The sequence below is a fragment of the Pholis gunnellus genome (genome assembly GCF_910591455.1).
Source record: "Pholis gunnellus genome assembly, chromosome: 12".
In the NCBI taxonomy this organism is placed as follows: Eukaryota; Metazoa; Chordata; class Actinopteri; order Perciformes; family Pholidae; genus Pholis; species Pholis gunnellus.
The window spans coordinates 6,001,547-6,248,466 of record NC_136539.1 but is presented as its reverse complement, the minus strand read 5'-3'; the positions used below and the strand labels follow the sequence as shown (position 1 = coordinate 6,248,466).

General features: G+C 41.5%; 14 protein-coding genes and 1 pseudogene across 17 annotated transcripts; 4 read left to right on the top strand and 11 right to left on the bottom strand.

Annotated features, from left to right (window-relative positions):
* Positions 1–6,118: 6,118 nt before the first annotated feature.
* Positions 6,119–7,048, bottom strand: LOC306704017 (olfactory receptor 11H6-like; the record flags this gene model as incomplete). The annotated part of the gene is made up of 1 exon (XM_079170227.1): positions 6,119–7,048. One exon carries the CDS (start codon positions 7,046–7,048, stop codon positions 6,119–6,121), a length of 930 nt encoding a protein of 309 aa, XP_079026353.1.
* A 16,316-nt stretch (positions 7,049–23,364) lies between these two features.
* LOC306704016 (olfactory receptor 4B13-like) lies at positions 23,365–24,309 on the bottom strand (annotated as a pseudogene). The gene has a single exon. The product of its transcript is annotated as an olfactory receptor 4B13-like (transcript).
* Positions 24,310–30,784: 6,475 nt separating this feature from the next.
* Positions 30,785–34,688, bottom strand: LOC306704015 (olfactory receptor 4E1-like; the record flags this gene model as incomplete). Its single annotated transcript, XM_079170226.1, has 4 exons — positions 30,785–30,888; positions 33,619–33,656; positions 33,947–34,307; positions 34,685–34,688. The coding sequence occupies 4 exons, from the start codon at positions 34,686–34,688 to the stop codon at positions 30,785–30,787; spliced, it is 507 nt and encodes a 168-aa protein (XP_079026352.1).
* A 7,212-nt stretch (positions 34,689–41,900) lies between these two features.
* Positions 41,901–42,842, bottom strand: LOC306704014 (olfactory receptor 4B13-like; the record flags this gene model as incomplete). Its single annotated transcript, XM_079170225.1, has 1 exon — positions 41,901–42,842. One exon carries the CDS (start codon positions 42,840–42,842, stop codon positions 41,901–41,903), a length of 942 nt encoding a protein of 313 aa, XP_079026351.1.
* Positions 42,843–47,879: 5,037 nt separating this feature from the next.
* On the bottom strand, positions 47,880–48,821 carry LOC306704013 (olfactory receptor 6F1-like; the record flags this gene model as incomplete). Its single annotated transcript, XM_079170224.1, has 1 exon — positions 47,880–48,821. The coding sequence occupies one exon, from the start codon at positions 48,819–48,821 to the stop codon at positions 47,880–47,882; it is 942 nt and encodes a 313-aa protein (XP_079026350.1).
* Positions 48,822–53,101: 4,280 nt separating this feature from the next.
* On the bottom strand, positions 53,102–54,052 carry LOC306704012 (olfactory receptor 6N2-like; the record flags this gene model as incomplete). The annotated part of the gene is made up of 1 exon (XM_079170223.1): positions 53,102–54,052. One exon carries the CDS (start codon positions 54,050–54,052, stop codon positions 53,102–53,104), a length of 951 nt encoding a protein of 316 aa, XP_079026349.1.
* Positions 54,053–65,743: 11,691 nt separating this feature from the next.
* LOC306704011 (olfactory receptor 4B13-like) lies at positions 65,744–66,673 on the bottom strand (the record flags this gene model as incomplete). The annotated part of the gene is made up of 1 exon (XM_079170222.1): positions 65,744–66,673. The coding sequence occupies one exon, from the start codon at positions 66,671–66,673 to the stop codon at positions 65,744–65,746; it is 930 nt and encodes a 309-aa protein (XP_079026348.1).
* A 5,142-nt stretch (positions 66,674–71,815) lies between these two features.
* Positions 71,816–72,745, bottom strand: LOC306704009 (olfactory receptor 4B13-like; the record flags this gene model as incomplete). Its single annotated transcript, XM_079170220.1, has 1 exon — positions 71,816–72,745. One exon carries the CDS (start codon positions 72,743–72,745, stop codon positions 71,816–71,818), a length of 930 nt encoding a protein of 309 aa, XP_079026346.1.
* Positions 72,746–81,063: 8,318 nt separating this feature from the next.
* LOC306703589 (putative methyltransferase) lies at positions 81,064–83,379 on the top strand. Its single transcript, XM_079169594.1, has 6 exons — positions 81,064–81,342; positions 81,488–81,648; positions 81,771–81,987; positions 82,507–82,607; positions 82,824–82,961; positions 83,143–83,379. The coding sequence occupies exons 1-6, from the start codon at positions 81,232–81,234 to the stop codon at positions 83,231–83,233; spliced, it is 819 nt and encodes a 272-aa protein (XP_079025720.1). The 5' UTR covers positions 81,064–81,231; the 3' UTR covers positions 83,234–83,379.
* A 2,350-nt stretch (positions 83,380–85,729) lies between these two features.
* Positions 85,730–90,083, top strand: LOC306704467 (putative methyltransferase; the record flags this gene model as incomplete). Its single annotated transcript, XM_079170833.1, has 6 exons — positions 85,730–85,840; positions 85,974–86,134; positions 87,859–88,075; positions 89,354–89,457; positions 89,594–89,731; positions 89,987–90,083. 6 exons carry the CDS (start codon positions 85,730–85,732, stop codon positions 90,081–90,083), a joined length of 828 nt encoding a protein of 275 aa, XP_079026959.1.
* A 9,410-nt stretch (positions 90,084–99,493) lies between these two features.
* ube2f (ubiquitin-conjugating enzyme E2F (putative)) lies at positions 99,494–135,953 on the top strand. Its single transcript, XM_079170336.1, has 10 exons — positions 99,494–99,687; positions 102,068–102,226; positions 103,620–103,649; positions 105,897–105,962; positions 112,858–112,925; positions 115,147–115,217; positions 115,478–115,535; positions 120,463–120,495; positions 121,379–121,441; positions 132,973–135,953. Exons 2-10 carry the CDS (start codon positions 102,112–102,114, stop codon positions 133,021–133,023), a joined length of 555 nt encoding a protein of 184 aa, XP_079026462.1. The 5' UTR covers positions 99,494–99,687; positions 102,068–102,111; the 3' UTR covers positions 133,024–135,953.
* Positions 135,954–151,380: 15,427 nt separating this feature from the next.
* On the bottom strand, positions 151,381–206,310 carry ramp1 (receptor activity modifying protein 1). The gene is made up of 3 exons (XM_079169649.1): positions 206,242–206,310; positions 171,287–171,422; positions 151,381–152,338 (listed from the first exon to the last, which is right to left on the bottom strand). Exons 1-3 carry the CDS (start codon positions 206,297–206,299, stop codon positions 152,083–152,085), a joined length of 450 nt encoding a protein of 149 aa, XP_079025775.1. The 5' UTR covers positions 206,300–206,310; the 3' UTR covers positions 151,381–152,082.
* Positions 206,311–218,895: 12,585 nt separating this feature from the next.
* Positions 218,896–225,462, top strand: map3k19 (mitogen-activated protein kinase kinase kinase 19; the record flags this gene model as incomplete). The annotated part of the gene is made up of 10 exons (XM_079170219.1): positions 218,896–218,900; positions 219,086–219,240; positions 220,274–220,308; positions 220,441–221,071; positions 221,321–222,600; positions 223,230–223,334; positions 223,443–223,681; positions 223,783–224,035; positions 224,817–225,025; positions 225,242–225,462. The coding sequence occupies 10 exons, from the start codon at positions 218,896–218,898 to the stop codon at positions 225,357–225,359; spliced, it is 3,030 nt and encodes a 1,009-aa protein (XP_079026345.1). The 3' UTR covers positions 225,360–225,462.
* Positions 225,463–225,494: 32 nt separating this feature from the next.
* Positions 225,495–234,810, bottom strand: ccnt2a (cyclin T2a). 3 transcript variants are annotated; one of them, XM_079170383.1, is made up of 10 exons: positions 234,648–234,810; positions 233,878–233,959; positions 233,637–233,765; positions 233,233–233,293; positions 232,606–232,668; positions 232,035–232,080; positions 229,722–229,885; positions 229,446–229,516; positions 227,934–229,158; positions 225,495–227,779 (listed from the first exon to the last, which is right to left on the bottom strand). In XM_079170383.1, the coding sequence occupies exons 1-10, from the start codon at positions 234,803–234,805 to the stop codon at positions 227,706–227,708; spliced, it is 2,073 nt and encodes a 690-aa protein (XP_079026509.1). In that variant the 5' UTR covers positions 234,806–234,810; the 3' UTR covers positions 225,495–227,705. The 3 variants fall into 3 exon arrangements, 2 of the variants coding, with proteins under 2 accessions (XP_079026509.1, XP_079026508.1); XM_079170382.1 differs by lacking the exon at positions 225,495–227,779 and having other exon boundaries at positions 227,790–229,158; XR_013767301.1 differs by lacking the exons at positions 225,495–227,779; positions 227,934–229,158; positions 229,446–229,516 and having other exon boundaries at positions 229,755–229,885; positions 231,639–232,080.
* Positions 234,811–239,424: 4,614 nt separating this feature from the next.
* Positions 239,425–245,084, bottom strand: acmsd (aminocarboxymuconate semialdehyde decarboxylase). Its single transcript, XM_079169740.1, has 10 exons — positions 244,935–245,084; positions 243,704–243,748; positions 242,861–242,957; positions 242,729–242,778; positions 241,747–241,983; positions 241,492–241,585; positions 240,494–240,589; positions 240,208–240,380; positions 239,829–239,927; positions 239,425–239,574 (listed from the first exon to the last, which is right to left on the bottom strand). Exons 1-10 carry the CDS (start codon positions 244,989–244,991, stop codon positions 239,512–239,514), a joined length of 1,011 nt encoding a protein of 336 aa, XP_079025866.1. The 5' UTR covers positions 244,992–245,084; the 3' UTR covers positions 239,425–239,511.
* Positions 245,085–246,920: the final 1,836 nt, after the last annotated feature.

Here is a 246,920-nt window from a genome sequence, read left to right as displayed (position 1 = left end):
CCTCCACTACCACCCCGGTTCAATGATGGATGTCCTGCCTACATGGTTGCTGCCTGCTACGTTCCTGCCGCCGTAAAGAGGTCTGCAATATTTAGTTGACTGCGAAGGGTACGGTCCAGAAGAGAGGTCCTGGGTTTCGGCTAGACACATCCTGGACTCATCAGGGAGTTCCACTGCCGCCAATCTGACCAGCCATCCAAGACCTCCACATCCAATGGGGCGCCATCTTGGAAACTCTTTCCCCTGTTTCCTCCATGGCTTCGGACGACGAAGACAGCGAGAAAGGTAAGGATAACACCCCATGATGCTGAGGAGGAGGCTAAGATGGACAACTCTGACGAGTATGCTCTTCTGAGTTTGGCATTAATCATTACCTACTCTTCCCGTTCTCCTGTGTGCTGCAAGTACCACTAACGGTTCCATACAGATTATATATTTAGCTTATATATTTTGTATCTATAATTTGACAAAGAAAAAAATGCAGATGGAGGCAAGTGAAGATGAGAAACAAAAACGTATTTACACACTATTTTTCGCATCATTGTGTCATAAATTCTTCGCATATATGGCAGACTACAGTGTGGACCTCAACCAATCCAAGCTTTCTGTCTAAAAAACTTGCACAGGTGATTGAAAAGAAAGTGCCAGAGACAGACTTCTCCTTTCCACCTGACAGCACAGCAACAATATTTGCACCAGTTAAATCTCGGAGGGTGGGCTCTCGGGTGAGGAGAGTTAAGGCCAAACAGATTGATCTCCTGTACAAGGATCATAAAATATGCACACATTTAATTAAAATATATACATATAACCATTTGCTAAAAGCAGATATTGTACTGTGCATGTTATCATGCAGCCCAAGTAAGGTACAGGTTACTCCTCTGCCTTTGCCCTTTGTGTCATATACATTTTTTTTTTGTTTCAGATAGCAAGTTCACCTGTGTCATGTTTGAAAGCCTGAAAATGATGATCTATTTTTTACATCCTTCCTACTTTGGCATATCTGTCTTCTGACCTTTGTGCATCTACTGTCTCTAAAGCAAAGCCACTGACAAGTGTGCTAAAAATATAATGACAAGTTTCAGGTTTTATATTTCATTCATATAACTTCTAACTGCAATGAGGCAGACAAGCAAGTAAACATCCGAAAAGCTTTCAATGCAAAACAAAAGATATTTAAGGCAAACTATTTCATTTACAAGGATCATCTGGGATGTGCACACAAATAATCAAATCTGTAAATTTACCTAGACCATTAGCGAAAGGCAGATCATGGAAATATGAAAATAAATTAATGTCACATACAAAGTTCATATTTTATAGTTCAAGAATTCATATACAAAAAACATATGCGTGCATTATGACATGCCTTTGAGTTTCCTTATCACAGAAGACAAATGCATTCAATTTTACAAGTAATACCACCCAGAATTCTCTTCCTAATTTTGGTCAATTTAAAAACATAAACGAGAGGATTCATGATGGGAGGTATGATGAGAAGTTCCAATGCAAAACAAATTTGAATGTTTGGATGAAGATTTGAACCAAATCCTATATTACAGACATCCAAAAGTATACTCACAAGGAAATGAGCAAGAAAGGTAAATGTGGCAAAATTGAGACAACAAATGTACATTGTATACCTTATTTTATGATGCAGCCCAAAAAATGTTACTGTTAGTAAGTTCAGCTGTATCGTGTTTGAAAGGATGAATATTATAATCTATTTTATCATTCTTTCTACTTTGCCCTATCCGTCTTTTGCCCTTTGTGCATGTACAGTCTTGAAAGCAAAGCCACTGTCAAGTGTGCAAAAAATGTAATGACAAGTTTCAGGTTTCATATTTCATATTTATTCATAACTGCAATGAGGCAGAATAACAAACACTAAAATGCATTTGAATCAAAGTGGAGGGATATTTAGTGCAAACATTTACATTTACAAAGAGCATATGAGATGAACACACAAATAATATAAAACCCTTCATTTACCTAGATTCTAGAACCATTAGCGAAAAACACATAATGTAAAGATGCCAAAAAATGCCATATGCAAAGTGTATATTTTAGAATAATATGATGGCATTTTGAGTCGCCTTGTTGTGTCAGACAGAAGTCATTTAATTTTAAATTCACACAAAAGAGTCTGGAAAAATATGTTTTGCAGAGCTTTAATGCAATTTAATGGTTTTTGCCTATAATGCAAAAAGGCGTTAACAAGGAGAAACATACTATCACTAAGAGTCTTGGCATTGACATGATAGAGTTGTACACCAGGGGTCAACATATAGCCACATATCTGTCATAAGCCATGACTGCAAGAATAGACACATCACTGCAGACAAATGAGTATATCACTAAAAAAGAGGGTTTATTTCTGTTATGGGTCTGTTATGTGACAAACACTAAAGCACATTCACATACATTCAGTTTTTTGTTGATCTTTAAAGGCTTACATTTATGATTGTAATCAGAGCTCCACTCAAAACATTCAAGGCTTAAGATGGTCATGGATGCAGTGTCTGATGGTCACACAAATGCATGGCCGCGTCAACCAGAGTCCAGCCAGTACCCTCAACGTGTGTGAAGGTGCGAGGGCCTGATCAATGCTGCTTAAAGCTTTAATTTGTATCTATTTGACAAAGACCAAATGCACATGGCAACAAGTGAAGATGATAAACAAAAACGTATTTCAAAAAGGTAAGACATATTTTGCCTATAAGCCTATAAATCAGGGGTATTCAATTAAAATTCCGAAAGGTCCAGATTGAGAAAATCTCCTCGTGCAAAGGTCCGGAACATTACAATATCTAACTTGCGCTATTTAGTGCAATATATATATTCAAGAAGCCTAGTAGTAGTAACAAAGTCTCTGTGTAGTCAACAACTGTCAAATCAAATAAGGAAAGTACACATCAATTATATTTTAAAATATAATATATAATTACGTTTTAAAATTTAACTGGATGCATTATAAATAATACATAGAAATACAAAAACAAATGTTGTTCTCTCATTTCAAGTAAAATAAGGGCTCCATCTAAAATTAAATACACAAATGAATTTTTGAAAAACTTGCATCTTAAAAGAAATTGCTTGATTTTTTTTAAATTAATGAAAAGGAAAAAAGGAAAGTGTGGCTGGAGTGAACTCTTTTCTTCTCTTTTGTTAAATCCATTTCACATCATAACTGTCTCAGTCAACTTTATAATAAACAATCTCTACACATCTCAACATCTTGCCCTCAGTTCAGACTGGAGTGTTTGGTCTAAAGATGTGTGTTTGGTCTCGTAGTGGCGTTTCACATCCGCGCATTTAATAACGGCCACGGTATCTGAACACATGAGTCGTTTAGTAGCGCCAACAGGAAGAATGAACAAATAAGAGTTCGTCCATTCTTTATTAAAAGCTCTGTTTTCGTGGTCCACTTCTCTTTTTAGAGCACGCCATGTGAAATTCTCTGACTTAACTTCTCCCACTGCTCTCTCCCCGTCTCTCCTGTCTGTGTGCAAAGCTCACGATGCGTTTGAGAATACAGACATTTGATTGGCTGAGTAGCGTCACGTGAGATGATTTACAACGTATGTGATTGGTCGGTGTATTTCCTGTACTGCTGAACGAGTGCCGTAAAGGCTGGAAAAGCTGTGCAGGTTAAAATAGAAGTGCTCTGCCAAAATGTATAATTCTCAATTATCCATCAGTTACACATCCGGGTCCAGATAGGACAGCGTCTGGGTCCGGATCCGGACCGCGGTCCGCCTATTGGCGACCCCTGCTATAAATGAATGCCTCCTAGGCCATCGCCTAAGCCTAATTTTGGCAAACATTTGGTTACTGTGAGACTACTGTCAGACTACTGTTCACAATATTTTTTGCATCATTGTGTCATAAATTCTTCGCACATATGGCAGACTACAGTGTGGCCCTCAACCAATCCAAGCTTTCCATCTTAAAAACTTGCACATGTGATTGAAAAGGAAGTGCTAGAGACAGACTTCTCCCTTCCACCTGACAGCTCCGCAGCAACAGTTGCACCAGTTAAAGAACTGGGCTGAATTTCACCACTGAGGGGGATGAAGACATTATATCAGATGATTCAGAGAGTGTTAGATATCATTTGTTGTAACTGCTGATATTGTGCAACTTTAAACATTGTGACATTCTTGATTATATCAATTGTCGTAGAATATTTCTATGTTAATCGGGAGAAGAGAGTGTTATTCGCAAATCAAAATAATACAAGTCTTCAAATCAGTCAAAGTTGTCCTGTTCCATTTATTCTCTTGCAAGAGGGAAAATACTCAACACAGCCCTTCACACAGTGTGTTGGAAGCATTCTTCAACATCAGTTCAAATCTTCACAAACTATATACTGAAGCAGAAACAGTCTCCTCCTTGAGATAAGTCAAGGATGTCTTACGCTGGCTTATCAGTCTTACATTATCCCATGATCTCATTGCCAGATACATTTACGTGAACCTAAACATCCCCAGAATAGGAAGAACCCCCAGTGTGAACCCTTGCTCACCTTCATGTGTCTGTCTTTATGGCCCTCTAAAGTAAACAGTAACACTCAGTACCTGGCCTGTTTCTAAACCATGTTTACACAAAACTATCTGTTTCTAAATTATGTTTGGACAGAGCTAAATGTCTCTAACTCTGTTCTTCTAAGCCGTAAAATGCTTCTAAACATCTCATACTAATATATATTTTTGCCATTACACCTTGTCCACCAACATTGCCGGCACTTAATACGAGGAAGAGGGTTCGTTCCCCTCCAAATCACAATTTACTTTTCTTCAACTCTGCTGTAAATAAGAGTCCAAACTAGAAATACTGAAATGGGGAACTACTTAAGGTTGGGTGGTTTGCAAAAGAAGGTTGTATTAAGTTTTTGACAAAAATATTTCTGTTATTGCATTTTTATGTGAAAGAAATAGAGAGAAAGGTGTCAACATCAATGTTGTGACAACATTATCGAGTTGTACATGTGCAACAATTATGTCACCCAAACCTTCTGAGATTACTGAAAGTTGAATTAACAAGATCTGACTAACACAAGTAAGGCGTGTAACAGAGCCGTTTTTGAAAATGTAAAATGTACGTTAAAAGATTTTTAAAGCATGGGAGTTATGGCAAATAATCTAGATACAAGATATGATATAATTATATGCTTATATATGTTTTGTAAAGTAGAAAATAAAATGTGTTGCTCCTTTTAATTGTGCTGAAATTTAGTAATGCAAATTTAAAATATGAATATCAATTTCAACATTGAAAAATTACCGCCTTATGTGAGTCAACAAAGTTTAACATTTCACAAAGAAAAGGCAGCTTAGATTTGCTCTTTCCTCTGTTCCTCTATTTTCCTGCTCATTAGAACATGAGTTTCACTGATGAAATGATACACTGAAGAACTTTCAAACAGGGAAGTAAACATCCAAAATGCATTTAATGAAAAGTGCAAAGATATTAAGGTCAAACAGATTAATCTCCTGTACAAGGATCATAAGATATGCACGCAAATAATATACAAATATACATTTAACCATTAGCTATAAGCAGATAATGTACTGTGCGTGTTATCATGCAGCCCAAGTAAGGTACAGGTTACTCCTCTGCCTATGGCCTTCATGTCATATACATCTTTTTTTTGTTTCAGATAGCAAGTTCACCTGTGAAATGTTTAAAAGGCTGAATATTATGATCTAATTTCACATTCTTTCTACTTTGGTGTATCTGTCTTTTGACCTTTGTGCATGAACTGTCTCTAAAGCAAAGCCACTGACAAGTATGCTAAAAGTATAATGACAAGTTTCAGGTTTTATATTTATATTCATTTAACTTCTAACAGCAAAGAGGCAGACAAGCAAGCGAACATCCGAAAAGCTTTCAATGCAAAACAAAAGATATTTAAGGCAAACAACTTCATTTACAAGGATCATCTGGGATGTGCACACAAATAATCAAATCTGTAAATTTGCCTAAAATATTAGTGAAAGGCAGATCATGTAAATATGCAAAAAGAAGTATGCCATATGCATAGTTCATATTTCAAGGTACAATAATTCATATACAAAAATAATATGAGTGCATTATTACATGTATTTGAGTTTCCTTATCTTTTAATTATACGAGTAACACCACCTAGAATTCTGTTCCGAATTATGGTCAGTTTGAAACCATAAACGAGAGGATTCATCATGGGAGGTATGATGATAAGTTCTATTGCAATAACATTTTGAATGGTTGGAGGGAGATTTGAACCAAATCGCAGATTAAAGACATCAAACAGTATAGTCACAAGAAAAATGAGCAAGGAGGTTAAATATGGCACACATGTCTGCATGAACTTGGCTCTGTTTTCTAAGGAATTCACACAAGTTTTGATGACATACACGTAGGACCAAACTATGAACACACCATGAAATACAAAAATGATCATTGTAATGTACGCAACTATTATGACAACAATAGTGTCAGCTGGGAAACAGGCAAGTTTAACAATAATCCAATTAATACAATAAAGCCTGTCAATATATGGGCTGCATAGCTTTAATCTAGATGTAAGGATAATATGCATTGCAGAAATGCAAAAAGGTGTTAACCAGGAGAAACATACTAACAATAACACTCTTTGCTTTGACATGATAGAGTGGTACACCAGGGGTCGACATATAGCCACATATCTGTCATATGCCATGACTGCAAGAATAGACAGATCACTGCAGACAAATGCGGACATCACTAAAGCCTGAACAAGGCATCCAGAATAAGAGATCACATGAACGGGAGAAAACAGATCCCACAGAATCTTGGGGTAGAAACCTGTTGTTCCATAAAGTCCATTCATGCAGAATATGCACAATAGAATATACATTGGTTCATGCATGTTCTTATCCAAGATGATGGTCACAATAAGAGCAACATTTACCAGCACAACAAAACAGTAAGATATTAAAGTGAGAGAGAAGAGAGCAACTCTGTAGTTCATTGCTACATTTAAACCTGAAAGAACAAATGATGTTACTTGAGAGACATTATCCATCGTGGTTAGAAAACGTCCTCAACACTGTGCCTGTTTCCTCATCTCACTGTTGTTAATATCCTCTGACCATAGCAACGCATGAGCTGGGAATTCAAACCAACCAATCAACTTTTAGAAAGAGCAAACTCGTTTTTAGCGTGCTGCAATCCACTGTATGAGGTGAACAATGCAGGAAATATATGAAAACTAAAACAATATTTTTGTTAATTGGAAGTTGAGGTGGCGGACATAAGTTCCTAACGCTTAAATTATTTGTTAAATTAGAAACTGAATCTGAATCAGAAACAGTTTATTGCCAAGTATGTTACACATACAAGGAATTTGGCTGAGTGATTGTTGCGTGACAATAAACATAGTGCAATAGTAAAAGACCTAATTTGAAAAAAGAAAATGTACAATAAATTATGATTAACAAACAAACAAATAAAGAGTGTTAAAACAAGTATGTTATTAAAATGTCAAGTGTATATTTAAAGAGTAGAGTTGTGCAAAGATGTGTAACTGTAAGTAAAAGATGTAAGAGTCCGAGTCAGTGGGGGTCCCGGGCTTTGTTGATGAGCCCAACTGCAGAAGGGAAGAAACAGTTTTTGTGGCGTGAGGTCTTGGTCCTGATGGACCACAGCATCTTACCAGAGGGAAGGGACTCAAAGAGTTTGTGTGCAGGGTGAGAGGGGTCGGCCACAATCTTTGTTGCCCGCCTCATGGTCCTGGAGGCAAACAAATCGTGGAGGGACAGCAGATTGCAGCCAATGACATTCTCATCAGAGCGAATGATATGCTGCACTCTGCCCAGTGTCTTGACAGTGGCTGCAGTGTTCCAGATGTTGATGGCGGAGGTAAGCATGGTTTCAATGATGGCAGTGTAGAAGTGCACCATCATTGTTGTAGGAGCCAGGTATGGCCTGTGCCATTTTGTACACCCTTTTCTGTCACTTCTGGTAATTGAGTCACGTGGTGTTGGTGATAGCAATGGGGACACATGCTGTTCTATAGTTTAGTTGGATGAATGGAAGGAGACTAATGTGAGACGCGGAGCGATTTAGTACAGATAATGCTGAGGGTTTATCTTAAGACAAGTCATTTTACTGTGTAGACGGTAATGACAGCATAAGAGTGAATGAGTGAAGGAGAGAGTGGATTGACCTGAGGATCGACTTCGATGTGATTCATTGAATGTAATGCCCTGGTCATAAAATTAGGTGGTAGATGCACCATATGAAAACAATTAACAAAAAGACCAAAAACAAAGTAACTATACTGAAAGGATAGGGTTCTCTGTGGCTCTTAGAAGGCCAAGGATTAGTCTTGAAGTGCAGATCAATAGACACACAGACCAGGAGAGGTCGCTGCACTGAAACATGTCAGGGAGTGCAGACTGCAGGTGTGGATCGGGAGACGGAGTGAGAAGAAGGGCCGTCTAGCTGGCGCCAGCAGAGTGGTTGTCTGATATACGACGTCATGACAGGTTTGCTGCTTGGCACCTGCGTTGGACCACAGGGCCTCCGTAGGACACTTACACATGTGCGTCTCCATACTGACACACACACACACACACAAGCCTACATAAGACATACTCAAACTTGTTAAACACCTTTAACACATTTATGTTAATTTACTATAATCATTATTGCTTAGGAATGTGACGCTACCTCGAAAGACTGTAGAGCCAACAAACCTCACTAAAGGAGTGCATATATTTCAAAGTTACTCTGATATTTACTCTATGCTTAGCAAGATTGTAGTAATACAATAATCTATATTCCTGACCATATATCTATGAGTTGTTATAATATTATTTCTCACGGTTTGATGTTTTGTATCATGGTATGATGTTCTGTATATCATTTACTCATGTAACCTGATGAAAACCTACAATGATGCATTGAACAAAATGATGTATATTGTTGTGACCAGTGAGAAGTTGTTTCTTAGAGTTTGGAGTTCCACAAAGGTCAGTGGGTGAAAGTGCAGAAGGAGAGGGGCCATAAAAGGTTTAGGAGAAGGGGGGCTCAGTGCAGGTGGCGATGAGATCATTTAAGAAGAGGGGTCGCTGTGGGTATGGCATCGAAAAGTCTGGGACTGTGTAAGACACGTGAGGTTTCACCCTTTTTGACCCCCCTTGTAGTGCAGCATGCTATAAAAGACCATGGTTTTAAGCAGAAAACTAGTAGCAGTGGGAATCACAGCAGCAAGGACAGAAGTAGCAGCATCAGTCGAGGAGGACTTTGTGGATTTATTCTTCTCTGGACTTTTTGGGACAACTTCTACATTGGATGAAGAGTTTTTCTTTTCCTTCGTTTTTCCAAATTTTGTGGATTACTTTTTCTTTTCATTGGATTACCACTTTTTCATTGGATTTAAGGGTTTTTCTTTTGATTTTGTTTTCCGAACGTTTTGTGGATTACTTTTCTTTTGTGGAATATACCAAAATACTCTGATTGGGATTCAATAAATCAGAGAGCATACTGTACAATTTTCTTTTTCTTCATTTTCTCCCTGTGGACGGAACAACCAAAGGAGGAGGGAGACGTCGTCAGGTAAGTGAGGGTAAGCCCCTGAGGTATGCTAAAGGGAATTCCACACTACGGCAAACATGACTGACATAAATCACGCACACACATACAGATGGTAAGGGAGACCTGGGAAAAAACTCCCGCTTCAAGCCGGCCATAAACGACCGTGGAGCTTGAATGAGATTTATAGCAGTTAGATCTCTGAGTAGGGAAAATAAATTATAAAGTAAAAAGCTTTTAGACGACTGCTATCCGAGCACTATATCAACACCGATATAGGGAGTTAAGGAATTAACAATCAAGGTCAATGTTTGCAAGTTAAAAGAATTAAAGTGAACCAAAACGTACTCATGTGTTTAGGGCTCTTCCTTTATTCTTATTTTGGATAAAATTAACAACCCGAAAAGGTTTCCCTTAGCGGAGCTTTAAGAGGCGAAGGTTGGGTGAGCTGTCCGTGTGAGAGGCGTCTCTCAGTGCGGAGCCAAGAGGTGTGCACGAGACGCTTCCCCACACGGGGCTCACTGTCAGGCCAGTTGGATAAATCATATAGATACGGGCCAGGCCTCCGGTTCTCTCCCCCTTCTCACAGACTTTCCTTGAATCATTTAAACTCACGTAACTCCTTAAGTCACAGACGAGGAAACGAGGGACAGGGATTACGACTGTGTCGGGGTTTCTACAGGGGGCGACTGGGCATAGGGACCAGATATCTGAGCCGTCATTTCTCTGAAGGCTACGGGCCTGCTGATTGTGTCCCTTTGACCCTGATCACCCTGGCCGCAGGCCACGGGGATTGGCTCTGCTCGTCGCCGACGAGGCCCCTCAGTTTGCGCACACTTCTGGGGGTTCTCGTGGTGTTCTTCTGTTTATAGATACAGAGCCTCGAAATTTTAGACGGTGTGGTTTTGTACGCACGTAACACTAATTTTAAGTTGCCGATAGTCACCTACACTTGTCAACAAAAAACTAAAGTACAACGGAGCCAACAGAGCCATGCCATTTTTGGTGTTGACAAGCCGGACAGGATTGTGATCACTGTGTTGAGCCTTCATGTTGGTCACAACAGTGGCCGGTTGACCGAAAGTATCGCGAACAAACGGCGGTATGTAACCTGTGTTTTCTACTGTGTGTGGCTTGTTTGGAACGCAGTTTGAATTGGTTACTGCCGCTTGTCAAAGTGGTGTGTTGTCCTTTCACCGTGGTTTTGCCGTATGTTGCGTTTGGAGCCTTGAAGCAGACTGTTGTGTGGTGTGGACTCGTGTTGGATGTTATTATGCCGCCTTCATTCCAGTGTTATGGCTGCTGAGCTTGCTGACTTAAATGTAATTTCTACTGTGACGGTCATTTCCTTGTTTGTTTGAAATGAGTGTCATCAAGGACTGGTTCGATAGTTGGCACATCTGAAATGGAGAAAAGATTTCAAACTGAAAAGGCTCTGGCAAGCAGAATTGAGACAATACAGAGGAAATGAAAACATTTTGCTCTGCCAGGGAAAGAAAATGGGGCTCACAAGGAGTCTCTATCTCAGGGGTGTCAAACTCAATCACAGAGAGGGCCAAAATAAAATATTGGGACTAAGTTGAGGGCCAAACAGGGTCAACATTTAATAAACAGCATAGAAGGGATATTGGACAAAGTGCAAAAAGAATACACCTTTATTGGCTACGTTCTTCTCCATATGTTTCTTGGTCGGCCTCTTTTTCTTTTCCCTTCTGGTATCCAATGTGATAATGTTCTTGTAATATCAGCAGGGTCTTTTCTCAACACATGTCCTATCCATCTCCATCTTCTTCTCATTAGGATGGTCTCATGCATTCTTGTTGGCATTTGTCATACAGTTCTTCATTTGAAATGTGTTTGGCCAGAAAATGTGAAGTATTTGCCTGAAACTCTTGGTGTGGAAGGTGTAAAGCAATACAATAGAGACTTCTTAGTTTGCTCAGCTGGCTTTTAATGGATCACCGTGTGTCTCACTCTACATGCCGTTATGAACTCCCCGTATAAACCCCAGTATATGCGCAAGCGCATTAGACTACCGTATATGACATCTCCCCCTCTTTTGAGTGTTATGTCAACAACATCAAGGAACACTTTAACTGAAGATGGCTATTCAGCCAGCACATAGCGTAAACCAAGATTAACTCAAATCAACTCATTTCAACATAACCAACGAATAAACATTATCAACATCAATGTCAGTACAACTTTTCTTTCCTCTTCCCCCCCCCCCCCCTCCAAAGGCCATATGATCTGCACTTATCTACAGATCAAGCCTGTCGACTTGCTTGCACACCCGTCCAGATCTGGTCACAGTCTGACCGGGTAGAGGGGTTGTGGGTGTAGCCACACTCTGACTGACAGGAACAGTCTCTAACATGGTGGCTCCGTCAGAGTATGTGTCTGTCCCTGAGATCTCCCCGTGCGCTGCTGGGATGGGCTGGGGAACCGGCACTGGTTGGAGGTGACGGCGGTTCCGCCGCAGCTCTGCTCCATGCTGCGTCCTGATGACGAAGGATCTCGGGGTGGTGCTCTCGCTTGAGATCACCGCTGGCAAAGACCATGACTTTTCATGGTCCAACTTGGAGAATACAACATCTCCTGGTCGCAGGGCAGGTAAGGGCCTGGCTCCATGACGGCGGTTGAAGTAGTGAGCCTGTTTAGCCTTTTCCCTCCCGTCCCTCTCTTTCACAGCTGTCCTGCTGGGCCATTTGGGTAGGAGATTTTTCTCCAGAGTGGGGAGTGTGGTTCTGATTTTCCTCCCCATCAACAGCTCGGCTGGACTGAAGCCTGTGGTGGAGCAGGGAGTGGACCTGTAGCTCATCAGAGCCATCACAGGATCTTCTAGCTTCAGAATTTTCTTTGCCGTCTGTACGGCTCTCTCTGCGTGCCCATTGCCCTGTGGGTGGTGAGGGCTGGATGTGCAGTGCTTGAAGTCGAGCTGCCTCGCACACTCCTTGAACTCCGCACTTGAAAATTGGGGTCCATTGTCGCTCACCACCTCATCTGGAATGCCAAACCTGGCGAAGACTGTTTTCAGTCTTTGGATAACTTGTGCACTCGTTGTCGAGGGCAGCTCCAGTATCTCTAGAAACCTGGAGTAATAATCTGAGATTACCAGGTAGTTGTGGTGGTTGTGCTCACAAAGGTCCAATGCAATTCTCTTCCAGGGTCGCTCCGGAAGCGGTGTGGGGATGAGAGGTTCCTTTTGTTGTGTTCTTTTCAGTTCACAGCACACCTGACATGACGTAACAAGCTTGTTTATCTCCGTAGAGAGTCCGGGCCACCACACAGATGAGCACGCTCTCTCCCTACATTTGACTAGGCCCTGGTGCCCTTCGTGAATTTTCTGGAGGATCTCACCTCTCATTGGCCTTGGCACAACAATCCTGCATCCTCTGAGGACAAGGCCATTGTGTTCTGATAGCTCTGATTTCACTTGGACGTACTCTCTCGCATCCATGGGCACATTGCTTAAGTGTTCAGGCCATCCTTTCTTTATGAGCTTCACAACTGACAGCAGTTCGGCGTCGGCTGTTGTCGCCATTCTGATTTCATCCATCTTGCTTGTAGACGCAGGGATCCCCTCTACTACACTAGCCACGTAGCATGCCACCTCACTGTGTGTGTCTGTCTCTGTGCACGTGCTGGCCAGTGGGCTGCGTGACAGGGTGTCCGCGACGATCAGAGTTTTCCCTGGAGCATACTCTGCCACTGGATTGAATCTCATGAGCCTCATGAGGAGACGCTGACATCGTACAGGTACATTGTCCAGGCTGCGGCTGTTAATGAGAGGCACTAGCGGCTTGTGGTCAGTGATTAGCTTAAACTGCTCCAGTCCATTGAGGTATCTGTCAAACTTCTCGCATGCCCACACACCAGCCAGACCTTCCTTTTCTATTTGGGCGTAGCGTGTTTCTGCTTCAGTGAGGCGTCTGGAGCAATATGCCACAGGCTTCCACTGCTCCCCGTGGAGCTGAAGGAGTACACCCCCCAATCCATAACTACTTGCGTCCGCTGACACAGCCGTGGGCTTGCTCAAGTCATAGAAAGCGAGTACTGGTGCAGTTGTCAACAGCTCCTTGATGTGTTCAAAAGCTGTTTGTTGTGCGTGGCTCCATGTCCATATATTCTTGTCCTTCAGGAGCTCGTACAGCGGCTGTCCTACCGTTGAGAGTTCGGGGATGTATTTTCCGAGATAATTCACCATTCCCAGTATTCTTCTCAACTCTTGCACGTCTGCTGGTGGTGACAGCTGCCGAATAGCTTCCACTTTGTCTGGGTCAGGCCGGATCCCGGACCGGTCAATGAGATGCCCGAGGAACCGCAGCTGACTCTGCCTGATGGAGCACTTCTCACGATTTAGCTTCAGACCAGCTGTCTCTATGCGCTGCATTACCTTCTCCAGGCGACCGTCATGCTCCTCCTCTGTGGCCCCATAGACCAGAATGTCGTCCATGAAGACCTCAACACCCTCCAGCCCCTGCAGGGTCTCCATCATCTTCCTCTGGAAGATTTCCGGAGCGCTCGTTATTCCGAACGGTAGCCGCTTGAAGTTGAATCTGCCAAATGGCGTAATGAAGGTAGTGAGCTTACAGCTGTCTGGGTGCAACGGTATCTGGAAGAACCCACTGGCGGCATCGAGCGAAGAGAAGACAGTGGCCCCACTCAGCTTTGCTGTAATGTCATCAGTAGTAGGCAGGATATACTGTTCTCTTTTCACAGCCTCGTTCAGCCTCTTCAGATCAACACAGATGCGGGCTTTACCTGTGCTCTTCTTCAAGACTGGCACCATGGGTGCACACCAGTCCGTGGGCTGTGTCACCCTCTCGATGATGCCATTTCCCTCCATCCTCTGGAGCTCCTCCTTTACCTTTTGCAGCATAGGGAGAGGTACGCGTCGTGCTGTGTATATAGCATATGGCTGAGCGTTGTCTTTCAGCAGTATTCTCACCGGTTCAGTCTTTAATGTCCCATGCTCACCATATGCCTGTGGATGTCGTCTGTCGCACACCGTTTCTTCCACTCTCCTCACCAGATTCAGTTCCACGGACAACGGCCTGCTGAGTAGGTTGTTTACAGTACGTCCGCGGATGACATATGCTGTGAGTGGGTGAGTCTTCCCTTTGTAGGTCACAGTGCTCTGGATCTGTCCTATGCACTGCAGCTCTCCGCCTGGGCTGTCGAGTGGTATATCTGCAGGCTCCAGTGGTCTTTTGGGGATGAGTGAGTGGTAGGTCTCCTCGCGGATGATGTTTACATCAGCCCCTGTGTCGATTTTGAAGTCAACTGGTGTAGAGCCCACCAGCAACTCGACGGCCCATTGCTCTGGTGACCCGCCTGCTTTACTCACAGCCCCAAGAAAGTAGGACTGCTGTTGCTCAGTTTGCTCTGTAACCTCACTCACTGCCTTCCTGCTCCTACACACTCTACTCCAATGTCCAACTTTGTTGCATGTATTGCATGTGGAGTTTCTGGCTGGACAATTTTCATCTTTACTGTGCCACGCTTTCCCACACTGTCCACATTGTCCTTTATTTCCCCCTTTTGGCTTACCGTAGTGGTTGGAGTATTTGCTGCGCTCGTGAGTGACTTCTTGTATCACCCCCGTTGTCTCTCCTTGCATGCTGACTTGCGAAGCAACCTCTTCCGACTGCCTGACTGTCTCTATGGTCAGCGCTAGCGTCAGGTCCTTTGTCAGCTGCAACTTCCGTGAGACGTCTTTGTCAAGTATTCCAACGACGATTCGGTCGCGGATATTCTCATCTCTGCTCGCGCCGAATTCGCAATGCTCTGCCAGTTCGTACAAAGCCCTGATAAAAGTCTCAGCTTTCTCTCCCGGTCTTTGCACGCGCAGATGGAAACAAGCACGTTCGTGTATTACATTCCTTCTCGGCACAAAGTACTCATCGAACTTTCCAAGCACCCTAACAAAATCATCTATATGTCCATCTTCGGTAAATGCAAACGAACGGAAGATGTTCTCCGACTCGCTTCCCATAGCGTATATCAGGCTGCTAACCTGCACGGCGCCATCTTCTTTGTCCAGGTTGGTGGCGGTTCTGAATCTCACAAAACGCTGCTTCCACTCCGGCCATTCTCCTGGCTTATCGAAGGAAAAGTTAGTCGGGGGGTTGAACTTTGCCATGACTCCGTTTTCACTTCTGACACCATGTAAAGCAATACAATAGAGACTTCTTAGTTTGCTCAGCTGGCTTTTAATGGATCACCGTGTGTCTCACTCTACATGCCGTTATGAACTTCCCGTATAAACCCCAGTATATGCGCAAGCGCATTAGACTACCGTATATGACAGAAGGTTGATAGTCTGTTGAGATCTTCTTGTGTCATTCTCCAGCATTCAGAACCATACAATAGGGTGGATAAAACACAGCTCTGAAACAATTTAAGTTTGGTCTTGATGGTGTACTGCTGTGACCTCCATATGTTATTTAGTACTTTGAAAGCGTTCCTTCCCTTATTAAGACAATTCTTTATGTCTGAGCTGCAAAGTCGGCAAATCGCTGAGTGAACTCTGCCAAGTGCACCCAGTGTATCAGCAAAATCTCGGGAACACAGCGGTGGAGCGAGGGTTTGTCAGTGTTTGGCAACACGGAAAGTGACCTAAGTTTCCTTGCTGCATCTGAGTCTCCCAAAAAGCTGCAGCTTGGCTTGGAAAGCTCTTACTGCATCATACATGTCCGTGATCAAACGTCCCTGAAGCTGGAGGTTTAGCGCAGCTCATGCAACTCAAAGAATCTATTCAGCACTTTCCCTCGACTTAGCCATCGCACCTCTGTGTGATAGAGCACATCGCCATGCTCCTCAAGAAAAGAGCAAAATTGGCAGTGATTTAGGCCTTTAGCTCTGATAAAGATAACCGGCTGGGTTACGGTGCTCATTACATGCTCCATTTTGAGAGCTTTACCACACAGCGTTTACTAGTGCATGATGCAGTGATACGCTGTCAGTCCCGTCAGTTTGTCCCAGGGCAGTTTCATTTCATTCACACATTTAGATACTTCCTCAAATATGTCTTTTCCGGTGGTTGTGTCATGCATTGATTTAATTCCCAAAGGTTCCTCAACAAAACTAGGTTTCTGCTGTCTGTCCACGTGTTTATACTTCTCCTGGTGTTTTGTCTCATAGTGCCGTCTTATGTTATATTCTTTAACTCCACAAACCAGGCAAACTGGTTTACTGCTAATGCTAGTAAATAGATACTCTGCCTCCCACTTGTCTTGAAAGCCCCTTTTTTCAGAGTCCACTTTTCGTTTGGCCATTTTTTTTTTTAGGCTTATTTTGTAGACTTAATTAAAAGTGACGAGCGTAGATGACCTCTGATGAGTGTGCGCAGGTCTTGGCATGCTTGTTGTTGCAGTGCCTTCTGGGACTTTTAGTATCAGTGGTGTGCATCCTATATAGCGGCGGGCAAGTTATGATAGACATATGATATTTTCTATTTTCTCTATTTGAGTTTGACATGTCTGCTTTATGACATCGATCGCACCCGGGGTCTCTCTCCAAACTTAAGACCACTTCTGCAGCAGAGGCCTGACCACCTCAGGTTGGGCTTTCAAAAGTGGAATTATTGGCTGTTTGACATCAGAGTCTTTCAATACCACCATGTAACTACACTGTAGTGCATCATGAGTCTTTGAAACAAACTTTTCCACCTGGCATGACATATCGTCTCAGGTGTGGCTTTAAGACAATTTGGCTTGCACAGATGAAATCCAGGCTGAGAAGTAAAGGCATGCATAGCTTGTCGTCCCCGAGCACATGTATGCCGATGGTTATGGGGGGCCCCGTGGAGGATAAGGAGCAAGGTTGTTTTACCTATTGCCCTGCTCTCTTGCCCATTTGCCATGATACACTTCAGAATCTCACTTGAACTCATTGTTTCCCCAGCCTTCTTTATGCTACTCCAAACCGTTCCACTCATCAAAGTGTATGTGCAACCCGAATCGAGGACTGCGTCACCTTGTAAGCCTCGGACTCTTATTGGCACCACCAGGAGAGTTGGAACTCCCAGCACAGAGGTCACATCTGCGCCATGACCATGGTCCTGTCCCTGTTCAGGCCTCTTGCCGGATTTTTTGGCGGAGCGATCTAAAGAGGCGGTCTGTTGTGTTCGATTCCAATAATCTTTGGAGTTGCTCCAGTCTTTTCTATCAGGGAGCCCACCTTGACCACCTGGTCCGCAGTGCCACTTGCCAACCTCCGATTACATGCCCTGAGGATGTGCCACACCATCTCTTCCTCCGACATATCAGGTCTCCATTTCAGGCAGAGTGCATGGTGGTCATATGTAAAGTCCCTCACGCACTGGGTGGGTGATTGCACACTTGTGCGCAGTTGCTCCTCAATCTCAGACTGATAGTCCGTGGGCAAGAAAGCTTCAAGGACAGCACTTTTGAACTTTACCCAAGCTAACCACCAGCTCCGTGCTGGTGTCTTTAGAACAGCATTGCGTGTGCCCACGAGCTCAAGCTCACTCAAGGGTCTGAGGGTGAGAAAGCATTATTTTTGATGGCCTTTTTTAGCTCTTGTCCCCACCGTATATCCCTTCGCTCCAAACAAGCCACTATGGCCTGATCGAGGCCCTGCAGCCTGGTGTCGCTATACCCTTTAGCCTCCTCAGCCATTGCCTCAACTGCAGCTCTGAGTCCCTCTCCACAGTTGAGTGTGCTATCAACTGCTTCTGTGAGCCGACTTTCTAAGGTGTCACCCCTAGCTGGAGGTCCTGAAGCTGTTCTCTGCATGCAACGGCTTTACCATTCTCATAATCATCAGAATGTTAATGTTCCTCCTCAGATGGCTCAAGATACATGGATTCCAACCATCTGGTTAACTCTGAGAACCACTTGTCTCCATAGAGGCTGCCGAAGCCTATGGAGGGTGCTGCGTCTGTGTAAAGCCGGATGTCTTCCGGCTTGGTGATGTGTTCGTCGTAGAAGAAGGAGACGCCGTTCCAAGAGGAGAGGAACTGGTGCCATAGCTTTAGCTCTGTCTTGAATGCTTTGTTGTGTATGACGTGGTCGTGGAGTTTGTGACGGAGGAGGCGACTGAAAGGAGGTGTGACAAGAAGGATCAGCCTTGGGGGATGATGCGGATGGCGTAGTTGAGGTGGCCTAAAGCGAAAGGAGTGGGTGTTTGGTGCATTTGGGGCCCAGGAGGAAATTAGAGATGAGTAATGAAATCCGCTTAATTTTTTTGGTAGGTAGGGATGCTTGGATTGAGACGGAGTCAAGGGTGATGCCGAGGAACTCCAGGGATGTACTGGAACCTGCAGTTTTCTCTGCAGAGAGGAAAACATAGAGTTCCTGGAACGTGGTGTTAGAGTGTGGAGGCCGAGTGCTGGGGGAGAGCAAAGTGGCGTGACGATGAGGAAGTCGTCTAGGAGGTGGATGACGTACGGGAGTTTATGAACTCAGGATCCAGAAGAGTGCTTCGGATAGGTATTCGAACATTTTTGGGCTGCTCTTGCACCCGAAGGTCAGGCACACCGAGAAGTAATAAGCACCCTTCCAGAGGACACCGAAAAGGGGCCAGTAGTCGGGGTGGATGGGAAGTACTTTAAAGGCACTGGTGATGTTTGCCTTAGACTACAAGGCTCCTGGACCTGCAAGGCGGATGAGGGATGCGGTGTGGTCAATTGTGGTGTACTGCATGGAGTAGTCCGGGATGGGGATTAGGCTATTGATGCTTGGAACGGTGGAGCCGTGGGGGGAAGAGAGGTCTATAATGAGTCTCTTTTTTCCTGAATATTTCCTAGTAGCGATGCCGATTGGACTGATTCTGAATACAGGGAAAGGTGGGCTAATGAGTGGGTCTATCATGTATAAGTCTTTGACTTCCTGAGCGAGGAGCTAGTCGACTGTCCTGGTGGAGGATTGGTCTACCTCTTTTGTCCATACCTCTGGGGGGATGGCCGGAGGGGATGTCCCTCGGACAACGGAGTCGGGATCTCCCCTTGGGGCTGTTGGAAGGCGAAGGACCGACGGCTTCAGAATTGTCTGAGTCTGAGGATGGATGTCGGAAGCCGCGAGGGTTGTGGATGGTTCATCTCAGCCGAGTTTGCTGGCGGCGAGAGATAATGGGAGAAGGTGCCATTTCCGGGACTTCTGGAGTATCTTCTTCAAACAGGTCGTTGTCGGAAGGAGTGAGGGTGATTCCTGGGTACATGTTGTGAAGTATGTGGTTGAGGGCTCGGGAATCGCACGTCATGTGGAAACTGAGTTGAAAGAGGAAGTGCTTAAATACTTGTGCAGAGGAAATGAGCTGTGTCCGGGGCGTGGTCCCCGTTCCTGAACTAAGTTTAAAAAACTCAATATGTCCCATTATCCACGGCTGCCCTCTGCTGGTTTATGGTGGACATTTTGGTGTGCAGGTATAGTTATGCAATCTGGGAATATGTATGCAATGTAGGGTTGAGGGTGTATGTTGTGTATTGGCTGTGAAAACTGTACCACCTAGCTACCATTACCTACACAATAAACACCAAACTACATTCATCCAAAAAAAACCTTGTTGTAAACAATTCAAATTTGCTAGAGTGTACCTCTCACTAAGGTCGAATCTTTATTATTCGTAAGGCCACAACACAACTAACTATAACTGGGATAAGTTTCCAACTCAAATATTGCCTGGGCTGTTTCGGTGTGAAACAAAAAACTCAAAAGAAATCTTGCCCTCCAGGTTAAACAGCAAACACTTACCACCGATATCAAAATTATTATTTAATCCTTCACGTCCCCATACTGGCCACCACTCTGTAACAATTCACCTCATTATATAAACCTAAAAAGGGAAAAGTACACAAGCTAAGATTTAAGGGCACGGTCAGATCTGAATTGGTGGTCTACAGACACTTCAATCTGACTGCATAATATGGTTGAAAACACAAAACATGCTGAAAGGCTCTCTTTAATACTCATTCAAATGACAGACCAAATCAGACCCAAATGAAACCACACTGCCAGTTAAATATAACACCATCTATTAATATGAATCAAATTCATTCGGAATACGGGTTGCATCAAGCAAACAATAACCGCGAGGCTCCCGCTGTACGCACAATAAACTAAACATTTACAAATGATTGCTTAAACCCCGTGTCCCAACAGTTCCTAAATGTAACACAAAACAGTCCGATGACATATAAATCCCCAAAATAAAGTCAACAACAGGTGGAAGCGTGGCGAGACGCTTATAAAAAGTTTGAAAAGTTTGCTTCAGATCCTTTTGCTGAGCAGTCTCGCGTCACTTCCCCCTGTCCCAATTTATACAAGGCAGTAAAAATTAAATTATAACAATAACAATAACAGACCCCTATTTATATACTTATAACTGATGACATTCATAAGTACAGCACTTTAAATATGTGAAGGAAAATAATAACCAATAGGTTCCCCATTCACAATAGCCGTACACAAAGCCAGATTTCGGCGATCATTACAACGGGACATAGAAACTGTTGGTGTAAGCCACCATGGTGTGGTCCTCACCAACATATACCTTCACTGTATCAGGGGCCAAAAGTGTTGGAGGACCAAGAACACTGCCTGTTGGGGGCCACACATCACCTACAACTCTACCAAGAAGGACCCCCACCCCGTCAGTGAGGGGCAAATGGTAACCAAGCCTCACTTGTACTACCTAACATCCACCTTTGCAGCTACCACGAACTCCAGCTTCTGCATGGCGGTCAACGCCATCATAGTTTCACCCCTGCAGGAGTGCCGTCTGTCTGTGGTCTGACAGAATGACGTCCACATTTTCATCGGCTGAACTCATGCTCCTGATTGGAGTGGAGGATAACCATAGATTCCAGTAGAGGGCGGAGCCTCTGTGAGTTTGAATATTCTGGTCATGGCAGTGATTAAATATTTTGTAGCATTCGTCACAGTTAGTATTGGAATGTCTGAGCCCTTAAGTTTACTAATATTATTGTTAAAATCAAATTATTAAAATGTTAATAATTTATTTAAAAAAAAAATATATGTTTAATTAAATAAGGAGAGCAATGAAATTCATTCATACGTCAGTCTCAACACATCTGAAAATGCATTCTAAGTTTTATCCACTGCTATTTTTATGTTTATACAACTTTCTTGTTATTTGGAAAAGTATACCTCAGATGAAATGATGCCCTTGCTGATAGTGAAACTGACCATATCAGTCGTCATATTTAGAAAGTCATTGCAGATAGTGTTTGTTTTGTTTGACATGTGGGCGACTGTGACTTCGTGAGAGAGCAGGGTCGTCCTTCCAAAATTGCTCCCTACGGTGTGCGTGTGTGAATGTTAGTTAGTGGTGGGCATGGGAGCCACTGCCATCAGTGTATGAATGGGTGTAAATGGGTGAATGATGACAAGTAGTGTGAAAGCGCTTTGAGTGGTCGGAGAGACTAGAAAAAGTGATATACAAGTACAGTCCATTTACCGTTTATTGGATAGTATAAACCTGACACAATACATACATACACATTACATAATATGGAATTGTGACAGTAAGCTCATGCACGTTACAGTAAAGTTTGCAATCTTTTTCAGTAAGTGACAATTTATAATAATTTGACAGCTACATTTTTTTTTCTTCTGAACATCAGATCTGTTGGATTTCTTGAAAAAAGGGGATACATGCACAATCCCGCCAGACGCATTATTATTCACATCATGGTCATTATTTGCTCTGTTAGTTCAACAGATAATTAGACTGCTCAAGACTGATATAGTTACCTGTTATTTACAACAACAAAAAAGTTCATTCATTAATATTCCCTGTTAATCTGGGTCTTAGTTAGACCGGTCAGTGGTCAGTTGTTGTTTAAAAGTTCTGACAAACTATTTGAAATATTTGCCTAATTTTGTCTTTTATTTCTTTGTGTTTCAGTTGCGAATGTTAAATCATAAGCAGGTCAATGACATTTATGTAAGAAATCATATATATTTCAGATTCTATTCTATTTATTTTATTCTTAAATACAAATAAGACAAACAGTAGAGTCGCCACTGGATCTTGTGAAGTCATAGATTAAAGCATTTTCTTTATCTGTTCACACACATGTTCAACAATATGAAACACTGAACAATTGACTAGACTCAGCTGAATAAGATTAATGTAGATAAACAAAAGAAAATACATATAGAAAGTACATATTTTACTGTATCATCATGTCATCCTCATCATTTTAAAATTATTACCCGATAAAAAGAGGTATAAGATTCAGGACCCTAAATCATGAGAAATGAAAACATTCTATACAAGTAAATGCAATCCAAAGTAATAAAAGGCACGTTTTCATTGGAAAGGACATCTTTCAAGAAATACTGAGCTAATATTTGCTAACTGTGCAAAACCTGCAGCCTGATAATATTACATTTAACTCCAGCAAAACATGCAGGCAACAGCCTGTTAAGCAGTGCATGTTTAATTCATGTTTAATTTAGATAAATCCTAGTATTGTTTTTCAAAAGTAAAAACAGAGATTTCTGTTTCACATTTCGGCATATTAAAACCACACATGAGAGGATTCGTACAAGGAGGAATGACAAGAAGTTCTATTGCAACAATATTTTGAAAGGTTTGAGGAAAATATTTTGAGCCAAAAAGAACATATGAATGACATCAAAACTATTGTGACAACAAAAGTAAGTAAGGAGGTTAAATGTGGCACAAGTCATGACAAATAATTTAAAAAAAATGTACATTAGCCTAGAGCATGAGATAAAAGCAGATCATTTGAAAAAGTACAATTTATATATAAATAATGCATTATTGTAGGCCTTATCAGTTTCCTTATCATCTAAGTACTTTCATTTTAAAAGTAATGCCACACAAAATTCTGTTCCGAATTTTAGTCAATTTAAAACCATAAATGAGAGGATTCATAATTGGAGGTATGACAAGATATTCTATTGCAATAAAGTTGTCAAGTGCTTGAGGTAAGTCTGTTGACCCGAATCTTATATGCATGATATCAAACAGTATAGTCACGAGAAAAATGAGCAAGGAAGTTAAATGTGGCACACGTCTGCATGAACTTGGCTCTGTTTTCTAAAGAATTCACACAAGTTTTGATGACATATACGTAGGACCAAATTATGAAAAAACCATGAAATACGTAAATGATTATTGTAATGTACGCAACTATGTTGTTAACAATAGTGTCAGCTGGGAAACAAGCAAGTTTCACAACAACCCAATTGACACAGAAAAGTCTGGCAATATGAGGGCTGCATAGCTTTAATCTAGATGTGAGGATAATATTTGTGCCTACAATGCAAAAAGGTGTCAACAAGGAGAAACACACTAACAGTGAGAGTCTTGACTTTGACATGATAGAGTGGTACTGCAGGGGTCGACATATAGCCACATATCTGTCATATGCCATGACTGCAAGAATAGACATATCACTGCAGGCAAATAAGTACATTACTAAAGCCTGAACAAGGCATCCAGAATAAGAGATCACATGAACGGGAGACAACAGATCCCACAGAATCTTGGGGTAGAAACCTGTTGTCCCATAAAGTCCATTCATGCAGAAAGTGGCCAATAGAATATACATTGGTTCATGCATGTTCTTATCCAAGATGATGGTCACAACAAGAGCAACATTTACCAGCACAATGAAACAGTAACACAGTAAAGTGAGAGAGAAGAGAGCAACTCTGTAGTTCACTGTTACATTTAAACCTGAAAGAACAAATGATGTTACTCGAGAGACATTATCCATCGTGGTTAGAAAACGTCCTCAACACTGTGCCTGTTTCCTCATCTCACTGTTGTTAATATCCTCTGACCATAGCAACGCATGAGCTGGGAATTCAAACCAACCAATCAACTTTTAGAAAGAGCAAACTCGTTTTTAGTGCGCTGCAATCTACTGTATGAGGTGAACAATGTAGGAAATACATGAACACTAAAAATATATTTTTCTTCAAATGTACAAAATTCTTTATGTTAAATAGAAAGTTGAGGTGGCGGACGTAAGTTCCTAACGTTTTTATTATTCACTATGAAAACATCCTATTTTTAGTTGTCGTCAAAATAAACTTACATTTAATGAAGGGAATGATGAACAGCAGAAACTATATTAGGCTTCAGCCAACATCTAACAAAGTGAGGATTTAAGAAGTGTAGAAAAGCTTGCCTATAATTTTGCTGATTATAAATGATTTGTTAAATAAGAAACTGAATCTGAATCAGAAACGGTTCATTACCATTACACATACAAGGAATTTGTCTAAGTGATTGGTGCGTGATAATAAACATGCAATAGTAAAAGTAACTCATTTGAAAATAGAAAATATACAATAAAATATGATTAACATATGATTAACAAACAAACAAATTAAGAGTATGTTAAAACAAGTATGTTATTAAAGTATCAAGTGTTAATTTAAAGAGTAGAGTTGTGCAAGGATGTGTAACTGTAAGTAATTGTCCTGGGGATGTAAGAGTCCGAGTCAGTGGGGGTCCCGGGCTTTGTTGATGAGCCCAACTGCAGAAGGGAAGAAACTGTTTTTGTGGCGTGAGGTCTTGGTCCTGATGGCCCACAGCATCTTACCAGAGGGAAGGGACTCAAAGAGTTTTTGTGCAGGGTGAGAGGGGTCGGCCACAATCTTTGTTGCCCGCCTCATGGTCCTGGAGGCAAACAAGTCGTGGAGGGACAGCAGATTGCAGCCAATTACATTCTCAGCAGAGCAAATTATACGCTGCACTCTACCCTTGTACTTGACAGTGGCTGCAGTGTACCAGATGTTGATGGCGGAGGTGAGCATGGTTTCAATGATGGCAGTGTAGAAGTGCACCATCGTTGTAGGAGCCAGGTATGGCCTACACCAGGGGTGTCCAAACTTTTTTCAAAGAGGGCCAGATTTGATAATGTGAAGATGCCCAAGGGCCAACAGTTCCTACTGACATTATTTTAAACAATACAAGTTGCCTATACATACACTATTATTTAATAATTATATTTTCAATGACACAGCAGGGATACTTTTATTTTAAATATGATCTTTAAAATGTAGCATTCTGGTGTACTCTGAGAAGAAAATTAAGGGATAAGACATTTACTTCAAGCAAAAAACTAATTTATTATTCAGTTATTAATCAGTATTTCAGCTCTGGTTGAACAGCTGGATAGTTTTTTTCAATCAATATTATTATTAACCTTTTATGTAGACAAAATCCATTGAGAACGAGGTCTCATTTTCAAAAGTTTGTCATTTAAAAACAAAGATAGCAAGAGTAGCGAGAACCATCGCCTGTACAAATAAAGTGATTAGTTTTCATTGAACCCCGTTACTGTATTAACTTCCACTGTTACTGTAAAGCTGTTAGAATTGTGGCCTATCTTCTATTTGCAATTAATATGCATTCAATCCAGTTCAATTATTTAAATTAGAATGAAGAGTAAAGTAATAGCTGTGATCTATACACACCTCTGCATTAGCAACTCGCTGAAATGAAGATACAGGCACCTTAACCCTCTCTATCAATACTTCAGGGCCCTGTTGGGACCGGAAGTACCCTGGCTGTGGTCATCACAGTGAACAGTGTCTGGGAGTGTGATGAGAGGGCACGTGAGCCCTTGTTACTGTAGTTCATCTCCTTGGAGCAGAGGCAGCATTTAGCATACCCTGCCTTATCAGTATTTCTAAAACACTGCGACAGCAGGAAGCTGTACTCACGTCTGTTTAGAGTAGACCTCCACCTTTATCCAGCCCCAGCTCCTTCACATCTCAGCCCTGCATCAAGGTGTGCTACTCCCTGAAGCTCTTTGACCTCATCATCTCATCAGTATCTGGGCCTCATCATCGTGGTCTTAAAAGTTATTGTCACCACAAAATCATCCTCATTCTACTTTGAGTTAAAAAAAACAACCTGCCAGCAGATCCGCCGGTGTTCCGGTTTAACGTTAACGAGTGACCGCGTGAACTGAACCGGGCATGTTTCATCGCGTTACGTTTTTTTTCCTCCTAAATCGCGATAATGACGAATGTTAACAAACAAAGCTCCGCATGCAGTGGACGTTATCCTTAACCGAGCAAGTCTGAACTGTAACGGAGGGAAAGACGGTGTAGACATCTTAACGCTGATTGGCCAAGACTCGACACATCAAAGATGTTTTATTGCGAAGATAACATCATCACCTTTTTTCCTCGTCTCAATCCAATCTTAGAAACGCTGGCTGGCCAGATGACCCCCCCCCCCCTAAAGAGAAAACATCTACGGATCACGTGGATGATATATTTTAAAACGGCTAATTTCGCTGAACAGCAACAAGTTTGCAGGTATGCATTTGACTCGTGGGCCCGCGAAAAAGACCGCTGCTGTGTGCCCAAGTTATCTTGGATTTGCTTCGCTTTTCTAGCACAGTCGCTCTCTGATAGCTTGTTGAAGTATTAGCATGTTTTTTCCCGTAGTGTCTCTTTACATTATATCACTTAAACAAAGCAACAGTCTCATGACAAACTAGGCAGACACAGTTGTTTCGGTTTTCGGTGAAAAAATATGAAAGCGGCGGCCCTCGGTCTCGACTTTCCTTATTTTACTTGCCGTAGCCATGACAGTTGAAGGGTCAGAGACAATTAAAAAAAGCCAGACAGTTACAGAGTGGTGCTGCCACCATGAGGTGAAAAGAGGAATTGCATGTTGAATTTGTATGATTTATTCATTCCGTTTTGACTGTGCTGGCGGGCCATAAATAATGCATTTTAAGACAGAAGGCGCGGGCCGTATAAAATCTGACCTCTGGCCGTGATTGGCCCGCGGGCCGGACTTTGGACATGCCTGGCCTACACTCTATTTTGTCACTTCCGGTAATTGAGTCACGTGGTGTTGGGGATAGCAATGGGGATACATGCTGTTCCATAGTTTAGTTGGATGAATGGAAGGAGAGGGGGTGAGAGAGGGAGTCTTATTTTTTGCTGACCTTTATTTACGCTATTTACACTACTATTATCACTATTATCATTGTTTGATGCTGTTGATCGAAGGAGAAAGTCTTTTGAACGTTTATGAATGTGTGTTATCCAGCACAAAAGTTTGTTTGTTGTCTACAAATAAAACCACAAAATTTAACCACCGAATCCGTGAATCACTAACTGCCAGCGCGTCCGCAGGTTAGTTTCCCCTACTCAGCCTCTCGGTGACTAATTTTAAGTTGACGATAGTCACCTACAATTGTCTTTGGCAGGTTGAACTTCTTCAGCTGTAAAGACCTTTGAGATGAAATCTTATCAACGGTCTGTTGTTTCGTGGAACAGTGTTGCCGTGGCGACGCTTTCTTCGCCATGAAAAACAAAGGTGTTTTTGTGGGGCAAAAAATCCTAAAAAAAGAAAACACGCATTTAAAGTCCTACATTTTGTCGGCTCGATAGTGCCCCCTACCAATTTCGTCGATGCCGCCCTTGCAGTATGTTTCACCTGGTCATACCAAATTTGGTAAGTACATGTATCACATGTAGACTTAAAAGAAAGTCACATGGGTCCATGCTCCAAGACCAACCTGAAGTCGGCCATTTTGAATTTTGTGTGAATTTCTCATGTTTCTTTTGCCATTTCCAGGCGCTGTACTTTAACAAACTCCTCCTAGGGAATTGATCAGATCAACTTTAAATTTGGCCAGTACAATCCAAAGACCTTGGTGATTATAAATTATCAAAAGCTTGAGGTTTCATGGAATGACGTTTTATATTTCACATGGTTCCTCATCAAGCTGTTGTAACTTGACTGTACTTTGTCAAAACTGTCCCAAACTCGACATGCTTGATAAAAGTCATGCTTTGAGGGCTTCTGCTGTCAATATTAACTTATAGTCATAGCACCACCTACTGGCAACCATGGCCGTAAGCAGGATTCTATGAATACAGCGGTCCAAACACTTAACTTAATAAAGGGGTTCGTGGGCATGCCAGAACAAAAAGACTTATCTGATCTAAATATGTGCAAAATCAGATGTTTGGAGAGCAAAAACTGAATAACAATATTTTTCAAATCGCGATTGTACGTGGAGTTTTCATTAATAGTACAGTAAATTGCTTTTTTTCATTTTGGAGCCAGGCCGTAATGTAAAGTAATTCAATGCAACATAAAGTTTGTGAAATAAAATCAGTGTGCACTCAATCATATTCTAGATTACACTACATGGGCTCACGTTTTGGCTTAAATGTATTCCTCTACAAAGAGAATGGAACATGGAACTATACATTCTGCCATTTCTCCTCGACTCTTCCCACTTTGAGTCACTCGGGAGTGATTGTCAGAGCTACCTGCACAAACAAACAGTCGGTTTTGAGACCTGTATTTACATGACAGCCTATTATGTGACAAACACTAAAGCACAATCACATACATTCTGTTTTTTGTTGATCTTTAAAGGCTTACATGTATGATTGTATTCAGAGCTCCACTCAAAACATTCAAGGCTTAAGACCTGGCAAAATGACCTGGCTACACCGCTGGTCCACGCAGGAAATAACGTCTAACTCTTGGATGCAGTGTTTGATGGTCACACAAATTCATGGCCGCGTCAAACAGAGTCCAGCCAGTACCCTCAACGTGTGTGAAGGTGCAAGGGCCCGATCAATGCTGCTTAAAGCTTTAATTTGTATTTTTTTGACAAAGACAAAATGCACATGGCAACAAGCGAAAATGACAAACAAAAACGTATTTCAAACAGGTAAGACATATTTTGCATATAAGCCTATTGATGCCTCCTAGGCCATCGCAGTAAGCCTAATTTTGGCAAACATTTGCTTGCTGTCATATTTTTTGCTTTTTGAGGTGATCACTTTGATGATCATAGTCTCATAGACTTTTGGCCTAAAGACATGGCAGACTACACAGTGGACCTCAACTATTCCAAGTTTTACTTCTTAAAAACTTTCATGGTGATATAGGTGATTGAAAAGGAAGTGCTAGAACAGACTACAAACTTCCACCTGACAGCTCAGCAACAATAGTTGCACCAGTTAAAAACTGGGCTGATTTTCACCACTGAGGGGATGAAGACACCGTATCAGCTGATCGAGCTGATTCTTCAATTCTGCTGCAAATAAGAGACCAAACTAGAAATACTGAACTGGAAAACTACTTAAGTTGGGTGGTTAGCAGAAGAACGATGTATACATTTTTCAACCAAAACAATTTATATTATTGCATTTTTATGTGAAGGAAATGAAGAGAAAGGTGTCACTGTTGTGACATCTGTATCAAGTTGTACACATGGCACAATTAAGTCACACAAACCTTCTGCGATTACTGAAAGTTGAATTTAACAAGGTCTCGCAAACGCAAGCAACCAGAACCGTTTTTGAAAATGTCAAATGTACATGAAAAGATTTATAAAGCATGGGAGTTATGGTAAATAATCTACATCAAATATATAATGTAATTATATGCTTGTATATATATTTTGTAAAGTAGACAATAAAATTAGTTTCTCATTTTAATTTGCTGAAAATAAGTAATGCAAATATATAATTTCAACATGGAAAAATTACCAACTTAAGTGAGTCAACAAAGCTTAAAAAGCTAATTAGGACATGAGTTTCACTGATGAAATTATACACGAAAGAACTTTCAAACAGGGAAGTAAACATCCAAAATGCATTCAATGAAAAGTGCAAAGGTATTAAGGGCAAACAGATTGATCTCCTGTACAAGGATCATAATATATGCACACAAATAATATTAAAAATATACATTTAACCATTAGCTAAAGGCAGATAATGTACTTTGCATGTTATCATGCAGCCCAAGTAAGGTACAGGTTACTCCTCTGCCTTTGGCCTTCGTGTCATATACATTTTTCTTTGTTCCAGATAGCGAGTTCACCTGTGAAATGTTTAAAAGGCTGAATATTATGATCTAATTTCACATTCTTTGACCTTTGTGCATGAACAGTCTCTAAAGCAAAGCCACTGACAACTATGCTGAAAATATAATCACAAGTTTCAGGTTTTATATTTACATTCATTTAACTTCTAACTGCAAAGAGGCAGACAAGCAAGTGAACATCCGAAAAGCTTTCAATGCAAAACAAAAGATATTTAAGGAAAACAATTTCATTTACAAGGATGATCTGGGATGTGCACACAAATAATCAAATCTGTAAACTAACCTAAAACATTAGTGAAAGGCAGATCATGTAAATATGCAAAGTTTCATATACAAAAATAATAGTATTATTACATGCCTTTGAGTTTCCTTATCTTTGAATTTTACAAGTAATACCTAGAATTCTGTTCCTAATTTTGGTCAATTTAAAACCATAAATAAAAGGATTCATAATGGGAGGTATGATAAAAAGTTCTATTGCAATAACATTTTGAATGGTTGGAGGAAGATTTGGATGAAATCGCATATTAAGGACATCAAACAGTACAGTCACAAGAAAAATTAACGCTGCGAGCAGCGATGAACGGGCCCTCGCCTCCCCGGCGCGTCGGGGCCGGCGGCGGACTCCGGCCTGCGCGTTGGAGAACGTCCGCGACCGCGGGACGGCGCGTCCGCGAGCGAGACGTCGTCGATCCCGCGTGGACTGGCTGATGCTGGAAATGATGCTTTGCAAATAGTACTATGCTAAGGAAAAATGACACCAAAATCAAAATGGCCGACTTTGGTAGGTTTTAGAGCATGGTGCCAAGAGACTTATTTTTAAGTCTCCACAGGATACGTGCGCCTACCGAGTTACGTACGTGTAGCTCAAACGTAGCGCCGGGGCTGCTCTTTTGAAATATTGTAGGGGGCGCTACAGAGGCAATTTAAAACGGACAAGGCTAAAAATCATGCCACATATTTCTTCCGATGCCTATGACACATGTGCAAAGTGCCATGAATTTTTGAGCATCCTAACCTACTATGCTATGGAAAAATGACACCAAAATCAAAATGGCCGACTTCCGGTACAGTTAAGAGCATGGTCCCAAGAGCCTTATTTTTAAGTCTCTATGTGATACATGTTCTGACCAAGTTTCATACATGTACGTCAAGCGTAGCCCCGGGGCTGCTCTTTTGAACTGGCTCGGAGGAGTAAATAAAAGTATAAAATATGACATTTGCTTTTGCCAGTAGGTGGCGCTATGAGTTATTTAATTTCTTTCAATTGATCTGCGTTCAGGCTTGAAGTGGCATCATGCACAAGAAGTTTTATGAGGATTGAATAATGTACCTTGGAGTTATAACAACTTGATTTTTTATAAAAATGATGCAAAATGGCCGCCACGCCACGTCAAGGTTCTTCGACGAAAACTCTAGCTTTTAATAATTTTTAATCACAAAGGTCTTAAGAGCATCCTGAACAAATTTGAAGGCGATCGCATAAATTCTCTAGGAGGAGGTCGTTGAAGTACGGAGGCTGAAAAATGGAAAATGTGCCAAAAAACACAACTTTGCGGGTTTACTGTAGCGCCCCCTATTGGTTGAATGCAACAAAAATCTCAGGGTATGTTACGGGATGCGATGTGCACATATGCTGAGAGTTTCGTGAATTTTCGACAAATGGTTGAGAAGTTATGTGTATTGATATTAAGCCATGCGCCTAGGAAGTTCATTGGTCCATATCTTTTCAACAAAAAGAGCCATCAAAAAGCTTTTGATAAATCTGAGTTATCTACATCCAATAATGATCCACAGCAAATTTGGTAGCAATCAGAGCCAGCGTGTAGGAGGAGTTCGCAAAGATGTGTTTTTCACTAAATTCAAAATGGCGGAAGATTTTTCCAGGGGCCATTTTTGGGCCTGAGAGGCTTTTTGTTAGAGCTCGAAGATATGGACATGTGTGTTGAATTTCAAGTCAATCGGACAAACTGGCCGAGGGGCGTCGCCGGTCCGCCTTGTAGGGGGCGCTAGGGAGCCAATTTTTTACACACAAATATGCAACCTTTCGCAGCAGAGTTTCTCCACCAGACCTGAGAGGTGTGCAAATTTGGTGAGTTTTCATGTATGGCAAGTGCCCCAAAAAGCTCCTCCCCCACAAAAATAGGAATCAGAAATATTTCCTTCAGCCAGTAGGTGGCGCTATGAGTTTTTTTAATGTTTTCAATTCATGTATGTTCAGGCTTGAAGTGGCATCATGCACAATAAGTTTTGTGCGGATTGGATAATGTACCTTGGAGTTATAACATCTTCCTTTTTCATGGCCAACGATGCGTCGCCACGGCAACAGCGTTCAACGAAAACTCACAATATTTATGGCGATTCCTCATCAATGTCCTAAGACTATCCTTACCGATTTTGAGACTACTCGGGTCACCTGGCTAGGAGGAATAAATGAAAGTATAAAATATGACATTTCCTTCAGCCAGTAGGCGGCGCTATGAGTTATTGAATTGTTTTCAATTTAAGTATGTTCGGGCTTGAAGTGGCATCATACACAAGAAGTTTTGTGCGGATAGGTTAATGTACCTTGGAGTTATAACAACTTGTTTTTTCATTAAAATGATGCAAAATGGCCGCCAGGCCACGTCAAGGTTCTTCGACGAAAACTCTAGCTTTTAATAATTTTTAATCACAAAGGTCTTAAGAGCACCCTGAACAAATATGAAGTCGATCGCATGAATGCTAGGAGGAGTTCGTTAAAATACGAAGGCTGCAAAATGCGAAAAGTGCCAAAAAACACAAATTTGCGGGTTTACTGTAGCTCCCCCTATTGGCTGAATGCAAAAAAAATCTCAGGGTATGTTACAGGATGCGATGTGCACATATGCTGAAAGGTTCGTGAATTTTCGATAAATGGTTGAGAAGTTATGTGTATTGATATTAAGCCACGCCCTTAAGAAGTTCATTGGTCCATATCTTATCAACGCAAAGAGCTATCAAAAAGCTTTTGATAAATCTGAGTGATATACATCCAATAATGATCTACAGCAAATTTGGTAGTAATCGGAGCCAGCGTGTAGGAGGAGTTCGCAAAGATGTGTTTTTCACTAAATTCAAGATGGCGGAAAATCTAAGTAGGCGGAGCTTAGGGGTCTGATTGGCTTTTTTGTAGATCTAGCATGATTGGACATGTGTGTTGAATTTCAAGTAAATCGGACATACTGGCCGAGAGGCGCCGCAAATCCGCCTTGTAGGGGGCGCTAGAGAGCCATTTTTTTACACACAAATATGCAACCTTGCGCAGCAGAGTTTCTACACCAGATGTGAGAGGTGTGCAAATTTGGTGAGTTTTCATGCATGGCAAGTGCCCCAAAAAGTCCTTTCCTGACGCGGACGCCTACAATAACAATAGGGCCTTCGCTGGCCCGACGTTGTCGGTGGCTCGGGCCCTAAAAATCACAAGAAAAATACCCCTTAGAAACTCAATAGGGCCTTCGCTGGCCCGACGTTGTCGGTGGCTCGGGCCCTAATTAAGAGTCTTGGCGTTGACATGATAGAGTGGTACTCCAGGGGTCGACATATAGCCACATATCTGTCATATGCCATGACTGCAAGAATAGACATATCACTGCAGGCATATGATAATATCACTAGAGTCTGAACAAGGCATCCAGAATAAGAGATCACATGAACGGGAGACAACAGATCCCACAGAATCTTGGGGTAGAAACCTGTTGTCCCATAAAGTCCATTCATGCAGAAAGTGGCCAATAGAATATACATTGGTTCATGCATGTTCTTATCCAAGATGATGGTCACAATAAGAGCAACATTTACCAGCACAATGAAACAGTAACACAATAAAGTGAGAGAGAAGATAGCAACTCTGTAGTTCATTGTTTCACTTAAACCTGAAAGAAAAAACAACTTTACATGAGAAAAATTTTGCATCATAGTTAGAAAATAGCTTTTTACCCTGTGTTATGTACGACCATCCTTAACAGAGTGTTTGCTCTCTCATCTTACTGTTAGTAATATCTCGTCTCACTGCAGTCACACATGAGCTGGGAATTCAAACCAGCCAATCAACGTTTAGAAAAAGGTTACCTCCTTGTTTCAGCGTGCTGCAACCTGCTGTATGAGCAATGCATAAAACCTAAAAATTCATTTTTGGCATCAAAATATTCAGAATTAATAAAGTTCATATGAAGTTTGGATGGCGGGTTCCGAAGATTGTAACATTCATATGAAAACAGCTTTTTCGAACGGAAGTCGAGAGAGAACATACGCATATTCGCAATAGCTTCGACCATGTATGCATATGTATCTCGTAATCTATTGCGCGAGCGAGGCACTTGGACAGATAAAGTGTCCACCTTTTTGTGTAGCTTGCTGTTGTATCCAAACTAGGGTCCTGCACAGGCCAAAAAACGAGACAAGAATTTGAACTGTAGCCGCAACTTTCAGACCCGAACCGCCTGATACTACAGAATTTGAGAGCTGAACCCTGAAGGTGTGCTCACACCAAACGCGATGAACGCGGCGCGAATCGCGTTCACCGCGTCATTTGCGCCGCCGGCATCGCCGGGGACTATTTGTGTTCATTCACGTGCATCGCGCTGGACGCGCCGGAGAGGGGGCGCGGCTTATCGGCCTGAAAGCCGTTCAACTGTCCGCCATCAACCGTAGAAAAATAACCTCTATTTCTGCTCAGTACGTGTTGTGGAAGTCCCAGATATCACGGGGAACTAAACGCCGTCATGTCTGGTTCATAACATAGTCCGGAGGAACTCCATGGATTTCATCGAGCTCACTGTGTCTAGCGAGCCACACGTCGGCTGTTTACTACAGCTTTATGAACACAAAATGAACTGATTTGGCTGTGATTTAACGACAATAAACCGACAAAAAGGGACTCCGAAATAACTACGTAATGATGCCGACTTGTACTTGTTTTCTCAATGGAGCTCGGATCGATCGGTGCTAGGCTATGCTAACATTATAGCAGCTCCATCAACACTCACAATAACGTCATATAGACGTAAATACGGCAGCGTCTATTTCATTGTTTGTATGGTTTACACACACACATGTATACACATAGTTTGGTCCGGTCTCTACTGATATGAGGGATCGTAGAGCTCTGGGTGAACATGGCAGTTACAACATTTATTTCCTGATTCAACAACAGCAGGACTTCACTGATTACATGGGGAGCAACTCAACGCTGATAGGCTATCGTGCTGGAGCGTCACGCGATTTTTTCGTCATCGCGTTCATCGCGTCTGTACATAGACTTTGTATGTAATCTCGCCGCGTTCATCGCGTTTGGTGTGAACACACCTTTAGTCCGTAGCTATATTTTTTTTCCGTTTCACTCGATACAACAAATCAGTCTCTCCTCCTCAATTCATTTGCACCTCACTCTGAAACTTGACTACAGCAGAACCCTGCTAGCGATTTAGGCTAACTACCCACAGTCCCTGCCATTGAGTTTAGCTAGTGGATATTTGTTTAGCATTGTTGTCAGATGTGCTATTCCCTCACTTGAGCATTGGCCTCGCTAATGACTTGCTTGTTTAGCACGCTAACTTGCGAAGTGAAATGGTCCCAGAGAAGAAAAAAAGTGATCCTAGTGGATCCCTTAGTGCTTGTCTTGGCATGCTGCATGCGAAAGCTGCACTTGCTAGACCGTATGGCCTGTGTGCACTGTTGCAGACTCCAATAGACAACCCTGGAGTGATGTTTGGCGTTCCTGTCTGTGGCGAGAGGGAGATGAGGATATAATTTAAAGTTTACTTGATATTAACCAATCGTCAGAGCACAACAACGCCACCTTTGGAATTTCACCTAAGGATTAAGTTTTGCCCACAGTATCAAGGACTCAGACACTCAGGTTCATTATACAGATTTAGCATGAGACGTGGTTCCGATACAAAACAATCTTTATTTATTATACAAACAATGGTTCACAGATAATTTAAAACAAACTACTAATAAAAGAGCCGTTATTTATTTCTAAAAAGGGGTGTAGGGCTGCGGCTTACCAGTGGCGAGGTGGACCAGTACAGGTGAGGATCCCAAAAGGAGGAGGCACCCCGATCACACGTGTACACACACAACCACACGTGAGGGTTCCCAACCAGGGGCACACCAAAACACACTACACACGAAGGGAGACACCAACACCTGGAGGCACCAACCCCACCACCTTGGCTTGGCAGCTCCTACAGGGACAAGGAACACAATTACAAAAGGCTCTGGTTCTCAGAAAGGCAAATCAAATCCAACAAAATAAGAAAAGACCAAACAACCAAAATAACTCCGGTTAACGGATCAGCCAAGGGGGATGATCATTACCCAATTTATATAAACTAAAAGCCAGAGTGGGCCTTAACCTCCCTTGTCAGAATACACCTAAAATAGCTCAAGCTAAAAAGAGGTTGTTCTCATTAAAACACGAGTGATGCTGACGGCAAACAGCACAGTACCGGGGCGCAGTGCTAATAATAGCAGCGTCAGACCCTGTAGGCGACGCAGCGCAGCGGGGTGGCGAAACCCAGTGGGCCACAGCCCCTAGCCCATCACGGCCGTAGGCAACACGCCGGTAGGCAAAACAGCAGCGTTCCTCCAATATGAGCAGGTTAGCTGTAGCCACTTTGTGGCAACGTTCCGCTCAAACCCCTGTGATATCCCCTGTAATAGAGGATAAAATCAAATTAATAAAATAATAATTAACCCTAAAGTATATAAACTAGCGAAATGAAAACACCTACCAATCAGGCAATATTGGTCTGCTCCAGAAGGGGGAAGGAGGGTATGTAGCGCTGCTACCAGCGGCTATAGGAGTAAGACGCGGTTACTAACATGACGCCATAATATAATGTAGCGACCCTTGGTCAAGAAAGCTACGAGACGTGCTCTTATTTGTGGTGTTTTATTATCGGACAGTACACAGGCTACTGTGGGCCGTAGCCTACGCCAAAACAACAGTCCGTCCGTTAAACGTTCTCACAACTTAACCATCTGCTTTCGGTTCTCTCCCCAGGCTCACAGCACCAACACAACAACATCCTCATGAGGCCTTCACTGACTTCTGTAAATGCAATCACCAACTTATTGATAACACAATAACACTTCTAACATAACTCAGTCCATTACAATAATAAAATCAGGACCTAATCGAAACTCACTGACACAGATCCGCAGGTGATTTTCCTGTGCAGGAGGAGAGGAGCCCAAGAGATCGTCTACAAAATGACAGAAAGCCAATATAACGCCAGAACAGCACGACTAGTGTTGTTACGAGATGTGCCGACGCTTCGAAGCGTGTGTCGAGTAATGGAGGGGGCGTTTCCTCGAAGCGCGTATCGAGGCTTGCTTCATGTAGGGGAGGAGCCAAAAATGATGACGTCCGAAGCCTCGCTACCCGGCTGTACCACGTGACTGCTTCGGCAAGCGGTTCAGATTTCAATATAAATCCCTCAGGCTCCATTCAAAATGTGTGTTGTTGGTTGAGAGTTTGGAGAGAGAGATAGTTCGGAGAGTTAGGAGAGTGAGGTGAGAAGGATAGGTGATAAGATGGAGCCAGCTAGGAAGAGGAGGATTTCCCCTGTGTGGGAACACTTTGATTTGATAACTCCTAACACTTATAAGCCCTGCCTCGAACAGAACCCATCCCAACCCGGACCTCAATGTGTCTTCTTTTGTAACACACAGGATACATTCAAAACATATTTTATTATGCACATATGTGATCATTTATTTACAGAAATTATTTGGGCATACATTTTTGTAATTCAGTCATTCCCAACAGCCATAACAGACACAACAATTCAATGCATCACATTGTGACATTGTGGTTCAGATACAGCTGCCTGTGATTATACTTTTGGCCACTAGGTGGTGTCGTGTGCACATGAAGCTTCGAGTAATGAACCCTTTCTCGAACCAATTGGCTGAAGTGGTTCGATGCCTCATGAGGCTTCATCTCGCCATCACTAAGCACGACTGACAGAAACAATGCGGCAGCCTCTTGCATACCTGCAACAGTGGCAGAAGTCGGGCAGACCGGAAGCGGACACGCGTTTGACGTCAGGGGGGAGGTAAGGGAATCCCCGTCACATTTATATGATGGCCATGCACCGTGATTGGCTAGGGATGGCCTTGCAATTAAAGGGATGACAGCAAGGCCCAGTGAGTGACAAAAGCTCCCTTCTGCTACATGACGAAAGATGTGTTCCCTGAAGCTGTCAAGTCTTCCTCAGAGTTGGTACCCGAAAGTGAGGACTAAGGTGGGAAGCTCAAGCAATAGTTAACTTTACGTGTCCACGTGCGTCCGTAAGGGAACAAGTAACGTATATTTCGTTATGAGTAGGTGTATTTATAGCCAAGTACTGGTCTTGTCTGGAGTTGTCTGTGCGGTCACTATGCTATAAGTGGTAGCATAACAATCTACTGTGCATGTGTTTAACGCGTCTTCCAAACGGACAGTATTAGCAGAACTACTATGCGTCCGTGGTGTCCGCAGCTGTCCTAGTGCACATTGTTTTGGGAGTACAACAGTGACGTAAACCCAGTTACTCTACTGAATCTTAGCTGGTTAAACCTCCATTCTGTCACAATTTTATGTTGCCTGCAGAACACTGAAGAGATGAATCTTTAAAATCAGTAGTAACATTGGGTTATAATGGTTTGCCTCTAATAGAACAGCAGGTGGAGCCCGGTGGATTCACTCCTGGCCACGACACATCGACCAAACCAAACTGATCCAGACCCAATAAAAGTTAGTTTGCCACAGCCCACCCACTTTGTTATAATCTACGATCTCTCTCTCTCTCTCTCTCTCTCTCTCTCTCTCTCTCTCTCTAACACTTGTGTGTCGCAGTACAATGTTTTACCTTATGCGAATGTGGTGATAAGATTTTAATTAGAACATTTATTTTTTTTAAATATTTTTTTTTTATTAATTATGGAGAGCAATGTAATTCATTTCCACGTCAGTCTCAACACATCTGAGAGTGCATTTGAAGTTTCATCTAATGCTACTTTAATGTTTATATAGTTTTTTTTGTTATTTGGAAAAGTATACCTCACATGAAATGATGCTCTTGCTGACAGTGAAACTGAACATATCAGTCGTAATATTTAGAAAGTAATTGCAGATAGTGTTTGTTTTGTTTGACATGGTTTATTGGATAATATGTAATTGGTACAGTATAAAACGTATGCAGGTTACAGTAAAGTTTGCAATATCTTTACAATCGTTACAATTTATGATAATTTGACAGCTACATTTTTTTCTGAACATCAGATCTGTTGGGATTCTTGAAAGAAAAGGGGATACATGCCCCATCATGTGACAAGTGAACACAGAATAAGACAACATGTGTAGTGAACAAACAATTTGCCAGTTCAAGTATTGGATGGCATGTTATGTTGAAAACACAGGCCTCATCAGATGCACTGAACAGCTGTTTGTGTGCTTCGGGGATGGTGTGGCTGGTAAAGCCCCATCCATGAAATGCATGGTGGGATGTTTTTGTGAGTACTTCTCCCAAACTAATAGGTAGACTGGAAGAGAACCTTCCACTGTGAACCTCTCACACTACACGCAGCGTGGCATTGTCAAGGACATATGTAAGGCAGCGTTGTGGTTCACACCTCGTCCGTTCATATGATCCTGTCTCTTGGACAAGTTGAACAAAAACAATCACCGTACAGAGCATCAGCTGAATGCAGACAATGTCAACATGCATATGAGGTGACACATGAGGTGTAGAAGAGTCACCCTTTAACAACTTCCTTAGTGGACAAGAAGAGATAACCAACAAGTTAGAGCCACAATCATGGCAGGCATCATGAAAGTCCGGACTTTCTCCCAAGAGAGTGAGTCCCCTCCGGCTCGAGGTCCGTCAACAAAATAAGGCTGAATAGCTGGTTCAAGTTAAAATCAAAAGATAGTTATTCTCTAACAAAAGCAAGTGCAGTTACAAATTGAATCACACTATGAAATACAAAAATATATTCCATGGAATAGAGGTGTAATGCGTTCGACCCGACAGACTGGCGTATTCCTATTAGCCGCCCGACAGTCCGCAAAAGATCTCTCGATTTCCGGAAAGTCCCGGTCCTTGTATTTTCAGAAAAGTCCACCTATTTTCCAAACATCACCACAACGCTCAGCCCAGGGTTTGGTTGAGACCACGATCAGCACTCCCTGCTCTCTTGGTCTGTTGGAATTTGGTCAGTCACTTCTTTCAGAAACTACCCCCTTTCCTCGAGGTCTGTGTTAACTACAATCATTAAACTGCTCCTTTGTCCTTTAGTTCCTGTTATCAACAACCATTAACTTATTTGGTGGTGGCGTAATACATTCAGTAATTTTCCAAGTTTAACAAGTGAACATATTGTAACACATAATAGCCATCGCTAGGAGCACTTTTAAACATTTTCTCACAGCAGAAGCAGAATTATTCACATCTTGGTCATGTTAGTTCTCAAAACTGATATACTTACCTGTAATTAAAAAATATAAAGTTAATTCATGAACATTCCCTGTTAATCTGGGTTTTAGTTAGACCGCTCATTTGTTGTTTAAAAGTTCTGACAAACTTTTTGAAATATTTGCTCATTTTGTCTTTTATTTCTTTGTGTTTCAGTTGTGAACGTTAAATCACAAGCAGGTCAATGACATTTATGTAAAAAAAATCAATTATATTTCAGATTTTATTTTATTCCTAAATACAAAAAAGACAAACAGTATAGTGGCCACTGGATCTTGTGAATTAATATAGTAAAGCATTTTCTTTATCTGTGCACACATGTTTAACAATATGAAGCACTGAACAATTGACTAAACTCTGCTAAATGAGATCAATGTTGCTAAACAAAAGATAATACATATAGAAAGTACATATATGACTGTATTATGTTATCATCATCATTTTAAAATGACTACCCGATAAAAAGAGGCATAAGATTCAGCACCCTAAATCATGAGAAATAAGAACATTCTATCCAAGTAAATGCAATCCAAGGTAATAAAATGAACATTTTCATTTGAAAGGACATCTTTCAAGAAATACTGAGCTAATATTTGCTAACTTTGTAAAACCTGCAGTCTAATAATATAACATTTAACTCCAACAAAACATGCAGGCAACAGTCAGTTAAGCAGTGCATGTTTAATATATATTTAGTTGAGATAAATCCTAATATTATTTTTTTAAGTAAAAACAGAGAATTCTGTTTCACATTTTTGTGAAAACATGTATGAGAGGATTCGTAAGAGGAGGAATGACAAGAAGTTAAGAAAAATAGGTAAGCAGGTTGAATTTGGCAGACACATTCGAATGAACATTTTTGAATTTTCTATAGAATTCACACAATTTATGACAAATAATTTGAAAAAACTGTACATTAACCTAGCCCACTAGCTAAATGCAGATAATGTGAAAAAGTACAATCATTTATAAATTAAAATGCATTTTTGTTATTCCTTATCATCTAAGTAGTTTAATTTTAAAAGTAATACACCCCAGAATTCTGTTCCGAATTTTTGTCAATTTAAAACCATAAATGAGAGGATTGATAATTGGAGGTATGACAAGAAATTCTATTGCAATAAAGTTATCAAGTGTTTGAGGTAAGTCTGTTGACCCGAATCTTATATGCATAATATCTAACACTACGGTCATGAGAAAAATGAGCAAGGAAGTTAAATGTGGCACACATGTCTGCATGAACTTGGCTCTGTTTTCTAAAGAATGCACACAAGTTTTGATGACATACACGTAGGAACAAAATATGCAAAACCCATGACATACGTAGATGATCATTGTAATGTATGCAACTATGTTGTTAACAATAGTGTCAGCTGGGAAACAAGCAAGTTTCACAATAGCCCAATTCACACAAATAAGTCTGTCAATATAAGGGCTGCATAGCTTTAATCTAGATGCAAGAATAATATTCATCGCAGAAATGCAAAAAGGTGTTAACCAGGAGAAACACACTAACATTAAGAGTCTTGGCGTTGACATGATAGAGTGATACACCAGGGGTCGACATATAGACACATATCTGTCATAAGCCATAACTGCAAGAATAGACATATCACTGCAGACAAACGAGTGTATCACTAAAGCCTGAACAAGGCATCCAGAGTAAGAGATCACATGAACGGGAGACAACAGATCCCACAGAATCTTGGGGTAGAAACCAGTTGGCCCATAAAGTCCATTCATGCAGAAAGTGGCCAATAGAATATACATTGGTTCATGCATGTTCTTATCCAAGATGATGGTCACAATAAGAGCAACATTTACCAGCACAATACAACAGTAACACAGTAAAGTGAGAGAGAAGATAACAACTCTGTAGTTCATCGTTTCACTTAAACCTGAAAGAAAAAACAAACTTACATGAGAAACATTATGCATCATGGTTAGAAAATTGCTTTTTGCCCTGTGTTATGTATGTCCATCCTTAAGAGTGTTTGCTCTCTCATCTTACTGTTAGTAATGTCTCGTCTTACTGCAGTCACACATGAGCTGGGAATTCAAACCAGCCAATCTATGTTTAGAAAAAGGTTTCCTCCTTGTTTCAGTGTGCTGCAATCTACTGTATGAGCAATGCATACATTAAATAAAACCTAAAGGAACATTGGAAATGGAATTAATTTTTGGTGTTAAAATATTCATAATTAATTAAGTTCATATGAAGTTCGGATGGGGGGTTCCGAAGGTTTTAACATTCATATGAAAACAGCTATTTCCATTGGAACATGCGCATTTTTGCAATAGCTTCGACCATGTATGCATATAGATAGATAGATAGATAGATAGATAGATAGATAGATTGTTCTGACTCGTTGTTTTTAGATTCTAATGAGAGGACATGCTGCACATGCTGCTCTAACGTTTCACTTTCTGTTTGGTAGCCTTGAGAGACCTTAGTCTGTAAGTATTTCTTTATGAAGCATGAAAAGACGTACGAAGATATATTCTATTCTATTTGCTCTTTTAGTATAACATTTGTGTTGTATTAAATGCTAACCGTGGTTAGCATTTCTCCATTGGCGGCAGTGTTAAGATTAGCTTAGAAGCTAGCTAGTCAGACATGTTACATGATGACTATATGCTGGATTGTTGTTTTGTATTCATGTATGTGTATGTGGACAGTTTGTAAGCCATATTTCATATTGTGTTTCCACAGTTTTACAAATAAGAAAGAGTCACACTAAAGTCCTGAAACTCTTCTACGGATTCCTGAGTCTTTATTTCAAGGATCTACTGTTAGCTATCTGCTAAGCTTTCCTGCACAAAGCAAGAGCAGAATATAGATACTTTATTCATTCAGCAAGGGGAAATTAGTTCGCAACAGCAGCAAAAATATATTTAAGCAATCAAAGTAACAGAGTAAAAAATGTGAATATAAAAAATGCACAGTATCTACAATGAAATAGAATAATATTCATTTACTGACCAATCAGTAGTGCAAAGATTAACCAAACAACAGACAAACAACAGTGTAGTGGTGTTATAGTCTTGTGAATGATTTGTCTTATTGCAGTGGGCAGGAATGTGCTCCTATATCTGTCCTTGTGACAGCGGAGCTGGATCAGTCTGTTTGAGAAAGTGCTCCGCTGTCTCTGCAGTAGGTGGTGGAGAGGGTGGTCCGGGTTATCCAATATGGATAATGATTTCTTCAGTGTCCTCCTCTCCACCACCTTTTCCAGACTGTCCAGTTTGCAGCCAATGATGGAGCCGGCCTTCTTAACCAGTTTGTTAAGTCTGTTGGTGTCTCCGGCTCCAATGCTGCTCCCCAGCAGACTACGGCGAGGTAGAGTGCACTGGCCCCAACAGATTGGTAGATCATCTCCAACATCTTGCTGCACATATTGAAGGATTAATGTTTCCTCAAGAAAAAGAGTTGACTCATCTTCTTCTTATACACAGCCATGATGTTGGTCTTCCAGTTCAGTCTGTTGTCGATGGAGACACTCAGGAACTTGTACTCCTCCACCATGTCCACATCCTCTCCCAGAACTCTCAGCGGTTGTGGAGCCATCATTTTCCTCCTGAAGTCGACCACCATCTCTCTGGTCTTGGCCATGTTCAGAAGCAGGTCATTTCTAACGGCCCACTCCACAAAGTCATCCACTACTGCCCTGTACTCCTCCCGTCCGTCCCTTATACACCCAACCACTGCAGAGTCATCAGAGAACGTCTGCAGATGGCATGACCCTGAGTTGTACTGGAAGTAAGTGAACAGGAAGGGAAACATAACAGTTCCCTGTGGAGCTCCAGACAGACCACATCAAATAGCACACTGCCCAGTCGGACAAACTGTGGTCTGCCTGTGAGGTAGTCAGTGATCCAGGAGACGGTGGACGTGTTTACCCCCACCACCCGCAGCTTCTCACTCAGCAGCAGTGGTTGGATGGTGTTGAATGCACCCGAGAAATCAAAGAAAGAGCCACCGGTTCCGTTCAGGTGCGACTGAGCTTGTTGCAGCAGGTAGATATGCATCTCGTATGCAATCTATTCCAAGATCGAAGCACTTGGACAGCTGAAGTGTCCACCTTTTTGTGTAGCTTGCTGTTGCTGTATCCAAACTAGGGTCCCGCACAGGGATAAAAACGAGACAAGAATTTGGACCATAGCCACAACTTTCAGACCCGACCTGACTGATTCCGCCTGATACTGCAGAATTTGAGACCTGAACCCTGAGTCTGGGCCTGTATTTTTGTCCCCTTTCACTCAATACACTCGATACAACAAATCAGTCTCTCTTGCTTGGTTAATGGATATTAGTTTAGCTTTGTTGTCAGATGTGCTACTCCCTCACACGAGCATTGGCCTTGCTAATGATTTGCTTGTTTAGCACGTTAACTTGCGAACTTAAATGGTCCCAGAGAAGAAAAAAGGCTCTCCTAGTGGATCCCCTAGTTACCGTTTGACCAAAATGGTTTATAAAGAGTAAACATTGTGGGACTCGGAGCAATTTGTTTGGAAACAATCACAGAATACTTTTCATGCTCTGCTCCACTCTGACCGAGATGTCCTCACTCTAGCGCTGAACATTCCGCGCAATACACACCCATTATAAAATTTCGAACGGACCCAAAATTTTCGTGAAACTCAATCAGTGGCTTCATGAAAACTGTACTAGCTATTTAAATGCCCATTGGCTCACAAAAAGTCCAGCGTTTTGTCTACATTTTAAACTTCAAATAATGTTTCTACATTAATGTATGGCTAGTCAATTTGGGCCCAAGGTCAAGTATTTTTTTAGCTGTCTTTACGCTGAAACCCCATTCAAGTGAATGGAGAAATTTTGCTCAGTTTTTCGAGATTATCAGGAAAATGGCTGGGCGAATCTCTCTCGAAAATACATAGCACACCATTCCCGATCAGGCCGCACATTTTGATGTAATTTTAGCACAGGTGTTGGCAACGCTGTGTGAGGAGAAGGAGAAGCGCGCCAAACTTTTGTACGGAAGGAGAATAAGAAAAAGATTAAGCCCGATGGATTATAGTCAGTGTGCTTTTGCACAGGCAGTTTTACTGCCTTTGTGCCATGAAGCCACACTGAACGACTACACGTCTGAGGTGTCCACAGCAGTCCTAGTACACATTTGTTTGGGAGTACAACAGAGACTTATGCCCAGTTACTCTACTGAATTTTAGCTGGATGAACGTCCATTCTGTCACAACTGCATGGTGCCTGCAGAACACTGAAGAGATGATCTTTAAAATCTCATTCCACTTATCTTTTCCTGATAGTTCAGTAGTAACATTGGGTGTTACTGTGCTAACAACATTTTTACTTGGATTAAAGTAAGGGGTATATTCTATATTTAAAAATGTGACAAAGTTGAATCTTATCCATTAAAAATCAGTTCGCCACAGCCCACCTACTTTGTTATGATCTACGATGCCACAGCAGAGAAGTAGGGGGGCCCAGCCAATCCAGGTTGTGTTCAACAGAACTGGGGAGAGCCAATGCTTATCCACACAGCACACTCTCTCTCTCTCTCTCTAACACTTTTGTGTCGCAGTACAATGTTTTACCCTATGAAAATGTGGTGGTAAGTTTTTATTTGAGAATTTATTTTAAAAAAATGTTTTATTAATTATGGAGAGCAATGAAATTAATTCACACGTCAGTCTCAACACATCTTAGAGTGCATTTTAAGTTTCATCTACTGCTATTTTTTTGTTTCTATAGCTTTTTTGTTATTTGGAAAAGTATACCTCACATGAAATGATGCTCTTGCTGACAGTGAAACTGAACGTATCAGTCGTAATATTTAGAAAGTAATTGCAGATAGTGTTTGTTTTGTTTGACATGGTTTATTGGATAATATGTAATTGTTACAGTAGAAAGATCATGCACGTTACAGTAAAGTTTGCAATATCTTTCAGTAAGTTACAATTTATGATAATTTGACAGCTACATTTTTTTCTGAACATCAGATCTGTTGGGATTCTTGAAAAAAAGGGGATACATGCCCCATCATGTGACAAGTGAACACAGAAAAAGAGAACATGTGTAATGAACAAACAATTTGCCAGTTCAAGTATTGGATGGCATGTTATGTTGAAAACACAGGCCTCATCATATGCACTGAACAGCTGTTTGCGTGCTTCAGGATGGTGTGGCTGGTAAAGCCCCATTCATGAAATGCATGGTGGGATGTTTTTGTGAGTACTTCTCCCAAACTAATAGACAGACTGGAAGTTAACCTTCCACTGTGAACCTCTCTCACTACACGCAGCGTGGCATTGTCAAGGACATATGTAAGGCAGCGTTGTGGTTCACACCTCGTCCGTTCATATGATTCTGTCTCTTGGACAAGTTGAACAAAAACAATCACCGTACAGAGCATCAGCTGAATGCAGACAATGTCAATATGCATATGAGGTGACACATGAGGTGTAGAAGATATGTATATATTTTATATATATATTTCAGATATTATTCTATTTCTTTTATTCCTAAATACAAAAAAGAAAAACAGTGTAGTGGCCACTGGATCTTGTGAATTAATATAGTAAAGCAACTTCTTTATCTGTGCACACATGTTCAACAATATGAAGCACTGAACAATTGACTAAACTCTGCTAAATGAGATCAATGTTGCTAAACAAAAGATAATACATTTAGAAAGTACATATATTACTATATTATCATATTATCATCATCATTTTAAGATTACTACCCCATTAAAAGAATCATAAGATTCAGGACCCTAAATCATGAGAAATAAGAACATTCTATACAAGTAAATGCAATCCAAGGTATTAAAATACACATTTTCATTAAAAAGGAAGTCTTTCAAGAAATACTGAGCTAATATTTGCCAACTGTGCAAAACCTGCAGTCTAATAATATTACATTGAACTCCAAAAAAACATGCAGGCAATCATTTATACATAAAGAATGCATTATTGTAGGTCTTATCAGTTTCTTTATCATCGAAGTACTTTAAATTTAAAAGTAATACACCCCAGAATTCTTTTCCGAATTTTAGTCAATTTAAAACCATAAATGAGAGGATTCATAATTGGAGGTATGACAAGATATTGTATTGCAATAAAGTTATCAAGTGCTTGAGGTAAGTCTGTTGACCCGTATCTTATTTGCATGATATCAAACAGTACAGACACGAGAAAAATGAGCAAGGAGGTTAAATGTGGCACACATGTCTGCATGAACTTGGCTCTGTTTTCTAAAGAATTCACACAAGTTTTGATGACATACACGTAGGAACAAAATATGAAAAAAACATGAAATACGTAAATGATTATTGTAATGTATGCAACTATGTTGTTAATAATAGTGTCAGCTGGGAAACAAGCAAGTTTCACAATAGCCCAATTCACACAAAAAAGTCTGTTAATATGAGGGCTGCATAGCTTTAATCTAGATGTGAGGATAATATTTGTGCCTATAATGCAAAAAGGTGTTAACCAGGAGAAACACACTAACATTAAGAGTCTTAGCGTTGACATGATAGAGTGATACACCAGGGGTCGACATATAGCCACATATCGGTCATAAGCCATAACTGCAAGAATAGACATATCACTGCAGACAAACGAGTATATCACTAGAGTCTGAACAAGGCATCCAGAATAAGAGATCACATGAACGGGAGACAACAGATCCCACAGAATCTTGGGGTAGAAACCTGTTGTCCCATAAAGTCCATTCATGCAGAAAGCACACAATAGAATATACATTGGTTCATGCATGTTCTTATCCAAGATGATGGTCACAATAAGAGCAACATTTACCAGCACAATGAAACAGTAACACAGTAAAGTGAGAGAGAAGATAGCAACTCTGTAGTTCATCGTTTCACTTAAACCTGAAAGAAAAAACAACCTTACATGAGATAAATTATGCTTCATGGTTAGAAAATTGCTTTTTACCCTGTGTTATGTACGACCAGCCTTAACAGAGTGTTTGCTCTCTCATCTTACTGTTAGTAATATCTCGTCTCACTGCAGTCACACATGAGCTGGGAATTCAAACCAGCCAATCAACGTTTAGAAATAGGTTACCTCCTTGTTTCAGTGTGCTGCAATCTACTGTATGAGCAATGCATAAAACACATAAAACCTAAAGGAACATTGGAAATGGAATGCATTTTTGTCGTCAAAATATTCTTAATTAATAAAGTTCATATGGAGTTCAGATGGCGGGTTCCCAAGGTTTTAACATTAATATGAAAACAGCTATTTCGATTGGAAGTCAAAAGATAGAACATGCGCATATTCGCAATAGCCTCGACCATGTATGCATATGTATCTCATATGCAATCTATTGCAAGAGCGAGGCACTTGGACAGATAAAGTGTCCACCTTATTTTGCAGCTTGCTGTTGCTGTTTCCAAACTAGGGTCCTGCACAGGCCCAAAACAAGACCAGAATTTGGATCATACCCGCAACTTTCATACCCGATCTGACTAAATCTGCCTAATACTACAGAATTTTTGTTCGCTTTAACTTCAAACATTCTGTACAACAAATCAGTCTCTCCTCTGTTTATTTGCACCTCACTCCGGAACTTGACTACAGCAGAACCCTTGCTAGCAAATTAGGCTAACTACCCACAGTCCTTGCCATTTAGCTTAGCTAATGGATATTTGTTTAGCTTTGTTGTCAGATGTGCTATTCCCTCACATGAGCATTGGCCTCGCTAATGACTTGCTTGTTTAGCACGCTAACTTGCGAAGTGAAATGGTCCCAGAGAAGAACAAAGGTTCTCCTAGTGGATCTCCTAGTGCTTGTCTTGACATGCTGCATGCTAAAGCTGCACTTGCTAGACCGTAGGCCTGTGTGCACTGTTGCAGACTCCAAAAGAGTCTTCAGAGTTTGAAACCGAAAGATGGATGATGTCCTCCCAGCGGCTGAGTACGTGGTCACATGGAGGAAGACCCAGCTGACTTCATTGTCTGTAAGAACAATGTATTTCATGGTATGCTGTCTGTTGCATGAGGAGGTTTGTCGGAGGAGGACGCCAAAGATGAAGGATTGGAGGATGGAAGGAGCCTAACCAGGTGCTCACACTAACTTCTTGTCAAAGTCGTCACATTAACCTGAAAAGGTCAAGGCCCTGCAAAATATTTCTGCAAGATATAGTGTCACTGAATGTTAGAAATTCTGTGTCAGGTGGATACATCTGAAAACACAGTTTACAAGGGAAAACAAATTGTGTCGATTTCTTAGTAAATTTGTCATTATTTTGAGGATATCTTAAAAAGTTCTCCATCCATGGTTAAAATTAAAAACAATTATAGTAAAATGGTTACATCACATATTTTTCCTTCTTACTCCTTTTTTAGTTAAAAAAAACCTCTGCATTACAGTCATTTTCTAGTAAGGTGGGAAGATGAAGCAGAAGATAACTTTACATGTCCACATAACGTAGATTTCGTCATGAGTAGGTGTATTCATAGCCACGTAATGTACTTGTCTGGATTTGTCTGGACTTGTCTGTGCGGTCACTATGCTACAAGTGGTAGCATAGCAATCTACTGCACATGTGTTTAAAACGCGTCCTCCAAACGGACAGTATTAGCAGAACTACTTTGCATCCGTAGTGTCCGCAGCTGTCCTAGTGCACCTCGATTAGGGAGTAAACAGAGACTTAAGCCCAGTTAATCTACTGACTCTTAGCTGATTAAACCTCCATTCTGTCACAACTGTATGTTGCCTGCAGAACACTGAAGAGATGAATCTTTAAAATCTCATTCCACTTATCTTTTCCTGATAGTTCAGTAGTAACATTGAGTTATTGTTACTGTGCTAACAACATTTTTACTTGGATTAAAGTAAGGGGTATATTCTATATTAAAAAATGTGACGAGGTCTATTCTTATACATTATATGAAACAAAGCCTTTCTGGGTTTGTCTGAATCTTATTTTGTCAGTGATTTGTCCAAACACAATCAAGATGGTTAAGTGGACAGACAGGTCTTCAATTTACTTAGTTTCCAATTACCTCACAACTACCTCACAATAATATATCTGTTGTAGCTTCCTAAATGGTTTGCCTCTAATAGAACAGCAGGTGGAGCCCGGTGGATTCACTCCGGGCCACGACACATCGACCCAACCAAACTGATCCAGACCCAATAAAAGTTAGTTTGCAACAGCCCACCTACTTTGTTATAATCTACGATGCCACAGCAGAGAAGTAGGGGGGACCAGCCAATCCAGGTTGTGTGCAACTGAACTGGGTAGAGCCAATGCTTATCCACACAGCACACTCTCTCTCTCTCTCTCTCTCTCTCTCTCTCTCTAACCCTTGTGTGTCGCAGTACAATGTGTTACCTTATGTGAATGTGATGGTAACATTTTTTTAAGAATTTATTTCCAAAAAAATGTTTTTTAATTAATTATGGAGAGCAATGAAATTCATTTACACGTCAGTCTCAACACATCTGAGAGTGCATTTTAAGTTTTATCTGATGCTATTTTTATGTTTATACAGTTTTTTTCGTTATTTGGAAAAGTATACTTCAGATGAAATGACGCTCTTGCTGACAGTGAAACTGAACGTATCAGTCGTAATATTTAGAAAGTAATTGCAGATAGTGTTTGTTTTGTTTGACATGGTTTATTGGATAATATGTAATTGTTACAGTAGAAAGATCATGCACGTTACAGTAAAGTTTGCAATATCTTTCAGTAAGTTACAATTTATGATAATTTGACAGCTACATTTTTTTCTGAACATCAGATCTGTTGGGATTCTTGAAAGAAAGGAGATACATGCCCCATCATGTGACAAGTGAACACAGAATAAGACAACATGTGTAATGAACAAACAATTTGCCAGTTCAAGTATTGGATGGCATGTTATGTTGAAAACACAGGCCTCATCAGATGCACTGAACAGCTGTTTACGTGCTTCGGGGATGGTGTGGCTGGTAAAGCCCCATCCATGAAATGCCTGGTGGGATGTTTTTGTGAGTACTTCTCCCAAACTAATAGGTAGACTGGAAGTTAACCTTGCACTGTGAACCTCTCACACTACACGCAGCGTGGCATTGTCAAGGACATATGTAAGGCAGCGTTGTGGTTCACACCTCGTCCGTTCATATAATTCTGTCTCTTGGACAAGTTGAACAAAAACAATCACCGTACAGAGCATCAGCTGAATGCAGACAATGTCAATATGCATAAAAGGTGACACATGAGGTGTAGAAGAGTCACCCTTTAACAACTTCCTTAGTGGACAAAAAGAGATAACCAACAAGTTAGAGCCACAATCATGAGAGGTAGAAGCACAAATATTCACATCTTAGTCATGATTTGCTCTAGCAGTTCAACAGATAATTAGGCTCCTCAAGACTGATATAGTAACCTGTTATATAATAAAAAAGGTTAATTCAATAACATTCCCTGTTAATCTGGGTCTTAGTTAGACCGGTTCAGTGCTCATTTGTTGTTTAAAAGTTCTGACAAACTTGTTTGTAACAGCTATTTCGATTGCTAGTCAAGAGATAGAACACATAACAGATAATTAGGCTCCTCAAGATAGAACACAGTTGTTTACACGTTCTTTTGTTCCCCTATCCCTATAAAGTATGCATGCAAAGTGGCACAGTCTACTCACGCAAAACTTATGGGAGAAAATATATCGAGACCCAAAGTGTTTAATATTTAAAACATTTTTAAAATATCTTCTGAAATAAATTATAATTACATAAAAGAAATGCACTATGACCATTAACTTACCATTAACTAACTCTTAAACAACTTTAAAACTCTCAATGCTCTTTGATTTTTACTGTTATTTTATCCTGTATCTATTCATAATAAGTGGCTTTATTACCGGTCACCTTTTATGTAATGTAGATCTCTTTTTTTTTTTTTTTTTAAATGTCCATTTTCCAAAGTTCACAATGTCATTTTTCCCGGTGACACTATCATGTCATACAATAAGACCACTTTTCATCACAAACTCTTTTTCTGTCAATCAAGAGTACCTGAAAAATATTTATATTTGTTTGAATTACAACACTGAATACAATATAATATTAAACATTATAAACAGATCTCTACACATTGATTTAAAACAAAGTAATTTACTATGAAACGCATCATTGTTGCAGCAGGTTTGAAATTGATGATGAAAGACCATCAGACCACTTACTTATCGCAACGGCACACGCTACTCTTATTTTTTGTGGTTTGTTCTCTCAGGTTCTGAGCATGACAACATATTTAACAAACATTTTCTAATTTCTGGTAGCTTCAGGCCATACACAATAGGATTCACAATGGGAGGAATCACAACAAACTCGAGTGATAACATTATTGCTAGAAATGGATTCAGCGCTTCAAGATCCATTCTGCTGAGAGCAACATCACAAAACACAGTAACGGAGTAATTGACGAATGTAACAATGTGCGGCAAACAGTTTTGTATGACTTTGCTCTTGAACTCTGAAGAGCGTTTCCTACAAATGAGAATTATTCGTATATATGTATACATGACAAAAGCCAGGGGCAGAAAGACAGTGCTTGTGGACACAAGCATGCCGACAAGGTTATTAATCACAGTACTGGCGCATGACAATTTTACTACAGGCCAGTTGGCACAGAAAACCTTCGGGATCTTATTGCCACACAATGGAAGTCTGGAGGCCAAATAAACACAGGCTGCTACAGAAAAGCCTGGATAAATCCATGCAAAGGCAATCAACTTGGAGACCATCTTGGATGTTATTTTGTTGTGGTAATTTAAAGGTTGACATATCGCAACGTAACGATCATAGGCCATAATGCCCAACAGCGTGAGCTCGTAAGATGCATAGGTGTAAATGACGTAGATCTGAGCGAAACAAGCTGTGCGTGGGATCAAATGAGTATCAGACAGAAGGTCTCTCAGAAATCTGAAGAAGAAGCCAGCAGAGCCGTACAGAGAGTTAATGGAAAGACACATGATAAAAATATACATGGGCTCATGTAAAGTTTTCTCTCGTGATATCAACACTATTATGACAAGATTAGCTAAGATAATAAAAGCGTACAACAGGAGACACAGCACAAATGCCAGGTAGCGGTAGTTGCCTAGGTTCACAAACATGGTGAGATTAAAATACGGGGGAAAAGTACCGTTTTCCATTTAGCCCATAGACAGTAGCAGAGATCGTGTGATGAATAAAGAAGTCTACAGCTGGATCCTGTCGACAATGCAGCTGAAACTCCTTGTCACCTGTTTAGTTAAGGGTTGGTTTTGACATTAACTGAGGCAGTGACACCTATTTGGAAAGCACTGAATCAAATCAGATAACAGAGTTAATATTAACACGAAACATGTAGTCACAATCAACAACAAGCAAAAAAGGAAGTACGTTAAATCAGAATGGCTAGAGTCACAGTTATATTTACTGTATAAATCCAACTCTGAAGCAAATCACCAACTCCAAAACGTGTTCATGCTGACTGTGTGTCCTCTGTGTGGCACGGCAGGTATACACTGCAGTCATCACTCAATGGGGAATCTATGTTGATGTGTATGCAAAACACATCAACCAATTATTGATACTCACTTCGTAATCGCATGGGGATTCAATGGTGAAGATCCAAAAACGTTTGCTGATCCTGATAAAGATTGCTTAGTAGATGAATAACTCTTAGCGTACATATATTTTCAAAAACAAATGATTAATGCCAATATCTGGCCAATGTTGCTATTGTTGAGGCTGAAACTGGTGGAGGAAGCGCAAGGCCGCTGCTGTGTTTACTTCTTTCTGCGCAGGCGCATCATAAAGTAACTCGATCCGGTCCAAATTCAAAACAGTATTTAATTAAACAATGACGACTGTAAACTGATGATGACAATTATAATCTATAATACACTATCGATAGTATGCATCTCGAGAGCAGAGACCACGTGCAACTCCCCTCACAGGCCCGACCAAGTCGGATCCTGCAAAGCGAACTACCATGGCCCGGCGCACGTCCTCGCAAACAGTCCTTTTATGTCCTTTGATGGTCGGAAAGTGTCCCACGCTGTCGCAAAACACAAAGGCCGTCTTCTGGGGTCAGTGATTGGCTTCCAATCGCTCTGACGCCTCCTTCATCGATCCACTGCTCATCTCAATGGCTAGCCCCCTTGTGACATCACCTCTGACATCACCTCTGACCTGGGACCGCATGGTCTTACCCAGGAGTGCTCTCTGTTTTATGACCGTCTGCTTCCCTCCGTCGTCTCCGGTTCTCCTCCTCCTTCCTTGGCCATTTGTCCAGCACCTCTGTGTCCCCTTTGATGTCTCTGCCTCATGGCTCAGAACCCCCATAACGATGTGACTGTACTTTGGTTCAACACTTCCAATGATTATGTTAAAAGACTCCTACAAGTAAACTTATTGCAAACATATAATATCTTCTATAAGTAAACATCCTGTAAACCTATATTACATTCCATAAGTAAATATATTGTGACTCTTAACTTAATTTACATTCTCATCATTGTGACAATTTCATTCACCACTAGGGGTGCTATAAATTCTACTAAATAATGCTTTTAATTCTTAAATTCTCCACAAATCCCCCCTAATTCGCTGTTCACAGCGAATTAATCAATTCCCTGGAATAACACAATCCCTCACAATTGAACATTAAACAGTTGTATCCATCAATGCATCATCTACTCATAACTGGTTGTTGCCCTGTATATCTGTTTCAATAATTGTCAATCAATCTCTGCAGGAATCCACTTGAACATCTGCATTAACAATTCTTGAGGCTAATACATTCAAAAGCATTTCTAACAGTTCTCGTGTAGCATTTCTAAAATAAGTACAAGCTGTGTAGGGAAAAGGATCATTCTTTACACAGGTGTCATGATGTGTAAGCAGAATAGGTGTTACAATTTACATGCTGAAAAACAGTAGACAACACATTGTGCCTCTAAGGCCACTTAGTTCCAGGTGTTTCATCGTCGTCCAACGTGGTGAATTTGCTTTTCACTCGTGTCAATTTAGTGATACATCAAAATTATAACCTGCACTGTACAGTTACCAAAATAAAAGTATAAGATTCAATCTCCTTCCATGTCCTATCTTCTATATTCCTAAAGTCCTATCACTGAGTTAAAAGACTTGGATTTTAGCTCTAATTTAATTCAAAGGTTGCGATTTTTCATGACGTTACCAAATACAAAATGTGGATCTATCTTTACAACAAAATCAAAAAATGACATTACATTATCCCCCCTTTGCCACGCTATCTCTGCTGTAAACTAATTTAGCGTAACAATGGAAGCGATCATGTGGCAATTGTCTAGGCTTATTCATTCACAATTTTATAATAATTGAATATCACACGTAAGGAATATTTTTGCAGGCACACTTAAGGCACAATTCTACAGGCATCAGCTGCAGAAATTCCTGTTCAAGAGAAACAAATCTGTTATGCATCTCCATCTTTATTACTGTTGTTTATCAAGATCCTTTGTGCTTTTGAAGTCAGTGTATTGAGTCTGACTTGCTGCCAGTCAGACATCACAGCATTCCTCGGCCTCGTAACAGAACACTTGTTGAATCTCCCCCTCTTACAACTCAGATTGTGTGGGAGACAGAGAAACAGAGACACAGCAGTACTTTTTGTCCAATACACTAATTTTAACCATTATAACATAACCTTTCCACTTCTCTAAGTCATACTTCCTCTAGTTCACGTAACATATGTGCTGTGCAGTGAAGTGAATCAGCCTGCATGTGACATTCCTAACATCTATACCTTAATAGTTAACGTGACTTGTCTTAACTTTCCAAATCCTTCAATTTCATTCGAATACATGCGCTATGTGGATATGAGTGTTGTTTGTCTAGTTTCTAATGTGTGTATTAAATGTACGAGTTTGTTATCTAAGAATCTAAAGTTAACTCACCCCGTGTTGTATTTCGTGCATCACCATCACTAGGGGTCCACTTCGCTTGCCTGCTGCACCCCCCCAGTCTGATTGCTGATTGTCGATCCTTCCCTCACTCCTTGTTCATGGAGGATGAGCAGCCTCTTCTTTGATGTTCAAGCTGCCACTTTTATGGCACCCAAAGGCTTCAGTTGGTGTGTGTCAAAGTCTCAAAGTCTCTGCCCCCCCTTTCAGCTTCCTCTCATGGCCTGATACCTTATCAGCTGAGCATCCTTGCATCTGTGCTGATGAAACTTCTCTGTCCATGTCACACAATTCTCTTATGTGATGTTTTCCAGGCTCATGGATGGCGGAAAGTCGTCGGTCAGGGCTGACACTGTAGATCTTGAATGAGTCTCGTTCATCTTCTTCATCCTCGGCATGTTGAGTGGTGTCGTCCATGTTGTTTGTGGGTGGGGAGCGTACGGCAGCGAAGTGGAATCCCAGATCAGGATTCACTCGACCATGTACCTCGACTAAAAAAACAAACAAAACAAAAACTACCCAAAGTTCAGCAGTAAAAGTTAGAATACATCACTAATCTGTAGTTGGCTACAATGTTGGGATCAAATTTAAAAATGACAATCCAATTCTTAGATTATCTGTGTGTGTGTGTGTGTGTGTGTGTGTGTGTGTGTGTGTGTGTGTGTGTGTGTGTGTGTGTGTGTGTGTGTGTGTGTGTGTGTGTGTGTGTGTGTGTGTGTGTGTCTCACCACTGCATTCGTCTCTCTCCACCTATGCTTTCCAGTTTACATTTCTTTCTTTCCCTCTTGGACATCAATATATTTGTATTTGCTTCACCTTTTTCTCTGCTCCAAGCACACTCAAAGTTGATCACAATTTTCCTTAGGCAAAAACTGCCTTTTCAAGGAACCCCAATTTGCTTCCCTCCCAATTATTTGATTATCGAAACATTATTATGAATATTACCAAAAATATTCTATGTCCCAATTCTGTGCACTTTTAAATCCCAATTTGACTCAAAAAACAAACAAACAAAATAAAACAAAACCCAAAACAAAACAAAACCCCAAAATGAACAAAACCCAAAATAAACAAACCAATTTTTTATCAGAGTCAATTTTCCAAATTTCAGTATCTCAAAGAAATCTGATTTCTGGCTTTAAATTAATTAAGCACCCCCCTTGGTACTCCTAAGTCATCTTGGCAAACTTGGCTATAAAATGAGCCTCTCGCCGAAGTTGATGTAAACATTATGCAGGCTAGGAGCGTTCAATAAACTCTCTACTCCGTCTACCCTCGAATCTCTATTCTGACTGTAGCCCTGACTGAGTGAAAAATTAAGTATTTTTCTATTTTTCATTACAATTAAAAATTGTAAAATTAAAAATTATGAAAATTAAAATTATGAATTAAAATAAAAAATTACAACTGCTGGAATCAAAGTCTAAATCAACTATGCAAGTTGAAATATGAATCAAAGTTAACAATTGTAGAATAAAATTGAATTAAAACTGAAAGTCAAAATATTGGATTAAAGCTAAACGTACCATCTGAAGTTAAATTATTGAATTGAAACTAATTTCCAATCGAACAAGTACATGTAAAATCATCTACGGTAGTCTAAAATGCTATATTGATACTAAGCAACAATTGAAGTCACTATGCAAGTTAAAAGATTATAGAGTCAAAAACAATGAATGCTACAAGTTTGTCATCAAAAACTTACTTTTGTAATCGATCTACCAATCTACTGGGTGGCGTATTGTAGTTAACTATTTTGCAGTTCTAAACAGATTTCATCTCTAGGTTTTCTGGGTAATGGAGTTTTCTGTAATCATCATGCAATTACTCATCCAAACCGCTAGTTGTGCAGAGTTCTCTTCTTCTTCTATGGTTTTTCAACCGGATGTGACCGGAAACAGCTTGTAGCTAATGCTAGCAGCTACCTCGCTTCGTCTTCTAACGAAACAAGCTAAGCTAACTGGCGAAAACGTTACACAAAGCACCATAGTTTGAACTCAATAACATGCCGAATTCACACACTATATTTCTGCTAGACCGTGCTTTGACTTCTCCACATGCACCGGTTATTTTATAATCTCCTCGTTTATCTAAATATCTATAGTAAGCACCGGAGCAGGCCTTTAGCTCCCGGCTTCAAACAATTCATTCACACCGTACGTTACCCTTTCTTACAACACAACTTTCAACAACACTACAACATTTATCACAAAATACAGCTGTTACAAAACAAAATGCACAATTCGCCCCATTCATTACCTATTACCAACCCCCAAATTAGATTCCCCTGAACTCAGTCATTATAGCGCTTTTAAGCGATTGAGCCTCAGTCCAAAGTGCAAAATCCTTTAGCGAACTGGTCCCTAGAACTCAGTTATTATTGCGCTTTCGAGCGGCTAGCCTCCGTCCAGATAGCTAGCCCTCTGGCGAACTGTTCGTCTTAATCCCCTAGAACTCAGTTATTATAGCGCTTTTTAAGCGATTAAGCCTCAATCCAAAGTGCAAAATCCTTTAGCGAACTGGTCGTTTTAATTCCCTAGAACGCGTTATTATAGCGCTTTCGAGCGGCTAGCCTCCATCCAGATAGCTAGCCCTCTGGCGAACCGTTCGTTTCGGCTTCTTAAGCTCGTATACAATTTGTACCCTTCCCGTTAGAGTCGTCGTTTCATCAATCACACGACACACTCATGAGACAATGAAACAGCCGTCGCTAATTTCACGTAATCACTCGCAATACGTGCTCAAACTCAATTCACTCGACACTCAGAGCCGCTTATGCCACTCGTATTAGCCCGTAGCTATCTTAGCTTCTTCAAAGCTTGCGTTCTCTTGACGCTCCGTTCTCTTGACGGACCGTACTCTTGACGGACCTCACCGGTAGGATTTCGCAACAATATTTAGAGCCCGAAGCTCATAGCGTTAACAACACTAGTTAAATAAGTATTTCAGATTGCAAATGCACCTCATACAGTATTACAGTCACTCTAAATTTCTACTTTACCGGCTTGCGTTCCTCCTCGTGTCCAGCATTCAGGAGACATCAATCGCGGGACACTTTCGCCTAAGTTTCCTAGTCTACCTATGCAGATTTTTATTAAAACGGCTCTGCGTACCTTTAGTTCGTGCGCACTTCGAAAGTGTCCACCGATCCACGTCTCCTCAGCCTTCTCAGAATCCTCTTTGCCCCACGTTGGGCGCCAAATTGTTGAGGCTGAAACTGGTGGAGGAAGCGCAAGGCCGCTGCTGTGTTTACTTCTTTCTGCGCAGGCGCATCATAAAGTAACTCGATCCGGTCCAAATTCAAAACAGTATTTAATTAAACAATGACGACTGTAAACTGATGATGACAATTATAATCTATAATACACTATCGATAGTATGCATCTCGAGAGCAGAGACCACGTGCAACTCCCCTCACAGGCCCGACCAAGTCGGATCCTGCAAAGCGAACTACCATGGCCCGGCGCACGTCCTCGCAAACAGTCCTTTTATGTCCTTTGATGGTCGGAAAGTGTCCCACGCTGTCGCAAAACACAAAGGCCGTCTTCTGGGGTCAGTGATTGGCTTCCAATCGCTCTGACGCCTCCTTCATCGATCCACTGCTCATCTCAATGGCTAGCCCCCTTGTGACATCACCTCTGACATCACCTCTGACCTGGGACCGCATGGTCTTACCCAGGAGTGCTCTCTGTTTTATGACCGTCTGCTTCCCTCCGTCGTCTCCGGTTCTCCTCCTCCTTCCTTGGCCATTTGTCCAGCACCTCTGTGTCCCCTTTGATGTCTCTGCCTCATGGCTCAGAACCCCCATAACGATGTGACTGTACTTTGGTTCAACACTTCCAATGATTATGTTAAAAGACTCCTACAAGTAAACTTATTGCAAACATATAATATCTTCTATAAGTAAACATCCTGTAAACCTATATTACATTCCATAAGTAAATATATTGTGACTCTTAACTTAATTTACATTCTCATCATTGTGACAATTTCATTCACCACTAGGGGTGCTATAAATTCTACTAAATAATGCTTTTAATTCTTAAATTCTCCACACTATACATACTCACTGACTCCCACTGAGTTCTGCAGGTTAAGATTTAACAGAAGAATGATCAATTGCATCAGCTACACATTTTATTTTTATGAAAAACACATTGACAGAACAAGCCACTTCAACGGACCAAATTCTGGATTAATACTATAAATTCCAAGTGTGGTGTTATTTTGTGTTATTTTGTGATCATACAGCTGTAGTAAACAGCCGACGTGTGGCTCGCTAGACACAGTGAGCTCGATGAAATCCACGGAGCTCCTCCGGACTATGTTATGAACCAGACATGACGGCGTTTAGTTCCCCGTGATATCTGGGACTTCCACAACACGTACTGAGCAGAAATAGAGGTTATTTTTCTACGGTTGATGGCGGACAGTTGAAAAGCTTTCAGGCCGATAAGCCACGCCCCCTCTCCGGCGCGTCCAGCGCGATGCACGCGAATGAACACAAATAGTCCCCGGCGATACCGGCGGCGCGAATGACGCGATGAACGCAATTCGCGCGCGTTCATCGCGTTTGGTGTGAACACACCTTTAGCTTTAATCTGTGCTGATAACATGATGAACATGATCAACCTTATACCTGCTTAACGTCAGCATGTTAGCATTGTCATTGTGAGCATATAAGCACGGGCGATGTTAGCATTTAGCTCAAACCATCGCTTTGCCCATTAAGTGCAGCCTCACAAAGCTGCTAGCATGGCTGTAGTAGAGGCTGTAGTTCATTTGTATTCTTTCGTTTCACTCACTTTTCATGACTACATGCACTTCATTGAAGATTCGAGGCCATAAAGTTATATCCTGATTCACATATTCACAAAGGGAGTTTGGTTTGCTGTCTACCTGATGCTAACACAGTCTCACTCCCAACTCGACAAATACCAACGCTTGGTCAGTGGCCCTGAGCTCCAGACTGGGACACTTTAGGTTACCCTTTAGCGTCAGTTTTGGACGTGGCAATGATGGTGTGTCAGTTTTCACTGGTTACATGCAAAGTGTCAAAATAATAGTTTTGGACAACAGTATTAGACCTTAATAACACAGACAACAGGCTACTTGCTATCAGGATCGATTCACTCGTTTTAATGGGAGTTGTTGACAGTAAGAACAACATCACACCCATTTTTTCTTTTGAAGGATTTTTCTTTAGTAAAGCAAATAAGTGAGGAAACAAATGCACAAGTCCAGTAGGTTGTGCATTCATCTCTGATAGTTAGAGGCTTTAAACACAGATAAATAAATTAACTAAACTAGTTCTGAGGTTTCAACATAGTACTTCGAACTTTATGACCATGTGTTTTTGTGTATGTACCTATAGTAGTGTGCAAAGATTGTATTTAGAAAGATTCATCTCTAGAAATGATTATTAAATAATAGCTTAGACCTGTCAACAAACAAGTATCCAACAATAACTTCTGTATACCCATGTGTACCATTCTGAGTTACTAAGGATCAGAAGAAAACTAATTATTATGGAACACGTGATGTAATCTGTTGATTATGTTTTGTTTAATACAGTACAACAATTGGTCACAGACATTCACACACACATAGGTCATGAGGGATGAAAGGTTTGTACTTTATTGGTCCCTCAGGCCTCCTTAATTCCCACCACTGCCCTGACATTCCTAGTGTATCTTCACCAGGTGTGGAAACAGTGCTTGAGGGATAGTTACGCTGTTTACTGGCTTCAGTGACAGAAAATCTGAAAGGACGTTAGATATGATGAATAATGGGTTTCCCTCAACAACTCTGATGTAATGTTTGATGATATCAACACTAATGAGAACCCATGGGATGGTACACAGTATGCTTTATTTTTCAAAGGTTATTAATGTAGAGTAACTAAGTTGGAAATGGTCAACAGGGCATTATCTCCATTATACCTGGAGAGCAGTTAAACATGCCTGGCTACCCTGGAGTGCCACCCTGGGTAACCAAACCAAAACAAATGTTTTGGTTTTGGAAAAACAGAAATGAACTGACCTTGTGACATCGCACATGTTTGACTGTGATAACCAGCCTGATCACACAAGAACGTGAAATGACCATAATCTTCTAACAGTGCGTTACGTGGTGGTGGCAAACGATTAAAGCAATGAAAGTCAATTAGGATTCTTTTTTCGTGGTGGACACACAAATCAAAACCCATCCATGTGAATGTACAAGACTCAGAGCTAGTGACTTGGTATGAACAGTGAGAGAGACTACGTCAGGTGGGAGAGGAAGCACAGGACATTCAACCAAGAGGCCGGTGTCCGAGACCAGTGTTGTCAAAGTGTTGTTGAGTTATTGTGAAGTGACGTTCACGATGTGTTAACAACTTTGTTTACGTAGCTATTTCAAGCTCATATCCCTGACGTTTTCTCTACACCTAACTATGTGGTTATGTAACGGTAAATTAGTTCTGTGGTGATGCGCTGTTGGGAGGTTGTGGTAATTTCCCGCATTCATGTTAGATCATGTGGGTTATGACAGTAGAAGTCACACTTTTTATGGTACTTTTATTCAAAGTACTTTGTACTAAAAGTAACATCTGATCCAAGAGGTCATCAACCCAGCAGCAGTGAGGCTCAAGCTTCCCTGGTCCATGTGGCTCAACTCGATATTCCATGTCTACAAGTTCAAGCCGGTTTAAGAAAGCCCACAGGTTCCTTCTACTGTAACTCCACTACCACCCGGTTCAATGATGGACGCCCTGCCTACATGGTTTGCTGCCTGCTACGTTCCCGCCGCCGTAGAAGAGGTCTGCAATACTTAGTTGACTGCGAAGGGTACGGTCCAGAAGAGAGGTCCTGGGTTTCGGCTAGACACATCCTGGACTCATCAGGGAGTTCCACTGCCGCCATTCTGACCAGCCATCCAAGACCTCCACATCCAGTGGGGCTCATCTTGGAAACTCTTTCCCCTCTTTCCTTTGCGGCTTCGGACGACGAAGACAGCGAGGAAGGCAAGGATGACACCCCATGATGCTGAGGAGGATGCTAAGATGGACAACTCCGACGAGTATGCTCTACTGAGTTTGGCATTAAAAATCATTACCTACTCTTCCCGGTCTCATGTGTGCTGCAATTGGGTCGTACCACTAACAGCTCCATATAGATGATATATTTAGCTTATATATTTTGTATCTATAATTTGACAGAGAAAAAAATGCAGATGGAGGCAAGTGAAGATGACAAACAAAAACGTATTTCAAACAGGAAATACATATTTTGCCTATAAGCCTATAAATTAATGCCTCCTAGCCTAATTTTGGCAAACATTTGGTTACTGTGAGACTCCTATCAGACTACTGTACATAATATTTTTTGCATCATTGTGTCATAAATTCTTCTGATAAATGGCGGACTACACCCAACCAATCCACGCTTTCCGTCTTAAAAACTTGAAAAGGAAGTGCAAGGGACAAACTTCTCACTTCCACCTGACAGCTCAGCAACAACAGTTGCACCAGTTAAAAAATTGGGCTGAATTTCACCACTGAGGGGGGTGAAGACACCGTATCAGTGGATTCATAGTGTTAGATATCATGTGTTGTAACTGCTGATATTGTGCAATATTAAACCTCCTTGTCCACCAACATTGCCGGCCATTACCACGAGGAAGAGGGGACGTTCCCCTCCAAATTACAATTTAGTTTTCTTCAACTCTGCTGCACATAAGAGACCAAACTAGAAATACTGAACTGGGAAACTACTTAAGGTTGGGTGGTTAGCAAAAGAAGGATGAATACATTTTTTGACAAAAATATTTCTATTATTGCATTGTTATATGAAAGAAATAAAGAGAAAGGTGTCACTGTCAATGTTGTGACAACATTATCGAGTTGTACATGTGCAACAATTATGTCACACAAACCTTCTGAATTCACTGAAAGTTGAATTAAACAAGGTCTCACTAACACAAGCAAGGCGTGTAACAGAACCGTTTTTTAAAATGTAAAATATACGTAAAAGATTTTAAAGCATGGGAGTTATGGTAAATAATCTAGATAAAATATACAATATAATTATATGCTTATGTGTTTTATGTGTTTTTAATAGTGTTTTGTAAAGTAGACAATACAATGTGTTGCTTCTTTTAATTGTGCTGAAAATAAGTAATGCAAATTTCAAATATCAACATCAATTTCAATATTGAAAGATTACCGCCTGAAGTGAGACAAAGGCAGCTTAGATTTGAAAGGTAGATTTAATGAAAAGTGCAAAGATATTAAGAGCAAACAGATTGATCTCCTGTAAAAGGATCATAAGATATGGACACAATAAATACAAAAACATACATTTAACCATTAGCTATAAGCAGATAATGTACTGTGCGTGTTATCATGCAGCCCAAGTAAGGTACAGGTTACTCCTCTGCCTTTGGCCTTCATGTCATATAAATGTTTTTTTTGTTGCAGATAGCAAGTTCAGCTGTGTCATGTTTAAAAGGCTGAATATTATGATCTAATTTCACATCCTTTCTACTTTGGCATATCTGTCTTCTGACCTTTGTGCATCTACTGTCTCTAAAGCAAAGCCACTGACAAGTGTGCTAAAAATATAATGACAAGATTCAGGTTTTATATTTACATTCATTTATCTTCTAACTGCAATGAGGCAGACAAGCAAGTGAACATCCGAAAAGCTTTCAATGCAAAACAAAAGATATTTCAAACAATTTCATTTACAAGGATCATCTGGGATGTGCACACAAATAATCAAATCTGTAAACCTACCTAAAACATTAGTGAAAGGCAGATCATGTAAATATGCAAAAAGAAGTATGCCATATGCAAAGTTCATGTTTCAAAGTATAATAATTCATAGACAAAAATATTATGAGTGCATTAATACATGTATTTGAATTTTCTTATCTCTTAATTGTACAAGTAACACCAACTAGAATTCTGTTCCGAATTTTGGTCAATTTAAAACCATAAACGAGAGGATTCATCATGGGAGGTATGATGAGAAGTTCTATTGCAATAACATTTTGAATGGTTGGAGGGAGATTTGAACCAAATCGCACATTAAAGACATCAAACAGTATAGTCACAAGAAAAATGATTAAGGAGGTTAAATGTGGCACACATGTCTGCATGAACTTGGCTCTGTTTTCTAAGGAATTCACACAAGTTTTGATAACATACACGTAGGACCAAACTATGAAAAAACCATGAAGCATGTAAATGATTATTGTAATATAAGCAACTATGTTGTTAACAATAGTGTCAGCAGTAAAACAAGCAAGTTTAACAATAATCCAATTAATACAATAAAGTCTGGCAATATAAGGGCTGCATAGCTTTAATCTAGATATAAGAATAATATTTATTGCAGAAATGCAAAAAGATGTTAACAAGGAGAAACATACTAACAGTAACACTCTTTGCTTCGACATGATAGAGTGGTACACCAGGGGTCGACATATAGCCACATATCTGTCATATGCCATGACTGCAAGAATAGACAGATCGCTGTAGACATATGAGGACATCACTAAAGCCTGAACAAGGCATCCAGAATAAGAGATCACATGAACGGAAGACAACAGATCACACAGAATCTTGGGGTAGAAACCTGTTGTTCCATAAAGTCCATTCATGCAGAATGTGCACAATAGAATATACATTGGTTCATGCATGGTCTTATCCAAAATGATGGTGACAATAAGAACAACATTTACGAGCACAACGAAACAGTAACACAGTAAAGTGAGAGAGAAGAGAGCAACTCTGTAGTTCACTGTTACATTTAAACCTGAAAGAACAAATGATGTTACTCGAGAGACATTATCCATCGTGGTTAGAAAACGTCCTCAACACTGTGCCTGTTTCCTCATCTCACTGTTGTTAATATCCTCTGACCATAGCAACGCATGAGCTGGGAATTCAAACCAACCAATCAACAATTAGAAAGAGCAAACTCGTTTTTAGCGTGCTGCAATCTACTGTATGAGGTGAACAATGCAGGAAATACATGAAAACTAAAATAATATTTTTGTTAATAGGAAGTTGAGGTGGCGGACATAAGTTCCTAAAGCTTTCATTATTCACTACGAAAACATCATATTTCTAGTTGTAGTCAAAATAAACTCACATATAATGAAGGGAATGATTAACAACTCAAAGTATATTGTGTTTCAGCCAACATCTAACAAAGTGAGGATTTAAGAAGTGTAGAAAGGCTTGCCTATAATTTAGCTGATTATAAATTATTTATTAAAATCGAAACTGAATCTGAATCAGAAACAGTTTATTGCCAAGTATCTTACACATACAAGGAATTTGGCTGAGTGATTGTTGCGTGACCATAAACATAGTGCAATAGTAAAAGACCTTATTTGAAAAAAGAAAATATGAAAATGTACAATAAAATATGATTAACAAACAAACAAATTAATAGTATGTTAAAACAAGTATGTTACTAAAGTGTCAAGTGTATATTTAAAGAGTAGAGTTATGCAAGGATGTGTAACTGTAAGTAATTGTCCTGGGGATGTAAGAGTCTGAGTCAGTGGGGGTCCCGGGCTTTGTTGATGAGCCCAACTGCAGAAGGGAAGAAACTGTTTTTGTGGCGTGAGGTCTTGGTCCTGATGGCCCACAGCATCTTACCAGAGGGAAGGGACTCAAAGAGTTTGTGTGCAGGGTGAGAGGGGTCGGCCACAATCTTTGTTGCCCGCCTCCTGGTCCTGGAGGCAAACAAGTCGTGGAGGGACAGCAGATTGCAGCCAATGACATTCTCATCAGAGCGAATGATATGCTGCACTCTACCCTTGTCCTTGACAGTGGCTGCAGCGTACCAGATGTTGATGGCGGAGGTGAGCATGGTTTCAATGATGGCAGTGTAGAAATGAACCATCTTTGTAGGAGCCAGGTATGGCCTGTGCCATTTTGTACACCCTTTTCTGTCACTTCTGGTAATTGAGTCACGTGGTGTTGGGGATAGCAATGGGGACATATGCTGTTCTATAGTTTAGTTGGATGAATGGAAGGAGACTCATTTTAAGTTGCCGATAGTCACCTACACTTGTCAACCAAAAACTAAAGTACAACGGAGCCATGCCATTTGTGGTGTTGACAAGCCGGACAGTATTGCGATCGCCGTGCTGAGCCTTCATGTTGGTCACAACAGTGGCCGGTTGCCCGACAGTATCGCGAACAAACGGCGGTATGTAACCTGTGTTTTCTACTGTGTGTGGCTTGTTTGGAACGCAGTTTGAATTGGTTACTGCCGTGCGTCGAAGTGGTGTGTTGTTGTCCTTTCGCCGTGCTTTTGCCATATGTTGAATTTGGAGCCTTGAAGCAGACTGTTGTGTGCTGTGTAATAGTGTTGGATGTTAATATGCCGCCTTCATTCCAGTGTTATGGCTGCTGAGCTTGCTGACTTTAAATGTAATTTCTACTGCGACAGTCATTTCCTTGTTTGTTTGAAATGAGTGCCATCAAGGACTGGTTTGATGGTTAGCACATCTGAAATGGAGAAAATGACAAGATTTCTAACTGAAAAGGCTCTGGCAAGCAGAATTGAGACAATACAGAAGAAACTAAAAAATTAAGCTCTGCCAGGGAAAGAAAATGGGGCTCACAAAGAGTCTCTATCTCAGGGTTGTCAAACTCAATCACAGAGAGGGCCAAAATAAAATATTGGGACTAAGTTGAGGGCCAAACAGGGTCAACATTTAATAAACAGGATAGAAGGGATATTCGACAAAGTGCAAAAAGAATACACCTTTATTGGCTACATTCTTTTATGCAGATAAAGACATCAAGAATTGTCTTAATAAGGCAAGGAACGCTTTCAAAGTACTAAATAACATATGGAGGTCACAGCAGTACACCATCAAGACCAAACGTAAATTGTATCAGAGCTGTGTTTTATCCACCCTATTGTATGGTTCTGAATGCTGGAGAATGACACAAGAAGATCTCAACAGACTATCAACCTTCCACACCAAGAGTTTTACGCGAATACTTCACATTTTCTGACCAAACACCATTTCAAATGAAGAACTGTATGACAAATGCCAACAAGAATGCGTGAGACCATCCTAATGAGAAGAAGATGGAGATGGATAGGACATGTGTTGAGAAAAGGCCCTGCTGATATTACAAGAACTCAATTACAAGTGCTCAATTACAAGAATTACTGCACTCTAGAGGCTGGGGACCAGACGGGGAACAGGGCTCTAGAAGCTGGAAATCAGACGGGGAACAGGGCTCTAGAGGCGGGATCTCGGGTGGACGGCCGAACTGCCGCACTTGCTTTGGACACGGGTGCTCCAGCAGACGACCGGACTGCAGGACTTGCTTCGGACACGGGTGCTCCGGTGGACGGCCAGACTGCAGGACTTGCTTCGGACACGGGTGCTCCGGCAGACGGCTGGACTACAGGACTTGCTTCCGTCACGGGTGCTCCGGCGGACTGCCGGACTTGCTTCCGACACGGGTGCTCCGGCGGACGGCTGGACTGCCAGACTCCGGACTTGCTTCTGACACAGGTGCTCCGACTGGAGCTCAGGGGAGCCGGACTGGGATCGCTGGCGTTCGGCAGCGGGCTCCGGAACTGGTGATCGCTACGACTCGATGGCGATGGCGGCTGGATCTGGGGCCCGCTGCTGCTCGGAGACGGCGGACGGCCGGATTGCAGGACTTGCTTCGGACACGGGTGCTCCGACTGGAGCTCAGGGGAGCCAAACTGGGAAGACTGGGGCTCCGACTGGAGCTCAGGGGAGCCAGACTGGGATCGCTGGCATTCAGCAGCGTGCTCCGGAACTGGCTGGATCTGGGGGCCGTTGCTGCTCGGAGACGGTGGCGGCTGGAACTGGAGGTTGCTGCTCCTCGGAGGCGGCCGGAACAGGAGGTCGCTGCTGCTCGGAGACTGCGGTGGCCGGGGATAACCCATCCAAATTACAATTTACTTTTCTTCAACTCTGTTGCAAATAAGAGACCAAACTACAAATACTGAAATTGAAAACTACTTAAGGTTTGGTGGTTAGCAAAAGAAGGATATATTAACTGTTTAACAAAAATATTTCTATTATTGCATTTTTATGTAAAAGAAATAAAGAGAAAGGTGTCACTGACAATGTTGTGACTTTATCGAGTTGTGCATGTGCAACATTTATGTCACATACCTTGAATAGTTGAATTTAACAAGGTCTCACTAACACAAGCAAGGCGTGTAACAGAACCGTTTTTGAAAATATAAAATATATGTAAAAGGATTTTAAAGCATGGGAGTTATGGTAAATAATCTAGATAAAATATACAATATAATTATATGCTTATGTGTTTTATGTGTTTTTAATAGTGTTTTGTAAAGTAGACAATACAATGTGTTGCTTGTTTTAATTGTGCTGAAAATAAGTAATGCAAATTTCAAATATCAACATCATTTTCAATTTTGAAAGATTACCGCCTTAAGTGAGACAAAGTTTGTACAAAGAAAAGGCAGCTTAGATTTGAAAGGTAGATTTAATGAAAAGTGCAAAGATATTAAGAGCAAACAGATTGATCTCCTGTAAAAGGATCATAAGATATTGACACAATAAATACAAAAATATACATTTAACCATTGGCTATAAGCAGATAATGTACTGTGCGTGTTATCATGCAGCCCAAGTAAGGTACAGGTTACTCCTCTGCCTTTGGCCTTCATGTCATATAAATGTTTTTTTTGTTGCAGATAGCAAGTTCAGCTGTGTCATGTTTAAAAGGCTGAATATTATGATCTAATTTCACATCCTTTCTACTTTGGCATATCTGTCTTCTGACCTTTGTGCATCTACTGTCTCTAAAGCAAAGCCACTGACAAGTGTGCTAAAAACATAATGACAAGATTCAGGTTTTATATTTACATTCATTTAACTTCTAACTGCAATGAGGCAGACAAGCAAGTAAACATCAGAAAAGCTTTCAATGCAAAACAAAAGATATTTAAGGCAAACAATTTCATTTGCAAGGATGATCTGAGATGTGCACACAAATAATCAAATCTGTAAATTTACCTAGACCATAAGTGAAAGGCAGATCATGTAAATATGGAGAAAAAAAATATGTCACATACAAAGTTAATATTTTAAAGTAAAAAACATATGCGTGCATTATGACATGCCTTTGAGTTTCCTTATCACAGAAGACAAATGCATTAAATTTTACAAGTAATACCACCCAGAATTCTCTTCCTAATTTTGGTCAATTTAAAAACATAAACGAGAGGATTCATGATGGGAGGTATGATGAGAAGTTCTATTGCAAAAACTTTTGGAATGGTTGGAGGGAGATTTGAACCAAATCTGATATTACAGACAAAAGTATATTTAGAAGGAAATGAGCAAGGAGGTTAAATGTGGCACACATGTTTACATTACTTTGCCCTGTTTTCTAAAGTCTCAAGGCCTTTCTTCTTCTCAGCTGAAACATGGAGTTAACTTTCAAAATTGAGACAACAAATGTAGATCGTACACCTCATTTTATCATGCAGTCAAACAAATGTTACTCCTCTGCCTATGGCCTTGTTGACATAATATTTTTTTCTTTTAAAGCAAGTTCAGCTGTATCGTGTTTAAAAGGCTGAATATTATAATCTATTAACATGTACAGTATCAAAAGCAAAGCCACTGACAAGTGTGCTAAACATGTAAGAACAAGTTTCAGGTTTCATATTTCATAATATATCCGAACTGCAAAAATAAAATACATTGAAATGAATGTGCAGGGATATTTAGTGCAAACAATTACAATTACAAAGAGCATTTGAGATGAATACACAAATAATAACTTACTTAATAGTAACTTACTTAACTTACTTAGAACAATTTGCGAAAAGCATATCATGTAAATATGCCAAAAAATGCCATATACAAAGTGCATATTTTAGAATAATATGATGGCATTATTATAGACCTTTGAGTTTTCTTGTTGAGTAAGACAAAAGTTATTTAGTTTTTAAAAGTAATTCCACCCAGAATTCTGTTCCGAATTTTGGTCAATTTAAAACCATAAATGAGAGGATTCACAATGGGAGGTATGATGAGAAATTCTATTGCCACAAAATGTTGAAGTGTTTGAGGCAAATTGTTTGAACCAAATCTCATATTCATTACATCAAACAGTATAGTCACAAGAAAAATGAGCAAGGAGGTTAAATGTGGCACACATGTCTGCATGAACTTGGCTCTGTTTTCTAAAGAATTCACACAAGTTTTGATGACATACACGTAGGACCAAAATATGAAGAAACCATGAAATACGTAAATGATTATTGTAATGTATGCAACTATGCTGTTAACAATAGTGTCAGCTGGGAAACAAGCAAGTTTCACAATAACCCAATTCACACAAAAAAGTCTGTCAATATAAGGGCTGCATAGCTTTAATCTAGATGTGAGGATAATATTTGTGCCTATAATGCAAAAAGGTGTTAACCAGGAGAAACACACTAACAGTGAGAGTCTTTGCTTTGACATGATAGAGTGGTACTCCAGGGGTCGACATATAGCCACATATCTGTCATATGCCATGACTGCAAGAATATACAGATCACTGCAGGCATATGAGTACATCACTAAAGCCTGAACAAGGCATCCAGAGTAAGAGATCACATGAACGGGAGACAGCAGATCCCACAGAATCTTGGGGTAGAAACCTGTTGTCCCATAAAGTCCATTCATGCAGAATGTGCATAATAGAATATACATTGGTTCATGCATGGTCTTATCCAAGATGATGGTGACAATAAGAGCAACATTTACCAGCACAATGAAACAGTAACACAGTAAAGTGAGAGAGAAGAGAACAACTCTGTAGTTCATTGTTTCACTTAAACCTGAAAGAAAAAACAACTTTACATGAGAAACATTATGCATCATGGTTAGAAAAGTGCCTTTTGACCTGTGTTATGTATGTCATTCCTTAACAGAGTGTTTGCTCTCTCATCTTACTGTTAGTAATATCTCGTCTCACTGCAGTCACACATGAGCTGGGAATTCAAACCAGCCAATCAACGTTTAGAAATAGGTTTCCTCCTTGCTTCAGCGTGTTGCAATCTACTGTATGAGCAATGCATAAATTAAATAAAACCTAAAGGAACATTGCAAATGGAATTCATTTTTTTCGTGAACATATTTATAATCAATAAAGTTCATATGGAGTTCAGATGGCAGATTCCTAAGGTTGCAACATTCATATGAAAATAGCTATTGCAATTGGAAGTCAAGAAATAGAACACCCGCATATTCGCAATAGCTTCGACCATGTATGCATATGCAACTTGTTAAGAGATTGTAGAAAAATATGAAAGCATAAAAGTATAACCATTACCACCTATAGCTTGTTTGCTTTTTATAACCATTACTACACACACACATACATATATATATATATATAACTTTTTATAACTTTTTATAACTTTGTATGTAAAAAAGTCACTCAAGCCTTATATAATTCATCCTGTTCAAACAAAACAGGATGTTTAACAACGTGTTAAACATCCTGTGCAAAGACCTCAGAACTGGAGTGATGTGATCCACTTTCTTGGTCTTAGTGAGGACTCGAGCTGCAGCTTTCTGATTGAATTTTTACAGAGACCTGTAAACACACCATTACAGTAGTCGAGTCTACTGAAGATAAATGCATGGGCAAGTTTTTCCAAATCCTGTTGAGAGATAAGTCCTCTAATCCTTGATATATTCTTCAGGTGATAGTTGGTTGATTTTGTAATTGTCTTGATATGGCTGTTCAGGTTGAGGTCTGAATCCATAACTACACCTAGATTTCTGGCTTGGTTTGTGGTTTTTAACATCAGTGATTGAAGCTGAGCGCTGACTTTCAATCGTTCATCCTTGGTACCAAAAACAATTACTTATATTTTATCTTTGTTTAATTGAAGAAAATTCTGGCACATCCAGTTGTTGATTTGTTCAATACATTTACCCAACCCTTGTATGGGATTATAGTCCCCTGGTGTTATAGTTATGTAGATTTGTGTGTCGTCTGCATAATTATGATAACACACTTTGTTCTCCATAATCTGAGCTAGTGGAAGCATGTAGATGTTGACAGAAGAGGCCCCAGTATTGAACCTTGGGGAACACCACATGTCATTTTAGTCAGCTCTGATGTGTAATTAGCTACAGACACAAAGTATTCTCTGTCCTTCAAGTAGGATTCAAACCGGTTGAGTGCTGTGCCAGAGAGTCCCACCCAGATTTAAGCAAAAAAGCAGCTGCAAAACTGAGAGAACGGGCTTCACCCTTAGGGGTGACTGGAAGACCCTTCTGCTATCAGAGAGAGAGAGCTTTTTTCCAGTTTAGAGTCTAGATTGCCCTTCTTTTATAGAAGACCTTGTGATACGTTTCTGCTATCAGAAGACAGCTTAAAGTCACTGATATATTTTGCACCACATAGACTTTCCTTGAGTTGAAATTGTTTTATGTAACTGTTTTGAGAAAACTTTAATAAAAACACAGCCTTACCATTTGTAAGTGACTGGGACTCAAACGGAAGACTCTGGTTTTTAGATTAAGTTACCCCTCTTCTCCTGTCCTGGAAACGTGCAATACATATGTGACCAGAGGAGCTTACGGTAAGTTCCCTGGGTGAAGACTTGGCAGTGTTAGTCAAAAATGGTGAGAAAACTAAAATAGGCAGTAGTAAGGTACAGGCGCTCTACGTAACTACTCATACGGGGTGTTAGGGTTACATCCTACATCCTACATCCTAGGGCGTAGCTGTACAAGACTCTCAGAAAGACAATAATTCCGAGATCCTAACGATTCAGCTACGGGGTGAGATAAAAGAGTTATGGTACACTTCCGACTCATACAGAGGGACACTAATCCCCTGAGGTTGGACTACTGACGGAGTTACCACCGTGTTAGGTGCGATCATGTCCTTCTTTCCGTTGGGCAGGACCCGCACACGGTACAATCTCGTATGCAATCTATTGCAGGAGCGAGGCACTTGGACAGCCAAAGTGTCTACCTTATTTTGTAGCTTGCTGTTGCATCCAAACAAGGGTCCTGCACAGGCCCAAAAACAAGACCAGAATTTGGATCGTACCCGCAACTTTCAAACCCGACCTGACTGTATTTGCCTGACACTGCATCATTTGAGATCTGAACCCTGAGACTATATTTTTGTTCCTTTTCACTTAATAAACTCGATACAACAAATCATACTCTCCTACTCAATTTATTTGCACCTCACTCCGAACCCTGACTATAGCAGAACCCTTGCTAGCGATTTAGGCTAACTACCCACAGTCCCTGCCATTGAGCTTAGCTAATGGATTTGTTTAGCTTTGTTATCAGATGTGCTATTCCCTCACATGAGCATTGGCCTTGTTAATGACTTGCTTGTTTAGCACGCTAACTTGCGAAGTGAAATGGTCCCAGAGAAGAAAAAAGGCTCTCCTAGTGGATCCCCTAGTTCTTGTCTTGGCATGCTGCATGTAAAAGCTGCACTTGCGAGACCGTAGGCCTACGTGCACTGTTGCAAACTCCAAAAGACAACCCTGGAGTGATGATTAGCATTCCTGTCGAAAGATCTGTTTCTGTTCTCTAAAGCTGTGAAATCCTCCTCAGAGTTTGAACCCAAAAGTGAGGACTATGAGAGCAAAGCAGGGCAGACAGATGGATGATAATTTTTTTTAAATGTTATTTATTTTATCTTGTATCTATTCATAATAACTGGCTTTATTTCCGGTCACCTTTTATGTAATGTAGATCACGGTGAGGATAAAATACGGGGGAAAAGTACTGTTCTATTTAGCCTATAGACAGTAGCAGAGATCGATTTGATGAATAAAGATAATTCTACAGCTGGATCCTTTCGACGGTTACAATGCGGCTGAAACTCTTTGTTACCTGTTTAGTTAAGGGTTGGTTTTGACATTACTGAGGCAGTACCTACTCTATTTGGAAAGCACTGAATCAAACCAGCTCCTAAATGTTGTTCATGCTGACTGTGTCCTCTGTGTGGCACGGCAGGTAAACGCTGTGGCTTCACAGGAGCAGCTGAGAGCCTGTATATCTTGTCACACATGAATATGTCACTGCAGTCATCACTCAATGGGGAATCTATGTTGATGTGTATGCAAAACACATCAACCAATTATTGATACTCACTTCGTAATCGCATGGGGATTAGATGGTGAAGATAGAAAAATGTTTGCTGATCCTGATAAAGATTGCTTAGTAGATGAATAACTCTTAGCGTACATATATTTTCAAAAACAAATGATTAATGCCAATATCTGGCCAATGTTGCTATACATACTCACTGACTCCCACTGAGTTCTGCAGGTTAAGATTTAACAGAAGAATGATCAATTGCATCAGCTACACATTTTATTTTTATGAAAAACACATTGACAGAACAAGCCACTTCAAAGGCCAAATTCTGGATTAAAACTATAAATTCCAGTTGCAAAACCAGTGGCATAAGGTATATAACTGCACACTATCATGCTTAGTGAACGCTTGTAACCAGTTATGAAACACACAAACACACACATAAACACACCATCTGTAATTGTTGCCGTTATATAATTTCTTTCTACATCATTTTTATAACTCATTCACTTTGTCCAAGAGCAATAGCATAGTTGAGAATGAATTTAAGTTGAACTTGTTATTTACACATTATTTAATTTAGTACAAAATGAATAGTGCTATTATTTTGTCTTTTATTTATTTTCTCTTATGCCTCGTTTGGTTGCTCTCGTTTGATTGACACTCACAACACCGACAAGGAAGCAACAAGAACGGACAATTTAATGCTCCAGGGAAAGATTTATGCTACCTCTTGGACCCGAGGCCGCCCAAAAGGTCTCCGTTCGGTTCCGAAGCTCGGTTCCGATTGTCGTAGAATGGACTTTTCATAAATAAATAAATAAAAGAAATAATATTTTTTTTTTCGAAAAAAGTCTCCTTAAAATGATGCCAAAATGATGCCAAACAGCTCTGTTATGAAAGATTGTACAATAGATTGTACATATGAGTGATAAACAAAGTGAAATATAGTGAAATATATAGTTATATAGTATATAAAAGTACAATGGAACAGCTGCAAATCCTGGTTCGAAAATGAGAATTTGGCATTTGTTTTTTACATAAACACCTATAACTGGGGTTTACTTCACTTTATTTACACCAATTCTTTTTGTGAGGCACCTGCACCATTTTTGCTATGAATTGGGAATGTTTTTAGGCTAGCCAGGGCCTCATTTAATAAATTACAGTGCTTTTTCTTCAGGCGAACCTTCCCTTTTCCCTGTTTGCTGTGTTCTGTCTTCAGCTACTATTAACCAGTAATATATACACAATATTTACTCATCTCATCAAATTTCACAATTCCTAGTGTTATTGAACCATCAACATTTTTATAATAGACCTTGTAGTTATAGAATTGTAGTCTCTTTAGTATGGGTTACAATTTTTGAGAAGAGGCCTAAAAAAAGGCTCAGGGTTCAATAGGTTTTTAAGCTGGTTCTGAAAAGTGAAGCATATGCGGAAGTACCTTCAACTTGCATTCTCTCTACTGGCCATCAGAGGGCGACTCCTCTGGTTGCAAAAAGAAGTGTGATTGTATAGAAGTCTATAAAAAATACTTTTAAATTGATTTATAAACTCAGTAAATATTGTAAACATAAGTTTATGGTCTCAATCACTAGTTATTCTTCAATACTGCATGATGTTCATTTAATAAATTATGGTCCCATTGAGATGCTTTGTATGCTTTAGGGCGGGGTTATCTTGGTTTTAACAGGTTGCTACTAGAGCTGTATACGGCATCTCTACCACGGCATCCTCCGCAGTCCAAATATGGTCACTTCAGTTCACTGGTTGCAAAAAGCCAAGATGGCGATGGCCAAAATCCAAGATGGTTATAGCCAAAATAACAAACTGGAGTCTTCAAAACCGCAGTCCACAACCCAATAGGGGATGGCCTATTGAAGTCTCTCAATAGGTGATGTCACAACGACTATGTCCACTTCTTCCATGCAGTCTATGTTCATAACGGAATTTCAATGTTATAAAGACACTAGAATACTTCCCATGTCGTAATAACATTCCCACCAGCCTGAGATTTAATTTGTGCTAACATGATGAACATACTAACCTTATACCTGCTTAACATCAGCATGTTAGCATTGTCATTGTGAGCATATTAGCATGGTGATGTTAGCATTTATGAAGTACAGCCTCACAAAGCTGCTAGCATGGCTGTAGTAGAGGCTGTAGTTTATTTTTATTCTTTTGTTTCACTCACTTTTCATGACTACATGCACTTCATTGAAGATTCAAGGCCATGAAATTATATCCTGACTCACATATTCATGAAGGGAGTTTGGTTTGCTGTCTACCTGATGCTACAACCAACACAGTCTCACTCCCAATTCATCAAATACCTACGCTCGGTCAGTGGCCCTGAGCTCCAGACTGTGACACTTTAGCTTACCCTCTAGCGTCAGATTTGGACATGGCAGGGACGGTGTGTGAGTTTTCACTGGTTACATGCAAAGTGTCAAAATACACCTCCGTCTTCACAGGAAGTTAGGTTTAGGCAACAAAACCACATATTTAGGTTCAGGAAAAGCGTGGTTGACATTAACTTGATTGACTCACAACTCATGTGTTTACCGGATGACAAACGAGTCACAAACTAGCTACTCACTTGAGTCACTTATAGCGACATTAACGACTCACAAGACAAATGACAAGAAGCAGTGACAAAATGTTGAAGTTTACATTTAGTTTCACATGGGACAAGAACACAGGTCTCCCGGATGAATGTGCTGTGTTTGTTTGACCCATACACCTCCCTTTCCACTCTCCCTGTGGGCACTATCTCGTTCATTATACTAGGTCAGGTGCTCTGACCGTCCAACAATGATGCAGGTGGGTTTACTGTATCAGAAATCAAGGGGCACTGACCAACCGCTGGTATTTGACGAGTTGAGATGAGGTTTTTACAACACCTCACAGAACTTCGTAAAAGAACTACGCTGAAATGCTGAAAAACTAATGCTGTCGTTTTTCTTGGGAGGATGGACTCCACATGTGGGTAGGAAGGCCAGGTGAAAAGTCTGCAGCCTGTCAATCACTGTGAAAAGTGTGTACAAATATTCACGTACACAGCCACACGTTATTTTGCTGTCAAAAAGGGGGTTTCCGAGGCTGTGATATGATATGATAATCGCTTAATTTAAAGCTAACTGAGGCATATTCGGTATGCTCGGGAGTATTTACGGCAGCAGGCTTGAGTATGTCTCACTGGACCAAAATAAGCTCATGTTCATTGTGTTGAAGGAACATGTCCCCCAGTCTGACAATGTTGGTCATTGATGTGTTAAGTAATAGTTTTGGACAACAGTATATGAGATTACTAACACAGACAACAGGCCACTTGCTATGTTGTTGACTGTAAGAACAATATCACATCTTTTTTTTTATGGATTTTAGTTTCTTAAAGCAAATAAATGAGGAAACAAATCCAGTAGGTTATGCATTAACCTCTGATACTTAAATGCTTTAAATACAGATAAACAAATACTGATAAAAATGTTTAATTGAGCCAAACTAGCTCTGAATTTTCAGTATAATACTTTTGAACATTATGATTTATAGTAGTGTGCAAGGATTGTATTTAGAAAGATTCATCTCTAGAAATGATTATCAAATAATAGCTTAGACCTGTAAACAAACAAGTATCCAACAATAACTTCTGTACACACATGTGTACCAATCTGAGTTACTAAGGATCAGAAGAAAACTAATTATTATGTAACACGTGTGATGTAATCTGTTGATTATGTTTTGTATAATACAGTACAACAAGACACGATATGATGAATAATGGGTTTCCCTCAACGCCTCTGATGCAATGTTTGATGATGTCAACACTAATGAGAGCCCATGGGATGGTACACAGTATGCTTTATTTTCAAAGGTTATTAATGTAGAGTAACTAAGTTGGAAATGGTCAACAGGCCATTATCTCCATTATCCCTGGAGAGCAATTAAAACATGCCTGGCTACCCTGGAGTGCCACCCTGGGTAACCAAACCAAAACAAATGTGTTTTTCAGTTTGGCAAATGGTCAAGAGGATGAACAAGCAACCACACAAGTGTAACCTTGGTTTTGGAAAAACAGAAATGAACGGACCTTGTGACCTCGCACATGTTTGACTGTGATGACCAGCCTGACCACACAGAAGTACGTGAAATGACCACAATGTTCTAACAGCACGTTACTCGGTGGTGGGAAACGATGAAAGCAATGAAAGTCAATTAGGATTCTTTTTTCGTGGACATACGAATAAAAACGCATCCACGTGAATGTACAAGACTCAGAGCTAGTGACTTAGTACGAACAGTGAGAAAGACTACGTGGGAGAGGAGGCACAGGACATTCAACCGGTTATTTTATGTGCGACCATGCGGGTTATGACAGTAGAAGTCACACTTTTTATGGTACTTTCATTCAATGTACTTTGTACTAAAAGTGACATGATTTCTAGAGACACTGCCGGCACCATGCCCCAATTGTGATGAATGAAATGGCAGATTAAAAACCTAGTCAAACACTGCAACATATATGGGCAGGTCGTGCAAGATTAATTCAACAATATTCTCCTTCATTACCTCTCTTTAAGCGCATTTTCAAGTGTCCTTGAGGGAGACACTGATTCCCAAGTAGCTCCCTTGGCACCTCACAGCAGACCATTACTCTTAAAAGTTAGGATGGGTTAAATGCAGGGGCAACATTTTATGTACGTAACTCTAAATGATAAAAAATTAAGTTAAAGTTTAAATACTTAGATAAGGATGTATCTTGAGGAGCGCACGTGTGAGATTTTGTTTGTGAATGCAACTTCCACACCGGTCTGTTGCCTAAAATGCATGCACTTAGATAAGAAACCAAGCAGTGTCATAAAAGTGTGTATCGAAGCAAAAGACAGAGACTGAGTTTTCACTTGCAAAAAGCACATGTGAGCACATGCAGATACATTGGTGCACTTGCAGAAGTGTGGCAACTAAGATCCGATGTGTTTTCCACTCATTGTATCAATATGCAGCTGTCAATATACAATCTCGAGAAATTCTCTGTCCATTAAAGGGTTAAGACAAAGGCGTTACCTCTGTTAGGCATTTTTTTCTAATCCGCAGCTTCAGTGGGTGAAAGTGCAGACAGAGAACAGCAGCAGGAAAAGAGGGAGCAAGAAAAGAGGGACACGACAGGTTAAAGAGGCTGAAAGACGGGAAGAACGAACAAAGGAGACTGTTTCGGAGCAGAGGTCAGAAAGGGCAAAATTGGCAACAGCACAGAAAGAGAAGAGTAAAAAAACACAATGACACACCGGCTGTTTGAGGGGAAGGATCATGCCTCCGCCTACCAAAAGTATCGCTTTACACCTCCAGAGGAGCTCAACAACATCATTCTTCAATATCTCTCTAAAAAGGTATGCCATGGCCAAATAAACGGTGATAATAAGATCCGTTCGGGTATCATAGTGCATTTATTCTGCCCATTTGATGCACAAAACAAGAGTCATTTTTCTATTTTGCAATATTCAACAAATTCTGCACATCTGTTAACATCCACAGACGGGACAGCCACATATGCTGGCAGTGGATCTGGGATGTGGGACGGGTCAGAACTCGCGTCTACTGGCGCCGCACTTCCAGGAAGTGGTGGGTATCGACATCAGTGAGTGTCAACTGGAGGAGGCCAGGGCCGTGCCAGGGTACCCTAACATCACCTACAGGTAGGAGTGTGTGAGTCGCTCTCTACGTGTGGACGTAGTTAATCTTTGGCAATAAAGAATGACGTTGAAATGCTAATGTTTCAGAAGTATTACTTAGTGTGACCTGTCTCCTGCACTTGCAGGAGGGGGACAGCAGAGGATCTTCCTTTTCCTGACTGCTCTGTAGACTTGCTGACGGCAGCGTCGGCGGCCCACTGGTTCGATCAGACGAGGTTCCTGGCCGAGGCAAGTCGGGTTTTGAAACCCCGGGGTTGCGTTGCTCTGCTGGGCTTCAGCGACCTTACAACCAGACTTCACTACCAGGACTGTGGAGAAAGACTCAATCACATGTATGAAGAGGTGGGTGAAGACTCCATCATGGGAGTCGTGTTAAACCGTGCATATGTTTTTGACTGGCGGTATCGTTAATGTGTAAACATTTCTGAGGGAAATGATGCCACTAATAGTGTCAGTTCTAATACTAGCACACTTTCAATACTCTTTCAAAAGTACATTCTGGTCTTTTTTGATAAATAAATGAATGAAACAGTAGCACAACAACTGCAAAGATTACAATTGCAATTACTGTAACCTTCTACCACCTGTTTGACTTCTATTCGCCATCTACAACAATGAAAGAAGCGAATGAAAAGACAACTCCGTTAGCTTGTCCTGATTGCAGTCCAACCCAGTGGTCGGAGTCTGTTTATTTCTATTCGACAGTCCACTAGTCAGATCACAAACTCATTTTCCATCATATTATTAAATGTATTATTATTTTGTTTATTGGTTATTCGTACAGGCAGACAGACAGTATTCATGCAACACAAATTCAATACAAAATGGGATGTTTAAACATTCATATGCATCCACTTCCAGGTGAGGCAAGTGCTGTTGCCATACACTAGCAATCGAGTAACTGTAAGTGAGGGTAAGCTGGAAGAGCTCTACTCTGCCATCCCTTTTCCTGACAAAGAGAGGTAAACGCCACACAAACCTAAACACACCTCTGCGATAGCTAAATACAATACCATTTTCTGCAGACAGATTTAAGTTTTCTGCACAGAAATGCAGTTATTATTGTTGCCTGGAATTAATGCTAAATGTACAGTTAAATGAAAAATAAGTGTTTTTATGTACCCGTATTGTTTAATTGTCTTTATATGTAATAATACATCAATATAATGATACAACAGGATTGAGAGTGTTCAGGTGAAGTCGTCAATCTCGGTGAGGAACCTGGTGGGTTTCATTGAGACCTGGTCCATGTTCCAAATTTACAAGAAAAAAGATCCAAAGGCTGCTGACGAACTGCTGCTTAAGACTCAAAAGAGGTCATCTATCCACACACACACACACACACACACACACACACACACACACACACACACACATGAATTGTACATGTCTGCTATTATAATGATTCTTTTTTGTAAACTTCAACTGTCTGAATGTTTTTCTGTGGTGCTCCACTGAGTACTGAGCTGAATAATCAATCACTGCACTGCTTCACAGGTTTCTGGAGGAGATGGGAGTCATGTCTCCTGACACTGAAATAGAGCGGGAAATGGAATATTTCTGCGTCCTGGCATCAAAACCAGGATAATCAACAGCATGGCATTGCGTGTGTTTCGAGAGCGAGTTTGTGGGTCTTAGTCGTCGCAATATGCAATTTATTAACTTGAAAACTGTCCAATTATTGACTGCATTTGTTGAACGTGGACATTTCTAAATAAACCCTTTTTTTTCTGAGTAGAACTCTTGTTTTCCCAGTGATTGTTTGTGTCACGCAAGTGAAAAAAATCAGCTGACGAATACCTTTGACCAGATTTATGCTATATAATCCTTCACACACTGCTTATTGTCTTAGGGAAGTATGTTTAGACCAGTTTACATATGACAAACTGTATTTTGCTTCTCTTAAAGTTTCATTTTGCACCTCTCAAATAGTTTCCCAAAGGGAACAGCTGATCCCTTGAAGCAAAGTGAGAGGTTACACAACTGGAGATTATTTAGAAGCATAACATACCACTGTTGTTTCACAGACGGGGTGCTTCGTCAAGTTCTTTTTTTGCAAAGCTCTTGACAACATGGCATGGTTGGTGGTCCATTTATTTGTTGTTACTGCTTCGGTGCTCTTTCTTTATTCTCTGTTCTTTCACAGAGGGGTAGAAGGCAGCTTGGAGAGGTTGTACCTGCTTTGTGCGCTGCAAATGAAGCTTAAGTAACGTGGGTTCATGCTACAGCTTTTCACAAAGAAACAGAATGCAAACAAATCTGTCCTATAAAAATGTACAGTAATTATCTTTTTAATAACATTAATGAGAGATAGAACGTGCACATGAATGGATATACGCAAACAGCAATAGTTGTTCTTGGGAAACTAATGGCTTTCACTAAATCCAAGTTGTGGTGTTAAAAAACAGCAAGATTATCGGCATCATTGGATAGTACGGGTGTATTATCGAGTGTATAAATTAGCATAAAATGTGCAATCGTAAAAAAAAGCTTTGGCCAGCTCTGACCAGGGTCCGACATCTATCGGGCTTGGCTGGTTGTGTGTATTTGGAGCTAGTCAGGGTAAAACGTTATGTAACAGGGATACTGGTTACCTGGAGAGGTTGGAAAAAGATATGTTTCCAATACATTACCTTTCTATGAAAAAATCTGTGGAGCTAACATTAGCAGAGTGCTTTAGCACATCTTTAACTAGCGCTAGTACGTCTATTCTAAGCTAACTGGACATGTTGTTATTGTAATGCACATGCTGCTTTTGTTTTTTAATGGTTGAAACACTAAATAAAGACCTACCTGGCTTTTACACTGTGATCTGTAGGCTTTAGCTTCTATCTTTATCTTTTTAACATGTTTTCACGGCTGACTCAGTTTGACATCCTGGATACATCCTTCAAACTCATATTGTAGAACCTTCTGTCTGCTTCTCTCTGAAATTGCTTTTTTGTTTTTACATAAAGTAGATATTTAAAATATTTCTTCAGGGAGTGCAGTTTGCTCCATGGTAGGTCTGACAGATTGACAGAGTCGGAGCGGGGGATGGGGCTTAGAAAAAGGTCAATTGCATGGAGACTTTTTCTCATACGGTTGAACAATAAAACCATTGTCGGAATGTCTTTGAGTTTACTGCTTTTTACACCTAAGAAACAGACTGACTTGAATTCTGCTGAGAACTACATCAGGGTGTCACATTTCTACAACACTGACAATGAATAACGAAGAGCCCTTGTTAAATAGCAACTTGACATTATGAAATACAAGAATACAGTCCGCATTGAGCAAGCCGCTCGGACTCTTACACCCCCTGGACAATCATTTACACATCCTTGCACAACTATACATGTTTAAAACAGACACTTTAATAAGAGACATATTTTTATGTATATTTTTTTATGAGAAATTTGCATATTTGTATTTTTAATGATGTCTTTACTCTGTCTATTGTAATGCGTAATCACCGAGTGGAAGTTCCTTTTTTCAAGTAAACAAACTTGGTAATCGTTTCTGAATCTGAGAGATTCAGACAGAGGAGAGTTGCACACAGGATGTTATTGTAACACTCTTCCACATACCATTCGTACATCATCTCCAAGTGGTTTTGATTGCTTCTGACAGAAATGAATACGATCACACGAGCTGATCTATACTCACACAGACCTTTGTGCTTGACTTTGATTTCAGTTCAACATAATTATCATGGATTACATTCAAAACATATCATTGTATGCACACGAAAAAAAAGTAAAACACCGATGCCACATCATGACAATAAAGTCTTGGAACTCTCCCTTTAATGGAGTTCATTGTCAAACATGCCACATACCAGTGCAAGTAAGGGGACCTCCCTTTCCCATGCACCCCTGGTGCCCCCTTTTGTGTGTGTGTGTGTGAGTGTGTATGTGAGTGTGTGTGTGTGTGTGTGTGAGTGTGTGAGAGTGTGACTGCCGGCAGAAGGGACTAAACAGTATTTTCAACGTGGAAGTTAGTTCCTCTTATCCGATAACAAAACACAAGATAAAATACATAGCTGTATTCTCTTTTTTGAACGTATGCTGGATTAGCTGTTGAGAGAGGGGATCACCTAGCTATGGCTTACCGTCTGTATGAAGGAAAGGAGCATGCTTCATCCTACTGGAAGTACAGGATCTCTCCATCAGATCATCTGATACAGAAAGTGCTTAACTTCCTGGAAAAACAGGTAGTGCAACACGGAAAAATCATTGTATTTGTTTGTGTAATTTATTTAAAAAAGGATCTATTACCATTGTCATTGGATAATAGCAAAACTAACATGAAAGGAATTTCATATAACGTGCAAAGTATTTCATCAGATGGGTCATCCCTTTGAGCTGGCAGTGGATGTCGGTTGCGGCTCAGGTCAGGGCACACTGCTGCTGGCCAAACACTTTGCCTCCGTGGTGGGGACAGATGTTAGTCCTGCCCAGCTGGAAATGGCTTTGCAGCATGCCAAAGAGCCAAACATCACTTATAGGTATGGACCAAATCATCTTTTCTTATAACTCAAAATACATCAATGCACTCTGAATGCAACTTGTGTCTCCTATTAGATCATTTATCTTTGCCATAATTGTTTCCCTGGCTAAAGAGTGTGAGATCAAGCAAGCCTAATAATGTAAATAATGTTAATTTAAAATCAACAACTATACCATTAACATCACATCATTAGTTGCAGCTCTGAAAATCTTGTAAGCTACTTCATTGAATCTGGCTAAAGCAAGAACAATGTGACCCTTGTCTGGTGAAAGTCGGTCATGCAGTAAGGCCCACACAATAGAAGAAGTGTGAAGTCAGCACAGGACAGTGAAATCCTCTCAAGATATGTGGCTTGTCACACAAGGTTGGTGGGTACAGTATATGGAGAAAGAAATCTTCCAAAACCTTTTAATTGATTTTAGAAGTAATGGATTCCATATAACTGTTTTGCACATTGTTTTTGTTTTTTTTAAACTAAATGAAAGACCAACTTCCTAATGCAATTTACGTTATTTACCATTGTAATAGTAATGCTTTACATTTTGTGGCTGAAAATTGTATTGCTGCCACACATAAATTGGAATCTTTGTACAGATTATAATGTGAAGGCAGCAAGTGACACACAAAGTCTTAATAAGTAAACTGGGACCTGTGAAATGTGAAGGTATGCAAATAAATCAAAGTCCAGTTAATGATCAAACCAAACCAATGAAAATGAATTGGACCCTGCCTTATAAACAGACAGTGTGTAGGATTTGGCATTATCTGGCGGTGTGGTTGCTGATTGCAACCAACTAATTATCCCTCCACACACTTCTCCCTTTCCAAGAATGCAGTAATGCGAGTGCAAGTTGTCATGAAACATACCGTTCATGACAACTGTACGGGCGTTAATTTGCATAATGCATAATAAAGGGTGTAGCCGCTTTGAGAGACGGGTGGGTGCCATCTAATTTTTTTTTACAGAAACCAAAGTATAATTCATTCAGTACTACCAGCATCATAAGAAAGATGAAGATATGTGGTGAATCCCTACCTTTGAAGCGATCATAGAGTCTTTGATTATTCAATTCCTTTCATCCGTAGGGTCCACTGATAAAAAATAAATAAATAAAAACCCAATTTATTCAAAAATGTATCCGCGTTTTGGATATTGTCATGTGAAGTCCATTGCTCACTCTTACTTTGTTCATCAAACAATAACCACACTTCAACTGAAGAAGAATATTTTGTCTTCTTCCTGCACCATGTTGTTGGGCATGCTTATTTCCGTTGCCTTGCTGGCTACTAAATAAAAGTGTCTGCACCTTTCTCTATTTAGTCTTCACTCCTGTTCCTTTTCAGGACCTCAAAATGATTGAAATTTCAATACATTTCCGGTAGCAATACACCAAACTTTCCAGTTTATTTCTTATCTATATTCCCCCCAAAAATTGTCCTAATGAAAGTAATCAACACGTTTGATGGTGATATCTAATAATGTTGTTCACCCTATGCTTCTGAGGTGTCTTTCGTTAATACAAAATGAACAACAGCATCATCTTGTGGATGTTTTTAGTCAATGAAGCTTTGAATAGGAATAGGAATTGGATTCAAAATAATTTAAAAAGTGGGTTGACAATTGACAGTTGACAGCTGGTACCTGCAAACCTTCTCCCTTTCATCCTACTGTCGGCCGTGGTCAGAAGTTTGATTCGGCTGTTGCTCCTGTTCTGTCTTTAGACAGTGCGTGGCCGAGGATCTGCCGTTGGCTGACAGCTCAGTGGACTTGATGACGGCCATGTCTGCCTTCCACTGGTTCGACCGACCTCGCTTTCTCCAGGAGGCCCACAGAGTCCTGAAGCCCCGTGGCTGCTTGGCTGTGCTCAACTACACCATTGACATGCAGCTCAGCTACAATGACTGCTGCTCACATACACTCAACCAAGTCTGCAAAGAGGTGCTCACAAGAACATTCACCTGAGAGAAGTTATTGTAAATGTGCATGTAAGGCTGTTTGTAAATAAAGCACAGGTGTCGCTAATAATATTAGCGATGGCTCTGCCCTGGTCCCAAGTGTCCCAGTAATCCATGAAAGTGTGAAAGTTCCAGCGTGAGCAATCCCAGGACCCTGAAACTGCCGTCATTCATTATTATTTACACCTGTGTTTTTTTCTACTGTGGAAAAGGCTTGCAATTGAGATGTATTATTATAGAAAATACGAAAAAAACGGGTATTATATTTTTATATATTTCAAAGAAATATAGCAGTACACTTTTTATGGTAGTGGAAAACACAGAGACAAAGGCATATTTATACCGTTATTGTTTCTCCCCTTTGCCTTAGCTGGGGTTTTGTACCAGAATCACCACCTGGCTCATCTGCCTGACTCATGAACTCAAAAGGAGAATCCTATTTTTTGCAGTTCTGCTGGTGTAGGAGACATACTCTCAGTCATCTTTATGAGACGTGTCTTTCCAGAACAATGAATGGCCTTCAAGGGGAAGGCAAAAACCAGGCAGGACACATATTGGTCAATTTTGAGATTTTGGGCTGTGTTCTTTCAGACTAGTGGGAAGAAAACATCCAAAACACACATTTAGGTGGTTATTTAAATGCTTTGTCTATTTGCGTCTTTAGATTTCTCTTATATTCACCAAAAGTTAGTATTAGATAATGCATCATTAGCATATCGAATTTGAGAAAACTTGTAATACTTGATTTAAGTAATTAGCTAGTTTTTTTAACCCTAGTCATCTGTAGTGTCTTCAAATAGTGATCTTAAAATACATATCTTCAGAGGATATTTCCTCAAAATTATTACAATTTTAATACATTTCCAGAAAACTTGTGATCCCCCCAAAACAAGTGTCCTAATGTAAATAAGTTTAATGGTGATATCTAAAAAAAAGGTTGAACAGCATCATCTTGTGGATGTTTTTAGTCAATGAATGTTGAATGTCTTAATAGCAGTCAATTGCAATGTGGAATACAAATTGGTGTCAGACACCATTAAAACATGAATAATAACATAAACTAGCAAAAATATACACTATCTATCAAACATATATAGCTATGTACTAAAGTTATTGTTAAATAGCTTAAAACACATCAGAGAGGAAAACATATCTGGTTCATGGTATACTGTAATAACGGCATATATATATATATATATATATGCTGTTATTATTACAGTGGTGAACAACCTCATGACTCCCTGTCTCTTGGTTTCGCCAGTTTTATGCAGCCTTGCAGCCTTACCGCAGTGCCCACCTCGGTCCCAGCTCCATTGAGATTTACCGGGAGGCCTATGAATCCATCCCTTACCCTGACAAAGAGTGGTGAGAGCATGTTTTTCGTTTGGTCAATTTCTCCAAATCCCATGGTTGGTTTCAAAAAAAAAAAAAAGAAGTCAATGAGTGATATGTATGTGAGTGTGCAGTACACACATTGACTGTGTTGTTTTATGTGTTACAGGCAGGAGTGCGTGTGGGTGGAAAGGCCCATGCCTCTGTCTAGTTACATGGGGTTGGTGGAGTCTTTCTCCAGCTATCAGGCGCTGCTGAGAGACGACCCGCAGAAAGCCACCGCACTCTCTCAAGACATCCGTCAAAGGTAAAATGTATACACATATACACAAGTATACACATGCGTGCATATCACACACATTTGACAATGCTCTATAAAAATGATAACCATTGCTGATCTATGAATTCATTTTTTTTACATTTATCTACATTCTGGAGCAAAACATCCTTTCAACAGATGACATTATTACACGGATATTTAATGGATCCGTCAAAACTGGCATATTGGAGAGGTAAGTGAAACTACACCCTCTGACTGAATGATGACACCCTGTCTCCCCAGGTTGATGTCCATAATGAGGGTGACCTCTGTGGAGACGGAGGTGGTGGTGGCTGTGAAGTATTTTTACCTCCTGGCCTGCAAACCGCAGGAAGCCTGACTCCTGCCAGCGCTCGCAGTTTCAACGAAGTCATGAAGAACCTTGCGCCACCCCCGAGTCTTTTCTCAACTTTGCTGAGCGAAAGTTTTCTCCTAGACATCTATATACAGGACAAGTTCATTTGTTACATGTTTGCTACATACTGCATGTAAAAGCTCTGTTTTTGCCCACAAATGCCACTTGTTTTAAAGGAATTGCTTGACATTTTTGGTAATACTACTATTCACTTTCATGAGAGTGGAATACATTTTGTCATCTAACTCTCAGCTTTCTGAAACTATTGCTTTTGAATTACACGTTGTACAGATGATCAGCTGTTTCTTAAAAAAATAACAACATAGACACACATTTGATTTGAACATTCAGTGATTTGCGAAAGTACACAGATGATCTTTGTGTGAAGCCTTCTTATGCATTAGCAACACTTGAATATTGTAAATGATCTACTCAGTGCTTTCAACGGCTCACCCCCTGTGAACGGAGTATAGAAGAGAAGTATTTGAGAGGTTGTACCATGTACCACTAGAGGGAGACATGTGATCAAAAGTGATGATTGGCACTGTCTTCATGTGAGACACCATAATATATATATATATATATGTATATATATATATATATATATATATATATATATATAGTTAATAAATATATAGTGTCAGAGCTGAAACAAGTCTGCTCCTTTCTGCACCAGTGAAAAGTCAGACAGAGAATGACTTGTCATCATTCTGAGACATCTTCAGACTCTCTTGTCAGGCTTGAAGGTCTCCTTGAACCTGAGCTGCTTTATAGTCAGCCTTGAGTTTATATTTTTTAAGGCTGATTCCTAAGAGTCTTGCCACCTTGAAACACCTGACTGAGGCTACCTTTGCACCAGCAGTCTAAATGTTTGCCAATCAATCTATGTTAAGCTGCTCTCGAAAGGGAACCGTATTTATTATTATTTTATGTGCATAAGCATTATACACAAGGCTAACCGGAGCACAGAGAAGCCACCATCACCAAATGACACACATGCTAATAGACTGGAGGGTCAGCTCCCTCGTTGCATCTTTCCGAACAAAAAAGCTTGCGGGTACAATGTGAATCGTGACTATGTGCCGATTATTTTACTTTTTGTAGTTTTCGCTTATGCACAACCTCCTACCTGATACCCGTACATTTTGAACTGATATGACAACGAATTTGCTGGCACCGCGTCATTTTGGACTACTTGGCTGTGATTTTGAGGGGGCACTTACCCGATGGCAATAGTTTTTCTTTATACATACAAACTGGATATAACACCTCTTTCAGTAAATAATATATATAGAAAGTATGACAAACTTGTAAAAACCTAGGATGCCTAGATGCCCCCGGGATAAACCTGTGGATAAACCGGCCTTGCTATGATCTAGCAGGGGACCGCTACCACTAACCCCCTTCTTTGCTGGAAGACACCAGAGAGTGGGAAACATCCAAGAACATGTTCACTGACCTTCAGTATCTCTGTATTTAAAAAAAAAATCCCACTGGCTGACTCATGCTTCCTTACAAGTCTCACAAACTTTGTCATTTGTCGTGTTTGTGATGCTTGTCACGGTTCTCACATCTCTGTGGAAAACGCTCTCAGCAACCTTTTTCCACCACTGGCAGATCTGCTCTGACCGAATCCTGCACTTGTTTTTTTTCTTTACTCACATTCCTACAAACACCAAACATCCCAGATGCCCTAACTTGTGAGGGCTGGCCTTATTTAGGTGTTTGAATCTCAGTCTGTGCTGGAGACATTTGTTACGGACAGAAAGTGTAGCGCAGTGCAGAAGTGTTCAGCCTTCAGTTGTGCTATGCTGGTAGCCGCCGGTGTGACTTGAGGCCGTGGGCCGACTGACTGATGCAGGTTTTGTGAGCGGACACATTTCAATGGTCTACACCTGGTACCACAGTGACGGCAAGTTGTACGTTTTTATATTCTAGCCTTGAGCTATTTCAGCATCCGACTTTGGCCTCCCTCTGCCGTAAAGCCTTTGTAGTCATACCACACAGTCCTACTGTAAGCATGTGTATGTGGGAGCTTATTTCTTTGTGAAATAGAAAGTATCATTGATCAAAAGAAGGTGAATCACAATGTTAGTCACTGTGTGTTTGATTCTTGAGTCGTCACAAAGGGAAAGTGAGTACATAGAGTGCTGCAGGGATGATGTATTTTTGGAAGTCACACTGGTTCCAGTGGTTCAACAAAAAACGATGACTAAATTATTGCAGAAAATAAGCTCTGTGGCAAACTCAAGTATTTGCCTTCGGCAGATGTGAAAAGCTAACGTCAGGCACCGCAGCATCACTCTATATGCAACAGGCCCAAAAAAAAAACATGGCACCATCCGGTGAATCTGAGACTTCTTCTCTATCTGTTGTTGCAGCTGTACGAGCACAAAGTTCCTCTCAGATCTCTTACGAACATGGTGCTATTATTGATGGAAAACCTCTCCATCCTGTGAAATACGATCTCTTCTCCCCACACGCTCAGCTGTGAAATGTTTTTATTGATCTGCTTTTGAAATGTGTCTTTTCATCATATCATCCTCCCTTCTATAATACAGGGCATCAGTGTCTGCCACAGACTTCACTTTTATACACACAACACACACAAACACACACACACACACCTTTGGCCATCATCCTTTTTACGTTTAAATAGAGTATTAATCTACATGCAATGTTATGAAAGGGATACTTCAGGAGTCACTCACAACCTAAAGTACACCCAAAGGACTATCAAACAAAACTACTTTTCAATCCTCATGTTTGAATATACAAATATGAGTTACAACTCATTTGCATACTCATTTGTATTAGTCACGAGAAAGACCTTTCCTCATCCTCCCATATTCAAATCAAGGTGTCCTAGTGTGTGTGTGTGTGTGTGTGTGTGTGTGTCTAAAAGAGACAGAGAAAGAGAGAGAGAGAGAGAGAGAAATCATTTCCATATTTTTTTCTGTGACAGGAGACTCACAAGGCAGCCATTAGCTTCTGTATGACACGCACCAGGCTTTCAAGAAACTACAACATAAAATCATTTGCGTCATCATTAGACGTTGCAGAGTAAAAGCTTCAGGATTGTTATGACGTATGAAGTTTAAAGTCCAGACAAGGACACAGGACATTTTAACCAGGAGACCGGTGTGCGTGTTTCAGTGTTTGTGATGCATTTTCTATGCTTATGTTACATTGTTTCCGCTTTACTTGGTTTACTATGATGTTTCTCCTATAAGTGGTTTTGCCGCCTAAACATCAGCGAGTGTTTTTGATTGACTTCACGACGTTAACCATGTGTTTACTGCGACCGTGCTCGTGGCTACCCAGTGCGTTAGAAAGTGACGCCAAGTTGTCGAGTGGGAACGAGAACGTATTGCAAACACGTGCAGCGTGAGTCAGACCGACTTCAGAGCTGTTCTGTCAAACGGTGAGCACGTCTGGCGTGTCTGCTGCGCAGATGCTCCCATCCCTCTGGATCAGGGGAAAGACGTGTTATTTAAACCATTTGTCTAACCAACTGAATTGGTAGAAGGATGTTGTACTCACACAATTTGTGCATTAACAATATTCACTTTCAATAAAAATGTTTCCACTTTTTGGAGTGTACTGTGTTCCATAACAAGAGGTATCAAGAGGTACAAAGGGGGGGGGGGGGGGGGGAATTCCTCCCATGATTCAATACATGACTCATGTGGTAATATAAGCTTTTTTTGAGCCTATGGCTCTTTGTACTTGCACACAACACACATTACATCAGATGTCCACATGCCGGAGGACAGTACCACAATGTATTACCACCAACTCTTTGTCTGCGTCAGTGCCCTTTTTCTATCAAGTTACACACTCTATTTCTGAGTCTCTAATGGTAAATTTACATCTAATGGAACCCCGAGGGAAAAACGGCTGTTACTGTAGGAACGGCTGTCCTGCAATGTGTTCGTAGTGGCTGTAAATGTCTTTTTTCTGACACGACAAATTGGCTCTTGGTAGATGTTAACCTGAAACAGAGAATCAGACTGAATTAGAAACTCACCCTTCTCAGACTGCTGCAGTAACTGCTGCAGTACATTTAACTCAAATTAATTTAAATCCTTAATAAAAAGTTAGATACATAACTTAACGTAAAAAAGATCGTTTTAGATCTTGCGCTATTGCACATAAGTAATTTGCTTTCTCTGATTCATTTCAAATGGAGTATCCTGATTTTCTTAACAGCTGATAGCAAAAGCGCAGCAGAAGTAAAGCAAACACGCAGCATAAAATAAGATTTGTATTATTATGACATGTGCATTAGTCATGTTGTTGCAGAGTTTTGTTTTCCCCTTAAACTGAGTAGACACTACACTCACATCTGGGTCATGTGGTCCAGCAGGGAGAGCAAAGCCCCCGGTGTAACACTTTGTTTTTACATGATTAAGATCAGAGCCACTGGGGCTACTGCCACTGCAGTCACAGTCAGATTTAAATGACGGGCAGATCTCACTTTAATGTACAAGCAGAGAAACTGGTAGAAGGCTATAACACTGATTATTTAAGAAAATAGGAGCGTTGTAAGTGAAAGATGTGACAGCTCAATTCTTTGTGGAAGAAAAATTCTCAGTTGAGCTAGGTCCCAGACTCCTTTGGTCCAGACTCAAATATCTCAACAACGATTGGATGGATTGTCTTGAAAGTTTGTACAAAGATTCATGGTGCCCTGAGGATGAAGCCTGCTGATGTTGGTGTTCCCCTGAGCTTTAAAGCTACTACAAGAAACTTTAATTTTGTGTTGAATCTGGCAGTCCCTGACGATGAAAGTTGTAGTGTTTCCGAGCACCAGATTCCCTTTAGAACACCTTTAATTTTACTTCAGCATGGTCTGAGAGTCTGCCCCACGCATTGCTGGTTATGGTTCTCCCATTCCTCCCTTCCTTCCAGCAGGCCCAGCAATACGGCCTTGTTTTCTGGCGAGGCGAGAAGACACTGCTGCCGGGCGCTGAGCTCTCCACCTCTCGCTGGGACTCCAGCTTCAGGTCGAAGGCGGCAGCGAAGCCGGATCCGGGTCTGTCTGTGACGGGCTGGTCGCTGGCTGAGGCCGCGCTGGAGTCTGAGCTGAAGGAGTTTTTGATGAACCTGCATGATTTCATCTGACTTTGGGCGGAATCCAACCCGGTGGCACCGATGACAAGCATTAAGAGGAACTATATTTAAATAGCCAGACCTCTTGCTGATGGTCTTATGATACTTATGTAGGTCATGTAGAGGCATCACTTTAAAATGTAGACTATTTCATAATCAGTTAAGTTCCTCACAGTAACTTTAATCCAGGGCCATCTTTAGGTTGAAATTTGAATTTGTCCAGTACTTTGGTTTGACCAAATACCTGCAAACTTGACGACATTCCCATCAACCCCAGATTGTTTTTGTGTTGTACAATAAATATTGCACGACCTGTTCAGTGCATAATTAACTGAAAAATCACTGAAATAAACTAATCTCAGTCATGGGCGTGAGGAGAGACCAGTTTATTGCCCTCGAGAAGACCCAAACCCTGGATTGTTCGCAACAGAGCAGCAGGAGACGCATACTAATATTTTTTATCCGGCATGCAAACAACAGATGTCTTTTTTGAGTTGAGCGGAACATTTTCCAAGTCACTGTTGTTCTGCAGACATCAAAGTTAAAAGCTAAATTAGCGGTAGGACCTGAAGGGATGGGTTGGATTTGTGTGGGCTATGAAGGGAGGGAGAGATGGGCTGATTTGGCAGTTAGGAGATTACATTCCTGTACGTTGTTGCAATATTCCACCTGAGGGCTGTTGTGTTATGAAACCAATAAAGATAATGTTGAAAAAAATAAAGTCTGAAGCTCATTTCACATTTCAGTTTTCAAAAACTGTCGTAAAAGATCAACAGAAGTCTGGAATTCCTCAGGGGGCATCCGCATCACTTAATTACGCCCTTCGGTTAGAGAAGCACAACAAACTTTTCTTACCCCCGTCTTTACGTCGTTGTTGAGCTCGAAGACTTAGAAGTGACAGAAATATTTTACTTCAAAGTGAATGCCTTCATCTTCAGTACTGAATCGTCTCTTCAATGGGTCGTCTGAGGAGAGGGTGGAGAGTTTCATTTGTTGGAATCTTCAGTGAGTTCAGAAAAGAGTCCTCCCTCTCTAGAATTCTTGATCCCATCTCTGACCTTCTGTTCTCAATCTCTTCCTCCTGACAAGGCTTCACCTCTCCACGCTTAAAGCTACAGTTGGTAACTTTTATAAAACTGTGACCCGGGCGTCATGTGGAAGACAGTAGAGCCAAAACAAAGCACCTCCCACCCAGAGATGGGCAGTATTTCTATTACTTGTATTTGAAATACGTATTTCAATTACTTTTGAGTATTTTGTAATTTGTATTTGATAGGGCTGATTAAAAATCTAACGTAATTTGTAACAAAATACTTTAGAGTGGAGTAATTTTGTATTTAAAATACTCAAAATACTTTCTCCACGAATCAAAAAACAGTTCACGAGTTCAGTCTTCAGATCTTCAAGTTCAACGGATTGTCTGTCAAGTTAAATATTGTATCTGAGTGTGACAGATGTCAACTAGCTTGATGTATAACTTATGTCTGGGTCTGGCTACATAGCCTATTGTATATACATGGTGATGGTTATAATATCAAGCTGGCGATCGATGCTACCATGCTAATAACGCTAGCATGCTGTCTAGGCTAGTGCATAGCCAGTGTTTAGCAAGTTAACTTATCAGTCGAGTAGCTAGTGTAATCACATTAAGAATAAGCTTAACAAATATGCTATATATTTGTAAACACATTTAGTGAAGCTTAAACCATATGCTATGTGCAATAATCATAATATGTCTCTAAGTGTAAGTCACAGAGTGAGGCTGCAGTGATTCTCACCCACGCAGAGGCCCATCGTTAACTGACCAATAGCAGAAAGCAGGTACTCCCGGTCTTGCCACTGCTTGGTACAAAATAACAGTTTCAACAAAGAAGCAGTTAAGCGACCTTGGCCTCAGAACGCACTCTCAAACACACACACACACACTGATCTGACTCATCGCTGGAGCGGCTATCCGGGTGCCGGTAGGGACGGACGTCCTGTGCACCAATGAGGCTCTCAGAAAGTTTAAACCAAGAGCCGCCTCCAACAATAGTCAACCAATCACAAAAATGCCCTTAAGGACTATATAGTTTTGTGCTCTCCCTTGGGGAGCGCCTTTTTCTTTGCTGTCACAGATAGTTTTGATTTAGGTCCGAGCTCGTATCGATCTGCTGCGTCAGAATACTCCTGTTAAGAATAAATACTTTGTTTGATTTTAAGTCTATTGAGTTCAGTCTAGTCTGTGTCCTCTTTCACTAACACTAGCTATAGGAAGAGGGAGATTGGGATCTTGTATGTCATATGTGATGAATATTTTCTTGTTGATACAAAGCCAAAGTTTATGGGCTGTTAAGTCCCATTAATAAAAATATATATATACATAATCAAGTTGTCTTTCAATAGCTTTGCTTAGTTACACTGACATTCTGTGACTGTTCTTCCTTTTTGTGGGGTTCACCAGAGCTTTGTGTACATTATATAGGCCAAACCTGAATGCTCTGCTATACCAAATTGTGAGAAAACAGAAAATCTAGAAAAAAGTATTTCCTATATTTTAAATACAAAATACATGTATTTTGTTACATTTTCTGGCACCAGTATTTTGTATTTTGTATTTTGTTGTAATACATTTATTTGGGGGTATTTTGTATTTTGTATCAAAATACATTTTGATGTATTTTTGCCCATCTCTGCTCCCACCGACAAGAGCAACTTTTTTTGCTTTTACAGCTAAAGGGTGAACTAAAATGTGTTTTTTGAAAACATTTGAGGCGAGAAAAAGTCAATGCCATTGCATCTAAATTCATATTTGATTAGAGCTGCCTTTGACAGTTTGATCGGAGTTCATGAACTTCAGAGCAGTGATTGACAGCTGCGTTAGAGACTTCTCAGGTCTAATTGGTTGTTTTCCTTCAGACGCTGTGAAATCTTGCAAATTAGGAGCACTAAAAGGAGGCAGAGAAACCTGACTTTTCACAGCCTTGTGTAATACTGTCAGGATATAGGGACAATTTGAGCAAACACAAACAAAAACTTATTTTTATCAAGGTTACCAACTATAGCTTTTGTGCTGATTTTTTATATTTTCATTGCTAGGATGTCAATCTGCATAACGTTTTTCAATATTCAGCTGATAAAAGTGTTTTTTGGTGGTTTTCTTCCATTTTGTTACAACTCTACAACATAGTAATATCACTCCCATGAATAAGTACAGATGTATGCTCTGTCCTCAGTCGGCACCATTGAATAACAAAAGCATTGTGTGAAGCACACCATGCGAAGAGGGGTGAGTTTGGTACTTACTTTGGTATTTGCATCACAGAAAGCCTGATGGCCAACACCTGTCTAAACAGATTTAGATGAAGTACAACATAATCATCTGCTCCAAGATTAATTGAATCCTCTTTTTAAAAAGCTTCATCTAACCAGGCAGGTCAGTCGAGAGCAAGTTTTTGTTTACAGTGACAGCCCTCATGCCCCTGGGTCCGTAACAACTGGCTGAGTGAATCACAGCTTTGTCCAAATACTTTAGGGTGAAATGGGTTCGCTCCAAAGCGAATGAGCTGTTCTGTCAAACAGTGAGTCTCAGCTCTCCATTTTGCAAATGGTGCTCTCCTCAGGGCATGTGTACTGTATGTGTGTGTGTGTGTGTGTGTGTGTGTGTGTGCGCGTGTTTTTCAAATGTGCTGTGTTATTGTGAAGTTTAGAAGATGTCATCAACCAGTTCAATTTGGGGGTAATTGACACAGCAAAAATACACGAATAAATAAATAAATAAATAATATCCAATAGTAAAGAAAATTAATATAAAGTATAAAAAAGCTGCTAGCCAGTATTATCATCTTGAACCCTAACAGTTGAGCAGAATATAACACCCAGAAATAATAAGACAATTATAATATAGAGCATCTATATTATAATTGTCTTCTTATTCCGCAGATATTTTCTCTCATCTCATCTGATTATAGAGAGCTCATTTTGAACTTTGGTTAAAAAAACAAACAGTTGCTATATGAGAAAAAGATGGGAAGGGAAGGGGATTTATCTATTCTGGGCTATGTGCTAATACACAGGGTTTTCCAGCGTATTAATAAGAGATGAATACCATAAATAATTACATATATACAGCAAAACATGTCCATTCAGTACCGGCAGGTTCAGCGACTGTATGTCCATTTTCATACCTACAAGAAACGACTAGAACTCGTCCTGTGCTCATGCGGAACTGTTTATCTGCCGCCATGTCTACACGGACAACAATAACAAACGGCCCGTACTGCGCTTCCGTTGCCCATGACACCGGAGCGAAGTTCTGACAGCTGATTCTCCAATCAGTTTATATCCACTCCCAGCCCCCGAAATAATCACTTTTGAAGTTATTTACAGTCGGACGTGCCTCCTATAACCTCCGGCTGGGGTTGCAGACAGCGCCTTGAACAGAGGAGGGCGGCTGGTTATGGTGTAGCACGGAGCGCTAGCTCTGAGAAAGCAGGTAAAAAAAAAAAAGGCAACACACAAGCTAACACTGGCTAGCAGAAAGACTTCATTAACAACTTGCCTGCGCCTTTCACTAATTAAAACGAGTGACATTTCTTCTTGCACTCAAGCACATGCGCGAGGAATAAGCCAGAGCTGAGACTGGTTTTAAGCTCGAACATTGCATCTAGCTAGCTGTGATTAGCGGTGTTAGCGGCTTGTTATGACCACTGGTTAACAAGCTAAAAGTACAGTGACGAGGCGGTAACTTAACTTCTACAAGTGTTTAACGTTACGTTACATTAGCATTCATCTTGGTTTCAGTTTGAGAGGTTTTGTCTCGAGCGTGACGCACTTCCTTGTGTTTGATACCAAGTTAGCTGGACTCATTTAGTCCCTAACATTATAGACAGACTACACCCCTTTCTGTGAATTTACTCCATAATCTACCAATTTAAAGTGAAGACGATATATTTTCCATCAGTGCAGGTGTGTGTTTATCTGCTAGCTAGTTGTGTTTACCTGTGTGTGCAGTGTTTGTTTTTTTCACTCTGCATATTCTGCATGACTCTGTCCCTACTGCGTTGTTATGAATCCACCCCATGCAGCTGTTCGACTAACATCCAGGTAGTCTGTGTGAGTGAGTGAGCAACCTTAGGGTGCAGTGACTGACAGCCGAGGCAGGTGGGCACTGAGTCCGACTGGGTGACACTGATGATACCCAATACCCTCTGCTACTCCCCAAATGAGCTGAGACTGAACAAGCTCCCCTAGAGAGGTTAAACGTCCTCTGCACCCCCTGCAGAGTTGTACTACCAGTAAAGGAGTAACTAGTACTAGTGGGAGTAGAACAATTTCCAAAACAACAGAAGGGATCAGCTGAGACTGAGTTCTATTACCTTTAGTCAGCGATAGGAGCATGTTATCAAGGGTGGGCTGTATGGGTGGTGCTGCACCGGGAGAGGTGACTGCAGGTGTCTTTTGAATGTTTGACTTTTTGGGGGGAAAGTTGCTTAGAATAGCTTTGGATGTCATACTGTATTCTGTTTGTTTCTTAACGTGTGTAAAACATCACTTCCTAATTGTAAACATTTTAGAATGATTCAGTTTTTAGGTCATTTGATAACGTATGTATACGTATTTTGAAATGTTCTCTTTGCCAGGACTAAGCTGCCTTTTTCTTGATTTGAAATATGTTCATCCGTTACAGATATTTTTCATTTTACAAGTGCATATATACAATGAATGCACAAGAAGAAAACACTCCCAGGGGAATAAGGCAGCAAAGGCAGAGACCGACTCATGCGTCATTAGTTACAGTGAGACGTGTTTATAAAGAGCGAATGCTTTAACCTCTGAGTTTAAAACCGTCGTGCCATAGATATCGGCTTCCTGCTGCGGCATTCATAGAAACGTTGGCAGGAGCATGACGTTGAAGTACTCTTTTGGCTTCCTGCAGTGAGTCTGTTAAATATCATTCAGCAAGTCAAAAGGCCGTTGGTGCTATCAGCTGATTTGTGATGCTTGTCTCTGTAGGCTCCCCTCTGTCTGGCACAATCGCCTTTTCTTAGATAATTAAAACAGTGTGCCATTGATAAGTTGCTTCTTATCATGATATGAACTTCTGAGTTCCACGTTGGCGTGCAACGGTCCTATTACTGAATAACCACGGAAACCACTGCAGTAAAGGTATAGTCATGAATGTTAAGAGCAGATGAGCAGGATTCCACTCCTTCAGTTATTACGGCGTACCTTTAATTTTTCGTAGAGAGTAGGTCTTTGTGTTTAGAACCGTTCAAGAGATTCACGCCAGTTTCAGGCATTCTCCTACAACAAGACTCAACACTTGTTCTCGACAGCTTGTGGCCCCACATGTCTTTTCACAACAGAGAGTCTAAACTCCATTATTCCACTGGAATGGAATGGTGTCATAGTTGTTAGTTTATTGCTCTAGGAAGTAGAGGAGGCACTTGACTTCACGAGCATGATGTGAAAAGATCTCACGGTCTGTCATTTCTGAGCAGAACTGAGCTTCGGCCTTGGACAGAATGTAACTTAAAAGGCCCTCATCTGTATTGTTTTTCACTTATTCAGCCTATTTGTTACGTATATCCACTTGTTGTGGAGCTTTGTGTGTGTGTGAGTGTGTGTGTGGGGGTGGAGCCTATTCCAACTTATTGGACCTGAACAGGTCGCCGGTCTATCACAGGACTGAAACATCTAGACAGACTGCCATTCGCATTCACAACCGGCGAGCGATTCACCTCGCGTGCACGTCTTTTGGCCTGTGAGAGGAAACCAGTGTGACTTTTTATTTGAATATTATAAACACTTTTTTTCTCCCCCCTCTATTCTATATTGTCTCATTTCTTCTTCGCGGTTTGTGTGATTGTCAGGCTTATTGAGTAGCGGTGCAGGCGTGGGGCGGATCACAGCAGCAATGCTTACGTTGGCCAGTAAGCTGAAGAGGGACGACGGGGGAAAGACGGGCCGTGCCTCGGGAGCCTCCGACTCCGCCCACAGGGTCTCCATCAGGGACCGCCTCCTTACCAAAGGTACCCGGGTCGCCGTCCGCTTCGTCCATCACTTTGTCAGCTCGCATCGTTTTCTTTTATACAGACGAGCTAAATATTTAGAGACAGACACTGTAGGCCCAACAAAAAGTTGTTTCTTGACTGTTTTCTGGTTTATTTCAATACAGAAATATAAATTCATGCTCCACTTCCTCCACGGATGTTTGGGATTCTCCTTCTGTTTCTTTTTTCTATTCCTACCTCCGTCTCTTTATTCCTCTTCTTTCTCTCTGACCATGTTTCTGCCTGGGTTTTATTTATAGGTACCTCTCTCGCTGCCTTGAGATGCAGCTTCCAGGCACCTGTCTCCTCTCTCCTCCTCTAAATTTCAAGCGGCTGTCCTCCCTGTGCCGGCTACCATTTCCCATCATGTTTTGACCTCTCTGGGTTCTCACCTGTCTTTGCTTTAGTCCATACATATACTTGAAGGCGTTATTATACTCAATCACTATGACCGGTGAAACGAAGGCTATAATTTGGTGTAGAGTAGATTCAAAAGTGGTTTGTCCAACGCTGGTCCAATATCATATAGAGTTCTATATAAGTGTGGGTGGATGTCATCTCACAAGCACCTGTCTAATGCCCTCCAGTACGACATCAGAGGGACTTGCTATTCTGTCTCTCTTAGATGTAGAATAACTAAATGTGAGAAAAGTAATGCAGTGCTTGTCTAATAACACATCTATTACTGGGAGTTTACAGACAAAACCTAAAGCAGTCGATATCACTGTGAGGCACACCTCCAGCCAGAAGAGAGGCTTCTACCTCGGTGTTAACGCTACACAGCTGAGAACCACTGAAACAATCTGCTAATGATCTGAATGCATGACAATGTTTGTAAAAATAACATTGGTAGATCCTCAGCATTCACGCAAGCAACAACAGAGAGACCAAGCACGTCCCCCCCCTTCGCCTCTTTTTGTTAAGTGTTGAAGTGTTAAACCAGCTGATGCATAAACGTGGTGAAAGGAGTGTCGGTGGTGTGAAAACACAGCAAGAGAATGAGTGTTTAAAAGAAATCCAACCAGACTTGATGCAGATGTAACACCAGCTGAACAACCCGCTGCTCTTCACTTGTCGTTTCCTTCCTCTCTCTCTTTTTTTTTTCTTCCTCCTCCCTTCTGTTACCAGCCGATCACTGTTGTTCCTCTGCAGCATTGTGTTGTGTCACGCATTCACAACTTGCATATTAGACATTATGCTTTTATGCAACTTTCCTGACTGACGTATTAAAAAAAAGAGTGTGAGTGTCGACTGTCGTTGTGTGAGGATCTGACATCTGTGTGTGTGTGTCTGTGTGTGTGTGTGTGGCTCTCTGTCTTTACCCTCTTCTCTCCTCCCTTATTCATGACTCTTTTTCTTTTTCTCTCAATAGAAGTTGCAGAACTTGAAGCCAATCTCCCTAGTGAGTATACTTTCTACTTCCATACACCGCTCTCAGTTCAGTCAGACTCCCTCTGACTTTTCATTCCTCCCCATGTTTGCATTAGTGTTTATTCAGCAGCCTCACATCTGAAAGTGTGAGAGCCGAATAACTGACTTAAAGGGACAGAAATATTCAATAAACAGCCGACGTAAAGTAAATAGTGTCTTAAATCTTCTCAACTCAGGAAAACCCCCCCCACATTCTTTATGTTACGATATCAGTTAATGAGGATTAAGGTGGCTTGATGTATTGTTTCAGACTTGGTTGATCATTATTAATACATTTTGTGTTTTGGGATATTAAAACAATTCTGCAAATGTTTCAGAGGAGGCACGAAGACAAAGCCAACCCCACAGATGCACTCTATTTTCTAACATTTTGCTTGTTGTATGGTAAATTCTGTTCATGAGTAAATAGGTCTGATACTGTTTTGAAATCAAAAGTATTTAATAAAGTATTTATTTAGCCAGATCGTCCAGCACATCCACATAAATGAGTGAAATGAGCCACGCTCGGGTGTATAAACAAATGCGTTTTGAGCCTTGGACAGGTTTCATGCTTATTATACGTTCTGGCCTCAGGATTTATTTCTGACGACAGACTCCTACCCCCTAAACTGCTATTTAGTCCTGGCTATTATTAGAAAATTTAAATGACAGTATATCAGATCTTCATCCCTCACGTGAGTTTCGCTCTTCTGCGGCAGAGGACCATGAAAGCCGGAGAAGTGAACAGTGTACGTAGCACGCGGTGTTGGCGAGCAAGTAAGAGAGCCGACGGGTTTGCTGGGAAATATTTCGAGTCATACATCTTCTTGATGAGACGTGTGATAATTCAACAGTGTTAAACTATTCAGTACGGGTGAAAAAGGATTCCCAAGCCCATAAATAATGTTGAATGAGGATGTGCACCGCTTCAGAAAAGCATCCTGCTCTCCTTGACTGTTATGCTCATCCCGATCCGTTCTCCATTACCAACAATAGTGATGAAATATGGTCCTGTGGAAAGTATTGATTTTCATGTGAAGGACTTTCACCGTTATGGGCAGACAGGAGCGCAGGAAAAAGAGAGAAGCTGTTTTCTAGTCTTCTCTGAGTGAGCAGTGGTGCTTTTAAAATACAGAGAAGAAACCAACGACTCGTATATGAACACAATTGTTCGTGCGATTTTGAGAAGATTTTAGGCACTTTTTTAGGCACACGCCAATTTTTCTTTTTTAATTCTGTAAAGCTTGAGAGTACATATAGCGTTTTCTCTTCTCTGCACCAGCGTCTTTTGTTTACAATTGTTCCGAATGAGGAGAGTATGCGGCCGCATAGAGAAAAAGCTCTGCACCCAGCCTCTTTTCTCAGAGCGCTTCAACTTCTTTGAGCGGCTGCTCCGAGCGGTCCAAGCTGAACGTCTCTGAACCTTTCAGAAAGGTGCTCATAGGAGTCATGTACAGATAGTCGGTCCTTTTCCACTGCAGAAGAAGATGCTTTAAGCTAAATGAGTTTGGAGTTTAAGCATGTCTGTGTTGCGGAAAAAACAGTATATAAATCAAATAAACATTGATATTCTGCTATAATATCATCCCTCCAACATTACCACAGTCCTAGACACATCAACACATACACGCATTCTCTGACTTTGATTTTTAATTCATGCTTTAAAGTTCTGTTGCATAATGCTATTTGATACGGCTGATGATTGCTGGGGAACGTGATGCTCAACTAATTTCCGGCCAAGTTGGCATAAATAATGAAAAAGATAAATCATTTTTCAGCTGTGATAAAATGATCTTCAGCTGCTTGTAGAGTGCTGTGTTTTACTGCCCGACTAAAAAGCGGATTCACTGTTTTACACACATACACAGCGTTCTACACGGATTAAAACAGGGAGGGTTACTCGGTGAAAGGAGCTGGTTCGATGTTAAGTTTGATTGAAAACTTCTTACACATGAACATGGTTAAAACAAAGAGCTCTCCCATCTTGAGCGCAGTACACGTCTTTGAACACCAGGGGGGAATATGGTGCCGCGCGGGGTCTCAAGGCATAAATCCTGCAGTCTGTGTGAACACACTGAGGCTCAGGTTTAATACAGATACAATATATCCCTGATGTTAATGCCACTATTTGACACACAGGCAAGTAATCAAAACTAATGATAGACCTTCACACAGCTGCTCCTGGCTTTCACCTTTGACCCTAATAACTAACACCCTCCCCTTATTTGTTCTCGTCCAGGTACATGCAAAGCCAGTTTCCCAGATGAGGACAAGCTGCATCATTTTCAGCTGGCAGTGTCTCCCGGTAAGAGAAGAATCACCTCTTTTTCTAACTGCTTCAATAATTTCATGAATGCTTTGTTGACGTGATGCAGCAGTGTTGTTGGTTGCTCATTCTATCGGTGGGCTCTGAAATTTGATGTTGTCTCAGAATCAAATGCATTTTCAATCAGACTCAAATATCTGAAGTTAAAGGCGAGCACCGATCAAGTCTGCTGGTGTAGAGTTTTTAATTAGGGTTCAATTAACCCCCGTATCAAAGCTCAGGAAAGTGCAGGATGCAAACAGGTCCAGAAAACCACCGTATACTTGCTGTGTACTGGTGGACTGCAAATCAACTGCATGTCATGAATAATGACTCATAACAGGCTGAGACGGGAGTGTACAAAAGCCCCCTTTGAGCGCTCTCAGGCGGCCGGCTTATTACTGCGGGATCACTGTCTGGACTTAATGAACTGAAAAAGTACACAGAGTCGGATACAAACACAGCAGTTTTGACAGCTTTCGACCTATTAATGAGGGAAAACACACCTGCGCTGATGTGCCTACATGTTGATTAGCATGCATTAATTGTAGATCAATTACAGGATCGCTTCCTGAACAGATTTCATCACCAGCAGATGGATTTGTTAGTATTCTAGCTGTGGTCGGTTAATAATAACACTTTTTAAAGCTGCCTCGGTTGCGGTTGTTTTGGGACACACCGGCGTTGGATCAACAGCTTTCCCATCAGCCCAAACGAACCGTAGTAACCTTTTTACGAGTTTATTTTTTTACCAAACTGAAAACGTTAAATGTGAAAGCACTTCGAGCCGCCAAGAGCCACATCCACTGCTTTCTCATTTCGTACAAGATGCAGGGTTTGAGTGGTTTCGGGGGAAGTATGTTGTGTGTGATGGGGTGGGAGACCGCACATGTTAGTTAGTCCACGTGTGTCTTGAAGTGTTCTCTTGAAACGGGCACTCCAGTCCTCTCCGTACTTCGACATAACTGCCGCACCGTTGTTATTCCCCGAGTGCAGTCTGCTTGCTCAGCAGTGTTCCAAGCTAAATGGGCCACCTGTGTAATACTGTACACACCCAGCACACTGGTGTGGGATTACCACGAGTCTCCGGAGTCTCCTCTTACCTGCTGTCTGTTCGTCAGACACACTCTCGCTCTCCGTCCTCAAGGCCAATGTCACCTTCTCACTTCAAGGAGGACACAAGCCGCACAAGAGACTGAGACAAACATGGCTCTGTGCTTGTGTGTGAGCGACGTATGGATAATAATGGACTCAGTGGATTCAAACGTTATTGTCAAACACTTTTTGGACCATATTCAGAATCAGACACCTGACACATTGTTGACTAATCTCAAATGAATTCATCTAAATCTAGTTTGTACATTTTGGCAACATTGTAACAGACTATGTGAATTGTGAACCACTTTATTTGGAGGTACAACTGAAAGTAATAATCCTGTTAGTAATCCCTTGTAACAACAGAAATGTGTGCGCACAACTCTCTGTGTGTGTGTGTGTGTGTGTGTGTGTGGGGGGGGGGGGGTTCTCCTTCAATCAGAAGATCAGCAGTCGGACCCCCAGCTCCTCCAGTCCGTTTCGATGTGTCCTTGGGCAAGACACTTGACCCCAAATTGCTCCCGTAGGAGCGCTTTGAGTGGTCGTTAGTCTAGAAAGTACGAGTCCATTTACCATTAAATTCAGCAATAAAAGTAATGCACTGGTTGTACATATCCCACAAAATATATATATTTTTTATTTATTCCACGTAATCACGAAACAAGGAAGTGTAATGACTGTCAAAACACTGAACTTTTGTCCAGGAGACCAGAAGTCACAACAATAACTGTTATTTTGAACCCAAGCCACAATCTTTTCCGAAACCTAAACAAGTAGTTTTGTCGCCTAAACCTAACTAAGTTGTTCCCCGTGACGGAGGAAGTTTATTTTGAAAATTCTTTGTGCACATTGACGAGCAGAAATTGACACGTGTTGCTGGACATTCGTAAAAATAATGCAAGAAAAAATGAGGAATCACTTTTCGTAAGATGACGAGGACTCGTTGTGCAGTTGCTAATATTACAAAATATTCCGTGTGGTTGAAGAGACCTGGTCACCGAATTTTGTCATTAGTCTTTTTATCTGGTGCGTCTTATTTTGTCTATTACATTTGTTACAAGAGAGTTTACAGAAGTCACAGAAGTCGATTTTCTGCACACTAAGATGTTAGGATATATTGATGTTTAAGTCGGTGGTGAATTCAATTAACGCTTTCAGGCCGTGTGTGTGTGTGTGTGTGTGTGTGTGCCATCCGTCTCCCTGCCACCCCAATAGGCTCTGCGTTGCCAGCTAAGTCTTTGTCAGCAAAATCTAGCAGAGAAAAGCAAAGTTCAGCAATTAGAGAGAAGATTTTGGTGTCATGTTCTTGAACAGGAGTTGATAAGGAGATTGAGTTCTCAGAGAAAGTCTTCCTCAATTATTCAGGACCTCTGTCTCCCCTGACGTCTCCCCCCCTCCCCTCTTCCCACCCTTCACTTCCTTTCTCTTGCTCTTTTCTCTTTTAGTATTTCCTACCTTGTTTAATCGCTCTCTCTCTCTCTCTCACTCTCTCACCTGCTCTCTCTGTGTTTGCCTTCCATTACATCTGGTGTTTTAACACACAGCCCTCCGTTACATGCTCATAGGAGTCATGTACAGATAGTCGGTCCTTTTCCACTGAAGAAGAAGATGCTTTAAGCTAAATGAGTTTGGAGTTTAAGCATGTCTATGTTGCAGAAAAAACAGTATATAAATCAAATAAACATTGATAATCTGCTATAATATCATCCCTCCAACATTACCACAGACCTAGACACATCAACACATACACGCATTCTTTGACTTTGATTTTTAATCGCTTGCTCGCTCTCGCTCTCTCTCTCTCACCTGCTCTCTCTGTGTTTGCCTTCCATTACATCTGGTGTTTTAACACACAGCCCTCAGTTTATCATCTTTATACTACAGCCAGGGGACCATGCTACTCTGGAGTCAGACCGAATACAGTACCTTAAGGGAAATAAGCATGTAAAAATAAATGCTCACGTAGAGTCCTCAGTGTGACCTGTGAGAGGGAAAGTCTGTGAATATATTTTTCTGTAGACCTGTCTGATTTCTCCCCTTTTCTACCAGCTGGTAGTAAAGTAATAAGACTAATCCATGAACTACATTTGATATATTTTACAGGAGAAACCAAATAAATGTAGCGGAGGTATAATAATAAAAGAAAAATAGCACCTCAAGTCATCTCGATGTGTCTCTGTAGTAGATGCAATGTGCAAGGTGTCTCGTTTTTTCTGCCGCCTTCATACTGGGCTGTCAAACTTCCTTTCCCGTTTGCAGTTTAGTAACTAGGCATTACACACACAGAAGCATTCATTTGCGGTCAGGAAAACAACAATTGCAAAGAGAACTCGCCCTCAGGATGCAGGTTGTCAAATATCTCTCATATCCAAACCAATGTAAGGTAAAGTCATCTCGACTCATGGGGAGAGTTTACAGCTCAAGGCTCACGCAAGTGCTTCTTCCTTTTTTCTTTTGTGTTTCCTTCTCTTTTTGTTCTCCACGTTTCTCACGAGAACTGCAGTTCCTCTGTTTACTTTGGATGAACAGTAGTCATAAATCATTACTCTATTTTTTTATTTTGCTACAAAAAAACCCAACAACAACTGAAAATGTGTGGGGGAATCAGTGATGTTTTTCGAGCTCTGACCAGTTGGAACACCTCTTTAGTTTCCTTTCCTTTTCCCATGCAACCGCTCTGTGTCGTGACCCCCCCGCTGCTCCGGACCCCTGTGTCTCTGAGGAATGGGGACAGCAGCAACACTCTGGGGTGAACGCATCCTCATGTGTCACAGTTTGGATTATTAGAAATGCAATAATGAAGGAAAATTGCGTCGTCTTTGTGTTTCACATGGGAACTTTTTTTCCTGCTCCATTTGCGTACGGATAATTGACGTATTGTTGTGCACATTCCTGCAGAAACCTGCAAACTTTGAGTGCGTTAGCAAAACTCTTTTGGAGAGCGGCCATATTTAAGGGTCAGCAAGAGGTCCTAGTGTGTGTTGAATGATATACATAATAGCAAAAAGTATAGTTTAGTCACGTTCAACCTTTTTTTCTAATTGAGACAAATAATATATACAACATACAGTTAAACAACATATACAGTATATATATATATATATATATATATGCGCATATCTGTTGGGAATCAATCTTCTACCAAGCAACACTTGGTAATCTGAAAAACAAAAATCAAGTTCCTCCGCCTCCTCTTGGTGCTCCTAATGGCATCCAACTCCAACTCGACCCCAAAGAAAAACAAACAAATCAGAGGAGTCTCTTCCGCAGCTGTGAATCACTGCTAGCGAAGGCCCCGATCAAATATGAATCAACATTCTTGTTACTGCGTCGCCTCAAATGTTTTCAGTAATCGTAAAACGTTCTTTCAGATAAGCTGTCACTCTTTATTGTGCTCACATTTTATGGACGTGTAATTATCTGTCAACACCAGTCATGTCCCCTGTACCTGTCACTCCACTTCACTTCTCCTTCCTACAGGGGGAAATCCCAATTATGCCAATTAATCCGGGTACGATGGCTGATTTCTTCCTCACGGGAGGTTTTTTTTCGATGCAGTTAGGTCGTCAAAATTGTTGATCCGGACGAGAACTCCGTTTACACTTTAAGTAACGGGTGTTTTCAGACTGCGTTGAAGGATGGAACACAGTCTGAAAACACCCGTATAACATATGTTATGCTAAATCATTTAACATGATTACCATGGTTACCTGATAAGCATCAGCAGAAGTAAATAAGCATCTTGTGAGAGTTTCCTTCTGGATTTGGCGCCATCTAGCGGTCTTATTATTAGTAAACTCTGGCGACAGATCCCCCTAAATGCTACACACCGTTCCTTTTACCAACTAAGTTGGTTTGAACCTTTGGGCTCCCGAACATATTATGTCTAGAATCTATTTTCCCTGAAGAGTTGGAGTTTAGTTGTTTGAATATGTGTGTGTGTCGGTGTGTGTACAGTTTACAGTGTCTTGTGACAGAAAAGACAGATTGTTCCAGTTTACTGAAGACACTCATGAATTATTTATGACCTCTGACTGTCAGAAGATGCTCTCCTTTCTTTCCCTCTTTTAGTTTGTTGCTCTCTTTTGTCCCTTTTTCTGTCCGCCCGTCGCTTGGTTGTTGACGCGTCGCTGATTCTTTCTTCATCCTCGTTTAGACTTGAAAGTTTGTTGAAGCTGTATCTCTATTTCTCACAGTGTTGTCCTCCCTCTTCTCATTTATAATACAGGGGAGGCTGTTTGTGCAGTGTTATTAAATTGGACCCCCGTCTTTGTTGCCCTGAATGGAATCTGGGTGAGGTTTAGATAGCCCTCTTACAAAGGCCTTATCTCAAATTGCCCAGTGTTTGAGTACGAGGGGGGGGGGGGGCTGCTTGCCTTCATGCCAGTTATAAATTGAAACCGTTTGCTCTGAAACACAGTTGTAAGTGTTATTAATACCATGTCAGCAGCATTGAAATGACTGTGGTATCTTTATTGTTTTGTACATTTGAATTGCATATTATTTTAAGGTGTAAATCAGACGTTTGCCTCTCCACATATGTGAACGAGACGGTTTGAAATATAGCACAGATGTGCATTTTGGTATGTGGTCCATGTTCGACAGCTGAGCTACTTATTTCGAGACAACACACGGCTCATCATCTGTCTCTCACTTTCTTGAGTTCAATCAGAAGTTGCCAAGAGTATCAGTCTACCTGTGTGAGCTCTAACAGGCAGTTATTTTCTTTCTGTCCAAATCTGATGTCCAACTTGTCCTCCTCTGGTCCCTGAAAGAGCTGCAGCCAGATATATAAACTGGTCAAACAAATGTCGCAGCAAATCGACGAAGAAATATCAAAATTGATGAGGTGTGTGCATGAGTGATCTCGTACATGCTCTCCATGTGGCCCTCTCTGCATCTGTCCTGGTCCACTAGTGTAGGGTATTAGGTGTGTCTGCGTGAAACGTCGTCAGCCATTACGAGATGGAAACGGAGGATTAAGCCAGCGTTGTGTTTTGACCTACAGGTGCCCTCATTTACTCTCCTGTCACACACTCATTGATCTTGGTTGAGCTGGTCGAGAGAGACGCAACGCATTTCAGGCAGACCAATTTGGCAAATCAAATACGAGCTTGTACTCATTCTAAATAGATTACTTTGTGACTTTATTCTAATATTAATCTTGCAATTGTACAGATGGATTGTTAATATTCAAACTTGACTTCGAGGATCGTTTTTCATCTGCTCTCCGGTACTTTTAGCAGCACAGCGACACGGACCCGTTATCATTTATCGTTAGAAGCATGGACTTCAATCTTCTACCCAAACCGGTTCATAATTTCTGCTTTTGCTTCTCATTGAAGAAAATATGATACTTTGCCGTTTCAAGATGCATTTTCTGGGATGTCCTCATTGCCAGAAGAACCTGTGCACTCTAAACTGCAGTGTTTATGAACGTGTGGGAAACATGAAAACCAAGTGAAACTATCGACTCATCTGCTCCTTTGGCTATTTTCCAGTTTTACAAGCTAATCTCAGGCTGCTTTGAACAACTATTGTCTTTTGGGTTTAGGTCTTTGTGTTAGAGATTAGGTCTTAAAGCTTTTTTTTATCTTTTGTTTTTTTCACTGGATGATACTTATTTCAGAAAGTCTCCGACATGTTTTAAACCCTGATCAGCAGTGTATGACAACAATTGAAGGCCCTGTTTCTACAGACATGTATAAATTGGAGTGTCATTAAACTTAACCTGTAATGTAATGTGTGTAGATTATTGAAAACCCTTGTCCTCTGTCTGTCTCCCTCCGCCTTCTTCCAGATGAGGGTTACTACCAAAGTGGAAGGTTTCAGTTTGAAATAGACGTCCCCGAAGCCTATAACATGGTGGTGAGTGGTCCAGTTATTTCTCATTTGTGTGTCTGCTTGTGTGTCTGCATGCCCACCTGTGTATCTGTGTCATCAGCATCAGTCGGCAGATTCCTCTTGTGGACCGTGAAAATAACGACTCCAAATTTGCCGTCGGATGTGGTCTGTTATGTTCTGTCCTGCTGATTTGTGCATGAATTCAGTTCAAATAATGAACTAAAAATATGTGCATGGCGTTCTAAAAATCCCATTTCCTTTCATTAAAGTTCATACAGGAATGTCAGGGTACCGAGCAATAGATTTTTCTATTCTCTGCGTGAAAGCTCTGCAGAATACACTGCATCATTTTTCCACCTGACCTTCACAGGTTGAAGATCCTCTGTTCACCTTTTTCTTTATCTGTTAGCCTGTTAATTCTTGATACACAGGCTTAACTCCCAATGCCAGCTTGTGTGTGTGTGTGTGTGTGTGTGTGTGTGTGTCTGTGAATCTGTCTTTTGTTGGTGTCTCTATGTATTCTTCGTCTTTTATCACACACGCACTCACATACTGTTTCCTCTAAATGCAGCCACCTGTTGCCGTTTTATGGCGCCTGCCACAGAATGATAAATAATAAGCATTCAATCATGAAAGGTTAATCGATTCATGAAGGAAGACCTCGCGGTGTTCAAGTGGAGAGTTGCTCCTGTGGGAGCAATGTTTCTAGACAGAAATGTTCAGCAGCATTCCTCATCAGTCGGGCCTATTACAGCTTATTAGCATAATGTTAGATGTAATGCGCTTAAATTGCACAAAAATATAGTTTGTGGAAGGAATGAGTCCTAAATCCTGGATAGGACGCAGCATTTTTGTACTTCCGGCTCCCTCGTCTGGAAGTCTGTTTTTGGTTAGATGCCAGAAATAAGGTTTGTTTTACGAAATAAAGCTAGCCGCTAAATACCACTTTCTCGTTTTTTTGAGAAGCTTTGACATGTCTTAAAAAAGGCAGTTGTTTACAAGTCGCTAACGGAGACTACTAAACATCATCACACCAAACACTGGGCCGCCTTTACAGCCTTGTAGTGTGTACTTGCGCTCATGTGACTGTGGTGTAGTTCATTTATAGCCTAACGTTAGCTTTTTACTCCTGCTGATTGTGTTCACCCTTCAAAAATCATTGAAGTGCTGTTGATTTGTGAAGATTATCTCGCTGAACAAGACGTGTGTTTGCCAGAGATAATTTTCTGCAATGATCCAAAAGCCAATGGAAATTGGCTTTTCCATTGGCTTTATGTCGAGGGAACCACTGTGACGCTAACTTCCAGGTTGGCCTACAATACGTCATCCCTGCAGCTCTCTATAGTTAAAGCGAGCTAGGGGAACGATACCCGTTTACTCTGCTAGTGATTATAGAGACTAATTATTACAGCAGGTGAGTCTTACTAAAGACATCAAATCAGTCGACAAAGGCAGTGGAATCTTTTAGAAATGTGGTACAGTTGGGTTTCTATGCATCAAGTTAACCCAAAAAAATGTTGAGTTTGTTTTGGGATGACGATTTTGAGGATCGTATTACTGCAGCAGGGTATCAATAGGATTGTTAACATATATTCCTTTGTTTCAGCCACATGGTGAAGTCCCAACATAGTCATTTTACAATAGCTTGTGTGGCTTATACTAATCAGGAAAACTGACTTTTGTGTTTCTGCTATTGCAGTATGCAACGCTAATATTCAAAGATGTTATTGTTTAAGCTTATGAGTCCAGTCATACTGGATGTCTTCGCAGATTTGTAAAAAGTACATTTTATTGTAAATGTGCAGATATTTTGAAACACGTAAGTCTGCCTTCCCCAATCTGAAAATTGTCTCACTAAAAGTGTAAAGCCCAAAAGCACAGTGGGACATGGAGCATATGCAGACTCAGAAGGCACAGAAGCGTCCATATTGACCAACAACAGTGAATACACCATGTGTAGACACTGGCCTGAGTTTTGAAGGCTCCTTTATTTGACTGCTCACCACTTAAGAATCTCACAAAAACAGAGAAAATGGGAAAACAATTTTTTACAGGAATATTTAAGCCACATCACCAGAGAGGCAAATACTGTAGTTTCTTTAATTTATTTGTTGTATTGCCTTGTTGCCTCTCCTTGGCCAAATGTCTATTTGTGTGTCTACATGGTTGACAATACCAATGAATTGGTCAAATTAAATCATTAAGCAAATACAAATGTCTCTCCCCTGTCTTGCTCATGTTTCAGCCTCCTAAAGTGAGATGTCTGACCAGAATATGGCATCCTAACATCACAGAGACTGGAGAGATCTGCTTGAGGTAATGCTTCCTACACATGTTATGTTACATTATTGGTCTTCCTGCTAAGAAGTGGATGGAAACCGTAAATATACAGTATTCCCTAAGCTAGACATCCCTTCTCACCCAGATACAGCTGTGTCACAGCTTTTATATACATGGGTCTTTGAGTTTGTAACCTTTGGCGTTGCATGAGGGCAACAACGTACGATGACAAGCTGCCACAAAGTGACTTTGATAACATACAAGTATTGCTCTGTTTATTTTTTATTTTATTTCAGCTTATTGCGGGAACACTCTATTGATGGTACAGGCTGGGCCCCCACTAGAACTTTACAGGTAAATGAATTGTATTTATTCAAAAGAATGTATCTTTATTGAAGAAAAAGCAATAGGAACCCTTCGGCTATGTTTCTGGGGTTCTTCGGTGTAACCAGCGAATATCCGGGCCAAGACTTCTTCTTCCGTACGCCGCTCATTGTAAACAGTCCAATTAGCAACCTGAGATGCTAATTCATTGTTCGGATTGTTTCAAAAGCAAAAGTGGCCAGTTTACAAGTTCATTTTAAACCAATAATAGGCAAAATCATCGTCAGTCGATAGCCGATGGGTTCCCAGATTTCATTTCATCCAATGCGTTCCGCTTTTTTTGCTCCCAGCACGGACTGTTTACGGTACACACAAGCTACAAACGGTACCCAGAATGCTTCCGATGCCCAAATCTTGTCCTGTTGCCCACAGATTCTGCAGAATGCATATGAATGCAGAATCTAAAGATGAAACAACATGTGACTCTCTTGAAGAACTTTTTTTACGATGGGCATTTTTTTTCTGGACTGTTAAATGATGAAATGTCATCATTTTGTGTATTTAACTTGTTACAGTCAGAAAGTGATACACATCTGATGAAAATGAAACCCCTTTAAAAAGTTATTGTAAGAACTGTAATAGTATTATCAAGTGCTCATTATCGGTACTCTGTCTCGGCAAGTGCTCAAATGTAAGTACTTGAAAATAATGGGTAATGGGGCACGTCTGCTATCACTATTCAAGATTTGACTAAAATGACCTTTGATGGCAACTGTGGAACTGAATGTAGTTATACGGTGAAGATCTACCTTCCATGAATAATTTCGACTTAAGCATTCTGATCCAATCTACGCCTGACTGTGCTTCTCTGCAGGGAGGCAGAGCCAGATCAACATTCCTCTCAGTCACTGCACTGGGGTAAACTAAAAGGATTTAAGTTATAATAACAGAAATGTGCTTAAATATATTTTTACATTTATAGAACTGCATGTACAATATTTTAACACTTGAATAAACAATAATCAAATGCAGAGACAGTTATTTACCAATATGTTAGCAGTAGTTACATTTACACAGTCTTACATTTACAACCGGCCCTTTGAGGGCGACCGTGATGCTGATGTGGCCCAGAGTGAAAATGAGTTTGATACCCCCAGTCTAGAGGGTCATCCAGTAAATGCTTTTAAACCACTTGAGTTTCCTGCCAAGACCTAGTTTTAAGGGTTTGTTTCAATCCAGGTTACCCCTCTCCTTTTTCCTTGTTTCTGGTGTTGTCTGCAAACATTAGCATACTTGTGGGGTCTTCTTTCTCGGCTTTCAGAAGAAGCCGTAGCCTTCCTGTACAGAATGAAGAACACATTTCATGTAATTAAAAACTGTCAAACTAAAGTTGAAGCTATTGTAATGTCATCATGACGGGTTCAGTATCCCCATACCCCTGAACACATCATGTTGCACTCTGCATGATGTCATCACGTGATACAGCAAGGAAAACAGGCATTAAAAGTTTAGCTCAAAATCAAATTGCTTTGTCATAACCAGTTATTTTGATATGAAGTAAAATCAGGCTCCAATGTGATAGTCTGTCTGTGGTCAGATCCAATGTTCAGCTGGAGTGGTTGCATTTGCAGACACTTTAATTAATGGTGCTACTGGAACCTTTGTGTCATGTCTTCAATTTTGTTTATGTTAACATCACATAAAAAAAGGGACGGCAATAGATACATATCTAAAACGTGAATTGGTTTGTGTGTGTAAAGGAAATTGCCTGGTCGCTTATTACATTTTTACTATCCCAAAAATATGTAGTTCTTCACTAAATCATTGGTATCTACAAGGATGGGATTAACAGGTTGAAAGGTAACATTAAAGTAAACCCATTTTATCCTCCCATAACAAATTATTGTAATGCAAGTGTTGATGGTTTGATTTTACGCAACATTTACGTTGTTGTCCCGATAGAAACCGTCTTACTGGATTTAGGTCTGAGTTTATAACACCAACTCTTTCGCGGGAAATCAATTAATTCCAGTAACAATCGCTTCACTGAAGTGAATCTGTGCTTATGTTCCGCGTAGAGTTCAACTCTGATGAGCTTTAACATGCAAGTTTCCGCCGTTTAGCAATAGTTTTGACAGTGGTGTCCTCTGAGAGTATGAAGATCAACTTTCACACCAGGCATTCAGACACAAACAAGAAGATGCTAATGACAGCTAAGGGGTGGAATGAGTTCAAGAAATAACACCAACTGAGCATTGTAAAAAAGAAAATGTTACGTGGTGTGAATGTTTATGTGGTTGGCTCTTTTCCTGGGAAATGGATTTGCTTGTGTCAACAACCACTTGTTTTGCCAAAGAACACTTGTGTGGTTTACTGTGAAAGGTAGGATGGTGACAAAATGTGGTGATTTTGCTCTGAAAAACACACAGATGGCTTGTCACCGATGAAATATTCAAGTCTCAGTTGTGTATTGTTTTGAATACTTCTCTTCCAACAGGAAACTGAAACTGAAATCCATTGATTGGAAGAAATCGCTGTGAGGAAAGCAGCTTTGCATACAGACTATGTGCTCATCTTCCAGTGTGTTTGTGTTCATTATAGCAACACTATCCAGTGAGCACACAGTCAGGCTCATTAGACACACTCTCTGGCATTGTAGCGTTCATGTAATAGGCCCAAAATGCATTTGTGCAACGCTTCACCTTTGAAATAGATGAATTAAAGCTGCCGTATCTGCTCGCTGTAAAAGTGGAGAGGAAATAAATTGGACATTTTAACCTCCTGTGTTTCTAATTTTCTGGTGCAACGAAGCAGTTCTGCACATTGAACACAGCCCGGTTAAGGCGGGACTATTGAGGCATGGTGTTCTGTATAAAAGGAACAGAGACAGAACGGCGGGACAGAGTTCTTCCCCCTGTTAAACCGGCGGAGAAGATGGTAACGGAGCCGAATCGACGTCTGTGTAAAAGATAGAATTGGTACGCTGTTTCAGTACGCGTCGCGCCTCTTCCTCTCACGTAGCTTATAGCCCACGGTTCTGTTTGCATTGCGGTTTTTGGGTCACGGTTGTTGTTTTGGTTCTGTTTTTGTTTTTGTGCATTAGGGAGAAGAAAGACAAACATTTCCACTGGGTTTGATCTACAAAATATATTAATATGGTCATATAAAACTAGTAATGACAGATATTTCTATATTATATGAAGCCATAACACAGATTTGTATAATAAGGCAGGCTACTTTATGGTCAAGTAGGCCTACGTTCAGGTAATTGCCTCTTCTAGTATGTCTCCTCATCAAATATTTAGCTGCTTTTTTAACAACGGTGGTTCAACAAGACCACTGTTTGGTTTGTACGCCATTGAACATTTTTTTAATTTCCGGTTTGGTTTTGCTTCCTTAGCAGCTTAATGTTGGCATGCTATCTAAAATCAGTAGTAGCCTTGGGGAGTTCACCTCGGACGGAGAGCACGCAGACCTTTTGATGTCGCTCATAGATGTGTTGTCTTGGCTCTTTGGCCCGTGTCTGACAGTTGGTGGATGTTTGTTTCATGCTCCTGGTCCGAGTTTAGCACAGCCCATCGTTGTTTACTTAAATGCAGACGTGCACGTGGTCGGTCACATGAGGGTGTCGGGTTCACGAGTGGGGTCAGCGAGCGCACCAAATAGTGTTTGGAGAACAAAAGCAAGTGCAAAAAGCTGCGAGTCAGAAAGGATTGTGGGAGTTTTTCGAGTGGGTGATGATGTCCCTCTTCTGTCGCCACTCTCCTCCACTTCAACGCTTCTACACTGCATGAATTAGCCTGGCGGCTGGCGGACTTCTCCTCACTCACAGCCCTTGTGTTGTCTTTTGATTGTTTATGGGCTGGGATGTTTCACTGCAGCTCACAAACGACCTTCTGAAGATTATACCTCAGCTTTTTAGAAATGAGGCCTCTGATAACAGGCTGACTGTAATACAAGTTGGTGATTAGTGTGGTTGCAGTACACAAGGGATGTAACAATGGAATGTTTTTTTTTTTGTTTGTTTGTTAATTAAATGTATCACAATGTACCAAGGAGACGGGAACGGAGAAAAAGCAATACATTGTTCTTTGTGTTGGGTTCAGTCGGGAGTTATTTTACATTTCCTTTGCTTGTATCACACTTAGCAAACAGACATTTTTGCTACCTCAAAGATTCATTTCACTATGTAAATGAAATACATATTTGTGTGTGGAATGAGCGAAACATAACTGAATAGAATCCCTGAAATCATTATCTTGAAATCCTCGATCGGCGCACCCGCTGACTGTTTGCAGCTGCTCCCAGTGAAATACATCGGCCCTTATTAGTTGTTCTCTGTTACATTCCGCCAGCATGTCACTGCTGCTCTTAGCTGGGATTTCACTTGTTCCTCGAAGTAGAAAGCAGGTGGATAATAAAAGTCACAAGGCTACAGTAAAAAAAAAAGAAGAAGAAAAAAGGCTATTATGGTGCCGTGTTTGTTTTTCCTTACACAGAACCCTGCAGCCTGTAGCTCCTGTGTGAGCTGCTGTAGAATCGCAGCCTGTATGTTACGGCGGTACATTAAAGAGTCTCATGGCTCCTGCAGACAGGATTCAGGGATTTGATGATTTTCAACTTCGGTGCTTCTGTGCCTCTGCTTTGAACAGATCTTTCTTTTAACCATACGACTAAAAGGAATTTATAATAATATTAAATTGCCCTCCCACGAAATTCTGAGTGAATATTTGCTTCTTTCATACTTTATGTATTCCAAGTGTATTCACAAGATTGGTGTAATCATATAATATACAAGATATACTGTATCCATACGATCTAATAAAGTAAGAATTAAGACTTTTTTTATTGTTGGTCTAATTGTACTGGGCTCCTCTGTGAAGTGTGTGTTTCCATGAATATATAGAAACTGTGATACTATTTGATCATTCATATTTTTCCATTTGTTTTTTTCCAGGACATTGTCTGGGGATTGAACTCCTTGTTTACTGTAAGTTGTGCTTGTTTTTATTAACATGGCTTTGTTGTTAGAAACTGAACTTCCTACAAATACATTTTGATTTGTCACCACACTTATCTCTCTTTACAGCTGTAATAAGTTAAATTATCTTTCTCAGTATGAAGAGCTATTTGAGGTGATAAGGGAAAATAAAAACCAAATTGATTGCACAATATGCTTGTGGAAATTCACCCCCAGCTGGTTCTGGGTTTCTCATTAAATGGAATGGAGGATATGCTAAATTAGACAATAATATACATTTTAGTTTCAATAGTTTGACTAAACATTTTGGATGCAGCTGAGTAAGCAGCTGAAAGTAAAGACATTATTTAGTTTACTCCAAAATATGCACACCCTGCTAATTGCAAGCTTGCATTAGTCTAACATCGAGCGCATTTCGAAAGCATCCGCCCTTCCCCTGAGTTCCTCAGTGTGTCTGTGGTGATAATGGGGACGGTAATCTGCATTGATGTGCGGTCATGCCCTAAATCTTACCTCATAATCAGGAAACAACCTCTCAGGCCATCCGTCTTTTAAAAAAAAATCTTTTATCTCTCTAACAGCGCTCCGCATCTTGCATTAGTTGCGCGTGGCATCACCTCAGCATAATTATAATGTTTTGTTGCTGCAGTTGCAGAATCCGGGGTGACATTGCAGACAGCAAATAGTGCTTAGGTGGGCAATATCTCCTTTTTTTTGTGTTACAATTGGGGGGGGAAATGTGACCCACACATAGAAGTATTGAACTTTGCAAAGATCTTCTATTCATGATCATTCACTTGTGGGTTCACACTCTGTACCTTTTCTCTCTCTCCCCTCCTCTCCTCCTCTCCTCCTCTCCTCTCCTCTCCTCCTCTCCCCTCCTCTCCTCCAGGACCTGTTGAACTTCGATGACCCTTTGAACATCGATGCGGCGGAACATCATCTGAGAGACAAGGTGAGGCTTCACTGGCACATTCAGGGTGATCGTATCTATAATTCTGTTTCATCGCCGGGCACAAATTCAGTGCCAAACGGTGACTGCAGTCATTGACATGCAGACGGTTCACTTGCGAAGCCTCCCCATCGCGTCTCAGATATGCTTATAGTCTCCATAATCATATTCATACCTTCAGCCCGCATAGAAAATATATCGGGAATAGGACACACAGCTGCTGCTGAAGCTATGCTACTTTCTTTTGTAGGTGGGATTATGTGATATTCACTTGAGAGTGCTTTAATCCGGTATAGTGGGCTGAAGAGCACACAGCAGCCTCTCAGCAGAGGATGGCTGTGACTGTGGTAGATATATATTTTTTAACATAAGAACTTTAATTCTGGACCTCGGCAGTAGACAGCAGACTCTACAATCTGTGAGTCGAATCAGCACACTCAAGCTGTTAGTTTGTGTGTGTGTTTTTTGTGGAACTTTAGTGATACTTTCTCTTGCACTTATACAGCACCTTTCTAGTCTTCCAACCACTCTAAGCGCTGTACACTACATGCAGGGCTGGGCAATGGTTCAATATCATATTGATAGTGTGATATGAGGCTATACTGTATATGCGGTTCGATTTTGGATACGGTAATATACGGCATAGCTGTTGTCTTTTCCTGGTTTTAAAGGCTGCATTACTGATCATCTGTATTATTGCCTTTACCCACTTAGTCATTGTATCCACATCTCATTGTGTAAATATTGTGTAACGGCACCGATGGTCCACCCTACAAGATAGTAGCAATATTGATATCGAGGTATTTGATCAAAACAATTGATCCCCCCCCCCCCCCACACACACACGCATACACACACACACAACCAAACACACTGCTGGCACAGACTTATGGAGCAATTCGGGGTTCAGTTTGGCATTTGGACCGGAGGAGCCGGGCATCGAATGTGTGATCTTTTCCGAATGGTAGACCGGTAGACAAGATGTTTCAAAAAGATAGGCAGCCCGGCTAATTGATAGTGAACCTCCGTTCTTCATCGGTGTCAGAAAGTGGGGAAACCGATGTTCTCAGTGTTTCTCTCGCAGTAATTGCTTTCCTGGATTGCCGACCAAACTAACGCGACTCTGCAGGGAGCCTGCTGACCGGGGTAATAGTTGTTAGTTGAGCCTGAGTTGAGGCGAGCTGAAAGCCTTTTTTAAAATGTACAGCGTTTGACCTTTGGCACTTTGCGCGTACCCATTCCCATGATGCATTGGGATGCACCCAGCAGTGCGTGATAATGGTCACCATGTGACCCCCATTAGATGTGAAAGAGTTTTTGTGTTGTGAGAGGGAGAGAGAGTGCACAAGAAATGATTTCTGGTTTGTGGCCATGATTGTTTAGATGAGTCAATGGACCCAGATGAAGGAGGAGATTGTCAACTGGGAGCCTTTCATGGCATTTTTAGAAACCCATAATTATTTGTTAGTGAGCCAAAGCTTTTTACAAATTTCTCTGCGCTACAATAGTTTTTTTTCTTTTTTTCAATGCCTGCAGAACTTTCCACCTACTTAGGATGCATCCATTCTTTCCTTTTCTCAGTTTGCCATCACCCCGATGAAAAGTGTGAGTTCCAGTTACCAAGAGCTACCGCCTTCTTTGACGTGCCTTTAGCTGTTCTGACCGCGGCCGTGTGCAAAATCAGTCCTCATTTACTACACAGTGTACTATGTTCACAGCCCGCCGTTTTATTTGAGTGTGAAATGCATCCACTGGGCAGTTTCTGTGAGTCTTTCAGCACGATGTCGTCACCGAAGTGAAGTAGCATTTTTCCAGAAAGTTAAAGTACCCATTTAATTCCTTACAGCATTCAAAGGCAACAGGGCAGGTATGGCACTGCTCCATCCACAGCTGCTAATTTAAACAATGCAACACACTCACAGAACTGGAAAATGAATAGTGAACCGTGACTATTTCATAGACGATCTAATCGATATATGTTTTCAAAATATGATCATTTTGCAAAATTAAAGGAAGATAACTCGTAACGTTGAGTCAAAGCGCTGCCTCGGTGTGCTGTTGTGGTTCTCCGAAGTCACAACAACTGAAAACACAAAGTCGGCCATCCGTGACCCACTCTTACTGAATCGCCGCCTGCCGTAATCAACTTCAGCAGCGAGTGGGTGAAGCCGTGGGAGTGTGTGCGTGTCAGTGCGCACGCACTAATGTGGATGCTGGCGCTCGTGTGTGTTGAAGCTTTTGAAGTGGAACTCCTCCTGTGGCTCCTCTCTGAATACATCGGCTGGTTAAAAGTGGCTGAAAGGAAGCATCTTCATGGGCAATTTAGTGTGTATGTATGTCTGTCGTGCCATTGTTGCTTGCGTGTGTGTGTGTGTGTGTGAGAGTGATTGCACAGACAGCTGTATTACAAACACAGTTGGTACGGCTGGCACTAGAATGGAACAGGCCAGTCAGCTTGAAAGAGTCTGCAGCTCCGGCCTTAGCTGTGTTTACGTGTTTCATTGAGAAATATCAATTGACATTGCAGACCGTCAGGTTGAGGTGAGAGCACGTCCTCTGACTGGTGTCGAGGGGTTCTTCTTTGTCTGCTCCCTCAGTGTTTATGAGTTTACCACTGACTGTGAAACGTGCACACCCTGTGACACTTTGAAATCCTCTGGAGTGCCTTTTTTAAAAAAAAGAAAGAAAATCTACAAATGCTAATTAAGCTTCTCCGTAGCATAAGAACAATGTGTGGAAGATATTGTTTGATTCAGTCATTTTCCTCAGCAGACCAGGAGGTATAAGTCTGTTTCATTTCAGGTTTTGAGTGTGTGGTATGTTCACAATAAACCTTGTACAAACAGCTGCAAAACATAAAAAAAATGAATAGCGAATGGTGTTAAAACGGCTTCAGAAAGAATTTGGAAAACAAAAAAAGTAAATATTAAACAGGCATTTTGCTTTCAAACAGCAGCAGTATGTATTAAGAAATACATACGTGAGGGGAGCAGGGCATTAAAAAACACCACTCAATGGCAACCTCAATGACAACATTAGCCCCAAAAAATACCATATTATTGAGTCATCGCACAACAACAGAAGTGTTAACGTTCACCAAGACAGGATAGAATATAGGACTTTATATTAGATTGCATGAGATCCTACAGGTGTACCAAATAAACTGCAACATATTGCATCAGTCATCTAGAGTGCATCGCAATACCGCATGTGTTACGTGGGAGAAAAAGAGGGAAACATGCCCTTAAAATGGTCAAAATATCAGAAAAATATATAATAAGAACAATAAGAATATATAATCAAGAACACGCGTCATTATTTAAATGTCGAAAGTCTATAAAATGGCACCAGGCTCATCTGCCAGGAAGCAGAAGAGTTCTGAAGTCGGCAGTATAGCAACATCATGTTGTTGGCAATGTATCCGAGATATATTGCAAGAGGTTTTTACCCTGATGTGATATTATACCTCCGTGATAACGGAGCATGGAGGCTGGGACTCCGGAGTTCAAACGATCCTCATCGCCGTCCTCCGCTTGCTAAATTCTCTACATCGACATCGATTGTTGCTCATCAGTGTGAGTCTCTCTTACACGCTCACGCTCTGGCTTCCTCGGCTACCTCCAGTGGCTTAGCCTCTTCGGTCAATAATCCATCATGTCAAGCGCAAGCACGCACAAATACAAAAACAAGCACCCCATTTACTGGATCCTGATCTGGTTTCTGTCCCCGTTATTAGCTTTTCTGCTCTAAGCATCGATCCCTGTGGCGCTGTGGGGTCTCAATAGAGTACCAACGGAGGAAGAGACATCAGGGCGGTTCCTCAGTCACATGAAAACAGGAACAACATTGGTCACGGATTATCAATATTGTTTTTCTTCTTGTTTTTTTAATTTTTATTTTACAGTTTGTAGCCTGATACTTGGGGCTAGCTGGCATCGTCGTTGTTCGGTTTGAGTGTTTTTGTAACATGTCTCCAAATGTATCTGCGTGTCTACCTTTTACATCCAGCTCTGTACCTAGTACATAAGCAGCAAAACTATGATAAAGTACGTGCTGAGGCAGCAGTTTGCAGCGACCACCAACCAGTTCGGTTACTGCCGGCTCAATAGATTGAAAGCAAAACATTTTTTTGTTGTTGGGTATCTTACAAAGCTATTTATTCATGATATAAATGTGGCCAAGAATTCCCATAAATACAAAAACAAAGTTGCGTTTGAATATCAACATGTCAATCACGGCGTGTTTTCACCATTAACGTTCCCTCGGATGTCAGTTTTACACACCGCATCTCAATAATGTAACAAAAAACAGACAAAATACTTCATCATTATTTGTCTTATATGACGAAGTCAACATACAAGTACTACAGTCAAATGCAGCACCTCATTATGGAGCGTACCTGTTCAGTCAGTTCAGTGTCAAAGTGGCAGTGAGGCAGTGAAAGACGGTGGTCTTCAGAGGACACGCTGACAGCTCGGATCCCTGCTGCTGTCCGTCTCAGTTCCGTGTGTGTGTGCCATAGCAACTGCACCAACTTTCAGTTTGTGGATGGAGTTGCCGACTTACCGTTAGGGTGGAAGTTAAGAAAGAGGAATATTCTTTTCTTTATTTATTCATTTAAAGTTATTCGTCTTGCCGGCCGGTGGAACCTGCCAATTGAATAGAGAAGTACAAACTACTCACGCCGAATTCTTTGCGAGGTGGAGGACGATTCATGCAAATAGATTTCCTGGAAAGACGAGGGTCACTGTATTGGGAATGCAAATGTTGATGGACAGCAATGCAAAATAAGGAGGCGGGTGAGGCACATCTTGTCACAGGAACTTCCTTTCTTCAAGGCTCTGGTTCAGCGAGCATCCACACTGCTGCTGTGTGCTCGAGACAGACATTGGATCCCTATTGTTGGGGGATATTTGTCACAGTAATTATCCGTTCCCTTCAGACCCATGCCTGGAGATTGCATCTCAGCTGTGCTATTATCTGATTATATCTCGCTTCCTCTCATACTGTTGCTTGTACAGCTGTCGAGAGATGAAATGTAAGGCGTCACGCTTTATCGCTGTCGACGTCTCGTCAGAGCGATGAGACTGGCTCCGCTGCTGTTTAACAAATCCCCAGTGTCAACAAATGGGCTAACTACTCAAGAGTACAGTACTTATCAATCAATCAGACTTTATTTGTATAGCACTTATCATACAAATACAATGGAGCACAAAGTGCTTTAAACAGAACACCCCCCAATAACAATAAGTAACTTTGTAATTAATAAAACATTTGATAATAACACAGTGGCGGGCCGTGTATTTTATATCTGGGCCTTCAGTGCTGTCCTACTTCAGTTGAACCACCTCCATAATATCCTCATTATGATGCCAGCATGACGGGATGCTTCGTCATTAACAGACAATGCATACAGTCAAAATCAATGTAATTAACACAATGACAAGAACCAGTCACACATTTATATGACAACAAAGCAGGTAGAAAAACATAAAACCCAAATAACACGATGCAACAGGCCTCTGCACATTCCAGCAAAACTGCGGCACTAAAACACGCATTCCACCGCACACTCAACGGCACCATTCAGATATTATTCACATCAGAGGGAACAATATTAACCATATCATAAAAATGACACCATGGAAAAGTGAACACAGTAGTGTTAAAAACAAAAGCAGTTCAAAAACGTTGTGGCGGCCAGTTATGATAAACAATGATATTTTCTGGCGGGCCGTTGTACCGAGGGCCGGATATATGCCGACAATATAATGACAAGTCTCTCAATGTGTTGATCCTTACGAGGCTTTTCATCTGGGTTATTTTGTCCAGGGCCCAGTTCAGAGTCTGCATTTTTCCTTCTCAAATATTTCTCCATCCCGGTTCGTCTTGTCACCGCAACCTCTCCCGCGCGTCATTTAATTCTACTGTTTTAAATTAACAAGGTCATTATTTCGCTACCTACTGTCACCCACTGGCATGGAAGAGTATTATTACTTAGCCAGACACTATATTGGACCTCAGACGCTCAACGATGGCAAAGTATTTGCAACAACTAAATAATATTTTTTTGGACTCATTAAGTGAAATTGGACGTTTTCCCACGGCACACCTGGCGATCTCTCACGCGCGGCACAGCGGTTGAAAATCACTGGTCTAGGCCAGCAGAGAAGGTTTTGCTGGCCCTGACGGCTACCTCCAACAAACAGAGGTAGGATTTGAAATAAATGATGCTCAGAAAGACGGAACAAAGTGGTGTAATATAATAATTAAAAATCTTAAAAAAGAAAACTCATAAGGTAAAACAAAATAAATAGCAAGAAATATACAGAAATAAAGCCCAATTCAAACCCAGACTGAAATGGTAACAAAATATAATATAATACTGTCTGTAGCGGGACCATGTCCTTGCATAGCTGGATCGTTATTGCGTTCGTAATGTCGCTCCGCCGCTTGCTTTTCTTGTCATATGCAGCGCTTCAGGCAAAAGCCTCTTCAAGGTCTGACCCTTTGGCTTCACTTTCACTCGCGTTACTGGTTGACGGCCTCGAATCCGACGACCGCAATCACACTCTTGGTATTCCAACACATGTTTTCTGCTGAGGTGATGAAATAAGTTGCTCGTGTTGCCACCAGCGTCAACAACAACAGTGGCTCGACAAACTCGCAAAACGTCAGTATACCGGTTGGTATACCGCCCAGCACTAGCCAGACTACAAAGATAACATACAATTAATAATAAGAATGATAAATATTTAAAGCTCAATTAAAAACCAGAGTAAAGAGGTAGGTCTTGAGTTTGCTTTTTAAAAATACCAACAACTTTAAAGAGTGCCAAAACGTACTTCCAAAGAGTCATGTGGATTAATCACTTTTTATAAACGATAAGTTTTATGTACGCTTACACCTGCAAACCATATCCCTTTCCCAGCTCTCTCTTCAGTTTAGTTTATAAATACATTTAATAAACCAAACGTCCTACGACTTGTTATATATACAGGCAATCTAAAAAGCAATACTGAAAGCTTCACAGGGATGATTCACCCACAGTCGTTCATTTGTGAATCAATTACTCAACCTGTGTCGCCTTGAATTCTAAAAGAAATCATTTCTGTCATGTCTCCACGGGGAACCAAGAGTAAAAAGATAACGGAGAAAAGTCTCGATGAACTGAAACGAATAGGGGCCGAGTTCAACAACAGCAAAACTATATCAAAACATTTGTTTACAAACTCTCACACCCCTCATGCAGTATAAACCAAGTCATATTTATCCTGTCCTATGCTGTGTACTTCCCAAACACATGCATCTTTGCAAAAAAAAACGTACTATTAAAAACCCTTCAGACTCGCACGGACGAGTAGCACTCCTTCACAAGCTTGAGACTGTTCATGCGAAAGTGTGTTAAATAGTAAGGTTTTAGCGAATATGCGTGCGTTTAGGAAGTAGTGTGCATAGGGCCGAATAAATGAGACAAAAGCACTTTTTATCCGCTTACAACAAGGTTTCTCTTCAAGAATCCAAGGTAACACATGGTGAGTAATTGATATACAAATGGTCATTTTGTGGCTGAAGTATTCATTTTAAAGAACACGTAGTGGGTCATTAAAAAAATCTTACTAGAGGAATTGTTCAGTATTAAACTGTGCCAGAGAGCTGATAACATTAGAGCTAAGGTTAGCGCCAAGATCGATTCTTGTCCTCTTGATGAAGGCTTGTAAAGCAGCAAATACATGAACAAATATAAATACTAAGAGGTCAACAGTCAAGACACCATCGAGCCATTTTTTTCTCCTCAATGCCATCTGTGTTTTCATGAAATCTTAGTCCGTCATCAAACACAGTCCCTAAGTATTCGGTGTGGATAAGCTCAACACTTACATCTCTTTATACTTCATCCTCAGTGCTGCATAAAATTAAAAGAAAGTCGTGATGTGACACGCTCAGTCGACGCCATCACTCAACGTTTGAGTGTGGAGCGGAAGGCTTCGACATCCCAGCGGACCACGCTGGGAGTTCACTTACATGAAACCCGCACCAGATGTGACGAGGGGGCTTTGACATTTTGACTAAAATCCTCAGCCAGCCGAAGTTTGAAAACACCCAGAACTGTTGAGTGTTCTCACACACCTCTGCATCCCTGCATCTCTCTCTTCTCTATTCCCCGTTCACACCTCCCCTTCATCTTTCCCCCTTTTGCAGTCTGTTTACCTGATCCATGCGGGGGCTTTCCGTTGCTTATTTACCCACTTTTAGCAGATTTTAAAGTAACCGTTTGCACCCGCAGGGTTTAATTTGCATCCCCTCCCTTCAGATGACGGTACATATTTTGAGTACCTGCACAGATCGCTGGAGAGGAGAATTAATTGCCTTCTGCAGTGGGAAATAGAGCCAAGAAAAAAAAAAAGTAAGCTGTGCAAAGTTTGTAATCGACTGCAGGGTGTGCTTGGAGTCTTCAAACTAATGAACGCCAGAGTAATTTGCAGTCTCAGCCAGATTTCTGTTGTAAGATAGAAGGAGGGGTGAGTAAGAAAGGAGTACAATTTCTGTAAATTTATCTTGTAAATTAGTTTGAGATGGCGTTAATAGGGTTGTGCAACCCGCAAACCTTCTACTCCCTCATTTTATAAGTGGCATGACGTTTGTACAGTGGGTCTGTTTAAGTCTGCGTTTATCGTGGATTTTCTCGCAAATGTTTGCAAAAGCTTGTTAGAGACAGCTGGGTCGACAGAAGATGCCAGAGAGACAGACAGATGGATGAGCGGTGACAAACATCCCATATTTACTCGTGCTGTCCATTTTACACAAACAGATGAACAAAATGTGTGGATCAGCGTGTGTCTACCCTTCGCCGAGAGGCGTGGGTAACCCGCTGAACCCCACTCGTGATATTAGTCCAGTTTTTTTTTTTAATTATTACTTTAACAACTCAGGGATGTTCAAGGAGCAAGTTTGTGCACTTTCTGAATATTTTTGGCACTATGAATTTGCACTGTCAGTTCTGTTTTTGAATAAAGGGTTGGAAATTAATGCTTTTTTGTTTTTAGTTTTTTTTTATCCGATTCATCGATTAATCGGAAAAATAATCGACAGATTAATCGATTATTAAAATAATCGTTAGTTGCAGCCCTACCGTCAACCCCAACCACTTTGCTCTGTTCGCTGCACTTGTGGCATTAAAATAGGGCCTCGAGGGAGAGCTCCCTCAGCGGCAAAAGAGCCAATCCATCATCCTGCTGTGGGCGGATCGCTGCTGGAGTTTTTGCCGCTGGCAGCTTTTCAGCAGTCCTGTCTGTCATCTGTCATGCATCTTTTTCCCCCGTCTCTCTCTCTTTCCGACTCTCGGTTTTTCTCACGTCCTCTGAATCTCGCCTCAAGCCCCAGCAGTGTGTGTGTGTGTGTGTGACCACCCCGCCGGAGCTGTGGCTAAATCAGTGCGCCACTCGCGTGTGAAATTTGACGCTGGACAGCGGGGACATGACACGTCACGTTATGACCAGGACCGCTGCGCTGATGAAGGAGTGATGGGGCTAACAAGTTAAGACAGGACGAGAGAGAGAGACAGAGAGAGGCTGAGGAAGGAGGATGCAAACATAGAAACTAAATGATATCTCTACATGCAGCACACTATTAGTTTAGCCACAAATAAAGTGGGTAAATATTAGGGGTGGGAATCGTGAGAGATCCCGCGATACGATATTATCACGATACTGCGATATTATCGCGATACTGCAATATGCTGAGTATTGCGATAACATATATTGCGATTTATTACCTTTTTTCAACCGCAAATGATGTCCCCAAAGGAAAACTGTCAACATGTTTTATCTAATAAAATAAAGTTCTCAGTCTGTTCATCTCTATTCAATCATTTTTATTGCAGCAAAATGGGATTGTCAAGCAGACAGACTGACCAACACTGTCACGCGATTAACGCGATTCGCGCCGCGTTAATCTATAGAGTTTGGGCACAGCTGTGTCAGTGGAAAAACTCCGCGACGGCCTTCCTTGTTAAATAAAAATCCAAATAAGTCCAGACGTCTGTTTCAAACGCGGACGGCGCATTTCTTTCTCCGATCGATGTCTCTCTTTGTTTTGACCAACTTCCTACCAATCTCACTGACCCATGACTCTTCTGACCTCACCAGAAAACAACTCAGCACCATCTAGTGGACTGAAAAAGCAATTGATTTTATTTTTCTAGTACCAAAAAGTTTATAGTTTATAGAATAAAAGATCGATACTTGGCTTCCGTGTATCGATACAATATCGCCATGCAAAATATCACGATACTATGCTGTATCGATTTTTCCCCCAACCCCTAGTAAATATTAAAGTGTATCTTAGTGATGTTAATTGTAAATTGAGATGTGGGACCTTTTTGTTGTTTCTAATTCGAAATCTGATTGGACACAGGTGTGATCAAACTGCTGATCAGAGCCACGTTCAGAAGCAATGTGAATTGTTTCAGCAGTAATTCAGTTCTATGGGTAACATTGATGCTGCCGAAGCAATGCCGGCTGCATCATCATTAATCCCGGAAAAAGAATGTCCCCGTAGCCGCAGACAGCGTGCGACCAATTACAACAGTTCCTATGATGTACAACGTGTCGATCCACAATGCAGCTCTGCTAAGCCGTGCACGTTCCTGTACATATGGAATAAAGGAAATGCTTTTAGAGGGGATAGCAGCCTTTGACCAAATCCATGGCTGTGTGTGTACGTGTGTGTGTGTGTGTGTGTACGTGTGTGTACGTGTGTGTACGTGTGTGTGTGTACGTGTGTGTAAACATTCCGCCTGATGTGTCAAAGAATAGTTTGCAGGAAATATGAAGAGAATGAACAAACAAACCAAGTTAAATACCAGTGGGCGAAGAAAAAATACACGTAGGCTTGAAACGATGGACAGAGCCGAGGAAAGGAAAGAGGGCTGCCAGGAGAGGTCACGCAGGGCTCTATCAGGCCGGATGTAACCAGGACAGACGGGTCAAAGGGAGTGACGGAGGGATGGAAAGAAGCCAAGTACGACCAGCAGGGGCATGATTAATAGGAGAAGAAAACCTATAAAGGGGGTTGGAGGGGGCAGACACGACCGGAAGGAGAAAGTCAACTCGAATGACAGACATCATGAATAAGATATAATGTGCTACTCTTTCACACCAGACACCTACACTAGATAAGCTGTTCTCTGAATGATCAAAATGCAATTCAATTGAAAAGAACGTAGTCAAATATGCAAAAGTATATAAGCTTTTCAAATTCTAATTTAAAGCAGCTACAAAGCGCAAAAAGCGTCATAGCGTTTTAAAGTGTCTGGAACAAGCAAGTGATTTATGGTTAAATCGGCTCACTAATTGGGGAGTTGGCCAAAAATGAATCTTGCTGTGTGCCTATGTCAATGAATGATTGTCTTTTTTTAACATTAGTAATAATTCGGTTTTTCACTCTTGACTCTCATTCGCTTTCTACAAATGTGTGATATCTGGCTTCTCCATCTAACTCTCATATTCTCTCTTTACCTTTCTCCAATCTAGGAGGACTTTCGGAATAAGGTTCAAGATTACATCAAGCGCTACGCCAGATGATAGAAGCATGGACTTCCTGAGTCAGCCTGCACCAACCAACCAAACTGCTCTACCTTGCCTCTGCTAATCTTGGCCAACTACCCCCCCCCCCCCCCCCCCCCCCCCCCGCACACACACACACATGTCAATCAACAACTGACTCTTTGACTCTCCCCATGCTGCCCTGCTGTTCACAATAATGCAATAAACTCCACATTGCAAGAACAAAATAAGAAAAAGAAAATACAAAAACGATGCGTTTGAGTAAAGACTTGCATACAAAAGAAAATGACGCTTTAATCATCCTAATAGATTGAGTGTCCCGCTGACCACAGCGAAATCACTAAATGCAGCCGCTTCCCCCGAGGAGTCCCTGAGCCGGAGTCGGAGACGAGCCACGGCAACGACCGGCAAGGGATGTGGGGATGAACCGGCGCTCAAAAAAAAATAAAGTCGCTTTCAGCTATTTGAAGAAAAGAAAATTGACGAATTTAAGAGACAGAATATCTGTTGCTATCAGTTCACTGTTTCAGTGCCTGCTATGTTTGTGTCACTAAAGAGAAAAATGCATGAGTTCACAGTCACATAAACACACACAGCGTCACATCCTGTAATAAAAGATAAACATACGTGTACACAGGCCTCCAGCTCCACTAGACAGCATGTGAATGACCGCGTTGTCCGTTCTGTCATTCTCCTTGCATGTGCATACCCACGCACACCACTCGCATACACACTCTCTGTTTTGTGTGTTCAGCTCCAGTGGGATAAAGTACGACTACTAAAACCACAGCCAAATGTTTTGTACTGTGTTCAGCTTCACCTCTCCTCGCTGCCCTTTGTCGTCTTTCCTCCATCAGTCCCCCTTGTGTCTCACACACACACACACACACACACACACACACACACACACACAAACAACCAACCACACAACCACTAGGAGGATGGAGAGGTTCATTCATACTACAGTGCAATCAAAGTACTGACAATGGCACTATTTTTGGTGTGTGGTCGCTCTGTACTTCAATGGGTTTAAGGTGAAACAATAACTATGAGTTTAAAGTACTGATTAAGGTTCTTTTATTATTTTAAATCCATAACAGTGTAGGAATTGTACCTTTTTTTTGTACGGTCCCAAAACTTTACTGTTTTGGTTTATTCTCACCGTTCACAGCAAACGGACACAGTTAGCGTCTAGCTGGGGAGCGTTTAGCAGCTAAAGAACAAGATGTCATTGATCTGTATATGTACGATCATGGTCCTAAAATTAGGACTTGAATTCTTGAAGAAAACTTTTTATTTTTCCTGATATACAAATGGTCATTTTGTGGGTGAAGTATTCCTTTAAAGCTGATAGCCGGCACTTTTACCTCACAGTTATTGTTTCATGTCATTGTCATTGTGCTGCAATATGGAATAAAAGACAATTTACTGTCCTAAGACTGTTAGGACTGCATTGTACGCACATTTTCACTCTGGTTGCTGTGGGAATTTCCCAAGCTAACGTGTAGAGTGTGTTCATCTGGAGGGACAGAACTGCGTTCTCCCTTTCTCTTTGTGTGTGTATCAACTGTATGTTTTAACTGTCATTGGATGTGAACCTCTAGATAATTGCAGAGGTTCATACAGTAGAAGCGGTTAGATAGCAAGCTAACTAGCTAGCAAGCAGGCCAGTGAGGTAACACGCCAGCGAGTGAGCTTACTAGCTAGCTAGCTAACAAGTGAAAGTCTTTCACTTTCCTCTGCGCGAGGACTCTGACTTTTCCTCAGTTATGCGTCGTTCTTGACATCCATACAAAGTGTACGTACATTGGAGGTGTTGCACTCCGGACAGGTTTGGAGGACTGGAAGTAAACAAGTCGCTCACTCGGTAGCCAGTTGGCATGCTTGCTTGCTACAATGCTTGCTAGCTCACTCGTTAGCTTGCTGGTGAACTTGAGTAGGTGCTGCTATTCCACTGCCATTGTGGATTTTGGCCATAAACTGCGTGTTCATTTTGTATGTGTGGTAGATAGAGAAAGAAAGAGAGGCTGTCACTGAGTTAGCCAGTGAGGGGGTGTTCTACGTATGCTAGGGTTTGTGTGTGTGTGTGTGTGTGTGTGTGTGTGTGTGTGTTGTGCTTGGTCCTGGCTAGCATTGTGCCTCCAGTTTGAGTCGTATATCTGAACATCTACACTGTTCTCACTCCATTCAGCTTCGTGTTCCCACGTCTGCATGAGGCAAAGTCTATGTGATCTGACCAGTGGTGCATTTACTAAGGATGTCAGAAATATAGTTGTTGAAGATTGAAATTTTATGTCAAAGGTGTGTGTGTGTGTGTGTGTGTGTGCAAAGACTGATATCATGTGCTTGTTGAGCGTGTGTGTGTGTGGGCAGTTAAAGTATGACGTGTTGAAATGATGTGACTTGTTAGCATGCTCTGGTTCCCTCTTGCTCCTCCTTCTGTTATTCTGGCCCAGGGTTCAGCAGCTCAAATTGTTAGCTTTTTCTAGGTGAAAGTAAACCGAATAACAGGGAACACTGACTCTGCTGAAATAAAGGACCTCATAATATGACAAAATAACCTGGTCCGTTGAAAGCAAATGTGAATGTGGGCGTTGTGTGGTATTTTCCAGCATGGTGTTGGACCACTCAAACCTGGAAGGCTAATGTAACTGCCTATCGCCATGGCAGTTCATTGTCGTGGTAGCAGTGGCCTCCAGGATACGGTAGCCCCGTACTCTGTACTTAATGTTAGCCTTACTAATACTCCGACTTGTCATATGTCCTTTAGTTTGGCAGTTGCAGTGTTCATTTCTCCCAAGATGCTATTGCGACCATATCTCTGCTTCGGCTAACGCCATGTTTGGGCCAGAGGAGAAGATTAACGATTTGTTCTTCTTCATATCCTCAACCGTCTCTTTCTCAGATTGTATATCCATTTTTTTAAGATATATTAAAAGAGAATATAAATACAACAAATGCGTCTTGTGTGTTTCATTCACTTAAGTATTTTTGCGACCGATCTTTTGCAAGACAGAAGTTTCAGCAAGTTATAATTATTATTGCAAATAACGATTATTACCAACTAATGTGCCAATTATTTTCACCATCAATCATTAAGTGGATAAAACGTTTGTTACGCAATGTTGTTACAAAGGGCTGTCGTTATTTACCATAGTTACATTGTTACGGTATTATTTTAATACAAACCATGTTCATTTTATCCAACCAATGTTAACCACGTGTCAGTGTGTGTTACTGCAAACGTGATGCGAGGCTGATATGAACTTAATTATGGAACATGCTTTTCCCGCGGCTAAAAGCACCAGAACAAATCTAGTAAGTGGACCTTGAGTTATACATTTTTTTGTCATTTATTTTATTATTTCAATGGTCAGCTGATTGTTTTCTGTTAACCTTTTGGAAATTATAGATATACTTGTGTTGCCTACACTTATGCTGTACAGTAACAGTCCATCCCTCTGCTCTTCACTGACCTAGCAGTGAGGTATACTTAGCCAGGAGTGGGCTACATCCACATGCACGCACACAAGGTTAAAGTCCATCCAACAACTCACAGCCATTCACCCATTTGACTTGGCTGAGAAAGACTCACACACACACACACTGCCAACATCTGCCAGTCACCCACACAGTCCGTTATTATACCTGGTTTTGGAGGAAACACAATTGTACTGCACAATCACCCTGTAGCTATACTAACTTATAAAAGTCCTGTGAGTGTGTGAGTGTGTGCATATGTGCCCGTGTGCACTGACAGCTGACAGCCACAGTCAGGTAATGAGATGGTTGAATGCTATAAATCACATTTTCTGCAGCTCTTCGGCTGTCCTGGTCACAACGCCTACCTGCTGAGCCCAAACACATTCTGGACAGGTCCTCTTTAACTTGCCCCGATTAAACTAAAAGTACATATTTCCATTAACCATGCTTCGGGGAGGCGGTGAGAAAATAATGAGGAGCAACACAAATCGTGTCCCCACAGAGCGCCTGTTGACAGCACACCTGCACACACATTAAGGAAGAGATTAATGGGTGTAAATGATGGGTCATTTGTCACATAAATTGGCCGCAGTCGACACTGCTGCATGGGAGCTGTGTGCTTGGTTTAAATATGTGTCGTGTCTGTTTCTGTTACCTGGAAGATTTAACCTACAGCTGCTGTTGGGCTGAAAATAGATTTCCCTCGGGACTGGAGTTTAAGGACAGACATCTTTAAAAAAAATAAAAATAAAATGCAATCCACAAGTTACATGCAGAGCAAGAGTGTAACTTTTGAAAAGCACATATAAAGAAAACTTCTTTATTCTAAGGTAATTTGGGGAGATTTCTGTGGTACAAAAGCTGATTTAATCAAATAAAATTGAATAAATATAGCCTAGACTCTCTTCTGCTGAAGATGGAGACTTTGCAAATTGGAGTAAGTGCCACTGTGATTGACGGTACTTAAGCTCATCTATCTGGCCTACTCCCTTTTCTATCTCATGACTCATCTCCTGAGTCATTTCCTCATACACTCTCATGGGGCAATCAAAGGGAAATATATTCCTGGTATCTTTGTTGTGGTTCATTAAGGCTGGAAGTTCACAGGACTTAAACTTCATAATGCAAAGCAAAAATCATTCTTGGGTGGATCCCAACATTTGCACGTATCATTTCATTAAAAAGTAGGTTCTTAAATGTTACATACACTGTACTTTATTTTAAAATGAAGGAAGTCCACATCCCTACTTTCCACTCAGTGTACATGTAGTGAATCAAACCACCACTGTCGTTTTACTATACAGCACAAGAAAACAAGTCAAACAACCGTGCTTTAGCTAATCCAGGATAACATGATGACAAATCATTCCCGGTAACTCTCATCCAGCTAATTTAGTTAGAGGATTGATCAAAAGTAGTGCAAATGACATTTTCCAGAAAAACAGACAAAAGAAAAGGCAAATTAACAAAGGTTTCCGTCCACTACAGCCACCCATTTTGAAAGTTATCAGCCGATTGAGTGGGCGTTAGCGGTTATCATAACCATGCTTATGCTTCAGACCGACCATACAGCACCTTCCGTTGTGAAAGTGCAACTTAACGTTGTGAAATATAGCGAAACAACTTTAGGTGTCAGTGACAAAACTACTTGGCTAGGTTTAGGAAAATTTTGTGGTTTGGGTTAAAATAATAAGTAGTGAGGTGACTCCTGCATGTTCCATCCTTCCATGATTTATTCTTTAAGTCTGTTTTCGTTGCACTTTGTCAGTTTTTGCTTTTTATCAATAGACCAACTTTTCCACCTCACCTCGTTGACTAACATAGGTATTGTTTCCGAATTAAGATCTCACTGTGGTCCATCGGCAGGGGCGGGACTTTGCCTCTCTGTAAATCAGTCATCCCTGAAGCCAGACATGGATCAGATGTCAACGGTTCATCTTTGTTCTTTAATTCACTGCACACGTGTGTGTCTGTATGTTTCATCCGTCTGTCTGTGCGTTTGTTTTGCTGACCTGGTGGGCGTGCGGTGCCAGCTGCTTCTTCCTCTCCTGCCTCACCTCTCCCATCGTTCGAGCTCATCTCATCCGCCACGATGGCTGACCCTGGCTGTTTCCAGGCTGGCACCTCATTTCTGCAGCTCTGAACATACCCTCTCTGAAACCTCTTTCTCTGTCATGAAGCCCTTTTCGGACATTAACTGCCGTTATATAAATGTTTTCTACGGCCTCATTGAGACCCGACAGGATCTTCAGGGAAGGAGTGGTGGCACTGCTGGATCGCAGTGAGTTGGAGATATATATATACACACACTCCTGTGAGCACTGCACAGCTTCATGCATATATAATCCATTATGCACACCCCCGACAACATTATGCACACAGAAAAGAGCATTGTCTGTGCCAGACAGCATTGTACACATCCGGCAGCATTATATACATTAACTTGACTTTTGAAATCGTTTCGCTCACCATACGCCACAGTTCTTGGGATAGTCGGTACGATTATGAGCACGAAAAGACATTTGAAAAGCCTCCAAGTGTGTCACAATTCTTTGTGCATACAGGATACCAGAAAGATAACGTAAAGTGTTTTTTCACTGTAAGATAAATACTTGAATCCATTTATTTTTTGTGGGTTTATGTGTCCACAAGAAGTCATCATCATCATCATTCAGACCACTCAGGATCTGCACAGAACGACTGGTAGCACCGCTGGATAACAGTAAAGAGTTGGAAAATAATAATAATAATGCCAAGGAAGAAGACTGCCTTCTGATCTCTCACAGTCTGCATCATGGTTAGATGATGTTTTCGGGTTGTCCGTCTCTCCCTCCACACCATATCTCTTGAAGACCCAGAGGGAATCTCTTTAAAGTTGCCACAAGCGCCCACTTTGACTCAAGGATGAACTGATTCGATTTTTGGTGGTCAAAGGTGACTCTGACCGAACAAAACAAGTCTTGCGGCTGTAACCTAAAAATGAAAATGCTAATTACTTCAGTTCAACACAAATATCTAATAGGATAAAACAATAAGGTGATGACGTTTTGTACAGACATGGATGTAAACTCCAACTTGACTGGTTGGCATGAAGCACACAACCTCGAGACAGTAATGCTCGTGTATTTTGCAATTGAAGACTTGAATAATGACGATTGTGCATCGTACGGTAAGGGAGAGGGGTGGTAACATTGCCTAATAAGATTGCTGTAGGGGCCTTTCTACAAAAGTGACTACGTTGCTGTATCAGACACAAAACCAACATCCGCAATTGCCAAAACATTTATGTAACGAGGTGCATGTTTAAAAAGGGCTATAGTATTTGCTGCAAGATGGTTTTTACTGTGAAGCAGCTGCAAGTATGTGACGTGCTGTACAACACAAAAAGTACTCTACTTCATAGAGTGATAAAAATGTGTCTGCACTAATATTTACGCATGCTCTGTGCGCCTTTGAAATATGTGAGGGAAGAATAGACTTTATTATAGTTCCTACAAGTAGTAGTATTAGTAGGAAATGTGCACATTTTAGAAACTGAACAACAACAACTAGGCTTGATTTAACGTGATTCATCAACATTCATAAGGTGCTTTGATTAACCATTTATGGTTGAATGTGGGCGTATAGAGGGCGGGATGTGAGGCTGAACCAGCTGCGCACATTTACAGGTGGCTTTGGGATTTAGTATAAAAGGAAATAGCTCACTGGCAGGCGTACGCAAGGTTTTATAAATCTGAATCTTTTTTGGCGTGCGTGCATTTCCTTCTTTGAACGTACGCAAACATTTAGTTATGGATCCTACGCGCTGTTTTATAAATGAGACCCCTGTGTGCAGATATGTGCAGGCCCACGCGCGTCCGTGCGGCGTTGCACAGTTGTGCCTCTTCACAGAAAGCACCGCTCCGTTTCCTGTGTTCCGCTTCAAACGCTGCCCACATGCTCCTGCCAGCCGTGGGAGGCATGTCATTGTTCTGTGAGATTAGCTTGGCAGTGCTGCAAACAGTAATGCATTTAGTCATGCCCACTTTTACAGAAGCAGAAACAATGAGTACATTACTGTAATTAAGCAAAGCCCCATCTCCACTTCTTATTGCTTTGTTGCATTGAAACAAAGCTAATGTCACACCGGCACGTATTTCTGACATTATTGTTAACTGTGGTTCTAGAGTCGGAGCCCTTGAGTGGTGGTGGTTGACATTACATGTCTGAATCCCACTGCAAGTCACAATACTTAAATGTTTTTCATATAAATGCAAACCAGAGTGCTTTACGTGGCAATCGCAAATGAAATGGTTACATAGGCTTATGAACAAGTCGAAAAAAAGGGACAAGCTGCACGTGTGATTTTTTTTCAACTTTCAAACACCATGGTGAGCACTGTAAAGCAATTATGCATATGTAACACATTATATACGCCCACATAAAAGAGCATTATCGGTGCCAACCGGCACACATCCAGCAGAATTATGTACATGATTTTGCTCATCACCTCTTTGATGAAAAACACTGTCAGCTGTCATGTTGTTTGAGTTTAGACAAAGTCAAACAAACGAGATGGACTCGCCATACGTGAACCACAGAACGTTCTCTTTCCTCACCAGCGTGTGCAAGTCATCACTACGTCACTACTCCGCATTCCAAATATGGTAACCTCCGTTCATTGGTTGCGGAAATAAAAAACGTGGCGACGTACGAAATTAAAAATGCCAATGGCGAAATTGCCGAACTCTAGACTTCAAAACGACGGTCCACAAACCAATGAGTGACATCACGATGACATGGTCCACTTCTTATATCCAGTCTATGGTCTAGAGTCAGCCATTATTATGAAGCCCAAACTGAGAACAGTGAATGGATGTTGTACAGTCAGGTTTGATATAAGAAAAGTGAAGAAACCACATAGAAAACAGTGCACTTACTTACTTAACGTGAAGAGCAATGCTTCACTTCATCTGGGTCACTAAACGTCATTTCAAGGATGAACTCAAATCTCCAAAAATTAAAAAAAAATATTAAAAAAGTTTCCTTGCTCTGCACTGTTCTGTGAAATCTAAGAAGAATAGAAATATCTCCACACAGACACCTGTTTGTATGTTGCTGTCAGCCACATCCTACACCAATGACCTCATCAGCAATTCCTGACGTTTCAAACGTTTGCTTTGCTAATTATTTTCAAAAGGCAAAGCAATCTCAATTGGCTCCCTCGAACAGCCTCCTACTGTACTGACTGTATGAACCTGGTTGAGGATACCGCAGTCGGTGGAGATGAAGTGTTTGAGAGGGAATGAAATGGACTGTTAATCATTTCTGTTGTTTACTAAATGAGCAGTTTATGTTGGATGGCAGTGTTAACCTAGAATGCAGGAGATAGAGAACTGGCTTTGTTTCCAGTCCCATCATTGGCATTCTTTTGCAAACATTTTCAAAGCAAAATGTTGTCAGACTTTAAATAGCGGGCAGTCTTTTTTTCTTTTTGCCTTTGCTGGTGTATTACTGCGTTTCTTTTCACCGCCGATTCCATTTTTTTTTCTCCTTTCGTTTTCCTGCTTCCAACTCTTTCAGCTGATCTGACGACTTCCACGTTTTTCGGCTCAACCAATCAGATCTAGCCATGACCTCTGTGAGCAAATCATTTCTTGCCGTCAAACTTTAAAAACCGTCGGCCACACTGAACCATACTGCAGTACAGGAATCTATGGGGGAGAAGGGTGATGTTCCTGAACGCTGTCCCCCCCCCCCCCCCCCCCTCCCTCCCTCCCTCCCCCCTCTCTGTCTCCTGAGACAGACCCCTGTCAGGGCTCTGAGTGCAGCGCGTGAGACTGCTCTGATGAAACTGCTTAATGTGACCGAGAAGAGAAATTGGCGCTGCGGACATCCCCATGCACCCTGGAATATGTGCTCGGTAATTTGCTTTTTTCCATATTGTTTTTCAAAACCGCGGTGACATGGAAATGATAGAAGTGTGGAGAATGTCAAGGAACAGATTTGAAACCACAATTTCACAAGCAAGAGATTCTTCTTCTACCTCCTCTTCTTCGTCTTATTATTGTATCGAGTCATTATATGACCAGTTTATTTTTTTTGTGCAGTTCTTGTCAGCGTCTCATCTTCCAGACTGCCTGTTGGCAGATTGAAATGTTGCTTGAGGTTCTGCTGGGAAACACGCGTGCAAGTCTGAAATACACTAGAGGCACTTGGGAACTGGAGGAGTTCTGACACACACACACACACACACACACACACACACAGAGCACGAAAATAACATGTAGCAACATTAACAGCGGACATCTGCGAAGGACATTACGCCGTTTGTTAGTAACCAGCAGGGACTTCAGGAGGAGGAGAGTGGGATCACTTTATGACGTCAGACGCTCGGATCCGTCTTATGGGACAAAACCTGAAGTGACGATGATGATGACGTTCAGCAGAAAGCCTCACTGACTAAACTGAACAAACCCAAAACAAAGATAAACGGATTTCCTGCACCGGCAATGCCTCACAGAAGCTTAACAGCTTGATTTGTCATCTTCGGTTTGGCTGACCTTTTTAACGAGATGTTGTGACATCTTTGGACGGAAAGAGCTCGTAAAATAGTCCGTAAAACAGATCGTATAAAGCTCTGGGTAGCCCAGCACTAAAACGATTAACTTTTCCATAATATTTACTAAAGAAAAGATATCTGCCGGCTCTGATTGGTTGTTCCTCGTCACATGGTGTGCAGCGCGCGCCGCAGCGTTCCATATGTTGGAATATACAAAAAGAAAATCGTTATCTCTGGGCGCAGCCGTCGCAGCCTGACAAATAGACGCTCGGGAACGCTTGCGCACGGTGCCCCTCTCACTTTTGAACGCGTGTCCTTCCGCATGTCAACATTGACAACAATGGATTTAAGAGCAAACAACCTGTAAGGCCCTTATCCCTTCACGCCTTCTGCCTTCTTCAGCATTCTCTTCATTTCTGACATCATGAACGATGACTAATGTACAACTTTCAAATGAAATGATATTCCACACTACTCACAGTGATATATTATATTATTGTCATCATGGAGGAACTTTTTTTTTTTTTACTGTTGGTTCACATTGGTGGTCCTAGATTGCACATGTGACACACATCCATTTGGAGCTTTTGTCACCACTGTGAAACAATGTGACTGCTGCAATGACCCACATCTACAAACCAACCAATCAGAACATGACAGGAAATGACACAGCATACATTGTTGCATTGTTGAAAAAAGCTAAGGGGGAAGAGGACACATGTGCACAGCCTCAAGCCAAAACCGTATGAAAGAGAAGTTTGGGTGAAAAAAAAATGAATAAAACCTTGCCGAGCTGTGGCAGCGCAGGTGGATGAGTTGATGACATTCTTCTGCTCTCATATAGATTTCTCTTTTTCTCTTTTCATGGCACGACTTGCCTCGTCCCCAAATATATATGACAGTTGGACACAGATTGCGACCAAGACACACCCATCTCACACAGTGTGACGTTCACTCAACACGGTCGTCGCCGTAGCACCATCTGAATGCTCCTTCCCGTGAAACTAGTTTGTGTCTATATATGAAAAGATGTATCAGTAAAACAAGACAACAGAACATCTCGTAAACACACCTCGTGGTGAGGCTGTTTTGTCCAACTGTGTCCTTTTGGACACCAACATGGATAAGTAGGAGATTTTTTTAAACTTCTTTAAAAGGAATGGAAGTCTGTACGTTTACATTTCCCTCACAATCGGCCAACTCGATGTGCAGACGAAGAACAAGTGATAAAGTTGAAAGAAGAACGGATGCGTTGCGTCAAGTCTCAATATTTCAGACGGTATAAATAGCATACAATATTAACCAGAGGATTTAGAGCAGGATGACCTTTGAATGATGTTATACAAAGCAGACAGAATTTGAACTATCAAAGGACATCTTTCTTGCGCCTCTTTTGTCTTCGGGCCACTTATACATCATGAGGGCTGCAGAGTGCTCCTCCAGAGAGGGAGCTTCCGTTTACTTCCTCTGCCCTGATATAAACAGACCTGCTCTTATGATTTGCAGTGGCGACAAACTTTACAGTGGCAACAGAGCGACTGTGAGAGGGAGCGACACGTGCGTTAGGGAGTTACGTGATCTTTGGATTATTCTTCTTCAAAGACAAGAAGCAGTTAATCATCATGATGAAAACACAGCCACACAATAAAAAGGCCGCGGTGTGTGCTTTCAGTGTGGTGTCTTGTACGGCCCCGAGCGTTCTGTCTGCAGTAATGCGTAAACTAAATATGTCTGTGGAAGGATTTGTATTGTCATCCAATGTTGTAATTACGTTAATGCGTTGATTTCATTCATTTGTCTTCGTCTTGCTTCATCTCACATGCACCACCCTGCAGCGGAGTCACTCTGCATGCCAATTAATCATTGTGTTCCTGTATTATGCTGCCCGTGGTAAAAGGTTTAAAGGTTTTCTTTATTTTTCTGTGAGCATGTGGTGGATGGCTACATTAAGTTTTATAACCTCAATAGGTTTGCCCATAATGTATGTACACTGGAGAGTGTGTGTGTGTGGGCGGGGGGGGGCATTAAAGAGATAATTGTCGCTTTAGTTTTCAGCTTAGAAAGCTGAAATTAGCTAAGAAGTAGAGATGAAGTTTCTGCGTGCATGACCTAGATAGACAGGGCTGATAAGTTGTGTGCCTTCCTGTTCCTGACTCTTGGAAAAAACGGCGAGACCTAATATTGCGATGTCTGATTTCTCTCAAGCGTCCTTTTGGATGCAAATGGTTACTCTACCGGTAAGATTAATAAAGAACTCATTTCAATTGGAAAAGGTACATTTTCATCTTCATCCCCCTCTTGTTCTTCTGCAGCACACACGTCAGCAACTGCTGAAAACGATCATGTAAAAAATAAAACTGCAGCTAATGGTGTGCAGCTATTTACAGCCTCTTCCTGATAAGGATTACCATACATCACCTGTCAGAAATATGAACGAGGTGAAGCAATTTGCTGTAAAAACATGAGCTGCAACTGTAAGAACTGAGGATGGTGATTATGGGTTGTATAAGATGAATAAATAAAATTACGAAATGAAAAGCTTAATTTTCTAAACCTACTTCTGATCAAATTCAAAAATGTTCATACACTGTGTTTTGCATATCTGTTTTTAATCTGTGCTGTTGGTTTAATTTTTGCCTTCCTTATAGAGGGAAGAGAGGAAAGGAGACGCCATTCAGCAGAGATATTTAGATTTAATATCTGAACAACACATCAAGCAAACATACTTTGGGGCAAATATTTTTGCCTTTTTGTATCTTTGAGCCTGCTCTCTCTCTCTCTCTCTCTCTCTCTCTCTCTCTCTCTCTCTCTCTCTCTCTCTCTCTCTCTCTCTGTCTCTCTCTCTCTTTGGTTCTCTCTCTCTCTCTGTCTCTCTCTCTCTCTCTGTCTCTCTCTCTCTCTCTCTCTCTCTCTCTCTCTGACCTCAACCCACTCACTGTCCTTGGCCATTATACAATAATTGACAGTGCGGTGCATCATTGCTGCTGTCAAAATGGCTGCTGCCCTTGCAGTCATGTGTGGCTTCAGCATCTGTATCTCCTCAGGTTGCCTTTCTCCTCCATAAATAATTCACCAGGGAGAGTCCAGTCTTTAATATGATGAGTTAGCGTGGGTGGAGAAAGGTCATGGCTGTCAGCAAGCCCTCGTAAACACATTGTTTTAAGTATTTGTATTATTGTAGCATCTTTCTGTAGCACGTTTTTTAACATCATATCCTATACTTGTTGTTAACCGACTTTTGTAACGGCAGATGGAGATAAATATGGACAAGCTAGCAAGTGAGCCTGCCACTGTTTGTGGACCTTATGAACCACACGTAGAGGAAACGATTCTCCTGTTGCAACTCAAAACCGATAGGTTGCCAATTAGCATGTGTGAGGAATTTAAGTTTTAGAGCATCCCTAGTGCTGGATGTTATAGGTAATTTCATGCTGTAAGAGGAAGGTGTGAGGAGTGTACTGGAAGCGGGGGTTTGGCGAATCAAACAAAAGAACTGGCCCCAAGAATGTAAGGAGGTGTCTGCCAGCGGGGGTTGGAACGAAGCTGGCTGACCGAGGTGTGAAGAACAGAACCAAAGGCATGGCCCAGGAGGGGCTTATTGGATGAGCCAATCGTGGAAGCTGATCGATGGGCTCAAGGATGTCTAGTTTGCTGGGTGGCACTGAACGGGGTCTCATATTTCATGGAATATTATGTTTGTTTTATCATTCATGGTGTACTTCAGTTTGCAGTGGTTTTGGCTTCTGTAGTTATTAAATATCTTGTCAACATGCGGCCTTCCACAGTTCTGAGAGGTTCTGAACCTAACACATGTAAGTGAGTTAGCCTTTGTCAACAAGATATAAGTTCGCTAACATTAGTGCCTCCATTAAATTACATCAAAAACTGCTAGGTGCAGAGCAAATAACATGTTAGCAGTTAGTTTGTATTTTGTTTTCATCCATTTTCCTCCGCTTATCCGGGGTCGGGTCGCGGTGGCAGCAGGCCAAGCAGGCTGACCCAGACTTCCCTCTCGCCCGCAACATGCTCCAGCTCATACTGGGGGATCCCGAGGCGTTCCCAGGCCAGCTGGGAGATATAATCCCTCCAGCGTGTTCTGGGTCTTCCCCGGGGTCTCCTCCCAGTTGGACGTCCCCGGAAAACCTCCAGTGGGAGGCGTCCAGGAGGCATCCTAATTAGATGCCCGAACCACCTCAGCTGACTCCTTTTGATGCGAAGGAGTAGCGGCTTGACTCCAAGTTCCCTCCTGATGTCCGAGCTCCTTACCCTATCTCTAAGGCTGAGCCCGGCCACCCTACGGAGGAAACTCATTTCGACCGCTTGTAGCTGTGTCCTTTTGGTCACGACCCAGAGTGCGTGACCATAGGTGAGGGTAGGAACGTAGACCGACCGGTAAATCTTCACCAAGACGGTCCGGTGCAGCGCCTGCTTTACTACTGCAGCCGCACCGATCCACCTGTGGATCTCCCGCTCCATTTTGACCCCACTCGTGAACAAGACCCCAAGATACTTGAACTCCTGGCCTTGCGGTAGGTATTTTGTTTTCAGTTTATAAGATTTAAGTCAGCTTATTGCGAAGCCAATAAAAATGAAGTTTGGGATTCTTTGTGTTTCCATATTAACGACCGTGGCTAGGTGGAGAGCAGGGCCGTCCTTCAATCAGATGATCGGCGGTTCGATCCCGAGCTTTGGCCCCACTAGTCGCATGTTGATGTGTCCTTGAGCAAGAGACTTAACCCCAAAAATTGCTCCTGTAGCTGTGCCTACAGTGTAGAAATGTAGAAATGATAGTGTCTGAATTGTAAGTCGCTTTGGATAAAAGTGTCTGCTAAATAAATGTATTGTAATGTACAGGCCCTGGTTGACTCCTGTCAATGTCAGAATACGACATGTACACCATGATACCAAACATTAAGCTAACCAATTAATGTCAACATGTCTTCAGGAACAGCTGCCGAATCTAGAAACACACACCCTCAAGGAGAGGAGCGTTGCTGCCACATAAAGAGGAATGTGGCTGTGTCACAGCATCAAGGGACATAGTGAGATATTATGATGCCGACTCCAATTATTATAATAAATAAGGGATTTTATTCTTTATCCTGAGCAAAAATAAATAGGCAAACTGTTGCATGTATGAAAAGCATAGAAAATACCAAATTAGAAAGGGTGACAAATCAATCACCATCCATCCAAAAGTGTATTTTTTGTAAACAAAACACTTATTTTTTAACTTTCTGGGTAATCTGAATAATAGAACACACATCATATCAGTGCTCTTCTACCTCTGTATAACAATGGTTACATGGTGAGACTAGAGGGAAAAGGGTGCCAACTGCTTTTTCATATATTATTATTTAGCAAGGACTAACGTGTTGACAAAGTGTAGAACTGTGATGGCACAGAGTGTTAACTACTCGACATATGACATTATGGTTCTGGAGCGGCTGGAGCGCGCTCATTACATTTCCATGGGACAGGCTGTGTAGAGTTACATGGTACTTCACTTAAATGTACGTACATGTACAAATCGTCTGTTAAATGAGAGTCGTCCTAACCCTTGTGAGACCATGCTATGGCAGAACTACAGACTCAAGACTCACAGCAAAAATATTCATGACATAACTGGTAAAATCCCAGAACATTAAAAAAATTAATACGGCAGCGTACAGCAGGCCTTGTTTAACCACGCACCTTGAATATTTAATTGTTAGGCCTGTGCACTGAAAGGAGTCGTTAACTATATAAAATAAGGACTGGATTGACACAGGAATGTGAAATATTCAACACCATAATTTTAACAGTTTGTACTTACCCTAATGAACTTGAGACTGGATTTGAATCGGGGAACTTATGGGTTTGAAAAGTGCAACGTTGAAGTGCCTTTAACATGCATTCTTTCTCATGGCCACCAGGAGGCGACTCCTCTGATTGCCAAATGATCTATGAGAAAATGACTCTACTTCTCTCTTGATCTATTACCTCAGTAAACATTGTAAACATGAGTTTATGGTTTCAACTGCTAGTTTCAAGTCTTCTCCAATACAGCATGATGTTCATTTAGTAAATGATGGTCCTATCTAGAGTAAAATAGATGATAAAGCAGGGTATGCTATAGTGCGGGGCTACCTTGTGATTGACATGTCGCTACCGAGGTGTTGTCCGGTCCGGGAGTTGTTCGTGTTTCCGCCTTAGAACTTTAACCCTTTCACACTGTGTTTTTTGTTCATGGAAGTCAATTGTAACCTTTTTAGTAGCCTAAAAATATCTTATTCAGCGTTCGGTTGTACTTAGCTCCTCCTTCTTGTGTCTCTTCTGGTTGCAAAAAAATCAAGATGGCTGTAGCCAAAAACCAACCTACGCCCACTTCTTATATACAGTCTATGGTTGAAACTTGTCTTGGATGTGTCTCAAATGGCTTGAGACTTCACTTGAACTTGTCTTGATTTACTTGAGACTTGCAGTGTCTCGAATGACTTGACGCTTGACTTAAACTTGTCTCAAATGACTTGAGACTTGTCTCATAAATGTTATAAATGTCTTGACCCTTGACTTAGACTTGTCTCAAATGTCTTGAGACTTGGCTTGGATTTTCCCCAAAAACCTTGAGGACTCTGACTTTGAGAGGACAAGTTAGCCCTTTTATCTAATAGATATCAATTACGAAGAAGCTGTTTGCTCTAATTGACATCTGAGCTTAATTGACCCCTGCTTTGTGATTTAACACAGACTTGTCCTCTGAGAGCACCAACACAAAGGCATTATAGTGCAAGATATAATGCTGTGTGACTGCATCTTCATTTACTCTTTCTCTGTTCAGGCAACAGTGCTCTTCCCCAATGCGTCTGTGTGAAAAGGGGAAAGTGTTAAGACTCAATTCCTCTATTTGCGGATAATTCTTCAGGTCACGAAGCTTCACGTATGAACAGGAGGCCTTTATTTTCTGTTCACTTTACTAAATATAGTTTTGGCTTTGTCATATTTTTCACACTTCAGCGAATGACACGGGGGCTTGAACCTAGTGCATTCATGATGACATGATGAATGTTGTGCACTAAGCCACGCATACATTATTGCAGGATTCGCCATTCATATTTAACACTTAGTTACCAAAAGCCTTTTGTGCCGTCCCACCCGACCCGTAAGAAAGATAAGTGCCAATCCCCAGTGTATCAAACACATTAATCAGATGTTTTATTCAGCTTTTCCTCATGATCATATATTTTACAATTCAGTCATTAGAAGTCACTCCAACAGAAAATTTGACATTTCACAGCAAACATTACTCTCTGTTCTCAAAGAGCTTTTGGCACAAAGTACAAATGGTGTTGGGGAAGTGTGGGCGTGCTTTCTGGTGTGTTTTCCTGACAGGCGGGTTACAGGTCAATGAATCTATAAAGGAAAGAGAGCGTTCAAAAATATCAATGAAGAAACAGTTCACACAGCGCACTCTACCACACTGGGAGATCACAAATCAATATAAACCTAAGGTCCATGATACACAAACTTTGCTTGAGGCAATGTTCAGCAGATATGCGCGTTGGCTAATCCATCGCTTTGTGTTCTCTCTGTAGTTAGATTTGTGATTCATCCACAGTGAATTTCCTACTCTCTGTTCTCTTTTTTTATTTTTTTGTTCTTTTAATATTTCCACATAACTGCCTAAATTGGATGCAATCAATTTGGTAATTATTGGGCTAGTGTCTTTCTATATTGTGACCAAAATAGAGAAAAGAGGTGTTTGAGGGCGCAACATCAGAAAGAATGTGAGAATTTTTGGTTAATTAACTGTCGGCAGTCCCCAGACTCCTGTTCTCCTGTGGCCTTCAAAGTCTTTACTCAGCCACGTCCACCTGTGTGTCCGCTGGCATTTCTTCATTTTAGTTTCCTTGGTGATGGAGGATGGAAGCCGGAGAACACAACATCGTCACAGCCCGTCCAAATTGGGGCTTCGGCCCTCGCGTAGTGTCCGTCCTCTCTGTGCCGTGCAATCTCTCTCACCTTTACTGCACATCTGCCAATCTTTAGAATGGGACATTTTGTGAAATGTTCTGGTTCAGTTCGTATTATGGTATGGACATGTCTTTGTTTCCCATTCAGTGGGGAGTTTGAACTGCAGGTATGGCGAGGAGCTTGAGAACAGGAGGCCTGGGTGTCTGATATGAGCAGAGGAAAAGAAATGGAAACTAAAAACAGACCGATTCCACTCCCACTATAGCTCGACTGTGTGAACATAAGCCATCTGCATGATTGAGAGTATATTTAAAATATAATACACACCTGTGAAAATGTGTTTCTTTGCATAACATGGACACACACAAAGTTTGCATCTGAGAGAAATTGATTTAGTTTTTCTGTTTTTTTTTATCTTGATTGTGACATCCTGACAGATACATCTCATATTGTAAATATTGTGTATATTTACAGTATATGTATACACATCAAATCTGATATACCTGGGTTCCCCAACAGATGTCGGGAGTGTCCTTTTGTAGCTTTCCAATAGTGTAAAGAAGGCCTCCTGGGAAAGTTCAGCACTTCGTTTTATTCCTGTGTTTCTGTAGAAGGTCCGTTACTTTCATGGACTCCACAAATTGTGTTAAATTCCTGTATGAGTTGAAGAATGTTCACCACATCCAACATTCTTTGAAGCAGCTGTGTATAATTTATATATTTTGTATTATCAATATTTTCCGACCAGTCACTCTCCTGATCAACATCAGATTCAGGCGTGCAGTTCAGCGCTCTGTAAACCAAAGAAATGATTTTAATCCATGTCAGAGTATTGGGGTTACAACAGATGGGAGTTGTAAAGCCTTCGTATTGGCGTCAGTGCATTTAGGCATCACTGAAGTAGGATCTGGTTTTAACGTGTATCTTGTACAGCTCCTCTTCCAGGTCCATATTAAAGTGATTCTAGTCCAAATGTACCCCTTTCCCCGAACACTAACTCAGAAAGACAGATCCTTTGGTCGCTGAGGGTGAATATGATGCAACCATAGGGACAAAAAGTACCTCTTGACTTGAAATTTGTGATCACCCACTCCCTTTCACTACACCATCCCTTCGCTGCGTTTGCTCCTCCACACCACCAGGGCCGTCATGAGGAGAGTGACCAGGATGGGAACCATAATGAAGGGACCCAGGATGCGATTGGGTGGGTCCTTCAGAAGCCGTCCAGACAGCGAGCAGTCGTGGAAGTAGTGCTTGTGGACTCGGATGAAGAACTCATCCACCAGCCTGTTGGGCCAGTAGCAGTCCATCTTCACCGCCACCAGGAACGTGCAGTTTGTCAGCTCGCCATAGAGTCTGCATGTTGGTGACACAATAGAGGAAGAAAAACATGGTGAGGATCATCTGCTAACACCCACTTCCCCTTTGTTACTGTTGTCATGCCCGCTCAACTCTTCGTTCTCACACTGCACATGTGCAGGTTCCACTTGAAACTTTTGGTAATTCCTGAAACAATGGGTCCTTCATTTCAGCTTCTAATGTATTGCCAGTGACTGCGGATTTTGCCAGCTGTCACTGGCAGATTTGATCACCTATGGCTGTCTAACCAATGAAGCTAATGCCTCCATGAGAGAATGATGCCTCTGGCTGACTTTTTAATGCTAGAAACATATCAAATCTGACGGTTATTTTGTTCTGCTTAACTTACAGACTTGTTCATATTTTCACAGGGCAAATATTTTTACATTTAACGTTACAGGAGAGAAGGCTTTCAGTATGACCGATGTGTTTGAAGAAAGGTAAGACTATCTTGGTTAAAGTCAATGTTGGTCCAAAGCAAATCCAATAAAGGTCCTAAAGCTAATGGTTTGTTAATTCTTGGGATTGGATTCAATGCTACTGTAGTTTACTACTCTAGAGAGTAAGCTAGTTTCCGAGACATGCTAACGTCAGAGCAAATAAACACATTATTTAGTCCATTCCTTATACTTTTTCTCATAATTTTTTGTTTCGGAGAGGCTAAACAAGGACATTAACCCTCCAAAGTCTTTAAGTGTTGATTATACAGCTACAGGCCCGTTTTTACCGCTTAGGCATGTAGAGGAAGTCAATGCTTTACATGGCTTGCTAGTTAGGGTTGCTAAGCTATTCGGGGGTGGGGTTTAGTGAACGGTCAATAACAACATTGACTGTAAAAACAACTCTTCTTTCATTGTATCTGTTGCTACCTGTTTTTTTACTGTATGTGTTGACAAAATCTAGTTTACTACCCTTGAATGTATAAAAAGCCTTTCGAGCCCTATTGGATGATCTTTAAAATGCATAGTGATCAATGCAATGTATAAGCCTGTTTCCTTTCTAATTAAAAATGACAGTGAAGAGATTTACGGGTTTCACCTTGTACAACAATATGAGAATTTATTGCTTTTTAAAAATATTTTATAGTATAGTAACATAATTACATCTCCTTGGGATGGATGGAAGACAGCACAAACACATTACCAGATTGTCCAGATGGCTCAGATGCAAAACACTTGTCCTTCACTGTTAGAGACTATTATGGAAAAAAACCAGAGGGAGGGGTGGTACTCATAGTCTATTGTTTATACCTAGTGGGTGTGTGTGTGTTGCTTCTCCATGGTGAGGTGATCCCAATCATTATTGAGGTAATGACCCATGATTATGACACACGGAGCACACAGAGGATACTGTGAATGCACAAATTAAGGTCATAACACATATGGGCCTATAAGGTTCAGGCAGCATCTACACATCTAGCAGACTCAGAGGAAAATTGGCTTTACATTTGGAGTTGAGTTTTTGGCCATTTGAAGTCCAATATTCACTCTCCTCTTAGCTCTGATTTGGTCTCCATCACTTTCTGAGGGAAATATGTTTCGCCGCTAAATGCTCCACAATGTTCACCAACTAGTCGCAAACTTCGATTGCCGGCCATTTGGCGCTGGGCAGGTAGCATGCAGCGGAAAAAAGTGTAGTGAGTGCAGTGAGAATGAATTAGTAAAGTTGCAGACCATAAAACCATAAATATTCTAAAATGCACTATAAACCCATAATTCTCTCATGGGTGTATACCTGCAAGTGGCCCCTTTCACATTATATGTAGTAAACTGACCCAGTGTTAAAAGTGTCAATTAGTGTGATATATAATGCAATGAAACATATTTAATAGCCAAATGTTGTCCCTAGTGTAGAATATCTGCTTTGCTCGTCCTCTCTGATCTGCACAGCTCAGATTTACCATTTTCGTTTACTAATCTAACAGTTTTTGATGATTCATCCCAACATGGAGTCTTTCTTCGTGGAAGTTTTGTAGATATAAACAGCTCAGGGCTTGTTGGCACGAGACCAGCGGTGCAGAGCATTCTGGTTGCTCCGTGTAGCAACTTCACTCTGTCGGAGTGTATACTTCCTCCATCTGCTTTTCCTTGACGTTTTTACAAATCAGTTGCAGAGGAGAAAAAAATAATACTGGTCCCGCTGCCGGTCCAGTGAGCACCCAGGTTTCCGGGGATGTTTATGAGTCAGCGACTGAAATAAGTCACACCAGAGTCAGGGCAGGAGCGGTGGATATAGTCGGTTACTAGTTCACCCCAGCTAAGGTTAGATGAAACCTGATGGTGTGCAGTCTCTGCAAGAGAGAGAGAGTGTGTGTACGTATGTGTGTGCTGAATGCAGTTTATATTTAATTTCTCTTAGTAGACATTTCATTTTTCAAAAAGTCATGTCAGTAATACAAGGTTAAACTAATGGTAATTTTTTAAGAAATGTCACATACCGAAGTTTCAGCTCTATCTTCAATTGGCAACCCAGTCGCCACGAAAAAATGTTGACACTGTACGTTTCTGCCAACCAGGGTTACGTCGAACGTCAACGCTTTTAAATTCCAAAGAGTGACGCGCGGAGCAAATGAGGTAGTATATCGAGCGAACGTTATTGAGCGTTATGTGACATGAACAAACACAGGACTTTCACACAGGAGACCGCTGTCCAAGTCCCATGCGAAACTTATTACGCTAGGTACTGTTCTTATGTTACGTTGTTACGTTACAGTGTTACGTTACTGTGTTACATTATTATTTAAACACAAACCATGATGTTGTTTTCTAATCTCAACCAAGTAGTTTAGTTGTCCAACCTAACGTTTCACAACATTAACCCAGGTGTCATTGTGTGTTTCTGCAAGCTGACACAAGGCTGATATGAATCGTATTCATGAAACATATTTTTGGTTTAGAAACATCAACATTCAACGTATCCCATAGTTTTCAGAAATATACAATGCCAACATCTTTTTTCTGGTGACTAGGTTGAACCTGGCCTTTGTGCTGTGACTGAAACACTAGATGTGTGCTAATGTCTTTCTAACTATTCATCCAGAGTGACATGAACCAACGTTATCTCTCTGTGAGGCCACAGGGCAAGTGTGTGTGGGAGTATTTTCCAGGCGGGAGTAACATGCCTGTATGTATTATGTATGTATTGCCCATGACGTATTTATACATTTTCTTCCAGTTAATGAGAAAGAAAGACACAGTAACAAAAAGTAAAGCAGTCAGGAAGAGTGTGTAAAATTGGATTCCCATCTTATTTCTTTATTTCTATCTGAAGTGCTGGCTGAAGAGCTGATCTCCATCCTAAAATTAAGCGCCATGACCAATTGTATTACCACGGATAGTCTGGCTTTAATTGTATACTAAAGGAGTGCAACCTGAGGATTATACTTATCAGCAGTTTTGGTACTGAGACACTGAGACTGATTTTATATTAAAAAGTCAAAATTATGAGATAAGAAGTGCGCATGCGCTTCAGTGACGATGTCCTCACAGGTCCCTTCATCCCCTCACCAGTGTAGTACGGTGTTAAACCTTCTCATTTACAGTCTTTGGTCAAAACAGACCGGATTCCACGCCGGAGAGTCTTTTGAAGAAACGAGTCCACTCGAGTTTGAAACATCGCTTGTTGTTTATGTGTTGAATAGGAAGGGAGCAAGTTGCCCTTTCTTTGAAATAATAAAGTTGATAAAAAACACATAATCGTCTTTGGAGCCTGTTTTGTGCAAACGTGTGTCACATAGAAGAACTCTGTAGCACAGTTAAAAGAAGAAGAAGAAAATATATATATATATAAATTAATGAATTCTATTTATGGGATTCAAACTCATATCGTGTGAGAAAAAAAAGTCGGTGGGCAGATGCACTACCACTATGCCACAATCAACGAACTGGTTTGATACAATTAATGGTAAAAAAATTGAATTGAATTCATTCATTCATTCATTTTTAATCTAAATGGACCATAATTTACTAAATGAACATCATGATGTATTGAAGAAGACTTGAAACTAGAGATAGAGACCATAAACTCATGTTTACAAAGTGAGAAGTAGAGCCATTTTCTCATAGACTTCTATACAACCAGACTTCTTTTTGCATCCAGAGGAGTCGCCTCCTCTTGGCCAGACACACTGTGGAAGATCTCCGTTTCATTTTCTTTGGCGACACCTATGGCGAATAGCTGTAACTGCAGGTGTGTTTTGGGATCTGACTTCCCAGAGAGCGCCGATAGGCTCAATCACCGTTGTGTTACCTCATATAGGGATTTAACAGACATTTAGTTGAAGGAAAATCCAGTTCATCCAGTTGCACACTGGATGCTGATGATACTGAATGCTTATGTCAGCACTGTTGAGATCTTTCTCAAACTAGTCTACTCATATGAGCACAAGCTGCATTGCCTGACTTTTCTCTTCCTGAACGGATTTGCCATCTCAGTTTAAACCTCGGGACGAATAAGAGAAGGTTTACATAGAATGGCTCATCTCATTTGGACAAAGACACAAGGGAGCTTCACGCAGGCTTTGCTAAAGTAAACAGTAACAGAGTGTCATGCGCTGGCTCCCATTTAAAATCACTTTAGATCATAGGCTGGTCTTCCACAGTACATTTCTGTTTAAAGGTTAGAGCATTCTCGAAAGTCAAAAGCAGGGAGGTGGATCAGAGAGGAAATGAAGAACTCATGAAGTTCACTGCAACAAAACGAAGAGAGCGAGAGTGGCCATATTTAGTTTGGATTATTGGAGATAAGCTATGTTTACTCTTGTGCCAAAGGCCTCAACAGAGATGACATTTCTGTGAGACAACATTCAAATCCCAGTTGCAAAATGACGGTCCTCGTGGGGGGATTCTGATTGTGACACTGCATCCTTTGCCAAGTCTTAACTCTGATGCACACTCAAGCATGTTGTGGACAGGACTACACATACACAAGAAACAGAAGAGTAAATAAGTACATTTTCTCATATGAGTCACGTGACATAAAAGTCAACTCTTTTCCTAAAACCTAACTAAGTACTTTTGTCACCTAAACCTAACTTCCTGTGAAGACGGAACTTCATTTTGAAAAGACGCTATGCAGTGGAAACTGACACGCCGTCCCCTCATAGTTTGAAGTTTCGGAGCACCGACCAAGCATAAGTATTCAACACATCGGGGAGAGGATGTGTTGTTTATAGCTGTCTGGTTCAGTACTCATCTGCTGTTGCAGTTTTGTTCAGTTCCTCACTTTGCCAGCAGAGTTGTCAGATTGCATGCTTGGTCGAGGCTGTGTGCGTGACTGTGCGCCCACTCTCACGTCAAGTGTTTTTTTATTTTCCCACAACAAGTGTGTGGGAGATGAAGTACGCCGTATGGGTGTTGAAAAAGGGGACGTTCAAGAGTTTGAGCCGGTGAAATGATTTCATGGCCTGCGCTCGTGTATCACCTGAGAGCATACGGGAAAAACAAACCTTCAGATGCAATTTCTTTAGGTTGGTAACTTATAGCGTATGCAATGATATGTGTGTATAGTCAGCTCATAATGTATGGGCAGGGAGAGATGGAAAACAAAGATGGAGGTATAGAAATAGATGCAGACCTGCATGACGTGTGCCGAGTGAGATTGATTTAATTGTTTCCGAAAGTATTCCATATGAAGAAGATGAAGCGCACAGGGAGCTGAATCAGGCAGGGGTAGTTTGATCTGTTGTCTGTGAATAAATAAAACCTGGATAATGAATTAATAAAGGCAACACAGAGCAAAGCTGCTCCAGTGACTCGAGAAATGAGTCAGCACAGTTCCTTTATTTCCACCGACGGACACGCACAGAGCCAGGTGTGTGAGGTGGACGGGCATGAAGCTAGATTGGATGGGGGGGGGGGGGGTTCTTATTAATTTGTTATTGCAAAATACATGACACAAGTAATGATTGTTATGTAGTAACAAGTAAAGGAAGTTATGTTTTCATTGGAAAGTTAGGATGTGGCCAAGGAACAAGAGAGTTTTTGTTGCAGATCCGGATGTAGTTTACTGTTGTCAAAATAACAATATTCATTTACACACACACACACACACACACACACACACACACACACACACACACACACACACACACACACACACACACACACACACACACACACACACACTTTACTGACAAAACCTCCTCCCAGTCTCAAAGCTTGAGCTAAAGTGGAGTGATATTTCCTGCAAAAAGCTTTCACTCAGTTTGAAATAATGTTTTTTAAAACAAACTGATAACATGCTTTCACCTTTTCCTCTGCCCGACTTTTAACTTGTCATATTTGTCTGTAATAAAAATCTGAAAGAGGAAAATGTCATTCAAGTGTAACGTTGACTTTTAGTTTGCTATTGCCCTTCTGACAACCTCTGAGTCATATTATATTTAGGAGCCGTGCACATTTAGCCGCGTTAAACCTCGCTTTGAGTGGCAAACATCTCTGGGGTGATGCCGTGCTGTTCAGATCGGCAAAAAAAGTTGAACAAGGCTCTACTTTTGCTGCAAATACCTGCAAGGTCACATTCCTGGTGGATTACTTACTTTATAACAGGAACAGAATATTTCTGCAGTTTACAGCTAACATTGAAAGTAAACACCTGTAAACTGGTGGAAGTAACTCCAACTTCCTCCTACGTGGTTCAACTAAGTCGATCAAATGTCCTATTATCCAGCTTAAATTAACTCGATGATTGACATCAGGCTATCCCGGTTCCTCAAAGGCTGATCCGCGCTCAAACAGTCTCGTTAATTCGAACCAGACTGCAGTAACCAGGATAATTGTGCGTGCCCGTCCTAATTCAAAAGGCGTAAGCGTCGATCACCGAAACCATGATTTTCTAACAGTACGATGGCAAATCAACTCAAAGAAAGAGCGTCTGTTTTCTCCGCTGACGAGCAGGAGATGATCATGAACGCATATGAGGAATTCAAGACCATAATCATGGCAAAATCTAACACCGCCACCGCTGCGAGGGCTAGACAAGAAGCATGGCGAAATATCGCGGACATGTTAAATGCACAAGTGTTGGGAAAATGTATAGGTTAATTTTAAGTGCCTCGTCACCCCAATCAATCAGATGATATTTCTTTAAATGTGCTGCTGGCAGTAGGCTTAATGGAATGCATCATCCAATGAGATCTATAGCGAAAATAATTATATCAACTCTTTCAGAATAAGTAGATAAAAACAAGCCCAAAGAGTATCTAACTGATATACGAATTAATAGATAGCCTACTTATGAGGATGTACTGTATGCGCTTATGTATCATGTAATATATATGTGTATATACATGTATGTGTAGATTACCATATAGAACTAGGAGTTTGAATATGCGTGTGCGAATCTGTGGGCAGATCAGTGTGTATGTATTATTCATCATCAGAAATTCAATCAATTGAAGCAGTGAAAATAAATTGTTTGTGATTCTCTCTATTCTTATCATGAGTCCACCTTAATCATGTTCTACAACAATGATATGCTGCGGTGTACTAATAATACTGTCATATCATTATGAGTGCTTTCAACCATCATGTAGTTGCAAACCAGCCATCAAGAGGACATGGGAGCAAGTACACACTAAGCACACAAACATTATTGAGAATGGTGAGTCAATACAACATGTGCCATGGTGATGTAATGAACACATCCATAAGTTTCTTAATCGCCAAATAAACTTTAGGAACAGCACGGCATGCAGCGGCTTTCCCGATGTTCTCCGCATCGCCGACACTGTACAAACATGAACCACTCGCTACACAGCGCGAGGCTGCATCCAGTCTGTGAGACAGTAAATGCTCGGCTACGGCGTGTGGTGTTCAATGTATGGCTCGAGAAGGTCTTTAAATAAATGATTCCTTGTCGGCAGAATCGATAGCGCTCGTACAGGAAGTCATCATGATGTGATAACGGATCTTGGCGATGTGGAAGAACTCTCTCCCTATAAAACGCTAATCTGACTTATATCGCTTCCTCATCAATGGGATCTCTGAGGAAGGGAGCTGACATGTTTTTCCGGGCGAGTGGCAGCTAATCCAGCTCACTTAAGTTAGCCTGCGCTGGAGCAGGTTCAGGCTTATGGATGTGTTGCTATGGTGATTTTGCCAAACTTGCTTCGAGGAACCGAAAAGCCTCACTTATGTAATCTCATCCTGAGAATTATCCGGCTAACTCAGTTAGCCACGTACGAGGAACGGGGCCCAGTCCTCTATGGTATCCAGACTGTTTTTCCAGCTACATGTGGAATACATAACGGAGTGGAGAGCTGCCCTCCTCACTCAGAGAACCAAGGTTACCATACTGACAGAAACGGTAAACAGAAAACAATATTTCTCAGGCAAAGGCCTCGTCTGAATTATTATTCCAGTCTGGCCCCGCCGGACTGTCTCATAAATACTGTGTATCTATTTATTGTAAATTAGGCGTGTGTTGACAACGAAGCCTGATGCTGACCGCCGTTCACTCAGGTTTTAATGAGAACAATTTGTTTCATTACATCCTGATGTCGTCAACATCTCTCTGCTCAGTTTTTCCAAAGCTGCGTTCATGAGTTTGTTGAGAGGTCATTTTCTTTTTGAATCTGGTGGTATTAGTAATTTATCTGTTCTCCTTGTTTAATAACTTGTCTGAAGAACAGACCGATTGCTTACTATAGACCTCTTTTTAAGATTCCCTGTTGTTTTTTGCTGCCCCGTCTGATGCCGACACACAAGCCACCCTTTAGCGTCTGTATGACACGCACCCGGCTTTCAGGTAACTTTATACGTAGTATAAAGAAAACCACACGTGGTGAGAGGAGAGGAAGGTGGATGGGTCAGACAAACACTGGACTTTCAACCAGGGGACTGAAGTTCATGTCCCAAAGTGTTATTGAGATGTTTTGGTAACCTGTTGAAAGTGAAGATCATGCGTTTTTGAAGAAGACCTGAGACCATAAACTCATGTTTACAATGCTTACTGAGGTAATAAATCCAGTGAGATGTCGATTCATCTTCTCATAGACTTCTATACAGTTGGAATTCTCTTTGCAACCAGAGGAGTCGCGCCCTGCTGGTCAGTAGAGACAATGGAAGTTTAAGCTTCACTTTTCAGAACCTGGTGTTCACAACAGAACATTGAATACTGAGTCCTGACAATAACATCTACAGTATTAGTTTTCAAAGACCAAATGAAAACATTGTTTCATTCTTTGAGGAAGCTAGATGTCAGCTTGTGACAAATTCATTCATCCATTCATACAGTGCAGAAACAGTACAGCACACTGCAGATAGTCAACAGTGATCAACAGTGATGCTGTCATTATGCTTTTAACTGAGAACATCTGATCACATGATATAGAGTTCCCTGAGAAAAATGGGTCACGAAGCATCAAAGACCTGCAGCCTAAGCTGAAAACAGGAAAAACCCCACAGAGAGATTTAAAAAAAAAAAAAAAAGATCAAAGACTATTGTCACATAACACAAAGATACATGCTGATTCTGTTCCAGTTCTAAATCTCTAAACATGACCTAGTGTCATCTCCTGTGTCCTGTAATGTGCAACCACGTGTCACCCCTTATTCTCACCTCGGAGCAAAAAGGGAGAGATTCCTCCCTTGAAAAACAAATAAATATATATATAAAAGAAACATGACAAACTGTCACTACTGAGCTCAGACTAAATGTTCCTTTTCTCTCTGCTTTGTTTTTCTGCTAACCTGCTCTTCCTTTCTTTGGGGGGAGATTGAACATCTGAATTTGTGTGTGTGCATGAAAAAAAAAAAGTGATAACATATTTTAGTTTGAAAGATTTCCGACCCCCTAAATACACACACACATGGGTGTGCGTGAATAGTTGCATGTATGTGTATTTGTGTGTTGAGTGCTTTGTGTGTGTTTATACCGGGGTATATATTTGCTTATGTGACTGTTTATGTGACTGTGTGTGTGTGTGTGTGTGTGTGTGTGTGTGTGTGGATGTTTGTTCTGTCTGTCCTGAAGTATCCCTGATTGCCCTGGACACTTGACTCAGATGCTCCAGCACGGTTCTTTAAGACCAAGTATGTACTGACCTGCTGGTGCTGCCGTCCAAACCACAGAAAGAATTTCAAACTGTCAAACACAAAGTCAAGCAGGGCGACGATCGTCTGCATACGCTGCAATCCAGGATGGGAGGACAGCAGAATAGTTTGCCCAATAAATCCATAGAGTGAATCTCATGCTTTTGATTAATCCTAATTACAGTCTAATTATCTCCCTTTGCCCTTGCCCTTCATACCACAGGCTCTTAGTTTATAAATAGCTGTTTCTTGGGCTTCTTTTCTTCTTCTTCTTCTTCTTTGCATGTGATTGTTGGAGAGTATTTTGGTCAGTCAGTCATGCATGCTTGTCAGCCATCTGTAATAATTTAAAAACCCTTTTGTGAGTGAGCTCACATCTGAGTTACGTACGATGCCCGGGCCATTAAAGATGAAGTGAGCTCGGCAGTGTGGAAAGCTAATCAAAGTCCCCCTTCCGTGGACCTCAGCGATTAAACGGCCGATTAGTCGCTGATTAGGAACGGATTGCCGTATGTTTTTACAGCTAGAATGACTGGATAGCAGCTGTTATGCAATGCATCTTTAATAGCATTAGGTCGAGGATTTGCATATTTGCCCCCGTTAGGGAGGTTTTTCATTTGTATTAAAGTTTTGAAGATCATCAAACTGGCTGGCGTACATTTCCTTCCGCATCCCTGCTCCGCTTCTGCGGCTAGAGAGGAGAAACCTCTGCATTTGTTCTCGTTGCTTCGAGAGAATAATCTCCTCCTCTCTAGCTTTGTTGCTATATAAAAGCCCAATTCTTTATGATCTTCCTCCTGCTGTGTTATCAGCTTTTAGTAAATTGGCATTGGCACACTGCGTCGTCTTTGAGAATACCTCCCATTTGATGTGGAAACGAGTTAATATACGCTGGAGCACACAACAAAAGCTGTTTCCCTGCTCTAATTGAGCCGTCTCCTTGTTCTGAGCCTTTGCATCAATACTGCAAACATGCACTTTGACGACTCATTGGTCCCGCTGGGTTTCACCAGAAGCAGGAGAGGAATTCAAGAGGAGTTTTCTGCCCCTCTTTGTGCACCGTTGCACCAAACAGAAGTGTTCACAGGTTTCAACTGCAGTGTTCTGCTTTTCTTTTCATTTCTTTCTTTAAATGCCGTGTGACAGTTCCCTTCTAAAGTAAGACGCATTCATCGTATTCAATTATGATAGCATTTAAGTCAAACTCATTTCATTCCTCATAAAACATCTGCAAAGAAGATTGTATTCTAAGTATTTGGACTCCAACATTGTTTGCATCCTTGTGTACTTGCTAGCACTCTTCTTCTTACTGGTCAAAAACTCCACAGGGAAGCTTTAATGTGCAGTAAACAGTCTTCTGTCATACCCTCAGCTTCATCCTCGCCAGGAGCTTCTCTTTCTCGGTTCGTCTTCATGTGGGTGTGCTGGATCACAGGTGTGTCGGTGTCGTAGCACGCCGCTTATCATCTTCAATCGATTCTGCGTGTCTCTTGTGCCTGCGGCCTTCTTGAACCTGCCTCCTGTCTCACTTCTGTGTTCTCCCCGATCTCGCTTTTGGACTCACTCTGCCTGGCTTCCCTGCCTACAGTATAGATCAGCTCTGTCCCTGCACTCCCCTGACCAGTAGACTCTCTGCCCTCCTTTTACGTTTACAATGATGTGTAAAAGGATTATATTTTACAATTAACTTTCATGAACTGTAAAACACACTGTGAAAGGTTCTAAGACGAAAACACAGACAACTCCTAGACCGGACAACGCTGTAGTAGCAACCTGCCAATCACAAGGTTGTCCCGCCCTAAAGCATACCCTGCTTTATGGTTTAGTTTATTACTAAATGATCATCATGCTTTTATTGAAGAAGACTTGAAACTGGCGATTGAGACCATAAACCCATGTTTACAATGTTTACTGAGGGAATAAATCAAGAGAGAAGTAGAATCATTTTCTCATAGACTTCTATACAACCATTCTTTTAACAACCTAAAAGGTTTTAGGTTATTTTAGCAACTCAAAAGAAGCTTCAAGATCTTCTTATTTGAGATGTTCTTATGCTTGCACGCCAGGCATACATTGAGGAGACTGTGGCTCAGAAAGTAAAGTCGTTCTTCAATCAGAAGATCGGCGGTTCGATCCCCGGCCCTTCTACTCCATGTCAATGTGTCCTTGGGCAAGACACTTATCCCCAAATGTCACCCGAAGGTGTGTGAGCGGGTATGATGTTTAGATAGTCCTGATAGGCCGTGGTAGCCCCTGCCATCAGTGCGTGAATGTGTGTGAATGGGTGAATGATGACATGTAGTGTTAAAGTGCTTTGCGTTGTCGGAAGACTAGAAATGTGCTTTACTGTCCATAGTACTGCGGTGGATTTGGATCTGGGTTTTTTAAATCCTTTGTGTATTTGATAGCCGTGATTCAATAGTTCCATAAAACTTTGGCCCAACCCAACTCCATGAAGAAGGTATATGGATGACTCGGAAGATGAGGAGGAGCTCCTGTGCCTAGAATTAATACGAGTGTTGTTACCGTGGCAGGATGCGAGGTACTCTTCTAGAAATCTCACCTCCCGGCTCGGACATTTTTGAGGGGGGGGGGGGGGGGGCTCTGCAAACCATCTCTTAGGAAGCACCAAAGAATCTTTTCCGCAGAAGTATGAATAAGGCATTATCCTCCTGATGGGTTATTACGCTTTTGGGCAACACCTCTTCAGCTTAAGAAGATTTGTAAGATGGGTTTCTACAAACATCTTAACCTGAAGATGCTTCTGGGCTCTGGACAGCGCTGCTTTTTAGAGCTGGAAACGAGCCAGTGACACAACAGTAAAGTCACCTCAGCTAGGTACTGAGAAAAAGAGCTGCTGCTGAAGAATCACTTTGTTCGCAGCAATATATACAACAGCTCCTCTTCTGAACATTAACACAGTGTGTGAATGGAGCAGAGCAATAATAATAATATAAACTACAGGGATTAATAAGCAGAACAAAATGATTCATTTTCGGAACTATTTTTTTTGCTACAAAATATCTTCTTGGAGAATTTGCATATAATGCTGGAGGAGTTGTTTTTGTGTGTGTGTGTGTGTGTGTGTGTGTGTGTGTGTTTTGGAAGCTACACTAGCCACGCTGAGCACAGTAATGTGCCACAATCACCCGACTAACCCAACAGACAGAGCAGACGGATGAGTATATATACAGCCGACATGGTCTTGTGCTGGTGGTTAGCAGATGGATTGACTAAAGCATAATTAATAGACCTCATACATATTCATGGGCAGCGGATTATCGCAAGTTGTTGATGTTAAGGTTTTGAGACAGAGATGAAGAGCATTTCAACTTTTTATTCCCCATCAAATGCAGATTAGTGTTGCTGTGGCGCTCCACATTTCCATATTCATTTCACCTAATATTTCAAACAAATATCACAATTGAATCAATTCATCTCAGGAGTACGGTCATATTTATAGTTTCAGTTTACAGTTCCTGGAAAATGATGTTCTACAAAGGGGAGATTTTTGTAAAACGTCTCTCTTAATGCTTTACAAAATTCTCAAAATGTTCTCGATCATGACCATAAGTAGTTTCGCTGCACGTGAGGGAAATTTCAGCTCAAATAATATTGAACTACATTGAAAATGTCCCCATTTTTAAACTCTCATAAATTGAATAAATAGGTTGGCTGAAATATTTAATGCAATCCTCTTCAGTATGACCATGACCAAGTCAAAATCCAGTTAAAAAAGAAGTTAGCTCAAATTAAATCATAATTTCCTCATATTTGAATTTTAATAAAAGAATCCTTAATAGGTTTGCTGAAACGTTCAGTGCGACCCTCAGTATGACTCTCACTGTGACCATAATCAATTTGAAGCTATTTTACTGAACAACTTTCTTTTTCTTTTTTATTAGAATTAGTGAAAAATAACCTCAAATGACATTGTAAAGAAAATGCCCTCATGCTAAACTCCTAAAATCTTTTCCTTCAGAGGTTTTCTGACATTTTTCCAGAACAGTAAATTCAACACACTTGGATATGATTTTGGACAAAACAAGGGAACAACTACTAGCGGTATCAGCGGGACGTTAATATCCATTTGATGTTCTGCTAATGATCATATGAGGGTGAACAACCACGATAGAGTTGCGTTTTATAATCACTGTGGTCATTGGATTAAAACAAAGATTATCCCCCTAATTGTTAGCCAGAGGACATTTTCTGTTATGATGGCTGCAGAAAAGATCAAAGTCACCTAATAACCGGAGTTGTGCCCATCGGCTGGAAGCAATTAAACTGTTACTTTCTTTGTTCAGAGATGCCGTCGGCACCGAGTTATTGGACACGACAGCTGAGTGCCGAATCCTTTATCATTCTCTATTTTGACCTCATATAAAGCGGCTCCGAGGCACCAAAAGCTATGAAAACTTTAGTGAGAGATTTAATGGCTGAAAGAGAAAAATAAAAAGATACAAAGCAAAATGAAGAGAGGAGGAAACGATCTATGGTTAAGGCTGTGATGAACTCCTGGCTGGTCAACACTTGTGTAGTGGGCACTGTGTGTCAAAGCTAAATAAAAGGCCATACATCAGTTAACTGAGCGAACGGTTCCATAGCTGCCTCCTCGCCACAACTCAGCTTGTTCCGAGTAACGCTGCTTCTGTCAACTTATCTGATAGAAAAGGTGTGTTTCTGAGGGTGACTGATTAATCACAAAGTGAACCTCGTGTAAGGTAGACCTAGAAAGTGAGCGGTTTGAAACATAACAGTATAGAGAATGCAAAAACAGAGACCCTGAGAGCTTCAATTCTTACAGCGTGCTGGAAAAAGTTGAAATTGAACCTGGATGGTGACATGTTATTATTCCTGTCTCCAGCTGGACGTCTACGTCCTTCCATCTGCCTTCTATCTGCATTAGCAGACTCGTCATTTCTTTTTTTCCATCTGCTAAGTGTCTCGTACATACCTGAGTGCATTGTAAACCGGAATGAGGAATTGCTACACCGTTCTTCGACTTATCCTACAACTGAACTCACCATCGAATGCACCCACCCGGTGGGTTTATTAGCAAAGCCTGCGTGTTTTTCACAGCAGGGCCGGCATCAAAATAATTCGATTAGTCTCAATTAAAGATCTTAAAGATCACCTTGTCAACAGTTTGACTGTTTACCGAACATGTCCTGTTCCCAGAGACAGGTGTGGGAACGTTAAAAATGCTCTATTGTGTCTCCTAGCTGAGTTTCTCCCTTTTCCGGCTGCAATATTGCATGTAAGGATAAATGTCAGATACGGTGTCAATAAGGAACTACTTTTTTCAATAATTGCTAATTTATCCCTGTGACAGAACTCAATTATATTGATTCATTGCACTGCACATCCAGCGGTAAACACTCAAACATGAATTTGTATGCGTGGTGTCTAAGCTGAAACCTTGTGATTTTGAGTCATGCGTATTGCATGTAAGCAACTGTCTGTTAGGGTAAGCAGCAGAGTGCTTTCACAACCGCTGGAGTGAAATATCTAAATGGAGTGATACTTTTCTTAAAAAAACATTTTGCATGTTTTAATCCATTTACTTCTTCACAGCTGAGCTTACCATATAAGATCTTATAACTCTTAATGCGTCTTGCTTTACTGAATGTATTTTTCCCTCCATCCGGGGAAACCGTTGATTTCCATACATTTCCATAAAATATAGATTGAGTGGTAGTCTCGAAAGCTGCTTGAGTTAATCCCAGCAAACAGCAAAGTCTGCAGGTACAAATGCAGCAGCTCAGACTTTCTAAATGAATCTGAATTTAAACTGCATCAACATACAACATCACTGTAAACTCGACGGTAAAGCTTTATTTTCAGGTCTAGAGGTTAAAGGTTAGACTATATGAAGTGTTAATATAGAAGCACAATCACATGTATTGTTAAATTACAAGACATTTATAAGCACTTATAAATGGAGTGCTGCTGTGAGTTTTACGGGGGCGTTCGGCAGTCTGTGTTTGCTTAAAGTTGATAAAACTCAACTTTATGCAAATGAGCCGGGCCAGCGTAACGCGCCTCGCTCACCAAAATTGGGCCAAGCTGTCAAATTGCCGATGTTCTAAACTAAAACAAGATTCACCAGCTGCAAAACCTCTCACCTCAAAATGTTTTTCTGAATTAAATTTTGGTGGATTGTTTAGATGTAATAACAGGTTTATGAGCAGGCTGCGAATGTTGTTTCCTGTCTGAGACGGAGAGCACAGAACCAGCGACCAAAGTATTCCTCGAGAGGGTGCGTCACCGGTGGCAAAAGGCAGCTTTTTCAACAAGTGGCCAGTCCCTCAGCGTCCTCGCCGGATCTGATGGACATGTAGTGTTACGTTACATTTCTGCTATATGACACTGTTTCATGCAGTACCTGAACATTAGCGTCCGTGAGACCAACGCATTCTCACGCCCAACTCGTCAAATACGGCAGCTCGGTGAGTCGCCCTTCACTTTAAACTACAAGTGTCAATTTTTCAGTTCCACTTACAGTATACATGCATACAGTACACTGTTAACTAATATTCTGCTTATGATTTCTGCTTTAGCAAGAAAGAAATGAGAGATATTTCAGGGAGAAAAGGAGAAATTAGGACCTAGGCAGGGTGAAGTTACAACTGACACTTAGTGTGTACAACTGTCCTCACACACACACACACACACACACACACACACACACACACACACACACACACACACACACACACACACACACATACACAGAAGCCATATGCCGTTTGAACAAAATTAGAAATCCCCAGTGTCATCTTGGCAGATATTCCTTAAAGGGGAAGCAACTGTCCTGATCTTTTACCCTCTCTACTCAGTGAACCATTTTTGACATTTCAATTTTCCATTCACCAGTTGTTGTTTTTTGTTCTGTTTGTTCTTTTCCTGCCTATTCTGTCTTCTGTGACGAGGTTTGAGACAGTTTGTCAGTAAGTCAAACTCGATATTGTGATTTTCTGTGACAATATATTTTTAAGTAAATGTATTTGGCAGGCATTTTAAAAAATAAATAAAAAATAAACTTTAATCTCAAGCAATAAGAGGAGATGCTTTTGGTGAGCAAGCTGCAGTACTTTCGATCTGCAGTCCCTGGCCACACAGACACAAACACTGCAAAGTACACTAGAAAGTTAGAAACAGAATATAATGTTCCAAACTTATGATATTACTCTACAACACTAGAAATGAGAACGCTTTGTTGCACTAGTGGATGTCCCAGCTGTGAATGAGCTTCTAGAAAGCCTGACGCTATATTTCATCTTCTTCATATGCTTCTTGAGTTACAACTTTTAGCCATCAATTGAATTGGTTTTGACTTTCTACTCAAGATATTTGCTGGGACTTTCGTTCAGACAGAACGCTGAAGCCATCTGTTTTATTCACGCTTCAAAATCATGAACAGCATTGAGGCAATGCTGTGACCGACTTTGCTGTTGTGATATTGCTGACATGCGAGATCACAGCAATCACTTTAGTTTGGCGAGTACAACGTCATTAAAGCCGACAGATATGATGGTCAAAATCATGAAAATAACACACAAGTTGTAATATATCAGAATTTGTATTTTTCAAGAGATTATGTTTAATAATAAGCCACTTATCCGTACCTGTCACTTGAGGGTATATGACTGTGTCATCTGCATACATCGGGATATCGACATGGATGGAAGATGCACACGCTGAATGACAGAGGCCCAAAAATAGAGCCTTGTGGCACTCCTAATTCATTAATTATCGAAACACAAAGGGTGCAGTGTGTCAGGTAAGATTCAATGCTATGATTTAGTAATGATAGACCATCTAAATTAAGATTAATTAGTGCAAAGTTTTGGCAGAATGATGACCAAAGGCCTTACGTAGATTAAGAAACACTGTTCCTTTACCTAAATTAACCTTGCAGCTTGTTTTCTATTCTTCCAAATCTACTATGACATAGTTGGCTCTGGCCCGAGGCCGTATGAAAGGACTTCACAAGCAACAGTTCTCATGCGAACAGAAACAATGCTGCGCATGAGACTAGGTCAACTGTCAGGCCTATTGGAAGCTTCCTTAATTGGGTTCCCCTTCCAAGGTTGCTGTTGGGGGGGGGGGGGGCTATGAGTTTACAGGGGACCCTCAGGGTGACAGCATGATATTGCACCCAGGTAATTCAGGATCGGGGTTTTATTGTTTGAATACAAAACAGTGTGACGCACAATTTTAAATTGACAAGTCAAGTGGACGGCACGTAATTGTTTAATTGTACCAAACGATTCCAATAACTGGCACTCAAATCCTGAGAGCAACTGTGAAAACCTGTGGCGCCAGACGTCTCTTACAGTAAGTGCAAAGATAATATTTGTACATGCACAGAAGATCCCTGTTCATGCCACAGGCTTACGGCTTTTGTTCCCCGCACTGACTATGTTCACCCAATCTTTTTCTCTGTTGTCTCTCACCTAGTATCTAATCAGCTGTTGGAAGGTGACCAAAACGTTGGACGACTTTATAGATCCTCAGCCAGGAACGAACGCACTCCTCTTTGTTGTGTGGAGTTAACTTACATTCCGTCGACTTGGAGTGGATCAGGTACAATGAATAAATCTAATATTTGAGATGTGTGAAGATCATTGTGCCACAGGCTTAATGGGTAACGCGCCACAATCGCATTGAGGGATTTTAATGCTCTTACTGCATTACAAGTAACAAATAGAATGAAACTGCTGATTCAATGCCTTGTGCAAATTTAAAATGGAAAGCTCATAATGCTGTTTGCATTTGTGTGGAAAGTTAATCTGTTTGCATTTGTGTTTGGACGTCTCTCTCTCTCTCTCTCTCTCTCTCTCTCTCTCTCTCTCTCTCTCTCTCTCTCTCTCTCTTTTTGTGTGTGTGTGTTGATTCTACTCACTCGACTGTATCCTCCCAGCTACACCAGTGTTTCTGGTCCAGCTCTTGCATGTCCAGTCTGAATTTGGCCAGGCAGAACTCCTCAATGGCGAATTCATAGTGGGGTCCACATCCCAGTGCTGAAACACACTGAGACACTGTTGAGAAAAGGGGGGGGAGGGACAGAGAAATGTGGATGAGTGAAGAGAAATAGAAAACCGAAAGATGCTCCGTAAACAAAAATGGGGATGTGAGCTTAGTACTCGCACGTTTTATTTGTTCCATTGTTAATCTGTGTACAGTAAGTGTGTTTGTGTGTGTGTGTGTGTGGCATGCAGCCTACAACAGCTTGTTTGAAGGTCATAGCAGGGCGAAAGCACAGGACTGCACTGACGACTGAAAGCAGTTACGACCTTAAATGTTGTCGTCTCTTTTTGGGTCAGTGCAAACTGTTTCCCCATCTGTTGGACATGACACTGAAACACCATCTGCCATCACAGTGATAGGTACCATTGCCAAGGCCCTCAAAACTGCGCACACACACACAGTAGAAATGGCATGCTGAATAATATTGTACGGTGAATTCTTGCTGGATTTTTTCTCCACATTTTGTAAATGAGCAGGAGTGCTTTGGACTATTAACTCTGGGACTGTGTGCTGGTTAAGAGAAGAGCTAAGAATGACTGTGATGCCTCATGGATGTTAAAACACGATGACAAACTGATCAACTTATCACTGATCAGCCTAATATCTATCGACTCATTTCTGATGGAAGGTTTTTATAAAAGTGTAGTATCAGATAATGGTAGTTTGTCATTTAGGGAGCTAAAATGTGCTTTCTTCCTGAGAGTTAGATAATATTATACACACCAATTTAATGTATCTTAGCAATTTATGAAGTCAGAACATGTAGCCAATTGGCTTAGCTTAGCATAAAGACTCTGGTCAGAAGGAAGCCGTTAGCCGGGCTCTATTCTAAGTTTAAAGAATCCATTTACCTTATCTTAAGCATTTTGATAAATAAAAGCTATAATTACACAAATTTAAGAAATCTTAACCTCATAGGACTCTCTTGGTTGGCCAACAAGAAAGGAGCTTGTTTTTGAGATCATTTCGTGCTTTCATAGGAAGTTATTTTCAAATTACAGCTCGCTCGAAAACATTCATTTCAACGGTACACATTTGCAAAACAAAAGCATAAGATCCTGATGTGATTTAGCTGGAAGTGCAAAAACAATATTGAAACACAGCTGTCACATTAATATACTTCACTACCATGTCACATCTCAACCTCCCTCATCATCCTTCTTTCATGACTTCTTCCTAATTCTCCACCTCCTCTTTCCCTGCAGCCTCCACTCCTTTTCAATGCCTCGCCTTGTTTTTCTCCCTTTCTCGCAAAACACTCCTCTTCCTCTCTCTCCCTCGTTTTCTTTATAACCTGCTGTGTCTCAGTGAATCTGCATACATTTATTTACATCTCTATTCATCCCTCCTGTGGCAGCGTCCTTCTTGATCTCTCTCTCTCTCTCTCCCTCTCTCGTACTAGCGCCCTGGGAGTTTTGCGTAGAAGTGGACGGATCAGTTTGTGTCTTTGAGGACCTCGCTCGCTCAGAATCATTAATGTCCACAGTCACACGTGCAAATTGGTTAATGCATGCATGTTATGGCGCAGAGCAGAAGGGAGATGGAAACAGAGATATAACGGAGGATACAGCCGGTGTTGTTTTGAAGATAGGGAAAAAAACCCTGTAAAAACATATGAAGGATAAAACATATAAATAAATAGCTTGTTAACATTCCTACAAAGAACCCGACTCATGCTGTGAAGAGAGCGGATTAAAAGGTTCATCTGCACAACTCATATCAAACACTGCGATCAGAGATCACAGTCACAGACACGGACATAAAGGAAGAGCAAGAGAGGGAGAGAGAGAGAGAGAGAGAGAGAGAGAGTTGCAATTCTTTTCTGCAGATCAGATTTTTGTCATGCCAACAATCTCTTTCTAATAAATAGTCCAATCGATACGACAAAAAAGAACACGGCCATGGTTCGGAGAAGCAGAGAAAAAAGAAGTGAACATCGGTCTCCGGTGTCAAAGTGGGCCACGGTGTACTGTGTGACTGTGGAAAATGTATCACTGTACATATGGAACCGAGGAACCTGTATGTTAGGTGACATCTAAGACCTTTGATGAATTAACAATGATGACTAATCATTCCTGACAATACAAAAAGTGAAGCGCTGCTGGAACAAGGCATCTCATTTTGAGCATGCAGACTTGCTTAAAGATGACCACGTGCTAGGTGTCGCTAAACCACATGCATGTTTTACTCTTCAACACTTTGCGGAGTGAATGCGCATGAAGAACGATCATCACACACATTCAATGAAAGAAAATAATAAAGCAAACACTGAAAAAATAACCCAAATCGCTGACGGCTGCAGGACCCTGAGGCCAGCTCTGAATATTCACATGACGAATCCATTCCATCACTCGGGGCTCGTTGAACCGTGCTCGTGATGGCCCGGTTGCATGCATGTTGATTTGTCAGAAAGCCTTAAGGACCCAGATAAACATGGTAAGATCAATGAATCAATTCTGCCCCAAAACAAGAGAAATAGGGGTAGATAGTGTTGAGTGATAGTGAACGTATTTTACTTGATGGGGAAACCCCCGACTAAAACAACAATTTAAAACAATTTAGAGTTTAGAATTAAATCAGAAAATAATGAGAAATGTGTGTCCCATGTTACTGATAAGTTGTTGTCTTGTAAAACATTCTAGTCAAGTAAAAGATTACGTTTCAGTTGACATAAAGAAAAATGTATAGATTATTATTAGACATGTTTATAGATCAACAATCTGCAAGATAGACACACAGAAAGCCCTGCCTTTTAAGCTGAACATTTTCTTACAAAATATGGAGCAGAGTTGCCAACATTCTAAACAGTTTAACTTTACTTTGCCAGTTTTCTCATTGCACGTGTAAATAAAGGCATGGTAGCCAAAAACTTTCCATTAGGGTGTCTTCAAACTAAATCTAAGTGGTTCGGTAAGTGAAGATGTCTGTGGCTCCCGGCCGTGTGGAAACTGCACATTTATCCATCAGTTGTCGAATGGAAAAACACATTTTGTGTTACAAAGAAAAACACCTGTCCACTTAATCTTTCTTCCCGTAACTTGACCAAAAAAAAGGTTCAAATGAAATACCGCAGCCTGTAACTACATGTTGTTTTCCCCTCCACCCCTTGAACACGCGTCACTCCTTGTCAAATCGACGTCTTGTACCAGACTCGCGGTACATGATAAATCCGGAGGAAAGGTCATCATTGACAGAAGACTTTCTAATTTCCTCCAGCAATATATCGATTTGGAGCTGTAGCTAAATATAATACAGTGAGGCCGCCTTCCAGCCTGACTTTAACTCAGGGAGCATGTGCTATCTGCGCTGTGCTACCTCCTCCCCCCTTCAACCTTGTTCCTGCACATCTTCTTCGTTTGTCCCACAGGTGGTTAGAATTAGGCAATAAAAGGACTTTTTTATTTTGTTTTTGGTTAAATGTTAATGAAGTAAACTTCTTGCGTGTGTGTCGTAAGTCACGTCGTTGCAAACGTATTCTGTTTTAAACCAAGACCCTGATCTTTAATGATTCTTTGGTTACTACAAGGGTATATTGTTGGAAAACAATTGAAATCTGTTGTCACTGAACATTTTCCTGCTATGGTCAATCATTTTGTTATTAACATTAGGGTTGGGTTCCGATAACGGATTACATTTTGGATCCGGTGAACAAAATACCTGCATTGGTTAGGATCTGGTAAAGTTAGCAGGCTTCTCCTTTACAGCACCCGTCGTCACGTTCATTTCCAGGTTGATGGTACAGATATGAATTAGGATAGCTTAATGTTAATGTTAATCAATTTAGTAGCTACCACTAAAAGCTGTTGTATTTCAAGCTTCTCAGCCAACTACAGGTGACTAAGTTTCACTTATTTATAATTATTAAAAAGAATGAAAGTGATTGGATACTGTGTGAGATACTGTATACCAATTAACAAAGTGTCCTCATTATGTTGATAAAAAATCCGGTGGCATTATATGTACTTTAAAGCACATTTGTTGTTACAAACTAGTAGTACTATAGTAGTAGACATATTCTCTTTGATTCTCTGCCCTAAACCAATTGGGCCCAACAAGACATGGCAATTTACGGTGTTTTTTTAAAGCAGACTTAGTCTGTGATATATACAGTATATGTCAGTTTTTGGGGCTGGCACATGTCTGTTACTGCAAAGAAAATACTTTAGTTGACTAAAACTTTTAATACCGTTAAAAAATGTGTTCATTTTTTACGGTGGAAATTCATGTTTCTAACCGGACTATTCGAGGGTTGCGACCATAGACCGCGAGCGCAGCTAATCCAGTTGATATGGCAACACAGCCTCACTCAATTGAGCCAATCAAACTGATTATTTACCCCGCGTAGACAGTTCACAGTTCAGCCTAACATCAGTTATATCTACTGCACGGTACGGCACGGCACGGCTCTACTCAACTTGACCACATCTTTTTGGTTTTCCATTAGCAAAAGTTGAGCTGAGCCGATACTAGAAGGCGGAGTTAAAACACTGTAGACCACTGATGGGTCAGACACGAGCGCGACAGTGACCTGCACAGTGACAGTCGAGTTTTGGAGTGAGTCCCACTGAGACACTGTATGCGATACTGGACTGCATGCATGAAGTATGCTCCTGTAAATGCAAACAGCTCTTGCTCAGCTTGTCTGGTTCAATAATCTACAAGATCAAGAAAATGTACTGGAAGTCGATGGCAAGCTTGTCTCGTCATCTCGACAGTGGATGACCTTTGACCCTCTCTGCGGGGTGTCTCCCATAATGCACTTCTCTCTGTGTACAAGCCCATTCAGCAGCTAGCTTCAGGGGGCTCCGTGTGCTTTATCTGTGTACATGTCTGTGATTATGTGTGTTGGACTATCTATCTATTTATAGCATGTTTTGCTCTCTCATCATCGTCATCATCCAAGAAACTAAACTCAGAGAGAAACTAAACTAAGAGCCTCACGGCAAGACAAACAGAGCCGCATACCCGCACTTAATTCCTCTCTCGCGTCGCTCTCTTGAACGCCTCAGAGCCCATATTTGCATATTCAACATTTTGGCACACGCCCATACGCACACCCCTATCTGAATGTCTAGCTTGACAGCTGCTGATCTGCTGCCGTTCCATCATACTGCGAGCTGTTGCTCACGATCATATCTGGAGCTTTTCCAAGCAACAGCGCCTGAGGTTATGCGTGACTAAAAACATGTTGAGATGTTCTGAAATGAACAGAAACAAGCACAAGATGTTAAAGACTCAAGTTGCTGCTGCAGGGAATTAGTATGAAATGAAGGCAAACAGGCTGAGATCGAACACAGATGAAAGATTGTGCTACTACATGCGTGCTGAGTGTGAGTACACAGAGAGCGATGAGGCAGATGAGGAGACTGGTGAAATGAACCTGGATGAGGCGGGGCAAATGGATGACACTTGCGGAGTGTTCTTGAACGCTGACTTACAATGACTAAATGCAAATGTGAGCATTGTGCGAGATCTTCAAACGTTTTTACTGTAACATTGAAAGGTTTTTCTCGTGACAGGTGGGAAATATTTTGATGGGATAAGATAATATGGAGCTCAATCTGTTTCAGGAACTTTACCACTTTGAGTGTGAAATGGAAACAGAACACGAGATGGCAGGCCAAAATGTAACCGCAATGGAAGGAGTCTCTGACTGTCTTTCTATTTTCGTGACAGCTGTTCAGCTAATCGACTTCACACTTGGCAGATGCATTGCAAAGGATGTGAGGAAGGGCAGTGTGGAGTATGTGATCTTAAGATCTATGGGACTTATTTAATAGTATTGTGTTATGTAGGCCTACATGTGCATGCTGGGTACAGCTTGCGCTCCCTGGCTCGCTACACGCACCCGACATCAGTCAATGTGTGTGTGTGTTTGAGGGAGAGAGAGAGAGTTAGCCGCACACAAATTAGTTAATTTCCAACCCTGCTGCAATATTAACTTTGCCGCCGCCGAACGGCATGCTGGTTACACCTCGCTCCCCGTTGAGGGGCTGCAACTATTTCATGGCAGGTGTCTTGCTCAGGACCCAATGAAGCGAGAAACCTGCAAGCAGCAATAATGGGAGCAAAGCAATTGGCACTGTACTAGTCATGAATTTCTTTCAAATTGGCGTATTTTACGGTTCTGGGCAAATACTAAAATTACAGATCCAGCTGGGAACAGGCTATTTGCCAACTGCTTAATCCCCTTACAAATAACAAGTTAGGTTAGGGACTATGATCCGGACTCGTATGATCCGAATCCAGCTGCAGCATGTATATGCAATGGAAATGGTTTCATTCCAACCCAGAGTAGCTACAATCCCGAACGGAAAACAACAGCAACGACAAATATGCATAAATAAAAACGTATCTGTTATTCAGTTAAATCAGAAGTTGTTTTTCTCATGAATCTCTTAACATTTTCCCACTGCAGTATTTCACTGTAATACGCACAGCATCAGCAGTTGGCAGCAAGCAACTCCCTAAGAGAAAGAAAATGCTAATTTCGGTGTACTGCTTCATGATGCCTTGATGAAGCAGATTGGGGGGCGTTTGGAAATGTTTCAGCCGTGGCCTCTACAGCAGACAACAGACAGGTCCTCTGGGGAAACGTTCCCCACTATTCCCCTCTTGAACAGTTTTGAATTCCTTCCCATCTCCATCCTCTACATTTTGTCACCGACAACCCTTTTTCTTTCTTTCACACTCAGATCCCATTCCAACCTTGAGTCATTATTTCCCCTGCCGACTATTACACAGATTCTACCCAAAGAACTTGAGAGAGAGACCACGATTTCAATATGTTGAGGCTTCCACGCTGCACCTCACCCACTTGCGATACTTTAGCAGCTCCACTTAGTAAAACATATGTCAATGTGCAACAATAGCATAAATAATTCAGATGATGAATTACATCTAATCCCTTCTTACTGCTTTACAAGGCTTGGATTTCCAGTTCCATCCTGAATCACAACAACACAATGTGACAATACCTCCCGTGTTGGCATGAGAGCTTGTTAATCAGTTCTGGGAATACTGTATGTCATCACGTGATTCAATGATTAAAGTAACATGTCGATGTCCTTGCTCTTCTGGTGTTTGTTTCTGGTGTTTGTGCCGGTTAAGACACAGGATCTGATTATAAGCTTAAGTTCAGACTGTAATTTAATTTGTCGACATTCCAAGCACCAGCTACACGTCAACATCAGTTTCCATCTAACATTATTCTGTTTTATTCCAACCGAGGCGGCTGTGGCTCAGAGGTAGAGCGGGTCGTCTTCCAATCAGAAGGTTGGCGTTCGACACTGAAGCCCAAATTGCTCCCGAAGGTGTGGTGTGAATGGTGGCACCTTGCATTGTAGCCCCTTCCATCGGTGTGTGAACGTGTGAATGACGTGAAGTGTAAAAGCGCTTTGAGTAGTCAGAAGACTAGAAAGGTGCTATAAAGGTTTACCATTCCATTCCAACTTGAACTAATTACATGTAATTGTCATATTTATTACAACCATTTATATATTTCCACCACAATTTCTATAGATCGTGTTAACACTCTAATCAACAAGTTAATGGCCGGAAGCTGGGACACACTGCTGACACTGCACTGACAAACAGACACAGCTCCGGTTTAGTCCAAATTAATTTAAAAGAGGAAGCCCTTTGTCATCAATTAAGCAGTGAATGCTTTGCAGATCAACTAAACGTCCTCATGAATAATGAACTCTCCCTGTGTACTGTCTGTAGCAGCTGTCCTGGCATCAGATCCACCGAGGACAGACATTCCACTCAGTCTCAGAGTCGTGGCAGACTGTTGAGTCATGGATGAATTCACACGTTGCAGCCAGTTTGAAAGTGACAAACAGACGACGGAAGCTGGCAGAGGCTTTTCTGTGAAAGGCTAAGGCTAATTAGGTGGCCAGATCAGACTCTCACCAATGAACCATCACCCCACTCCGCCTCCGGTCTCTCTCGCTGTCGTCATCGTCTCACAGATGATTCACAGAGAAGGAAGTCTTCATCTTTCAGCTTTTGATCTGAATTATTTTTGACCAATGCAGGCCCCCACCGCCCGATCGCCACATCAAAACGCCCACTTCCTTCACTTTTAAATGCCTTTTTAGTCATGAATCATCTCAGTTCATGGAGTAGTAGAAAAAGAGAGATCTGCTTTCCTTCCCACCGATCTGACAGCTCGGTTTAGATTCTGCAAAGTTACACATGTTTTATGAATATTCATAAAAACCCACACATTTCAGCTCTTCCTGTGCAAACTTTGTCTATTTGATGTTCACACTCACGAAAGTTTGGGTGAGTCTTAGCACTTAACTTTGCATCTTAGGCTTTCCAAGTGGTACACAAGAAAATCAGGGCATGCTTGCTGTTTATGCATTCTGTGTGGTGGAACCACCGGCGGCTTAAGTCCAGTGCTTCTTTTTTTTCTCTTTCAAACCATCAATTTCCTCTAGAAAGTTGAGCAACTTCCCTCTTGTATCAAGTGTACTTAGAATAATGCTACTTGTGTTGTATTATTTGTGTAGAACAGCAGCTTTATCCTGAGACAGGAAGCAGTCAAAAATGAGTCTCTTGATATTGTGTATACTGCAGTCAATCTTTCTTTTAGGTTTAGAAAATGGCATCGGGGTATTCGGAGCACCACAGTGAATCAGAGTGCTGTTGGTCTTATAGCTAAAGCAACTCTGTTGACAAGTTGCCCATTTAAGCACTGCTTGCCAAATGTTAAATGAAATACAAAGATGACATTTTTGTGCTCCGATTTAGAAAATGAAGGTTAGTATATGTAGCAATTTGATTGCTTTGATTGCCAATGTTTAAACGGATGTGGTGTTTATGCTGATCCCAGATCGCCCTGACGTCAGGTGTTACACAGGTTACATGAAAACACACCACAGCAGTGCTGAACTGCGACCGGCATTTTTGAAAATGTTGTTTTTGAAGATGCCAACAAATATGGATTGAAGCGCAATTTTTTTGTCAGATAGAAATGGAGCCTGGAACAGGTGCAGACAACTTTATCTTCACTTTTCTTCTCTGCTCCGCTCGAGCCGAAAGGAAATATAGCCTGCCTATCAATTGTTTTTAAAAGTTATTCTTTTAATGGATCACAGACATTCGTCCATTCTAAATAGCACATTTTAATCTTGTTAGTTATCGTTTAATAATCAGTTAATGAGGGTCGGCTGCCTGTCAGAAAACCTCTAAACTAGCATTCCTTGCCAGCACCACACAGAGCCAACTGTTTTGTCCCGTCTTTACTCATCACGGCATAATGAACAGAGATTTTGACGAAAATGTATTGTTGACATTTTGCTCGACAAGATGAATACCGTGTAGTGAGTGATACAAAGCAAAGGGTGAATGACTTACAATTGCTTTCTACTAGCCAAGAGCGATGCAAGGCAGAAGCGACAAACTGGCAACTAACTTGCAACCTAAGCTAAGATTAGGTTAGCCGGCTAGCTGTAACTTCGCTACGCAGCACGGTTAGCGGCTTCGTAACGAAGTGATTTGAATGCGGCAAGCTAATAAGTACCATGGAGCCAATGGTCCCAATAAAATAAAGACACATTGCAAATAGTAACGCTATATGATATATGATTTTAATATATATAATGTAATGTTACGTCACTGTTATGGCCAGGAGGCTCGCTCGCACCTACAGAGTGTGAGCATCCACATGAGCAACAGGATGCCGACAGCAGTTGACTGAATGGCCCCAGGTGTCATTAATAGTAAGGATTTCCAGAAAGTCATTAAGTATCAAATAATATCAAACCTTGATCTAAAATAAATAAATATAAACACAAATGGTTCACATAGGCTAATTGTACATCAACATATGTTAATACCAAGTCAACTCACTAACCATAAAGTCTTTGATTGCAGTTCTCATTTAACAGATATAATAACTAAGGTGTGCTAATCTTAAATGAATCAGCTCATTCAACACTCAGGTCAGAAATATCACTAAACCCGGACCCTGTTTGATTCCTTGTCTCTCCTGTTTGTTCTCTTGGAACACCTTTTCTCGCTGCTAATATCGTCTGTGTCTTTGTTCTCTCATGGTCCTTATCTCTCCTCCCGAGTAGAGCTAAATATATCAGCAGAATGTAATGTTCCTTTGAATGCCTGTGGCAAATGGGTCTCCTTCACTTGTGGCATGTTCCCTCAGAACCAGTGTGCACTTAGAGAGCACTGAGAGTACTTTCTTCCTCCTCCACGTCTTGTTAAAATGTCCGGCAGTCTGCCTACACTGCAAGCTATCAAAAGAAACGTACTTTATGAAGACACATACAAAAACCTGATCACGCTCTTTATGAAAGAGCAAAGGTCTTTGGGTCTGTGGCTTCAAAGAGGTTTGAGCGCACGCACTACATTCATTTTTATTTCCCCTGGAAAAAAAGGTTTACTCCACTGCTCCAAATCAGAAGTGACAAGTATATTATGTGATAGTCACACAGTGTTATCTAAAAGGAAGAAAAGGGGAACTTGAAACCGCATATAAATCATTTAAAGTCATTTAAACCATTGTAACTGAATGATCAGGGCCCGGCAGTTTTTTGTGTAGGCCATTGGTTTCCATATAAAGTAAAGCTAGTGCATCATGGGAAACAATGTAACCTATTGCTTAAACGTTTCACAAATAAACCTGTTTACGTCATCTATACAAAATGAATGATGCACTGTATATTGAAGCAATTTCATAAAACACACTTAGGTTTATAAATATATACATATGAGTCAAATATCAACTAACATAATTAAGGTATTAAAGGAATAGTTTGAAATTTTGGGCAATAAGCTTAATACGTTTTTTAGTGAAGAGTTAGAGAGTCCCCCATAAGATCAAGGTCTTTGTTGATATTACATTTTAATGGAGCAGCACCCACAGTATCTAGTTCCCTCCCACACACCCGCCAATCGCAAGGTCGAGCACGGCCACAGCTGGTTACCATGAGCCATCTAGCTGCTACGTTAGCACCACGGTGTATGTTTGGCAAGAAAGACACAACGACTAACCATAATAACTCTATGATTGATGATAAAATTGACACGTTCCAACGGTTATGGAAACTTAAAGTTGTTTTGCATATGTGTCAAACTCTATCGGTGCATCTCCAGTCTGTCTATGTTCATCCTGCATCGCTATGCTGTAATGTAGCGTTACTGGAGGACAGAGCCTCTCCCAGCTGTTAGCAGACTGTTGTGCTAGCAGGCGAGTGAGCTGTACCCAGCATGCAGTTTGGCGGTGAAATTTTATAAAAGTACAATAAATGTATTATTAGTGTGTCACAGACTGTTGTGTCGTGGTGTTTTGCTCTGTTAAAGAGCGTTAGTTGTGTTAATTGTTATAAAGTTATAAAGTTATGACCATGACTAGGGGTCCCTCTCAATACATATAAGTTAACTAGCTCCAATGCTAGTATTTGTATCAGCTAACAATCTCTTCAGCTGCCCGTTGAAGACAAACAGCAGCTGTTCTGGCTAGGCACCGGGACTTTAACGCAGGGGGCAGACTTAATGACCTATACTACCTCAAGCCACTAGGGGGTGATCAAGATGACTTGGCTTCATTTTTGGGAGCTCTGATGTCATCCTTCTTGACAATCTATGAGTCATATCCAAGTCCTTTGACTTTGGATAAATGTTTTAATAGTCTCATATATTTGATAGCTCCGTCTGCAGTGCTTTCTCTGGGCTGACATCTTTAAACAGTGCGATAACCAGGCAACTGCATTTAATGCGCAAGAATGATGTATTGAGAGCAATTAAATGATTTGGTTCTCAATGCTCACTCAACAGGTACATTGATCAATAGACCAATTTCTTGAGAACATGCTGTGCTGCGCTGTTGCCTTGATATGAATAAATTATGGGTCAAAGCAAGCATCAAAAAAATGTCTCATTACTCATTTTTCAATCCATCGGCCACAGTGATGTGGAAATTCTAAATGTCAACCTCTGAAGGCCGTCTGTTCACGTCATCACTGTAACCTACTGATTCTTACCTACCAATTGATTACCAAAGAGAGACCAAACGAATGACACCCACCCTAGCGAGCTATACTGATACGTACAGTGTATTTATCACGGTTGGATTCAATTGTGAATCACTCTTACGCTTCCTTGGCCTGGCGAGCGGTGCATGTCTGATGAATTAGCGGAGAGGAACGCCGGGGCGGGAGCAGTGCATCAGCAAGCCAGCATTACATCGTATTACAGTTTTACCTCTAGCGCCATTACTCACATACGCATAATTGAATGCTTTCCTCCACCTCTGCTGTCTGTCCTAATAAGACAGCTGGAAACCCAGGGGGCGAATTTCACTTCGAACTATAAAAAACATCCCTGAAATTATTCACATGATTAAATAGGCAGACAGAGAGAGAAATAGTGGAGAGATTACCCCCCAAAGAAACCTCAAAATGAGCAGTTTATCCCCTTAATCTCTCAGCTCTTGTCTGATGTTATTGCAACCCTCCACACACACACACACACACACACTGGAAGTCACAGCGAATTGAGATGGCCGTGAAGCTTAACAAGCTGCTCTCTCCCTCCCAGGTGCTCTCAGTGTTATTATTAAAGCCCAGAGCATGCTTCACCCCAATGTGTCATTGGCCCTTGAATGGCAGCATAAATAAGCCACTGAATTTGAATGCAGCCTGAAGCTATACCCGGTTAGGCTCAAGATCCGTGTGGAGACACATGAAGAGCGAGGCTACAAAAAGTGGATGCATCAGTTTGTGCACTGACCGGGATTTTGGCTGAAGGTGACACAAGGCAACGGGTCTAATCACAGATACGTCAGACCCCTCTGACATCATTTTCAATCAGCGTCACAGATGTGTAAAAGAAGTGGACGTAGTATTTGAACCAGAGAATTTGAACCAGAGACGCTGAACTTTGAGTGTGCATTGCCCAGTGGAGTTACAGATGACCGTCGAGATAAATGTGGTTGTAGGTTACTATAAGCGAGTTGATAAAGAGACAAGGAAAGAGTCTTTCTGCTTAGCTGATCTAACCGACTGCTGGTTCCATGTTTGTGTCAATCTTCTCGTTTAAATCTCTGCGAGAGAGTCAGTGAGCGTGTCAAACGTTCAGTGGTGTGAGACTCAGATCTTCGTCAATGCTTAGACTCCTTAACATGAAGCCACATCATGTATCACACGAGAGAAATGCTTACTTTAAGCTTGGCACTAAAACTCACTAGCAGGCATTTAGACACATTCAAATCCTGAAAATGGCGAGTTACATTCTGAATCACAACCATGTGGAGCTCCAAGCAGGGACAATGAAGAAGATTGGAGAGACAGAGAGGAAAATGAGAGGAGCCTCTTTCTTATATCAGAGGAGATTATATCATGATTTACAAGTAAAGAGCAGCTTGAAGTGTGCGTGATACAGCGGGGCAATTAAGATAATAATGGTTGACTCTGAAGAGGACATAATGCGTGTAGATGTAAATGTCACTTGATCTTGTATCTCCACAGATTATCTCGTATAGTTGGGTGTTTGTGCAAGCTGCCGAAACACTTGTTTTTATTACATATTCAACATAATTATTTATGAATGTATTTTTACCCATGTAGAAATAAATGCATGCCCAAAATAATCACAAAACTGTGTTGATGATGATCGTACTTGATGTGATTAGATAATCCCTCCTCTGAAGACTAGTGGCAGTACGAGTGGCGTGATCACCATAAGAGGTTTCAGTCCGTAGGTTGAGAGCTCTGCATCACTGTTTTTGAAAAGTGTGTATCCATTCTAATTCATATCTGACTATCTTCGTTACTGTGGGACTAATACAACTTCATGGACATATCAAACGCCCCGCATTAGACCAAGCAACAATGCACTATAATAAATGGTTGCATGGTTTTGTTCATATCAATGTGATCTAGGAGTAGATGAGATTCTTATCGCAGGGATTAGGCTGACGGGATTGGTCACTATCTGATGTAAGACACTTTAATTGCATTTATGATTGATTTGGTATTAAGTAAAGACTGAAAAGAGAGAGATAAAGAGAGGGAGAGAGAGAGAGCGCTGCAGTCTAGGCTAATTGGCAAATATCTCTGTAAAGCAATGTATGTCTCGGAAAAGTTCAGAATCATGAAAAAAAAAGTTGTTGTCAGAAAAAAACTCAGACGCATAAAGTTAAAGCTTTAAAGGTCCCCCTTCACATTTCAAAGACCTATTCATATCCATACTTTATATGGATTTTTTGTTAAAGCCTCTCTGAACATTGTCGCTTTACCCTCCTGCCACTGTTGTCCGAATGCGAGTCTAAGAATCTGAGTGGATGAAAAGGTTGCTAAATTTAGTGAGCCGTCTCCAGTTATGAACATTTTCTGCCCTGTCGTTCTCTTCTCAGGCTACATACTGGCAGCTCATAGACTGCATATAGGAACCGAACGCAATTACCTTGAAGTCAATTACCTTGGATTTTGATGAAAATATGTTTCTCACACATCGTTTAATGATATAACGATGAGTGAAGCCAGTGTGTGTTTCCTATTGAAAGACAGCTCACTAATAACACAATGCAAATAGACACACCTATGTAAACCCACACCCACCCAAACAGACACATATACTGCCCATGTTCTTCAGCCCACACACAAACACACACCATACATTGTGACAATTACCGAAGACGCGGTGCGTTTATGTGCCTGCCATATCTATCTCTGTCAAGCTGATTCCCATCCATCACCAGCTAATGATTACAGCGGGCAGGGCTTTCAACACAGATAGAGATCTGCCCCGTCCGGGTCTCTCTGCTAATAACATACAATTATGTGGGAAAAAAAAGGCACACAACAATAGGATGAGCCGCTACACCACTGTAGCGAGTTATCTCCAGAGACCAGAGGGCAGACAACTGTGATAGTTTAGTTGGAAGGAAGAATAAAGACATTTTTCTTCTTTGCAGTTGTCCATGTTAAAGCTCAGCTTTTTACTCTATTTTAACCAACTTTTCTTTACAGAGAACAGGCATACCGAGTGTGGCAACTGTAGAGTCATGTGCAATTGATGAGATATAAAATTAGATGAAAAATAAGATAAAAGGAAGGGGAAACAGGGAAATCAAGACAGACTTTTAAATGAATCATGAGACACTAAAATCTAATCAGAAAACAGTTTTTGTCTGAGCCTTGTGAAACAAACTAAACTGCTGTATTTGTTTTTTTAATAAAGCAAGAGAAAACGTGTACATGCAAAAACACATCAGCCCCCAGCTGAGAAACGCACCCATAAGCTGTTCATTATGTTGATGAGAGCAGAAGCTAGTTTCCTGAAATCTAGCACAACAGAATTACGACAGCAAGAGACCACTTCCACTCTGTGGCCTGGTAGCATTCTAGGAAAAGATGTTGCATCCTAATTATCAGAAAGATGTACCTTTCTAAATAAATGTCAAGGTGGCAGCAGTAGGGAGATCAGATTTCTCCTCAAAGACACACAGCAGACAGGGGACAAATTAAAGGGAAAACACCATGACCTGAACTCAACTGAACATCTATACAGTAGGTGTTTGACCCACATGTTCTCTCTATCATCATCTTCATCAGAACACCAAAGGAGGGAATAACTTCTGGAAGAATGGTGTCCAGTCCTCCAGTAGAGCCCCAGAGACTTTCTGTTAATTATGCCGGAGAACACTGAATCTGAACCTTCCAAACACACTTGATGCTGAAGGGGCGGGGCTCTACGGATGGAAACACTGATCTGTCTGTCGGTCAGTCCACCGTTTTGGTCCAGACGGAAATATTTCACAAACTATTGATGGATTGCCCGTAACATGTTACATGATGACAGGATGCATAAAGGTAAGATTTATGGATTTTGTCGCTCCTTCTCATCATTCTTTTTCTCACTTTCAAATGGAAGATAAACTCTGAGTCTTAAAACCACACTTCCCATGATGCTGTGGGCGATGTAAACAGGAAATGAAATGTTGCCACTGATTCAGTAAGCTATGTTCTGAGCTGCCTACTTAGAGAATTCTTTTTTAAAATACATTTTATCACCATTAGAAATATGATAAATCATACCTGGCCTGCTATAAATTATTGTATTGTACATTTGAACTGTTTAATGCTCTTGCCAATGAGCAGATGAGACTGAGACACGGTATTTACAATTACAATTTTACAATTATTTTTCAGAATTAGTTTTTTATGTTGTTTTATTTTATTAATTTATTGTATTACATTTTCATTCAATTTTATGATTTTCAGTTTCATTGTTTTTTCTTGCCATGTGAGACTTTGTTGACGTCAATCCTTAAACCTGCTGAACTACTAACATGACCCAGTGTTTTATTTTTATTCTCCTGTTCTGTCTGACTTTTTTTGCTTGAGAACATGGAGTTATTTGTTACTTTTGAATACAGTATTTACATCTCCAGTAATAAAAACGCTTTTGAAAAAAAAGAAAGAATCAGCTGATGTGTTTGCAAAGTACTCATCATTGATCATGGATCACACTGATTCTAAAAAGTATAAACGTATCATGTCTGTGTGAACAGATTTGAATTCTATGATAAGTACGGCTGCACATGTTCAGGAAGCAAAGAAGCTTCCCTCTTCTTTTTGTCAAAGTGAAGGAAATGTTAAGCATGTACAGACTGAGCAGACACAGTTTTGGTCATGGTGACTGGCTGCTTTGGGAAAACAGAGCTGCCCAAAGAACAGACTTTGCAAAGATTGTCAACTGGGTCACTTAGGACAAGCAGCAGTGATATATGTAAGTTCATTTAAGACTTACAAGACTTAAAACATACGAGCCACAGGGGGGCTGATTTATGAACAACAAACAAGGCGTGAGAGCGAGCGAGGACGGAATCATGAGTGTCGATCGACGTCCTGAGCCTCCAGAGGAATCGTGTCACTGGATTTGAGCGAGCAGCGCGGCTTCCTTCGAGCGCTTGCAAATCTGAGAAAACAGCTGGAGGAAAGGGGGAGAGCAGATTCTGAGCTCGGTGCGCACAAACTCAGGGATTTTCTCTCAAAACTGTTTTTCTTCTTCCTTTTATTTATTTAATTTTTTGTTGCTCAAAAGTCTGTCTCTGCGTGTGCACAAAAACATCTTGAGTTACAGACTGGGAGACAGCTTGTTGTGTTCCCACTCAGTGGTTTTGGTTTAAAAATGGTTAATTGTAAAAAATGCCTTTGTGCAGTTCAGTGAACCTGGGTTCATACAGTAGGCTAGTTGTGTGTGTGTGCGCGTAGGTGTGCGTGTCCATGGAAGAGAGTGTGTACCAGCAAAAATAACGTGTGGAGAGCGGGCTTGAGGCAGACAAGTGCAATTACACAAGGCGTCAGCGCCGCTGTAGAGAGGGGAAAGGGCATGCGCCGCACGAACGCACGCACGGGGGAAAATGCAATCACCGGGCTCACATGCATCTCGTTTGATTGGCTGTCTGTGATGCGTGAGCCCACAGATAGTGTGTGTGTGTGTGTGTGTGTGTGTGTGTGTGTGTGTGTGTGTGTGTGTGTGTGTGTGTGTGTGTGTGTGTGTGTGTGTGTGTATCAGAGCAGGTTTGATTGGAGATGAGCAGAGGGCTAGTGAAGCCACTGAGGTGAAGAGAAAGGCTATAGCCCTGTCAGGATAATTTAGAGAGGGAGGAGAGAGAGGAACCAGTGGAACCTGAGAAACATAAAACTTCTAATTTATTTATCTATTTTTTTGGATATATCAGTCACCCTGGTTAGTAGGCCAATTGATCTGGTTTATTAAAACCTGACTGATATATTTGTTGTTTGACTTGTAAATAATTACAAAGATTACAAATATTATAAAGATTTACATTTTTTATTTGATCTTTTTGAATAATTATTTGCTCTTAGAACAACTGATACTGATAACACACACACACACACACACACACACACACACACACACACACACACACACACACACACACACACACACACACACACACAGAGAGAGAGCAAGGGTTAACATGAAGGCATTTAACAATTGTTTTTGTCCGAGGAGATTAATAAAGCAGTTCTTATTTGTCCTCCTCTGAAAGACATTAATATATTAGCCTTAGGTTAAGATCCTTTACTTAAACGCCATGAATAAACATTTTAGTTTTACTCTCCAATTATTAATTTTTTTGACTGAATTCACATCAAACGCCACTTAATTAACAGAGAGCATCAGTGGTCATGATGAAACCACAGACTTTGAAATGAACAAGAGAAACATCAATAAAGTTGCAAGTGGATAGCAGGTACTACCAGTTATAATGAGCGGCCTCCGTTATTATGCTATTGTGCACCAAACACACATGTCGACACTGTAATTTACCCTCAGCATGACCACTACATGTGTAAAACAGATTATATTCATTCTACTGTTAAAGGTCTTCATGGGCTCCATGACATGCTTATGTGAAACAGGACATGCAGTGAGGTGTTGAATGCTTGACGACATCTGGTTTAGTATATTTTTCCTTAGTGATAACAGTATGCATGATAACAGCTTCTGAGGCACCATATCCACATTTCTGGTGAAAAATGTTCATCCTTCCGGGTGATGCCTTGTGGCAACACTCTGAAGCATCCTTGGTTCAGGGTTTAGAAAGCTGAACTTGTCGATGGAAAATTAGCAGGTTCAGTTTATGGGCTGATTAGAAATGTTGTGGGTGAGAGTGAGTTTGGGGGGGGGGGGGGGGGGCGATGCTTGTCTCGCCCCGTGTCGTAACACCGCCTGCAGCTGCCAAAACCGAACCACTCATCCACTCCAGTGCTGCAGTGGAGGACTTATTAAGTGGCCAATGGTGTGAGTGAAATTACAGAGTTGCTGCTGCTGCTGCTGTGTGTGTTCATCATTTTATTTTGTTTTCCCGATGACTAATATTTTTGAATTAATTCCCCATATCAAATAAATGACTGTTAACGCTTTGATAACACAGAGATTGATACCGATGGCCCATTGCATGCTGCAAAAAAAATTATGATTATATTTTCTTTTATATAATTCTGTAGCTTCCCAGTGGTGTCGCTTATAGATTCAAATCTGAACATTCACATCTTGGTGGAAGTAGTTCTGCTACTTTACCATTAAGCCCTTCTAAAAACTGTTCCCCACGTGACTTGACAGAGCTTCCTGCATGATGACGCTACATGTACGGTCTATACATAGTCAGCGGGTTGCATACAGTAACTTAGATGGCGGTTGGCGCGCTACAGTTTTAGAGAAGTACAGAGTACCGGCCACAGAAGCTGAGCCCTGTGGGCTGTCGACGCCACGTTACTGCGGACCCGAAAGTCACACGATAACACAAACTAATCCATCGAGGCAGCGGTGCAACTCCTGTGTTCTGCGAGGTAATATTACTGCTTTTATCAATGGAGTTGAAGAACAGCTTAAGATCCTTGACATAAAGAGCTGTCTAATAAATACTCTAATACAGTGTATACTCTCTTCAAATCCACCAGATTCCATTGACAAAAGCAATCATTTGACCTTGCAGAACACAAAGTACACATACAATCCCACCTCAAGAAATCCTAACGAACTCTTTCAGCAGTTTACAAACGCAGCATAGCTACAGTTAACTTGGCCAGTGCTTGTGCTCATTCATGACATCATTGATTAGCTTAACCATACGTCACTGCTCTGTGCTGACGGCTGAGTGGGAGTTAACTTCTGAAAAGCCCGTGAAAGAACCCAGATTGACCGTCGATATTTCTGCCAAAGAGGTGAAGTATTACTAGTCTCATACGATTTCTTTTTGTCATTTTTTAGTTTTTTTTTAGTTTTTTTTAGCAGCTTCAACAACAAACTTTGTGATTTACTGTTGTGCAGCCTCCCTGCTGCTCCCTGCCTTAGGTGCTTAAAGAGGCAGTGAAACGTACAACTATAGATTATGCTGAAGTGAGAGGGACACAGAAACCTCTCAACTGAATTCTCTGTTCTCCTGTTCTGCCCTAAAACCAAATTGGGACATAAATCCTCTGCCTTTTGTTGTTTTGTCCAAGTATCTGGTTCAACACTGGAGACCCAGAAGAGAGCAGAGAGGATCTTTGGGGTCACATTCCTGCCGAAGGGGCCTCAACTTCAAGTCTCTGTTTTTCTCTGTCTGTTGTATCAAGCTTCGAATTGAGTTCATCTTAATCTTTACTTTTACGTTACAGAAGTCCATGGCACAGATGATAACACTCATTACAATGACAGCTCGAGTTGTGATGTCTTTTACCTGCGGAGACGTCGGGTTTTACTCATCAAATCTTTGAATTCCTCAGCGAAAACACGACGTGTAAAGAGGAAAAACAAACACTGCCGAGTTGCTCTCGCTGTAATCCCATCAGAGAAAATAAATTAAACCCGTTCCGCTGCCATGCCAGCAGCACTTCTGGGCCACCAAAGGGCACAGTCTTTGCCACAAACAGCTGAGATCTCTTGTGTTTTTCAGTGGACATTATGTGTAGCCACACCTTCAGCCAAAAAAAGAACAAAAAGGAGGCGAGAGATGAGAGACAAAGCGTTGTGTGTCTATATGGCATTAACAATGTCTAATTTAGGCTCAGCAATAACACTGGCGGGCTCGTGACAGCAGCATGAGGGACAGGAAGGGAGATAGTATCACAGAGTAAAAGAGAGAGGTTTGGTAGTAAATTACCAGAACGTGTAATTTCATTGAACATCGCGGTGAGTGGAGAGCATGAAAGAAGAAAGATTACACAAAGAGCTACACTATAAATGAACATGTTGCTGCTGTACGCAGAGGCAGGATTCATCTGCATAATGCATAATAGCTCTAGTGAGGTGCTGTCATGTACAACCAACCTGCAATAACTCTATATCCCGCTCGCTCATGCCACCGCTCTCTCACCCTGTGACTAAATTGGAAACTCTACAACGGATGCCACATATTGCGTTCCTATTCTTAGTCCGTCTTTGTCTCTCCAACCAGCGTACTGCACACTAAATCTATATTCTCCTCTTTCTCGCCCCACCGCTCCACCGCACCCGCAAAGGTTGAGTTTTTCATTTTCATTAGAGACGTTGGGATTGCGCCTGTGATTGGTTCATACAGTGCTGACAGGCCTCCGATGACGCACCTCTGTAACGGTCGATACATTTTTTAGAAGTTCCTTGTTGATTGGACGCCAAATGGCCAGGAATAAGTTAACAGATCAAGAGATAAATATGGACGGTCCTATTTAGTCGCACCGGAGTGGTTCAACATCACTCTGTCTGGCAGATCGTTTAGCTGTTTCTGTGCCTATGATTGTCGAAGCATTACTGGCAAACATTTATCAAATGCCAGAAACGAGAGAACAAAGACTCTCAACTGTAAAACCATCAGCTGTAATAACTGGGCAATGTTCTTATCTGAAGATGCAGGTATACAGAAGGTTTGAATTATTATCTTATGAATCAAAGTCACACCATTAGATATGCTTTATGGAAGTGTTGTCAAAATAGGAGAAGTAGAAAAAAAAGTGCTTTTATTACAATCAAGGGCAATCACAAGTCAAAGCTAAAGTCTTGAACTGAGTCTGTCATGGAAAGGTATATTACTCGAGCGCACATGTGCATATGTTGATCAGGGTAATTGAAAGAAGACTGCAAAGGACTTGAAAGTCTGTGAGAGAAAGCGCCTGTGAGGTATATATTAAACTTTGAGTCACTCTTTTTTGGTTTTCATTAGTAAAAGTTGTGGATAGTACCCGGTACTTTCCTTGGTACCAACTATCGAGGGTTCAAGCGAGCTGAGCCGATACTGGAAGGTGGAGTTAAAACCCTACAGACCACCGATCGGTCAGAGAGAATCGTCACTGGGATCGACATCCCGACACAAATCCGCCATTTTTAGTCAGCCAAGCTAGAAAAGACCTTGTATCAACAGTGAGTTGGGTCGAATCGAGCTGACCATGCAGTGAAAAATATTTGAACACGTCTTGAACCGAGTCCAAGGCTCAAGTCTAAGTTCAAGTAGTCTCGTATAGCCACAGCCCTGTGTCAGCACTAAAGAGAGTCCAACCATTAGCATTCTGTGTATTGTCTTGTTTGTCTTTTAACCAATCACATTCATCTCGGGCGACGCAAACCACAGGATGTAGCAATGGTGCAACATAAAAAAAGATGGCGAAGGGAGCAGCTTCTCAGCCAACTGTAAATGAGCTCCAATAAGTTCGGCCACATTGATACGGAAACCTTTTAGAATAAGTAAGTTGGAAGGTCACCTAATTCCGCCTCTTCCTGCGATCTCAAGCTGCCCATGAAAAATGCTACAGATGACTCCTTCCCCCACGAAAGAAAACTAAGTAGAGCCCATAGAGCAGCACTGCCTCGTTGATCCTAGTGTCAGGGGACTCACTTACTCGCAATGGAAGACCTTCCTGGCAAAAGCCATCACCTGCAACGTGAGCACAAATCTGTGGCTGTAAAGTGCGCACAATGCCCTTTGGATGTGCATACGAACAGTGCCGTTCATAGCTGCTCTTGGTTGATGAAACATTCATCATGCGTAGCCAAACAATTATGCCCTTATGAATATATTAATGCACATGCGGTCACACCGTGTAACAGCTAATGGCTGCTTCTAAATGTTGGCACTGAATACATTCGGCAAGTGCAGAGGTTTAAGTTGACACTTTACGGTCAGTTTAAACATTAATTGGAACAACTCACCGACAACTCCATGCGGGTCCTGAAGTTAACCAGTTTAATGGGGAGAGCAAGACTGCAGAGCTGGAGTCCAACTGGGATCCCACATGCTTAATTATGTATGAAGTTAAACGGTACAGCAATGCACTTGAGCAAAAGCGTCCATCACCAAGCATATGGTGACACAGCTTCGGTCAACATGCTGCCACCTGAGATGGAGGGAAAATCATAATTGGAAGTTTTATTTTCCCCTTATAGTTTTTCTAGTTGTATAAATGTAATTATTGCTACTCGGGTCGCTAATTAAAATAGAGCCGTTATGTGTAGATACACATGCGCTTTAAGCGCTGGGTGTCTCGCTCTAGGGCACTGCTATGACATGTCCGATTCACTTAGTGCTTCACACATATAGCGTCCGTGTGAGACTGTCCTTTGTGTTTTGTGTATGAGAAGCTGTTTCCCATTGAGAAGTAAGACTGCATTTGATAATCCATGGATAATTGCTAGTGGCTATTCCACTGTGGACAGGTCACACGCGCACACATGAACAATGCACATGCACACATGCTTCACAAACTAGCCTTGGCGCTGCTCATTAGCTCCTGAGGCGTGACAGTGAAATCGGGGTTACTGCTTTGCAAGTTTGCACACATGTATGCAAAACAAATACACACACACACACACACACACAAATCCATAGGCGCACACACACACAAACACACACACCAGTCGTGACCAGCAACGGAACTGATGAATGTGGAGAGAAAGGGAGGCAGAGACGGCAATAAAGGAGAGCTGGGGGGGGGGGGCTACTCACCTTTTTATTGCTAATTAGAAATATGTGAGAGTGTGAGATAAAGAGAGAGAGAGTGTGAAAGAAAAGAAATCAGTTTGAGGTGATGTTAATTTAGTTACAGCTCCTATTTCTGCAGGATCAATTTGCCGGAAGGAGAGGATGAGCGCTTTTGTTCATCTCTTAATTCCCATATGAGGTTAATATTGTACAGGATGTGTCGCATTTAAAAGCCTGTGTGCCTCTGTTACCTGAGGGCAAAGTGACACATGAAGCAGGAGCGTCACAGACACATGAGCCGTGTAATCAGGTGATCGGCATGGAGCGGTGAGCTCTTTGATGTTATCAAGAGGGATGCAGTGCTTTATTGAAACTACTGCTCAGATTTGTCTTGGTTTGAACACTGACATGGAGAATGAACACTATAATGGTGGATCTTTTTTCGTTCTAAATGTCAATGTACAAAACCAGACTCTCTCATTTGGTCCAATTTGGGATTTTTTCCGCAGCCTCGCTTAATTCCATACTAATCCCCCTACATTAAATTGGTAAATTATGCATCACAAGCATCAGAGAGAGGAATAATAGAAAGAAATGCTGATGGGAGTAAATTCATCAGCTCTTCAGAGTGTAACCTAAGCTGCAATAGACCTTTTTTAAATGAGACCTATATGTAGAAAATCCTACATACATTTCTGAAATGTTATTTCCTTCGACAAATAGGCTGTGGAAAGAGGAATAATAGGTCAGTAGTTCAAATCCATGACCTTAAACAATCTGTATCTGCCTGAATGCCACCGGAAATCCTGTACCCTATAAGATCATATTTATTATTTAAATCCTGGTGGAAGATTGACTGAGAATGCTCTTTCCAGCAATCCCTTGCACATGCAATTATGCATGAGAACTGCCTCAGGCCAGCTTAATCCAATACATGTGCAGCATACAGTATACTATGTATTAAGCACCGTATAATTCCAGATAAGTATTCACAAAATACTATCCAACCTCTGGTTTCCACAAAATTAAATATCTTAGTAATTAATTTCCCTTTCGGTCTCTGTAAATGGATGATAGGAAACCAGGCGGAACCTCCAGTCCTGACAAATGAAGCCAATGTGGAAGTGCCTTAAACGTGCATTCTCTCTACTGGCCGTCAGGAGGGGCAACTCCTCTGGTTGCAAAAAAGAAGTCTGATTGTTTCTCACAGTAAACATTGTAAACATGAGTTTATGATCTTAATCTCTAGTTTCAAGTCTTCTTCAATACAACATGATGTTCATTTAGTAAATTATGGTCCATTTAGAGTCAAATAGACCATGACTGATGATTGACAGGTTGCTACCGCTACCAGAGCCATATAAGGTGCAGTCTAAATATGGTCACGTCTGTTCACTGGTTGCAAAAAAACAAGATGGCAACAGCCAAAATGCCGAACTCGAGACTTCAAAACCGCAGTTCACAAACCAGTGGGTGAATTCACAACGCCTACGTCCACTTCTTATACACAGCTATGTAGGAAACGCACATTTGAGATGCAAACAGCTGTTCTTAGTCTAATTCATGTCAACTGAAATAAGTCTTCCCTGGACATTATCCTCATAATGGCGATAGAGAAGAGGATCAAGTGATCAGGATTCATACGCTGGGGACCATAATGGTCCGTACAAAACTGCATGGCAATCTATCCAATAGATGTTGCGGTGGACCGACAGAGTTGTCCAAGTTCTTGTCTGGCAATAGGGTTGGATTTAAAAGGCTGCTGTGGGAATAAGATCCAATCTCTGACTGTTGACACTCCTGTCACATGCACTCCAGCGTAAGAAGTTAGTAAGCCTCCTGCTGTCCTGTAGCCCTGGAGCCACAAACCGCTCCAGCAGAGCAGCTCATTGGTCAACAGCTTGGTTCGACTGTGATGGTAAGAAACATCTCCAGGCTGCAAGCAGTACATACATGTTTCCATGCCTCAGCCAACCCCTCCCTCAGGTCATCGCTATAAATACCAATGTGTAACCGTTTCACCGGTCAGGTTAGGTAAACGTTAGCAGAAATCCTTCGCAGGCTCTTCTGACGTCCCGACATGACTGCGAGTCACGAGCTCTGGATGTTGCGGGGCCACTTTGACGTATGCCATCATGTGCCGTCTGCGAAGCAGAAATGCCAAGGAGAAAAAAAAAATTCTTCAAAAGAAAAATTCCAGCCTGATGCACTAGTTGAGGGAACCGCAGCGACAGGCTCTCTATGCCACTGTTATGTAAGGTTAAATGTAATGTATGAGAGCAGCGGCCCAGATAAATGGGCTGTAAAATCTGCTCTGTGGTTCTCAGCGTGAGCTGGTCTCTCGGGACGAGGAGGAGTTATGTTCGTAGTTGATATTCTTATGATAGAAAAGTGTGCCAAAAGACACATGTTGCTACATGGGAAGGTATGCAGTATAACAGTTAATGGGTACTAAATGGTTGCCATTAAATTATCATTTGGATACTGGATTTAGTTTTGTCAGTTTTATCGAGTAAAACTTTGATGGATTCGTTTTTTGTTTTATTTTAATCAGATTGGGGAATCTTTGAGGTAAGAAAGAACACTTCTTACCTCAAAGATTCCCCAATCTGATTAAAAAATAAATAAATCCTGGTGAATCACCAGTGAGCTCTGCAGTCACTCCCTTTACAGCAACTAGAGAGCATAAAAAAAAGCTCAAGGGAGAATGAATATTGGACTTATACAGACACTCGACACTAAAGGAATGCTAATGTTGCTCCAAATAGACAACTGACATATCCATTTAAAAAAATCAATTGACACTGTTTTAACCATGACAGCAATATTTCCCTTTTCATGTGTTTAATTTGCTTAACATTAACTTCACTGTGCTGCAGTTGCCGCGCTCGGATAATGACGGAATAATTACTGACAGAAATGATGATATCTAACATTTTAAACATCATTGAGTGCAATCCAGGGTTATGCAAAATTGTTCAGCATCAACATTCTGTTTGGCGAGTCGGTTGCTATAATTGACCTAAGTGGATTGTGAGCGCGCGCACACACACACACACACACACACACACACATATACAAGAATGAGTGGTGTATTAATTCAGTTTTTTCAATTCAATATTATTTGTACAGTCCAATATCACAAATTTGCCTCAGAGGGCTTTACAATCTGTACATCATACGATGTCCTCTGTCCTTGGAGCCTCGCATCAGGAAACACTCTTATTGAGAAATCAACAGTCACCTTATCAATGATCTACCACTGATTAGGAGGAGTTGTTCACAGTCTGTGTTAGCGATGGCGATGCCAGCCAGACACTCTCATCATTAAACTCCTCTGTCTTCACAACCGCAAACAGACACTACTGCTCACCAATTACGTCCGGCCGGCCTTTGGGCTCACTAATCCTCTCCATAGAGCATTAAAAACGGATCTCTGAAGCAAAGTTACACATGATTCTTCCACTGGTGAGAACGTATTGATTGGAGTGCAGTAAACTGTTTTTGCTGCAGCTGACTGCACCATCGGCACTGCAAAATACTGAATACTGAAAACCCTCAGCGTAGTCCACGAGCGTGACCTTGGCTCATTGTGTGAATGTCCTCTCTGTTAGAGCGCTTCGCTTGCACAAAACATCTCAATTAAAGCTACAGTTGGTAACTTAGATAAAAACATTAGTAATCACTGCTTGTGAACTCTGATCAAACTGTCAAGATAGACTGCGCTGATCAAATATGAATCAAGATGCTGTTACTGCATTGGCTACTTCTTGCCTCAAATGTTTTCAGAAACATATTGTAGTTACTTTTTGGCTGTAAAATGAGAACGTTTTCTCCGACTGTTTTCAACATGCTGGCTGGGTCACAAGCTTTCTCATTTTCCAGCTTAACAGGAGAATAAAAGATGTTTCTGACAACAGTTGAGGCAAGAACTAGACAATGCAGTGACAGAATATTGATTCATATATGATCAGCGCTGCCTAGTCTGACAGTTTAGTGGGGTAGAGACTCTTCCTCTGCTCTGATTGGTTGTTTTCCTTCGGCCATTGTGGAATCTAGCAAATGCCATTAGCAGCACTAATAGGAGGCGGAGGAACCTGAGTTTTTCCCAGAGTATATCTCATGTATTAGTAACTTAACTGTCACTTTTATCATGAAGCAGTGTTGTTATTTTGCCACTTGCAAGAAATTACGTCTCTCATGAGGGACTTCGCAAGTGCGCATGTGCAGACCGTGCTTGCTCGTTTTCTTGATTTGTTCAATAATTCAACTGTGCAATACTTCCATTAATAAGGCATTTATACTTGTTTTGGTTATACCTCTGTAATATATTGTAGACTCACGTACATAATTTACAATGTATTTTACATATTTATTTCTTTATATTTTACCTGGTCCTTTTATTTCTTTTATTTTTCTCATATTTCTTTATAAGGGCAACTGTAACGTACTAATTTCCCCACAGGAATGAATAAAGTATTCTGATGCTGATTCATTGAGAGAGGACGTGTCCAAGGCAGGTTTCTAATATTACACGTGAAAAACGGCTCAAACAACATGCTTTTCATGGCGTCCTTCTCCTCCCTTCATCCATCGCTCACCGTCTATCTAATTAGCCAAAGTCCGTTGGGCGGGTCTGTCGTGCAGGAAACACGCAAACACACTCATGGAAACACACGGCACCATGCAAAACAGACACCGGCATATATCAGCACTATTAAAACTTTCAATATCCAGCCCCACCCACCTCGTTTATCTCTATGTGTCTTGTCCTTATTGCCCCCCCCCCCCCCCCCCTTCTCTCTCCTGATTTATGGAGATTCGTCCCCTTGAGTCCTTCACACTCTGTTCTGCCCAACAGCCCCCCCTGTGCTTTTTTAACAATCCATGCATTTCTTAGATGAGGGCTTATCAGGTGACTGGGGGGGGAAACCCAAAAGAAATGAACATTACCGAACTCCGTGTAAGTATCTTTATCAGTGGAGGGTCAACAAACTCTCTCCGTCTCTCTCCCACCTGCTCCCCTCCTGCTCTCGTTTGTTTCACAATGTTAAAAAAAACTCATGCCTGTAAGATGTCAGCCAACGAACTGCAACATCTCCCTGTTGTCAAAACCATTCCACACTGATGTAACAAACGCTTATCTGTTCAATAAATATGTAGCGTTTCTTGTTGGAGAGGGCTACAGATTGTCTCCTGTCCTTGACTATTCAATGCAGAGAAAAACTTTGGAAATACAAACACTGAAGTTAAATAGTAGGCTACCGTCTTAATACAATACTTTCTAGTCCTGTAGGCCATGAAGTGTCACTTAAATGGGGGCGGGGCGAAGGCCGCTAATGTCAGGGAAAAAGCTCTGAAAACCCACTGCACACTACCTGCATAGCACAAAAACAGCCGACGGACAAAGTTATCGGCTAGCTTGTGAACATACTGCAGCATTTAACAGCAAAAGAGACAGATATTTGCCTCAGGAGTAGGTGGAGACCAAATTAGAGCTAAAAAGGAGAGAGATTTATTTATCGGGTGGACACAAACACAACTCCAAATGAATGCTAATGCTGTCCTGTCTCTGCTCGATGTATATCTTACTTTATCGGCTTCATAAGGTGTTAATATGTCATTGTTGTGCTTACTGCATAGTGGCCCAAAAGGTTTAGGTATAAACTAGCCTTCAGCAGTCAGAGTTGGCCAAACGAAGTTGACGTCTTCCAAAGTTACTACCTTTTTACAACAGAATTATTTTTGTTTCCCCGGGCGGTGTTTTGTTAAGTAGCTGTGGTAGAGAGATACGCTTACACATGGCTGCCATTACAAAGACACCCACTTCATTTGGCTAACTGCTGGAGTCTCATTTTAGCTCCGGCTATAGGGTCACTTCAAGGAATGATTGCAATGGCCAGTGTACATAAGGCATGTGAGTATGTCATTAAGACGGACTTAGGGTTGAAAGTCGATCTCCTCCCACCCACAGCTTCAGGCATCACTGAACACACTCAGTCATTTTTACAAATGCTCTATCTAGCGATGTTAATAAACGTGAAAAATAATGTGTGTACAAATGAACAAACAGACATTCCGGGCCAAAAACATAACCTCCTCGGCTTAGGTAACTACGATTTCTGAAAGCTTAGTTGATAATGAATGAAGCCACCCGACCAAAATTAATCAACTTGAGCTTTTCTTTTAAATACTTTTTTTTTTCATTTTAGATGAGGAATTGATTAAAAGCTTGCCCAAGATGTATTAAAACTGCTATGTAGGAAAGTACCAAACATTGTCCCATGACCCACCCTGAGCCTCACGTTTTAGTCGGAGTACACTGCGTCAACCGTTTTGATTGCTTACAGGATATTCAGTCACTCCAGTCAAACTGTCAGAGTTGCCAGATGTTTCCCCCCCCGAGTCGATCCTCAAAGTATTCCCCTGCTGTCATTCTACGACCGTCCGTGTCGCTGGTGTGTATGAAATATTTCAGATAAATTCAAATTGCTTCCTGAGCCGTCAGATGACAGACGAATACGTCATGGGGAAGAGGATTAAAGTGTCTCTCCGTGTCTATAGGAGAGAGTTGAAGAACCCTTTGCCCTTCATCCACTCTGTATTCGTTGGCCCAAAACATTACCGCAGTACATTTAAAAATCGCTTCTGTCATGGCACAAACGACTTCAATGGCAGAGGTTATTTTGATTTGTATCAACCCTGTGCTCTATTGATTGAAGTATGCTGTGTCTTTTGAAGTGCCTGTAAGACGGATGGAACAGAAGAACCCTTGACAGCTAAACTAACCACCTGAATCGGGATAATTATTTAGGGATCTTGGGACATGAAATGAAAGATTTTTCGGAGCAATTCTTTGCTGTTTCAGGTGGGAATGCGGTGGAACAGTAATGAGGCAACCTGGTGCTGCTGTGATGAGTCATAACTTTCTCTCTGTGTAAATATAGAACACCTACACAAAGCCTTTGTAACGGGACACAAAGGGCAAAGAGTAGAGGAAGCTTGACGGAACTCCTTTATTGAAGAGTGTCCAAAAAGCACAACAAAAAGCGAGGACAATGAGCACATTTTTTTGTAGGACTCCTCGACGCTTACTTTGGGGTAAGGGGATGAGTTTCGCATTACAGTTCAGCTAGGGGTAAAGCATGTAGTGGTTGACATTAGTGTTAGAGGTTCGGAAGGGAACCCAAGTCAACTGAATGTCATCGGCCTAAAATTACTAGTGCTGTGGATCTACATGTGCATGCAACAGATACCGAGACAGAAAGACAGATACGAGACTGAATATGAAGATAGATAAGACTGGATCTCCTTACGCTCTCATTATATATTATATTAGTGGCAATGCATAATTGAGGAAATGTAATAATTGACACAATTTAAGAAAATCCATGCTCCATCAAACTCTCATTACATCTTGTTCATTTGTGGAGCCGATGAAATACAGGTTAGGGATGCAGCGATACATCACAGATATCTGGGCTTTGGGTATCTGCCGATACAGATCTGATACCACATAATTAATACGTTTAATGTCTCACTGTGTGGAAGTGATTGGGATCATTATTTTATGTGCAAGGCAACATCAGGCTTGACTTAAACATTGCTTTACTCAGTTTGTAAAACAACATGTAACAAATAAATATTAAAATATAAAAAGAATGAAATAATAAATAATAATCTTAAATAATATTATATCATATAATAACAAAAATAATATTATACAATAATGATATTATTATTATTATTAATAATAATAATAATAATAAGTCATTTACCGGCAACTTGGTAACACTTCTTCAAGATTAACAGGAATTACAATTCAAGTGTAAACCTTCTTTAATGCAGCATCACATAGGTCAAAACTAAAACAGGAATTAAAATTCCAGTGTATAATATACATAGTATATAAAAATATAACTAAATTGTTGAGCTCTGTCTCATTGTCACCTCCAGCTATTTGAGTCAGTTGGCACCTGCTGCATTGAATCTCACTTTTGTGCTTCACACTTTTCAGCCGTGCAACATCTCTGTAGAAAAATTGATTCTCATACAACTATGATTTGAAAAGGTGCAATTTTCAAGTGCTAAGAGCTACGTCTTCAACTACAACGGAACAAGCTGTCACGATGAACCAAAGAGTAGTCGGTGACAGGCTACTACAGCACAGCTGTTGGTAATTAACGTTAATCCCTCGAGTTGGCCAAACTACAAAACGAATCTCTGGTTCTCAGCTGGTGTACTATTTCTGCTCCTCCAAAGAATGTTTCTGAGAGAAGGAGAGAGGGAGAGAGAGAGAGAGAGAGAGAGAGAGAGAGAGAGAGAGAGAGAGCACGCTGCATCATTTTGCTGAATGGTGAGTTTTCTTCTCCACAGGTCACATCACATCATTTTCACTAGACAGTTAGCTAGCAGCTACCTCCAAGTACTTAGTTATTGAGTGAGTGACAGCTGGTCGAAAGCTTCTGAGCACATCATTACGTTATTCTGAGTTGATCAATATGTATGCCCCGAATTAAGACCTCCACGATTTGGAGCTGTGAGGCAGCCTGACCTGCATGTGAGTCAGATATCACGGCGTTGTCTGACTGAACTAAACAGCAGATGGTCAATATTGCAGCTATGGGCAACTATGTAGCTTCTGATGCTGCCCTTGTGAGCTCGTGGTTGCGACATGGAAAGTTGTGCAGACAACAAGATTGATGTTCAAGTTGTTCAGGTCATGATGAGACAGGGCATGTTTTAGACGAGGGGGAAACCTCCGGTTCTGAAATGTGAAGCCAAATGCGGAAGTGCCTTCAACTTGCATTCTCTCTACCGGCCATCAGTTGGTTGCAAAAGTAAATCAGATTGTGTCGAAGTCTCTGAGAAAATGATCCTACTTCTCACATGTTACCTCAGTAAACATTGTAAACATGATTTGATGGTCTCAGTCTCTAGTTTCAAGTCTTCTTCAATAAAGAATTATGTATATTTAGTAAATTATGGATCCATTATGCAAGACGGCAATGGTCAAAATGCCGAACTGGAGGCATCAAACCAATGGGTGACATCATGACCACTAGGTCAACTTCTCATACACAATCAGGCTGGGGTGACATCTTGTAATTATTCTCAAAGACAGTGAAGCTGGGAGTGTCTCGTTTTTTTCTGCTCAATGTGCTTCACGTTTTTACAGGAGTGCCCTGAAGACCTCGAGTTGAAAAAAGGTATATTCAGAGCAGAAAGGTTAAAGCTAAAATTACAAAACATTGACTTATCATGTACTGTCATGGCCTGCGCCATTTCTGACGTCAGCAAACACGTCACAACTTTAGAACAATGAGCTTGGGGGGGTGGGGGGGGGGGGGGAATCATATGGACTCCTTTTGTAAACACACAACCACATGTGAAGGCAGCATTAGAGTCATGATTATTTTTTGACAAATAATAAAAAATGTCAAAATAGTTTTGCTGATAATATAACATATTGGAACAATGGCAGGACCTCGTCAAGCAAATGCATAATTCCAATCAGAATTTTTTTCTTGTAGAAATAATCTATGGTTTGACTATACTTTGTAATAAAGCACAGAGGCATCTTTGTTTAAAGAATATTTTTGGACATTGTATGAGACACTTGATAGTAGGGAGATGACAGGAAATAAATGGAGCGACAGATGGGAAACAACATGCAGAGGAAGTGGCATCAGGGCAACACTTAATTGTATCTTGTTTAATTCCAGTCAGAAGAACTTGAAAGATGTTTTCTCCTCAGATCGCTCTATAGTAGAAGATAAGAAGGAGCTGCCCTTGGATAACAGATCACCAACCAGGTCTGTGTTGACAACTCATTGCCAACACTGTTTTTTTCTGTTGCTTTCCAGATTGAATTACTATTTTCATAACCCCTTCAACTGAGTGGCCTACATCTCAGATAGAATGAAGAGAGCATGATTGCAATGACCTGACGATAACCTGATGATATTACGTGATTGCACAAATGTTGCAAAAGGTTAAGAGACATTACTGCCACTCCAATGGGTGAATCTAATGGCCTCCACCCACCTATCAAACTGATTCTGATTTACTACGGGCCGAAGCAATAACATAAGAGATGCTGTGATGCTTTCTTCCCGTCACTTCTTCTGTACACTAAAGAAACGTACAGCTGTTGTGGTGAGCGTGACGGGACTTCTGTGTTATTGAGCAGATTTCCAGTGTTGTTGTAATTTTTAAATGAAGTGTGTTTTCAGTGCAGCCCCCCCCCCCCCCCCCCCCCCCCCCCCCCCCCTCCCAAAACAAAAACCATGAGTGAAGAGAAGGTGCTTTAGTCTGAGGTTATTTCCAGGTTTCTCACACAAATGCACAAAAACAACTGGACAGGTTGGTTTGGGCACATTTCCCACCTGTGAGAAAAAAACAAACATTATAATAAAAAGAGTTGACTTGTGAGGTTAGATGCAGTGAGTGGGTGTAGTGTTTTCTTCACGTATTTTTGAGAATAATAAATTCAGTCTTTTGCAAATTAGATGGTTTATCTTCACATTCCACAGCGAAATAAAACGCAATTCATTACATCACATGTATTCTAAACAATCTATCCACTTATTAATACACAGCTGTACAAATCTCTGATTCATGGTCTCATGTGGTCTCTCTCTCTCTCTCTCTCTCTCTATAGCAAGACCTCTCTCTCTCTCTCTCTATATATATATATATATATATATATATATATATATATAGAGAGAGAGAGAGAGAGAGGTCTTGCTCACACTTTTCCCTGACATGGAGCCACTTCCCAGCTGCATCAATGTATACAAAGATGATGTAGTTTACACTTCACCACGCACGGTGGCTGGTACCACTATTAATCCTAAAATAAATATGATAAGGTGTCATAACAAACGCACAGTTTGGGTAACTGGTGTAATGAGACTGCTGACAGAGACAATACAGTATTTTATTTTATTGTATACTGGATATGGTAGCCATGTGAAAGATCTCCAATAGTATATTTTCATATATTTATCTTCAACTTTTTATTTGACAATATCCATAATTTTTTAATCCCCTAACATTTGCATAACCACCATTAGCACGTACTATACTGACAGCTTTGAGTAAAGTTTGTATTCTTGCTTAAAAATCTATCTATATATCTATCGTCATTTTAATATGATTATTCAGTGTCACAAACACAGAGCCCCTGTCACAATATTGCATTTTGTTTTTCAGGAGAGTAACATAACTCGTTTACACATCTTATGAAGCGTCCACAAACACATTAAGTGCATCCCAACTCAATCGCTTGGGACTAATTTGCACGAGGAATCTGTTTCGTCACGTCGCTTAAATATATGTAGGCTACTGTATCATTACACACAACGAATGCAGCCACAATGTGACAGACTCACCTACAATGAACCACAGGAGCGCCTGTCTCCGCAGAGCTGCCCCGGTCTGCGATCCCATCCTGTCTCTCTCTAAACCGATCCGCCGACTGAAGTTTGGGAGGGAAGTGAAAGGGGGGGGTGGAGGGGGGGAAGGGGGTGAGCAACCGACGAAGAGCTCAATGAGTGAGAGGTAACATCATAGGAAACAGCAGGTGAATAAATCCATGTATTGCGACCGTCCGTCCGGGCGGGGGATCCTCTGCTGTATCACCTTTGCGCAAACTGCTCGAGGGGGTTGGTGGAGTGGTGGAGTGGTGGAGTTGGGGTGGAGGGTGGGTCCTCGCTCCTGCTGCACCTGAACTCCCCCGACACTTCCTTGTCACCGATCCTCTGTCACCCACGCGTAAAACATATTGACTCGTAAAGTTGCAGCTGTCTGTCCCACCAGTCCGTCCCGAGGAATTTATTTTCTTCTTTTTTTTTTTGGAGAAATCCGGAGCGCGCTCGTGAAGTGTGCCGGCGTTGGTAAACGGTGCCGCGCGCAACGGGACGCACCAGCCTGAGACCGGTGGAGCGGAGAGACTGTGCGTGTGTGTGTGTGTGTGTGTGCGTGTGCGTGTGTGCGTGTGTGTGTGTGAGTGTGTGCGTGTGTGTGTGTTTGTGTGTGTTGAGGAGGGTTCACTGCGTACTCTGCAAGGACAAGGCTGTGGGTGAGCGGCGGGGACACATGGGACAGACCCAGACATAGCAATTACTGCGCGGGGGATGGGAGGGGATGGGAGGGGATGGGAGGGGGATTTGGGTTAAGGGAGGAGGCGCCGGACCCCAAATGGTACTTTTCCATTGGTTAATCGGATACCAGTGTCCGCATGACAAACCACTTAATGAATTAACAAACTAAATACACAAATAAACAAACAATGGCAATCGAATACAGCCAGTCTGATTGTATTCCCTGAAATCGTTGTGACATCATCTCAGATTTAACATCAGTATTATAGAGACAAGTTGAAGATTGTAGATTCTCTTTAGAAATGTTGGTGTTACCATAAAAACAAAAACGTGTGTAGGCTACATGGGTCGTTTACGTTGAGGACAAATATAAGGCAAACTGTCCTGCAACTCCCCCAACAACTTTTCAGGAAACGTCATTTCATGGATCGTGGATCTGAAGACAAGTGCAGTGAGGATACGGTGTGTGTGAGTGTGTGTGTGTCTGTTTGTCTTTGTACGCTGGTTCAGGATTGGATTCAGAGCTGTTCAACGTCGCCATCTAGTGGCCACATGGTGCGTTACAACGCGGTCTCCACATGAGTCGATCACAGTTCATTGGGCCGATACTGTTGATGTTTTGGATAACGTTTTTTTAATAATAGATTTATGCGATTAAAAATTGTAATCGTTGCCCAGCACTAATAAAAAGTGGACGTTGTTGTCGTGAAGTCACCCATTGATTAGTGAACTGATGTTTTGAAGCATTTTGGCTGTCGCCATCTTTGTTTTTTTTGCAACCAGTGAACGGAAGTGACCATTTTTGGACTGCGGAGGAGTGACTTAGTCAGACGTTTTTGCTTACTGCGCAACTTTTATAAGAATGAACGGGGCCCAGCCTCCAGTTCTCTCTATACATTTGCATAAGAAAGGAATGGCCAGTAGCTGCTGACTTTATTATTCACCCAGTAGCACGTACCATTAAGGCTCACAGCAACCGGCCTGCTGTTCGAGTTCGGCCCCGGGGCCCTTTACAGCATGTCATATCCTCTTCTTGCCGTGCCTTTCCTGTCGGTCTCCCTCACTGTCAAAAATATTAGATATGCCAAAAAAAAATCCAAAAAAACACACATTTCTCTCCTATATTTCCTCATAAATTGACTCAACTTGTTCCAACTTCACGTTGAAATGATATGTGCTCTGCATTAAAAATAAAGATGAATGATGGGAAGTCCACGAGAATTTTGAATAAAGTCTGAGTTTGAATGTGTTTGGCTGCACAGCAGTTTGTTATGACTTTGGCTGAAGAGGAGACAAACTCATAGCAAGAACTTGTCTCTGCCTCAGTTTCTGTGGATCATTACAGGAAACATCTAAACTGGTCGTAGAAGTAGAGACTGTTTTCACACACACACACAAAAGAACACATTGGAATGAATATAGTATGCAGAAATCTATTAAGATATATATTTTTTTATTTTGCATTTCAAAGACCAGTCTAGCTATAAAGTTTAGAGGTTTTTGGAGCCATTTCAAGTGGATAACAATTCTCTCTGTTTTGCTGCAGTTCAGTTTGAACCCAGTAAAAAGGCCCAAACATGACTCATCCACGTGGGTTGATGAGGACCTAATCTTTGTTGTTTTGTTGCTGTTGCTTCGTGGTGTTACATCAGAGCCATGGCAGAAGCTCCCAGACAACAGAAACTCAGAAAATGAAAAGGCCGTCAAATCATCTCCCACAGACTGAGAGTAAGAGGAAGGTCCGTATCATATTTTTCCAGACCAAGATCCAGCCCATCATCCTCTGCCAGCAGTTCATGCAGGATGAAATAGAAACATGTTACGTTTTTTGCCAAGCAAAGAAAAAAGTTAAGAGGATATAAATAAATAAAAAGTGAAAAAACAAAATGTTTTCTTATTGCTGTTGGACAAAAGGGTGAACGGGATACAGCAAGGCAGACCACGATGAATCTCACTGTGTATCTCAAAACGAAACGTGTTCGAGGCAGAATCCAGAAAGATTGAAGAAGAGATGAAGCAGAAAGATAAGTTAACCACTTCTTAAAAGAGAGAGAGAGAGAAAGAGAGAGTCAAAAGAGAAAATAATAGAAATTATTGACGACGGACATGAAGCAAAGTGAAAACTGATGGGGGAAAGCTTTACATGCAGAACTGGGACTAAAGGCAAGTTAGAGGAGGACTCAAAAACAGTGAAATAGGAAACTATATGAAGGTGTCAATTTGGTCTGAGAAATAACTTGACCAGTGATGTAATAAAATCTCTGATAATGATAATAGTTTTGATGGATATTGCATTTGAAGTCCAGTGTTCTAGATTTTGTGGTTTAAGAAATTAAGAATGTTCTACGACCAACAGCATCATAATCAGTGGGGGTGCGATTCATACATACAAAATGTTCCACTTTTAAATATACTTAAAGCTACCGTGATGAACTTTTAGCTGGTAATGAAGAAGTCTCAATTTAAAGGAACAGCGTGTGAGATGTAGCGGCATCTAGTGGTGAGATAACAAGCAAGCAACAACACAACCCTCCGCTCACCCCTCCTGCCCAAGCGTGTGAGAGACCTACGGTGGCCTTCAGGTATGGATAGGCATCTTTAGGATTATATTACTACTAAGATCTACTCTTATCAATACTCTATATCAATGCTTATAATTTAGATATAACTAAATATTGTTTCTAGAGCAGCAAGAGTTAGCAAAGTCACTATAAAGTCATCAATATCTCACTGGAAACAAACTTTAAATGTCAACAAAATGAATAAACAATGAAGAACACAGACATCAGTTAGTATCAGTCATTCCTTCTGTATTCCTGTTTTTATTATTATTGTTTATTTTATGCACCAAACACCAAGGCAAATTCCTTGTGTGTAAAACTGTACGCAGGTGCAACCAAGTAAGGTATCTAGCTCCATCAAGTTCACGCCACACTAGAGTAAATTATCCTTGCAAAAAAATGTTGGCATAATATTGATATTTCATGTCCAACTCGGGTCTGAATGTGTCCGGCAGCAAACAGCCTCCTGCAATTTAACCCGTTGCTAGCCGGCCTTGTCTGCCTGACCATCTCCAAGGCGACCAAGTGTAAACGCACAGCAGGAGGCGTGCGGGAAGGAAACCAAAAAAAAGAAGAGAGCAGAGGAAACAAAAGAGTGGAGAGTCTGCTGAAACGGATGAAAGGTCTGCACGTCTAATGTCCACAGAAGGACGTAGAAGACACACGGCTGGATTAGCTCGGGAAGGAACGGGAGCTCAACGAATGAAGTGACATGTAAGTAAAGTAGTTCATTTCAACTTTGCATAGCTAACAATCACTGACAAATATTACATTGAAGTTCCTTCATATCTTCCAAAAGCCACTTTTCTAATGTATCTATAGAGCATATTGTTTTAAACATGATTATATAAGAGACACTTCAGCCATCTTGACTGTTGCTCTGTTTATGTTGTCAAACATTGTTGGGAGTCGTCATGTCGATAATTACACACACACACACACACACACACACACACACACACTAACTCACTCACTCACTCACTCACTCACTCACTCACTCACTCACTCACTCACTCACTCACTCACTCACTCACTCACTCACTCACACACACACACACACACACACACACACACACACACACACACACACACACACACACACACACACACACACACACACACACACACACACACACACACACACACACACTCACATATAGCCGTAACAGCTACCAACCAACCTTCCCCTCACCTTAAACCAAGTCTATTGAACTGTATTAATTATAAATAATACATGCTCAATCAAATACATGTATCTTGATGGGGTGGATAAACAATACATAAAAGAAAGCTTTTTGAAAAATGTGGCTCTTAAAATAAAGTACAGAATTTTCGAAAAATAAAAAATGTAAATGACTTGTCCTGTCATCAGTTCAGTCAGGTCTTGTGGACATCGAGTTGAGATAAAAAAAATGATCTTACAGGATCAATCAATGGGCAAAATGTTTTTCAAACGTTAAAGTTGATTAGATGTCTACCATGCAGATAATATTTCACATATTAATAGACTTGTTTAATATTTCTGACAAAGAATCAGAGTTATTCGAAAAATGTATTTGAAAAAGTAAATATCCTCATTAGAATACTGTTGAACAACGGTTATATGTAATCTAGACATCTGATCAACTCTGACTTTACAACCAAATTTTGTCACGTTTTGATGTTTTTCGACCTCCAAATCACAAAATGAAGGCTCACTGACATTCATTCTTGATGAATATGTTGCACTATTTTTCTTAGATTATTTCTTTGACATTGTTGCCTTTACTTTTGTACAGCCAAAGACAGACAAGAGGAGAGAGAGGGGACGACATGCAACAAGGGCCACGGTCGGAACCCAACACGGGCTGCTGTGGTGAGGACTCAGCCTTAGTACATAGGCCTCCGAGCTACCAGGTGAGCTACCAGGTGAGCTACCAGGTGAGCCACAAGGTTACCCCAATGTTGAATGATTATTATGGGGATTTATTTTCTGTTAGTATAGCTCATTTATAAACTACATTAAAAGTTGGTTTCAAACCATTTAAAATCCAGCAAGACTCTACGGTAAAGGAGGCATGGCACAACTACTGCTACTGAATAATGACTGAATAAATCAATCAATGCAGAGCATAATACAACGATATGTATGTCACATTGATGCATTGACGGACTGGCACAGTGACGTATATTATTGCGACTCACCAGCAGTAATAATGTGAAAGAATCGTTCCTATCACGCCCTCTGTCTCCGTCTGCTGGGACTCACGGATCTCTAGAGACTTACATCACTGTGATGATCACACAAACACACAGACCAGCAAAGACGCCGAGCTGAAAGAACCGGATCGCACACTTCAGCGCAGCATTTGCAGGTAATCATCCATTTAATATCAAATAAAAAAAAAAGGGTCAAGTCGTCTCTGACCTCCGGCTTCAACACTGCACTTCACACAGATCCGTCTGACAACCTGAGAGCCATGGAGAGAAGCGAGGAGAGACGAGAGAACAGGACTGCCGGTGAGGCGCTACAGAGAGAGCAGGTGCAGGGAAACGAAGAAGTCCCGGTTGTGACCCGTAGACAAGAGTGCCGGGTGGACCCGGAGGCCTCCGACACCGAAGACGAGGAGGAGGAAGGATCCAGTCCACTTATCACAGCCTGTCGCACAGGCATGACTGAGGTATGGGGATGGGTACGCCTATTGTCATGATAATTACCGGTTTTACCTTTGGTCATGTTAGCTGTGACATTACTTAGCAGATATGACATCCTGTCCGTTGTTCACCGGAAAATTCCTTCAGGTGAGCGATGTTTGTCAGACGGGCTGTATTCTTCCTGTCAATAACAACATGCGCTCATGCACACGAGGGACCCACGTGACCTGAGTCTTGCTGTTTGCGTAACTCCTCTGCACCCTCTTGGGGTTGATGGGGGCATGTGGAAAACAAAGATTTGACTTACCTGTAACACAGGGGAGACTCCCCCTCCCCTCCCCCTACTGTGATCCCTTGTAAAGTGAGATGAGTCACACTACATTTGATTCTATTGAGAATTTACACATTAACCAAGTCTCTTTTTTTTTTTTTATCAATGCAAATGTATGTAGCCAGGTAAACGTCTACCAACTGTCCCTTTGCGTTTTCAACAGGTGGTGCAGCGGCTCCTGAGGGCCGGGGCTGACGCGACCCTGTGTAGCTGCAGCCGGAAGACGGCGCTCCACGTGAGCCCTCCTGAGCTCCGGGGGATAATGGTGGGGTGGATGTCGAGGCCTCACCTGCCTCCCCAGGCGCAGCTGCTGCAGGCCGCCTGGCAGGGAGACCTGCACTCCTTACAGCACCTGCTGGTGAGACTTCCCCCCGAGGAGCAACGACAACAAAGGGCAACAACTAAGTGTTCATGTTTCAAAAACACAGATGACAGTTGATGGGTTGTCTGGGTTTGGTCAATCAACTATGATCAAACCCAGACAGCCCTGTTGAGGTAGACTAACTAAGCTTTGAAGTCTTTATAGATATTGACTAAAAATGTTTTTTCTCCTACATTTTAACTTTGATTGTGCTATGGAAGCCTTGAGAGAAAAAAACAAATTCTGGTAATTTATTTTCTGAGTCAGATCTAACTTTTTTAAATTGTGAGGTGTCCTTTGTTGTTGCAGTACTCATTTCGGTATTCCTGAAGTGCGCCACTACCCCTTCAGCCCCCTGTGGCCACAATTAGTATAACAACATCAACAGTGACAAAAGAGAAGATAAAAAAAACTTTTTTATATTTAATTAATTAAAACGTAGGCTTACAAAATAGATCACCTTTTCTTTTCTCGCTTGCCACTCAAGGCTTCCGTATTGTTCAACACAAAGTCATGAATATTTCATGTTGTAGAGAAATACTTAAGACTTTAAATCAAGCTGTCACGGCTTTAAATAATAACTAAAACATGTGTTTGCGGTGGATGTGTGAACACAAATAAAACAAAAATAAGTTATACATTTCAACAGACCACAAACCGAAGCTATGCAAAAGGCTGCACGGTGCGTTGTTCCCCCTTTTGTGATCTCAGCACTTTGCATGATACTCTACAGAGCTCCATGCATTATTCATGTTTGTAATATGTTTCTCTGTCTGCTTGTCTCAGGCTCAGGCAGACAGGGTGGATGTGAATGTTCCCAACAACCACGGTGTGACGGCCGTGATGCTTGCTGTCAGGGACGTTGATCTTTTCCAGGACATGGCCGCACTGTTACCATGGGAACACAGACCTGTGGAAGTGGTCAAGGAACTGCTGGGACTCTCCGCGTAAGAAAACACACATTCATGCACGCGTTGATATACTGTACGGAAAAGTAAATAGACACACAAACTTTTTCACCACCAGCAGGCAAAGCAGCTTGATTCTTGAGTTAAAATACTCCGCACCACTAACACACCAAATGGAAATGCATCTGCCAAAGGAAGCACATTTTTAAATGCCTGAAACTGTCTTCTTAGACTTTCCCCAACTGTCTTTAAACTTCTCCATCAGTGATCTGCGGCTACGCGACCACAGCGGCTGTTGTGCTCCCCACTACGCTGCTCACATCACCAGCCCTCTGAAGGAGGAGATCATTCAGATGATGGTTGAGGCCCTCAGTCACACAGGTACACACATACACTCACACACACAAAAACAGGACACTTTGATCACACTCGGACAGAAGAAGCATGTATCAATTAGCATGAGTTAGTGGATGATAGTTTTTGTCTTTCCCAATTTCAAGCTACTGAAAATATTATTTCTTCGAATAACATTAGATAACTATATATAATGTGAAATGGGTCACTTGTACTGTAGAGAGCCATCGGTTCCCCTCAGCTCTAGTGAGCGGTTTAGCATCTTTTAGCATCGTTTTGGTGTTCCGGACACAACAACTATACCATTTTGGTTCACTCTCCAGGCTCTCACCAGCAAAATAGCTCTGATATACCGACTGTATGCTATACCTGGTTAGCACCAAACAACAGACAGACAGAGTTAGCGACTAGCTAGTAAAGCATAGCATATTGGAGCATTTAGCAGCTAAAGTTACAAACCTTTCTCTCAGGAGTTGGTGGAGACCAAAACAAAGCTAAAAATGGAAGGAATACATTCGTCAGTTGGTCAAAAACTCAACTTCTAATGAATGCTAATCTTGTCTGCAAGATGTGTGAGTAGCCGACTGCTAGCAAGTTTAACCCCAAATGTTTAAAACATCAGTGTTGTGTTTATAGCTTTTTACGCTGCCTCAAGTTGCATCAATTCTGCTTTAAAGTTGTGGGAAAATACTGAGCTTGATTACAGCTGCACATGTGATCTGCTTTGGGAAAGTAGGGATTATCCAGTGATTTATACTTTCTCACATTTCTTTCAAAAATAACTATAATCTGATTAGAATTATGCTGTTAACAAAAGTTTTTCTAACATGAAAAGGAATCCCCCCCCACACTTGCACTCTATAACAGTTCCCCAACACTACAGTGCTCTCTTTTGGAAACATGGAAACTGTCAAAAAGAGATCGTATGCTTTTGTATTACATACATTAATGAATAGGTGGCCATTGGCAACCTTGAGTAACAGACATGTTTATTTCTCTGTTACAATCATTGCTTCTCATTTCAGGAAATTAACAAATGTTGCTCACACTTGGTCACTTCACCTCATGTTATCGGCTTCACTTTGGTTACTGATTCATTGATCGGTTACTTATTAAACTGGATGTTCAATTCAAAGCATACACACACCTCTAAAAATGTCTTCCTATTCATGACTAAATGTGAGTACACGCTGTTTTTTTTTCCTCTCACTTTTTCACACATACACACAAACAGCATACCAAGTTCATTCATGATCCTGTTTTTTTTTCAGAGTAAAACCTCTGCAGTGGCACTCAAAGCCTGCACTTATGTGGGAGGGTATAAGAAAGGCTTGTTTGTGTATGTTTTAAGCGAGCACGCTGCCGAGAGCCTCGAGTGTGTGAGTCAGAGTTTGTATCGAGGATGGCGATACAGAATCAAGGTGACACAGAGAGATAAAAAAACACACAGAGAAAGGTAAAACTAGTCGTTTTTCAACTTTTACAACTCACCTCTACTTCCCCACCTTCTGTAAACAGCACAGGGTCCTCGTGTGGGTGTGGACCCTATGCGCCCAAACGTGGATCTGGAGTGTTCTCAAATTCTTGACCTGCTCTTTATGTGACTGGGAGAAACCGTTTTCAACACAGGCCACAAAGGGGTTAGAATTGTTTCTGATTTTGCGCAGATGCTGCCTCCACGTCACTCCTAGCCCTTGACAAATACTCAGGCCAGGATTTGGACTCAGAGTTTGGGGATTCGGACGTGGAGTTGGACCTCGAGAGCCTTTATCCCGATCAGTCGACCGCCGCCTCCCCCACGCAGATACCAGCACATCGGAGCGGCTTTCTACTATATAGCCACACAGGGGTAAGTCCTTTGGGGGGTGAGGTTGCTTGTCAGTCATTTCATTGAACATTATTCTTAAATGACAACAAAACTCTTACGATCCACCTTGATAATGATCTGCTGTATTTCAGCGTGTGTGTGCGAGTGCAGAACTCTGCGTGGCTCACAATGTGGCTTGTTGCTCTCATGTAGCCGCAATTAACAGACACACAGGCAGACTGGCAGTGAGGGGTCACCCAGAAGACAAACATGTGGGAGTAGTAATTGGCTGTATAGATAAGTGTGTGTGTATAGGTGTGTGTGTGTGTGTGTGTGTGTGGAGGAGGAGGAGGGGCTCTCTGGGTAGCTGACACTTAGTTGCCATACTACCGAAGAGAGGAGCAGGTGGTAGACCTTCACGTGTTTCAGCGGCTCACTGGCTCACTCAACTTTAATGTGTGTGTACACGTACAGTGTTAAAACTACTAAAGATAAAATACACTTTATTCCAAGGGCTAACTTAGAACAATTCAAAAATCATTGAAATTGTCATGTTTAAGTGGACTTCAAAATTACCCCTCGACCTCTGAACATGGAAAAAAACAACACTCCATCACACTAACAAATGAAACAATTAAATGCGTGCCTTTGTGGGTTGTCGTTTATTTTGTAACATCTTCTTGGCCTGCATGCCGGACGAGTTTTGAGAAAGTATTCACAGGCTCAATGAGAACACAGGAAATGAAAGCAATCAATACAGAATGAGATAAGGGCAGTGTTTACTTTAACTTGATTTTGAGTAAACACACTGAGGTCCCTCAGTGCTGGCGTGCAGTACGTCTACCAGCCTTTTTTTTAAAAGACTGGGACATATAATAATTGCTCACTTTTGTTCTCTCCAGGAAGTGCTGGAATCTCCAGGGTCTCCTCCTCCGTCTGACCATCGTAAAGGCCTCAGCCACGGTATGTGGACTCTTTCTAGGACTCCTGCGGACTATCGATGTATGACAGAAGAGTAAAAACTTTCTTTTTGGGCTTGTTACAGAAGGACCAAAATTGTATTTTCAGTCCATAGTGGGTGTCTTGTATACCAACTGTCTACTTAAAGTATGTCAAACTATTGGCTTTTCATAGGGACCCAAATAGGCCATCAGATCAGGTCACCTTCTAAAGGTAAGGGAGTTAGGGGGGAGTGACTGGGTGGGAGGGGTCTCGCACACAATACGACCTCTCAGCTGAGAAACCTGCCTGCCGGTCTTGTGCCTCAGCCACAACCGCGTGGTTGAGACGCAGAGGGGACTGAGCAGATCTCTAAAAGAGGGACGAACGCGTCGAGAACACGGAATGTAGGTGTATTCATCATGAAATAAACAGAGAGAGGAACTCTCTAATTCAATCCTTTCGTCTCGATATGGGAGCAGAGTGGACCAACAGGCTCAGAAACCGGTAATGTGTTTTCTCTGTGACATGTATCAAATGTTGATATATTGATATTGTATCTGTTCTATATGAGCAGCAGCAGCAGGTTTACTGGAAAACAATTGATGCAAGTTTGCACCCACTCACCAGTGGTTATCAAGGCACTCTCTGTTTGACCTCTAGAACGGGTGGTTCATGAACTTCAGAAAGCTCAGAGTGACATTGTTCTTTAGCATTTATGAACCCCCACTTTACAGTTAAGGAACTGCAGTTTGAAATCATGTTTCTTTTGTTGCTATTCAAGGTTTTCTTTCTGTGATGTGAGCATCTCTCTTGTATCAGTGATGGTTGTTTACTTTTCCGAACAAATCGGTTGGATGTAGACGACATTATGTGGCTTCTATCGGGCCAGAAATGTGGTAACTGAGTATTAAATGTGTGTGTGTTAGTGTGAACACCAAGAGAATACGATGGATTCAGGTGAGTGTAACTGTGTGTGTGTGTGTGTGTGTGTGTGTGTGTGTGTCTGGAGCAGATAAGGGAATCCCTTTCTGTTTCCAAAACGCCATGGAAACACTGAGAGACATCAGGCAGGCCTACCAGGATGCAGGGAGAGGAAGCAGGTGGGTAGGGTCTCACACCAACACGCACACACACACACACACCAACACGCACACACACACACGCACACACACACACTCCCATGAGTGTGTTCTGGCTGAAAAGCAGTGATAATCCTCAAGCTGATGGCATTTAGCTGATAGTGTTGACAGTGCAGACATCAACATCTGTCCATACGTGTAACCACAAACAATTTTTGTGCGAACAGTAAACACTCCATCCCCCCCGACACACACACACAAACGCAGTCGCTTCAATACACAGCTCACTCTCCCTGGGCTAGTCAACAACTGCCTTTTACTTTACACCAACTGGTAGAATGGTGTCCTATCTGGTTACACTCCTGTCCTGTATGCAGGCACCTGTCACTGTGTCCAGAGGACAAGCTGTTCTGCCCAAACAGGTTACAAACACAGGCAACGGGAGGGAGAGAGAGGGCTTTGGTGAATCAGCTCATTGTCTGCTATGTGACGCTCTCACCACTGAATAAAGTCCAAGCTCTCCAAGTAGAATAAAGGTCTTTGAGCAGGTTTCTAATTTCATAGCATCAGCTTCCAGTAATGTAGAGAGAGAGATGGGAGGGGAAATTTAGCTTTTTTCATTATGTTCAGTTCAGCACAAGATAATAAAAGTCATCAGCATTTGCAATTTTCTCAGTTGAGCCCCAACAAACACCCCCTGAGTACAAACACTCTCTTCTTGTCGAAGGCAAAGTTAACCACATTCCTGTCTGTGTTCTCTCCTCTTCGCCTCAGCAGAGGAGGTTTGTCTCTGCCGAGCCTGGGAGACAGCAGCAGACGCTGGAGCCATCTGGATCCTGCTCCCTCACCTGGTTTGCTGAGCACCAGGACCTCCTGCCTGCCGGTTCCCCCTCAACACAGGTATATGCTGTAGCTGGACTCATTTAGGCATTTGCCATTGCTTAAGAAACACAAATCAATAGCAGAATGTGGTAATGTGCTTGTCAACATCGCATATTAACAGAGATACTGACAGTTGGAAATTAAATATTGAATGAAATAGACTGAAAATGCTGCCCTTCCGTATTCTGATAAATGTACCTTTTGGTACAAAACAAATCTGTGGCACTCGCACAAAAGTCGACAAAAAGGTCTGATTTTGAGTTGTCTCTTACAGGCAGAGGACGAGAAGTGTGGTTGCTGCATCTCCATCCTCCCCCGCCCTGCTGTCTGTGGCTGAGTCCAGCCAGCTCAGCCAATCAGCCCCCAGCCTCATGGAACCCCTACTGTGCTCAAACACTGTGATGCAGGCCAGAGCACACATTCAGACCCGTACGTAAATGTAGTTATTAAAGCTTTGACTTATATTATAATACTTTTTTACAAATTACAAAGCAGTATTATTTGTAGATCAGAGGAGGACTTACATAACATTTGTTATGAATATTCAAAAGAAAACAGTGTTGCATATAATGCACAGTGGAAATCTCTGATAGTGATCACGTCTGTCCGAGTCAAATTGATCACTACACTTTCATTCTAGGAACACCCAGTTTTCACTGCTGCATCTAGTTGGCTCCTTTTTGGCAGTTTGTCTTAAGCTTCGGTAGCTCAGGTAGCCAGCCGGAAGCAGATTGGTTACCATGATCCAAAGTATCATGGGAGTGCAGTAAAATAAAAAAAAAAAGAATTACCCATCCATCCATCCATTTTCCTCCGCTTATCCGGGGTCGGGTCGCGGTGGCAGCAGGCCAAGCAGACTTCCCTCTCGCCCGCAACATTTTCCAGCTCATTTTCTATACTGGGGGATCCAGAGGCGTTCCCAGGCCAGCTGGGAGATATAATCCCTCCAGCGTGTTCTGGGTCTTCCCCGGGGTCTCCTCCCAGTTGGACGAGCCTGGAAAACCTCCAGTGGGAGGCGTCCAGGAGGCATCCTAATCAGATGCCCGAACCACCTCAGCTGACTCCTTTCGACGCGAAGGAGTAGCGGCTCGACTCCAAGTTCCCTCCTGATGTCCGAGCTCCTTACCCTATCTCTAAGGCTGAGCCCGGCCACCCTACGGAGGAAACTCATTTCAACTGCTTGTACCCGCGACCTTGTCCTTTCGGTCACAACCCAGAGTTCGTGACCATAGGTGAGGGTAGGAACGTAGACCGACCAGTAAATTGAGAGCTTCGCCTTTCCGGCTCAGCTCTCTTTTCACCAAAATAGAATTACCATTCTTTTTAATTGTCTTGCTTTTCAGGTATAAATAGCACTATAGTGGTAAAAAAGTGACTTAATGTATTCAAAATAAAAGGTTTTTTGTTTGCTGATGATATCTGTGTGCATGTTGTTTTTAATGTAAAATATCTCTGTCTGCAGGACTGGTCTTCCAAGACACTGTAAATGAACAAAAGGTGAATTTAAACCGTCCTTGTATCACCGTCACTTTTTTTCTTGTCATACTGACATTCATTCAATTTGTCTACCCCACAAGTCCTAACGATTGAATAACTGTCATTGTCTGTATTCTGTGCCGATTCGTGCAGGGACCCTTGCTGGCTCTGCATCCCAGAACGCCCAAACTGTTGGCACCACTAGATAGCCGGCCCAGGGACAGTGCGGCTCTACCAGCGCTGAAGCAACGTGTTCCCCTGAAGCCCATCAGCAGAAGCCCCCTTTGCTCGAGGACCCGGCTGAGGAGAGATAGGCTGTCCTGGGGCAGCCCACGCACTGGCCTTCTGTCCACTAAGGGGGGTAGTGAAGAGAGCGGGTCAAGCAGCCAGAGTTCCTTCGATCTGGAGGATGAGGATGAGGAAGATGAGAGGGATGTGTGTGGGAGAGCTTCAGGGGAAAGACATTTGAAGTTAATTGGAAAGAGACTGGCGCGGCGTTCGAACGACACAAGCCCCACTGAGGCTGATTTGGTTGGGGAGAAACGGCAGCATTTAAAAGTTTTGTCAAAGATCAGTCACATTCCACCCATCCATAGGTCGGCACATGACCTGGATGAAGAGCCCATCGATCGTATAAACTCTCACTGTGAAGGCCAAGCCACCAATGACTCCTTTATTAAATATCAATATGCACAACAAGGAGACACTGTGAACGATGAATTATCTATCACATCAAAGTCTAAGGAGGAAAGTAACCATGTGGGCTGCACCCCAGAGCCTGACAGTAAGATTAGCCATGTGATAACATTCCATATGAATAATGACCAAGGTGATGCTAGTGCATACGCTGAAGGGACTTACAGAAACGACCTGCAGCATATAAAACAGACAAGAATAACAATTAGGGATTCCTGTTGTGAAGAAACCCAGGTAGATGATCCAATCCCTTGTAGGGAGGATGTAAAGATACCTACTGGCACTACCGAGGAGACAATTCAATTATTTACTCCAGCAGGAACCCTTTCACGGTCAGACATGGATCCCAAGGGAGATGAGAGGATGTTGAAGGCCTTAAAACCTGTTCTGAACAAGGACAGAAGAACCAGCATAAACTGTGAAATAAGAGCCGACATTCAAACAACCCAGCAGTCCTTCAACGTTCTTGCACACAAAGACCGAAGCGTCCTCAATCGGTCCAAAAGCAATCTGAAGCACTCCACACAAGTTAAGGACAAAACGAGGAATAGCCAGGAGCTAATAATTAGTGGAGAGACTGCCACAAAAGTAAAGTCAAAGCTCAAATCTGTTAAAGGTGCTCATTGTCACACTGGCACCCCCTCACCACGAAAGAAGCTTAGTGATCAGGGCAAAAGTGCAAATCCTGACAAGGTGAACAGAGCTCAACAGCATGCACCAACGAGAGAGCTGAAGAGCATCCGGCAGTTAAAGAGACCCGGTCCAGCGGGGACACCGAGGTCGAAATCTACCGTGGACTTTATCACCTACAAAGACATGTTTCAGCAGATACAAAGCGGGGATGATGGACCGGCCATCTACGAGATGTTTGCCGGTCCTATCTATGATAACCTGCGAGTTTCCAGCTCCTGCGAGAAAGTGAAGGGCAGACAAGTGCAGTCTGCTCCGCCAAGGAAGACACAACAGTGCCACAAAGCCCAACACAGACCATTGAAACAAGTGCAGAGGATAAGTCCGGGGGAGAGTGTCGTGGTTTCCACTAAAAGCAAACCAAAACTTGTGTCCTCTAGGGTAAAACCTCACATTGCAGCTGTTCCAAGGAAAGGCACACACAAATTAAAGAGGGATAGACACACAAAGGCTGAGGTAGTTCCTTCCAAGGATGTTGGAATTTGTCAAAGCAGTGCTCAAGAAACTGTGTTATCGACCATAAAGGAGACTCTTTCTAGATATGGGTCTGAAACAATCAAATCAAATAACAGAACATTGACCACGCCAGCGGCTTCATCTAATGCCGATGATCATAGACACCCACACATGAATATGCAAGAAATAAGAGAACCAAACCGACCGGTTCCTGAGCGTGTGTCATCTCAAAGCACCCAACAGCCAAAGATCAACACCTGGACGTCTTCCAGCAACAGCCTCACCATCATGTCACCAGTTTACCAGAAGTTCCTGGATGAGGCGGGGGACGGGCCGCTTACAGATGACCTGCTACAATGTCTGGCCGAGGAGTTGATCTCATTGGATGAGAGGGATGTATCCATAAGCCCTGAAAACCTGGAGTCCAACAGAGAAGACGATTATGCATCAGGAAGAAAGACATTTCCTGAGGTAAACTTTCTTGGTCAAAAGTATTTATTTAAAAAAAAAATAAACATAGAATTCATGACAAGATGTGGCCATGATCGGGAGTGATTTGGAACTGCACATAGACACTATCTCTATTTATTCAATCACGTTCTTGCATTACTCCAGGGCGGTATTGTCATTGTTCTTTTGACTGAAGAGAGTAGTCTGACTTTCTCAGGAAGGCAAGGGAGTTTTTTTTTTAGTCCTAAACTTATATTTTTCTTTAACCTTCCTTTGCAATATAGTTAATGGTTACATAAGCAGACTTTCCATTGCACCATGGTTCATAAAGGTGCACTTCTCCACATGCACAGGGCAACAGTCCTGTCTCTGTATCAGGGTTTTATCAATGTTTACATTGCTGGCATATATTAGAAGTTCCATTAAGATGATACGGTTTACCTTGAGGTCTGCACAATTAAGCATGTTGAACCAATTTTACTTTTGACATGCCAATCCAAGAGGTGTGTGAAAAGAAAACATTTATTATCCTGGAGAGGGCCTTGCTTTAGGTTTGGTCCCTCAACTCAACATCATTTTTCGTAAAATCCCTCACTAAAGAATAATGACATTGTGAGAGACATTTGTGAATTCTGTGTATTTTGTTGCAGGATAAGTCAACAGACGGTGGTGGTCTTCTTGGCTCTAGGTTGGTTGTAGATGACGCCATCACATGGACAAAGGGTGAAGTACTCGGCAGGGGAGCATATGGGACAGTAAGTATGGAAATTCAGAATGACAAATTAAGGTTCAAAGCATTATTGGCACCGCAGCAGACATTGATACTGAGCTAACCCTGGCGATCACTGCTGCCTTCTTACCAGGTGTACTGCGGCCTGACTAGCCAGGGCCAGCTGATCGCTGTGAAACAGGTTAGCCTTGATTCCTCCGACTCCGACACTGCGAAGAAGGAGTACGGCCATCTGCAGGGGGAAGTGGAGCTGCTAAAAACCCTCAGACATGCCAACATTGTGGGCTTTCTGGGTACCTCACTGTATCAGCATGTGGTTTCCATCTTCATGGAATACATCCCAGGAGGATCCATCGCCAGCATCCTTCACAGGTTAAGAACTTACCCAGAAGAGTCTGTTGAGACATTGAGCTTTGGAATATCAGAGGGTTTAACAATAACTAGTCTGTACTAATGACTTCAACTGCCCTCAGGTTTGGTCCCCTGCCAGAGCGTGTCCTGGCTCTATACACCCATCAGATCCTTGAAGGGGTGGCCTACCTTCACCTGAACAGGGTGATTCATCGGGACTTGAAGGGAAACAACGTCATGCTGATGCCCACTGGCGTCATCAAGCTTATAGACTTTGGCTGCGCGCGCCGTCTCAGCTGCCTGAACCACACCGCCAGCAACAGCGGAGATCTGCTTAAGTCCGTCCACGGCACACCTTACTGGATGGCACCGGAGGTAGATGCATTGAGATGGTCTTCTCATCTGTGAAGATGGCTCCTTTTCAATTATTGGAGTTGTAATAATTTCTTCATCAGCTAAACGAAAAATGTTATGGCAAGTTCACACGACACAACTTTAGCCTCCGATTTTCCTCTGGCTGACTCCCTGACAAGAGCCCCAGATCAGAGGCAAACTAGAGCTTGAGCACTGTGTGAACTGCTCAAAGACACTAACCGAGAGGCTCGGCGGTGCATTGCAGACACATTCAAGATATCTAGCATGCTAAATAACTGGAACTGTCAGGGAGTCTGTTTGGCATCTGCAGCCAACGAGAGTGCAAGAAAAGTCGCCTGTAAGATTAGGATTTTTACTCCGATTGTCAGATTTGCAACACAGACCACCGTTGTTGTGTCTACAGGGAACAGCTAGAAATAGTAAAGAATTGTGAAAATGTTGTAAACACGCATGCTGACTACATCCATAAGCATGGCTACAAGCCGAGTTCCGCGGATTGCTTGAACAAAAATATCCTCTTTCATGGTATTGCATTATTTACTGTCTCTACTCGTGTGATCTCGTGACAAAAAATTATTTGGAGACAAAAAGTGAATCCTACAGGTGGAAGATCTTGTAGCATGTGACACTGTCGCTGGTCAGTCATGTTGCGTAAGACTCCCAATTACAAGAAAGCAAGTGTAGCGTGAACAGTGCAGCAATCTGACATCTTTGCAAGTCTGTTCGTGTGAACTTGGCTTAAATCTTACCTGACTCTTTGATCATCTCATCCACTCGTCAGGTTATCAATGAGACAGGATATGGCAGGAAGTCAGACATATGGAGTGTGGGTTGCACAGTGTTTGAGATGGCCACAGGGAAACCACCGCTGGCACACATGGACAAGATGGCTGCCTTGTTCTACATCGGGGCTCAACGAGGGTTGATGCCCGCTTTGCCAAATGGGTTTTCGGATCATGCCAATGATTTTGTGAAAATCAGCTTGACAAGGTGAGAGCTGTCGTTCTATTTGGTCTGTGCAAACTGGCAAATCCCTTTCATGCTCACTCTGAACTATCCCTAATGTAATTCTAGTGAAAACTTGCTTAAGTCTGTAACTAATTGAGTTACAGACTTAATTCAGTGAATACTTTTTCTATTAATAGTCCTGTTTGGGAATAAATTCTCTTATAACTTAAAACTTTTTTTTTCTTCTCTCAACTCCAGTGACCAGAGACTTCGGCCGTCTGCAGACCAGCTGCTGAAGCATTCATTTATCCCCCAGCGTGAGACTGGAGCGCACTCAAAGAACTGCTGTGCTCACCCAGAAGGACTGTGTGGTTAACAAGTTACACTTAAGACACAATGTTTTTGAGTTCCATTCAATTTAGACTTCATTTATTTTATTCAGATTGATGACTCAGAAAATAGAAGTATTCTTTTGGGATGCTTTGAGGGCCTACCACCTATCCCCAATGATGCACTAGCAGTATGGTTGAGAGTACAAAGTATATAAAAAAGAAGTCGTAATTGCATTTTTAAGGTGACATTTAAGAAACTATATGAGAATCACTTTTATACATTTAACTTTTATAGAACCTATACAATGTGAACTGACTTTTAACCGAATTTTGTAACACACTTATATTTTCTACAGAAATCTTATAAATGTGCCAATCTTATAATTACCTTAATTATAACTAGGTCTCTCTGCTTTGTGATATATGTAGATTGTTAAAAACGTGTCTAATCCATATTGCAGCATATTGAAAATGTACATGTACAGGAATAGTACATGTACAGTATGTCAAATATTCAAGTCAACAAGTCTCTTTCCTCCTAAACTCTAGAAACATGTATAATGCAGAATAAAATAGCAACAACCAAGGTTCATACTGTGTCAGCGTAGTGGCGACTTTGAAGTTTATTTGTAATATTAAAATGGAAAGGGAAAAAAAAAAAAGCATGTAAAGAGTGGGTTAGACTTATTTGTACGCATCTGCTTTTGCTCCTTGTGCCCAACCGTTGATCTGTAATGGGTCCAAACGGCCTCAGGCTCAAGTATTTTGAATAACCCGGTCAAGAACAGAGGCGGCGGTCAGGTCTACATCTGGGAACAATATGGAGTTTAATGTATGAACCGTTGTGATGAGACGTGTCCGGACAGGTACATGGCTGTAAATGTTGAGGACATCAGTGACAAAACCTTTAAGGGACGTCCACACTTCAGATACTTGAGGTTTATAAAGGATATTCAGCAGGTCATGTTGCATATTGAAAGTTGGTCACTAATCTGATGACTGTTGCTGGGATAGAACTGAGCCAACAAGGGTATTTTCTTTTTCCTATATAGGACTATGTTAAAGGCTGATTAACAATACTTACATGAATCCCCTGCTGACATCTAAGGGCTACAGCTTCATGTCATAAAATTATGTCTGATGCACTTCAAAGTAAAAAGGGTTATGTAAACTTTAATAGCACACTACTACTGTCTCTGTCAGGTTTTTTTTTTCTTTTGAGGCACAACCTTTGGCATCTAGCTTAAGGTCTACTTATAGGTCCCAAAAAATATTTTTTTGGTACAAATTGCATGGCTCTGATGTGAAGAGTAGGTGTTAGATGTGCCTGTGTTACTGAGGGCATCAAGTGATCTTCCCTGTGATGGAAAAGCACAGTAGAGTACAGCACTCCTTGTAGGAAGGTTGGTAGAAGCACACACACACACACACACACACACGCACGCACACACACCAGTGGAATGCTGCAATCATTCACCCGATGATGCCCAATCCGTTGATCAACAAAATAAAAGTCTTTTATAGGTATTATAGTTATCTTGTTATACTTACAAGCAGCTCCAAACCTGAGTAGTCATGGTATAGCTTTTCTTCTTTTTCTTTAAACATACAAAAACGTATGTACATTTATCTCCACTTTCTGTAAACAGCAAGTACGCATTCTCCTTTTAAATCCCTTTGATGATTGAAACATGCAAATCATACGTACAGTACTGAAGTATAAAAAGAAATCACAACAAGAAAGAAATTGAGGAGATGAAACTTTACACCTAAAAAAAATAATAATTGCATCCATCAACAGTACTAAATGGAATGCCAGCAAACATAACTTGAACTCATCTCCAGCTGGCCACTGGCTTCCTCCATACAACCGCAGAAATGTGATTCAATTAAATTACTTGTTTAAAAAAAGAATTGACGAAAATGAAAAAAAAAACAAAAAGGTGCACCTTCCATGCCTCTTATAGTACTTGTAATACTTTTTTTCCCCCCATGTGGAGATCTGAAATGCAGGGAAGACTTTCCCCCAGCGGTGAAAACACACACACCTTTGCACATTCCTAGACTCATTTGAGGAGGAAGGAGAACCAAGCAGCGATTCAACACTAACAGAAAGACAGGACTGAGCATCACAGCCCAGAGATCTGACAGTCAGGAAGCATAATTCTGTTTTCATCTTTCTTGTCTCTCAGAAATTGAGAAGTCCAACAATACTTATCTTTTTTTTTTTTTTTTTGAAGACAAGTTATTTTTCTGCCTTTCAGTAAAGGGTTTATCATGACAACGAGTTGTTTCCTTAGGGCACTTAACAGGGAGGTGAGCATAGTCTGAGCTGTGTGGGTAGTTTGTTGCCATTTCCATGGGCTGGCCATGGCTGCAGAGCGGTGGACTCAGTGTCTCTGCTCTCCCACTTCATGTGGCGATTCGCTAGGAGGAGGGTACTGCTGAGAGGTCCGCAGCCCACCTGGGTATGACAGGAGGGGAGGAGGAGAAACAAGAATAAGAAGGAGAAGGAGGAGGGAGGGAGGGAGGTTAGCCACAGAGCTGCAAGCCAGACGAGACACACTGCAGTACAGGACAGGAGCCAGGAGGAGAAAAGGGGAGAGAAAAAGATGTACCTGGAGCACCAGTGCCACCCTTGGAGATTTTGCTCACTTTGGAGCATGACGTGGAGAATGAGGCGGAAGGGTGGTGGTTGTGGCCGGCCTCGGGGTACACCCTCTTGCGCGATGACGACAACGAGGCGGATCCGGGCGGAGGGAGCGCAGTCCCGTCCATGCCGATCAGTCCTGGGGGGCCCCGTAGCGGGCCTGCCCCACCGTTCCCGCTGTGCGTGTGTGGATGCGGGTGACTGTGCTTGTGGTGGCGATGGAGGCTTTGATCTGCTCCACGGTGTTTCTCCTTGCTCACCAGAGGGCTGGAATGTTTACTCTTGATGTTGTTGGCCACGCCCTCGTCTGATGAGCTGTGGCGCTCGGACGACGAGACTTTTATCTTCATCTTAAGTTCATCTTTGATTGGCTGTCCACTTCTATCCAGCTGGGAGCTGCCGCCAGACCCGGGGACGGCCAGGCGGAGTTTAAGCGAGCCTTTGTCCCGCTTGTCACCGTGGTGACGTCTATCTTGCCCTGAAGTCGAGGAGGGGACTTTGATTTTCATTGGGGAGGCGGTGGTGCCACCATGGGATGCTTGGTGGGGCTGTGAATGCTTTCTATGGTCTACTTGGCTCGCAGAAGAGGATGCATAGGTAGAAGAGGAGGAAGATAACACATCCCCCCTCACATCGAAATCCATTATTCCCCCGTGCTGCTCCTGACCGCGTTTCTGCCCAGAGACCGCCAGCTCCGCAGCATGTTTCTCTCTGTATTTGTCCAGGGAGAGCTTCTGAGCTGGAGACGGTTGCGGTGGGGGAGGCTGAGCTGGCGGAGGGTAGGCAGACTGAGGCTGATGCTTTCCCGCTCCGCTCCCACCAGCTCCCTTTGGTTCCTGTTTGACAGGGATGAAGTCTAGCGTTTTCTCAGTCCTGTATGCCGACGGATGCTGAAGCAAAGAGGGCTCTTGGAGAGGGATGCTGAGGGGTTCCTGTTTTATACAGGTGGGAGGGTAACCTGCTTGGCTCTGGTTGACCAGGGGCCACTCGCTGTGGCTAGCCGGGTTGTACGTCCCGGCCAAGGTGTCCAGGGACTGGCCGGGCATGGCGGTGAAAGCGCCGCTTGCTTTGGAGAAACTGGAGTTGACGGAGAGCGGTGCATCGCAATGATCATGGAGCATGGAAGGCCCGGGAAACGAGTTGTCGGTCAACTGAGAGCTGTCGCCCTTGGGCTTCTTGGCAGCTTGTGTGGCCTAGGGGATAGAAAGAGATTTGTAACGCTGGCAAGAGTTTGATTCAGTTGGCAGTGTGCCCTCTGAAGGGGGTTTAACACAGACAACCAATCAATGTAGTGGGTAGATTTCTGTTCTGTAAATATTTGTGTTGCAACACTGCCACCAACATTGTTATATGGTGGTTTGCCAAACTGGGGTGTAATTCATAGGTCATATACTTGAGACTATTCAACTATAGTTGAAATCCAATGGGCATGCCCGACACGTCTTTCCCATGTATGAAACAGAGCAGCAGTGCATCTTACCCTCCAGTTGCGTATCCTCTTTAACCGGCTGGGTGTCTTCTCCAGAATCTGCAGAAACTCGTGGGTCAACTCTAAAAGTACAAGGCGTGCGCGTTATCATCAAAACACCTCAAACTCTGCTGCGACACCGACAACGGCCTCCATTATCTTAATACTCGCTCCTCAACATATTTTAATTCTATGACCCCTTTCCCCAAGTTATCACCTTCCTAAATATATAGCAAGATGTGAGAAATCGCCGCCATGTCATTTAAAAACACATCAACTCAATCTCACCGTCCAGCAGCTCGAGGGTGACGGAGTTGTCCACGTACTCCCACCAGTGTTTCCCGTCAGTGGAAACTGGGATCTCCCAGTTGGACCATTTGCACGCCAGGTGGATGCACACGCAGGAGATCACTGTGGGCTTGTACTGGAGGCAGAAGGTGGTGAGGTGTAGACTGCATAGCCGGTGAAGGTATGCATGTGTGATGAGTGTGTGTGTGTGTGTGTGTGTGTGTGTGTGAGACAGTGAATATTTCACATATGTGAGGGTACAGGAATGTGAGTGGGTGGATTCAGGCCAGGCGGTGTCCCGATGGGTCCCACATATGTAGAAAAAAGAAAAGAAAACACAAGAGGGAGCGGACCGTTTTAATCTTCTGTAGGCATTGGTTGCAAAAGATGATCCATTATTTAATGGTGTTTATAGATTTCACTGTCTGACATTGTAACAGTTTGTCATTAAACCAGGTCACAATAGACATGATGTCCATTTACTTTACGATTCATGTAAGGACACAATTCACAGTGGGATTTAAAAAGACAAGCATTGAATAGTGTCATGTGAAAACTATTTTTGTTTCCGAGGAACCTGTCTGGTTTAAATGTCGAAACAAAAGGTGAGGGGGCCATGTGTGGTAGCTAAGTGTAGTCCCATTGTGAAACACTGAACACTGGGGCAACACATGTGACAGACGAGGGGCTGCTCCTACAACCCTCTCTGCGTGGGACTCTGGGTCTGTTTTGAAGGGAATAAACCTAGTGGGCCCTGCAGCTCAATGGATACAACATGGCACCGGTGCGGACGGTTTTAGGGGTACACTGGAGTGGTCTCAACACTAAGAGCCTTACTAAATATAAATATCAAAGCCAATCTGACCTATGATGGACTAAAAAACGTGCAACATTGTCCTGCAAAAAAGGAAATTGGGTGGAGTAATGCAAGCTTAGATCATAATTACACAGGAAAACATATTCATATCGTATCAAAAGTAACAATGTTAGATAAATGGGATTTTCAGATGCAAACTGCGTCTGCACCACTGAACTTTGGTTCTTTGCTAGCTTCCCTATGGTGAACCAAGTATGAATCAGCTAATATAAAACACACATCATGGTTGTTGTTTTTAGATTGAAAGTAGGTTCTTCACAATCACAGATCACAGACTTATGCCGTGAACATTTGTATTAAATCTTACTGGATGAAAGTAAACATCCTCAAGAAAAACCTAATCCGTGATTTAGCTAGATTCAACGTCACTAACAACAGCATGAAGCTGTGTGAAACAAAAAAAAAAGAACTAGCCATAATTTTGCCTTGCATCACTGCATTTTAAAAAGACATTAGGAAAGAGCTGGATGGTAACCGTGTAACAAGTACAACGTCTGGAGTCTGGTCTGTCGGATTACAGCGGCCGTAAACAAAGCTATCAGTCACCGCCGACATTTACAATAATTTCATGAACGGTCATGTCTGCACTCTGGGTAAGTGCCAGCTCAGAGCAATACTTAAAACGCCACTCACATTCTGCATCCAGACATTGTCAACTTATTGGAAGTAAAGTGAATTCCATTCCCTCACTGGTAACTATAACCAAACCCGTTAAGGACCCAGTTTTCCGACTACAAGACACGTCAAGAAGAATATTTTGCCCTCGCTTTAGAATAAATCATAATCCCCTAATGCATTTTGATCAGTATGAGACGTACTCAAACAGCTATACTCATTATTACATATTCTGTAGGTCCTTAATGGGTCGCGATTATGTTTTTCTTGTCACAGGTTTAACATAAGCTTCTTATACTAAAGAATGTTGTAGAAAAGCTAGAAAACATGTGCATTTAAAAACAGGAAAATATTGCAGAAGATAATGCAATTTGAACAAATGGATATGAAAAAGAACATTTAAAAAATGTATTTGTGGTACTTACCGGAAGGACCTCTACGAGAAATGTTTACATCTGTGAAATCTTTAGCTGCTATTCAGGCTACCAAAGTGTCTTTCTTTTAGAATTATGCACTTTTTCGCAACCGAACAAACATGTGGGTTTCAAGCGCACCACTACACTTCACACCTTGCATTCAACCCATCTGTGCCAACACGTGGTCCCTTGTACAATACACCGCACTGCGACTGGGGCCGGTAACGCTACGAGCCACCCTGTCCCGCTCCCTTTGAACGGGGGAGGGGAGCCGAGGGGCAGGAGGCAAGCATCCCAACAACCACCAGCGCAAGTAGGGCCCGTTGGACACTGAAAGGGTAACCTGCATTACAGGAAGCTATGGTGTGCAGTCAAAGTGCAACAAAGGAGGGGCAGGATAACAACCTGTTGGTAGCCATGAAATAGGAAGTCTGTGCCAGATCCTTGCTTGCTGTGAGAGAAGAGACAGAAAAAAAGAACAGGAGGGAAGGGGGAGAAGGATTAGCATCTTTGCAAGCCCAAAGCATATCTTCATCATTAGGTCAGGAAGTGAATGTTGCACTGATTAAGCCAAGGCCAAGACAAAAGAAAAACAACACTCGGCACAGACTCTTGCTACATTTTTGACACTTGCAGCAAGCTGGATGATTTTTATGCATTAAGCCAGAACCTCTGATTTAGCCGTGTCAACCATAAGCATTATTTAAGGGGGTCCGTTTATCATATTTAAAATGGCAAATCCCCCAAAAGAATAAATACAATTCAGTCTTGGACTTGGCTGAATAAGCATCAGCAAATGTGTATGTGCTGTTTCATAGAATGAACTCATAAAGGCCATCAAAAGAGCAAGGTGTGTGTGCGTGTGTGTGGTTATGTAACCATTAAGTCAGCACGGTTTTCACCCCCCTCCCCACCCATGTTTGAGGTGGGACAAATCAGAGCAGAGGGCACAAAGAGCAAAGAAGGAAGCCTCTACCTCGCACTAGCTGGGAACATTTCACCACATCAGTGTGTGGGTGATCAATAGTAATTTCAAAGCCTGGAACAAAATACATGACAGGTGAGTTCAACACAGAGACACAGTTGGGAGGTGACATGTCATTTTATGATTAAACGAAAAACACACCAAGTGATGCATTTTAGGGCCGTAAAGTCAGATTCCACTAGGTATCGATTTGGTAAACATTAATAGTGGAACCATTTGGTATATTCATATATGCATGTTACAAATTAATCACTTTCTCTTTGGATGAAAGTAGTGAACTTAATAAACAAGCGAGCGCAAATCAACAAAATGTGGCTCGGCAGTGAAATGGAGACTACATGTGTGAGAGAGAAAGATTCCACAGTCAAATCAATACCATGTTTCGTGACCAGTGTCTGTAATGACAGAATGACATGTCACCTTTACATGATTTCCTGAAAATATGCAAGTGACAAGATACCCATACAGCAGCTGATAACACATTTCACTTAACAGGCTGTGACGAATACAGTCAACAGTGATCAATAGCACTACTCCCGCACTGATGAAAATAAGCCAAAGATAATGATAAAACGCTATATCTCTCTCAAGTCATCCACTCCAGTCACCACTACTTACCCAGGGTCTGCAGCACTATGGATTCAAGTATCACCAGCTCTTGAGCTTGCTGGAGGTATGCCTGAAGTTTGATAGACAGTCATTACAACACAATTGTAATGAGTCTATTAATCTCTCCCCCTAACAACTGATTTCAAATGGCCAAAAACTCCAAAACAGAGAGGCTCATTTTACTATTTACTATTGTTTGAAAGCCTTGGGAGGTGTAGGCGTGTGGTACACCCCGACAGCAGGCCATGGCAGTTAAAATAAAGCCCTTTGTAGGGGGCAAAGGAATTTGGCACAGCCAGTTAAACATAGGGAAAACCATGACCACTGAGAGAACTGGAAGGTCAGATGTAGAAAGGGGGGGGGGGGGGGGGAGTACTCTCAACCATACAATATGTAGATCTTCCTGAACTTACATTACTCTTCGTGTCGAGAGGTGGTTCTTGGGGATTGAGGCAAGCGTGTGCCACTTTGATCACATGTTCGAGTTTCCGAGGTTGCTCTTCCACTTTCGCGGCCAAGAATAAAGTGGTTGGAGATATTATCTGCACAAAATGCACGAAGACATTTCTCATAGTCACGCATCTGCGATTTCTGGAACATTTTACCCAACATGTGATTGTAGGTAACAGTGAAATTATGCAACAGAATACTTACATTCCTATGGAATTTGGTGAAAGAGTGGTGCATATAAAATCTATGCATGTAAACAATGGCTGTATTTATTGTTAATTGAGAGCTGGAGTTTGGGTCAAGGGAAATGTTTGAGTGAGTGCAACTTAAGCTGCCAAGAACAGAGTCAACAAACTAACTATATGCCATTCTATCACACGTTATTGAGCGTATTAGCACGAAACAAATGTTTAAAAGAAGCAACGGCCCGAGTAAAATGAAAGAAAAAGTTTCAAGTTGAGCAAAGGACACTTTGTACAGCAGGCTAGTTAACGCTAACGTGATTTGCGCTAGCTTTATGATGGCGCTGACTAAATAATAAGAACGTGTCGCTTAACTTTAAACCTCAGCTTACGTATGCGAAGTTAACACCTCGTTTTCTGGTTATTAAGCTCGACCAGACTGAGGGGTAAAGACGTTTAGCGGGCAAGGGGCTAGCAACAGCTGCAAACTCGCCTAATGGCCTTTTGAACGCCGACCCACGGCTGGCTAGCTAGCGTGCTATATTAGCTCATAGCTATCGTTAAACATAAACAGTATACAGCGAGATTCCAGGTTAAGAGCTCCACAGTAAAACGGTATTTTCAGAAACACAAAGGCAAAACATAATAAGTCGAAGATTCACGACACTTGCAGCTTAAACTAAGCACTCAGTTTAACATTAGCTCGTGGTATCGGGCCCGCTGCGACGGTCTGCCTTAGCGCCATGTCTACTTCCAGCCTGGTCGAGGGAGAAGTTTGTTTACAAAGGATACACGTTGAGTCTCTGGCCCATATCTTGGATCAGATTCGCCGCTTGTTGTCGGTAGGAGAGTTCCCTGTCTGGTTCTACTCCACAACGGCGGGACGGCGTGGTTTCGAGCTGCTCCCGGGTGAAAAACCATTTCGACGAGGATCCCCGGCACGCCGCCATTGCACTCCAACATTCAGCATCGAGAAAACGGATGTGACGTCCGTGTCGCACAGGAAAACACGACTTCTTCGGCAGTGAGAGCAGCGTGTGGTGGTGATTGGTTGGTTATGTTCCCTCGGTATCTAATCGGTATCCATCCCACAGGCATCCTTACAGTATTACATATTCTGATGCTGTTTTGTAACAAGAGATGGCCTTTTCTTTCACCAATATTGATTTTTGTATTCACATTGTAAACAGCTTTATAATGGTATAGCTGGTAAAAGATGGTAAAACCAGATGTATAATGGTAATAAAGCAGACTGTAATGGACGGCAACATGGTGGTGAAACATATAGTCACTGAACTCAGGAGGAGGAGGACTATTGATAAGAGCCGGTCCCTCCCGTGGCATTTGTTGGACTTTTGACCCAAGCACACAGCACCTTTCTGTCTTTGTGTTTGTGAATCACACATGTATCTGTGGAACTGTAGATCTGATGTAAATTAAATAAAGTTTTCTAAAAAAAAAAGTAAAAAGGGGGGGGTGGGGGTGGGAAGTTCACCTGGGCTTTTCCTCCTGAACTCAGACAAACCTGAGCGAACAGCTGATCAGCCTCGAGGCCAGCCTTTGTTTGGTGACTGATTGGCTCTCTTTCTTTCCTTTTTAAAAATATGTTTAAAAGCATGATGTTAAGTGTGAAATTGTAGAAACATTATGTATTCTTTTTAGGTCATAGCATTAAATCAAAGGTGTGTGAGATAATGGTTACAAATGTGTTATCTGCTGGAGGGGACGGTGGTCTAGAAAGGTAGATAATTACCTTTATATTGCATGTTCTATCAAATGTTTGTGTAAAGGTTCCTTTTTGTATAATGTAATGTTTCTTTTTAGTTTTAAACAGAGACACAAGAGGAGCCAACCACTGTTTTTCCTATACTTATTATTTTGGTTTTTGGGATCAACAGATCAATTGACTGGGCCATTTTCTTTATTTTCTTGTGGGGCTTTGTGCTGTGTCAAAGGGGATGGTAGAGTTGGCTTCTTGCATACATATCTTATGTTGTTTGAGTTACCTTAGTGTGCTGTGCGTAGGTACATTTGATTTGATTTTGGATTGTGTGCAGTGGTTTAGTCATAATTTTCCACATTTTCTGTGACAAATTCCTCTATTTAAACCTAACTCTACACTGACCTCCCTGATGGTGCAGTTTAGCCCCACGTATGTTTCTTTTCCTGTTCGGTTGTTTTGATTTATGCATTGATTGAATAGACAAGTCTTCTAAGCCATGCATTGTCAATAAAATCTATATTTTCTGTATGTCAGTCTCTAGTTCCAGTTTATTCTGGGTCTTGCGCATTGCGTATTACCTGGTCACATGTATATCTAAGCGGATTGGTGGACGTTATTTGGCGATTTACTTGTTGGCGATGTCATCCTCAGAGCTTTAACCTCGCTGAAAGGGCTAAACTGTGAGGAGGTAATGTAGAACGGACGCGTCAACGCTGTCGACCCCTGCAGACGGACCAGCGCCTGCAGTTTAGGTAAGAAACTTTAATACACACAGTTGTTTGAGGGAAATGTTTTTCACAGCAACTTAAAGACACATTTGAGAGCGAATTATAACCTGTTTAACTTTCTAACACTAGTAGTTTTAATGATATTGTAACCAGAATAATAATTTAATCTGGATCTTAATTATTATGTTTTGGAACTATGTTACTGTCCCTTTAAGTGAGGTCGCCAGGTGGTCACATAGCCGTTTTGTCTTCTGTACACAGAAAAGTGCTAGGAGAGTCAATCTGATCCTTAATATACGATCTTTGTTTCTCCATACACAGAGATCGATAGAAGTGATAATCCGTCTTTTAATAGAGGATTTTTGATTTTTTCCGTCGCCTGTGCTTGAGTATGGTAAAAGTTGTGAGGAGGGAAAAGATAAGTTAGATTCTGATAGAATAAAGTTAACAACTTTAAATTGAATGTTGTACGACGAATCATCGAAGAGCTGCAGTTTCGCCTGGAGATTCTTAGAACTTTGAACATTTGATATCCTGGCTGTTTTTTTTGGTATAACTTCTTCGTTGGAACCAGAGGTGTCGTCCATCCACCATCCTGCCTGCCACCACTCACCCCATCTCCATTCAGCTTACCGGCTACCTTCACCTGAGAGAATCTTCATCTGAATCGGACATCACAGTTCACTTGGAGTCCATTTCGCTGGACATTGTTTGTGCACAGGGGGGCGGTAGGACATTTGAGAACTCAACTCTTTCTTTTATAATTTATTCCTGAGATCTCAGAGTTTTTGTTTTGATTACATGCTTGGACACTTTTTGATGTTTGGAAATGTGAAATTGTTGTAGTATTGATTATTATATTGTGTCAAAAAAATATTTTTTCCATTATCTTATTTTCTCATTGCACAGCTACTGTCTTCCTCAGTTGCTCTGCTTCCACTGCAGCTTGTTTTAAGTAGAGCTTTCATCCAATCAGATTTCACCTCTGTGTCTCTAGTAAGAAGAGAGGCCCGAGGCCTGCAGACTCACCAGTGAATCCATGTGCAGGTTAAGTGAATGGGGACGATATTGTTGATTGTCATAGTCTTCAACCAATCAGATCTTTAGTTTGAATTTCTTTGACGTGCCAGAGCGGCCTGCTGGCCTACAGCTACGTCAGCATTACTGCAGCTCAGAATCCAGGTGCAGCTCTGCCGCAAGGTGCATAGTGTGCTGTGATTGGTCAGTGGGCGTGCACGCGACTAAACTGAAACTTGTGCTTGCTAGCAGAACTGAGGTTGTGGCAGTCAGAGTTCAAGTGGAAAGATATGGAAGAAATTATGGCATTTTTAGTTTTTTTTACCTAGCTTTGTTTTTTTAACATCAAATGGCGGAAGGAGGAGGAGAAACTGATTTAGTGGCGGAGTTACTGGGAACGCCTTTCTCAAGAAGGACATTTCCGGACAAACTGGACAGTAAGAAATGGCCGGCCAACCCCACAGCTAGCAGCCCTGACCCAGCCAGGAAAAGGATTTGTATGCAGCGTCGGAGAAGCGTTGTTATGGCTGGGAATGTGTTTCATTTTAACTGAGTGTCGGTACTTTTGGAGAGACTCGAGTGGATCTACAACTCAACGTACGCCTGAGACAATCAGATAAATTGGGCCAAATCTCTGTATTGCAGCACATCTGATCTAAAGTCAGAAGAGGAAATTCCTATGAAGCCAAAGCCGATGTGAGTAAATGCGTATACATTTTTCATTATTTTCTGCATGAACTTTTTTACCTTTACTTTAAAAATAGCATTCAGTGTTATGGTATGACACAAGTATTATTTTTCTAACCCACTTTATAGTCATTTCTTCGGGGACTCTGATGATGACAGTGAGAAGGAAAGTTCTCCAAAAAAGACAGTCAGAGGTCCAACCACTAGCAGCACAGTTGCCCCTTACTCCAGCTGTTGCCCCTCCTCCACCTCTTCCACTCTCTCCATCACCTCCACGATTGGAAAATAGAAGACCAGCAGGAGAGCATACACCTTCTGCAAGCCAGGTGTACAGACCTACTTGGCCGGGAGAAGGTGTAGATCAGACACCATTGGCTGCTCTGGTGAGCAATAGCTCAAACGGCTATGAGAGTCAAATTGAACCTTTTTTTTTTATCCTTTCACTTTTTTAAAATGTTAACAATTGTTAATTGTATACCACATATATTGCATGCAACACTCACACTGCCACATTTAATCCAAGCTAATATGAATATTAGGTTTGTATTACTGGAATTGTAGTATTGAGTATTTTAAAGGGATTCCATTTATTGTTCCTATTCTTGGCTTGTAGTTTAAGCTAGAACGTAAGAAGAGATATTTTGTGATTCTTTGCATTCTTTTCTTCGGGTCATCTTTCATTGCTGCGTACAGTTAAAAAGAAAAGAAGAAAACTTGCTGTTTCCATATTTTTCGTGAAATCTGTCTTAATCAGTTGTCCAAAGAAGTTTGTAACCTTTATTCTAATGTTCTTTTTTTAATAGCTGCTCAAGTTCATATTATGAGCTTACTGGAGAACATGAAACACCAGCAAGACCAATTCATTGCCAGAGAAAACTATCTCACCAACAAGCTACACACAACTGGCCAATAAATCGAAGTGACTGACCCAGTACAGTACCCAGTGTCCGTTTAACTCAATGGAGGAAGTGGAGCATTTTCAGGACCGCCTTAAAGATCCCTCCAAACTATAGTTTCCTTTGAACTAGAGCTCATTTTAGTGCAGTTTCTTTGAGCAATTAAAGTATATTCATTTTCAAAAAGTGAGGGATCACTTTAACAAGAGAGGACTTTTCAGGAATATAAGTATGAAAGGCATCTGGAGCAACCTCGCATGCATGTTCTTTGTAATACTGGTATTGACTGCAAATGTGTCCCTGAAAACACTGAATGATAAGAGCTTTCTTTCTTATCCTTTTATGGCCTTTATGATGCTATTTGATTGCCATTCTTGGCACTGACAGCGCCGCGAGCCGAATGCTATATAGTCACATTTTAGTGGAGAGAATGCACACATCTCTACTGATATCTCCAAAACTAAGCAATTCACACCAAAACCATCTAGATTGACGAATAGCACCACGGGTAAGAGGACATGTGTTTTAATCATCCAAATATGAACATTTGTATAAAGCATTTACACTGAATCACTGGGTGTGGCATTGTATCTCAGATTTCCATGTCACTCAAATTGCTCTCGGTTCAGGCCCAGGAATTCCACTGCATTTCCAGCAAGCAAATTATCCTGCAAAACAAAAGAGTACACGCCATGTTGACTACTCGATTGGACTTGCAGTTAGTTTTTAAAACTTATTAATTCATGCAATTACATTTTGGAAGCAGAATCAAAGATATTTAAAATGGTTGAAACATTCTGCCAAAGACTAATAGTGCTGTGCCCTTTGCACTACTGCTAAGTATGCTCTACCTGGCTACGTGTTATACAGCAGTACTGAGGCAGCAGCACTGTCAAAATGAAGGAGAGGAAAATGTTGTTACCTTCAGCGTGTCATCAAATTCATCCATCGACTCGATCAGGGATCCAGGCTGCAGCTCTCCCAGCGGGAATGGATAGTCTGTTCCCAGCATCACTTTATCCTGAAAGAGGAATACGTGCACGTTAACTTGGAAAACTACGCTATAGCGCCAAACATGTAGTGAACATCCACAGTATCTACCCACACACTCGCCAAGCTCTAAACTGGCAACACTCTTCTCAGTGTGTGTGTGTGTTGAGTGAATGCTGAATTTCCCCGGGCGCCTGTCATGGGCAGCCCACTGCTCCCTGATACAGGGATGGGTCAAATGTAGAGACAAATTTCCCCCTTAAAAGGGATAAATATAGTATAATAGAAAAATAAAAAGAATACAAGCTCACTTTTCCAATAACATCAATGAGCAGCTTCAGGGCGATGGGATCGTGAACTAGGGAGTCAGTGTAGAAAGAACCAAGGTATTTCCTCGGACTGATCTTGTTGTCCACTGCACACAGGTCGGGGCGGACTTTGTGGCCGTGTTCAATTCTGCCAACGGTGAATGGAAAAGAGCCACCTAACCAAATGAACATGAGCAATAAGGGTCAAACAGTATCTGTAATTGAGCATTAAGTAATACAAAAATGAAGTTGACACTTGTATTTCTCTGCTGTGACATCTGATCTTTACCTCCGTGTGCAAAACAAACTTTCAATTTCGGAAATCTCTCCAAGACTCCTCCGAATATCATCGAGCAAATGGCCATGGTTGTCTCTGTCGGCATGCCTTTGGGATGGAAAAGACAACAAAACATAACCTCTCCTTTCTAAAGTACATTCATGAAGTGTCTTGTTATTATAAGACAGTTTAAGTGGCAGAAGCAACATTTAAAAGTAAAGCATTAATGGTTACCAATGGCTTTAATCACAATTGAGACATGTTTTCGTCATGTTGGCTCTATGGGGCAAATACATGCTGTTTTCATGGTTCCCAAGGGCCTCACGCTGTTTTCATGGTTCCCAGGGGCCTCACGTCGGCTTCACTTCGGCGAGTATAAAGTAAGCTGATGGAGCACTTGTTTAATAATACAATGCATCAAAATCATTGTTGCCGCTATTCATTGACATATCCCACTGATTATGCTCAAGACTGAAGTTGGTTAAAAAACGTAGCTCTGTGAAAGTGGAAAATAATGTAAAAATATGTTTTTATAGCAGAGAAGGCCTTTTTCTTTTTGAAATCAGACACTGCACAAAAAACAAATGTGTATACAAATCTTCTCTCAAACCCACAGTGGCATTTTGTAAACAAAATGGCATTTGAAGGGTTAAAAAGTATGAATATTTGGCAGTCATCAGGACTGAAATAGCTTAAAAGATTTAAATAAGTTGAAGTGGAAAATAAAAACAATACATTTTATGTAAGGACATCAAATCATTTTTTAAAGGCACATGGAAAAATACGATATTTGGATTTGATGACCATCTAACATTTTAAGAAATACTGTAACTGCACTTTTGCCATTGTTCTGTTTTTATATGCACAGATAACTAAACATGGTTCCATTTCAGCCCCAAAGAAGTTACCTTAACAAGAAAAGTGTATTTTATTTTCTATTGACTTGAGGGAGGGGCGTGTTATAATCTCTCTCTCTATAATATCTCCTGTTCCTTCTCCATCTCCCTCACCTACCAGCCAGGGCAGCCAATACTTAGCCATCCTCCCATCTGTCTGCATGTCCCACGGGTGGACAAATATGGAGCAGCCCAGCTCCTCCGCTGCCTGCATAGAAGACACACCGCAAGATCAGCAATTCTACGTGAACGAGCGCTTCACCCTCTGAATACAAAGTGTGAAATCAGTCAAACCAGTGAACAATTTGAAACTACCAGAAACATTATGTCATCACATGAACATGTATACTGCAATATTCAAAGTCTCACAGCATAGAAAGGAAAGAGTTCAGCAGCGTTGAGGTCCCAGTTGTTGATCCGTGAGCCAATCTGCACCCCAGGGAAGCCCAGCTCCTTCACACAGCGCCTCATCTCCAGCACGGCCAAGTCGGGGGCTTGCATGGGCAGAGTGCCCAGGCCCACGAACCTCTTGGGGTGACTGCGCACTGTCCGGGCCAGATCGTCATTTAAAAGGACACAGAGATCCAGTGTGTCATGAGGTTTGGCCTGTAATCCAAAAATAAGATGAGAATAGGTAAATATATCTGAAAGGTAACCACTTCTATGATGCCCATTTCTATAATGCATTATAAACATACTTATAATGCGTGTAATTGCATCTTTTTTTGCAAGGGTCATAGTGTATTATTATTGTCATAGATTTAATGCACTATAGTATTATAGGTCACTTAAAGTGGTCACTGTAGTTTACTTGACTTAAAGCAAACAATGGCCATTTATAATGACTTATAATCACATTATAATGCATTCGAACAGTGATTTAATATCTATTACAACAATGGGAATTATAATACACTGTGGTCCTTGCAAAACAATGTCAGTGAGCAATGATGAAGTAATATGATATTTTACGTTATTAGGCCTAATGAAATGCTTTATGATTATTGTTATAAAGCATTATCAATATTTATGTGTGCTTATAATTTACTCAGTGCTATAAGCACATTATAATGCATTACAAGTATGGGCGTCATAGAAAGTTTTACTAAATACAATTTGAATAATTAATTCTTCATCCTAGTGTTTGTGCTACTCTGGCTGAAGAAGGATAAAGACAGTGAAGCAGCCTTGCAGACAATAAGCCGCTGTGGTGTTTTAATGTAATTTTTCTCATGTTTCAGCAAGAGTGAACAGATGCAACTCCCAGTAATTTGGGGGCGCAGTAAACCACACAGCAATAAAACATAATAGCTGCACTGTTTTTGATCCACGTTGCTTAATGTGCGCTTACCCAGTAACTGAACATCACAGGAACAGTGGAAAGGGCCTGAACTGTGACTCCTGAAGGGGTTAGAAACAGAAAGGCGTCAATGAGATGAAACACTGTGGCACTTGTTGGTGCCTCGCATGTCTGTGCATGTACCATGTTGATCCATGTCCCGTATGCGTGCGTCTGCATCCCAACAGTTCTCTTGAATCACTCTGAACAGCTTCCCATCCTTCATCATGTCTGCTTCGCCCTGAAACACAACATGATCAGCAGTCACACCCCCCCCATGTTGATTTGACTGTGATTGAAAATGTTCCTACACAGAGTCCAGACACCATGGCAGCATACATTGCTCTTGTTTAACCATTTTATTTCCGGCTTTCAAGCTGACTTTTTGGGGAATTTCATAACACTTCAAAACCACACGATGGCAGCAAACAGCTGATTCATGGAAAACGTATGAGATGTGAACTGTCATTTACACCTGACATTCAAAATGTCTTTATAAAGGTGTATTCAAATGCAGACACAAAACAACACCTGGACAGTCGCCTTGAGTGCACCTACACCTGTGTTACAATGTGACCTGGAATCCTCACATATCTTGTTCTAACATTGGCATTAGGACTCTAACAGATGCTCATCACCAGACACGGTTTACGGTTGAGTGCATCAATGTGTCACAGTCAACCGTCCGTCCTTATGTGCGGTTCGCTGGTGCCAAAAGCTCAACCAATGTCGGCCGTTGCATTGGCAGCTGCCCTGCGTCGTTCTGCTGCGCTGCGGTGGTATTCGAAGGGAATCTTTCCGCTGATGCAGTGGCACCGTGCTGAGTCCTGCAGCTGCTCACATGTAGAGGACTTTAAAAGGTCCACAGGGTGGGGGTGCAGCCGGGGGAAGGTAACCCGCTGTGCCTTGAGCATTGTGTGCAGTACAATTGCATCAGAGCTTGTGTACCCTCTGTGCATGCATACAGGAACATAAAGAGCAACTCACCTTGCAGTGATGGAGAAGCTGGACAAACCCATCATATCCATACCTCTGAAACACATGCAAAAGAGTGATTATACTTAATAATTGTTTTTATAACACATACTGGAAAACAAATTGTTTATTATCTTACATCTCTAGTATTTCATTTAGATGCAAAATCTGTATAAAAGTAAACATAGTTTGGTATCCAACGCGCGTCCTGCTGTGGGAAAGCCTCAATTGTGTTATCCCATCTGCTAAGGGTTCAATCTTCATCCTTCAGGACTATCCACTCCAACGCCCTGGATAACTCCAACTGAATGCCATCTGAGGCTGTTGAGTCCTTTGCATACAGATGAAGTCGCCAATGATCTCCGTGAGCAATGCAGCCAGTAAATTCATATCCCCACACATCCGCAGCACAGTGTGCTTTGTTCATGCCACAGAGAAGCTGCAGCTATTTAAAACTTCTCATCAAAGTGAACCGAGGACAAGCTTCAGAAGTGTGCTGCTGAAAATGATGCATCACTTCTGTTTCAGAGGGTCAGAGACCCCAGCTGTATAACACTGTTACATTCAAAGGACTGTCACATGCTCTAGATTGTATGCAGCAGTACCTCTCCCAAATCCTACAACAATTCTATTACACAATAAATGTTTATCAAACATCATGCAGAAGTGGTGAAATACAGTATTATTTCAGTGTAAGACACAAAGTTTTGATTTGACCCCCCCCCCCCGACCCCGCAAAAAACCCCGCTGGCCTTGCATGTGTTCAAAGCCAAAACATCTCAAGAAACAGAGAAGCTACTTCATAGCTCATTATACGGTAACATGAACAAGACGGGCATGACTTGTCATGCTACATTTCCTGGGAAAAAAGAAAGACCATCTCTGTCCGGCACTGAACATGTGAAATCATTAGCCAAGGCCAGGCCTCCATAGTGACAAACACATACGAGCAGGAACAGATAACAGAAAGGACAGGGCAGAGCAAGGCCAAATCCACCTATTGATTAAGGTTTAACCAAAGTGAACACAGATTTATGGAGTGAGCTGTTAAACTCCCTGCTGACACTCCAATGGGAAAAGCATGCACACTTTATTTTACTGGCTTTTAATTGCATTGAACTGAAGGAGAAGCTCTGCGTGCTGCAGACCCAACCATCCACACATTGTGTGGATTTACTCCGGAGGCTCCAGGCTGTAAGAAAAACCTCAGATCCTCAATGAGCTCGCGTCTCTCGGTGCCTACCTGCTTCAAATCGGGCCACTCCTTTGGTAAAATATGATTATGGATGTCAACCTTCATCCTTATGATTACCCTCTGGAAAAACGCGGATGTCTGCTGCCAAGGATTACTTGCTGTGAGCGCAAGTCTAGTAAATTCACTCTCCACCCTCCGCCCTCAGCCATAACCCAATGACCGACAGGTGACTGCATGGCTGCTGCTGGGACACCCTGGTCATTCATTACCTAGTCTGTAAGACAAGCAGAGAGTAATCATTAGTCTGTGGAGGCTATTAAACCTTGTACAATATAGTTGATACCCTAAACCATTAAGTCATAGGCCTATTACAGCCTCAAATATTATTCACTCCCTACCGCAGTTCAACCATGAACACACACACACACACACACACACACACACACACACACACACACACACACACACACACACACACACACACCAGTTTGAAGCAGCATTGCTGTGCAGCTGACTGCCTGTGTTATGCTGAGTCAGAGTTTTGTGGTTATAGTTCCATAATGCATGTTCGGATGAAGTAAAAGGACGCAGTTGCATTATTATTACCTCTGGCGTTTGCTCGCGGTAACTATAAGCTGCTGCACAGTTAAAAATCACTGACCCACAGAATGTAGAGTGAACTGAAATGTGCATTTTCTAAAGACAATGTGTGTGTGACAGCTGCAAGCTGTAAGGTGCTTCTGCAAGCTGCTTGTAAACGCCAATGTTTTACATCTTTTAGTGCCACCTACAGGTGAAATTGTATCAAATGCTTCAGACTTTGCAGAATTTTGTTGCCATGGAATATTACATTCAAGAGATATGGCAGTTAATAATTACTGTTACTATTATTGAGTTGAATTTTTGTGAACAGAATTGAAGGAAATAGACGGAACCTAATACCCCTCAAAGCAAAAAAGAGAAAAGAACTTCCCATCAGTCATCACAAATGTGTCTATTTTTTCATTTACTTTTTTTACTTGCTTAATAAAAAATAGCCTTTCAGTGTAGCCATAAAAAAAAAAAATTCTGGATGAAAGTAAAAGGTAAATTACGGAAGTTGCAATCTCAAAATCAAATATCAATATAATTTCACTTAATCAGAGTTGTGACCAAGCCCCCCTAAAATGTTCTTCAGCCCCCCCGCAAATAATTTGGCATTAAGTTATTTATAACTCTAACATGCGTTCTGGTTTATTTTTCTCCCCCTTCAAATTACAATCAAATAGCCTATCATCATACTTAACGATATATAAACCCCGGGCACTAGGATCTTGGGGAGGCTGCTGCGCTGGCTTTCTCACTCTGCCAAGTAACGTCTCTCGTTAACGACAGCCAGGATTATAGCCAAGGAGTTTAGCTGAAAGTAAATGATGCACATCCAATTCATTGACCAGATGGATATAAGAAGATTCTTTAGGAGAGGTGGCAGCTCCGCCCAGTCAGATGAGAGAGACTAATAAAACAAGTAAACAACTCAAAAGTTGACGCCGTCAGGTCCATTCTCCATCCATTGTGTGCGGCCCCTTTAAGGGTTCTTATGGGCTAGAGACCGATGCAGAAATAATAAGAGCATTCCTGCTCCACCCTACTGGGAGAGAGGGAGGACTGCTGTCGACTGACAGCAAGACATGTAGCAACCTGCCATGAGCTCCACAGAGCCCCACATGGATAATGATTCATGTTTAATAATTAATACTTTAATACTAATTCCTTTGTTTGTGTTTATATTGTACTACACTATATTCCATAGCCCATGTTGTTCTCCATGCCCTTTTGTGTTGGACTTGTTCATTTAGTAATTTATGTTGAATGTGTAGGTTGTGTTAATATGCTCTGCTGTGTCAAGTTTTCTGAGGTTATTCTCATTTTAAAACAGTTTGTTTGTATTTTCTCCATGTTATGAAGTGAAGCATGACCCTTCTCTCTCTGAGCAATATCGGTGGTGCCCTCACGACTGGATGTAGCAACAGCAGTGGCCCCCTCTTCGTCAAG

Excerpts from the sequence above, each read along its gene's own strand:
- acmsd (XM_079169740.1), bottom strand. The coding sequence starts at position 244,991 with ATGAAGGTTGACATCCATAATCATATTTTACCAAAGGAGTGGCCCGAT. Across the intron at positions 240,590-241,491 it reads TTGGCTGCCCTGGCTGGTAG|GCATGCCGACAGAGACAACC; the intron begins GTGAGGGAGATG and ends TCCATCCCAAAG. Across the intron at positions 239,575-239,828 it reads AATTTGATGACACGCTGAAG|GATAATTTGCTTGCTGGAAA; the intron begins GTAACAACATTT and ends TTTGTTTTGCAG.
- LOC306703589 (XM_079169594.1), top strand. The coding sequence starts at position 81,232 with ATGACACACCGGCTGTTTGAGGGGAAGGATCATGCCTCCGCCTACCAA. Across the intron at positions 81,343-81,487 it reads TTCAATATCTCTCTAAAAAG|ACGGGACAGCCACATATGCT; the intron begins GTATGCCATGGC and ends TAACATCCACAG. Across the intron at positions 82,608-82,823 it reads CCTTTTCCTGACAAAGAGAG|GATTGAGAGTGTTCAGGTGA; the intron begins GTAAACGCCACA and ends ATGATACAACAG.
- ccnt2a (XM_079170382.1), bottom strand. The coding sequence starts at position 234,805 with ATGGCGGCGTGCCGGGGATCCTCGTCGAAATGGTTTTTCACCCGGGAG. Across the intron at positions 232,669-233,232 it reads CATAGTGCTGCAGACCCTGG|GCTTTGAAATTACTATTGAT; the intron begins GTAAGTAGTGGT and ends ATTTTGTTCCAG. Across the intron at positions 232,081-232,605 it reads ATGTTCCCAGCTAGTGCGAG|CAAGCAAGGATCTGGCACAG; the intron begins GTAGAGGCTTCC and ends CTTCTCTCACAG.
- ramp1 (XM_079169649.1), bottom strand. The coding sequence starts at position 206,299 with ATGGGATCGCAGACCGGGGCAGCTCTGCGGAGACAGGCGCTCCTGTGG. Across the intron at positions 171,423-206,241 it reads GCTCCTGTGGTTCATTGTAG|TGTCTCAGTGTGTTTCAGCA; the intron begins GTGAGTCTGTCA and ends TTTTCTCAACAG. Across the intron at positions 152,339-171,286 it reads AGCTGGGAGGATACAGTCGA|ACTCTATGGCGAGCTGACAA; the intron begins GTGAGTAGAATC and ends ACCAACATGCAG.
- ube2f (XM_079170336.1), top strand. The coding sequence starts at position 102,112 with ATGCTTACGTTGGCCAGTAAGCTGAAGAGGGACGACGGGGGAAAGACG. Across the intron at positions 103,650-105,896 it reads ACTTGAAGCCAATCTCCCTA|GTACATGCAAAGCCAGTTTC; the intron begins GTGAGTATACTT and ends GTTCTCGTCCAG. Across the intron at positions 115,536-120,462 it reads CCCCCACTAGAACTTTACAG|GACATTGTCTGGGGATTGAA; the intron begins GTAAATGAATTG and ends GTTTTTTTCCAG.